This window comes from Prunus avium, chromosome 1, assembly GCF_965620075.1.
Source record: "Prunus avium chromosome 1, drPruAviu1.hap1.1, whole genome shotgun sequence".
Lineage (NCBI taxonomy): Eukaryota > Viridiplantae > Streptophyta > Magnoliopsida > Rosales > Rosaceae > Prunus > Prunus avium.
This window is the reverse complement of record NC_142284.1, coordinates 57,862,102-58,142,343: the sequence shown is the minus strand read 5'-3', so window position 1 is coordinate 58,142,343 and position 280,242 is coordinate 57,862,102. Positions and strand designations below refer to the sequence as shown.

Below are 280,242 nucleotides of genomic sequence, written 5' to 3'. Positions count from 1 at the left end.
AAGATGGATTGGTCGAATATTTATCTCTTGTTACATAAGTTGACAAATTTCTTGTGAAACATGATTGTTTCTCGTAAATGTATAATTCTAAAGTTACCATATTCTAAATATGTAACATGTTACATGAATACTATATCATTCTTATTCTTCATGCATTATTTAGTTTTAATTTAGTGGTACTTCTGTATCCTCTATTAGAATATGTTCCAAGTTTGAATCTCCATCCCTATTGAAAAAGGAAAAAAAAAAAAGTACTAGTAAAGTATTTATAGTATTTTTTTTTAATTTAGAAAAAAATTTCATCCATCCTTACTTGGAAAGTGAGTAGTATTTTTCGTGTTAGTGTCAACCTGTTTTTCTCTATCTACCATATTTTTACAGCCCTATTTAGAGGCTATGATTGAGGATGCCCCAATAATGTATCCTTCTACCATCATGTCGAGTGGCAATCGAGTTGTGCAATGTTGTATCCATCCGTGTTTTATCACTTTTGTTTTTGTTTCTTTTTGTATTGAATTCAAAAAAGAAAAACAAGTTGTAATTTGAAGATAATAAAAAAAGTACATTGTATAACGTCAATGCCTACGCACGCATCAGACTTCAAGGCTGGCTGAGGAGCTGCTTGTTTTTGGCCAAAGCAGCAGCCAGCGAGCGACCAAATTATATGTCTCAAGTTTCAAAAAAACCCGACTTGGGTGAGAATCCGAAACCCTAGATTTTCTTCTTCTCCCTTCCACCATTATTTAATTAATTTAATTAATTTAATGGAGAATCAGCAAATGGAAGAAAAAGAGAAGAGCCTGGATTGATCGATGACGTGTTAGATCAAGTGGGGGCATCGCAGCCTCTCTCTCTTCCTCCATAGCCCCCACCAAACTCTCCATAGCCCCCACCATCTCTCTCAGTCCTCCCCCACATCATTTCCCCTTTCTTTTTTTATTCTTTTCCTTCTCAGATATTTTCTCTCTCTCTTCTTCTCTCTCTCTCTAAATTCTCTCATGAGCTTCTTCTTTCTTCTTCGTCAGGCATACGCTCTCTACCTTGTCTCCTCCACCATTGAAGCAGATCTCCTCATCTTCATCTCTTCCCTCAGTTCGTCTCCGTTTCTTCCATGGACGCCACCGACCTTGAAATTTCCTCTCATCCTTGCGTCTCTCAGGCTGCATTCTCCTTCTTTTGCTCTATTCTATTGCCTCTACCGCTTCCGAGCTCCCAATTTTGCTGCTTCAGGACGGAGTATCCGTTTCGTCTTTGAGCTAATGGTTTGTTTGGCTGCCGAGAAAATTTTGAGAAATTATAAGCGTAAACGGAGATGTAACTGAGAATCGTGTAATTATGGACTTATCGCATGCCCTACGCGGCTAAAAGTCGTAAGTGTCATGCTTTTCTTTCATTTCTGATGATTTCTAGCGCACTCAAATGTTGCATTGAGCTCTTTTTTCAATACTTATGTTGCAAAATTTGCAAATATATGGCCAGTGAGACTGGTTTGCAATTGTACTTACAGCAGTTTATGTTTTTTGTTCTTGGAATGTTGATTTTCAGGAAATAATGAAGGACGGTGATTTTGTTTTGGAGACGCGTACTTGTGCTCTCAAATCAGGTACAAGCTACTACTTCTTGTCATGCCTTTATTTTGATTGGGATATTTTCATTCTATTCTTGCCGTAAATTGTACAGTACTCACTACAAATCGCTTTTAACTTGGCTGTCTCAGTACTGTTTTGATGACTTTTTAACTTTACTTTAAACTTTACCTTGTTAAATGCACCCGCTTTTTTTTTTCATATCTATGTGAAATTCACGTTATGTGTTCCATGTTTCTGTTCTAATTAGTTTTTTTAACTTTTAATTGGATGGTGTTTGTGGTTGATACATTATATTTCTGACAAATCGAACTCAAAAATTTCTGTTTTATTCATGATATGCTTATAAGTATGCGTTAGTAGTATATACAGTCTTGTACAAGCACCAACGTAGCTTATATAGTATATTAGTACAAGAGCTTTATGGGGTTAACCCATGACCAATTACAAGCCTCTTTGTTATTGGGTCAATGGATCAAGATGTGTTCCTTTGCTCTTCTTAGGTTATGTTATCGTTTTAATCTCACTACATCATTAAGTGTGTTTTTTCTGATATAGTAGATTGAATTAAATTCATGTTTGGTACATTAGGAATGTACAATTTGTACAATCATATGTTTATACTACAATATGAACATACAACCGTTATTAATAGTTGTCAATGCGTTATGAATTTGCATTCATAATCTAAATTCTTGAATAATGTTACGGATGTACATTCTAAATGTGCGTTTCTTAATGAATATAGTTATTGGAATAGGCATATAATAAGCCCTTTTGTAGCCTTGAGGACACATGCGGCTTTTCATATTTCTTAATAAAACTTTTCAGATAGTTGCAAGTGTATGTGAAGTCTTTCACTTGGGGAGAAGACTGATAATGATTAGTGACTTGAAAATGTGCTCATTTTTCTTTGTATGTGTTTGCATTGTACAAATGGTGGATTTTAGGGATCAAAAAGTTTTTTAAAGTTCAACTAAAGTTTGGTTGGTGGTTATCAAGATATGTCGTGGAGCATGATAGTTTGTGCAGATGGGAGGTAGGAAAAAAAAATGGAGATGATTTTGGTAGTTAGTGTGCGGTTAGATAACAATCATAACATAGTAAAAGTTTATGGAAGTAAAGATGCAAATAAACTGAGTCGACCCCTTGTCAATTTGTATTTACTATGTTCGTATTCCCTTTTATCGAGCTTGAATCAAGCTTATCTAGATTGGCATTCTAAAAATTGGCAAGCTTTACATTAATGAATGAACTTGTAAATTGAGTTATGCTAGAGCTTAAGCTTGAGCTTGATCCTTACAAATGAAGACCTAATAATTATTAGTACCTAAAATATGAAACTATTCTTTTAAATTAAAAGCAATAAAAGTACTTAAGTATGTTTTTTTTAATATACATTTCATTTCTTAAGGCCCCATTCAAGTGTTTATTGGAACATGATAACCAAAAAGACCTTTTATTCTTGTTCCAATATTTTGTTCGTGTAGTACTATGAATTAAAATTTCCTTTTTTTTTTAAATAAACAATATCCTTTTAAAAAAGAGTAATACTACAGACACCAACTTACGGCACCAATTTTTGGACACCAATGATGTGGCAATATTTCATTTGTTTTCATTCTGAGCCCACTATGAGCCTTACTTATCCACAACAAATAAGAAATTGCCACATCAGTTGGTGTCTCAAATATTATTGTAAAAAAAAGAAAAAGAAAAACCCATAATTTTGTAGGAAAAAATGGCATTTTTAATAAATCATATGGGGGTAGTTTAGTCATAAAAACACAAAAATTGCATTTATGAGAAATGTGAGAATGTGAGAATGTGAAGGTGAAAATGTCCCACATTGGAAAACTAACAAAACTTAAAAGGGCTTATCAGGAGTTGGGCTACGCCTCCTATTGCCAATTGGTTTTGGGGTGGAACCTGAACTTCCTTCATGGTATCAGAGCGGGTTTGCGCACGTGTGAAGCCCAACGGCCACACGTGCTCCACGTCACCCAATATGTGTTGTCCACATGTTAGGCTTGAAAATTTGGCACATGTGCGAGGGCCTGTGAAAATCCTAAGGTATCCTCTAATAGTGCAAGCATAAGTTGACATTTGGATTCGTAGACCTTACTTAAGTACCATATATTTTCCCAATGCATGCATGATGGAGTCTTCAAGGTATCACAATCTCCCTTCCTTTAGGCCTTGGTACCCTTATCAATATGGGAAACATACATAGAACATATATTAGTGGACGAGCCTATTTGATGTTGTATGCACTCAATTACCTGCTTTTGAATCTATGCTACCTTTTAGCATTGGGGTACGACGCCCTTTCCGTCAATGGGAGGGTGCCTTCCTTACGTAGGCAATGGACTAGGTGGCTCTAATACTATCTAAGGCCTCGTAAGAAAGTAGTAGTTTAAGTTAACATTTGGATTGATAAGCCTATCTTAATCAACTTAGATCTTGGAAACGCATAGCCAATGTAGGATTCAGAGTATACACAAGGCTTCCTCCAAAGTATCCTAAGTCTCCTCAACAAATTGCCAATATACAATTTAGGGGTATCGTAATCTCCTCTCCTCTAGGCCTTCGCATCCTCATAAAAAATGACCACATAATGGACAAGTATTTTCTATATGAGATGCAATCATTGGCCAGCCTACGAATCAATGATACCTAGTATCCCCTTGCCAGTTGTGAAAACTTTGGTTATTGGGACACAATTACTTACTTTCCTTTACATCCACATTACCCCATAGAGCATGGGGGCATCATCCCTTCCCTCACTTGCAAGAGTCGTCATAATAACAATGAACCCTTGGTTGGAAATAGGCAATGGACGGGGTTGCTCCAATACATTTTGCAACGATCCAAAGCCTTCTCCAAAAGTGCTAGGTCAAGTTGACATTTGGATTCGCAGGCTTTGCTTGATACTTAAGTACTCTAGATTTCCTTATCACATTGCCAAGGTGGGATTCAAGGGTATCTTGTAACAACAACCCAGGGCCCTCCTCAAAAAGTGCTAGCCCAAGTAGACATTTGGTTTCATATCCCTTACTTAAATACCCTAGACTTCCCTAATACATAGACGCTGTTAGATTTCAGTGTATCACAGGCTTTCTCAATAGGGAGCTCAGGTAAATTAGTTTAGCACATCACAAACCATTCCTAGACCAACATGAACTCCACCTGCACCACAGAATTCCAATTAAAGTTACTTTCCATACCTAGATGGATCTTTCTCCCTAATAATAAGGGATCAGCGCAAATTATTGGCTAAGATCTCCGCATCCAATTTTTTTGTACTAAGGACTTTCCATTCCCAAAGATTTCGGTCATTCTAAACAATCTTTGCAGTATGAATCTTTCCTCTTCCTCACTTTGCAGTGGTATGCAAGTTATTGCTCACAAACCCTTGCCTTTGCACATTCTTTCTCTTTCTTTTTGAAGCAGTTTCAATGATTATGAGCATTGGAGTCCTTGGTGGTCACTACAGTGCCCCCCTAACTCCGGTGATTTCCTTATTCTTTCTGCAGAGGTTAGAACAGCTATTTTCCTTGTGGAAGATTTGAGATCCCAGAGTCCTATTTAGTCTTGCCAAATGCAGCAAATGCTTACAATTTTGTTGATTTCATTGTCTTTTGCCTGCTACTATCTCAATGATTTTTCTTTTCTTAAACCATGTTCTATTGTTTTCTTTTGTCCTGGAAAGTACTATTTTTGTTTCGAGAAGTGACTCATTTATACTATTAACAATTGTATTCTTTAATGCGTGTTTTGCTCCTCTTGAAATAGGCATTCAGGTATTGTGCATATTACCAGATTTTGGGGGTTTGTTTTTTCATACGGAGCTGTTATTGGCACTCCAAAAAAGTGATCCCACTCCTCCTTTGTAAAAACAAAAGGAAGGAGTGCAGAATGACTTATTGGGGTGCCAACAGTTTCTTTTCTATATTTTCATTATATCAAGATTGAGTTTTGGAGTTATGCTTGAGAAACCTAAAACTATTGTCATTCTTTTCCCTATACTTTTAATGTATTGGTTTGATAAGATTTGAGTTGCATATTATTTTAAACTTCAAATTATGGATTATTGAAGCATGTCAAGTTCTTTCTTTCTATTCATTGCATAAAGTCAAATATGCTACTCAACATAAGTTTTATCTTCTGTTTGGAGATTTGCAATGACTAAAACATATCTGGAAGATTTTTTAATATCTGAAACAGATGATCTCAACATTCTTCCCCCTCTTCTTAAAGACTTTTTTAGAACACAGATTTATCTTGAAAGTACTACTACGCTTCATCTCATTGAAGGGCAGAGAAAGGTTAGATTTATCTCTAAAGTTTTGAATAAAATAAAATAAAATTTATCTCTAAAGTAAATAAAACCTTTTAAGTATTTAAGAAGAATGAAATGGTTCAGAATCAGAAGACCCTGATTTTTTGTTTGAACATGTTTTCGTGTTTAAGACATGCTGAGAAGGAACCTTTCTTTGCAAGCTATGCCAGGTAGGCCTTAGTTGTTGATACCTGATCCTCAAGTTCATAAAATACCTGATCTCATGAATATTGTTTTCCCAGCTTACCAAAAGTTGATTCTCAAATGTGGCATATGTGATCTTCCCTCTCGAATAGGATATCTTCCGTATCTGTGGCAGTATGTAAGACTTCCAACATGGTATTGCATGTCTCTGCTCAAATTGCAATTCCTGTTGCAAGTTATTTGGTGTCTGATACAAATTTGGAAACCATAATTCTGAACACATGAATCTGATTGTGGTAATCTTAATTAGATTTATGTTGTTTATGTAAGTAAATACCGTAGAGTGGCTTTGGATTGTCTGGTGTCTGCAAGCTAGGCATGCATAGAGTCTTCTAGTCCAAACTTAATATAAGAAGAATTACTGTGTAATGGTCCTGGAGCCTTAATATTTATGGATTGCGCTGCATTTGATAAATGAAACATTGTACTCACAAATTCTATGTTTGTTTCAATCAAAGTTGGTCCGGGATCAACATTTGATGGTAACTAGCATTAATGAGTTTTACTTCCATTCGACCATGCATGATTTTTTTCCCAGCTGATAACTTAAAATTTGAATCCATTTCATTTGACTAGTCCCAGAGAAAATTTATTATATAAAAGAATTTTGCATATTGTCATACCTACCTGTATGATATCTGCGGTGGTTCAAGTGCGGGGAATCTTCTAGGTCTCGCTCTCTCTATTTTTCTGTAATATATATTATTTGTAGCACTATCCTCTGTCTGCACACAAAATATATAGTATATTATAAAGAAAACTGTCAATGACCTGATAACCCTTAGTGTGCGTGCTTAACCCTCTATTATTTCCATGCAGGAAATTATATTGCAATAAGGACATGAAATTGCTCTTGATGCTGTCTATGTAAATCAAATTGCGTGAACAAGGAGGTAAGTACCTCATATACCATTTTGTGAAATACAATACTTGGGTGGACTGAACTTGAATGCAGTTAAGCTGAGATGATTCAACAGTTTTGCTTCTTTCTCTTTATATTTTCATCTTTTTTAAAGCAACTGCTGGACTTGATATTTTTTGTTGAACAAATTGATAACCTGCGTATAAAAATTCCACCATATTTTCCAATACGAGTGCAAATGTCAGCCTTCAGAGCAAGTTTGCTTATTTCATGGACGCAGACAGACTTAGTGATTTTAAAAGCTGCATTGCACCTGAAGTGCAATTCAGTTATTCTTTATTATATATAAATCTCATCTTTACATATGTAGTTGGTTTCTTTGATTGTCACACACACATCAAAGCATTGTTTGCTTTTAAATCAAGGTCCTTTTCTGATTGTTCTGCGGTTCTTTTACCACATTCCTCTTATAGAACATAAATTTGTATCCATCAACCTTGTTCTTGATAGAAATCAAGTAACGTCTTCCTAAACTGATGCATCCTCTTTGCTAATGTAGTTGTAGTCTGCAGTAGTCATCATGGAAACAATTTAATCAACATTTGGCAAATTAAAAATGGTAATCATAATAGATGATGGAGTTTTTAGGAAGGGAGGTATACCCCAGCTTTGTAGCTCTTGCTGGTGTCTCGCAGTTTTGCTGCTGTGGCTGGCTAAGCTGGAGTTGGACAGGTCCATGTGAGTCCTCTCCAATACCTAGACCATTTGTCAGAAGGGAATTTCTGTTTGCTCCATTTACATCCCTTGTTCCATAAACCTGGGATGTGAAACTTTTCTGTTGAGGTGTTATTGAAAAAATGTTGCAATATGTTGTAGGTTGGCTTTTAGATTTTTTATCAGTCTTGTGAGGATAGTTGAAGTCTGTTTTAGTTATCAAAACCAGTACCTTCTTGTATAATTCCATGTTTTCTTGACGAGTTAGGTTTACCTTCTTATACAGCTCGACATTTTCTTGGTGAATGAGGTTCCCCTGCACACACACATTTAAATTTAGCTGCTTAAGTAATAAAGAGGAACATGCTGAATATGGTACCAAAGTTTCGCAAAGTTAACCTTTCTGTTTAGTTCTTGTATTTCATCCATTAAAAGTTGGTCCTACAAAAGTGAAAATTTTGATTTAGCACCATACACAAACATTTAAAGAGTTTATTTTCAAAGAATGAGTGATTGCTTAGAGAATGGCAGTGTCTTACCTTTTTCATTCGGACACCCCGAATACTCATTTCCAATTGGTTCTCCAGATTCTGTAAATCTTTAACACTGAGGCCAGAAAGCTCTTCACCCATCATTTGCCTGTAATCAATGAGAGGTAAACATTGTTTAGGCCCTAAACATGGATTTCGGACATCTTAAATCCAGTAGTGAGTTGGATTTATGAGATGCATAACAATTCTCTTCTGATGCTAAACATCTTTATTGGTTACACTGGTTGATTGTTTGGCTATACCTAATCCCGCTTTTTTGAGCTCTGGATTGTCCTCTTTAGGTAGGTTTAAATTACAGTATAGACTATCTTGAGGAGCATAAACATTGTCAATTACTTAGTGCAAATTCTGAAGCAAGCATGTGAAAAGTTGTCACTTCATCATGGTAATGTGTAAATCAATGTTAAAATTGTTTATTCTACCAGCATCATACAACAATTCTGTCATAACCTTTGGACTCTTGATATCATCTGGTTTGAAATCATGGAACATTCCATTTTGGCTCAATGCAGTATATATATATTTCTTTTGAAACAAAAAGATGAAATTTTATTTCGTAAGAGAAACTTTAAAGTAAAGTGATCAAGTAATCCACCAATAGCAGAAGAGAAAAGAACAATAATTCAACAATGTCTAGCTTAATAGTGAATATACTGCATTGGCAACACTTTGGGCTCAGCGCAGTATATACACTATTAAGAAATGACTCCACCTGCTTTGTTTATTAATTTGGTAGTATTTGAACCGTGAGCAGTTCTAGAATCATTTGATACATTTGTGAAGATAGATATGAGCTAAAGCATGTATGAGGTTTCTCTTGAGTTTACCTCAATACGACACCAAGTGATAGTGCTTTCAACGTAACTTGTGGATGTGAAGATTTCTTTGAAATAGAAAATCATTTCATGCATAAAGATAGGTTGATATGAAAATTTGATTTGTTCTGAAAATCTCAACTTTCGTTTTCTTTTTCTTTTTGGCATAAGTTCCCAAAATGTGATAGTAAACATAAATTTAGTGACAGTTTTTGATAAGTTGATGAGAATTTAATTTATTCTGATAATCTTAACTCTTTTCTTCTCTTTTATTTCTGATAGACTTTTGGTAAAAGTTCTCCAAATGTGATAGTGAAAGCATAATTAATATTGGTGTTTGATTAACATGGCTAGAGTTTTTTTTAATGAACATTTAATCTGTTTGCTTTTGACAGCAGTATGTGGATTTCTTTGCTGGTTCATTAAAAAAATTTGGGTTAAACTGCGCTCATTCGCTCTAATACCACACTTATTTGGCAGATAAAACCAATATTTATTAGAACTTACTCTCAGTATGGCCTTACGTCTTTATATGCCAACAGTGTGCCTACCTTAAAAACACTTGGTTGTGATAAAATTGGAATAGCACAAGTTTATGTCATAAAAGAAATTTGGAAAAGCAGAAAACTTTTTGTTATGAATTTCCGACAGCTAAGGTCTTTCATAATCAAGTATACAGCATAAGATGCCCTTCAATATCATAAAGCTGAACAACAATTGGCCCAAAAACAAAAATACTCAAACAACAAAAAAGAAAAACAGAAATTTATGATAACTTATTCTTATGTCTTTATCATTTTCAGATTGCATAAACTATTAGACAAAATTGTAAATAGATGTAGGAAGTTTATCAATAACATATGCAAAGTGCTGCAGACTTCATTGTGTCCCTATTCCTTAATAAAACCTTTTGTCATTTGGAATAAACTATTACTTCCTCTGCTAGTTTTGGCTTGTTAGTCCTCTACCTAGAACTGATGTTTTGGAATGAACTACCTTCTTTTGTAAACTCTAATGTACTTCCTTCTTAGGAACTTAATGTAGACTTGGTATCTCGTTTCCTTTTCTCTTAGATCTTACACAAATTTCATAAATAAGAAATTAACTTCCATAGTTGTTTGTTTTGGCAATCAAATTGATTCACTAATATGGCTATTCATGTTTTAATTTAATAGCATGATGTCATTTGCAAAGTTTGTGTAAATGTCTTTATTGATCACTGCTGGAAAGGGTGGGTTGGGACTTAATTCCAATTATTGATAAAGTCCTATTATTATTTAAAAAAACTGACCTAGTTTTTCCTCCTTTACAAGTCTTGCTTTTTTATCTATAGCTCACTGCTTAGAAACTATACTTCTGAATCCATGAAAACCATAAATGACCATTCCTTTTCTCTCTAAGCTCTTCCACTAGTCCCTTCAGTAAGAAGATAGCTTCTATAGTTGTTTGTTGTAGAATAAAAATCACATTTCTTCTCCCATGTTTTTTTTCATGCCTTTAGTTTATTATGTACATGCATACCAACACTGCCCCCACACTCCTTCCCTTTCCCCTCCAACCAAAGTGTTAGGTTATGACTGAAGATTTAACCCAAAATAGATAGTTTTACCCTAAGCTTCACCTTTGTTCTTTAAAATTAGGTAATTAGTCAAGTAATTATTATTATTGTATTTATAAGAAATGAAGACTTTATTAAAAGAAAGCCAATAAGGTGCGATTACAAATAGGATTGTATTTAGAAAGTGAGGCCATACCATATTGCTGAAGAATTTGCAACCTTCAATAGGGGTTCCATTAAGTTCAATTTGTTTCCCCTACATTCATCTTCTTCATTACCTCTTTAACCCAACTACTGTAAGTTTCCATTTGGTGCAGCTCTTGGCACAACTGAACAGCAGTTTCGCACCATATAAAGTGCTTTTTTGTCAATCTGTTTTTCCTATGAATTGTAGTGGTGAAAACGGAGTTTCTGGAGAATCTCAAATTCAAAGCTTCTCCCAAAAGATGGAAAAGAAAGAAATCTAATGTAGGAAACTAAATCACACTCAGGTCTGTTGAATGATCCAAACAATAAATAACTTCTAGATATTAGCACCTTCTGAAGCTTCTAAGAACAAAAATGTTGAAACATCAGGTATGCAATTGGTGATAGACTTAGATATCACACCTTTATGAATAGAGCAATGCTTTAGGAAATGAAGTTCCAGTGAAAATGGTGTTAGAACGTGCATGTTATCTTCTCACATGTAGACATCCTTATTGTATTCTGACTTTCTAATGTTTCATTTCTATTTGTGCTTCTATAGTGCTAGTGTTTCATGGTTAATATATGATACAATAAATTCGTGATAAAAAGGAAAATCATAATACCTATGGTTTTCCTGCAAGTTTTGAAGTTGTTGCCTCAACATTGCTGCCTCCCTTTGCCATAACTAGGAAGTAAAAAAAGACCACCTTTAGTCATAACTATCACAATGAACATATTTAACTGGAAATTGGCCACTTCAACATAATGGCAGCAATATATGTGAAAACAAGGTTCTTATTTGTATGATACATGGTCAGCATAAAGGTTTTGTTCATATACCAATGTAAACATGCAAGGTAAATCATGAGCTTATAATAAATGATCATAAACTACTTACTTGCAACATCTTTTGTATACAAGCATTAGCTACTACTTGAATTGTAACCTCTTTTATACCTGCATTATGCAGTTACATAATGTAACTCACATCGCGTGCTTGCATTTTAGTTCTCTAAAGTGATGGTACCATAAAGGAGAAATTGAGCTTAACATGACACTAGTTAGGGGTCCATTGCTAGTCTGTGAGCTAAAGGATCAAAGTCAGGTACGCGGCTGGAACTGAATTTTAATAGCATCCTGGTTACTTATAATTAGTAGAAATAGAAAATTGCAATGCACGGATGTTTCTATTGACAAGAACAGAAAATCTGTGGATATTGAAATTGTTGCCACGATTAGCATTTTGGCATATGATGCCTTTGTATGGATATAGAACTTGATTTATATGATCAAGGAGCAATGCGCTATTGTTTTCTTGCCCTAATTTCTTTTATTGGTTCCATTTACCCCCTATATGTACAGCTTTGTAGAGAGTTTTTTGGTCTAGAAAGGAAAAGTGGAACTGGAGAAATTCTCAGAGTGAGATTTTTAGTGCCTCTGGGATGAGTCTTACCAGCAGTTGCGTTCTGACCCTTGTTCAGAGCTCCATGCTTGAATTGAAATACCTCAAACTAAAAAGAGATTCCCGTGGAAATGGTGAACCGATTTCTTATTATTGAAACAACTTCACGAATGTGAGAGCAGACATATTTGACGCTTTGTCTTAGCAATAACATCTATTCCCATTGTTACTGAACTTGGGAGGTTAGCCATTCATCTTTGCTCCTCGATTCCACATCCTTTTTAGGATTAATGCCTGAACTTCCAGGAAATTGCAACTTTGTTGCTATGATCTATCAAGAAAAACGAGCTATCTTTTAATGGAATTATTTTGAAAGCTGTGCAGCTATAGGGGCTTTGTCTTTATGTCGCATGTGTGGTCTCTGGACTGATCTTTTCCTTCTGCAATTGCAAATGAAGGGCATCATGGATTTGGCGGATGAAACAGCATTAAATCTGAATTGACTTTGCCAATCTAGTCCGTCCATAGTCTTCCTGTCATCTTAGTCGTTTCTTTTAGGCGTATCATTGATGTGACAAGACGGAAGGAAAATAATCCAATTCTTGATCGACACAGTCATCAAGGTTGGATTGGTTCAAAACTATGATTTTAACTTTTGCTCATGAAGTAGACAATACAAATAGATTGGCAACTATTATACATGGAAGTCCTTTGCTATCACAGTTTTCTTTCTGTGACATGCAAATCACTTTATCATTTAAGTGGTGAACTTTAATCAACTAGTTGGAAGAAGGAATAAGTGGTTTGAAATTATATGCTCCTGTGTGTTATTTCTGTGACAGTAGAGAAACAAAACTTGCTTGCGAGCAATGACATAAACAATGGTGAAATCTGGATTTTTAATTCAAAAAATCTTTCTAAATGCGTCCTATTTTGGACAGTCGTTGTAGCCTGTACAAAATGGATTCTGAGAGGACTACTTTGACAGTTTATGTTTCTACTTTTTAATAGTATCTTCTTAAATGTGTACTAAGATTTTTTTTCTTCTCATATTCTTTTACCTTGTTGCTAACTCATTATTCACTGCGAAGCAGCTGATGATTTTATTGTGAACACCATATTTCAGCACTTCTGATTGAAAATGTACTTCTGCTAAATACAACACTTTTGATAGGCTAATGTACTTGTGCAATTGTATGGCTTCATTATGGTTATTAATAATATTTTCTATTTATTTCTTAGGATGGATGAGGTTTCAATTTCATTCGAGTGTATAGACATAATTTATGAGCAATGAAGTTTGTATGTCTAGGTAGGAAGGTAATATGAAAATTGCCACCGACATAATATTGTGAGTGAAAGCCATAAAACTGGTGCATTCCAATACCACCAAAGGAGACCACTTGGGCCATTATATGGAGGCTGCTCAGATGATATGTGTTCCAACTTCCAACTTCGAACATACAACCATGATTTCAGGTTGTGTTTGGAGAATGGTGTTTCTTTTTAAATTTAGTTTATGTATTTTTCTAAATTGTGGTTTGGAAAAGTTTAAGTATCATATTTCATGGTTATGAGTTATTTTGAATGTGTTTTTCCTGAAAAAGCAGCCGTCGTTGAGACAGTATAAGCTAGAACTATCAATATTTCTTTTATCCACCTTTGGAAACTGACTGAAACGCAATTCCAGTGCTCCTTGGCAGTCCTACAAGTTTTTGGAAGTGGCTGCTGCACCGTATTATATTTACTTACTAACATCTTAATGCGTTCTGCCTATTTGATTTCTTGATGTAATCCAACCATGCAGTCATCCTTTCTCCCAACGTCCCTTTCTTCTGAAAGTTTGGGATGTCCTATTGTTTTCATTTTTAATTTCATTATTTTCTCAAATATTTTCTAAATTTATTCAATAATTTGGTTTATTTTATTCAGAATCATTAAATTTATAGAATGAGATATATATGTATATGTGTGTGTGTGTCTGAGTCGATGCGTATTTTGCTGTATGATTTCATGATTGGTTTATCATGTCAGATAATCTATTTGTCATTACTGAACAGCACATTGAAGACTCATATTTTAAATACGCCTTGAAGATAAACTATTAAAGAAAAAAACGCAGGACTCGGAACTGAAGAATACCTTAATTTCAGAAGTCGGATTCCCAAATTGATGGTGCTCCTCTTTCGCCTTGTTGTATCGTTCAATTACTGATTTTATGCTGGTAAAGAAGATTCAGTTTTATCAGAAACACTCTTTGCTTTTGGTTAACTTGGTACAAAAAAATTAGGAATGTATTTTCAAGAAGCTGCACACGGACATGTAACAAAAGAAAACCAACATATTGTGATAACATTTTAGACTATAAACTGTTAATCTACTCCCCCGAAATAATATATCTTGTAAGCTGTGATATCTGATAAATCTATGGTTTTCAGATGTTCAAGCAGACATTGTTTGAAGTAGGGAACTAGAGATAAGTATCTGTTTCCCTTCCTAACTTGTTTTAGCCAATCAACTTTCTAAACTCTAAATTCAGTTTCTTCAAGAATTGGGACCATTAGACATAACTGAATATGTGACATAAGAACTACAAATATAAAAAATTTAACAACTCTGTATTTCCCTCCTTTTTTTCCCCTTGTAAGTTAGCTGCTATATGATTTCATACTAACTTGTTTCAGTCATTTGCATATCAAGTATTGCTGATACATAACAAGAATAAAGCCTGTCTTTGGAACTGCATATTTATCAATGATCAAGAGCTTTGCTTTCATGTTTTCTGACCTATGTTCTACAAGAGCTTGTCCAGTTACTAATGTCAGTTCAATCGATACAGCTGCGTGGCACTTTAGAGTTGAATGGGAACTTCTAGAGTAGGTATTATTGCAGTGGATTGAATCAGTACAGAGGTGGGAACTGAGTTTGGAAGTGTCTCTATGACTGTCTGTTAGTAAATTCTTAAAACTAGATTCTAACAGCTGACTAAAATTATTCTGGACGAGGCTGATAATAGCAGGGTGATGATATCGTAAAGGATTTATGGCTTGGATTGTGATTCTGAAAATGATGATGAGGAGGAAGAGAACGAGGCTGTAGGCAAATGTTGTTGGAGAGGAATATTCTGCCCATATTTTTGTTTGCACCTGTGTCTGCAGTTTCTATATTGATTCCGAACGGGCTCATCAGTTTTCAACTATATTGCTTTTCTACATGCTGCAGTTTCAACAAAAATAGCAGTGGAAGTTTATCAGGTTAAAGTGTTTGCTTCTTAAGTCAACGACATGATTTTTTATTCATATCAGCATACATATCTAGCAACATAAATATTTATTTGTTAGACCCGCATTCGAGGGGGCTAATGATTGAACCCTTTCTCTTTTTATGTTTTTGGAGGATCATTCATACAAAAAATCAACTAGAGTAATTTTTTAGCCATTTGATTACAACCAACATCATTTCAACGTTAAAGTTGCAGCTGATAGAAGCACTGTGCTTTAGATAGTTGTAAGCATCATGTTGGTCATGTTGGTCAACGGACCTCTACTAGTCGACTGACATCAAAATTAAGAAGAAATGTAGACTTTAATATCAGAATAAGATAATTCTTGTAACTATCATATATAAAACACATTTGTTTTAAGGCTATATGGTTGGTTGATCAAAATATTCTAAGGTTGAAAGATAAGAACAAAATATTGTATGAGTGAACTTTAATATGAGGCATTGGTAAATTCATGACATGGATGTATATGATGAAAACTTCAAAGGATGGGTACATGGGTATGTTTAAGTGTGTTTGGGGCAACTTGGAGACTCAAGTAAATTACAATTGAAGATGGAGTCAGGAGGAAGTCAGGATGATCAAAATTCGGACAAGACTGTATTTTAGACCCAGGTTTGGGCTTAAGAGATAAAACTCAGATAAATTTCTTTCTTGGCTAGACATAGGAATAGGGTGCTTTTTGTGTGTAGGTAGTTTGAATATCACGCAATTTCATGACATGTATGTATTTATAAGAAAACGTCGAAGGTTAAGGGGGCACGGGTGTGCTTAGCTTTGACATCCGTGTCTAGAGCAACATGGAGACTCAAGTGCATCAAGATTGAAGGTGTGAGTCAAAGATTAAGATTAGGACAAGACATTGCTGTGTTGTAAGAGTAGTTCAAGTCTAGATTAGGGTTACACATGAGAGTAGGCTCTAGGTGTGGATAGATATTTTGAACTTGATGGACATTAGGAGAGGATTTTTATTTTTATTTTTTTGGGGTCAAATGGTAGAGAGATTGCATTCATAAATTACGCCACGAGAGCAATACAAATACAATAGCTAAAAGGGCCACTAGAATTACCCACAAAGGGGTTACAACCACTACCCACAAAGAGGTTATAACCAATACGAAGTGATCCAACTACAACATTAAACTCATATAGTATACCTTCCCTTAAAGACACACATGACCAAAGACAATCCAGCATAAAAGCATCTCTAGAAAAACCAAACATGCATCAAACTCGAAAGAGTTGATGCTCTTATTCAACATCAAATAACTCACACCAAACAAAACCAACCCAAACCCACAACCTTGGGAAAAGGCAGACTCAAACAAAAACAAAAAACCTTTGCCGCTACCACAGTTGCTGCCACAACAGTGGAAACAGAGTAAACACCACTGAAACTGCTGCAACACAAGAACCTACAATAATAATAAAAACCAAACGAACAAAAACCCCAAAAATTCAGAGAGAGAGAGAGAGAGAGGTTGAAAGGGAAGAGGAGAAAAGAGGAAGGGAAAGGGTAAATAGGAGAAGAGAGGAGGAGCATAGACCACTTCCCCCTTTGTTGCGACACTGAAGGGATGCTCATCTGATTCTTCTTACTTAGGATAGGGTTTATTGGATCAAGCGTAGGATTAGTTAAGACTTGAGTAGATGCATTGTTGAATCAGAAAAAACCATGGTCGGAAGTTTTCAAGAGATCAAACTGTCACAATATTGTAGAGGTTGATCAAGAAAGAAAAGTCCCAATTTGTTGACAAATTGGATTAGTATATTGAAAGAGCTTGATCTTGATCAGACCCCCTGGATGAAACATAAGACCTAGAAGATTAGGTCATGTTTGGTGTCTACGATTGTATTGTATTGGATGACTCACGCGATTTAAGGTAGGTTGAAGAAATGGTGGCCAACTTCCAAACTTTGTTCAAGTTGAAGTTAGAAGATGGATTAGTCATTAAGGAAACTTTTCCTTAAATCTAGTGATGTGAGCGACATGTGCTGACAAAGTGCAAAGGTAAAATATACGTTTTGGATTAGTCAATATGTAAAATATACAATTTGGATTAGTCAATATGTACATTTTCGCTCCCTCATTTGACATTTTTAAAGAGTTGGAGATGATTCCCAAAACCATTTGGTGAGTTGGACCATATGGTATATATGATTCAAAATCCCAGTCAATGTTTGGTGGCTTAAAGCAACCTAAATTAGATTATGTCTAATTTTACTAAGCCCAAATGTAATAGGCTTATGAATTCCACCAAAAAGTTGGGGCTAAATTTGGATTGGATTATATCTATATTGATGGGTTATAATGAGGGGGGTTCAATCCAACAGTCCAATAACAACTATACACTTGATCGGACGACTATTAAGGACTAGAAATTCTATCAAGAATGGTCAACTTTAAATAGTTTTATAATTACAGTGAACTTAATTTTTATAGGAAAATATATATAAAATTCATTATAATAATTAAATTTCAAATTCACAAATTTAATATTTTAGTTAGTATAACCCAAATTCTAGCAACCTAAAAATAATGAAAGAGTATTAAAAGTTGATTTTAGATAGAATGAGAAAATCAAATAAAATCTATGACACACATATAAATGACATATGAAGACATGAAAACAAATATAGATCATATTCATGTTTATTGTAGACAATTTACATCTGTGAGAAGGGTCATACATATAAATGACACACATATATATGCTAGGGAGACCAACTTTAGATACCAACTCTCTAATAGAGCGTGGGATCCATTGTATTGGTGGGCTCCACCTCTATTAGAGAGTTGGTACACAAGTTGGTATCTAAAGTTGGTCTCCCTAACATTTTTCATATAGTAAATATAGCTATAAAACAACTTGGATAACATCGATAAATATAATATTTTCAAAATGTTGAGAAGGGTCAAGTGACCCTTATGGGCCTTAATTGGCTCTGTCAATGCCCTCATAACCCCTTACTAATGACCCTTAATTATAGCCTTCGTGTTATATATAAGAGCAATGCTAGGCATACCATCTTGTATACCGCCTCTCTAATAGAGGTGGAGCCCACCAATACAATGGAGTCCACCTCTATTAGAAAAGTGGTACACAATGTGGTATGACTAGCATTTTTGTATATGTAATCTTGCTAAGCCATGTAATAGCATATTTATGTTAATCTAATCTCTTAATCATGTGTTACCAAACACATCAATGGATGAGTGTTATTATATCCAATCTAATCCAATCTAATTTTACATCATAATCTAATCCAATTTCAATCACCAAATATGAACTATAAGTAACATTTGACATGAAAACTTATGCTAACTACATTTTACTCAGACTTCGAATCAATGAACTCTCGCCATTCACCTCACTTTTAATTTTTTTCCCCTACTGTAACATACACTCATATTGCATATCTATCGTGTGATCATTTTAGCATTTTATACAAATAAACAATTAATAAGGTCACTTAGGAGGAGGGATGTATGGACCAGCAAATCTATCTCCTTTTGGATTTGTAGCATACACAAGTGACAAGTGGCATTCAAAATTCCATGCACGGTATAAAGTATGGTACATGCACGCCAATGTCAAAATAGAGTTTGTCTACTTATGGATCTTCGGAAGAGAACAAATATTCAAAGTTCTAAGAGAATTTTTTTATTTTACTTTATTAATGCGGTGTAATAAACTTTTCTAAAGGGCTTGGAAGGTGGCAAATAATATCAAGTCTAACATAAAAACTACTTGTAATACGTACGATAATCATAAAAGCAAACCCAAACCTAAACCTCAAACCCAAATCCCAAGTTCCAAACTTCAAACCCCAAAATCTAGAGCTTAAAATCCAAACCCCAATTCCTTATTTGGTTTCAGGCTAAACATGTTGAAGTTTGACTCATTATAGATGCGGAGAAGAAGAGGAAACAAAAGGCTGCAAGGAGGAGCAGCAGGAAGAGGAGAAGAAGTCGCAACAAGAGGAGTTACAGTGCAAGTGACCGGTCGGTTTTAGCTAAGAGCTCAAGGTTGTTTTTTGCTTCAAACGACCGATTGTCACGTGAACAGTGCTGAACGCAGTTTTGACATTTTGGCGTGTTTCAACGTGGTTTCCTATTATTTTGGGAATTTCTAGCCTAATTTAATAGATTAATAGAGTTTTAGTTTCCTATTCCGAGTTAACTTGTAACTAAAGTCCTATGCATTATAAATAGGACTTTTAGGGGTATGTTAAAAGTAAGAGAGGAGAATTCAAGTGTGAATTTTTAAGAGAGAAACAAAAGAGAGAATTCAAGGGTGAATTCTTGAGTGTTTACAAGGGCATCAAAAGGTTTGAGGGAAAGTAAGACCTAGGTTTTGAGAGGATAGAGAGCAAAAGGGGTTCTTGTTGTAACCAAAGTGGTTCTTATTGTTCTAGTGAAATTTCTCAAGGTGATCACCAAAAAGGATGTATGCATGAGGTCGAACCTCTATAAATCTCTGTGTTCTTGTGTGTTTGCTTACTTTCTTTGTGGTGTGCGTGTGTTTTATTCTCAAGGGGTATGTGTGAATGTGCGTCGCATAGTCCATCAATGACAAGGTCATAGAGTGTTTCCGCACAACAAAGCAGCCGAACAAAAATGTGTCCATGTGGATACTAGATCCCTCCCCATATGGTGGACATTAGGTAGGGATTGTCCTACTGGTCATCCTACTGGGACAAGGGCCTAATGTGACAATTAAGAATTTGGCATCGGATAGGAATCAGTTCATTTTAGGGTTTATAGGGGTCAGTAAGCAGTATGTCCATTAACAAGTTTCTTCTAATCACTCTTCCTTCTCTTTGTATCACAATACAACAATGATTCATATACAAATTTTATGGCTTTTTCATACTTCTAAGTAATTCTTAGTATTCTAATACACATTATATTATAATTTTTTGATTTAATTACATAAAACTATCCAATCTTTGGGGGTCATTTCAAATTAGTGCCCAACCTTGAAAATCTTGCAAGTAGATACCCTAACCTCACGAAAAACATACAAATTAGTTAAGAGATTGACTACTAGTCCAACTAACAGAGGGTCTACTTTTTATGTTTTTTGTGAGGTTGGGTATTGCGTGTAAGATTTTCAAGGTTGAACGACCCCCAAAAGTTGGATAATTTTATGTAGTTAACCTGTTTTTTTATTTATTTTTAAGTCCTTTAACTATCAAAAGCACCCTTATCTTGAACATCATTAATTGCATGCATCAAACCCTTTTCTTTTAAAAAAATTGCCTTTGAGGTTGGTGATATAAGAAATTCCTAGAGGTGGGCACATGTGCTGGTTTGGTCCGGTTGCACCCCTAAATTGCAATCACCTTGACCGTTTGAATTGAATCGGGAGTGCAAATGAAGAGGATGAGAAAGATGAAGAAGAAGAAGGTGAAATTATGCTAGGGTAGAGACGACAGAGAGAGAAAGAGAGAGATATATATATATATATATATATATATGTATGTGTGTGTGTGTGCGCGTGTAAATGAGGAAGAGGAAAGGGCTGCGCGGCTATGTCAGGGCACAAGTAGAGATAAATTAAATATTTTTTTCACGTGGGGAATTAGAGGGTATTGGTTCGGTTTGGTTCAGATCGAATGTTTCTAGTCGCGAATGAGGCACTTGACTGGTTCGCTTCAATTGTATAGTATTTAACGAAGAATTTTAGTCAAAACCGGTTCAATACCTGCCGATTGGGTCTAGCTCAATCCAGTTTACTGGTCTTCTAATTTATATGCCTACCCCTAGAGATTTTCTTGACTTAGGTCTTTTGGAGATATATATTCGAAATATAAAATGTAGAGTCAATGAGCAAGTTTCTTGACCACCTACTTTTTGAGCATTTGGTCCAAAATGCCACGTACACATTTTTTCTTGAACAAAGTTTATTTGATATGGCCTTAGATGTTGGTAAACTTCAACATTCGATTTTGCCCCTCTCTCTTTGGAGACTAGATTATCAAAACTACCTCCATTGATGATAACATTACAAACAAACCAAGAGATCAACATCTTCTTTCTGTAATCAGTTTTTCTGCCTAAATTATATCGATATTGTCAATTTACCCCTCCCCCTAAAACTTTGTGTTAGCTAATTTTTCTCTTGAATTATACAAAACTAGTCAACATACCACCCACCGTCATAGTCCTAGCAATTTCATCCAAGATGCCGTCAAATAAAGTCATTTTTGAAAGTTCTTTTACCATATCACACTATATTCTTTACAAAAAGTGGCCCTAAATGTCATTTTAGGAAGTTCAGTTTTTAGCAATTCAATTTTGATGACATATAGGGCCACTTTTTGTAAAGAATGAAATGACCAAGAGGTTCGCAAAAGTGAATCTTGTTAGGAATATGATGTCAGATTGGCCGCCTTATTTTGTTGTCCTCCCTTAATAAACTAAATTAGAAACTAAATTATTGGCTAAACTTTGAGAGTTGGATGGATCCAAACAAATTGGGATAAGGCAAGAAATGGATCAATGTGGCCCACTACGAATCATGAGTCATCATTTGATATTGTCTCCAACTTACTTACCTAGGTCTAATAGAGTAGGCAACCCAAAGAACTCCCAAGGTGTATGCTTTTATCTCCACCTCCGTTCTATTAGTAAGTGGATCACACAACTTCTACGTTACAACTTAAAGCACTCTTAATTATGAAGAATCCTATAGCACTCTTGATCACGTCCTTATAAGAAGACCTGAATATTCCACCTTACAATTGAAGATCAAGTGCTTGTCACTCTGGGATCTGACATAAACTTGGAAGTTTAATCATAGGATTTTTCTATTTGTAACTATTACACACGTGGATTATATACCTAAATTATTTTGTAAACTTTTGTTTTTTTTTTTTCTTGTCTATATTTTCATGAGTTTTTCCTAAAATATTGTTCAAACTAACGGGTCAGAAGTTATAGAATATGCTATAATCAGAAGTTATAGAATATGCTGGAGAACTTCCACGCATCTGAGTTTGGTTTGGTTGAACAGTATAGCTTCGTGCTTGAGGTGTTCTTATGGCCCTCCAAATACATAGTATATTAGGGTTATTCCCATGGATTTAAATCTCTATATGACTCAACTCTAGGATGACTTGCTTTTCAAGTTATTGCTCCTAAGGCCTGAACCTTTTCTTAAGCTAAGCATGTACCAAGCCCCCAATTGATCCATGAAGACATGTATTTTAAAAGGATATAAGATGATATTTATCATTGGGATAAACTTGAACAATCTTATCTTTTTAATATTTGTTCTTTGGATAAATTTGGACGATCTTATCTTATTAAGATATTTATCTTTTGGATAAACTTGGATGTTCTTATCCTTTTAAATATTGAAGTTTATCATATCCCTATAACCACTATAAATATGACCATAACTTCATAGTTTCTAAACATGAGAAATTAGAAAGAAAGTTAGAGAGAGAAGGGGGAGGGAGTGCGTTGGTGGAGATTCTTGGATGGGTTGTCTTGTCAATTCTTTTAAAGGTTCTCATTATCGAGGTGAGTGATTCATGTAATGTGTTCTAAAAGTTATTATTTTGTGATAAAATGACAAACCATGAATTATCATGGATTTATTCTATTTACAAATATCTCTCCATTTCAAGTCAAACATGTCTTATTTGGTGCGATCTTTCACACTATATATATTGATTGGATTATTTGTGAAATATGTACTATTCGTGTAACATGAGAATTTTAGTGTTGGGGTATCTGAGGGATAGATGTACCACACGGGGACATAAGGCAGTGAGGGTATTAGGGGTCACGTGGTGGGTTACATGATATGAATGATAACTGAGATATGAAGTAATAATGTGATATGATTTGGATTGGTGTATCTTTTTATGACATTTTCTAGACTAGTGTGTAAAACGGCATTGCTTGACTGTCACATTACATAATCTACTCACTGAGCGGTGGTTTGCTCATCCCTCACCTTGTTTATTTTTCAAATGAATTATTGAGGAAAACAAGGACTAAATCGGCTGGGATTGAATTAAATGAGAGTCATAGAACTTTACTTATTTTTGGTACACTTGTAAGCTTTTTGACCTATTTTTATAAGAGAATTTTATTTTAACCCATGTTTCGCCTTGTTATTTCACTTTTTATTTATCACGCAGCGGGCATAGGATTTCTACCTTACCCCAGGTCCGGAGCATGACATGATCGAAAGCCCTCACTTCAGGTATTTGGTTGTAAGTCAGATTGGAATGATGTTGTTATCCTTAAAATTATGGGAGAGATAGAAACAAAGTGGACATTCGCCTACCCATTCTCGATGATCAGGTGAAATCAAGTTGGAATTCTACTAGCATTGGGAAAGCACTTATGTAATTACGTTCCCTACAACTCAACCAATGTAAGGAAGACTTCTTCACTGAAACTCAATTTATTCATATTCTTTCTACAAAGTGATTGTTGGACCCAAAAAAAAAAAATTCTACAAACTGATTGTTGACTTGATCAAGCGGTCCAAATGGCAATGAATCTGAATCTGGTAGCAACAAAAGAAAGACTGTCTTCCATTAGAAAAGTGAGGTTTTGAGAGATTGATAATGGCACAAAGCAATTGTTCGCAAGGAGGTGCAATAATTGAGGAAAGGCAAAAGAATCATAATGGCACAAGGTAACTGTAATCTTCGACCTACGGCAGTAGGATTGAGCAGTAACAGATGCAAAATAATACGGCTCATATGTCGGCAATGATGATTCAACAAAACAATGAATTGTTAAGAAGATAAGAGGGTTTTAAAGCATCTCGAGTTTGGTTAATGCCCTATATCATGATTTGGCTGTGTTGGCATTGGAGATGGAAGACATGATAGGATCATTCGGTGGGTAGCAAGAGATTTCGAAACCATATAAAATATGTTCACCAAGAATATTGGAAAAGTTTACATGGTGTATCTATGTCTTACATTTATTCATTGATCGGGACAGTTATGTCAGAATCACAGAAAATAATAAATAAAAAATTGATCCATTGAAACTTAGAAATGGATCGGGAGCATTTTTCTAATATGATATGGTCGTTTTAGAAGAAGCATTATAGAAAATGTGTACGTTGAAATCATAAAAGTATCAAACATTTCAAAGAAAATAAAATCATACAAACATTTCTTATAAAGCCTATTAGCAATTGAGAGTTAAGTTAATAGTTTTTTTGTGTGACAATGGAGTTACATTAACATTAACAGGGGTAATCTTCCCTTTCTTTCTCTAACACTAACCTTTGGAATTCGATTAACCTTGTATTGATTCGAATAAGCAAAAGATTACTATGTTGACAATGAATTAGTTCTATAAATTAATTGGTCCTTGCACGTTAATTCATGCACTTCACAAAGCTAATATCACCAAAATCTGTCATTGCTTGCTACTCTCTATTCAAATACTTCTGAACAATGCAGCACAACTACACATGCATATGCCATTTCCCTAACTTCATTTCCATGGAAACAATAGATTAATTTCTCAACGAATTATTAATTTTTTTTTAAAAAAAATAACATCAATTAATTCCACAAAAAATAAATATATAATGAAATTAATTAGCTCATGGAATGCATGGATCTCAAGATATGAAGATAATAGAAGTAATTAATCTTAAACAAAGCTAATTAAAGATGTTATAGAATAAGGAGGACCTGGTGCTTGCAAAATCATAGAGCTTGCCGGTGCTGGAGAAGATCATAACTCCGACCTCCGCGTCGCACAAGATCGCCAGCTCCTTGGCCTTCTTCAGCAGCCCGTTCCTCCGCTTCGAAAACGTCACTTGGCGGCTCGTCGAATTGTCAATCCTCCTTATCACAATCTTACCCCTTCCCATCGATCACACCTACCAAATCTAGGTCAATCAATTTATCCCTTCATAAAAAAAAAAACCCAGCTCCCGACCAAACACCATACTCTGTATGCACAACAAAATAAATCACAAGAATATTTTGTAGCCACGTGAGAACTTAAAGCTAACTAGCTTCTAGCTCTCTTTCATTCATTCTTGTTCAAGATCGGGGGAGCAAGAAAATTAAACAAATTTTCCAGGAAAGAGAGAGAAAATGGAATGGATGGAAGAAATTAAGGAATTAAAATTTGTGAGAGAAAATAAAAGAAAATAAAAATAAATTTGCGTTGAGAAACTTACTTGGTGCTCAAAGAAGAAGCTATGGCTTTTAAGTAATGGAGACAAACCGAGGTTTCACCAAAATAGCTTTGGCTGTACTGATGATTCACATCAGAACAAAGCTATATAAGGAAAGTGTACCTGAGGGCAGTAAAAACCGCCATCTTTTTGCGTACAAAACCACTAGCGGTTTTCTTTACTATAGACACGTGGACCAATCGGGTTGCGTAGGACCTTTGAATTCTTAAAGAGCCGCCCGTCGTATAGATCGTTGACGCGTGGGTCTACGAATACGTACATCCTATTTTTGGGAATTTTCGCTTTTTTCAAATTGCTCGGGAGACGTTGGGGGAATAGAAAACGGTGGCGGACAAATTTGCCCCTACAAGGTTTTTGAAATTCCCGTTGTGTGCCGTTGTGACATGTGGGTGCTGACAAGCCTGTCGTTTTAGGCAGGGTACTCCCAATCGGGTAAATAATGGTTTTCTCTTTTTCTTTTTTTGTAAGACTTCGCTTTCTCTGAAGATAGAAAGGGACATTTATAATTTTATATAATTATAAAATATCTAATTATTTGGGTTACATGGGAGCTTTCCATAAAGAGATAGGGTGGGCAAAGTCTAACCCATTTTGGCATTTTTCTAAATAAATTAAAACAAGTGGGTACTTTTTTAAAATTATAAATATTGTAAAGCTAGCCTAATTGGGGACAGAAATGAGTTAAAAAATTATGCAAGTTTGCAAGATGACATTGCTAATGGTGGGTGGGCAAATCCTCTTGTCCATATATACAACTACAAAATTGATTTTATTTGGATACTAAAATAAAACATTTATATTGTGTTTTCTCATTTTACTCATTTTAAAAAAAAAAATTATGCAATTGGGGAATGAGGGACCGAGCCTAGTACCTTGGTCATTGGGTGCAGAGGAATGGTCTTAACCACTTGAGCAACAAGCCCCTTGCTACAGGGGCGGAGCCATTAAAGGACTAGTGTGGTCCCAAGTCCCACTCCGTCTTGTATTTATTGTATTATAATATTATGTATGATGTATAATATTTAACATACTTGATTAGTTTTATGAGATATTTATCCTAAAATAAATAGTATATATTAGGTATTTTTTGTTTACAACCATAAAACTTCTTAATCTCTTTTTTACCTTCTAGATTAGTTTATGATATTTACACTAAAAACTCCTACATTTTTAACCTTTCTTTCTCTTTATCTTTTGTTTAAGTTAAACTTTGTGAATTTTTATTTTCCTCTCTTTTTTCATGTTTGAGTTGGGTACCTTAATATTAGATTTTGTATTTATTCTTTATATTGGAATATATATGATTAATTTTTGAGTCTATAATAATGTAGATGGTGAGATTAGTATTTAACCATTATAAAATATGAAATTGTGGAGTGATTGTAATGAATGGATATATTATTAATCAATATAAAATGATGTTATGAAGTTGGCTAAAAGGAATAGTTTAGTGTCATATTAATTTAGCCTATTCTTAAAAAAATTGTGAAGGGCCTCCTCTAATTTGAAAGCCTGGCTCTGCCATTGCCTTACAATCGTACTCAAGTGGTTAAAAGCAGTTATTCATACAACGAAAGTAGTCGACTGATCAATTTCTTATCCTGATATAGTTGCTTTTTAAAAAAAAACCAAAACATCCATTCTTCAACTAAATAGTAATTTAGTAATTATCAAAGGCATTTGTCTCTATTTTTTGGCTAACTTTGTAACCGACAGAGAGGAAATAATCCGCTGTATGATGACATCATTCAGAAGAGAACAAAACACACAGATGAGTTTTAAATTGAATCACCCACCCACTCAACAACTTTAATAAAAGATAGGTTTAACTGGTTGGACATTTGTGGTGAAATTGAATCATCACAAAGTTATAAGACGGAAAAAGTGGATCTCTTTGTATTATTAAAACTCCCAAGGTACCATGTGAGTTGTGAAGATTAAGATTATATTAACTTCATTCGACCAACTAGAAGTTGAGTTAATAATAACGTTTGAGAATATGGATATTAAGCGTGACAAAGGGGAAATTCATGTCAAGGAAAATAACAACTTTAACTGTTCAGACTTCAAATCGATTCTTCAATAGATGTAAAACTCATTTATACATATGGGCTCAAACTCATCTACTTATAGGTTTTACTTTGCGTAGCTTACTCATATGAGAGGCGAGTACAAAATCACACTCGACTTGAAGAATTTTCCCCATATTAATAATCGATGCAACTGATAATACGGTTCATAAATATATGTTTATACCAAAGAGAGAAGGATTGTAATTTATTTATTTCTTAAAACAAAAGGAAGGAAGATTCTAAATTTGGAAAGAGATAGCACGTGCAGAAAAAGCACATTCTATAAAGATTATGATTATTGATTTGCCTTCCTTGACAGACCCCGCCATATCCAACTAGGTTGCCATTACCAGACCTACCAATTATTACAGGGATATCCTGGTAATTCTACAAAAGTCAAGGGGTAATTTGGCCAATTCAATTCACCTAAAGATAGAGAAAGAGAAGATCACGTGCATCGCATGATATGTGCACGGGACGTGTCAGAAGACAAAACAAAAAAAACGTTGGGAATGGGAGGTGGTTTCAGATTTATGACAGACATTTTCCTTTTTCGTTTTTTTTTTGTTTCCAGAAAAATAAGGTTACCAAATAGGGAAATTTGCTGGCTTTTCCAACAATAGTTTGCCCGTGACTTCACTCTTCACTTCATTTTGATGATGTTGCCTGAGTGACCTGACCCCTCTCTCTCTCTCTCTCTCTCTCTCTCTAAACTAAACGAAGAAGCACCTGATGCTCTCTGCCAAGTGTGAATCTTGTCCCTCACCTGAAAGAACAAGTTCCAAAGATAACTATATATATCGACCCACTTGCATTTTCATGCCCACCAAAAGAGGTAGGGGGCTCATCGCTCTTTGTTCCAACCATACTAAACTTGGTAATTACTTTGTAAAACGTAATTAATATATACGCATTCAACAAAAACAAAGTATTCAAAGTACTTTAGTCTTGTATCTTAAGAAGTTTGATTGGTTCAATAGCAATTTAATAATCATCTCCCTCTTTCTCCTCGGCTCCCCCAGTCTCCCAGTTACCTTTTTTTTCACCTCTAAACTACTCTCGTCCTCATCTAATATTGTCATGTTTCTTGACTTCTTACTTTGTATTATTTACTACAAAATTTGAGTATCTACGTGATATGACATTTAGCATCCAATAATGTGACCCACCTGTATGTTAATATTATCTTGCTAGTTGTCGATCATTTCAATACATTTTATTCATAATGGGGAGTTAAGGTGTCATTATTTTACTGGGGTTTGGCTGAAAAGAGTGCTCTTTGAAAGGATCAAGCATGTGAGATAATTTTCTGTGTAACATAAACATGTTTACACATATGATTTGAATCTCACTTAACGACAAAGTAACAGACGAGCTGTCTTAATCGCTTACCTACTCATTACAAAACTGATATTAATTCATTAAAATAATAATCTTTGATGAATATTTCTTATTGCATACTTCGCTGAAAGGGCCTCAATAATGAATTATTTATTTGATATGCCCAGTGGAGTGCACTGGGCTTCAATAATTGGGACCCACTATTATGTGGTTGGGTCTCTCGATTATTGAAATTAATTATTAGAGGCTTCAAAGCCCAACAAATGCATCTAACATTCGAAAAAATCACTCCACGAAATGCTAAAAATTAATCGTTAAATTAGCCATTTGTAATTCTTTTAGGTGAAGCAAAACGAATGTAATTTAGACATGCACAAAACACAATTCTTGGATTCCTTTTCCCATTGAGCTAGCCATTTGGTTTCTCATATTTAGTATATAATTTATATGTAATTGCATGGTCGAGGTTGATGTCTTAATGACCACAATTTGATCTTGTATCTTTATCATAATCTAAAACCCTCCGAATCCATGGGAACCAATAGCAGATATCAAGAGATGATTGAGAGACATGCACGTCCAGAGGCATCACCATTAGCAAATCGAGGTAGCCATTTTTGCACGCCTTTAAATATTGTGTTTAGCCCGATGGCATACAACTGGCTTTCAAACAGAACCACGAGCGCCTGTCCACAACCTGATCCATCATTTCTGAGAAAGGCTTTTGCAGGTGATGGAGAAAACTTTTTAAAGCTCTATACATTTTCAAACTTCCATCATCTTACTTTATAAAAACCAGGGGTTTACCGAAAATGATATCTAAGCATGTTTATTAATCCGCACTTGAATTTATGAGAATTAGATTCTGGATTCTTATTGAAGTTGTTTACTAAACCTATATAGAATGGGAGTAAGAGTGGTGCTAATTACTAAAATGTCCTCATTGTTCGGTTAAAGTAGATGGTAAATTTTGGTAAATTTGAAATTTTTTTTTTATTTCTTTGGATTGGCTGAGTCAAGTAAATAATGTTGGATGGACCCATAAGATTCGATTTGTACTAGGCAAACGACCAATAAGGAACATTCAAGATTTATACATGCCGAAGATCAAGGGCGTCTATTATAAAAATAAATCTTCCATGATTCCAATACTTAGTATTAGGACAAGTGTCAATCATCAGCTAAGTGATACTAAGTACACAGATCAAGAAGAAAGTTGATCTCCCATTATAACTTCTCCCTTTATTGGATACGATAATAACTTCCATTAATTACTTTATCTAAGACTGGAAATCCCACTTTTCCTTGAATTCGGGATGTTTGATGGGATATAATATTAACATTGAAAACAGAAGCAGATGGACTTTATCTTTTTTGAAGGAAGAAAAGCATGCTGCCATGTATTCATTCATGATATGGCTCAACCAAACCTATTTCTGTGGCTGGTCCCAACTGCAAAGTATCGTCTAAACGAAGTCTTCGCAATTGCAAGCTCTCTCTTTTTTTTCTTCATAGAAAGAGTCATCCTATAGCTTGTCCATGATGGGAAATATATATAATATAATTTTCTTTTCATATTCTTTTATATATGATATAAGTTGAGATAAGATTACATAAAAACGCATTAATTTTCATTTGTAACAAGAGAATTTATAAAATTATGATCATATGCTTGACTAATTACACTCTTATAATATATGCGCGTAGGAGTATCTTTTGAGATGAAAGTGATAATATTATTAAGTTAAAAAAGAATCTTAACTACAGTGGACGGCAAAAAACAAGTGGCCGAACCAACTGTTATACAAGAAAGGAACATGAAAATACAACTCCATCATAGTAGAAACCAAAGAAGATAGAAAACCAATGATTACATAGAGCACAAAACTAAAAGGGATAGTTAGATTTCCAGCATTGGATAAAATCATTTTCCACTAAATTTGTGTGTTAGAGTGAATTTTGATTCTAGTACTTTGATATAGGAACATTATTTTCAATGTATTTGCAGATACACAATAGGCATTTATAATAGGATTGTATTTGTGTGTTAATAGGATTATAAATCCCCCTTTCTTCCCTCAAATATGGCCCGTTGTGTCCCATTACACTTCGCTTTCTCTGAGCAAGAAAGGGGATTTATAAATGTATGTATAAAATATCTCATTATGATCATCAGGTTACAACTTACAAGGGAACTTTCCATAATGAGATAGCTACTGGCTACAGCCCATTTTGGCGTTTTGCAAAATAAATAAACACAAGTGGTACTTCATAACTATAATTAAACATAGGTTATAATATCAAACTGTTGTTTTTACTTGTAAAGACATTGGAAAATATATCAGAAGTGAAGTAATTCTCTTAAAATGCATCACAAATATGAAAAAAAACAAAACAAAACGATGATCATAACAGTCAGACACTACAATGTGTGAAAAAAACTGATGCTAAACTTTATTAAAAAACAAACCGATGCTAAATACCTTAAAGACATTGGGAAATATATCAAAAATGAAGTGTGGTTTTCCTTAAAAGGCATCGAAGTCAACGTTATTTTGAAGAAAGTCAATAACTGAAGTTCATTAAGGCATCAGTTGGTATGAAGAGACAGATGTTGTTTATCGTAATAGGCATAAGTTTTTCCCCGATGTCTTTGAAACTCCTAATTAGGATCACCTTACAATACATCAGTGTTTTACTGTACGGCTTTAACTGGGTACAGGTTTGTCTATCTTCTCTCAGAGTATACAAGTTTTGAATAAAACTTCACCATTATGTTGACCAAGGACAAGGATGTGTCTCTTCACAAGAGGAGGATCCCAAGGACGTTGAATTGCGTTGGAACACTGGAATTTCATGTATTATTTATTGGGGTTTGGTTGTAATTATTTATGTTAGGATCTATAGGAATCAAAGTTCTTTGAAAATGTAATTACAAATGGATATATTAAAATAAGAATTTATGTTAAAAAAATAAAAATAAAAGAGTGTTATGGGTTATTGTAACTTATATTATCCACCCATCATTTTCAAGTGTTGCTTTAATTCCAATATTTACAATTCGCAATCTCCAAGCTTTAAATTATTGCAATAGTGGGTTACATTTAAAAAAATAGAAGTATCATTATGTGAAGTTTGAGAATCCTACACTACTCATTTGAGAGGTGGGCGCTATGGCACTCCACTATAAGAATTTTCCTCCTATTTGATGCCAAATTGGAAGTGGTGTGCAAAGGTGTTTGTTACTATTTTTTTGTTTGTATCCAACGAGGATGTCTTACTTTCCCACTAAATAAATACTAGTCTAGCCCCTACCAAGCCGTCCTACAATTCTTTAAAATAAAAGGGTTTGATAATTATTAATGATAATTGTTATTCACGCTCCAAAACATTCATCATATACGTTTTTAAATTGAAACTTTTCTTATATTCGAGAAGTGCATTATGACTTTTTCAGAATGTCAATAACAATTCTCTTATTCGATCGAATATTTTGATCATTTGACACAAAGTTAGGAGTGTATTTACCACATTAATAGGATGTTAGTTGGATTAGCACAGATTTGGTGTACTACCAAATGATCCTAAGTTCAAATTCCCGTGGATCATGATACCTGTGTGTGTGAATTTTTCTCATCCCTTTCCTAACTTCCCACATTGTTTGCCATGCAAAATATATCGAAAACTCAATCTCAGATCTAGTGATAAATACTCATAAGACCATCCTGAAAATCACCTATGCATCTGCCACTTTAAAATAACCAAAAGAGTAGGTCACGTGCATCACGAGTCCCCATCGCCATTTTCCACTGTTCCCATCACGCTTATATTATTTAAAATAAATAAAAAAGAAAAGTGGAAAGTGGGTAGTGGGTAGTGGTGGTGGCCTTGGTTCCCCAGACTTATGAAAGACATTTTCCTTTGTACTTTTTCCAGAAAAATAAGGTTACCAAATGAGGAAATTGGCTTGGCAAGGAGCGTGATGGCCTTCACTTTGATTTGATGTTGCCACCAAAGCACCTGAGAGACCTTGTCCCTCTCTTTTTTGGCAACAACTATGAGCAACCTGAACCACCTGATGCTCTCTGCCAAGTGTGAATTCTGTCCCTCACTTGAGACAACAAGTTCCAAAGTTTTCGCACTGTCAACTATAAATATGTGTATATTGTCAAATTAAGGAGAAATATTGAAGGTTGAGTAGAGATAATGGAGAGTGTAGAGAATTTTGGGAGCTATACATATTTTCTGATTTCAACTTATGTTCATTCTATTACACATCAAAACATATATACATGTAATAACCCTAAAACATTCCATGAAACATTCCCTAAGACATTCCATGAAACATTCCCTAAAACAAGGATTACATTGCTCAAGAAAAGTATTCCCTAAAACAAGGAATGAGACAAGTGCCATGAGACAAGGGGTGTCTTGTGTTTCATGTCTTTGTGTTCCACAAAGGACAATCACACAAGAAGCCAATATTGCTAACACTCCCCCTCAAGTTGGTGCATAGATATCACCAATGCCCAACTTGACCAGTGAGTTGTGGAATACCCTGCTAGAAACTGCTTTTGTCAAAATATCGGCCAGCTGGTCTTCGGACCTGACAAACGGAAGCTGAATTTCTTTATTGTCAAGTTTTTCTTTAATGAAGTGCCGATCCACTTCAACATGTTTAGTACGATCATGTTGGACTGGATTGTGTGCAATGGATATTGAAGCCTTGTTATCACACTGTAGATGCATTCCTAATGTAGGTGCATATCCAATCTCTGTAAGCAATTTCTTTAACCAAAGGAGTTCGCAAATTCCTTTGGTCATGCCTCTGAATTCGGCTTCTGCACTAGACAAAGCAACAACATTCTGTTTCTTGCTTCTCCAAGTAACCAAGTTACCACCAACAAATGTGAAGTACCCTGAAGTTGATCGTCGATCAGTGACATTCCCTGCCCAATCTGCATCTGTATAGCCACTGATATTTAGATGACCATTTTTAGAGAACATAAGTCCTTTACCCGGTGCGGACTTCAAATATTTAAGAATTCTAAGAACCGCATCCATATGATCTTCACTCGGACAATGCATAAACTGACTAGCAACACTTACAGCATACGCAATGTCGGGTCGGGTATGGGATAGGTAGATCAGTCGTCCCACCAATCTCTGATATCTTTCTTTGTTAGTGGGTACTTGATTGGGATATTCCCCAAGGCGGTGATTCTGAACGATTGGAGTGTCCACAGGTTTGCAATCCAACATTCTCGTTTCTGCCAATAAATCTAGAACATACTTCCTTTGGGAGAGAAAAATGCCTTGCTTTGATCGAGCAACTTCAATGCCCAAGAAGTACTTGAGTCCACCAAGATTTTTCATTTCAAACTCCTTTGCTAAACGTTGTTGGAGTTGAGAAATTTCCTGTATATCATTCCCAGTAATAATCATATCATCAACATAAATGATAAGAGCTGTTACCTTTCCTCCCTTGTGTTTTAAGAACAGAGTATGGTCAGAATTACTCTGCTTAAAACCATAATTCTTCATTGCCAAGGTAAAACGCCCAAATCATGCCCGGGGAGACTGTTTCAATCCATATAATGCCTTCCGTAATCTGCACACCACATTAGCAGGAGTAGATGTAACATATCCTGGTGGGATATCCATGTAGACTTCTTCTGTGAGTTCTCCATGGAGAAAGGCATTCTTCACATCAAATTGGTGGAGAGGCCAATCAAGATTTGTTGCAAGGGACAATAGCACTCGAACATTGTTAAGTTTTGCAACCGGGGCAAAGGTTTCTTCATAGTCAATACCATATGTTTGCGTGTAACCCTTTGCCACAAGTCGTGCTTTGTAGCGTTCAATTGACCCATCAGCATTGTATTTCAAGGTGTAAACCCATCTGCATCCGACAGTCCTTTTTCCCGGAGGTAAACTCTCCAGTGTCCATGTGTGATTTTTCTCCAGAGCATGCATCTCTTCCTTCATTGCGTGAACCCATTTTGGATCCTTCAATGCCTCACTCACTTTGGTTGGAATATAAATTGCAGATAATTGGTGCACAAAGCCTTGGAGAGGTGCAGATAATTTTTCAGCAGAAACATAGTTTGCAATTGGATACTTCGATGCTTTGCCATTATCCGGTGAATACCGAATTGGTGGTTTTCCACGGTTCTGTCTATTGGGTAATTGATAGCTAACAGTGTTATCAACTAAAACATTAGATGTAGTAGAATCACGTACCTCAGGAGTATTCTCAGGAGATTGATCAGCTGGTACTGAGATGTGAGGGGGGTCTTCATCATTATCGTCGGCGAAGTAGGAAAAAATATTGTGCTCTCTGCTGTGGAGCGACCGGTCGCTGGGCTCCTGGCGACCGGTCGCTTTTGTACAGATTCGAAACTCATCTTCAGCGCTTGGAAGCGACCGGTCGCTGGGCTCCTGGCGACCGGTCGTTTCTGGACAGATTCGAAACTCAGCTTCAGCGCTTGGAAGCGACCGGTCGCTGGGCTCCTGGAGACCGGTCGTTTCTGTACAGATTCGAAACACATCTTCAGCTCTTGGAAGCGACCGGTCGCTGGGCTCCTGGCGACCGGTCGTTTTTGTACAGGTTCGTATTTCAGCTTCAGCGCTTGGAGGCGACCGGTCGCTGGGCTCCTGGCGACCGGTCGTTTTTGTACAGATTCGATTTTCTCCTTCAGAACTTCTGAGCGACCGGTCGCTAGGCTCCTGGCGACCGGTCGCTTTTGGGCAGGTTACATTTTCTTCTGGACTTTTGGGATCCGTTTTGCTCCAATCTTCAAGTTCTTGAATTTCCAGGGCCTCTTTGCCTAGTGGTTCTCTTTGTATGTCTCTGTGAGGCGGAGAGTTGGACATCGGATCATGAAAAAACATTTCCGATTCCATAAAAGTGACATCCAAAGTGACATATGTACGACGACTGGAGGGGTGATAGCATCGATATCCCTTCTGATGGGCAGCATAGCCTACAAAGACACATCTGATAGCACATGGATCAAGCTTGCCACGTTGATTCTTATGGAGGTGTACGAATGCCACACAACCAAAGACTCGGGGCGGAAGCATCTGAACAGAGGGCAAGGGCCCATGTTGGGCAAGTGCTTGTAATGGAGTCCGGAAGTCTAAAACTTTGGAAGGCATTCGGTTGATGAGGTAGACTGCAGTGACTATAGCATCATCCCAATGATGGCGAGGAACATGAGCTCCAATCAAAAGAGCTCGTGCTGTTTCAAGGAGGTGTCGATTTTTTCTTTCCGCAACACCATTCTGTTGAGGAGTTTGAGGACAAGTGGTCTCATGAATGATGCCATGCATTTGGAAGTAGGTCTGAAAATCATGGTTGATATATTCACCTCCATTGTCAGAACGAAGGACTTGAATCTTGGTAGAGAATTGAGTGTCAATTTGCTTATGAAATGACTGAAATATAGGGAACACATCAGTTTTATTTTTCATCATGAAGAGCCAAGTCATGCGAGTACAATCATCCACAAAGGTAATAAACCATCGGAAGCCAGAAGTTGTGGAGATAGGTGAAGGACCCCAAACATCAGAATGTATCAAAGCAAATGGAGCACCACTTTTATTTGTACTTAATGGATAAGAGGCTCTGTGGCTCTTGGCCAAGATACAAGTATCACATTGGAAATCAGTGGTACAGGAATTTGAAAACAAATCAGGAAATAGATGTCTCATATAGCCAAAAGACGGATGCCCCAAACGTCGGTGCCATAGCCAAAGTTGTCGATCCTTCCAAGTCGATGAGTGCTTCACACTATGTGCCTTTCCCATACTGAAATCATCCACATAGTACAACCCCCCTCTCTTAGTACCACGACCAATGATCTCCTTCGTGAGAATATCCTGAAATAGACAGAAATCGGGATACATGAGTACACAACAATTTAGTTGCTCAGTAGCTTGGCCAACAGACATCAATTTATTAGACAACGATGGGACAAGCAAAGTATTTTGAAGAGTAAGGGATGGAGAGAGGCCAATGGTTCCAGCACCGACCACGGGAGAGGTAACACCATTTGCGTTGGCAATACTTGTTCGTTGTGGTGTAGTTGTACTTAGAAAATCAGTTGGATCGAACGTCATATGATCTGTGGCTCCTGAATCAATAATCCAACATGTGGAGTCACTTGTATATGATGTATGAAATACATATCCACAGTTACCTGAGTCACTAAAAGATGGAGAGTTCTTTTCTGGTGCTGAGGTAGATTCTTCATGAGGAATTAATGTTACCGGAGAGTCCATGGTGACAAGGGCAGCACGACCCGTTCCTCCAGTAGCAAGTTTACGAGCCTTGAGACCCTCCCACCATTCTGGATAGCCATGTAGTTTAAAACAGGTTTCTCGAGTGTGTTTTGGATTCCCGCAGTGAGTGCAACCATTCCCATTTGTGGGAGCCTTGGGTCGAGAGGATGGTGGAGTAATCGACTTGTTGGTAGTGGTCTGTAGTTGGAGAGAAGCAGCAACTGGGGTTGTAGTTGGGCGAGAGGGTCGGTATGTTCCTTTTGTTGCCAATCCTACTCCGGTTGGTGTTGGAGCTCCTAACATCACAGCTTGTCGAATATCTTCTCGTCGAACATGAGCATAGGCTTGCTCTACTGTAGGGAATGGACTCATTTGGAGCACATCACTTTGGGCTTTGTCAAGTCGGTCATCCAAACCATCCAAGAAAATATAAACTCGATCTTCTTGGATGATATCATAGTATTTCTTGATATCCAGCTCACACTTCATTTCATTTGGACGACGAAAATCGATTTCTCTCCATAAGCCTTGGAGATCATTGTAGTAAGTTTCAATCGAACCTCCCCCTTGTCGCATACGGGAGATTCGCCTTTTAAGACCATACACCTGGGAGGTGTCAGTGCCATCAAAGTAAGTTGTGGCAATTGCATCCCATACTCCTTTGGCCGTCGGGAATCTAATGAAGTTGCCAATCAACCTTGGCTCCATGGAGTTGATTAGCCATCCTTTCACAATTGCATTTTCTGTCCGCCATCGGTTGAATGTAGAGTCTGTCTGAGGAGGTGCTGGGAGCTCACCCGTGAGATATCCCAGCTTGTCTTTGCCAGCAACATACATCTCAATAACTTGAGACCATAAGGCATAGTTGGAGCCATCCAATTTAATGCCAATTTGTACAGAGGAGGTTTCGTAGGTAATTGTCGGAGTCGGAGTCGTAGTCGATGTTGATGCTTGTGTCTTCATCAACTCAGCCATTTGAGTAGCAAATTCTGTGAAGGTAGGTTGATAAGGAGTAGCCGGATCGGTGGTGCTACTTTCAGTGGGAAAGAAATCGTTTTCTCCCATGATTGCAGCAACGATTCGAGACTAGAGTCAGCAAGATCGCTGCTCTGATACCATGTCAAATTAAGGAGAAATATTGAAGGTTGAGTAGAGATAATGGAGAGTGTAGAGAATTTTGGGAGCTATACATATTTTCTGATTTCAACTTATGTTCATTCTATTACACATCAAAACATATATACATGTAATAACCCTAAAACATTCCCTAAGACATTCCATGAAACATTCCCTAAAACAAGGATTACATTGCTCAAGAAAAGTATTCCCTAAAACAAGGAATGAGACAAGTGCCATGAGACAAAGGGTGTCTTGTGTTTCATGTCTTTGTGTTCCACAAAGGACAATCACACAAGAAGCCAATATTGCTAATATATATATATATATATCTTTGTACTTTCAACCATACTAAACCTGGTAAAGATCATTTGGTAACTAGGAAATTATGTACGCATTTCAATAGAAACATTCACCTATTTTAGTCTTCTTGCTTGAGAATTTCGATTGTTCGAATAGCAATTTTACAACACCTCTTTCTCTCTTCTTTGCAAATATCTTTCTCCTTGACTCTATCTTGTCGTCTTATTTCTTGATTTCTTACTTTTTATTCTTTATCCAAATTTTTTTAATCTTGACGTCAGATGACATCAAGCATTCATATGATGTGACCCACCATCATATTAAGAATATCTTGCTAGTTGTCGATGGTATCAATATGATTTATTCTTAAGAAAAGTTGCGCTTTTTAAAAGGATTGAGATTCTAAGATAATTTATGGTATGTAAGATTAACATAAAACTTTACGATTCGAATCTCACTTAACGACAAAGTGGCAGACGATCTGTTATAACGACAAAATTTTATTATGAGTGCTACTGAGGGAAATTCCATGTGCGAGTGGTCATTGATGCATTGTGAGACTCACTTTAATTAATGGTTGGAAATTATCACTCGCTTGTGACTGATTGCACATAACATTTCTATTTTTCTTAATTGCATAAGTTGATCGATAGGCCCATGTAATGGATTATTATTCGGTGCCTAGCGCATGACACTAGGCTTTAATAAGTAAGGTCCACCATTATGCGGTGGACCTCCTTATTATTGTAATTACTAGAGGCTTTAGTGCCCGAGAAATACATATTACATTTGAAAAAAATTGCTCCACAAAATGCTAAAAGAGATCAGTTGGCTTGTAAAGGAATTAAGTTGTAATTAGTCCTTTTAACACACTATGAGCTCTCCTCTTTTTATAGGAATTTACAAACAGAATGGCCTCAAGATGGATGGGAAAAAGATGATCCGTTTTGTTTCTTCTATGAACTTGCCAAATATCTTCAAACCTAAGTAACTTTTTTGTGGACAATGGTGATTGAGTCCTATGCAATTCGAGCTACCACTAACTACTTTTTCATCTAGTCAATGGAGTCCTATGCGAATTATATATCTCTATCTCCACTATTATAAAGTCATAACAAAAGCAGTTGCGGTCCTTGAAACAATGAGTGATAATATTACAATAATCTGTGGCTAAGAATCCTTCGTGATGGTGGAAGAAAGATCCAAATTCCCGTAATGCTATAATTTGTTTCCCCTACGAATCTCATAAAGACTGGTGCTCGTTTCTTGAGCTTAGGTTCTTGGATTCGCTGACTCGCATGGAGGATTTTGGATGGGACCAACCAATAAGATTCGATCTGTACTAAGAAATCAAGCAATAAGGATATGCATTATAAAAATCAGTCTTCCATAATCCATTTATAAAAGAATAAGCAGTCTGGTATAATTCGAACGGTTGAGAGTAGGACAAGTGTCAATCATCAGCTAAAGGAAGAAGAAAGTTGATGTCCCTATTTTGGGTCATCTTTCATTCTCTTGCACGCATATAAATGTTGGAGCTTTCCATGGATAGGTATGACTGGGTTTTAGCCATGCAGGACATTGACTGGTACGGGAGATTTCTTGTTACCAGACAGAGAAAGTAGCATATTTATATATATGAAGCTGAACAACATGTTGGTGGATGTGTATATCATTAGACAAAAGGAATATTATATTTACAAGGAAAACCTAACAATTGACGAGCTAACCAACCATGGAAGCAGCATTTGTTGGTAATAGATTAAAAAAAAAACAAAAAAAAAACAGAGATCATGAAAATAGCGAAGTGGAAAGTTTCTTATATTATATACAGTAGTTGTAAGTTCCCCCAAATTGGTATCTGACCGACATTTTTTTTTTTCTACTTTACCAGTCACTAAAAAGGATTTAAAAATAAGTACATCTTTTTTAAGGCCGAAGATAAAAATTACTAATTTTAATTCATTAATTAAATTTTTTTTTAGTAGAGAAAAAGCATAGCTACTCGTCAGGTGTTGATGTACACTTAGTGATCAACATTTGGTCCGCAGCCTATGGGCCGAAGTGGATAGCCTGAGGCTAGATCGGTAAGAGTTTGGTTAGTTCGTTATTTACCTCGCTTAGACCGATTCATTCTTGAATTGGATAGGATCTGAGCTTCAAATTTGAAACCCTCGGCCCACCCCGTCAAAGCCAATTTAGGCCCTACTCAACCTAGCCTGCCTAGGCCCATTTAGGAATGTCTCATCTATGCCCTTTTAAAAAAAAAATTATGGGGCTTGTTTGTGAGTGATTCTGAATATGTTAAAATTACTTATGAGGACATGTGCTTCTCTATATAACTATTTTAAGTGATTTAAGTGATTATGGGGAGAAGCACCTCCCATATTCTTCTCTATAAAATCACTTAAAACCACTTAATTAATTAGTCATATCCCATATCTGTATCTGGGTTTTTATTTCCTACAAAAATTAACTCTTTTTTAAATTTGTTTATTTATAGATTTTAAGTTTTAAAATATATTATATTTTATTTAAAGCCACGTGATTCTATACCCTTGGATGTGTGAGCTCCATACATGTGTCACGTTAGCAATTTAATAGAAAATTTGATGGAAGCTAACGGCATAGACTATTTTGATGTGCGGAGGGTAACTTTAAGGATAATTAGTGGCATAGCTAATGTCAGAGACCATTTGTGATAAAAAGCCAAAATAAAAGGGCCCGGCTCATCTAGGCTTATATTTGGCCCGACCTGGCCCGCTTAGGCCCAGCCCACCTCCATCTAAGGAATGGGACTGGAGGCAGCAGCCCAGTAGACTTTTTACAGTGACCAAACCCATGGCAGAAGGTCCAACCCCAGTTCAGCACCGACCTTGGCCAACTGAGCCAGTGAGTCTCCTCTGAAATCTACCTCGTCGATCTGGAGGGCGCAAAAGTCTTTATAAACGTCTCACCTAATTATTAAATAAATAATAAAAAAGGTTGTTAGACTCGAAGCCTTCCCATCATTACTCTTCATACTCTTCTTCCCTTCCCTTTCGTTCTTTCCTTGTTCGACCTGAAATTCATAATAATTGCAAAAGTCTACAAAACCCAGAAGCTTGTTTTAGCTTTCGGTAAATTTAAATTTTTCTCTTTTTTGTTTTGTTTTGTGTTCCTAATATTTGATTTCTTTATGTAATTCTGTGCGATTTGTTGCCTAATTTATTGAATTCAATTATCTTGTTCTGTTTCAGCTTAATTTTTCTGAATCGCCATGGCTGTTGCATCTGAAGAAGCAACCATAATATGCAATCACTGGTAATTATTTTTCTTGGGAATCTGTGTCTTCAAATCTTGTAATTCTGCTATTATATCTGTTCTGTATAATATATCTATATGGTTATGTATGCATCTACAGTTTTTGGTTTATGCGTGCCAATGTTAATTATGTTTATGATTTGGTTTGAATTTTGTGAGATACCCAAACCTTTGAATTGCCATAGTTGTTGGGTGAATTTTCCTACAAGCCTAGCTCAAGCTCAGCTTATTTAGGTATTGTGGCAACCCCAAAAGAGTGGTTTATTAGTGCCTTGGCCTGTTTGCTCTCTAGTTATTTGGTAATGGAAGCATTAGTGTTCTTTCAATTTGAAGAGATCAGTTTGCACATTCCCTTAGATGGTCACTGGCTTAAACTTCTTTACTATGTTTGATGACTTGTAGACATTCACATGCTTCATTCCTCTAATACAAATACCGTGCTAATGGATAATTTGTTTGTATTTTTCCAGTGACAGAGCTGTCCCCTCTCCAAATATTGATTTGCACTCTGCTCATTGCTTCCGCAATCTAGAAAAATGTAAAGTCTGTGGTGATATGGTTCCAAAAAAATATGCTAAGGAACATTACTCGGACACCCATGCTCCGGTACGTGTGTTTACGATATTTGATTTTTCTTCCTACCGAAGTTAATGTAATATAAGATGAAATCTCTCCTGTTAATTTTAAGTGAAAACGTAGCATTAGATTACTTTTGTTTGGCATAAAGTTTTCCAGCAATTACTAGTATTCACTTGGAAAAGTGAAATTACGTATGATTATGTAGTTTATATGCATGTATTCGATTGTTGCAATTCTCTTAGTGTCAAGGATCCCTTTTGCCCCTCTATTGTATTATCAATTGTTAGCTATTTTTTGCAGAGGTCCATCTAAAACTGCAAAATGTTGATATTCAACTAGGGCTGAGATTGAACCCTTTTGTCCCTCTATTGTATTTGAATATTTTAATTCGAATTTTTCCCTGTAACATCGTAACATTCATACACCCTGAATTTGTTACCCCACCATTGTAACATTCAGAAACCTAAATTATCCAAATGGTATGCCAGCATAATGCATATGTAAACTGGTAATTATTTTATGCCAAAGCTTCTAGGAAGTATTTGAGGATATAGATATGCTTTTGTTTGAGTATTGCACAAAATAAACTGGTATTTATTTTATGTCGAGCACTTTCATGCATATAGCCTGTACAGGTGAATATGGTTAGTATGTTGTATAGAATGTAGCTTTAAACTGGGATAGTTTGCAAAAGAGATTCATTTGTCCAACCCCAATCAATTCAGGAGCTTTGTTGAGTTATTTTTAGATGATAATTTTGGAAATTGAAAGAATAAACTTGGACGTTGTTGGGCAGTAAGTGTCTGACAGATTATTGGATGACCAAAACATGATGATTATAAAGGAAATTCTACATGCTGTATCAAGCTCCTCACGAGCTTGGAAAAAGGTTTCTTCACTTAGCAATCAAACTGAAACCAAAGTTTCAAATTATTGTGGAAACACAGTTTATTAGTTATGCCTCTTGCAAGGAGTATTCAAGTTATCTTAGTTAGCATGATCGTTTTAATATGTAATGGAATATTTTCATCTACTGCATCCGCAATATGCACATATTTGCCCGTGCACAGTTTTTCTTTGCTTTAATTTAGTTTTTCTTTTTTTAAAGAGACCATAAAGGACCCAAAACACTAAGCAGCCGTTAATAATCAACCCCAAATGATTGGTTAAGCCAACACATTTTGTTTGTTTAGTATTATCTTGAGTTGGGTGTAGATATATCATGTACCTGCATACAATTGCCATGTGAAATGACATGTGTATTAGAGCAGGTAGCCTGTTCACTTTGTAGCGAGACAATGGAACGTGAAATATTAGCTGTCCACAAAGGTGAAAATTGCCCTCAAAGAATTGTCACATGTGAGTTCTGTGAGTTCCCATTGCCTGCAATTGATCTAGCTGAGCATCAGGTAAAAACTTGTCAATAATTTTGAAAAGATGACTTAAGATGATATTTATCAGAACTTGAGTGTTATATCAGTCTTTTTTTTTGTAATTTTAGGAAGTATGTGGGAATCGGACGGAACTTTGTCATCTTTGTAACAAATACATTAGACTGCGAGAAAGATACAACCATGAAATTAGCTGCACTGGTGTCCCAGATAATAACGGGTCATCTTCCAGGTTGGTTCACTATCATATAGCATTTTAATATATTAATTGGTAAATTGTAGCTACTTATTATTGTGCAGTATAATGAAATATCTTATGAGGAATGTCTAAGAGAAATTTGTCTTGCTATCTTTTAGCTTATAATTGATAGCAGCCTACCTGTAATTCTAAGGTTTGGTATGTTAGGGCAGTCAAAGAAATATATAACCTTGTCAGGGAAAATTTCCATATTTAAGAGAAGTCAATGTCTTGTGCCATGATTAAAAGTTTTGGGCATTTTTAGGCACATAAGTCCTGGTTGAATTCATCCGAGTGTCCAGTTCATGCATTTATGCAGAAATTGGCACCATATCCATATATTCCCATGATCTAGAGCTCCACTTTGGGTTCCAACACTAGTTTTGTTAACACCCCTGATTATATTACTATCACACAACTTTATCCTTCTGACTAATTTTCTTCAAAAGAAAAAAGGAAAGAAAAGTGACCTCCACTGTTTTGTTATGAACATTGTTTATTTGTGTGAACTCAACCAAGTCTAACCCCATGATCATAAGGGTTGCAAGCCACACAAATCTGTATGACCGGAAGTCCCACGTACAGCGACATCTTCTGCTCGTAGTGCTCACGAAAGATTTTTCATTCAGGCTAGGGATTTCAAAGGTCTGATTAGATCGGATTGTATTCTTGAATCAACTTGAATTCATAAGTTGAGTTACATCACTAACAATTCTGAACTGTACCTCAGTGCCAATCAAACCCAATATAATTATGATTGTTACTTGTCATTTTGGGTTTTGGGGTTAGCAGCTGGTTTCTGCACAGGCTGATTTACAATTTATTTGGCTACTGTCTAACCTTTTGAGCACATATCCAGGACCAGATATCCTAAATTTAAGAATTATGGATATTCTTTCTTTGTCATGTGTATTAATCCTTTGAATTTTAATATGTAGGGATGCTAGGGCTGCTGAAAGAGGGCCAGGTCCCCAAAGAAGACAGCCGAATGAGTTTTCACGGAAACGGCTTATATTCACCATTGCACTAACAGGCATTGCTGTTCTATTAGGATCTCTATTTTTTGGGAGAAAGACGGAAGACAATCAAGTAGTGCATTAGCAGCTGAGACAATACTCATTGGCTTATGTAAATCTTCTATACGCTTCTGTTTAATCTGTATCCTAAATCTTCTGAAATTGTACGACTGCTGTAACTGTACTAAACTCCATTGAAACTGTCATAATACAGTAACTGATTATGCAAAGCTACCATGTGCTTGTTTCATACTTTTTAATGAATCTCACCGTTTGGTTGCAATAAGCGCGACCTTTTGTAGAATTACTAGTCACAACTGCATGTCAATAGGAGAAATATAAGAGATTGATTACTGTTTATAGAGAATCCTGATCGAATTACGTCTTTAGTCCTCGATCAAATTACATTAATGGTGAAAGACTTCATACGGGAGCAGAAAGTTTCCAGTATTGTCAGAGGAAAGAGATGTTTGCTATTTCATAAAAAATGGAAAAATGTAATGAATGGAAAAGAGCCTTCTTGCAGGCGGCTGCTCTCCACACACCTTTACAAAAGAATTGTACAGACTTGTATTGAACCCTTTGCAGCTGTGCTTAGTGTACCGTTTGCAGCAGGAGCAGTTTTGCTATCTGGAAAATATTGTTGGAGCGCTGGTGCATCCACTGAATTGGATTTTCTGCAGAACGTGTAGTTGGTTAAAGGCCAAGTCAATGAAAAATTCAATAGGGTTGAAAGGGTGAGCTTGAAGACCTGAAACAATTTAATGAATTCATGTTCCTTCACATGAATACTCGTCCATATTCAGACCCATAAAAAGTTTACAACAATATCGAGCATAAATTGGATACGATTACTTGTAAGAAACACAAAAAAGGCAGGAAAACTTTTGGAATCTTGAGATTAAAAAAAACCTACTCTGAGTAACAAGAAAGCCCGAAAGATCCACAAAGTAAAGGTGATCCTTGTGAGGACTGAGGAGGAGGACAACATATTCGCTTAACGATGAAGAGTGAGGAAAAGGTACCTGCAAGAAGACACTCCAATGCTCATGTCAATAGGTGTTCAAATGGATTGCAGTAGAATATGATCAAGGAAGAGGTGTCTTTACGTTGATGATATATTATTATCTGGAACAAATCTGAAAACTGTGAAAGATGTGAAGTCCCATCTATCAAGGAAGTTTGATATGAAAGATCTAGGAGAAGCCTACATTATTTTGGGAATGAAGTTAGAAAGAACACAAGTTGGCTTTACTTTGGATCAATCTTGTTCAATTGAGAAAATGCTCAAGAAGTTCAACTATTTTACTAGCAATCCGGTTTCAACACCCTATGATCCTAGTGTGAGCTCAAAGAAAAATAATGGTGAGCCTGTGTCGCAACTTAAGTATTTACAAATGATTGGATCTTTGATGTATATTGCAAATAAAACTAGGGCAGATATAGCTTGTGTTGTAGGAAGATTGAGCAGATATACGCATAACCCAAGTAGAGATCATTGGAATGCTTTAGAGCGAGTGTTCAAGTATTTGAGAGGAACTTTGGATTAATCAATATGTTATAAAGGTTTTCCTTGTGTAATAGAAGGGTATAGTGATGCCAATTGGATTACAGATAGCAGCTATATCCTGGGCATCCAAGAAACAAACAATAATTTCAAGAAGTACAATGGAGTCAGAACTTATAGCTCTTAATACTACATGCACTAAGACTGAATGGATTAATCACTGTCGCCTCTCTTATTCTGCTCGATGACGATTGAGGGAAGAAGACGACGACATATTCGGGGCCATCTTCGGAATCTCACAACCATGAGGAACCCATCTCTCTCTTGTAAGTAATCATCAACTTGAACGAGACATTGCAACAAAATAAAAATATTGTTCTCAGTTGCCTTCATTTCTTAAAGTTCTGATCTTGATATAATCCATGTTATTTGGAAGAATCTCATTTGATTAACTGACGTGTCTGGTTAATTATTGTAAAAGCTTGTAATTTCATTCATGTTTTTCATAATCTAATTTTGACAAAACTCTTGTTTTGAGGATTGTAACAGGTAGTTTTTACGGGCATAATCTTATGAGGATTTTTTTTTGGCGGGAGGCAAGGTTCTTTCTCCCACTTGCAGTTTAGAGATAGGCTATTTCTAGTAGACTGACAACCAAATGCCCATTAGGTGTAGAGGAACTCGCCTAATCCCCTATGTTAGAAAACGGTTTTTATACTTCAACCTATACATCAATAAAATGCTATTGCCTTTTACTCAAATTTTTTTAGAGATTTTTTATTTAAACCCCGCACTTCTCTTTGTTCACCCCAATACTTAAATCATTAAACTGTAAGTTTTATTATTGGGTAAAAAGACAAAAAAGGTCATCCAACTTAATAATTAACCCTAGTACATCTATATACACACCCCACCACTCTTTATATTAAGTTTTAGAAAAAATACAAACTCCTCTACATCGTATTTAAATTGGATCAGGACAGAGGTAAAGTATAAATTTGATCAGATCAGGACAAACTCCTCTACTTGGAGAGAGGTAAAGTTGTTCTCTTTCTCTAGAAAGTATTAAATTTCGGGTTTAGGGTTCTATTTGTTTGTGTTTTTTTTGCTAGGAACAAAGAAAATTGTGGGGTTTAAATAGAAAATCTCTTTTATTTCTTATTTTTTCAGTTTGGGATGTATTTAAGGGTAGTTTGGGAAGATAGTGGGGTTTTCTTAGAAATTGTGAAAATTTAAATTAAAAGATGGGGTGAACTTAGAACATGGGGTGAACTAAGAGAAGTGTGGGGTTTAAATAGAAAATCTCTTTTTTTATATTTATTTCAGCTGATATAAATAAAGTGCAACTGTAACAAAGAATAATAATAATTTTTCTAAAATTACATGTGGCATATTTTGAGTGGAATGATCACTAGTTGAAGTAGGGATACCATACCATTCTATATTATATATGATATTAGTGTCAAAAAGTAACGGTCAACTCAATTATTATTATTATTTTTGAGTTATATTGGGAGGAAAGAAATTCCCTGGAGTTTCGAACTTGGGTGTCAAGCAGGAAAAAAGGAGAGGCCACCACCGTTGTACCTGCTCTCGGCACGGTCAACTCAATTTTGCTCAGAGGGTAATGGTATGTTTGCAATTTTTTTGGGGTCAAATAGTATGTCGACAAATTTTGCCACTCCCTTTTGGTAGGCAAGCTCTGTACACTAAAAGTAAATCCAAGTGTCCTCCTCCCAAAGCGCGGCAACTGCAGGTATCGACTAGCATATTGGCCATAAAAATGACAAGGACACACACTCAGATCTTCACCCCTCGTAATCAAATTATCACCGTCACTGCCACCACCCATCACACTCACTGTCGCCTCTCTTATTGTACTCTGCGACGATTGAGGGAAGAAGACGACGACATATTCGAGGGCATCTTCGTAATCTCACAAGCACGGGGAACCCATCTCTCTCCTGTGAGTAATCATCGATTTTAACTAGACGTTGCAAGAAAATGAAAATATTGTTTTCAGTTGCCCTCATTTCTTAAAGTTCTGATCTTGACATAATCCATGTTTATTTGGAAGAATCCCATTTGATAAACTGATGCGTCTGGTTAAATATTGTAAAAGTTTGTAATTTCATTCTTGTTTTTCATGATCTGATTTTGACAAAACTCTTGTATTTAACATAACCAAGTAACCCACCTACCTTGTATGCTTGTATGGTGTTTTGAGGGAATAATAAGAAGAGAGAAGCAGAGTTACAGAATTCTTGATTATCTGATAACTCTTTTGTGTGTTTCAGAAACACAAAATCTGGGTTTTTTTTTGTGGTGAGCAAGTTCCAGTAGACGACAAGGGTGTAACACCATGTCAACTGCAGGGGTGAGGCTGCATATTCAAGGTGGCCATGTGAGTAAATTTTGAGCCTTTGAATTTCTTAATCCATTTTTCTTATTCTAGGTTAAAGTTGCTAAATACGATATGCTTGAAGTGAGCAAAGGGTAATGTTGGTAATTTTTTTTTTTTTTTTTTTCTGAGGAAAAATGAATGTTTTTCAGTTATGTTAATGTTCTGCTTCTGTGCTTGCTTCAACTTCATTCCATGTGCAGGTGGTGATGGATAATGGCATACTCCAAGTTACCTTATCAAACCCGGATGGCATTGTCACTGGAATACGATATAACGGGATTGATAATGTGCTTGAACCTCTCAATAAGGAAACTAACAGAGGGTACATGGTGGCTGTTTCTACTTCCTTTTATTATTTCTCCCTCTACCGCTTGTCCTCCATGCCTTCCTTCTATTCTTCTTCCTCACTTCTTGTTTGTCTCTTTTTTTTTTGGCCAGACTTCTTTGTCTCTTTAACATACTACATTTGGCCTTTGTTGTCTTTGAAGATTAGGAATTTAATTTAGGTTTTAAATGATTATGTAGGTATTGGGACCTTGTTTGGAGTGCACCAGGAAGTAAAGGAATATTTGATGTGTATGTATTTCCCCTCTTTTCTTTCTAACAATAATAGAGTACCTTTTGAAGTTATATGATCAAAGTAAATTATATACAGGATAAACGGTACAAGTTTTAGAGTTATTGTGGACAATGAGGAGCAGGTCGAGGTCTCATTTACAAGAATGTGGGATCCCTCCCTTGAGGGGAAATATGTTCCACTAAACATAGACAAAAGGTCACTGCTGAATTCTTATAAAGTTTTTGCTTTTATTAGTTTAAGCCAATTGCAAATATATTTTAGGATTCAGGCTTGTTCAATCTGACTATAATCTTAGGATTATTTATTGTTACAATGATACCCTATTTTGTTTAGGTTTGTGATGCTGCGTGCTTCCTCGGGCTTCTACTCCTATGCAATTTATGAGCACTTGAAGGATTGGCCTGATTTCGAGATTGGTGAAACTAGAATAACCTTCAAATTGAGAAAAGACAAGTAAACAAAATATACTTATGCTTTCATGTTATTAGATACTTTTGCACATTATGCTTAGTGGTTTGGTAGAAACTGTTTATTAGAAAACTAATTGACATGATGCTGCATGCAAGAATAAATTTTATATTCAATTTGGGGTAGGTGTAAATTTAGGAATTATGTTCGCTTTATTATGATCTGTAGGAATAAATTATTGTTGCAATATATTTATTGAGACTGCCTATACTTTTTTTTGGTCTGAATTGAGACTGCCTATATGAAGAGGCCTTTTTGTACTACTATTTTAAACTTGTAGTGTATAGACAGAGAAAAGGTTATTGAGTTTATCCTAATTTCTTTTCTCCATCTTGTTCCACTTCTTCTCCCTAAGCTTCTGTTTCTATCTCTTTCAATCTCTTCTCTGTCTCTGTCCCTCTCTGCCTCTGTCTCTCTCTCTCTCCCCCCCCAAATTACTGATATAATTATGTGTATGCATCCTCTTTAGGATTTTAGCATGCATATGAATTAACAATGTACAATTTGGGTGGATAGGTTCCAATACATGGCTGTATCAGACAACAGGCAAAGGTACATGCCCCTACCTGATGACCGGTTACCAGGAAGATGCCAAACACTGGCCTACCCAGAAGCGGTCCTACTTCAAAATCCCAAGATGAAAGAGCTTGCTGGAGAGGTATTTTGTCACAACTTTCCCACTTTTATTATTTTACAGTTTCTTTTTGTGTGAGCTTGGGGTGGAGCATTCCTAAGCCAATTTTTCAAAGATTTTCTTCGACGTATTTTATTTTTATCATTGGTTTTCTTGGTGAAAGCCACCAGTTAGTGGATCATGACCTTTATAAACTAAAGTAGTGAACTTGAATGCCTTACACATACCAAAATGAAAATTTTATTCTAACTTCTGTGGAGGAGAGTAGAGTGCCTTCCTTTCGTCGTATTTTTGTTATATGCAGGTTTGTGTTATGTTTTGATTCTTTTATCATAAATCCTTGAGCTGCAGGTGGATGACAAGTATCAATACTCATGTGAGAACAAGGATAATAAGGTTCATGGGTGGATATGCACCAACCCACCAGTTGGGTTCTGGCAGATCACACCCAGTGATGAATTCCGATCGGGTGGACCTCACAAACAGAACCTAACCTCACATGTCGGCCCTACCACTCTTGCTGTATGTGATTATTTTTAGAATAGTAGTCATTATGAAAATTTATCGGTGGCCTGCTTATTAGAGATGTTAGTATAAATATGTCACATTAGCTCTGATTATGACCCTTCTATTGGTGTCATCAGATGTTTCTGAGTGGTCATTATGCGGGACAAGATCTGGTGCCAAAATTTAGAGGCGGTGAACCATGGAAGAAGGTTTTTGGCCCTGTTTTTATCTATCTTAATTCTTCTGCAATTAAAGATGATCCATTTTGGCTATGGGAGGATGCTAAAATACAGGTTTGTCGTAAACAAAACACACACAAAAACCTGTTTCTTCTTTCATTCTAAAAATGGACAATGTTGGAAAGCAAGCTTTTAATCAGAAAATGGTGATTGAAAATGATGTTCAGATGATGACAGAAGTACAAAGCTGGCCATATAGTTTCCCAGCTTCTGAGGATTTCCAAAAGTCGGATCAACGGGGTAATGTGAGTGGTAGACTACTTGTTTTGGACAGGTTAGTACGGAGATAAACTTGTGCGTACTGTTTTTGTCTTTTTTTTTGGGGGCGGGGGTGTAGTTACTAATTTCTTTTTTGTCTCAGTATGGATGTGGATGACGTGTATAAGGGTTATAAGTTTATATTCATATCTATTAACTTCTTTTCTGAAAGTATTTGAAAAACGAAGTTGATAATAAGCAATTAATTGATATGAGTGCATGAATTTCCAAGTATCAAATTCATTTTCTCATTGCTAAAAAGAAAAAGAAAAAACTTATTGTTGTCGGGTACCTTTCTTTTCTCTAAAAAAATTTCCCCACTATGCATACATATGTTTAAAGTCTTTGTAATTGCGATGCCAGGTATATTTGTGAAGAACTCATACCAGCAAATGGTGCGTATGTTGGTCTGGCCCCACCAGGAGATGTAGGATCATGGCAAAGAGAATGCAAGGTGACTTTCCATTTTGGGATGCACAACACTTGCTGATAAGTTATATTCTATGTCAAAGAAAATTGGTTTTTTTAATTGAGAATTGTGTTAGTTATCTAATAGGATATTCTAACACCAGCATTTTATGTTTACTATGGTGTGAAATTTTAGCATCACATGAACAATAACTATAGCTTGCCATCATTAAACGTCAGAGAGCACTGAGAAATTATCGTACATTTGTGTTTCTGTGTTAATTATAATCTGGAATTTTTCAGTCAACCTCGTGTCCGGCCATAGATTATTGAACCTGCAAGAGGTCAAGTTTTATTTACTTTTCCAGGATTTTTGTTTCTTGGCTTTCAAGGCTTAACTGGAAATAACAAAACTCATGGTTTCTGATGAGCATAACAAGATTAGCAATTCATTGTGATAAAGGTGTTATAATCGATCTTTGTCTCTCATGTTTAAACATGGTTTTTTATGAATGGAAGATACCATAGTAGTGCATATAATCTTGTGTCAGCAAAATTTTGAAGTGATCTATTCTATGGAATACCCAAAAACTACTATATGAAGTAATCAGAATGGTAAGTAACCTTAATATATCATGTACCAAAACACAATACGCATCCTATAAATTATGTCTAAACACACCCTTATGGATAGTTATTACATTTCTTAGGACTATCAGTTCTGGACGAGGGCAGATGACCGTGGCTATTTTTCGATTAGCAACATACGTACTGGCACATATAATCTTTATGCATGGGTACCTGGTTTTATTGGAGATTATCGGTATGATGCTGTCATTAACATAACCTCAGGTAGTGTTTTGTCAACTTCTGGGACTTTCTGAATTCTGAAGTCAGTTGTTTTATAAATATTTTGTGCGAGATACAAGGGGAATTTTAATGCAAAATTTTGTTTCATTACTTGTGATACAGGTTCTTTTATTGAAATGGGTGATCTTGTGTTTGAACCTCCAAGAGATGGGCCAACATTGTGGGAAATAGGCATTCCGGATCGTTCTGCTGCAGAGTTTTATGTTCCTGATCCTGATCCAAATCATATTAACAAATTGTTTGTTAATCATCCTGACAGGTTAGCTATCTTATTGCAATTTCAGAAAGTTGATTATTGTGTGATCAAAACTAGCATTCTCTTCTCTGAACATGCAAATGTAGAAACTTGTTTTGTATCATCTTAAATGTCGCTTTGCTACTTCTAAATGATTCACCAGCCAAATTAAGGACCCATGTTAATGATTAAGAGTTTGGTATTAATTTTTTGATGTGAAACCTTGATCTTATCCTTCTGCAGGTTCAGACAATATGGGCTGTGGAACAGATATGCTGAGTTATATCCTCATGAGGACTTGGTGTACATTGTTGGTGTTAGTGATTATGCTAAAGATTGGTTCTTTGCTCAGGTTCCCAGGTGCACTTCTTTTGAATAATGGCTGTTGTGAAAACTGTAATGTAATGACAATGGTACTGTGTTGTTGATTACCTGCTGCTTAAAGTTCTTGTGTTCTGTAGGCAAAAAGAGAACGGACATGAAGGAACAACATGGCAAATTAAGTTTGAACTAAGAAATGTGGATAGGAACAGCACCTATAAACTACGAGTGGCGATTGCATCTGCAACTCTTGCTGAATTGCAGGTAAGATAATGATCTGTTCATTAGTAGATTATAAATCATACTAATTTCTTTATCCGTTTCATTTTTAAGGTTCGGATTAACGATCCAAATTCGAGGCGACCTCTGTTTACAAGTGGATTGATAGGGAGGGATAACTCGGTTGCAAGACACGGAATTCATGGGATTTACTGGCTGTATAACGTGAATGTACCAGGGGCTCAGCTCGTTGACGGGACTAATACTTTCTTCTTCAAACAACCAAGGTGCACCAGTCCTTTCCAAGGACTCATGTATGATTATATTCGATTTGAAGGTCCCCCATCTTGTGGTTCGAGTTCATCTTAGTATGGAATTCATATGTTTGTATATAATAATGTATATGTACATATACATATACACAATTGAATCCTATTATATCTAATATGTATTTATAGTAGAAAAAGAAAAGAAAATGCTATGTTATACAATCAAATCTCTCTCTCTCTCTCTCTCTCTCTCAATGCTCATGGACCCTAGATCCCAATACTTGGAGACTAGTTTCACAACCAAATTATTTGTTGGTCTTTACTTCCTGTTTTCTTTTAAGAAACACAGAGGAGAGAAATGTAGAGAGAGAAGAAAGAGTTGAAAACATGTGAAGTGCCCACTTTGTCTGGCGTATACAATAATCTGTATTGCGCACTGATATAACTTGGACATCAATTCATTAGTTCTTTAAAACCCAAAGTAAGTTTAATTGGTTGTTAGAATCAAAGTGGACATGGACCTGGACGGGCGGCTTGACTTGCATTTTAGCCTAAGAAGGCTTTATTGGTTGCTCTGTTGTGGATTGACAATCCAGCCAAGTAATTCTAATTTTGGTCACCATTTGTCAACTTGATTGGCTGGATTTGGTTTATCAACAAGAAATAAATTGTAGTGGATAGCAAAACTCATAGGTCCTGATATGCTATGTGTTCAGAAGTTTAATGTTGCCAGATTGTAAAAGTTCAATAGCAAGCAAGTGATGATGCAGATTCTTATTTAAATGTGTAATATCTAGATTAACAATTTAATAATATAATATGTCAAATAATTTAACCATGGATGTATCAGCGGCGGATACAGAAATTTTCTAATGTAGTAGTCTCTTGACAATTACGCTCCACTTTGTTAGACACTTGATGATAAAACAACCTCCACTTCACCTTTATTTCAGACCTCCAGATTTTATGAGATGTAAAAGCTCAAAAATGTTGGAAGTTTTTCTTTTGATCCCAAAATCCTAACCTTATAAATTTTTTAACACCAAAAAGTAAGGTCTATCCCAGTGGAAACATGTCTCAAGTGTACTCAAATAGCCTTAACTTGCAGACTAGGTCTCAAGTTCGAGTTTTCATGGCAGCTTGACAGTGTGTGTAAGAAAACCTCCCTTCTTTAATATCGCTTGTATAAAAGAAAAGTGCTCAAATATATAATATTTGCGGCTGGCATGCGAAGCATAACGACTCTTGCACGCCTACCAAACAAAACAATGTGCCGACTAAGTAACGACATTACAGAAGAGAAAGATGGGAAGAAAAAAAAGGATTGCTTTCTTTCTACTCCAACAAACACTTTGTATATAATGCTGAATGCAATTCTAATAAGCCTTTACATTTTGCCTTTGCAGCTTGCAGAGAGGTATGATTGAATGCAAAGCTTCTCTCACAAATAGTCATCAAGCTCTCTTAGATAATCTTGCTTCTTTTTTTTTTTTTCTTTTCCCTACATTATTATTGTTTCTTTTGTTTTTTCTTTCAGAAATTCAATTGGAGTTCTGAAATTAGCAACCTCATCATGCCACCTATTGGGGTGAAATTACTCATTCAAGATCGCCATGTAATAATTCAATTAATGTTCATATATATATATATATATATATTAATTTGATAAAATGTGCATGTATGATTTATTTATTTTTGACTAGTTGGGTGGTTTAATTAATTAATGAGACTTTATATTATTATAAATGCAGGTGATGATGGATAATGGGATTGTCCAAGTGACATTATCAAACCCAGACGGAATAGTCACTGGAATTCGATTCAATGGCATCGATAACTTGCTGGAGATTCGTAATGAGGAAATTAACAGAGGGTATTGCATGACAAAATCAGTTACAACTTAGGAAAAAAAATTTGACATCTTTTATTTATTTATTTATTTTGTAATGATTCATTTCTAATTTCGAATTGATGGAACATGTAGGTACTGGGACCTTGTTTGGAGTTCAGCCACTACTGGAACAACAGGAATATTTGATGTGTAAGTCCCAATATTGCTGCCCTATTTTTTATTATAAAAATTTATAGTCTTGTTTTTAGTATAAGCGATTGGGGGAGGGGGGTTTACACAAATATTCATTGGGTGCTGGGGACTTCGAACCGCTGCCCACATGAGTGGAGGTGGAAGAACTCAACTAACTGAGTTATATACCCACTGGCAAAGGAACATAGTATAATATAATTGTTTCTTGTTTTCAAAGTATTAATTTTGATGCAGGATAAAAGGAACAAGTTTTACGGTTATAATGGAAAGTGAAGAACAAGTTGAGCTCTCTTTCACAAGAGCCTGGGATCCCTCCCAAGAGGGCAAGCTCGTACCCTTAAATATTGATAAAAGGTCTTTGCTCAAATTAATGCTAATGTATCTTTATATCTCTAATTGAATATTACTTGAAAATAATCTGTTGATTAATTATTAATCACAAGTAGTAAATTATAGGTTCATTATGCTTCGAGGTTCCTCAGGCTTCTACTCCTACGCCATTTACGAGCACTTGAGGGAATGGCCTGCTTTCCAGCTTGGAGAAACCAGAATTGCGTTCAAACTCAGGAAAGACAAGTACGCAAATCCCTTCAAAATGAGATGAATTTAAAACCAAAAACAAAAACCTTTCATGATAGCTCTTTCTTAAAACTTTACTTGGGGTGATTTGGAAAATATGGTTGAAAATATAGTAAGTTTCACTTCACAAATCCAACATCTACCTTATAAATCTTTTGGCTTTCAAAAACAACAAAAAAACACATACAGGAGTCTTGGATTTGTAGGTCAATATTCAAAGTCAAATAAGCTCTGTATTTGTGGATTTTGAAAAGAAAAAAATTGTGTAGGATGTTCTTATCACGTGACAGTGTTGAATGATAGAACAAATTAGTTAAAAGATCACATATGACTAAAGTAAATACAAACATTTATATATATTATTTTTTAAACTGGGTTGTTGTGTCACTCAATACTGCCATGCATCAAGAACATCCCCATACAAAATTTTCATTAAAATTTGTGCCTACTTTAAGCAAACATGAACAATTTAGTCAGGGACAATGCTATAGAGCCCTGTCTTTTATGTGGTGGAACCCATGATGTATGTGGATTTTTGGACAAGTAGGTTTCACTATATGGCCATGGCAGACAATAGGCAAAGAAACATGCCATTGCCTGATGACCGTTTACCGTCGAGAGGCCAAGCCCTAGCCTTCCCAGAGGCAGTTCTTCTTGTCAATCCTGTGGAGCCAGAGCTCAAAGGAGAAGTAACTGATATTTCCTATCTCATCAAGAAATTATATATGAATCTCTACATATAATAAGAAAAATCTTATCTAACTAATTGCCCTGGATGCTACTTAATCAGGTGGATGACAAGTACCAATACTCATGCGACAACAAGGATAATAAAGTACATGGTTGGATATGCACTGAGCCACCAGTAGGATTCTGGCAAATTACACCAAGCAATGAGTTCCGATCTGGTGGACCCTTTAAACAGAACCTTACCTCCCATGTTGGCCCCACCACTCTTGCGGTAAGTTGACTTCTAATCCCGTTTGAGACTGCTTTTGTATAAAGGACTTCTATTTATAAGCACTATTTTTACAAGTGTTTCTACTAGAAGAAAATCAAAAATTTTATTACAAGTCAAAGTGTTTCCTAAAAATGTACTTGAAAGTGATTTCTGACAAAGAAGCTTGCTATTGCTTCTCCACCCATAAGCACTTTTAATTTATTATTTTTATGCTAAACATACTTTTGAAAAAACTTTTAGTTGTCAGAAAGCATTTTTATCCTTTCCAGAAACAGAGCCAAACAAACCAAAAGTGTAATATTATCCCACGTTGAAAAAGTAAAATCTTGATCCATTGCTACTTAATTTTTGGGATTAAATGTTCTAATTCTATAAATTTATTATACATAAGTTTTAACCTATATATTGTTCAAACATGAATGATACAATCAGATGTTTCTAAGCGCTCATTATTCTGGAGAGGATTTGGTGCCAAAATTTGCAGCGGGTGAGCAATGGAAGAAAGTTTTTGGGCCAGTTTTTATGTATGTTAATTCTGCATATGAAGGAGATGACCCGCTTTCGTTATGGGAGGATGCTAAATCACAGGTTTTTAACAGATTGCTAATTAATAACCACATTTTCTTTAATTTAATTTCTTGCAAAGTATATAGGTACTTTATCATAGATGGTGACCATATATACGTATGCATCTAACTTTACTTCTGTTGCAGATGATGATGGAAGTCCAATGCTGGCCCTACAGTTTCCCAGCATCTGAGGATTTTCCCAAGTCACACCAACGGGGTAGTGTTAGTGGTAGACTACTTATTCGAGACAGGTAAGCGTATACAATGGCGGAGCAAGCTTTCAATTTTTTTTTTAATACGGCAAACTATACAGATTTATTATATGAGGGAGTCAATATAGTTTATTTAAAAAATTTCAATATTACAGAAGTTCAATATGAACTTTAGTAAAACAAATTTCTCAAATTCTAGAGGGAATAAACTTCTTATAGTTCTTTTATATTTTCAAACTAATTATAAGTATATCAATGTTATTTTGATGTCAATATCTAGATATATCAGCGATGACTACATATCAGCACAGAGTGCATATGTTGGGTTAGCCCCGCAAGGAGACGTTGGATCGTGGCAAAGAGAATGCAAGGTGATTGAAACGTTTTTAAGTGGGTGGACTAAACTATTTTGTTGCGGTTGCATTGTGCTTGGTGTTATAAGTTTTTATATCTACATGTTTATATAGAAATATTTTCTTCTTGCCGAACAGTTTGACTTGTTATATATATGTATACGCTAGTTAGTAGATTTTCAATTAAAACTGAGAGAAATGTCATAACTTGGCCTATATGTTCTATCTACTTCTTATTAGAACTATCAATTCTGGACGACAGCAGACGAAAATGGCTACTTTCTCATCGATGGCATACGCACTGGCGATTATAATCTTAATGCTACGGTCCCTGGTTTTATCGGAGATTATCAATACGATGTCGTTCTCACTATAACCTCAGGTCCAACTTCCTTAAATGTTAATTTCTATAGTTTTCATTTTGATTTTCAGTTTGCGTATCCACTAAAATATTGAAAAAAATGAGCAATGCACAAATGAATACATTTATACCTTACATCCAAAACTAATTGGAAACAAATGCAGGTTGTGAGGTTGAGATGGGTGATCTTGTGTATGAGCCTCCTAGAAATGGCCCTACTTTATGGGAAATAGGCATTCCTGATCGGTCTGCTGCAGAGTTTTATGTTCCTGACCCTAATCCAAAGTACATTAACAAACTCTTTGTCAACCATCCAGACAGGTTAGCATGCTCTTTCGCTGTATTTTTCCTAATTATGTAGGGAGTTAATAACAGATCTTAAGTTAAAGAAAAAAAAGACGAAAAATTAATTGTATGCACATGTGCTAGACTGTGATTTACTTAATTATTATAGAGATCAAAGTGCGAGCATCCACCACCTCACGTGTGAGGTCTTTTGCACCTATAACATATGGGCAATTCTAAGTGAGTGAGTGAGAAAATATGGGCCGTTGGGCGCTTAACATATAGATAGCATGCTCTGATACCATATATATTAAAAATGTTAGTATTCAAAACAAAACTAATTGGTAATGGATACAGAAATTCCTTTTAACTCTTAAGCTAGGCTTCAATCCTTCGATTTGGGATACTATCAACACGAAGTACTTCTTCTTACAACAAACAGTTATAAATATAAGGTATAATTTATTAAGATATTGATTATTTTTTTCTTCTTAAATTGGCAGGTTTAGGCAATATGGATTGTGGGAAAGATACTCAGAGTTATATCCTGATAAAGACTTGGTTTACACAGTTGGTGTCAGTGACTATAGCGAAGACTGGTTCTTCGCTCAGGTTAACAGGTGCCATTCTTCCTCATTAATGTTTCTTCTTGATCCAGACTTGTCTCCATTACTTACATTTTCTTTTCTTTTATTAATTAATATTTAGGAAGAAAGATGATAATAAATATCAAGGAACTACTTGGCAAATCAAATTCAATCTTGACACTGTGGACCAGAGTGGTCCCTATAAGCTGAGACTAGCAATTGCATCAGCAACTCTCTCTGAATTGCAGGTATATATATATGAAACTACTCGCCAAACCCACCACTAGCCTTCATGATTATTTTACATAATTATTGAAATAAAAATGTTTTTTTAATATAGGTTCGGGTAAACGATCCAAAAGCATACCCTCCTCTTTTCTCAAGTGGGGTGATAGGTAGGGACAATTCAATAGCAAGGCATGGAATTCATGGGCTATATTGGCTTTTCAATGTCGACATACCTAGCTCTCGAATTATTGAGGGAGATAATATTATCTATTTGACGCAACCAAGAAGCACAAGCCCTTTTCAAGGGATTATGTATGATTACATTCGTTTAGAAGGCCCCCCATCACCAAGTTCCGAAAGAGAGACTTGAGGAGGTTTTTCCAAAAAGATTTGAATCATTATCTCCTTCAATAGGTTTACTATCATTCCATGAGCTTAATGAGAGATTGTACGTAATAATGATGCAGGAACTAGGATTGTACTTATGTTTCTCAAAAACATGCTTGAAGTTGATTGTAAAATAGATATATAAAATGAATGAGATTAAGGTTTCTTCAATAAGCAGATACGGTCTTAGCCAAATTGGCTAGAGCGGATGTGCTCCCCACTCTGCACCCAAGTTCAAATTCCTCTCCCTGTAGTTTAGATTATATTAAAATAGATTATCGCTTATATATATAAAAAAATTAAAAAATTCTTCAATAATGGGTGTCTTTGAATTAATTTAAAGAGCATGGCCATGTGTTTCTTAGGTACAAATTAAATATTTAGAAGGTAGGTATGGTGCTGATAAAAAAACCCTCAAAGTTGTATGTAGATGTAAAGGAATTCTGAAAAAATAGAAGGCATTTATTTAAAGTTCAAAGACAACAATAACCAATTATCAAGAAACATATCAATTTGCCTTATAGAGTTTATTATTCATATAGTGGAGCAGGAAGGCGTGGAGTGAAAAGGACTTCAAGTGGGGTAGCTTTATTGTTGGTCAATCCCACCGTCTCACCCATGTCGACCGGCTCATCCGTTGGAGTTGTAATTTCAAAACCGTGAAGCAAAGAAGCAAGTGTTAATGCTATAACCTTAAGGGCAAGTGACATTCCAGGACACATTCTTCTACCACTTCCAAATGGAATTAACTCAAAATCATGACCCTTAACGTCAAGGCTCTTGTGGGTTGTGAGAAATCGCTCTGGTCGAAACTCATTTGGGTCGGACCACACCTTTGGGTCTCGATGAAGCTTTGAAAGGTTAACAAGGAGGCGCGTGCCTGCCGGGACATGATAGTCACCGACCATGCAATCTTCAGTCGACTCGTGAGGCAGGGATAATGGTCCAGCAGGGTATAAACGCGCTGATTCTTTGATAATGGCTTGGAGGTAGACCAAGTTCTTGGTGTCTGATTCCTTCACTTGTCTGTCTTTACCAATGATTTGGTCCAGCTCTTCCTGAGCCTTCTTGAGGGCTTCGCGGTTGTTGAGAAGTAAAGCCAGAGCCCATGTCATCTGCACCGCAGGCGCCTCTGCACCGGCTACGATAAGAGCCTGCAAGAAAAGAACACATTGCAACACGCATAACATGCATAATTTTTGTTCACCAAATGATGTATCAGTTATGTCGTTTCTGGTTATAATGAAGTGAAAAGGTTCATAGCGGAGCAAAAATTGAATACACGAAACACTATCGCATTATCTTTTAATATTATAATAGAAAAGAAAAGAAGCGCATACCATGGAAGTTGCTTTGTTGACAGTATCAGCATCATAATCTGTACTAATCTCATTAGCACCATCAACGTCAAGAATGGAAAGCATCACATCCATGAAATCAAGCTGATCATCATCACCCTTCACTTGGCCTGAAATCTTCCTCTTCTGCTTGTGCTCTTCTAGCCATCCATTAAACACAAGATCAAGCTCCTTGGCTACCTTCTTCATGGCCCTCTCATGGCCACCCAAGTCCAACCACCTCAACCAGGGAATCGCATCGGACAGCACAAAAGTCCCGGACAATCTCAGAAAATCCATGTACGTCTCCTTCTTTAAATAATAGTTATTGCCTTTGGAATTTGAGCTTGTAGCTTCCTCAAATCGTTTCCCCACAATCATCCTAAACACAATGTTTTCAACTATGTCGAAAAACCATTCCCTCATCTCCACCAACGCCTTGTTCGAACCGGTACTACTCTTCCCGTTGGTCATGCATCTTTCGTATATTCCTTTCATGGACGCCTTCACTTCGGATTCTCGAACGTGTTTGAGCATCTCAAGGCGGCTGTTGGAGAGAACCTCAAGCATAACTATCTTGCGAACTTGGCGAGAGTAGTGGCTGTAAGGGCTGAAGGGGAAGAAGGCATAGTTGTAGGCCATGATTTCAGCCGCCATGAATTTCGGACGACTAGCAAACACTTTGTCGTTGGTAGTAAAACACTCTTTTGCTATTTCTGAGCTGCTTACAATCAGAGCTTTATGCACTCCTATATTTACCGTGAAGATTGGCCCATACCTCTCAGCCATTTTACCCAAAACTAAATGGGGTGGTTTTGAACCTCCTAGTAAGTGGAGGTGGCCGATTATAGGCCATGCACCCCCAGCTTTTGGTGGTGATTTTCTTTCCCCTCTTGATTTCATTAAGAGAGAGTAAAGAAAGAGTGAAAAGGCAGCTGCCACAAGAGTTATCAAAAGATCAGATGAGCATGAGAGGTTAAAAAACTCCATGGCTGGTTATAGTTGTTCTTCAATTGGGTTTGAGTTTGAGGATTTGGAGCTGAAAAACTTGTGACATATATAAGAGCATTTTCATATCGATTGATGTTGACTCGTGCCAATGAAGGACAAACATGACAATGACTGGTGGGAAAGAAGAACCAATTAGAAGGCAAGCATACCCAACATGTGACATCAACAAAATCAGAGTTTGATTAGAAGAGGGCCAGATTAAGCTTTTATATATATATATATATATATATATATATATATATATATATATATATATATATATATATATAATAATTTAATCCAAAACAACAAGGAAATGATAATTCCGCAACAATGTTAAGAAATGTGTGCTTAATTTATTTCACGCATGTTTATTTCACGCATTTCATGCACTTTAGCTTTCCTGTAACGTTTACATCATGTTCTAAAAGCTAACGCATAATGACACCCATTGGGCCCCATTACATTGGCATGAAGCGAGCATAAAATAAGTTTGGTAGATCATTATTTTTGTGTATTTGGACGTGAAAAGTAAATCTGAATTGAGCCACGTACACTGTCCCTCTGTATCATTCAAATTTTATTTTATTTTTTAAAAAGTGCAAACGATAGTCTAAACTAGTGAGGATGGGGTTTTTCAACCACACATTACTACGATGTTATAAGAGTTCGAATATATGAAACCACTAGTCTGCAAGCATTTTTTTACCGAATGTGCAAAGACAAGAACCAAAGAGGCTATAAATAAAAATACAAGATCTGATCCAAGAACATCCAATTTTCTCTCAAGAACAAACAACTTATTTGAACAACCTTCAAATACTCTCGACTCAAACACCTTGTCAAAGCGTCTCACAGCATACCAAAACTCCTAGAATTATTTATTCATTATGTGTTAGTAAACAAAAGAAATCAAGAATCATAATAAGGTAAGTATTTTCACACAAATCAAAAAAGAAAAAGAAGAGTGCTCGATTTGGACCTTTCAACTTTGAGGATTTACGATTGCTCTGACCTTTAGTTGTTGGGCTCATGCATTGAGAGACTTGGAGATGAAAGCATGGGTTTAGGGCTGATAAGGCTTTTATTTAATTTAATATCTTATTTGGGATTAAAGTTTAGAATCTTTAAGTAATTGTCCACCAAAGCAAATAATATTGGGTCTCAAGTGTGACCTGTTGAAGACGCATTTCATGACGATCAGTAGCGTTAGAATCACATTGCAACATTTTCAAAACAGGCAAATACTTCAATGTTAAAATTGAAAAACCCAAAATGACACTGAAAATAAAACAATTTATTGATTGGAATGGACACTGTGTAACGATACATCTAGTGCATCTCACTATTTCATGACAGTCCCTATCAACTTCATGTAACTTCCATCCCACATAATAACATAGTAGTTTGCTTTATTTATGATGCTCATATAGTTGAGCACGAAGGCGTGGAGTGACAAGGACTTCAAGAAGGGTGGATTTATGGTTAGTCAACTCCATTGTCTCACGCATGTCAACAGGCTCATCCCCTGGGGTCGCAATTTCAAACCCATGAAGCAAAGAAGCAAGTGCCAACGGCATCATCTTCATGGCCATAGATACCCCTGTACACATTCTTCTTTCACTGCTAAATGGTAGCAACTCAAAATCCTGACCTCTAACATCAATGTTGTTGTGGGTTGTTAGAAATCGTTCAGGCCGGAACTCATTTGGTTCAGGCCACAGCTTTGGATCTAGTTGGATCTTTCCAATGTTGACGAAGACAGGAGTCTTTGCTGGGATATGGTAGCCTCCTACAATGCAATCTTCTCTGGACACATGGGCCATTACAAGTGGTCCGGGAGGGTATAAACGCATTGCTTCTTTGAGAACCGCGTGGACATAGACCAAGTTGTCGAGGTCAGATTCCTTAACTTGCCTCTCTCTTCCAACATTTTGGTCTAATTCTTCTTGGGCCCTTTTTAGGGTTTCAGGGTTGTTGAGAAGTAAACAGAGTGCCCATGTCAATGTACCTGTAGTTACATCTACACCTGCTAAGAGAAGAGCCTGCGAAACAAGTACACAAACTTACCTTGGGTAGATGAAGGCTTTAGATTTTGTGTATCCAACGGTTTAGTGATTGGGCTGAGAATTAAAAGCCACGCTTATAGGAAAGAGAATCGAATTACGCGGATTTACTAAGTTCTGCACGAAAAAACTAAGTGACAATATTGACAGCACATAAGCGCCAGTAAAAGCCTTAAGAGACAGAAGTAAAACTTTTTCTATTCTATTTAGCAATGTCCCTTGCATGTTGTTTTTTTTTCTTGTTTTTATTACAAGCGATATTGATGGTATGGAGATCCGAATATAGGACCTCAAGGGTAACTGCTCATAATAAGTTGAGCTACAAGCCCCTTGCTTTGCATGTTGTTAAAAAGATTTTTCGGATTAGTATATATTTACCCTATTATCAATTAAAGTCATATGATTGAATCAAAGTTTAAACTGATTGTTTTATATAAAATTAACACAACTTGTATGAATGTACTAATCAGAGTTAAACGAAAGTTGTAGTTTCATTAACAGGAATAAATATATAAAGTGCCAAGTGACGAAGTTGGTACGTATTAAAATGTGTACACACCAGGGAGGTAGCTTTGTTGATTGTATCAGCATCATTCTCCTTGGTAACTTTCAAATCATCATCAAGAAATGAGATCATGGCCAATGCATGTGTGACACTCTTTTTCTTACCCCAAGGTTTTGTTCAATGTGATTTTCCCTGAGAAGATTTTAATGACTGAGTTCCTACATGCAGGTTCTTTTGTAACGTTCTCTGATGGTTTCTATATATACCCTTTCAAGAAGGAAGTCGTAAATAAGAATAATTCTAAGACCCAAATAAATAAATATATTTCGTCCATTGTTGTATAATAGAACTTTCTCTCTGTTTGTTTTGCTTCTTGGCCTTCTATTAAGGCACGTATATATTTTGACACCAACGGAAGAAAAAAGAGAGTACTAGATTGAGACTTTTGACTTTGAAGATTTTCGGATTGATGTGACTTTGATTGTTTTGTTCTTCGGGATTTTGGTCCATTGCCTAATTAAGGAATAAAACTTACTTATATCGGGATACAATTGTAGCACTATCTCAAGTCAATTGCCTAGTGTCATGCATTTTATTTTTCCGATATGACAATGTGTGATAGGCTTTGGATACCTCCATAGTGGCATCCCTGTTACATGTAAGTTTTTCTCTTATTAAGGGTTGAGAATTCAATACATTTCTTTATGACGAATTCTTTGGGTATTCATAGGGGGTCACTACTATATTTTTGTACTTGCGAGACGGTATTTTGCGCGACGAAATTTGTCGTCCCGTAAAGGAAACGCGACGACCATAATTTTGTCGCTCCTGTATTTGCGCGGCAAAAGTCCATCATCGCACCATGTTTGTGCGACAAGTTTTATTTCGTCGCGCAAAACATCTGCGCGACGATTCTTATGCCTCCTCACAAATGTCTGTGCGACGACGGTAAATCGTCGTACTGTTTTTTTTGCGATGCTTATGATTTCGTCGCGCAAAAGTTTTGCGCGACGAACAGTAGCCGTCCCTGAACTGTTGGTGCAACGAAGTGTGTTGCGTGACGAAATGACCCAAATTTTGTCGTGCAAAGGCTTTCTTTACGATCTTTGCGCGACTGAGTTTGCGCGACGCGATTACTGTCGCGCTGGTATTCGTGCGACTGCTTTGCTCTTTGCGCGACAAATTTGTCTTCGTCGCGCAAACAGTAAATTCTGGTAGTGGGTGTTTTGTGTTTTCGTAGACCAAGTTTTTTATTTTGTTTTTGAATTCTACAATTGTACTCATTGTGAATTTTTTGACAATACAATATTTCAATTCTAAAAACGAACAAAAGACAAGGCACGAGAATTACATGGTTAATATGTCGAGCCATGTGTCCTTATAATTTTTAACTTATTGTCAACAATATATACCATTTAGAACTAATCAGCGTTTACGTAAAATGATATGAGCACCATATTGAGGTTGAAGAAGGTTTCCTTGTGTCGTAGGAGCATGAGCATAGGATGGAGAGAGATCAAAGGTAAAGTGTTGCAGAATCAATGCCAAGGCCAATTTTGCTTCCTGCATAGCAAAGTTCTGTCCAATGCAAATCCTCGGACCGGCACCAAAAGGGAAGTATGCAAATTGGTTCTTTGTTGCCTTTGAAATTCCTTCTGAAAACCTCTCTGGCTTGAACTCATCTGCATCCTCACCCCACAATTCTTTGTCATGGTGAACAAACATTATGTGTAAGGAGACAAGGACTCCGGCCGGCAATAAGAATTTTCCAAGCTGTGTTTTCTTGCAAGTGGTTCGTGGAAGCTCAACACCTGCTGGGTATAATCGAAGAACTTCAAGTAAAACCATGGTCACCTGAGACATTTTATAGAGTCAAGGTTTCTAATTACCAATATATATAGCAAGAGAGTATACTAAAAATATATACTTACAACTTTTAGTTGGCTTAGGGCATTAAAGCTTGGTGGGTTGCTGTCAAAGGCTTGCAAGACCTCTTCCCTTGCACGAGCTTGCCAATTCTGGTTTTGACCCAGCAAAATCATTGCCCAAACAAGCAGCGTAGAAGTGCTCTCTGAGCCAGCCAAGTAAAACAACCTACACTCCTCAATTACATCTTGAATACTCATTCCAGTGTTTGTCTTGTTCCCATGTTCTCGAATTTCCTTCAAGTTGCTCTCCATAAGTATACCTAACAAGTCATCTTTATTGTCTTCACCCAACTTAATTTCCTCTTCTCTTTTATTTATAATACCCTTGAGCAACACATTTATTTCTTTATTTATTTCCTTCATCGTCCTGTTATGCTTGGTTGGTAGAAACCTGCACCCAGTTAAAGTCGTACGAGATCAATGGTTTTGTGACGACATGATGAACAACTACTTTAAATAAAAGAGTATTTAAACTTACCTCCATCCTGGAATGTAAACACTTCGGACGACTAAGGAAAATTTTTTATCTTGCTGTTGTAGGAGCTGAAATATTTTTCTTCCCTCTTGATAGCTACTTCCAAATGCAGCCCGAGCAATCACATCGGCCGACAAATTTTTAAGACACGGCCACACATCCAACTCACATGAACCATCTTTGGACACCAACCTCTTCCACTCGTTAATCATGTCGCTACAGCTTTGGTAAAATGTTGGTAACATCCCCTATATACCAAACAAGGAAAAATTTAGGGCAAAAGAAATCCAAAAATTATCGAGATATATACATTTTGGAAAAATAGTGGACACAATTGCTAATTAAATCTCCATAAATATAAATGAATGTTGGCGAGTGATTACCTTTAGCTTCTCTAAATGGAATGCTGGCTTGATAATCTTTCTGTGTTTAGCCCATTTCTCATCTTCAATGTGTAGAAGGCCCTGTACTAGCAACTTGATAAGAGGGTTTGCTGATGGCCTCTGAAAATTTTGACGGTTGTTGAAGATTTCTTTCAAATCTTCTGGGTTCATGATGTTCACCTTTGGCATGGGGCCCATCCAAACAAAAGAATTCCTACCTGCATTTTTTTGGTTTAAAAAAAACAAAAAAACTATTCAGATAAAAACTTATAAAGAAGATTACACATACATACAACATACATACATGGATGGATAGGTAGAAAGGTTATAGGAATTAATATAAGTATTTGGCATACCATGAGTGTTCACAATTTGATGGACAAATGGCATGACACGTGGCGCTATATCATGGGAGGTGGAGAGTTTCATGGGTTTGGATTGTGCTTGTCGCAGCATCATTGAGCTATCCTTGGTGTCTCCAAACAAAAGCCTGTAAGAATTGCCTGTAAAGCCTTGCTCCCTCAAGCATCTTTCTAGTTTCTTTGGCCTCAACCACATCCAATTCAGCACCCTCCATGCCCATGCAATCACTATGCTCACCCAAACAACACTAAGTACTGCAACCCAACTGGCCATTGATGCCTCCCTTTGTGCTAAAACTTGTGCTTGAGATTTTTGAGAGAAAAAGAGAAAAATAGAGATGGGTTTCTAGAGAAGAACTTGTTTGATGGGATGGAAACTGAGGCACACAGGATTTTAAACAAGAAGTAATATTTGCCAGAAGAAGAAAAAAGAAAAGAAAAAGGAAACAATTTTAAGAGATTCCATTTGAATGGCGGTATTCCAAATCTATGGATTTAGATGACATTATAAGGTAAAATTGTTTGTTTATTGTATAACAATCAATGTATATACATCAAGAGTTGAATAAGAAAGAAATAAGAAAACAAGTGAATTTAAAATGATTCTTTGGATATAGTCATTTCATATTCATTTTGATTATACTATATCTAATTATTTCAAATGCATTCAATCTAATATGGAAAAAGTTAATTAATATGGAAATTTAGCATATTCATTTTATAGAAAATTTAGCCTAGTTCTCAAATCCAAATCCCCCCCTTCATCCAAGTGCAACTTAATTAATATGGAAAAAGTTCAAAAGAGTGAAACAACACTAAAAAGAGGGATGTACTTGTTCTACATTTCCCATATTTGCAGGTTTTTTTCTAGTGACCTCAGGTTTAAAAGGAATAAAACCAAAAAGGAAAAGAAAGAAATTCAACAAAAGGAATTCTCTTCTGCATTTACCATATTAATCAAATTGGTTAGACTGCAAATGGGCTCGATACATTAATTCAGAACCACAAGCCTTAGGAAGAAAGAAAATAGCGAAACCACACAAAAAAGAGGGATGTACTTGTTTTTTGTAGTAGTATTTTTGTTTATCATATAACAATCCAAGTATATATACTACAAAAAAACATGGATTTAGCAACGATTGTCTTTGGTTATGTTATGAAGTGTGTCATCATGAATATTAATTCATATTATAAATTTTGAAGAAAAATGTGAACCTCCTAACATAATTTCACCACCACTAATTAAATAATGGGGTTTTATTATTTTAGGTTCGACCCATTCGAGACGCGGTATTTCTTAATTACAATCCTTTGCTTCAAGGGTGTTAATTCCATCATAAAAAAACAGAACGTGTGCGTTTGGTTTTGCGGCTGCCCCTAATTCGAACCTTAGGGTGCCTACGTATCCCTTGCGAGAATCAAACCACTAGTAGTTCAAAGAATTGCAATGAATAAATTACTCATTGCAAGGAAAATTTGATTTGAATTGTATTGAGTGAATTAGCTGAATAAATCAGGGATTCGATTTTGAATTGTGTTTGGGGTGAATTTGGTTAAGAATAAACCAAGGATTCTGTTTGGATTTAAGATTTGGGCGGTTGCATCTAGATTGAGTTTCTAGATTGCCTACGTACCTTTTTGAAGGGATCAAACAAACGTAGTTCGGAATTGATTTGTGTCGAGATGGATATTTGATTTTTGGGAATTTGGTTGATGTAGCCAGTTATTCAAATTTGGTTGTCATTGCGTCTATTAGGATGCTAGATTGCCTACGCACCTTGATGGGATCAAACCAACGTAGTTTAGATTTGCGATAAGTGAATGACTCATTGCACTTGGAAAAGTGTTTGGGCGAATTTGGTTAGGATAAACCAGGGATTCGAATTTGGTTACAGTTGCGTCTATTGGGATGGTAGATTGTCTACGTACCCTTGATGGGATCAAATCGACGTAGTTCTAAAATTTGAAAATTAATGGGTAAGTGTGGCCCACTAATTTAGAATTTGCGTCTTTGAGACAATTGGAGATTTTAAGATTTTCATAGGTAAATCACCCATGGAAAAATTGGATGATTTTTGTACCATTTTTCTTATTGTCAATGTCCAAGAAAAAATAATGAGTAATTTTGATGAACCAACTAATTTTCTACAATTGACATTTGCATTTGGAAAAGTGTTTGGGCGAATTTGGTTAGGATAAACCAAGGATTCAAATTTGGTTGTGATTGCGTCTATTGGGATGATAGACTGCCTACGTATCTTGATGGGATCAAACTGACGTAGTTCCAACATTTGGAAATTAATGGGTAAGTGTGGCCCACTAATTAAGAATTTGTGTTTGAGAGATTTGAATTTGATCTCATTGAAATTTGCATAGGTAGATGACCCATGAGAAAATTTGGAATGGTTTTGTACCATCTTTTCATTATCAATGTCAAAAAAAACTAATGGTCAAAATTTTGATAAACCCACTAATTTAATTTGATCATTGACAATTCTTTGCTTGCCATGAGGAGAAAATAATTCTTGACAATTTATTTGGTCGAAGTTTGAAACTAAGTGCCCATAGTTTTTTTTTATCAACTTGTCGAAGTTCGAAACTAAGTGCCTGTAGTTTGAAACTAAGATATTTGGTTATTAAGCCAATCCTGTAGAAAAGTGATGAGCACCATTTTTCCTTGCTGCTGGCAACAACAGTAATTTGAACAAGTTGAACCATTTGAGCTTTGGTTTGAGAGTTTGGTCTTTGCACAGGTCTTTGCATAGATCAGCATGCTGACCTATTTAGCGGTCAATAATTCAAATAGAAATCTCAAGGTTTTTTTTAATGCTCTTGTTTTGAGAATTTCTATCAAAGACAAAGTTTCTCACCTGACAAGACCCAGCCAGAATTCCTCGAAACCCGAGACGAATCCCGTAATATTTCCGATATCTTCACGATGCCGGGCCCACATACTAAATAATGAGACTTTCTGCCGAAATTTCGGCAGTCTCCCCTGAAAATTGGACTTTTCCCAAATTCCTCAACCCGTTAAAAACACAAATTATCTACAACTGGCAGCATGCACAAGTTAAACTTCAAGCAGTTTACAAACTAGGCCTCTAGCCTTTCAATCAAACCCTAAAAAGGGTGATAACAAAGCAATCTAAAAATGTCGGTTTACAAACGATAAAAAAATTTAACTGAACAGAAACGAAACCAAACTTATCCTACAGAAGCTCGAGGTTCAAAAACTCAGGGCTCGGCTCTACTGCTCAGCTCGGTCAACTATTGTCTGGGGGGCGCAAAACAGAAAACATGTGAGTGGATAAAAACAAAGTTTATTTAGTTTGCAAAACAACATACTAACCCCACCGTTTACAAAATAATGCCAAAACATGCATTTGATACCATATCTATGTAAGCATTTTGAAATCCAAGCATTCTCAATCCCGAGAATATACAATACCAACCAAACCAAAACCTTTTGACTTCAATCAAAAATTCCAGAAGAAATGACTTACAACGACATATGTAAGAATTTCTTTAAAGTATTCCACCAATACATTTATCCATATATATATATATATTTATATATTATATACTATTATAAATAGTTATGTAAATCCAAAACTATGGTAATGTATTCTATACAGGTAAATACTTCAAAATACCAATAGCATACGAGGTATACAATATACATATAATATATAAATATAAATAAATAAATATATATATAAAAGTATCACACCAACTTGAGTACCAGGGAAAACAATCCAACATGAGATTGTTTGACTAGCCCGCACGGTTCAACTTTCTACCCTGCGTCTAGGGATGTGCTGTCTAACTCGGGGACGAACACTCTACAACACACACGTTAGAAGTTCCAACCCCCGGTGTGGCCAAAACTAAGTCCTACGCGCGCAGACAACTTCATCACATGCTAGATCATGCAATGCCACGTGTGATGAACTAACAACAAACCATATATGCCCATACACCGGAATCATCCAACGCCACGTGTGGGTACAACAACCAAGGAAAGGGTACTTAGCATAGTGCAATCACAATTTCACATAACCAATCAATAAAGTACCCCAAACTCATATTAATATTTTGCCCCAATACTTCATCATAATATGCATCGAAATTTCTCAACATAAATCCATATTCAAAACAACCAAGATCCTCAAGATCGAAATAGTCAAAATTCCACCTTTTTAATCAATAACAATCTATATTTAATGCATATTAATTCAATCGATAAAACAATGCACTTTCAAAACAAAGTTCACTCACAAATAGTCACTGTAACATCCCACATTGACCAATGAAGATGGGGTGATGTGCTTTATATGTACATGCCCACCTTCATCTAGCATGAGGCCTTTTGGGAGCTCATTGGCTTCGGAGTTATGGGAACTCCGAAGATAAGTGAGTTGGGGCTAGAGCAATCCTAGGATGGCTGACCCACTGTGAAGTTGCTTGTGAGCTCCTAGAAACAAAACCGTGAGGGCAGATAGGGGGGCCCCAAAGCGAATAATATCGTGCTACGGCGGAGCCGATCCCAGGATGTGACAGTCACGTTGCTTGACTCTAAGAGGGTCCCGCCTGCTGCGTATGCGTGGTCGGAGTACCTAATTTAGAATATGAGCACGAAATTAATACAAAATGCTTCGAACGAGAACTTTAAGTTAAAACCCTAATTTCTCGAGTTTCAAGTAAGCACGAGGAACGAGTTCCTAAGGTTCAACTATGTGTTTCGAATGATGGGATAGCCTCGAAAGACACTCGGTCAACCAGGTGGTTAAACTTCCCAAAATGGGTCAACCGGGGCCACGGGACCCACGACCTCCGTTTTCTAATTCGAAAGTTCCTAAGGTTTCCACAAGATTTAGGATACACGTCCTGCAAGTTCGGTCCAGATCGGACAGTCGGATCTCTCGCAATCTCACTATCGGATGGTTATCGTTTAACGCAAACTTTAAGTTATTGAATCGGAACATCTGGGGATCCAATTCACAATCCGCGAATTCTTACACGATCCTAGGGATGTCAAGATCAACATATATTGAAATGAATTCGATCCAAGGGTCTGAACATATCAAACATGGATAACGCCTAATATGCGATATCCGATTGACGATCAAACAATAACCAAATTCATATCCGAGCATACCGTCGTGCTCGGGACGACATGAGGATTATTTTAGGACCCTAAGACAGGCCAAAAAGTGGCCCACGTGCCGGCAGCGCGTGGGTGCCCAGAACAATTTCCGGTGATTGGAAAAACTCCAAACCGCTGGTCAAGACTTATACTTACATGATCAACACATAGAGTGGAGCAACTTTTGTTCTTGGACCTATCCCAAAAAGTCACCGAAAGTGGTCGGAATCGGGGGCCGAAACCGGCAAAAACTTCCATAGCTTATTTTCATCTCAAAACACAGAAATTTCCCCTAAATTACCTAACTAGCAGCTAGATCAGAAAGAGAGGATGAGAAAACATATCAAGTTCGAAGAAAATGGTGGCTGGAAGTGTCCGAACAAGCTCCAGAAGTTTTCTCACGAAAATCGGGCAGTTTTCTGCAAAATCCGGCGGCTATCGACGGTGGTGGTGGCTAGGATGGGGTGGAATGGGTAGAGGAGAGTGGAGGCGGCTTGTGGTTGCGGCGGTGGCTCTCTGAGCCACCGGCTATTTCAAAAAAAAACGAAAAGGGAGGGGGTTGTGCGAGCGCGCGCCGGGGGGGAGGGAGAGAGAGAGAGAAATGAAAAATCTAATTTATTAAAACCAATTTTGAATTATTTACGGTTGTGCCACTGAGTGAAATTTGACCGTATCTTTTTCGTTACAACTCCGATTCGAGCCCACTATGTGCCTACAGACTCCTCTCGGTACGATCTATGTAATAGCCCAAATTAAATCCCCAAAATCCTTTCAGTCGGATTAAAAAAGTGACCAAATTCCCCCTCCTCCAAGAGCAAATTTGTAAATTCATATTTAAATTTAATTAAATAATTGAATGGATAATTTAAACTAGGGTTGGGGTGTTACATCACCCATAAGGATTTTTCATCCCAAATAAATTTCAGGATTTCTCACCCAATAATGGATTTCGTATCCAATGATTTTTTGGGGTGACTAAGTGCTCACTCATGGATTTTGCATCCAAATTATTTCAGGATTTCTCACCCATGGATTTTTGGCATGCTATGCCTAACACAAAAAAAAAATGGAGATGACAGAATACCTGTGGCAATTTTTTTCCTCTTCTTTGTACTGCACTAATTTCTTTTATCTCTTGCCTCCTTCTTTTCTCTTTTCTTTTTCTGTTGTAGCCTTTTTATAGGCCAACTGGATAAGACTCCCTTGGGCAAGCAACACTTTTGAATTTCAAATAAGTGCTGATAGGATTCAGCCTCATTTTTAGGCCTATTATCTTTTATATCCACCATTTTGAAACACAACACATGTCCCAAAATTTTGGGAACACATGTTGGCTTGCATTTATAATTTACTTTTTAAAAAAATGATATAATTTACTTTGACCATTTTTTTTTAATCTTAACAATATATACAAGCAAAAGAACTAATATGTAACATTTAATTAAATCAATTTCATAATATATATATATATATATATATATATATATATATATATATATCAGTTATTCTCTTATCCGGATGTCCGCACGTTATTATCGTGCGGATCCTATTATAAACAGGCAGGAAAACGGAGAGGGGTAGTACAAAATACACGGCGTCCGCACGATAATAACGTCTGGATGTCCGCATAAGAGAATTTCTGTATATATATTTAAATGAGAATAATATGTTCAATTTATATTTAAAACATAAATTAAAAACAAAATCAGATAATGGGTCCTATTTTTATAGAACATAACTACCCATTTTATCTTTTCTTAATTATAAAAATATAATAAAAATAAAACAAAAAAGAAAACCAGTTGGCACACGTGTGTGTGGCAAGGGGCTAGTATGTATAACTATCAAAAGAATAAATATATAAAATTTAATTAAATAAATTAGAACTATAAGATACCATAATTATTGTCCCCCATAATATTGAGCAACGATTCAGATCTCCTTCTCTTATGTGATAAGCAACAACCTTACAGTCGTTTCGTAAGACAGGCGCCATCGACTATTTTTCACGTTGCATTTATGTTCACACAACGACTTCGAAATTTCGTTGCCTATTACATTAGGACACGGGCATAATGCAACGACCTTGGGAACAACAAATTTTAGTTGCTATATTTTCAAGTAATGACTTTTGACATTGGGCAACAACATCCAGTTCTTGGCGACTCCATGTTTTTTTGGGGTGTATATACGTCAAGCTTTGAATAAGAAAGAAATAAAAAAAACAAGTAGATTTAAAATGATTCCATGGATATGGTCATTTCATATTCATTTCAAGTATACTATATGTAATTATTTCAAATATATTCAATTTAATGTGGTTCTTGTTTTTATAGCAAATTTTAGGGGTGGGCATCAAAACCAGAATACCGATACCGTCCCGAAACCGTGCCATTCCGTGTCAAACTCGTGCCAAACCGTTTGGTGTTGATGCTTAAACGGGATGAAACCGTGTCATCCCGTTACTGTTTGGCACGACACCGGTATCAGATTTGTGATCCCGCTTGGTGCCATACCGTACCGTACAGTAACTAATTAATATTAAATATTAAATATTAAAATATTATTTCCAACATTTCAGATTTAGTCAACCTCTCTTTCTTCTCGTCTTTCTCCTTTTTATTCTCCTCCCTCTCTTTTTTAATTCTTTTTTCCTCTCTCTCTCTCTCTCTCTCTCTCTCTCTCTTTATTCTTTTTCCTTCTTCCTCTCTTCTTCTTTTCTTTCTTCTCTCTCCGTCTGCTCCATCTCTCTGTTCTTTGACCTCTTTCCCTACCCACAGGTGGAAGGGAGGGCAGAGTATTAAACTTGAAGGCTCTGATCATGCTCCTGTTTACACAAGTTTGTTGGAAATTCCTAGTGTCTTCCAGCATAGCACCCCATCTTTATCTGCTAGATACATTCCAATGGTTCGTGGGCTCCAGCAAACCCTGGGTATGAAATTATTTTTCCCCTTTTGCTGATGGTCTCTTTTTAATTTAGATATTTCTATGTATGCTGTCTTGCGAATTACATCAAGTGATAAGCCCTTTATGATGCACACTGGAAGACACCGGTACTGCTTTTGACTTCTTTTTCTTTTTCAACTGGGTTCACAGGAGTCACCATTTGCATGATTTGGCAGCTATTGCAAAAACTGAAGTTATTTGGCCGCTACAAAAACTGAAGAAAAAAAAAATCAAATTTTAGCTAAAGTGAACGGTATCAGTTTTGATACCGAATCATACCGGTCCCGGTTTGGGCCGGTATGGTTTGAACGTGTTTTGAAAATCCCCCATCCCGTGTCATACCGTCCCGATTCTCCTATTCGGGATTGACACCGGGATGACCTCCATCCCGTGTCATCCCGTACCGTGCCCACCCCTAGCAAATTTAGCTAGTTGTTAAATCCAAATCCCTTTTTTTAAATCCCTCCATACAAATGCAACTTAATTAATATGGAAAAAGCTCAAGAAGAAGGAATATAGTGAAACCATAAAATAAAAAAAATTATAACAAAAAAAAGAAAAAAGAGAGGGATGTACTTGGTTTTTGCACTCCTCTACATTACCAATATTAATCAAATTGGTTAGGGCTACAAATGGACTCGATGCATTAATTCAGAACCATATAAAGCCTGATTCAGTTTCGTGTTTGGTGAAACCCATTATTTACACCAAAAGCATGTCTTAAGCATCTTGGTTGGAACTGTTATTTTTTTTTGTATTTGTCTTATTATTTTTCAAATATTATTAACCCGAGCCAAATTTAAACTTAAGCCCGAACCAAGTCAACTTCGAGAGATAAAAAAATATAATCAAACCAAACCGAATTATTACCCAACTCCTAACAGCTTTTCAGAATACTAAAAAGTTTTCACTACCAAAAAAAATAATAATAGGCATCGGGGAAAAACTGTTGCCTTTTATAGTAAAAAAAACTTAAATATTGTAACTTGTAAGGTGATGCTAATTAGGGATATAAAAGATATTGGAGAAAACTGATGCCTATAATGATAAACAACATGATCTCTTCAAACAAATTGATGCCTTAATGAGATTCAGTTATTGACTTTCTTCAAAATAACATTGGACTTCGATGCCTTTAAAGAGAACCACATTATTTCTGATATATTTCCCGATGTCTTTAAGGTGTTTAGCATTGGTTATTTTTTTATTATGAAGTTCATCATGGTTATTTTTCACACATTGTAGTGTTTGAGTATCAGGGTCCAAACTCATGTTCAACAGTATAAAATCCTAGAACTCAGTCAAAATGATATTTCACAAGTAATAGAAAATCAAATTAGAAGATTGGACAAAACTGCAGTACATAGATTATTGTGATATTTAAAGCAAAGTAAACTTTATGCACCAGTTGTGAATGTGGAAATTTAATGCATAAAGGAACAGGGCATGGATATCTAATTTACATCCTATAGCCATCTGAAGTGTAAACCTCCTTCAAATTTGAAACCCTCTAGTCAAAAGCAATTTCTTTTCCAGCATCATACCTCTGTTTGTGCCTAATAAATCACGGTCATGAGCTGGCCGAAGGAGCCCCTTTTTCTCGGCCCTGGCACTTACTCGTAAAACTGAAACGCAGAGTTTTAACAAGGTACTTTGCCTTCCTGAAGACAAAAGAAAAATGCTAAGGCATGATCATCTCGACCTCGAGTGCAGGCCGAGGCCGAGGCCGAGCAAAATCACGGCCAGAAATATTAAAGTCAGATCATCACGTGATAGCAGGGACCCATGCTTCATTTAATGAAGTAGCGCCTGTTTAATGCAGCAATCCCACTGGCCAAAAAATAAGCATTTAATGCATGAGGGAAGGTGGGAAGTGACTGAAGTCAGGTTTTGGCGACAGAAGACAGAGTGATTAGACGTAGACATTCTCACAAGAATTCTTGCAGCTTGAGAGATTGGGTCACCAGCTATCAGAGCAATAAATGCGTCTCCACGGCCAGCGGCATAGAAACCACGATTAGGGCGGCGGCCAAGATTCACCAGGATTTATGGGGTCACACCACCATGCTTCACGATCCCAAATGTCGATTGGACACCCACTTGCGCTAATCAGACTCCACTATGCGTAAATTCAGCCTCGATTACTCATCCAGGAACTCTTCCTATAAATACAATGCTCGAGCTACATTCAAAGGGTTCAAACACCAAACAAAAGCCTCCCACGGAGCAACTTATATTTTCCTGTAATGCACTTTCAATATTTTACTTGCTTTCCTAGGAGTAGTGATAGTTTGTAAGGAAGATTCATTCATCAATATATCATACGACCCTTGATTTTCAAGGCGCCGGAGCACCATCTCTGTTGTTCGTTCCCTCACCCCATATATCATACGACCGTCGCTCCCTGAGCAGCGCGCCGGAGCACCGCCCAAAACCCACCACCAACACCATCACTTAACGGCCTTGTAGTTCAGGCCGTGAACCTAACAGCCGAGACTAGTTCCTCTCTCGGCTACAATCGTTTGATTAGAAGACGAGTTCAAACAGGTGCACCACTCATCCATCCTACACTCATCAACATCTCGACGCACGGTAGACCGTGTTGGCACGCCCGCGCACAACCGCACTGCACCCAAAAGCAGGAAACCGCGTGTCAACGCACATCCCCTCGGCCCGGAACTCCAGGCCGTGAGATTTGCGCGGCAGACAACCTATGGATAATGAAACATAGTTGAGCACACAAAAATAAGTGAATGTGAAGTCAGGCAAGATCAATAACTAATAGAAATAATAATTAATCATGTATATATACAGTATACTACGAACAAAAGAAGCCTGTAAACTTACCATATCTACCAAAACCTTTAAAACGTACTAGTATGAATTTAAGGCTAAAAATTAACAAATAGGAGGAAAAAGGCATAAAAATAAGGGATTCTGAATTTGTTTCCGCTACGGACCACAAGAATAAAATTGGCATAAAACACAAAAATAAATAAGACATGAGAAAAAATCCATACTTAAATAAATAAATTCGGAGATTTGAAAAGCAACAATATATATATCGGATCCCGAGCCTCTGCATTTAGTTCTTACAAATTGCAAATATGCTCTAGTCGATAGCTTTAATTTTAAATTCAAAATAGACTACAACAATTGATTGTTATTGCAAGCTGAGGTTCTCAACTGAAATTGGTCAGGAACACTACATGTAACTTCAATCCCACATGGTAACATAGCAGTTCCCCTTATTTATGATACTCTTCATATAATTGAGCAGGAAGGCGCGGCGTGACAACGACTTCAAGAAGGGAAGATTTATGGTTAGTCAACTCCATATTCTCACTCATGTCAACCGGCTCATCACTAGGGGTTGCAATTTCAAACCCATGAAGCAAAGAAGCAAGTGCCAACGGCATCATTTTCATGGCAAGTGATACCCCTGCACACATTCTTCTTCCACTGCTAAATGGTATCAACTCAAAATCCTGACCTCTAACATCAATGTTCTTGTGTGTTGTAAGAAATCGTTCGGGTCGAAACTCATTCGGGTCTGGCCACGTCTTTGGATCTAGTTGGATCTTTCCAATGTTGATGAAGACACGAGTCTTTGCTGGGATATGGTAGCCCCCTAAAATGCAATCTTCTGTGGACACATGGGCCAGTGGAACTGGTCCTGGAGGGTATAAACGCATTGTTTCTTTGAGAACCGCTTGGAGATAGACCAAGTTGTCGATGTCAGATTCCTTCACTTGCCTCTCTCTTCCAATAATTTGGTCTAATTCTTCTTGGGCCCTTTTTAGGGTTTCAGGGTTGTTCAGAAGTAAAGACAGTGCCCATGACAATGTCCCTGTAATTACATCTACACCTGCTAAGAGAATAGTCTGCGAAACAAGTACACAAAATTACATTGGGTAGATGAAGGCCCTAGATTTGGATTATCCAAGGGTTGTTCAGAAATAATAAATAAAGAGCCAAGTGATGAATTGGGTATTAAAATGTGCACATACCAGGGAGGTAGCTTTGTTGATGGTATCGGCATCATACTCCTTGGTAACTTTCAAATCATCATCAAGAAATGAAATCATGGTATCCATGAAGTCACGCTCATCATCACCCTTCACCCCACCAGAAATCTTCCTCTTCTGCTTATGCTCATCTAGCCAAACTTGAAGCAGTTGATCTACCTCCTTTAATTTCTTCCTCATTGCCTTCTGATGGCCACCCAAGTCCAACCATCTCAAGAAAGGAACCGCATCTGAAAGCACCACAATCCCAAGCATATGAAGAACATCATTGAAAATCTTTCTCCCCATCAACTCTCCTGGCAAGGGGTTCTTTGCGTAATTTTTAGCTTCGGTACATCTTTGCCCTAATATCATCCTAAAAATCACATTCTCACTTATGTCACCAAACCATTCTTTCATTTCCACCACCACCTCATTTGAACCACCACTCTTCTTGTTCTTCGTCCACTGCTCGTATATTTCTCTTATCGATGTGCTCACTTCGGATTCTCTAATGTGTTTGAGCATCTCGATGCGATGGTTGGAGAAGAGCTCGTGCATGACCTTTTTTTTTATTTCGTGAAAGTAGCGGCCGTAGGAGCTGAATGCAAAGAAAGCATAGTTGTAGCCAAGGATTTCTGAGACTACGGATTGTACACGGCTAGAAAAGACTTTGTCATGTGTCTTTAAACACTCTTTCGCCATTTCCGAGCTGCTCACAACCACAGCTGTCTCCACTCCATACTTTATAGTGAAAATTGGTCCATACTTATCTGCCAATTTACCCAATGCCATATGGAGTGGTTCTGCAGGACTTTTAAATAAGCGGAGGTGGCCGATTATAGGCCATGCACCTCCTGCCAGTGGTGGTGATTTTCTGACTGCTCTTGGTTTCCAAAATCGGGAGCGGATAAATAGTGAAAAGGCGAATGTGACTACAACAAGAGCTACCAAAGATGATAGTTGGAGGTCCATGGCTATGTGGTCTGGGGAGATTTGATGTCTATGTTGTTTTCTTTTGTCTTCAGCTTTGCTTTGTTTTATAGTGCATATATATCTAAAGGGTTCAGTCGCGATCCCTTATTCGTTTGTCCATTGTGCTGATACAGTGTTTCTAGCAAATATGGTAAACTACGTATTTGTTAAACAAAAAAGAAAGGAAAAAATTCCGAGATTCCATTTGGATGAAGGTATTCCAAATCAATGGATTTAGATACCATTATAGTGTAGAATTGTTTGTTTAGCCTATAACAATATTAATGCATGTACTGTGATTTTTTGTTTTTAAAATTTAGCCTAGTTGTCAACCCCAAATTCTTTCTTTTAAATCGCTCCATCTAAAAACGAATATGGAAAACTCTCAAGAAGAACAAAAAGAAAAGACACCACACAAAAAAGAGGGATGTACTTGTTTTTTGCTCCTCTACATTTCCCATATTTGCAAGTAATTTTCAATGGCCTTAGGTATGAAAGGAACAAAAACAAAAGGGGAAAGAAAGAAATTCAACAGAAATGAATTCTCTTCTGCATATTAATCAAACTGGGTTATAGGACTGTAAATGGGCTCTACTTGTTATAAAAAATATAGTTTTCCTTTTCCGTAAATTGCCCAAATTGGGTTATATACTTTATTTTTTAGGAAGCACTTTCAGTCTTCTTCCTCTCTAACTCAACAAGTTCGGGTATATTGTGCTATTAGGGTTTAATAATTGGGGGAAATCTTGGGTTGAAATCGAAATTGTGAGGTATTAAGGAAAATCAAAAAGCCAAACCAAATTAAAATGAAATTAACAACTTACCAATATATTGTGGTGCTATATCACCTTGATTACATCTCCTTGTCATCTGAACTCACAATACGGTTCTCACTCAATTGATTTAGGCTTCAATATAGCATCCAATATGTAACCTTATAACTCACAATTTTGATTTCAACCCAAGATTTCTCTCAATTTGTTAAACCCTAATAGCACAATATACCCTATCTTGTTTAGAGGAAGAAGACTGAACGTGCTTCCTAGAAAAGTAAAAATAAAAAACTGCACTTAATAACAGAAGATAACGAAGTGTCTATAAATTATAAATGGAAAACACAGTGACCAATTTGGCTAAAAAAATTTCTCATTGATCAAATTGAATTTTAGTGTTAAACTCAGTGACCAAAAAGGTATTTAACCCATTTAATTATGCAGTGTGGCTTGGCATTAACCATGCAAGCTTAGATCCTCTTATCCTATTCTAGAAGGGTTTAGTTCTATAAATTGTGACTAACTCTTTTCAATAGTTAGTAAGACTGATAATTAGTATAAAATATATATTTGTATTATTAAATCTCTTATAAATATACGGTGAAAATTTTGGCCACTATCTACATATATAAAGCAAAAGGAAGAGAATGATAAAACATTCAAAAACCCAAAAAATACCATTTATTAACCAAAGTGCTGAAGGACTGCAAATTAATTTAATAGGGGTAAAATGGCAAAACACTAATTTGATAAAATTATAAAATAAAAAATAAATTCCACCTAAGTAATTATATGGAGGAAGTTACTCCCTACTCCATCCACATTCCTCTTTTACTCCCCACTCCACTCTACCCACATTCTTTTTTCTGTTTTCTTTTTGGTTTTTTAATTTATATTTTTAAATATCTATATATTACTTGATGTAAACAAGAAATGATATTTGCCATGGAAAATTTTAATATAAATAAAAAAAGAGACAAATAAAAAGGCCAATTGGCACACGCGTGTCAAGAGGCTAGTATACCCTATAGATTTATTTATTTTGTTTATTTATGTTATTTGTAGTCCTTTTTTTTGTATAATATTTGAAAACAAATATGTAATATTCATGAAAAATACATAAATACGTGTACATTACAGGAATAGAACGTTTGAACTCAATAATACCTTATGACCCAAAGAAAGAACTCAATAATACCGTCACGAATTTTTCCGTAGTTCTCAAAAGCATACGACAACCTATGATTTCCGGAAATTTTCTGGAGTTTTTTTGTTTTAACAATACAAATGCACGCGTATTAACTAACTACGTATTTAATGGCGACTACTCGTCAGCAAAGGCCGTGTCAGCCACCTCTTTAAAATGTTTATATTATCCTCATTCATTTCATTATATGATCAACGCCTTAGAAGATTGGGGGACAAATGACCGTCATCATGCTTCTGTATAGAGGTCCATTTGTGCGTAAGTCCACAATAATATCAATTTGGCTAACAATTATTCAATCAAAAAAAAATTGGCTTACAATTAAATGGATTTATGTAGTGGGAAATTCATGAATTTTTCAAGGGAGGGCAAAATTTAAAAGGCTAAGATTTAGACAACCAATATTATAGTCTATATAATATATCAAGGAAAATACTTCCCTTCTTACCAGGTAAGTAGGAGCCCCTACATTTTTACTAATAACAATGTGACATGTGTACAAAGTTTTTCTTTTTGTGTTTTGTGGTGGTGATTGTGGTATGTGATATTCTGATGGTGTTGTGTTTCCAAATGTGAAGGAGGAGTGGCATTTTATAGGCATCCAATAACATGTAACCTTCACCATATTAAACTAGAAAATTAAGTAGAAATAAAATCTGAAAATTAAATATTTATAACCCCCACAATAAATAAAATAAAACATCCAAAATAATAAATAAATAAAAACGGTTAAATTTGTAAAACCTTTTTAAAATTCCAACAATCCCCCACAAGGTTTTCAAAATTTTACCATGACAAAAAAAAAAAGTGAAAATATATATTTGCAATATAATTCTATGTAATAGGTGTAGGTGCCTTCCGAGCTTGAACCTTCACTTCAAATTTTGACTCGCTTTCTGCTCGTTTTGAGCTCGTTCGAACTCTGTTCATAAAAGAAACAAGCTAAGCTCACCAAAATATTATGCTTGTTAGAAAAACGTTAATCTTACATTAAAATAAGGGAGTTGATTTTTCCACTCCGCTTTTGTCCACTTACATTTCATTTGTTGGAAATTGTATGCTCTCTCACTCCTCTTTTGTCAACTTACACTCTTTTTTTGGTTAGAGTAAAAAGTATTTAAAAAAAACAAAAAGGTGTGTAAGTGGACAAAAGGAGAGTAGAAAAATCAGCACCCTAAAATAAACATGTCATAAACAGTTAAACCCAATTGTTACCATGGTTTATGCACCGTAAAAGAATATTTGCCAATTATGAGGATTTTGGTCTTTTTCTTCAACTAGTGTGTTAAAACCAGTACAGGGCTCGTCCAACTATAATCGCACGATAATCTAAATAATTAGGGATGTACCCACCGCAATTTGTCTCAAACTGAGTTTTACATTCTTTCCACTAATACATATATTTCAAACCAACATCATGTGATGTTTGCCATGTTTTCAATGTGAAATAATTACTTCCCATTAACAAATTTATAGCGGATCGAACTCTCCAAATTAAAAATTCACTCATAATTAGCGCCTTTACTGTGACATCATTTCTCCACATGCCTCCCTATGAACAAAATAAAAAATAAAATAAATCACTAACTCTGCAGCCGGACCAGTTCAACTCTTCTTCGGAATTATATTCTTTTATAATATTAGGAATTAAGGCTTTCAGGATTTATATTAAAAGATATTCAGGTTTGTTTTCAATTGGGATTTTCATGGATTATTAAACGAGTGAACAGGGACAGATCCAAAATGGAGGAGGTAATAAAGAAATTTCAGAATTCATATAATAAAGAAATCACTAATTAACAACCCATAAAATATAATAAATTTATCACGAAGATTTTTACGCCCAAAAAAAAATTTGCACTGTTAAGATTAAAGATTTACTTGGTTGAATGACGCAAAAAGTACATTGAAATAGAATAGGTTTTATTTTGAGTGGGCCAAGTTAGTCTATATTTCCTATATAAGACTGCGAAAATGCTATAATGATGGAGTTTTTGGTGAGGGGGGTTCAATGTGGGGGTCCATCCCACCATCCAACAAGAGAGAGAAAGTGTTGGAGTTAAACTTATTAAATAAATGAATGGTGGGATGGAAGCCCAAATTGAACCCCCTCTCCAAAATCCCCCTCATTATCTGTAGCACCCCCTGAAATTTCGGTCAAATCTCACTTTACCCCCCCAAAGTTAAAATGACCCACTTAACCCCCTTGACCGTGATTTTGTGTTCCACTTTCCCCCCACCGTTAACGCCATCCAAAAGGCCGTCAAAAAAACTGACGTGGCAGGGTCATTATGGTAAAAGATACAACAATAAAAATTCAAAAATCCAAAAGAAAAAAGAAACAAAATTTTTAAAGATTAAAGTATTAGTATGGAAAAAAAATATTAATTAAAATTAAATTATTATTTTAAATACTTATTTAATTAAAAAATTGAAAAATTAATATCAAAAAATTCTCTTCTTCTCCATCTCTCTCTCTTCCCCAGCAACCACCGTATAAACCACCAGCACCACCGTACCCACATACCCAAACATCAAACCTACCATCTAAATCACCATATCCATCATAGAGGATTGAAAAATTTAAGGAATTGTTTTGAAGATCAAGGTGCTAGAGCTCCCTGAGTTGGCATATAGAGAATGAAATTTTTCCTCGAAAACCATTAACTTACTCCAATCCTCTACCCAGATCCCACCCACACCCATCCCCCTCCTCAGCCACACTAACCCCTTAACCCACCTACCCCAGCAATATCCACCCCACCAACCCAACTTCAGACCTCTCTCTCGCCACCATCACCGTCGCCACACCAGCCAAGAAGCAGGGCAAACAAAACAACCACTTCCAAGAATGAAGGAAGAAGAAAGCCTCCTCTGCACCCAGACCCAATCGGTCCAACTCGAAACCTAAACCCAATTTCTTCACTATTTGGGCAACACCCAGACCCTATTTTCTCTACAACGAGTCATCCCAAGAGTTTTTGAATAAGGAGAACTTCTCCACTGAGATCAAGTATAGGAAAGCTCTTTTTGGGGTTAATGACAGAATACTTGCCCATTGTCTGGGCTAATCGGCGAGGAGGTGGCTGGTAGAGGGATCGGGCTGTGGATGGGTGAGGAGGCGGCTGGGGATGCGTGGAGAGGTTGGAGCTTTGATTATTTTCTGTTGGTTGGTTTTTTTCTTTTTAATTTAATTTTGTTATTTAAGTAGTAGTGACCCCATGAATGGGTGAAAGAGCATGCTGCAGATCCGAGGAAGAAGAAGCTGAACAGAGGTTCTGTTTTTTTTTTTTTTTTAAAGAAGCTGACCAAAACGGCGTCGTTTTGGACCAGTGAGCGAAGTTTTTTTTTTAAAAAAAAACGCGCTGGGGCCAAAACGATTTTTTTAAAACGCGATGGGGCCAAAACGTCGTCGTTTTGGACTAGCTGCAATGAATTTTTTTTAAAAAAAGACCTGGCCAAAACGACGTCGTTTTGGTCCAGGTCTTTGAAAAAAAAATAAAACAGATTGTAACAGACCCTCTTCGACCAAACAGACCCTCAGAACTCCAAAACCAAACAGATCCTCGTCGGCCCAACGCTTTCGGTTTGGCCGGCGTTGTTGTTTCGGCGGTGGCGATGGTGGAAAGTCAGTCTCGACCATGTGATGGTGAGGGTGGCTTTGGGTTATGAAGTTAGGGGAGGGAGAGTTCAAGGGAGAGAGATGGAGAAGAAGATTTTTATGTATTAATTTTTTCAATTTTTATATATTTTTTAACTAAACAAGTAATTATATTATTATATAATATATTTTATTCCACTTAAGCAAAAAAAGTGGGCCCTTTATATGACACATCATCACTTGTTGTAAAAAGTCTAAAATAGCCATGCCACGTGTGAAACCCTGTATTTTTAAATATATTTATATCTTAATTATATATATATATATATATATATATATATATATATATATATATTATATTTTGGGAAATTAAATATTTTGTTACATAGTTAGTTCATAACATAGATAGTTAAATCTATATTGTTTTATGTATTTTTTTAATAAATATTTATATCTTATTTTATTACATATATTATTCTACTATATATACCTTGTTCTATTATATACATGTATATGTTTTAAAATAGCTCTTGTTATTACGTGTCAAAGTAGAAACCTATTAAGTAGTAAGGCTAGCCAACTCACCAAGAAGATAAGAATAGGATTAGAGGAATTGGAAGAGATAAAGACATTCTTCCTTATCTGTTTTACATATTACTTGGTTAGGAAGTATAAATCAACCGCCATCAACCCATCCAATAGGAAGTGTTTTATTGCCGACTTTATTCTAGTATAAATAGGAAGCTTACAAGTTATTTACTACTACTTCCAAAGATAACAAACTTGCAACGTGAGAGAGAGAGAGAGAGAGAGAGAGAGAGAGAGAGTGGTTTGAGTGGTAATATATGAAGATAGGTAGATAGGTTGTCTTGCCAATTTATTTAAAGGTTTCTCATTAGCGAGGTGAGTGGTTTATGTAATGTGTTCTAAAAGTTCTTATTTTGTGATAAAAATATGAAAACCATGAATTATCGTGGATTTGTTCTATTTACAAATATCTTTCTATTTCAAGTCAAGCATGTCTAATTTGGTGCAATCTTTCACACTATATATATATATATATTGATTGGAATATGAAGTATGTATTATTCATGGAACATGAGAACTTCAATGTTGGAATATCCGAGGGATAGATGTACCACACGGGGACATAGGGCAGTGAAGCCAATATAGGGATCACGTGGTTGGTTACATGCTATGAAGGATAACCGAGATATGAAGGGATGATGTGATATGATCTGGATTGGTGTATCTTTTCATTATATTTTCTAGAGTGTGTAAAACGGCATTGCTTGACTGGCATATTACATAATCTACTCACTGAGCGGTGGTTGCTCATCCCTCACCATGTTTAATTTTTCAGATGAATTAGTGGGCAAGACAAGGACTAAACCAGTTCAGGCTAAATTAGATGAGAGTGATAAAGCTTTATTTATTTATTGTAAAGTTGTAAGATTTTTGGGAGCTATTTTTATAAGAAAAGTTTATTTTATGTTTCGGCTTCCTTTTTATTAATTTTTATTTTAATTTTTATTTTTTTTTCTCACACACCGGGCGCGGGGTTTCCGCCTACCCCCGGGTCCGGGGCGTGACAAAATGGTATCAGAGCATAGGGATTAGACACCCTTGGGAACTGTGGTAGAAGATTAGTGTGACCATATAGGTTTGAATTTAAATAAGTTTTAATGACAAAAATCTTTAGGAGTAGACTTTCTTAATTAAGTGTTAGTAAATTTCGAGGACGAAATTTCTTTTAAGGAGGGTAGATTGTGAAACCCTGTATTTTAAATATATATATATATAATTGTCTTGGTACATGTTATACTTCCATAAATATTATCATTAATAAATATATACTTTAAATAAATATCCGAATATGTTTTATTAATCTTATATCGTTGCACCTCTTGCATGTTATTAATACTTGGTGGCAAAGTAGGATTGTAGTGATCAACTTTGATTCATATTAGTGATAGACATATCCATTTTATTATAGCCAAGCTAGGAGCACTATCACCTTGTGAGTTGTCATATGCATATCTTGAATTTGTTTAGCTTTGAACACCTCCTGCTATAATTTCTTATAGCTGGCAGCATTACATTCATATGCACATGCCAATTGACACCACCTACTTGATATGCCGACATCCCCTTTCTATCTCATCTTTAGCCAACTCTTATTTGCACTATAAATAGGAGCCTACTTCAACTACTAATTCAATACAACAAACTTAGAGATTGCATGCGGCAAATGCAAAGAGAAGAGAAAAATAGAGAGAGAGAGAGAGAGAGAGAGAGAGAGAAAACAAGAAAGAAAACAAGAAAGTAAGTGGTGATCAAATTCTCCGGAGGAGTTAAGAAGTCGGAGTTTGTGTTTTCTTAACTTGGAGCTAGCTTTAGAAACGAGGTAGGGATTTCTTGGGGGCCTTTTACAAAGATTGATTTAATTAAATTTCGTGAGCATTATATTATGCATGATATTATTATTATTGATATTGGATGTTGAAGTGTTGTTAATGATCTATATTATTTTATTAATATTGACATGATCATATGTTATCGGTGATGGCTGGAATTCTTGGGTTGATGGAAAAGAGGGTAATGGAAATAGTCTTTTGTGTAGTCGAGTCTAACTCTTGGCAGGTACCAGGTCTCAGGGATCCCACAGTGCACATGATTTTTATTGGGTGATTCGGGACTGGCGAAAGGGAGTTAGACAAGATGACTAACAAAAGGGGAATTGTGGGATGATTGAAATGGGTGTTAGTTCATATAAATGGGCATTCGGGACCAAGTGGTATAAGCATGGTATGGGACGTGCAGATCTGCTTGTCCAGTTATATGAATTAACGGGATTAGATGAAGAGCATTCATTCATGCATTATTCTTAATTATATGATATTTCGTTGTGTGATTGCATGTCACTTAATTTAGTTATATCAATCTACTGTGGTAAGGTCTCATGTCCCTACTGAGCGGTGGTTGCTCATCCCTCACTCTGTCTAATTTTTCAGATGAATTAGTGAACAAGACAAAGACTAAACCAGTTGAGGATGAATTAGATGAGGGTGATAGAGTTTTATTTATTTCTTGTAAAGTTGTAAGATTTTGGAATCTATTTTTATAAGAAAATTTTATTTTATGTCTTCGACTTTTCTTTTATTTCTTTATATTTATTATTTTCTCACGCACCGGGCGCTGGATTTCCACCTACCCCCGGGTCCGGGGCGTGACAGAATGGTATCAGAGCATAGGGATTAGACACCCTTGGGAACTGTGGTAGAAGATTAGTGTGACCATATAGGTTTGAATTTAAATAAGTTTTAATGACAAAAATCTTTAGGAGTAGACTTTCTTAATTAAGTGTTAGTAAATTTCGAGGACGAAATTTCTTTTAAGGAGGGTAGATTGTGAAATCCTGTATTTTTAAATATATTTATATCTTAATTATATATATATATATATATATATTATATTTTGGGAAATTAAATATTTTGTTACATAGTTAGTTCATAACATAGATAGTTAAATCTATATTGTTTTATGTATTTTTTTAATAAATATTTATATCTTATTTTATTACATATATTATTCTACTATATATACCTTGTTCTATTATATACATGTATATGTTTTAAAATAGCTCTTGTTATTACGTGTCAAAGTAGAAACCTATTAAGTAGTAAGGCTAGCCAACTCACCAAGAAGATAAGAATAGGATTAGAGGAATTGGAAGAGATAAAGACATTCTTCCTTATCTGTTTTACATATTACTTGGTTAGGAAGTATAAATCAACCGCCATCAACCCATCCAATAGGAAGTGTTTTATTGCCGACTTTATTCTAGTATAAATAGGAAGCTTACAAGTTATTTACTACTACTTCCAAAGATAACAAACTTGCAACGTGAGAGAGAGAGAGAGAGAGAGAGAGAGAGAGAGAGAGAGAGAGAGAAAGAGTGGTTTGAGTGGTAATATATGAAGATAGGTAGATAGGTTGTCTTGCCAATTTATTTAAAGGTTTCTCATTAGCGAGGTGAGTGGTTTATGTAATGTGTTCTAAAAGTTCTTATTTTGTGATAAAAATATGAAAACCATGAATTATCGTGGATTTGTTCTATTTACAAATATCTTTCTATTTTAAGTCAAGCATGTCTAATTTGGTGCAATCTTTCACACTATATATATATATATATTGATTGGAATATGAAGTATGTATTATTCATGGAACATGAGAACTTCAATGTTGGAATATCCGAGGGATAGATGTACCACACGGGGACATAGGGCAGTGAAGCCAATATAGGGATCACGTGGTTGGTTACATGCTATGAAGGATAACCGAGATATGAAGGGATGATGTGATATGATCTGGATTGGTGTATCTTTTCATTATATTTTCTAGAGTGTGTAAAACGGCATTGCTTGACTGGCATATTACATAATCTACTCACTGAGCGGTGGTTGCTCATCCCTCACCATGTTTAATTTTTCAGATGAATTAGTGGGCAAGACAAGGACTAAACCAGTTCAGGCTAAATTAGATGAGAGTGATAAAGCTTTATTTATTTATTGTAAAGTTGTAAGATTTTTGGGAGCTATTTTTATAAGAAAAGTTTATTTTATGTTTCGGCTTCCTTTTTATTAATTTTTATTTTTATTTTTATTTTTTTTTCTCACACACCGGGCGCGGGGTTTCCGCCTACCCCCGGGTCCGGGGCGTGACACCACGTCATCAAAATTGACAGAGTTATTAACGGAGATAACGGTAGGGAGTAAAGTGGAACACAAAACCACGGTCAAAGGGGTTAAGTGGGTCATTTTAACTTGGGGGGGATAAAGTGAGATTTGACCGAAGTTTCAGGGGGTGCTACAGTAAATAAGCCTAGAAGCTAACAGGTGGGTTGGATGAAATTTTTGGCTTACAAAATAAAAACTCACTTGGGCTATAGTCCAGTTTAGTCTCTTCATAGGTCCATCCCAAAGAAACAACACACCCCTAACACTCGAAAGCAAAATGCCAACTGAGAGAGGGAGAGAGAGAGAGAGAGTAGGGATGGCAATTTTCCCCACGGGTATGAGGAAATTATCAGGTATGGTGATTGAGGAGGGGCGGTGATGATATTTTAATCCCGAACCCAAACCCGACCAGTTAAGAATATATATATATATATATATATATATATATAAATATATTATTAAAGAGATTTCCTATTATTATATAATAATAGGAAATCAAATCAGCCGACATAGGGCTTTCTATAATAACAGGAAATCTTCTCTATTAGATATGTATTAATTTTTTTCATATAGTCTAGAGAGAGAGAGAGAGAGAGAGAGAGTAGGGATGACAATTTTCCCCACGAGTATGGGGAAATTATCAGGTATGGTGATTGAGGAGGGGCAGTGATGATATTTTAATCCCGAACCCAAACCCGACCAGTTAAGAATATATATATATTTATTTATTTATTATATATATATATATTATTAAAGAGATTTCCTATTATTATATAATAATAGGAAATCAAATCAGCCGACATAGGGCTTTCTATAATAACAGGAAATCTTCTCTATTTGATATGTATTAATTTTTTTCATATAGTATAGAATTTTAGTTAATAACAATTGAATTGATACATATGTTTGCGCTTATAATGTTTTTTTTCTCGTTCAACAAAGTATATTTTTTATTGGTTTTTCTTTAGTAATGGGGCGGGTAGGGGAACCCATTCCCCAATGAAGGTGGGGATGAGGAATCCCCACTTAGAATATTGGGTGGGAATGACATACCCATCCTCGATTTGACCCATTGCCATCCCTAAGAGAGAGAGCTCTAGATTTGAGGAAAACTCCCTCATCTCGCTTGATCCTCGGTGTTCTCTGAGTTTTGGCTGATCTATGCCGATTCCTTTTGCAAATCTATTGTTTCTACCACAAATTTGGGTTGGCTTTGGATGTCCTTCATCTTAAAGGGCTACTCTTTATGTGTTATTGTTTCGTCATGGAGAAATTATAGAATATTACGGTAGTATGGCCACGTGGTACATCTTGTACACATGTCATAATATGGGTGAACGACAGAGTTTATTTTCCCCCTTTTAAGAAATAATATCAATAAATATTAACTTATATTATAACATGTGACCGTACTACCGTAGTACTCTATAATCCCCCCTCCTTTTTAGCTACATATCGATGTTACATAGGGGATACCCCATCGAGTATCAAGTTCCCCATCCCATTCATAAAAGTTTAAATTCTAAAATCAACAAAATATTTATTAAATGAAGATATCCACTATAGTAATTAAAACAGCAAATGTTAAAAAAGTCTTTCCCATAAAACGAAATGTTAAAATAGTCCAGTTCCTCCAAAATTGGACAAATCGGTCCAATCACTATCCGATAGTGACATGAAATAACTTTTATTTCACTGTCGGATTGACTCTTTTAGTCACTTATCATGAATATTTCATTGTTTATTGAAAACGTTGTATTCATAAATAACTATACCTTCTTATATTTGAGTGAATTTGTACAAAAAATCATTAAATGAAGATCTAAAAATCAAACATTTCGGATCATGAGATACCCAATCCCCATCCCCGTACCCAAACATGATTCGGGCTTCTACAATCTGATCCATGTTCCCATATCCGATTATCTACCACCACACACTCTCCCCATATTTAGGACGGGTCCCCCCTTGGGTGTAAGGATTATTGCCCTTCAATTTGGTGAACTGTCAGCCCTTTTCTTCCTGAATTTACAAACAAAACAAATTCCAAAACAAAAAAAAAAAAAGTTTTCCCAAAGATACAAAAGACAGAAAATATTTAAAAGAAAAAAGCCAAATAGGAAAGACGTACGAATACCAATCAATCAGCTCTAAACTTTCTCCTCAAAACATGAATAGATTTGAAAATAAAAGCAATGAAACCCCAAAAAGAAAGAATAAAAACGCATCTTTTAAAACCGTATCCACACAATAAGTTTCCTCTAATATACTACAAAACAAGTTAAGTTTTTCAAATGAACCTTTTTATCATAGATCGCTAGACAAATATATATGTATATATTTTCCTCCACCAACGACTAGTGCATGCCCGTCTGGTTCACCAAACACAGAAACTGGTGGCGACAAAGTAAAGAAATCACAAGACAATATTATTATATTTTAATTTATTTATATTCTTTTGTTTCATATTCACGGAAACTTGGCCAATATTTCAACATTCCTGATCTCGACCTTGCCTTCACGGTTCACATGTCGTCCTTTCATGTCAGATCAGGAAGGGGACCAAAAGGCGACGTTTTTTCCGTCTCGAAAACATGGCTTTCGGTAGAGTTGTGTTTCATCATTCTCTTAATCCAAGCCGTGACTTTCCCAGCCGCTGCTGCGCAAAATATCTCAGGCCTGCAGTTGCATATCCGTGAACAAGATGTAAGCATTTTTGGTACACTTTGGACTGACGAGACGACGTCGTTTTTGTTAGTGTCATAATATGATAGCTTAATTTATGAATTATTTGGGCAGGTGGTGATGGATAATGGGATTCTCCAGGTGACGTTATCAAAACCAGAGGGGATGGTCACCGGAATTCAATATAACGGCGTCGACAATTTGCTTGAAATTCTTAATGAAGATTCCAATAGAGGGTAAGGCCTCTTCCTTCAAATTGGATTTCAAATATTGAAGATTTCTTTATATGGATCAGTATTTGCTATAGTTGTTGACTTAGAAGAGAAAAACTTAGATACGGTTGAAAATACGTAATGTTACTTCTATTTTCGTATTTGTATAATTGTTGAGAGTATCTCATGTCGAATGATAGAAACTTAGCTTAAGAGTTTAGGCTTCTTCGTCTATTGCTAATCTCAGTTTAGGCTTGGATTATTTAATTTTAATATGGGGGGTGAAAGTTAGCTTTTTTGGGGAAATGTATATGCATACACACATGCTTATGTATATAGCTACATGCAGGTATTGGGACCTGGTTTGGGATGCGCCAGAAATTAAAAGAAAAAAAGGCGAATTTGATAGGTGTGTGCTCCTGTCCTTTCTTGTACTATAATTCATGCAACTTAATGATAGCTAACTTCCTTTAATTTTGTCGTTAATTATATTACTGTTCTCTTGCCAGTAGCTTAGCATTCTCATATATCAATATCAACCATGCATTGATAGTGTAGATTCTCTTCAAATATGTTTTTAAAATTAAATACAATTTGAAACTTTCCAACAAAAAATGCATACAATTTGATAATATAACATGCTTGCTAAAGCAAGGGGCGGGTTGTAGTTCAATGGTTAGGAATAGTTACCCTTAACATGAAAACTGAAAACATGACGAGAGAATAGCAAATTTTGTAAACTGAAGGAAACAGTTTTTAGATTAATTGTGATTGATATATTTAACGTAAACTTTATGGATGGTTGCACAAATCTTGTAACCTTAGCATCTTTTGTAATAAATAGATGGTTACAAGGAGTATTTTTTTAGAGAAGTTCAACGGTAAGAGGGAGGATTTATTGATAATTGGAAGTGTTTTAGATTTCGTTTTAAAAAAAAAGTGAAATCTATAATTTTCAAAATCACCCTTATTTTTTAAAACAACTTAAAAGTGTTTTAGATTTTAGTTTTCATTTTCATTTTCAATTTTTTTGTGCTCCTTTCTCATTCACCAATTTTACATCACTACACATGCATTGCATTCCAGTTACCGAAACTTGATATTTGGGACCTCTTGACTTGGACATGGTCATTTGACTATTGCGTTCAATCGCGGACCTAGTCCAAGCCTCAGGACCTTTAGATTCAAAATTCACCGAACAATCATCATAATCCAAAAAATTCATCGAAAAATACTATGAACTTGTTGTAACATGCACTTTCATTCTATGATCTCAAATTCACAATTTGACCCCAAAAAAATTTCATTTCCAAGTTCCACATAAAACTGAAAACTAAAAATTGAAATAAGTTATCAAACAACTTTTAAACAGTTTTTAATTTTTTCGAAAACTAAAATTGGTTATCAAACAAGTTTTATGTCATTGTTATCAATTTCTTTAAAATTAAAAATTAAAAAAAAAACCTTAATACTGAAATGATTATCAAACGGCCCTTAATTTTGAGCTTGAAAGTGAATTGTGATGTGGTTGCTCTATTTGCAGGATGGAAACAACCAATTTTACAGTGATTGTGGAAACTGAGAACCAGATAGAGCTTTCATTCACCAGAATGTGGGATCCCTCTCTAGAAGGAAAGGTTGTGCCTTTAAATATTGACAAAAGGTCAGTTTGAAAGAAAAATATGGTGAATTTGTTATATTAATTGCATGTGATTAGTTCATGATTAATTGATGGTGACAATAGTAATGTGAATTTCAAGGTTTGTTATGCTTCGCAACTCCCCAGGCTTCTATTCGTACGGTATCTATGAACACTTGAAGGATTGGCCTGCTTTCGACTTGACCAATACCAGGATCGTGTTTAAGCTCAGAAAAGACAAGTAATTCCTTTCATCAATATTCTCTTTATTTTAGGCAACCATTATTGGAGTGCCAATAGCATCCCCTTTCATTTGTTACAATAAAATTAGCGAATTGATTATTATCGTATATAAAAGGTAAGGTCTAGGCCAAATAAATTTACGACAACTTTAGGTATGTGATCTCTATTCTACGTCTAAGTTCGAATCTTTCTCTTTATTAGTTAGATTAGATTAAAGTAGAATATCGTTTGTATAAAAATAAAATAAAACAATAATAACTTTAGAGTGCTGAGTTGGTATAGTGACTAAATACAATAGCAAAAAAGGGAAAAACAAAACTCATACAGGGATTGCTTTCTCGTGATGTCTGATCCAAAAAGAAAATTGCTTTCTCGTGAAGATGATGATGTTTATCTTTTCAATCTCACCGTAACCGAACTAAAAATAATTATAACCCCCAATAGAGAGGCACCAGCTATACCAGTCTCTAGCTCAACACCTGGTGTATAAACTGTATCAGCACTTACCCAAAGAAAAAATATATTAATTTTTGCAGGTTAATAAAAAGTATGAATTTTATTCTAAAGACAAAAAGTATTTCTTCTGTATATATGGATGATCACGTTGCTCAACACTTATCTTCTATGCATCAAAATATTATGATGCATATTTTGAAAAGATCAAGCTAATCAACTTTTTGTTTATATTGGCCCATAAACTAAGTGCCATTGGAAAAATCTGTAAAAAAAATAATATTATTTATACCATATTTATCTACCGCATTGCTAATTACTTGCGGACCTACCTATATAAAGAGGTGGTCAGCAATGTTGTCCGTAAATGTGTTATAATAGCAGCACTCATTCGTAAAAGGGTAGGTCTTAGGTTCTAGTAAAAGGGACAAAATTCCTTTCTTTAATATTGTTCTCTTATTTTTTTAATCTTGGTGTAGGTTTCATTACATGGCAATGTCAGATAATAGGCAAAGATACATGCCGCTTCCTGATGATCGGACGGCAGAAAGAGGCCAACCCCTAGCTTACCCAGAGGCTGTTTTGCTTGTCAATCCTGTGGAGCCAGAGTTTAAAGGAGAAGTATTTCTTCTAACTTCTAACATTTTTATTGTTCTTTTTTACATTATTGTCAGACTCTGAATTTAGACCGCACATAATTTAAATAAATTTAATCCCTTATCAAATGTCTAAATCATATATGATAAAATTGATAGACAAGAAAAAGAAAAAAAAAATCCGATCCCATAATAATTCATGCGGTTTCTTGGTTAATTTTTGGTCGATTTTGCGCAGGTTGATGATAAGTATCAATATTCAATTGAGAACAAGGACAATCGGGTGCATGGATGGATATCCACGGTCACTGACCCACCCATGGGATTCTGGCAGATTACTCCTAGCGAAGAGTTCAAATCTGGTGGGCCTCTCAAACAGTGCCTTACTTCCCATGTTGGGCCCATCACCCTTGCTGTAAGTTTTTTTTTTTTTTCCCAGCTTTTCTGATTATTTTATGAAGTTTAATATCCCAATTTAGCCTAGATAGATCTAGCTTGATTCGAGCTCCGCTCGTTAAAACTTCAGCATAATATTTTGCTTGAGCTCAGTTGGTTTCTCTTACGAATGTGGGTTACACTGGAGGAAAGAAACTCTACTAGGGTTCGATCCTGAATGCCATGAGGAATAGGGGGAATCCACCACCACTGTGGTGCGAACCCATTAGCAAATTGATTGGTTCGTTAATGAACCAAATACGAGTCAAACTCTAACTGTTTCAAGATTTAGAGCCCTAATTCGTACCCATAATGGTTATTAAAAACGAGAAGTACAATTGTACTAACTTTGATTGAAATGGTATCTTCAGATATTTCACAGCACCCATTACTCAGGAGCGGATTTGATATTAAAATTTGGGCCGAATGAGCCATGGAAGAAGGTTTTTGGCCCCGTTTTTATCCATCTTAATTCTTTGGTGAATGGAGGTGACCCACTTAAGCGGCTATGGGAAGACGCTAAACAGCAGGTTTCACATGAAAAAATGCTTTGTATTTTTTTACAATTCTAAAAGAAAATTATTTTGCAACTTTAATTGTTTATTGGGTGAAATATCATCTCTGAAAAATTTGTAACACATTTCAGATGGAAGTTGAAGTTCAAAGCTGGCCATATGATTTTCCAGCTTCCAAGGACTTTCTGCCGTTGGATCAACGAGGTAGTGTGAGCGGCAGATTACTAGTCCATGACAGGTAACTATTTGTTATTATAGCACATTTATATATCTTTTGGTGATCATATTAATATGTTAATTGTGTCTCAAATTTTGTAAGGTTTTGTTTTCAATTTAGAAAATAGAACCCTAATGGGAAAAAAAAAAAAAACGAAAAAAGAAAGTGTCAATTGGATTATCCCTTGTGAAACAAAGCATTTGATTTAGAGATTTATGTGTTCTTAATTTCTGAAAGCCTCTTTTGGTAGTCTTTAAAAAGTCTGTGTATTGTCATTGTGAGGTTGTGAGTCAGTTGTTAGACAACCACCATAGACCCCAAAAATTATGATGTTAGTGAATGAGCCAACAATGTATGTGAATTTTACATCCTCACGTACAGCCCCGTCATATATACACATCAGCAGTGAACATAGTTGAGTTTTCGGTGATTGATATTCTTGATATTTTATTTTCTGTCATATAAATTCATTTATGCTAACGCTAACATAGTACGCCCTTTTTTTCCTTTGAAAATTTAAGCGAAATTTCAATTTATACACTTGTGTAGGTATATTTGTGATGAAGATTTACCCGGAAATGGTACCCTGGTGGGGTTGGCAGCTCCAGGAGATGTTGGATCATGGCAATTTGAATGCAAGGTACGTATATATTTGCAATTAAGTGTTCTATGGTAAAACCGAAGCTTATTTGAGGAATTTCTCAGCCGAAACTTCTTTACATATATTATTTTCCAAATATATTTATGAATGATATAGAAATTTACAGCATAATATTTTAAATTTTACATCAGGGATACCAATTTTGGACTAAAGCAGACGAGAAAGGCTACTTCTCTGTAACTGGAATACGTCCAGGCACATATAATCTTTTTGCCTATGTTCCTGGTTTAATTGGTGATTATCGATATGACGCTGAAGTAACCATATCTCCAGGTCTTATTTTTACCTTCTTTTTTTATTTTTTACTTAAAATAAGTTTTCTTTATTATATATAAATAAATAAATAATCCATTTACACTGTGATTTTATGTAAAATACTCTGCAGGTAGTGATAAAGATGTGGGTACACTTGTTTATGAACCTCCAAGAAGTGGGCCAACTCTATGGGAAATAGGCATTCCAGATCGAACTGCAGCAGAATTCTTTGTTCCTGATCCTAATCCAATGTACATTAACAAACTCTATCTCAACCACACTGACAGGTTTGTTCTTCCTATATTGATAATCTAACTTTTATAAAAATTAATATTTTTTTATTATAAGCTAGGTCATGAAATTCAGGCGTCTGTTGTAAATGGCAGGTTTAGGCAATATGGATTGTGGGAAAGATATGCAGATTTATATCCTCACAACGACATGGTTTACACCGTGGGCGTTAGCGATTATAGAAAAGATTTCTTCTTTGCTCAGGTTACCAGGTAATTCATTATTGTTGGGGACGTAACTACTTTTTTGACATGTTAGGTTATTAGACGGAGTTTGATATATTTAAACATGTGACACTCAATTCGGAAACATATTAAGACAATATTCTAATATGCTAAAAACTAACTCTTGCTATTGTAAGATCTCATTTAACTATTTATATATCATGCATGTTCCCCTTTCTTTTTTATCCACAGGAAGACAGATAATAACACATACCAAGGATCAACATGGCAGATTAAGTTCGAACTTGACATTGTGGACAAGAACAATACCTACAAACTACGAATAGCACTAGCCACAGCACATGTTTCTGACTTACAAGTATTACTACTTGACTTTGAGAATTTGAACCCCAAATTTCATATCCATTAATTATGACTTATAAGTAAATTCTAATGAAAATTTTGCTTCAACTCTTCTCAAGGTTCGGATCAACGACCTCCGAGCAAGCAATCCTCATTTTTCAACGGGACTGATTGGAAACGATAACACGATCGCAAGGCATGGAATTCATGGGCTGTATAGGCTGTACAATGTCGACGTTCCAGGTGTTCAGCTGGTGGAAGGGAACAATACCATTTTTCTAACTCGAACATTGAGTACAAGTCCTTTCCAAGGAATTATGTATGACTATATTCGTTTAGAAGGTCCCCCATCTTCTAAGGGCAACAATCTTGGATTCAGTTCCTAGTAATTAATCATTCATTCATTGGATTCGTTGTTTGGTTCTTTAATTTGTAAGTGGCTTTAAAAGTTATAGATTATTTGTAGTTAGAGCTCTAATTCATAAGCTAATACCATGCTAAACTCGTACAAAAAAAATACTAACAACTTTTGGATGGCATGTATTTATAATCGACAATACAAAGAAAACATCATTAACAGTCACGAATATTCGTGGCATAGTGGATATATCCCATGCCACGGATATCAATGGCTATTACAAACTTCATTTGCTTCTTTAAATTTGGCATTGGATTTCATATTGTTAATCCTTGAATTTTTATACTTAGTAATAAATCAAACATAATCATTCATCTATTGGACTCTTTTTTTCTTTATGTTTCCTTTTTGTTTCCCTGTGAACAAAGAAAACCCTGGCTAATAAACGTCCTAAGCTTAATTCGAGTAACGGTTTAACTGATTGCTGATACCGGGTTATGGCGAGATAGTTTAAATGCCAGGAGCATTGGAAGAAAACAAGCTTCCTTTCATGAAATTACTATGTACAAAGTTGATACTGAATACACAAGTCAAAGCACAAAAAGTACAGGATTACTCAAACAGAAGGACCAGACCTTAGGACCCTCTCTAATTTCTCAGCTTTAGTGTAATCCGTTTCTGTAAGAGAACCAGCAGGAAAAGGAGTGATTTCCACAACTAGATGTGGAGTTGGGAGCTCATCGAACAGAGCCCTTACGTTGTTGCAACAGACAGTTTCTCCGTGAGCGCTCTCCCTCCTAATCTGGCAACCCTATAAATGCCCAAAGAATTATTGGCATGTGAGATTACATGGCTTTCTGAGTACTGCTATTCAGAATTTGACTAAGAAGAAAAATTGAAATGGATGGAAAAAGATAAAGACCAATCAAATAGAAGAAACAGAAAAGGAAAAGGAAACAGTTTTCCTCAGAGTTGTAATTACCTTGTGGGAGGTGGCATCTACAAAGTGATCGTCCTCTGACAATAAGGAGGCAATGGCTTTCAGAGCACGCCGCCCTTCAGATTTAGAGGGTACCCTGTAGTTCCTTCTGAGTGTGCCCTTTGTGGTAGGATGCCATTTGCTCACTAATTTCCTTCTATCAGCTGCTTCTTTCACTGATAAAACAAATCAAAACTGAGGGTTTATAAAATATAATACGGATGCTAAAGGAAAAGAAAATGCAGCTCTAAATGAGAAATCTGTGACATTAAAATAAACCACAGGGCCAAAAGGTTTACAAAAGCCGAGAATCATTACCTTCATGTAGAACACAAGAATAACTAAGGTTACCCAGTCAAAAACTTTTTCCTTAACAAAAATATTTTTCATAAATATCCATCCAAGTAGTTAATCAACATTTCTTTCTCGTCATGCGAACACATGTTGGTGTATCTTTAGCTCTCTCTTAGTATGATGACTTCAGGAGGTGATACACAAACCAACTGTACTACCACTCATTTCATACCCATAACGGCAGAAAGAGAGAAAAGAAAAAGATTTTCATCAAGAGTAACCCATAGCAAACCTCAATTGACAAAAATTTCTTCTGATGTTTTTTCGGTCTTGAACAAGATCAACAGAAATAAATAAATGCTAACAGTAGTCTTTGGCCTGGTCATTGCCTTTTTGGATATGAGAATATTGTACTAATCCATTATAACCAATATAAGTAACAATCTATCCATTTTTATTTCATTTGTCCTTTTTTCGACAAGTAAAAACGGAAACTAGAACATGCCCAGGGGAGCTAGTACAGCAACCCAATTAACCAAATGCAAAGAATGATACTGAAAACTAATCAAACAATCTATGAAAATAACATCAAGTGAAGGATCAGTTGGCACATTGATGGTAACATATGTCCCTTGGAAATTCATAGTCTTCAGGCAGCAGCAGCATTAGAATTTCCTGCTTAAAGACTCTACTCATCATTGACCACCAAATCATAAGGAAAGACACAGGCTTCGTTTATGATAACCCACTTAGCCTTCCAGCATTCCGTCATACAAGGGCAAATGCTTCATTGCATTAAAATACCATAAATAGAATTTGTAGGCATCAAGGGATGCCTTATTCTAATCAGCAAAAAGGATCAGGAAGGAACCAAGTATGTGTCCCTTTGAACTGCTAAGGCACATTAAAGAGATAACTTGAGTAGTTTTCAAATCAACTTCTTTAGAAAGGTGTCATTTTAAAGTTCAACTTCGAGATAAGTAAAACATATGCTTAGTTTACTCTAGTAATAAGTAATCTGAGCCTTATTACTGAAACCATTATTTCAGTGATTTTGTCCACAAAAAAAAAAATTATTTCAGTGATCCTATATGCATAAACATCAAAACAAAACAAAAATTCACATCCAGTAGGTATTCATGTGTCATCAGTCCCATGTTTAATTTCTTAGAAAATGCGAGCAAAATTATCTTTCTCATCTTCAGTTTATTCTTAATAATAACTGAGAGAACATAAATCTCCACTCTGATTTACCTTGTGCAACTAATTTCTTTTTACTACCCTTCTTTTATATCCAATGGTTTTAATAATGAAACCTGCTTGACCGGCAACAAAATGCCATTCAACTTAATGTATCCAATATAAGAAAGTACAGTTAAAAGAAACAAACCTGGTTTCCCCTGTATGCTGTTCAACCACCTAGAAAACCCCAAATCAGCAGATTCAATCCCAACCCCATCACCTTCTTCAATGCTTCCCAAATCTGAAAGCCGGTAAAAGAAAAAAACTTAATCAAGAAAAAGACCCATAACAACTTTCTGAAACTTAGAAATAAACTAAAGGGTAACAGTTAATAACCAAGAAAAGTAGAAACAACCCATTAAAGAAGTAGACCTGAGACAAGTGGGTTAGCTTGAGATCCAGCTAAACCAGTCTTCAAGAGTGCGTAGAAGATGCAAAGCCTACCAGCCCAAAGGACTGGAGCTTCAAGCAAAGAAGCATGGATAGTGAGCTTGGGGTTTCTGGAATTAGTATAATGTGATCTTCTGCTAAAAAAGAGTAATCTTTTGAGGGCATTTGTGGGTTCAATTCCAAGACCAAGAAAGAGAGATTTGGGCAGCACAGTGGCCGGATGAAGAATCTTGAAGCTTGGGGATTGGAAAGGCGATGATGTTAAGGTGGTTTGCACAAGAGGAAGAAGCATTTCTTCAATTACAGTGAAGAGTGCCAACAAATGACTCGATGAGAGTTGAGAGAGACGGAGAGAGAAGAGATGAAGATTTGTTTGGGCAGTGTCTAATGGTGCAGAGAAACGATGTCGTATCTCATCTCATCTCAAAGACGCTTTCAGTTTCAGAACGTTTGGCGTGGCGTGGCGTGGCGTGGGGTCCGACAGTTAATTAATAGTGGTAGTTATTGAGTATCTAGTTAAGTAATAGTGACACGCACATACCCTGCACCTTCGAGGCAACGTTGAGGGACTAGGATTAGATTGAATTAGATAACTTACAAAATTCAAGATACGTTGAAAAAACTTTTTTTAAAATTTAAATTTAATAGGATTGAAATAGATAAGTTCCATTCATCAACAATCCATCTTATACTTTCAACTCAAACAAAATTTGGAAATTGACATTCATTTGATATTTGCTCTTTTCTTTGTTTCTTTTTATAAGTGTTGGTTTCGACTAGAAAATGGCAAATATGGGCTTCTTTGTAGGGAGGGGAGCTACTAATCCAAGTTACAACTAGAAGCCAACCACGTAGTTACAACCAGAAGCCAACGACGTTTGATTTGATCATGAATAATCTAAACTACGTGATGGGGAATTTGAACTCGGATATAGAGTGAGAAGCACACCCGCTTTAGCCAACTTGACTAAAGTCCAGTTTGGGATTGCTGTCACTTTTAAAAAAAGTTGATTCTGTTGTGCTTTGAAAATAATTAGCTGCAAAGTAAAGCAGCTCCATGTTTGGTAAACAATATTTTTAGAGTGTTGTTAGTATTAAAAGCAGTGTAAAAAATGTTTGGTAAATTTTAATATAAAATTATTGTAACTGTGAATAATAATTAAAATAGACATGATGTTAAAAGTATTATGTACTAATCATGTGGTGGTAGTGGTATTGATGGAGTGGTGGTGGTGGTGGTGGTGGTGGTGGTTGTGGAGGTGAAGGTGGAGGTGGAGGAGGAGGTGGTAGAGGAGGTGGAGGAGGTGGTGGTTGTGGTGGTGGTCGCGGAGGATGAGGAGGAGGATGTGGTGGTGGTGGTGGTGGCGGTGAGTCGGTGACGGTGGTTGTGGAGGTAGTGAATGTGGTGGTGCAAGTAGTGGAATTGGATGTGTAAGTGGAGGTAGTGTCATTTTTTAAAATGAAATATGGTATTTTGGGAATTAAAAAAATTCATTAAATGTTCATCTCTGCTTCTTTTGAAAGCAGCTTTGAAAAGCAACCCAGAGCCTGCTTTTAAAAGCTGCTATCAAAAGGCCATTGCTTTTAAAATAATCGGGATATTTTCTTTTTACCAAACATCTTAAACTGCTTAACTTTAAAGTGAAGCGGGTTTTTTGCGAAAAAAAGCAATCCCAAACAGGGCCTAAGCCCATATCTACATAGAGAACTTATTTAAAATAGAAAAAAGTAAAGTCTTATTTTTTCTTGTTGACAAATCCCCAGTAGATATTTAGCACTCAAGACTCAACAAATTATTTTCTTTTGACAGAACTCCAAAATTATAATTGTTCAGAAGAAAATAGAAAGCTCTAAAAATAAAAATGTAAAACCAACTGTCAACACCAAGCAAAGCTGAAGATGTTTATCCTTGACTCTAATGGATAACTCAGAAATCCTATCCTCTATGGTCATCCATCAATGGAGCTACCATCAGTTTTAAAAAATAATAATAATAAATATTTTTATTTAAACACTCATTTACAAAACAGAGGGAACAAAACTATTGCCTCCAAAGCTATACAAAGCCACAGTTTCGATATTGGGCTACTGTGACAAGAAGATGAAAAACTATAATCTATTCTATTTACTGCAAGATGCTTAGCAATCAAAAAGGGTGAGAGGGATCACAAATATTTTTCATATCTTCACAAACCGTATGTCATTTTGGCCAAATGGAGTTCCACAGGCAGGGCACTTTCGATGACGAATCTCTAGATTCTTTTGTACGCAATAATTGCAAAATAAATGATAGCATTTCACAATTACCACCTGCAAATCAAATAATTAGCACCAACATCCATCAGTTCATTAGAAGATTTAGCAAATTATTACAAATTTGTATCTCAAACATTGGTCAAATAAAGGTAAAGGCGGCAAATATTTTTTCCTTACCTCCTTTGGCCTATCAGTACAAACACTGCACTGCAAAATATTCTTGCAAAATTTAATTTCAGATTGGAGTTTCTGTATTGCAGCCTCTCCAGTTTCAGAACTCATCTCAGCAACCATGCTGTTCAATTCCCTGAGCTCTTCCTCAAGATTCTTCCTCGAGCTTCTGCACAACAAGAATCTAACTTGTTAGAAATCTTCCCACATGACTTTTGAGTATTACAACTAATAGCTGCACAAAGACATCCCACATGAAGAAATCTTCCAAACTTGCAAAATCTGATCGAGCAGGGAAAGGTAAAAAGTTCGGAGCCATCGCTGTATACATTGTCCCTGCTCATGATTTCCTGAGCCTATTAGCCTATCACAATTACCCAAGGCATCTATCCAGCATGTGAAACTAGGAAACAATATCTTACATGCCAAAACTGTAGCTGTATACAGTTATACAGGCTTCCTAGATCGTTTATAAGAGTAAATGCATAAGCAGGCACTGTAATCAAAATGGACAAAACACTACCTCTCAATGTGTAATTCCAATTCGATATCATTGATATCCTTTTGAATATGAGCATGTTCCTTCTCAGAAGAGGAAACAGCAGATTTCAGCCACTGCAACTCCTTCTCAGCATCAGCCAATTCCCACTTAGCAGTTTCCACGTTGACTGCAAGGTGTCTGTCTTCCTCAGTAGTTTTTGTGGCTTCTGTCAGGAGAGCCTTCATCTGCAGGATGCAAATACCCACTTGATAAAGGTTAACAAATGGAAAATTTGTCTACATAGGAGAAGCCGTACCTGCTCTTCACCATGGGAAATTCTCATTTTAAAAGATTCTACTGATGTGTTTACTTGTTGAAGTTGTTTCACCAATGCCTGCTTATCAGAGAGTAGAAAGCTCTGTGATTGCTTTGTCTTCACACTCTCAGAAACGAGCTGCACAAAAAAATAAATCTCTTTGAAAAACCAGGGACAACCAGCCAGCTTTCTACCACACCAATAAACTTAGCAACAATATGGAGGGAAAGAAAGGCTACAAAAATCAATGAAAATAATAACACAGACCTTGATATTATAGTCATCCCTCTCAGTCACCTGCTGCAACAGATGCTGGTTTTGTGTCTGCATATCTTCATATGCCTGACCAATGGTCTGCAGGAACATAATAAATTTATCAGAAAATGAGTAGGTGAAGCAGAAAAGTGAGACCAACATCATCGTGTCAATTATCATGGAACAGAAACCCCAGATATCAATCAGAAGATAAGGATCAACAAGGCACCTCAATTTCAGATATATAAGCCTCTGCCTCCTTGTCTTTAATTCTAATAGCCTCGGTAAGCTCCAGAACATCCCTGAAGCAAAAGGTGAAGACACGGCATTACTAAGATTTTCCAGTATCTTTTACATGCATATGTTTTATTTTAGTGAAAGAAAACATACATAGAATCTAACATCCCAGTTTGCACATTGTTAGTTCTTTGAATAAGAAAAACAAACCTCTCAAATGCACCAAGCTTGGCCTTAATTAAGAAAATTCAGCTTCAGAGGTAGAAAAGCATTTCTTTAAAATTATTACATTTATTTATTGAGTGTGTAATCAAGTTTAGACATCTATACATTGCTATACTTATTATCAAAAACAACTTCAATTTACACACACAGCAACACAATATTTAGACCTTTAGATGAAAACACACACTATAATTAACCCTACTGAAAACTTCTTAGTAATTTATTTTTTTAAAATACTTGTATATCTCAGATATAAAACACTGAATATAAAAACAGAATAACATATTTTTGTTAGTATGCAACTATATTCAAAACTTAATCGGCACTAGGAAAACAACTAACCTCTCAGATGCATCAAGTTTGCCCCTTAATTCAGTTATCTCAGCTTCAGTAGCAGAAAGCCTTTGCTGACAAGCAGCTTCAGCTTCATTGGCTGCTTTCACCCTTAACTCTAGACTATGTTCATCTATTGCATTTTTGAACATTTCAGCTTGTGAGTACGCTCTGCGTTCTGATTCTTTGATTTCCATCAAGTCTCTGAAAATTTAATATTAACCTTAAATGTGTCCATTTATATGGAATCGAGAACACAAACAGCGTATGAAAGGAAAGTAAAAATTTCAATAATCTCAATTAGATAACAGAAAAAAAAATAGAATCTGTCACATATTAAGTTGAATACACAAATCGTATAGATGAAGAAATCACAACATTCACTCATGGCTATCTCTACCTCCACAAAAAAAAAAAAAAAAAAAAAAAAAAAAAAAAAACCCTCGCCTCCTCCCCCCAGCACCAACAAAACAATTTACCTGTTTTCATAGCTTTCCTGTGCATACAAGTCTAAGAAAATCTGCAGTTCCAGTTTTTCTTTCTGCAACTTCTCAATCTGCAATAAGTTCATCTTCATCAGTTACTGACATAAGCTCAGTTATAGTACAGTCCATGTGTCTTAAAATTCAAAATGGACAAAATGCACTAATGACTCATAGTTTGAGTACCAATATCTGCATACGCTGTTCCCTATTTTCTTGTGCATATTCATATTTTATACATTCATGACCTTCCACTAGAAACGAACTATATGGTTTCACCAGAATAATTAGTTCCATGATTAAATTGGACAAACTACCCTCAAGGATGTCATTATATAATGCTTCCATAGCTTGACATAAAGATCACGCTATGGCATTTTCCATTGAAGGTGCCCAGGCAAACAAATACATAAAAAGTTTATTTTTCTGGGAAACACAGCTTACAGGGTAATTTTATGAGTCTGTTAAGGAATTGAAGCTTAAATTGTAAAATTTGATAGAATTAGAATTAAACAGCAGGTACACATGTACGAAGAACCTGCATGTAGAGGAGTTGATACAAACTGACACAGACAAAGGTAGATTAAAAGCATTGATGAAGCTGGAAAAAGAAAATCCTATATTTAAATGGAGAAAAAAATCGACAAACATGGATCCATTAGAAGGAAAGCTAACTATATTCAAAGACTAATGGAGAAACTCACCAATGCCTTAAGAGACTTTATCTCTATCAACTGTTCAGCACATTTATCTGCTAAGCTCTTTTGCTCATGTATCTTCCAAAAAAGAGAATCAGAGAAATTCAGAGAATATTCCACGATTAAATACTAATCAATAGTAAGAAAAGGGAGTAAAACTATTACATATCCAAACAAATAGTAATCAAAAGACTTCTTTTACTCCAAAATCACAAATGAGTTCTCCAAAAAAACCAACTTGCAGTTTAAAAAAAGGAAAACAAAGTTTCTAAGTACTTTTTATATGCATGCGTGCATGTGTGTGTAACTTTCATTCACTCGACACAATTACAAAGATCAGTATATCCCCTTATTTCCAAATTATACATTGTCCAAAAAACAATGCACTAGGACTGATATGAGTACGAGTAAACCGGGAATGGAAGTGAACCTTTGTAATTAATGAAGCTTTTAATGATTGGGCTTTGTCACGTAAAGACAGTGTTTCATGAGCTGTTTCCTTCCACCGCTTCAACTGAGCTTCCATCATTCCCATTTCTTTTGACAAAGATGAGGCCATCACACGAAACTCGGCTATAATGTCCTTTCTTCCTGCAGCACAGAACATCTTAAGTACCAGAAGCTTGGGTAAACTCACAATTAATATCAATAAACATCAAACTGATGTAATTTTCACCTGAATCCTGTACTGCTTCTTCCATGTTTATCTCAAAGTCATTTTTTTCAATTATACACTTCTGCAGCTGAAGTTCTAGTTCTTCAATCCTAGAATCAGTATTGTCAATCGAATTCCTAATTGCATCTGCTGACTCTACTTTGACATTTAGGTCCTTCTCCCTTCTCACAACAAGAGCCCTATCAGCCTGAAATTAAACTTTTAAAAAGGGCCAAGCATTCAAAGCATCTGGAAACAAAAAAACAAAGCAATTTAACCTGCAAAGAATCAGTCAATGCTTTGTATCGGTCCACTTCAACATTCCAATGTTGGAGTTGATCATTTCGCATAGTGTACAGTCTCGATGAATGTACAAATTTGTCATCCTTCAATTCATTCTGTGAGAAGCATAGATTGTTTGTCAAAGAAGTGAACACACACTGAAATCATTTTGAAATGTGTATGTCAACTATCAAACCTTTGGAAAATTCAAAATTAGAAACCTGAAATTCTTGCAATTGTTTTGACAGCGTTAAATTTTCTTCATGTGCCTCTTGATACTCAGAAAGGCGGTCAGCTGCTAGTATCTGCAAAACATGCTCAAACACATGTCAGACAAAGAGTGAGAATGGGAGCTGGTACAAAGGAGTTTTGGCAACATATTTATACCTTTGTTTCCTCGATTGAATTTCTTAGTTCCCGCAAGCTTATTGTCCTTTCTGTTGATTTTTCAGGTGATAGGGTTCCATTCACTGCACCAGAAGTAAGGTTATGCATCCCAGATGCGACATCCTTTTGCATTTTCAGATTCACTAGTTTCCTCCTACTCTCCTCTAGTTCAGTCATGCTGTCATCCAGCTCACCTGTCACCCATAACAGAAAATTTACATATTCAACAAACAATCAAAAGGTGGCAACAGTGGTAAACTTTGAGACTTACTCTCTGTCAGAAATTGAGCAAAGTTCCTAAATCTATAGGTCTTAAATATGATGCTGAATCTTTACATGTACTGCCACGAGCCTTAGCTCAAGTGACACGGGTTGGATGGGCTGAAGTGTAGATCCTAGGTTCAAATTTTCTTGTAATGGGAAAAAATGAAAAACAAAAACAAAAATTACATATGTGCTGTCAGTAATCAAGTGTAGGATTAAACATTCCTACTAAATATGCAAATAAAAAACCAAGGCTTGTGACTATAACCATCTCAGAAACCTGTAATGCGGCTAATTTCAGACTGATCTGTTGACTGGCTGCTAAGGTAAGTCCGAATTACATCAGCATACTCTTTCTGCTTCACGTGAAGAATATCAATCGCTTCCCGCAGATTTTTAACCTCCGTCTCCATCATATCATCAATCTTAGGTAACTGGATGATAGCATCTGAGAATCACAAGAAAAACAAAGAACCTATAATCAGTACATAATTCCTCATGCACTTACTCCTTCAAAAATAAGTGTTAAAAAATGAAAAAGTTATTGTATGAAATTAGTTTGTCCAACAATGAATTTACAATTGAACCTCTGACCTTCGGAAGATATCTTTCCATCCAAAGTGTGGACTATGCTCTCTGTTTTTTCCCTATGAGAATAAATGGTATGTTCCAAGAGTTTTAACAACTCCCTAGTAGACGTATGACGCAAAGTGAGAGCTTCTTCAACATATTTAGCAATTTCATCATTGCCATTAGCTTCTATAGAATCTCTTTGTAGGAGTCTACAAAGAAACATCTCCTCCGCAGAACATGATGGAATTGAACCTGAAAACACACTGGTCAATCTAATCTATATGATGTGAAGAATAAAATAAAATGAACACTAAGATTTTGATTTAGTCATCAGAAAAAATTAGGAAAAAACAGATGAAGTAGCATAAAACAACAGATGTGCTGTAAAATACCACGAGAATAATCAGCGCCATCTAAAATTTGTAAAGCATTTTGGCTTCCTCCAGCACATAGTCCAAGAAGAATTAAATCATCAACCAACTGGATAGCAAAATAAAGAAATCACCATCAGAAAAAATTACATGTCATCCTGGTGGACACAATTGAGACCATGAAAAGGAAGAAAACCCAACCACACATTTAAGATAACCTGATTCCATATTTGATTCACTGTGATTAGCATTTCATCATAAGAACCTTGCTTATCCTTTAGTTCCTTAATTTTGGCTTCAAGATCTTGCAAATCATGCTTCTGTTTGTCTATTTGCTGAAGAAGTCTCTGGTTCTGGTACTGGAGAACTGCTGCATCGACCTGGGCACGTATAGTACGTACACAAAATACCAATACATTTCAATCTACTTCCTATCTCAAATCAAAATTGAAGTGTACTTGAAATGCATTGAACTATCAATGCGCTCATCTAAATGCATGCCTTTTTATGAAATAGAAAACTAACTTCAGAAGTGACTTCATCAACTTAGAGATTAATGATGCTTTACTGCCCCAATTACATAATTAATAAACAGAAACCCTCTAACCTACACCCTATACTCCAAAAATTCCAATTCTGTAACTTATGTCCCTTTTCTTACACTTCCTCAACAACCAAACAGAGCATAGTACAATTTTTCACATTCTCAAAAGCACATCCAAAGCAGAAATTGCCCAAACTCCAATCACCCATCAATCACAGTAATTTCAAAAAATAAAACACCTTTTTTCTTAAACCAAAAAATTTGATCAAAAGCATTTTTCCGTCAGTAACCAAGCAGACTGTAAATAGAGAGAGAGAGAGAGAGAGAGAGAGATTACGCTATGGTTATTGGGTGGAGAAGTGGTGGAGCTACGAGCCATGGTGGGCGAAAGTGAGTTTAAATGAGGCCTCTTCTTCTCTGGCTCGTCAGAGTCTGAGTTTTCCATTTATCGTTGTTATGGTGCTCTTTACGGAACCCACCGGACCATTCCAGCTCTCAGGTTCCGAGCTCTTTCTGTCAAAAGAAAAAACCCTAGAAGGACTGATAGCGTTTCCGCAGGTACGACTGGGAGTGGGAGAGAGAGCTCGTTGTCGACACGACGTCGTTGAGAGATCACAAGGAATTCATTTACTATCCGTGCGGTTATACTATCGTTGAGAGATCACAAGGAGTTCAGCCCCAAAAAAGGTACGTATGGCCGCGCGGCTGTACTATTTTTAATAAAAAAAACTGCATTATAGCCGTGCGGCTATACTATTTTTTAATAAAAAAACTAATATCGCCGCGTGGCTATACTATTTATTATTAAAAAAAGACCCGCCTGTCGCCTGTCGCCTGTCGCCGCTGGCCACATGTCAAAACCGTAGAGCCGCGCGGCCATACTATTTTTAATATAAAAAAAATTCCAATATCGCCGCGCGGCTATACTATTTATAATAAAAAAGGACAACGCCGGGCGTCTAGCGCCTGCTTTGCCATGTGTCAAAAATAGTATAGCCGAACGGCTATATGATTTTTAATAATAAAAACCGTAGTATAGTAGGGTGGCTATACTATTTTCATTTTAAACAAAACCTTGCGTCTAGCCGCTTGGCTATACTACTTATAATAAAAAAGACCACAGTCTGCGCCTTACGTCTGTTTCGCCACGTGTCAAAAATAGTATAGCCGACTGGCTACCCTATTTTTAAGTAATAAAAACTTAGTATAGCCGCCCGGCTATACGATATTTATTTTTAAAATACCCTGAGTATAGCCGATCGGCAATACTATTTATAATTAAAAAAAGACTACGCCTGGAGCCTTGCCTCTGTTTCGCAACGTGTCAAAAACAGTATAGCCTACCAGCGATACTATTTCTATTATGAAACTTAAATATAGTATAGCCGCGCGGCTATACTGTTTATTATTATTATTTTTTAAAAGGAACCGCCTAGCCCGCCTAGGCGGCCCATTTTTCGAAAACTTGAATGGTGTTTTTTTTCCCAGAACTTAAATATAGTATAGCCGCGCGGCTATACGATTTATTTAATAATAAATAGTAAGGAACCGCCTAGCCCGCCTAGGCGGCCGATTTTTGGAAAACTTGAATGGCGGTTTTTTTTGCAGATTTCTTTTTTCCTGGCGGGTCTGGCATCTCTGCAAATACATCAAGCTAGGGTTTTAGCGACTCACGGTTATCAACAACGTTAAGGCATCTCTGAAAATCAGCAACGTGACACGCCTGAAACCTTGGAAATTGGCAGAGGTGGGGTTGGCCCGTTCATAACTAGTGTCTTGTGGGGGGAAGGGATTGGGTGAATATAGTGTTGTCTAATTAATGTTGTCTATGCCACAATCCAGGCTGCATCCCTCAAAGAAAAGATTAACCGAATGTTTGGTGGAGAGCATGGCCCATAAAGAGTGGCAGTATTCCATTTCTGAAAAATATTTGTGGCATATAATTCTTTTATTATTATCAGAGGATCGATGATTCGGCTCTAAGCGTATTCTAATAATTTTTTTTCCGCTGTATGCAGTCTTGCAAACGCTATCCTATTGATGTTGCCAGAAATATTGCAGGGTTAGACCCAGAAACCACCCTTGGTAAGCATTAAGTTTATTTATATATCACTAAATATTGATTGTTTTAATCTAAGCTCTATGTGGGGTTTCTTATCGTTCATTCATATTCTTTTGATATTTGCAGTTGTGGTTTTGAAGACCTTTACAACATCTGAAACTATGTTGAATGTTCAAACCCTTCGGGAATGGATTTCATCTTCTCTCGGGTCAGTGCACTGCTAGCACTTCTTCAAGTATATGAACACGTTGTTTCAGTTCAGGATTTGCTTAATAATCTTTGGGTTAATTTAAACAAACGTGAATGAGCTTGGGAGTGGGCGGAATGAATCATATTTGGAATAGCTTAGTAATTTTATAATTGAATAATTTAGTCCTCAAGATGGTATGATGGAATGAAGGTTTATTATGTATTTGTAGTTAATCATTGATTTTGTCAGATCGATAAAATGTAAGTTTTGAAGATCTGCCTACCCCTCTCTCTTTCTCATGATTGAGCGTAACAATTTCAGGCCTGATGCAGTTGCAAAGCATATGGAATGGTAGCAGTCATCACTAATCTTACAGTATGGCATTTTCCTTTGTTCTCTTGCCTTTAGTTGATTAACCATTCAGATTATCACTAAATTTAATTTACAATTTTTCATTATCCGTTGGTGATTCTAAATTTATGTGCTTTTTTCTCTTCGATTTTGATGGTGATGCTATTTATTGAGTTCATCAGGACGAAGGTCCAAAAGATATCCTTGTTATTTCTATTTCATATATTGAGTTGATGGTGATGCTATTTAATGTTTAACTCAAGTAAATATGCATTTCATGAACCCTCATAGGGTTCCTCCTGCTTGTAGATTGCCACTAATAATGGATACCCTCCGATTTCTTATATTTAGTTGCAGATCAAATCATGTATTGTTTATCTTTAATTTTTCTTAGAGATTCAATCCCACTCGAGCCCAAACTTATAACTAGTGATCCCGATCAATCGTCCCGACCCTTTTCTTCTTTGTCAAAGAGAGATTGGTGAGTTTTGGCTCAAGTGACAAGGTTGAAATGTGATCAAGATCATCTGGACTCAATCTAGACCCATCCTAATTGTTTAATAATCCTGTCAATATATTCATACAAAAAGGTGGCTCTCGATGAGAGATGGCAAAGCGAAATAAAAGCTGCACCCCATCCTTGACAGAGTTTGGGGTATGGAGCTTAGATTTTAAGTGCACTCCATTCTTAACAGAGTTGATATGTTAGGATATTGAGCTTAGATTTTAAGTTTTAATTCTCAAGTTTCTGGCCATGTTCCTAAACCAGAGAGTGAACCTAAAGCGTAGGTAAGAAACGGGTGTCGATTGAAATTTACACAAGTCGCGATTGGGCAACGACACTGATTGGCAGCCAGGCACATCCGTTCCATAAGAATAGAATGAACCTTGCGCAGGAATTTTTATTTTTTTTAAAAGAAAGAGTATAGCCGGACGGCTATACGTTTAAATATATTATTTAAGGAGTATAGCCGCGCGGCTATACTATTTATTATTATAAAAAATAAAAAAAATGCCCCGCCTAGCCCGCCTAGGCGGCCCATTTTTGGAAAACATGAACGGCGTTTTTATTTTTTCAGATTTCTTTTTTCCTGGCGGGTCTGGCATCTCTGCAAACACATCAAGCTGGGGTTTTAGCGACTTACGTTTATCTACAACTTAAAGGTTAGCTCTTCCCAACAATTCACTCTTTGTTTTTTTCTGTGCTTTCTTTACGCTGCGGCTTAGAGTGCATTTGTTGAAAATTTCTCAAATTGTCGATAGCTCTGAACAAGTAGTCGAGTTGTTAAAATTGGAGCTTTGTGATAAATATTGGGCTCTACACAAATCTATTGAGGCTTTGGACAGGATGGGAATGGATTTAATAGAAACTGCAAATCCAGATGCATTCAAACAGTATCTGTCGGAGTATGACAACACCTTTCATTTGTAGTTTTGCTAAAATCACCTGATACTAATCCAATAATTGTGTTATGCACGTTTGTGGTGCATTCGGTCATTGATTGCCGAATGCTTCTGTTGGGTGATGCTTAGACATTTAAGTTGATTTGGTTATTTTTATTTTTGTTACGAAACGGAAAGCAGAAGCATCTTTGTTAGTATTAGATGTGGGTTTGGCATTGCAATTTGAATTGGTTAGCTACATGATTGCCTAGAGGATCAGTAACTTGGGGATTATTTTCTTTCTTGTGAGTTTTGCTACCATAATTGGAATGCTTTTCTTCTTAGTTTCTCTGTTGGTTTGAATGGTCTGATTGTGAATTTGCTACAATGTTATGAATGCGGGGTCGAAACTTGGCTCATTTACTTGATAGTATTTTCTAATTTTCATGCCATATCGTTAAGGAGTACCATTTTGACTCAGTTACTGTGGATTTCATATCAGTAAATATTAAAGATCTGGGAATGGGCTTGCAGTTGCATTATAATCTGTTGTTTTTTTTTTGTGTCACTACTGGTTGGTGTAATTTGAGGAAAGTGTTTGATCCGAATTGTTTTTCTTCTTGTTTTGCATGTGGGTAGTTTAATTAAGTGGTTGGATTCTACTTTTTACTCCGGAATCATTAGATTAGCTTGTTGGCTAGCTGTAATCAGTTATTGTTTTCACTTATGTCTGTTACAAATTGTCTTACTTTTATGCCTTTTGGTTTCTGTTTATACAGATGGCTGGAACTTTTGGTTTGGCCATGACGGCTGGGTGAAGGAGCTTTTGAGGAATTATTTTACCAAGGATTTCAGAAATTGAGGTCTCTTGTGGCTTTTGGAAGATTATTATCCCTGCATATTATGAGATTCAATAGATTGTTTTTTTGGTCGAAGAGATTCAATAGATTGTTCATTAAAGAAATATCCATTATTGCATAAATTCTCTGTGGATATGCCTTCATTATGCAAAATCTGACTCAGAGGCTTAGGCCCCTTGTGGGTTTGAAAGGCTGGGATTATTGTGTTATTTTGAAATTGAGTGAAGACCAAAGGTTAAGAGGAACTTTTTAATTAACAGTTACTAATTCATGTTTCTTTTTGTGACTAATTTTTAGATTGGTTTTTTTTTTAATTTTTTAATTTTAGGTTTATTGAGTTGATGGATTGTTGTTTTTCTGGGGCTGATGAGAACACTCAGAGTAATGGAGGAAATGAACTTATTTTTCCATGCAGAGATACAATGCAGCACTCAAGAACAAATTCCTGTGATCTTCTTGCCCAGTTTCCTTCTTCTCTGTCCTTAGACTCTGAGTACCTATATATCCTTTTCATTTTAGCATTTTTGTTTACTCATTCAATCATAATTACCAATTACCACCATACATATCTTGACAAAAGAAATTAATTAGTTTTTTTTATATCCTTAACCAAGGCTGCTCATGAGCAGGATTTATGCACATCCATTAATATCAAACCAGCCCATTTGGTTGAACTCATCTTCTAACAGAGATTCAAGTGCCATGGCAGTGAGCTCACAAGTTCCCATTTTCCCTAGCTAGTTCCAAAAGAAAGTCCTTTTCTGAACATATAATTAAATGTAACTGTGTATTTCTACTTACATTTTGCAGGAAAGAGATGGGACCAGAGTTTTGGTTCCAAGTGCAGAAGGTTGATTGATCTGTTTGTCTCCAAAGATGTATGATATTTTATGATGCTTCACTCAAACCTTGCTTTAATTTCTTATGTTAGATTTGAAATTTTATTTTGGTCACATCTCTCACAAATAGTTTTTTTTTTTTTTTTTTTTTTTTTTTGGGGTTGTAACTGTCAAAGTCACAGGTCTCTAAAGACCAACAATTGATTGATTATATCACATCCCAATGCAACATTTCACTGGAGCAAGACACCCTGCTTGGTGCTGGCTGCAATACAAGCTTCCCTGTCAATATAAATGACATGAGCACTGAAATACAACCACAGCCCTTTCTAGACAATGAGAATGAAGGAAATGATTCAAATGTGCCATACAACATATCAGTTGATCGAATCCTTCTTTGCAGCACTTCTCAGGTGAATGTCCTGCAACATGTCACTTACAACTCAGAGAACAGCATGAAGACTGTCCTTTGTTTTTGTGAGAATTGATAATGCCCTTGTATTTGATAGAGGTCATGTGTTGAGCTGAACACGAATTATCGTCAAAAATTTCATCCTTTCTATATGGTTTTGCATGTATGGTTGATGTCTTGTATGATTCTTAATTGTTTAGTACCAACAGATGGCAAGACCCCCGAGGTCAATGATAAGAGCAGTGATTTTTTGAATTTTGAATTTAGTATTTTTCTGATGTGAAAATGTAGTAGCTAATAGTACTATAGAATGTTATGTAATAATATTTCTTCGATTCTTGTACAAGTTGTTGTACGAGGATCATTGGCAAATATATCAATCATATTGAAGAGATACACATATGGTGCTTGTTGTACATAATTTATATGATAATGAATAATGATCTAGCATTTTCCTTCAGCATAGTCTTCATCATAGACGTTATATCTCCACACATAGAGAGTGCCTAATGATCCCTGTTGGATTGAACCCATACACATTTGATGCATTTCTTTGAACAGCTCCTCATTACCTTCGGCAAAAACTTTGAGATCCTTCATGAGGATATCTAACGCCTTGGAGCAACAATTGCTGTCAAGAATGAACCAAAAACATGCAGAACATGGTATTTTTTTTAAGATTGTTTATGTATAGATTATAAGAAGTTTCAAAAAATGTTCTCACTTGTCAATGGCCTCAAGGAAATTTTGCTTTCTGATCTGGAAATAGATCTTCGTCGCGTGTTATTTCTATTTCATATTGACATATTGGAGACGTCAAATCAGGTTGAGAGGAAAAATGTGAGGGTCTTTTTTCGAAGAATTAAACTTAGTTTACCTAGACTGCAAAATCGTTCTTTTTCATTGCTCATAAGTTTGGCTCCAGCTCTTCAGTTAACTGCATCTAGAATATTGGTTTTGATCATTATTTCATCCCTTTCAATTTCCTTCTCTGTTTTTCCCACACAAAAAATCTGCAGGGCCAAAATGACGTCGTTAAATAACAGAAGTCACATTAGAGTAGAAGCCATGGCTGAGAGCAATTGTAGTTTCCAATTTGCATCAGCACCAGAAGAAACTAGCACATTCAGAGTGTTCGAGAAGGCAAGGCTAGTGGCTCTTTTGGCGTGACCCTCGGGCTTCCTTGTGACCTGCAAAATATATAAATCAAGGCAGTGACAAACTTTTCGGGTTTGCTTCATCACAACATCGAGCATGATTTGTTTTTTTTTTTTTTTACAAGAACAAACAAACTACCTCGTCTGAGTGGAGATTGTATCGGTTGGTGCCACAGGAAAAGCCCTGAAATCACAATAACTTATATTTGATAGCTTTATAGGATTTATGGTAAAGATGAGACCAGCTTATTTATGAAGCCATTATCATGTGATTCTTTTGCGTTCTTTTTTTCTTTTTCTGGGTGGTGCCTTCAGATAAACAGTACAGAAAATAGATCAGTGCTTCATGTAGCTCTTCATGCTCCAAGGGATGCAGTTATACAGAGTGATGGGAAAAATGTGGTCCTAGATATGTGGGAAGTTCTGGACAAGATCCATTTCTGAGAGTTTTCGAAGTGGATTTTGGGTAATCACTACAATTTTTTTCAGTATCCATTTTGGGTCCATATTGCCTGAATTGTGAAGTAATTGGCAATTCTGGTAGGTTGGTGCCACAGGAAAAGCCCTGAAGGATGTCATTGCTGTTGGTATCGGTGGCAGCTTCTTAGGTCCCCTTTAAAAAAAAAAAAAAAAAAAAAAAAAGGTATAGCCGCCCCCGTTTAAATATACTATTTAAGGAGTACAGCCGAACGGCGATACCGTTTCAATATATTATTTAAGGGGTATAGCCGATCGGACATACAGTTTAAATATATTATTTCAAGAGTATAGCCGCCCGGCTATACTATTTATAAAATAAAATAAAAAGGACCCGCCTGGCCTAGCCCGCCTAGGCGGCCGATTTTTAGAAAACTTGAATGGAGTTTTTTTTCCTTCAGATTTCTTTTTTCCTGGCGGGTCTGGCATCTCTGCAAATACATCAAGCTCGGGTTTTAGCGACTCACGTTTATCAACAACGTAAAGGCATCTCTGAAAATCAGTATTTTCTGTTTTCTGTTTTGGTTTATGTTATGTTTGGTTGCTAGGAAGCTGATGAAGAACAAATATTCTCTTACCTGAATATTCAGTTTCATGTTTCTTTTGTTGTATTGATTAGTTTAGTTACAAACTGAGTTGGTCTGGTTAACTGAGCCAAAAGGAGTATGCTGCTTTCTGGGGCTCCAATTGTTGAGTCATCTCTTCTTTTGAATTTTTTTCTTTTAAATTTCATTTTTGGATCCGTAAGATGGGCAAAAAGAGTAAATCAAAAACTCCCATAGAGATGCAAGATAATATAGCTGCTGTAGAAGAGGAAAACCCTCATCTTCGGCCAAAAAATTGCTGAATGTTGAGATTCAGTTCAGGTTTACCAAGTCTCATCTAATCCTACTTTCTGCAGCAGGAACACTTGGAGAGCAATGAGGGTGATCCTGAGTTACTTGTTTACATTCAGTGAGTATCCACTTTTGTTGTTTTATGTGTTATCTTTAGGACATGAGTTAAAGAATGCATAAACATGAATTGGATGGGGACAGGGAGATCCATTGGTTGACTAGTTGTACCCATTTTTCCATATTTTCCTTCAATTTCAATGGTAAAATGTTTTGTTAGATCTCCAAAGTCGGATCTGTATGAGTTTGAGTATGGGATTCAACCCTAAGTATCATCTCCAGGTTCACCTAAAACAAAAATAACACTTAATTTGTGTGTCATTTATAATTATCTTTTGTTCTTGTGCTCATCTGCTATATCTCATGCTAACATAGCTGTACTTATTTTTGAAACATTAGTGTTGCATCTTGAGAAATTTTATTAAAACCTACCATTCTAGATGAAGTTATCTCTGATGTCGTTACATTACATTCTGATTGAGTTATATTTTGTTCATTTATTTCTGATACAATTACATCAGATGTCAAGATCAAGAGCATTTCAATTATTGGTGGTGCTGATGGAACAAGTCCTTCCAAGATGAGGGCGTAAGTTCGAACTTTAATATTTTCTACCTAAGGCCTGGATTTCTTATATTGGTGTAGTTCGAACAAAATAAATATCAAAAAAGTCTTTGATAGGAGTTCAATGTTCACTTCATCGCGTTTTTGCAATGGAAGATGTTGGTTTAGTTGCGGCTCATGTAATCTCTCTTAATATCAAAGTTGAACCTTGGTCGCTCGTGACTCTGATTGTTTCCCTCCTTGGCGGATCCCACATGAAAAAAAGCCTACATGATCTCAATCAAAACTAACATTACTATATTCACCCAAAGATATCAATCAGGAAATAAAAGATGGCAGTTGCAGTGCAGGCCATATAAGTTGAACCTTCGAACATCAGCACTATGATGGGTTAGGGGAAAAGAATGCCAAAATCATTTACACTTCCCAAGTGAGCATCAATCTACGTAAGAAAAATGATGGGTTAGGTTTATAGGTCACATACTTATAAGTTGCAGTTTCCTTGAGAATTTATGTGTTCTTTTTCATAACTTACTTCCAATTGTTGTTGCCTCCATTATAAGAATATAATTGCACAATGCGCTTTGCATATGTAACCCCTGTTCAATGAAGAACACGACGGCAGTGAATATGAACTACAAGAAATGAAAATCAGCAACTCCATACCATTTAAGTATGAGAACATTCTCACCAAATATAGAACCATCAGGACTCTATCGGATACGATTAACAGATACATATGAATCTTTGACCAGAGCTTCCTGAAATAGTTGACATTGGTTCAAATTTCGGATCATATCAGTAAGGTTGAAAGAGTAGTGCATAATCCAGAAGCAGACGCACCTTTAAGGCCATCGGGCCTGCATCAAGATTCCAGACTCTAAAATTTCTTGAAAGCAACTTTTCCCCTGAACTAACATCCCATGGTCCTTTGTCTCCAACACAGGTTCCAACTGAAGAATCACATTAGCAGGATTCATGAGTGAACTATCAAAAGCAGTTACTGCACACGATCATCCTAAAAAGACAGGAAATTTATAAACTATGGTAGAGAAAAAAAGAAAAAAAAGAACATAGTTTCTCATTACTTAAACATAGAAGAAGAGTCTGCCAAGTGGGATGAAAATCCATGCTCATTGGAGATGAGCCCTCATTTAGTGTCAGGGCAACAGTAGTGGGCAAACCATTGGGTATGGCAACCGCAGACATGTGACTTTGGCCAGGATCAGTGACAGTTGATTTTACCTAAAAAAATGAAAGAAAACCAAGGTCAAGAAACACAAGTTCTATAATTATGTAATTCTGTACATAAATTTGATTCAGATTACCTCATCCAAAATCAGAAAGAACATTTTTATGGACAAGCATGGATAGTCAATAACCTCTATAGCTGTAGCCACAAAACTTTAATCAAAAGTTAATAATAACATAAATTAGAGGGTACCAGTACCCAACAACATCACTTGAAGAACTAAAATAAAATACCTGGGCTCTTTGCAGCATTGAGAGATACTGCTCCCGGAGAGATGATCTATGAAAAGGGTTTTAATAACTGGATTTGGACAAAAATCAGTAAGTGTAGACACCGAGCAGGATCATTGGTAAAATCAATAACAGCATTGAGAGATACTGCTCCGGGAGAGATGATCAATAAAAAATATTTAATATTTAGTTAATAACAATTAATTTAAATGTAAAATTTAACTATTTCAAAACACCCAATAGGCCCCATCTCTGATTCTTCCCAAACCCCAAACTTCATAAACCCTTTTTGAAAGGGAAAAAGTCATTTTTGGTTCCTGTGGTTTACAACTTTTACCACTAAGTTCCATGTTGTTTTAAGTGGGTCACTTTTGCCCCTTTGGTTTTCGATTTGTCAAATTATTCTAACTTTTGTTATCTATTGAGGGACATTTTGCCAAACATGAAACTAAATGAGGCTTTGTGTGGTTCTGAATTAATGTACCGAGCCCATTTGTAGCCTAACCAATTTGATTAATATGGTAAATGCAGAAGAGAATTCCTTTTGTTGAATTTCTTTCTTTTTCTTTTTGGTTTTATTCCTTTTATACCTAAGGTCACTAGAAAAAAAACCTGCAAATATGGGAAATGTAGAGTAGCAAAAAACAAATACATCCCTCTTATTTTTTGTGGTTTCACTCTTTTCCTTCTTGAACTTTTTCCATATTAAGTAAGTTGCATTTGGATGAAGGGGGGATTTGGATTTGACAACTAGGCTAAATTTGCTATAAAATGAATATGATTAAAATGGATATGCTAAATTTCCATATTAATTAACTTTTTCCATATTAGATTGAATGCATTTGAAATAATTAGATACCGTATAATTAAAATGAATATGAAATGACTATATTCAAAGAATCATTTTAAATTCACTTGTTTTCTTATTTCTTTCTTATTCAACTCTTGATGTATATACATTGACTGTTATACAATAAAAAAACAATTTTACCTTATAATGCCATCTAAATCCATACGTTTGGATTAATACCATCATTCAAATGGAATCTCTTAAAATTGTTTCCTTTTTCTTTTCTTTTTTTCTTCTGGCAAATATTACTTCTTGTTTAAAATCCGGTGTCCATCAGTTTCCATCCCATCAAACAAGTTCTTCTCTAGAAACCCATCTCTATTTTTCTCTTTTTCTCTCAGAAATCTCAAGCACACGTTTTAGCACAAAGGGAGGTATCAATGGCCAGTTGGGTTGCAGTACTAAGTGTTGTTTGCGTAAGCATAGTGATTGCATGGGCATGGAGGGTGCTGAATTGGGTGTGGTTGAGGCCCAAAAAACTAGAAAGATACTTGAGGGAACAAGGCTTTACAGGCAATTCTTACAGGCTTTTGTTTGGAGACACCAAGGATAGCTCAATGATGCTGCGACAAGCACAATCCAAACCCATGAAACTCTCCACCTCCCATGATATAGCGCCACGGGTCATGCCATTTGTCCATCAAACTGTGAACACTTACGGTATGCCAAATACTTTTACATTAATTCCTATCACCTTTCTACCTATCCATGTATGTATATGTTGTATGGTGTGTAATCTTCTTTATAAGTTTTAACTTGGATAGTTTTTTTTGGGTTAAATACAATTTTTGGTCATTGGGTTGCATACGAAAATTCAATTTGGAGGTGCAATTTTTATTTTTATTTTTTTAGGAAGCACATTCAGTGTTCTTCCTCTAACTCAACTAGTTAGGGTATGTTGTGCTATTAGGGTTATAAAAATTGGGGGGAAACTTGGGTTGAAATTGAAATTGTGAGGTATAAGGTCATAGATTGGATGCTATATTGAAACCTGAATCGATTGAGTGAGAACCATATTGTGACTTCTGATGGCAAGGAGATGTAAATCAAGGTGATAGAGCACCAAAATATGTTGTTAAGTTGTTGATTTCATTTTAATTTGATTTGGCTTTTTTATTTTTCCTTATACGTCACAATTTTGATTTCAACCCAATATTTACCTCAATTTGTTAATGGAAGATAACAAAATGTCTGTAAATTGTAAACTTTAAGAAACACAGTGGCTAATTTGGCTAAATTTTTTTATCAATGACCAAATTGAATTTTCGTGTGAAACCCTATGACCAAAAAAGTATTTAACCCTTTTTTTTAAAACCAAAAAAATACAGGTATGAATTCTTTTGTTTGGGTGGGCCCCATACCAAAAGTGAACATCATGAATCCAGAAGATTTGAAAGAAATATTCAACAAACATGAAAATATTCAGAGGACAGTAGCAAACCCTATTATCGACTTGCTAGTACAGGGCCTTGGATCCACTGTAGATGAGAAATGGGCTAAACACAGAAAGATTATCAACCCAGCATTCCATTTAGAGAAGCTAAAGGTACTCACCAACATTCATTTACATTTTCATTTTTCCAAAATTAATGTTTATAATTTTTTTTTAATTTTTCCTCTCGTTTGGTATAGGGTATGTTACCAACATTTTACCAAAGCTGTAGCGAGATGATTAACGAGTGGGAGAGGTTGGTGTCCAAAGAAGGTTCATGTGAGTTGGATGTGTGGCCATGTCTTCTAAATATGTCTGCCGATGTGATTTCTCGGGCTGCATTTGGAAGTAGCTATCAAGAGGGAAGAAAAATATTTCAGCTACTTCAGCAACAAACAAAAAATTATGCAGCAGCCATCCAAAGTGTTCACATTCCGTTTCTACCAACCAAGCATAACAAGAGGATGAAGGAAATCAATAAAGAAATAAGAGTGTTGCTCAGGGGTATTATAAATAAAAGAGAAGAGGCAATTAAGATGGGTGAAGCCAGTAATCATGACTTGTTAGGTATACTTTTGGAGTCCAACTTGAAGGAAATTCGAGAACATGGGAACAAGAGAAACACTGGAATGAGTGTTGAAGATGTAATTGAGGAGTGTAAGTTGTTTTACTTCGCTGGCCAAGAGACCACTTCTACGCTGCTTGTTTGGGCAATTGTTTTGCTAAGTCAAAACCAAAATTGGCAAGCTCGTGCAAGAGAAGAGGTCTTGCAAGCCTTTGGAAGCAACCCACCAACCTTTGATGCCCTAAGCCAACTAAAAGTTGTAAGTATATATTTTTGTAGTAAATTCTTTTGCTGCATATGTAGTTTTATTTAGAGACCTTGACCATATAAAATGTCTCAGGTGACCATGGTTTTACTTGAAGTTCTTCGATTATACCCGCCAGGTATTGAGCTTCCACGAACCCTTCGAAGGAAAACACAGCTTGGAAAGTTTTCATTACCGGCTGGAGTTGATGTCTCCTTACACATACTGCTTGTTCACCATAACAAAGAATTGTGGGGTGAGGATGCAGATGAGTTCAAGCCAGAGAGGTTTTCAGAAGGAGTTTCAAAGGCAACAAGGAACCAATTTGCATTCTTTCCTTTTGGCGCCGGTCCAAGGATTTGCATTGGACAAAACTTTGCTATGCTGGAAGCAAAATTGGCCTTGTCATTGATTCTGCAACACTTTACCTTTGATCTCTCTCCATCCTATGCTCATGCTCCTGCGTTACTAACCATCCTTCAACCTCAATATGGTGCTCATATCATTTTAAGTAAACGTTGATTAGTTAGCTTTTGACAATGATGAGTGAGGAGAAAGGAATACTTGCAGAAATTCTGACGCTTAAGTCAGTTTGTGCATGAGAAGATTGTTGCAATTTTTCTATTTATTTAAAAGGTGGATGACCTCTGCTAAAATATGCGAGAGTAATTGTGAGAATTTTCTATGTATTCTTCTCCTTGTAGGAGACCATATATATAATACAACATGCCTTGGAGGCCAAGTCAAACTAGAACTCCTAATTTTATTTACAGTAGGAAATCAGAAATAAATAAAAAAAAGGAAACAAATTAATTAACTCATGCTCACGCCAACACTCCCCCTCAAGTTGGTTCATAGATGTCACTAATGCCCAACTTGTCTAGTGATTTGTGGAATGCTATACTAGAAACTGTCTTTGTCAATATATCTGCTAATTGATCTTCTGATTTAACAAACAGAAATTGAATCTTTTTGCCTTGAGCTTTTTCTTGATAAAATGTCGATTCACTTTAACATGCTTTGTGTGATCATGTTGAACTAGATTATGTGCAATATCTATTACAACCTTGTTATCACTAGGGGTGGGCATCGAGACAGGAAAACCGGAATACCGAGCCACACTGGACGGAAAAAAAACTAGAAAAAACTCATGTTGACTAAAAAGTTAACAAATTGGCAGTGAACCGGACTAGACTGGTTCAAACCAGTTTCGATGCCGGTTTCACACCTTACAAAATCGGACCGGCCCGGCTATGCATTTTTCTATTGTTAAAAAAAAATTATTTAAGTCCAATGCTAAATTTCTGATCCCATAACTAATATTTCCCCAAGCCCAACTTCAAAGCACCTCTATTTTCTAGGCCCAATCATCTCTCTTTGCATGAAATTGAGTCATTTGTGAACTTTTAAGCCCAAAAAATAAATTTTAGTTGGAACTTATAAAAAAAAAAAAAAAAATTTGAAAAATATATAAATAAATAAAAAAATCCGATCTAAAACCAGAAATTGCACCGAAACCAGTTTAAACTAGACTGACCGATTTCATAATTGTTTTCACAGAAATGGGACTGAACCGCACCAGTTGAATAGTACTAGTTCCAATTTTGGTGTGAGGTGAAAATCGGACCAGAGCAGACAGCGCCCACCCCTACTTATCACAAAACAAGTTCATCCCATACGCCGGTACATAACTAAGCTATGTAAGGAACTTTTTTAACCAAAGGAGTTCACAAATTTCTTTGGTCATCCCTATAAACTCAGCTTCCGCAGTAGACAGAGTAACCACTTTATGCTTCTTACTTCTCCAAGTAATCAAATTACCTCCCACAAAGGTGAAATAACCTAATGTAGATCTCTTGTCAATAGTACTTCCTGCCCGATCTACATCTATATACCCATCAATATTTAAATTATCATTCTTAGAAAACATAAGCCCTTTCCCTGGCACCAATTTCAAATATCGAAGAATTCGAAGTACCGCAGTCATATGATCTTCACTTGGACAATGCATGAACTGATTGAAAACACTAACATAATAAGCAATGTCTGGTTGAGTATGTGACAAGTAAATTAATCTTCCAATTGATTACGAACAATTGGAGTGTTAGCATGCTTGCAATCAAGCATCCATGTTTTTTCAACAGGTCCAAAACATTCTTCATTTGAGAAAAGAAAAAAAAAAAAACTATACCTTACTTTGATTGGGCCACGTCAATACCTAAAAAATACTTGAGTCCATCAAGATTCTTCATGTCAAACTCAATTGCCAAATACTATTGGAGTCTAGAAATTTCCTCTTTGTCATTCCCATTAATTATCATATCATCAACATAAATTATTATTTAATCTCAAAATTCTTCATTTCAAACTCGTAGATTAATAAGACTACATTGCAATATTCCGATCATATATACTCTCTTTTAACTCTCTTGTTTGATATTTTTTTTTGTATTTATTTGTGATGAGGTGTATCTTTTTTAATGTTTATTTATATTTAGTATATATGTAAGTTTTGCCCAGTTAGCTTTCAAATTGTGGATTCGCCACTGCAAGTAACTTGTATAAGACTAATAACATCTGCAAGTGCAGTCTTTTGCCAACAAAGATACGTATTGGTGGCTGCATCTGATGGAGTTTTTGAGAAGCAGAGCTTGCAGGATGTTTGTGATATGTTGTGGGAAGCACAGGGTTATTATCCTGGGACATTGGAGCTTTCTTCCTCCTACTCATTCTCATTAGCTGACTGGATTGTAAATACCGCATTTGAAAAGGGTAGTATGGACAATATGGCAGTTGTTTGTTGTTCCATTGTTATCTACTGGTTTTTCCCAACCAGAGCCATTAACACAATTTTTCTCCTTTTTGCAGCTAATAACTCATCTTTAGTTCATACAGAGTAGCGGCATGGCAAACAGTCAAATGGTTTTTGCATTCTTTTGCAATTTTTTTGTTCTTAAAAAAGAAAGATGTCAGGATCATTTTCCTCCCATTAAGTGTGTGGTATACTTTATTTTTTATTTTTATAGAAACGATATTGATAGAGGGGGGAACCGAATACAAGTGGTATACTTGTTAGTATCGTGTCAATAACGTTTCTTCAGTTATATGAAAGGAAAGAGTTACATGTTTATGATGACCGTATCTCATCATATTTGTAATGGTGGTTCCACACCCTTTCAAAAAAGTGACTTGTTAATCAAGAGTTACAACGAGTGGAAATAATTTATCCAAAGTGATTCTCTAATTTTTCCTTGTGTATAAATCTTTTGCAAACTTTTGATAATTGGGGTTGTGGTAATAATAATAGTCCGGGGTGTACTTTGTATTTCTGAGCGAAATAAAAAATAAAAAATGATAGTTTGGCTAGCTTTTGACTTCCCAGGCAGTCTAGAAAGCTATCAAAAGCTCCAGGATCAGCTCCTTCAATCACTCAACACTAGGCCCTTTCTGGTTGTCCAAGCAACACCAAATTAATTTCAACAATAATTAGTTAATTAGTAGTTGCCTATAACTTGAGATTAGACACATCAAGAATATTTAGTTGTGTGTTTCCAAATATCACATTGGATCATCAAACTATATATCTCTATCTCTAGCTAGCTAGGACAGTCCAGCCAAGTGGAAAAGGACATTGACGTGTAAATCAATGATTTCACATTCGAATCCTCATGACATCTTAGTGGTGTGTGTGTGAGAAATCTCACTCTCCTTGTAGGTTAGACTTAAAAAAAAATACATATCGATATGTACGTCCAAAAAGCTTATGCTTTCCTTCATTTGTAACTAAAAGAAGGAACAGATATATCACACACTATTCATGATTGATTAAAAATGGGGTTGGTTGACCTTTTGGCACATAACGAGTCGTGCACGACTTGGAAATGAATCCCACGCCAGAGAGAAGTAAAAGAAGGAAGGCTTACTTTTTAAGTTGAAGAAAAACCAAGTGGTAGCAGATAATAAATTCTTTATATATACAAGCCACAAAAATTCAATATTGCTGCCTCAAAAGCCACATTTAGATTTTATTCTGCTAATATAGCTAGCGAGGCCTCACTATGTCATCTCAAAGGGTGCAATTGGATATTCAGGACCATCATGTAAGTCTTATAATGCTCTAGGTTTTTTTATGGTCTCGCTGGATCCCGGATGCATGTAATTGTTATTATGTATGACAACCATGTGCTTTGAAGTTTTGAAACCCTAATATATGTAGTTCAAGATTCATACAAGTAATTCCCCATAGCTTCTATCCAAAAAAGACCACGCAATCGAAGGAAGTGTTTTTGGTTGTAATATAAAGTGTTTTCAATTCTTCCAGAATCACACTCAAACATGCTCTTATATTGTTAAAAGCGAAGTGAATGAATTCTCTTAAATGGTTAAAAATGTTATTGGTTTCATAAGTGTGTTTAACCTTTTTTGCCATGTACATAGGTAGTTATGGATAACGGCATACTCCAAGTTACCTTGTCAAAACCAGATGGAATTGTTACCAGAATACAATATAATGGCATCGACAATTTGCTTGAAGTTCTCAATGAAGAAGTTAACAGAGGGTAGGGTACCTATACTTCTCCTCGTGACTACTTGCAATTCTTCTTTCTTTCGTTTTTTTTTCAATGTTTGAACCTTTTAAAGGTATTGGGACCTTGTATGGAGTGAAGCTGGAAGTGTGGGCACAACAGGAACGTTTGATGTGTACGTCAAACTACTTTACTTTTAATCATTCTCTTTTACCATATTCTAGAAATGAATGTATGTTACTTTCTTAATTTCCACCGCTCAATCATTTCATTTAGCCACCTCATTTTGCCCATTGGGATTCTAAGTTGTCCTTTCATCAAAATTTTGATTTTTCTTTTTTCTTTTTTGGTGAGATGGGGCCAAGAAGGCCAAATTTTGAATTATTTACTATGACAATATTATGGTGTTTTCTTAATTAGTATATTTTGTTTGTATTATCCAATCAAGAATTACTAATATGCAGGATTAAGGGTACAGAATTCGAGGTTATAGTGGAAAGCGATGAACAAGTAGAGGTCTCGTTCACAAGAAAGTGGAATCCCTCTCAAAAGGGCAAGCTTGTCCCTCTAAACATAGACAAAAGGTTTGAAGGCCATATATTTTCTTTTTAACAAGAAGAAAAATAAGCAAGAGTCAAACTTTTTGTGAAATGAGAATAAAGGAAGCTGTAATATTTGGCCGACACTCCAAAATAGTCGTTTTACACTTTTCTCAGTACAGTTTCTCTTTTGCAAAAGGACTATTTCGAAATGCTAATAACACATCCCATGTATTTTACAATTATTGTTAACAGTGTTCTGTTGTGATCGACACTAACAAGACTTAGAACATGATTTTTTCAGGTTTATTATGCTTCGTAATTCGTCAGGCTTCTACTCCTACGCCATCTATGATCACTTAAAAGAATGGCCTCCTTTCAACCTTCCCCAGACCAGAATTGTGTTCAAGCTCAGAAAAGAAAAGTAACCAAACCTTTCTTCTTCTTCTTCATTGTTTTCCATCTTTGTGTCAACTTAATTAGGGATTAATTATATGTTTTATATTTTTTGGGTTGATCATTATTAGGTTTCAATACATGGCCATAGCAGATAACAGGCAAAGATACATGCCCCTTCCTGATGACCGATCGCAGGAGAGAAGTAAAGTCTTAGACGTACCTGAGGCAGTCCTTCTTGTCAATCCGATAGAGCCAGAATTCAAGGGAGAGGTAATTAATGCACCTTACAAAACAGCACAAATAAATTCTCATACCCTCTCTGTCAAAGTGAAAATACTCATTACAATTCCATGAAAAGGTTTAAAACGAGGGATATTTGGAATTTTTAATTGGCTATCATCATAAGATGTTAATTTCTTGTAAGAATCATATATAGATTTGATAATATAAGAAAAGTAGAGCTATGCCAAGAGAAACACTTACATGAAACGGGGATAACACTATTTTGCTATTTTCAGCCAATCACAATATGTCACGCGTGATAACTTTTCCACGTTGTAGATTGTGATTGGCCGGGGATAGCAAAACAGTGTTATCCCCGTTTTATACAAGTTTTTCTGGCCAGTGGGGTATAACTCAGTTGGTTGAGTTTTTCCATCTCCACTCATGTGGCATGGGCAGAGGTTCAAAACCTCCATGCACCCAATGATTATTTGTGTAAACCTCCCTCCCCCTCCCCCCTCTCCAGTTGCTTGTACTTAAAAATAAAGTCAAGAAAAACCTTTTTTTGGGGCAAAAGGAAAAACTGATATTTCAAATCCCTCATTTTCTTCAATAACAAAATATTTATGTGGATTTTATGAATTCTATAAGAAATTAATATTTCTAAAGTCCAATTAATAAATTTTATGTCCATTACCAAATTTTAAATCTTCTAATCCAAATGATATTATTTTTTATGTTTTTTTTTTTTTGAAATAATTGACATGATGCATGCAACTTAAAATTTTGATAATTTTGTGTATATTTGGAAATTAAAACATTTATTCTTTTGGCCAAAAAATGATAACTTTTCACAAATTCATAAAAGCTTAGAATTACAATTAGAATAACAAAATTTTGTGGCTCCTAAATACAATTGTAGGTGGATGACAAATACGAATACTCAAGCGAGAACCAAAACCTGCGGGTCCACGGTTGGATTTGTATGGATCCGCCTGTGGGGTTCTGGCAAATAACTCCCAGTGATGAGTTCCGATCTGGTGGACCCCTCAAACAGAATCTCACCTCCCATGTTGGCCCCACTTGTCTTGCTGTGAGTAAAATTAACTTCCTTTTTACCATAATCATTTATTCAAAACCAATAATCCTAGGGCATCAACTCATAACTTTTCAGAAGTTCAAAATGATGTGGCAATAATTTATTTATTTATACATATTTTTTAGCAATTTAATTTCAAGTATTTACAATTCTTAAGCAACTGTCATATTATATGACTCATCAGTTGGTATTAAAATGTTGCGATACGAGCTGATACCCGTAATTCTGCTTTATTTTTTTGTTAAGTTCAAGTTCATGAAATTTGGTATTATAATATGTAGTGATTTTCACCCCTCTCATTTTCTTGTTATGCACTCGTTCCCTCGATTTTGCTCTTGATTTGCTTTTTATTTATTCAATCCTAAGGTTAGAACAAACTATCTTAGGATCATCTATGTTACACTTTATTTTTTTCTTTTTCAAATAAACTATCTTGAACTGTACTAACCTGTGGAAAAATAAAATAAAAAAATCAGATGTTTCTTAGTGCTCACTATTCGGGAGAGGACCTGGTGCTGAAGCTGAAACCAGATGAGCCATGGAAGAAAGTCTTTGGCCCTGTTTTCATCTATCTTAATTCTCTTACGTCCAATGCAAATGATGATCCATCACCACTCTGGGAGGATGCAAAACACCAGGTTTAATTTTTAAAACAAAAAACCCATCTACAAGATTTATATTAAACCACTAATTTCCCATTTTTTTATGAACAATGTGTTTTACTTTTGGACTCCAGATGATGACAGAAGTGCAAAAATGGCCTTACGATTTCCCTGCTTCCAGTGAGTTTCCACCGTCGGATCAACGGGGTAATGTTAGAGGTAGAATACAGGTTCGAGATAGGTACTTAACCAAATCAAACTTTTCTCTGTCTATTTTCTGCCGTATGTCCAAACCTTATAACATTGAATTGTTTGCTTCTACTTGCGTCTTGTTGTTGAAGAATGTAGAATTGACGTGAAATTGAGGTTTATTGTGTAGTGAAATTGAGGTTTATTGAGCGTGTTTAAAAATATAAAATCTCATATAAAAAACATGATAAGAAATATAGTAAATGATTTTGCAACTATTAATTTTGAGACATTCTGTGATAAAACCACATACTTGCCATGCTTTGCACCCAAATTAGTTTGTTAGTATTAGAAGGGACTTGATTGACTGCGCCCGAATTACTAAATTATTACTCAATGCGAGATATTCACGTCTTGAATTTCCACTACATTATTGTCTAAAAACTGTACATGTCTAGGTACGTTAGTGAAGATTACATTCCGGGAAAGGGTGCTTATGTAGGCTTGGCACCACCAGGACATGCTGGATCCTTTCAAAGAGATTGCAAGGTGAGATTATTTTGTCCATTTTATTACCAAGCAAGAAGTGCATTAATTCCACTAACCCAGAAAACAAAACAAAACAAGTCCCCCATTTTAAATAAAATAGATCATTTAGGCAAATCTTCTTCATTTTTAGTGTTTGCATTGTGGCAGGGCTACCAGTTCTGGACTAGGGCAGATGAGCATGGCTATTACTCTATAAAGAATATACGTGAGGGCCAATATAATCTTTATGCATGGGTTCCTGGTTTCATTGGAGATTATCGATATGATGCAGCCATTAACATAACCGCAGGTCCATCTATTATTTTTCTTCCTTTTTAATTGTTTCCTCTTCAAGATTATTATCAATATGATTAACATATTAATGCATTTTAATTAAGCAGGTTGTGATAATGATGTGCATGAGCTTGTATATGAGCCTCCAAGAGATGGACCAACATTGTGGGAAATTGGCATCCCTGATCGTTCTGCAGCTAAATTCTATGTTCCTGATCCTAATCCAAACTATATCAATAAACTTTATGTCAACCATCCTGACAGGTTACCTTTGACCTCCGTTATATATATGAGCTCTCTCTCTCTCTCTCTCTCTCTCTCTCTCTCTCTCTCTCTCTCTCTCTCACACACACACACACACACAATTCTTTGACCAATTTATGTCGAATTGATCAAAATTAACATGGGTGCTAGAAATAAAGTACGTGTTTACAAATGCTTATATTGCTAGACGGTGAATATTAATGACAAGAGGACATTCTTCTCATCTACAAATGTGTAGACATGTTCCACTAGATTATAAGATCTTGATCATTTTCTTGCATTTGCAGGTTTAGGCAGTATGGGTTATGGGAAAGATATGCAGAATTATATCCTCATCAAGACTTAATTTACACTATTGGCACCAGTGACTATGCTAAAGATTGGTTCTTCGCTCAGGTTACCAGGTGCACTTCTTCGTCCTTTCTTGACCTTACTTTTCCAATGTGCCAATTTTTGTGTGAGTTTGATTCTATTTGACAGGGTTTTCATAAATAGGAAGAAAGATGATGACACATATGAAGGCACTACTTGGCAGATCAAGTTTCAACTAGACAATGTCAATAAGAGTGGAACCTTCAAACTTCGAATCTCCCTCGCTACGGCGAACATCGCAGAATTACAGGTAAAATGCCTAATTACCCTTCTTTGTTTCGGCACCAGTCGATATATCAAAAACCTAATCTGATTCTTTGGTTCTTTCTGTTTTTCCATTGAAGATTCGGATAAATGACCCGAAAGCAGACCCTCCTCTGTTTACAACAGGAGTGATTGGAAAGGACAACACAATTCTAAGGCATGGAATTCATGGCCTCTACTGGCTGTATAGCATAGACATACCAGCCACATTGCTTGTGGAAGGAAACAATACACTGTTTCTAACACAACCAATTAGCAACAGCCCTTTGGCCGCTTTCCATGGACTCATGTATGACTACATTCGTTTAGAAGGTCCACCATCTTCTACTTCCACTAGAGGTGTCAAACCGGCCAATATAGCACCAAACACATCACTGGATTAGTGTTATTCTCTCCGATTTCTTGTAATCCAATACGATCCAATTCTATCGCATAATCCAATCCAATCCCAACCGCCAAAAATTTGTTGAATCAAATATGTGAATGTTATGAGTTTAATTCATTGTTGGGATGTGAAGTTGTGAACTAACAATTTGTTTCTAAATTCTGAGAGAATTGATATCTTGGAGAAAATAAAAATAAAAATAAAACTCCCAAGTGAAAGATCAGAATAGTGAAATCAAACAATATAAATATAAACTAGTTGTGAGAGCATGAATTTAATTAATTACGCAGATTTGCTGTTGCTGAGTTTCTTTTTTGTTTCCTCAGCTGCATCGGCAGCTTCAACTTGCATTTTGCTTGTGCGAAGCTCTGCTTCCGTTGCTTCTTGCTCGTTTCTTGCCGTCAACTTCTTAGCCTGACCAACGAAGAAGGCCTTAAGATTGCGAAAACCCTCTTGCAAAGAAACAGAGAAAAACAAGCAATCTTTCTTCATGCGAGAGATCATGCCTGTGTTTGATGAGGTTGACGATGACGATGCTTTCATCCCTTCCATTTCCTTTGCTTTCAGCAATAATGTATGAGAAATTGGCAGGATATATATATCTGCCATAGGTTAGAAATATGGCAGATTTGGCATTTGGGTTCGCGACGACGTTGCTTAGTTTTCGAGGTCGACGACGACCCATCGCACCTCCAGAACACCCGACATCTCTCAGCCCAGCGCCACCCCTCTTTTCCATGCAGCCCCGCCCCAGCCACATCCCCTTTCCCTCCTCCCCTCAAATCTCTCAGCCCCTCTTTGTCTCTCTCTCTCTCTTACATCTGGTTCGATCCAGTTATGCTAACACACCCATATCCCCACCACCAAGCCCCATACCCAGATCTGCAAGTGGCTAGACTCCAGATTGTGAAACAAATGCAGCAACCTCCAAATTTAATTTTTTTTTAAATGATCCAACCATTTGGAATAATATGGAGGAATCAAAATCACGCCCTTGAAAAAATCGATAGCCCATTTTCAAAACGCGACCAAATTCTCGAAGCCTAAAGTTGCAGGACTTGGGGATTTAAGGGTTGGGCTGTGTTGGGGAGGAGAGAGAGAGAGAAGGGGGGAGAGGTGATGGGGGTTGGGCTGGAACAAGTTGTATGGCTAGGATGGGTGGCCTGGGTCAGTTATTTGGGGATGTGAGTGGAGGAGCTGGGTGGTAGTTTGGGGGGCTTGGGTGGTTGTTTTGGTGTCTGGAGTTGTTGGGTTCGCTGGGTATGGGGCTTAGAGGAGAGAATTTTTAATTTTTAATATAATTTTAATTTTTTTATTAAAAAGTAGAGAATTTTTAATTATATATTTGTCTACATGGAAGTCTACGTCAATTAAAAAATAGCTAGCTTGACTTCCCAGGCAGTCTAGAAAACTCAAGCTCCAGGATCAGCTCCTTCAATCACTCAACACAAGGCCCTTTCTGGTTGTCCAAGCAACACCAAATTAACTTCAACAATTAGTTAATTAGTAGTTGCCTATAACTTGAGATTAGACGCATCAAGAATATTTGGTGATGTTTGCAAATCTCTAGCTAGCCAGGAACACAGTCTAGCCAAGTGAAAAATGATATTAACGTGTAAATAAGTGATTTCATATTCGAATCCCTATAACATCTCAGTGATGTGTGTGTGAGAAATCTCACTTTCCTTTTAGGTTAGACTTGAAAAAAAAATACATATCGATCTGTACTTCCGAAAAGCTTATGCTTTGCTTCATTTGTAACTAAAAGAAGGAACAGAAATTATCACACACTGTTCATGATTGATTAAAAATGGGGTTAGTTGGTGTGCTTTTAGCTTTTTGCACATAACGAGTCTTGCACGACTGAGTTGGAAATGAATCACACGCCAGAGAGAAGTAAAAGAAAAGAAGGCTTACTTTTAAAGTTGAAGAATAACCAAGTGGTAGCAGATAAGGAATTCTTTATATATACAAGCCACAAAAATTCAACATTGCTGCCTTAAAAGCCACATTTAGATTTTCTTCCGCTAATATAGCTAGCGAGGCCTCACTATGTCATCTCAAAGGGTGCAATTGGATATTCAGGACCGTCATGTAAGTCTTATATATGCTCTAGGTTTTTTTTTTTATGGTCTCGCTGGATCCTGGATGCATGTAATTGTTATTACGTATGACACCTATGCTTTGAAGTTTTGAAACCCTAATATGTAGTTCAAGATTCATACAAGTAATTGCCCATAGTTTCTATTTGTAAAAAGACCACGCAATCGAAGGAAGTGTTTTTGGTTGTAATAAAGTGCTTTCATGAATTCTACCAGAATCACACTCAAACATGCTCTTATTGTTAAAAGCGAAGTGAACGAATTCTCTTCGGTCGGTCAAGGCTTATCAAGATGGAAAACAAAAATTGAGATTGTGAATAACTATCACATGCAAACTATGATAGTTACTATCATGTTAATTTTATTTATAATGACCCTAGCACATCTTCTTTTTTTTTTTTTTTTTTAATACTTATGTTTTAATACAAGCGATAGTCACACCTCATGCAGTGAGTCATAGTTGTTACATGCCTTTTCCAATTATTATTTTTACCCTAATAAGCTTTTTTCGGCAGTATTGTTGTAATTATTGTTTTATATATGTCCAAATAAACAAGAAGAATAAAGAAAAAGTGTTAATGGTTAAAAATGTTATTGGTTCATAAGTGTGTTAAACCTTTTTTGCCATGTAACATAGGTAGTTATGGATAATGGCATACTCCAAGTTACCTTGTCAAAACCAGATGGAATTGTTACCAGAATACAATATAATGGCATCGACAATTTGCTTGAAGTTCTTAGTGACGAAGTTGACAGAGGGTAGGGTACTTGCAATCCTTCTTTCTTTCGTGTTTTTTGTCAATGCTGAAGGAGAGAATAAAGAAGAGTTCACTATTCTGATAGTTTGAATTTTTAAAGGTATTGGGACCTTGTATGGAGTGAAGCTGGAAGTGTGGGCACAACGGGAACGTTTGATGTGTACGTCAAACTACTCTACTTTTAATCATTCTCTTTTACCATATTCTAGAAATGAATGTATGTTACTTTCTTAATTTCCACCATTCAATCATTTGAGTAGAGTGATTGACATTGGTTGGACAGGATGGGGTGGCTAAAATGCACTATAAGTGGCGCTATTAGCTAATCCTAATAGCGACAATTATTATTGGTGCTCATTGTGCTATATATTTCACTTAGGCTAAAAGTCACTTTTGGTCTATATAGTTTGGCACTTCAACCACTTTTGACCCTGTAGTTTCAATTCCGTCAATTTTGACCATGTAGTTTCATATTTGTAGCAATTCAAGGACAAGTTAATATTCCTGTCAATTTCTTTGACGATGCAATGGGCAATTTTGTCAATCCAAAATCCTTGAGCATAAAAGCTTGTTTGAAACTCCCATAATTTTATATTAGGGCTTGAAATTGGTCATTTGGTTTAGGGTTCTTCAAAAATTGGGATTAGTGGTTGAATTTCGAGCCCTAATATGAAGTGGGGAGAATTTCAAACAAACTTTTACGCTCAAGGGTTTTGGGTTGACAAAATTGCCCCTTGCATCGTTAACGAAATTGACACAAATACTAATATGTCCTTGAATTGCTACAAATACGAAACTACAATGGCAAAATTGACGAAATTGAAACTACATGATTAAAAATGGATGAAATGCCAAACTACAGTGACCAAAGGTGACTTTTGGCCTTTCACTTAATATTCTTTATCGCGATATGTCGGATTCTAAGTTGTCTTTTCATCAAAATTTTGAATTATTTACTATAACAATGTTATGGTGTTTTCTTAATTAGTATATTTTGTTTGTATTATCCAATCAAGAAGTACTAAAATGCAGGATTAAGGGTACAAAATTCGAGGTTATAGTGGAAAGCGATGAACAAGTAGAGGTCTCGTTCACAAGAAAGTGGAATCCCTCCCAAAAGGGCAAGCTTGTCCCTTTAAACATAGACAAAAGGTTTGAAGGCCATATATTTTCTTTTTAACAAGAAGAAAAATAAGCAAGAGTCAAACTTTTTGTGAAATGAGAATAAAGGAAGCTGTAATTGGCCGACACTCCAAAATAGTCGTCATATACTTTTCTCAGTACAATTTCTCTTTCGCAAAATAACGAGGAGTGCAAAAGGACTATTTAGAAATGCTAATAACACATCCCAAGTATTTTACGATTATTGTTAACATTGTTTTGTTGCGATCGACACTAACAAGACTGAGAACATGATTTTTTTTCAGGTTTATTATGCTTCGTAATTCGTCAGGCTTCTACTCCTACGCCATCTATGATCACTTAAAAGAATGGCCTCCTTTCAACCTTCCCCAGACCAGAATTGTGTTCAAGCTCAGAAAAGAAAAGTAACCAAACCTTTCTTCTTCTTCTTCATTGTTTTCCATCTTTGTGTCAACTTAATTAGGGATTAATTATATATTTTATTTTTTGTGGGTTGATCATTATTAGGTTTCAATACATGGCCATAGCAGATAACAGGCAAAGATACATGCCCCTTCCTGATGACCGATCGCAGGAGAGAAGTAAAGTCTTAGACGTACCTGAGGCAGTCCTTCTTGTCAATCCGATAGAGCCAGAATTCAAGGGAGAGGTAATTAATGCACCTTTTCAAGACAGCACAAATATATTCTCATACACTCTCTGTAAAAGTGAAAATACTCATTACAATTGGATGAAAAGGTTTAAAACGAGGGATATAAGAAAAGTAGAGCTATGTCTGTGGGTATAACTCAATTGGTTGAGTTTTTCCACCTCCATTCATGTGAGCAGAGGTTCGAAAACCCCCAGGCACCCAATGAATATTTGTGTAAACTCCCATCTGCTCCCCCAGTTGCTTCTACTAAAAAATAGAATCAAGAAAAACCTCTTTCTTTTTTTTCTTTTTTTTGCCAAAAGAAAAAACTGATATTTCAAATCCCTCATTTTCTTCAATAACAAAATATTTATGTGGATTTTATGAATTCTATAAGAAATTAATATTTCTAAAGTCCAATTAATAAATTTTATGTCCATTACCATATTTATATCTTGTAATCCAAATGATACTTTTTTTTATTATGGTTTTTTGAAATAATTGGCATGCTTCATGCAACTTAAAATTTTGATAATTTTGTGTATATTTGGAAATTAAAACATGTATTCTTTTGGTATAATAAGGATCACAAATATATTTTCAAACTTATAAAATTGAAATATTTATCATTTTAATTTCGTTTATCACCATTAAAATGATAACTTTTCACAAATTCATAAAAGCTTAGAATTACAATTAGAATAACAAAATTTTATGTCTCCTGAACACAATTGTAGGTGGATGACAAATACGAGTACTCAAGCGAGAACCAAAACCTGCGGGTCCACGGTTGGATTTGTATGAACCCGCCTGTGGGGTTCTGGCAAATAACTCCCAGTGATGAGTTCCGATCTGGTGGACCCCTCAAACAGAATCTCACCTCCCATGTTGGCCCCTATTGTCTTGCTGTGAGTAAAATTAACTTCCTTTTACCATAATAATCATATTCAAAACCAAAAATCCTAGGGCATCAACTCATAACTTTTCAGAAGTTCGAAATGATGTGGCAATAATTGATTTGTTTATATATATTTTTTAGCAGCTTAATTTTATATATTTATAATATTTAAGCAATTGTATGTGACTCATTAGTTGGTATTAAAATGTTATGAGCTGATACTCGTAATTCTACTTTAATTTTTTGTTCAGTTCAAGTTCATAAAATTTGGTATTATAATAGGTAGTGATTTTCACGCTCTCGAGTCTCATTTTCTCATTATGCACTCGTTCCCTTGGTTTTACTCCTTGATTCGCTTTTTATTTATTCAATCATAAGGTTAGAAAAAAAATATATATCTTAGGATCATTTATGTTACACTTCATTTTTTTTTCTTTTACAAATAAACTGTCTTGAATCGTACTAACCTGTGGAAAATGAATTTTCTCCTCATTTTAATTTATCCGTGATACTGATCAAAATGAAAAAATGAAAAAAAATAATTAAAAAATCAGATGTTTCTTAGTGCTCACTATTCGGGAGAGGACTTGGTGCTGAAGCTGAAACCAGATGAGCCATGGAAGAAAGTCTTTGGCCCTGTTTTTATCTATCTTAATTCTGCTACGTCCAATGCAAATGATGATCCATCACCACTCTGGGAGGATGCAAAACACCAGGTTTAATTTTTAAAACAAAACCCCAAGTATTTATATTAAACAAATCATTTCCCATTTTTACGGACAGTGTATTTTACTTTTGGAGTACTCCAGATGATGACAGAAGTGCAAAAATGGCCTTACGATTTCCCTGCTTCCAGTGAGTTTCCACCGTCGGATCAACGGGGTAATGTTAGTGGTAGAATACAGGTTCGAGATAGGTACTTAACCAAATCAACCTTTTCTCCTGTTGTTGAAGAATGTAAAATTGACGTGAAATTGAGGTTTATTATGTGGTGATTCCACATAAGTGAGCGAGTTGAAAAATACAAAATCTCATATCAGAAACATGATAAGAGATATAGCAAATGATTTTACGACTATTAATTTCGAGACATTCTGTAATAAAACTACTACTTGTCACCCAAATTAGTTTGTTAGTATTAGAACGGACTTGATTGACTGCGCTTGAATTACTAAATTATTACTTTGAATTTCCACTACATTATCGTCTAAATACTATACATGTCTAGGTACGTTAGTGAAGATTGCATTCCGGGAAAGGGTGCTTATGTAGGCTTGGCACCACCAGGAGATGCTGGATCCTTTCAAAGAGATTGCAAGGTGATATTATTTTGTCCATTTTATTACCAAGCAAGAAATGCATTAATTCCACACTAACCCAAAAAACGAAACAAAACAAGTCCCCGCTGTACATAAAATAGATCATTTAGGCAAATCTTCTTCATTTTTAGTGTTTGCATTGTGGCAGGGCTACCAGTTCTGGACTAGGGCAGATGAGCATGGCTATTACTCTATAAAGAATATACGTGAGGGCCAATATAATCTTTATGCATGGGTTCCTGGTTTCATTGGAGATTATCGATATGATGCAGCCATTAACATAACCGCAGGTCCATCTATTATTTTTCTTCCTTTTTAATTGTTTCCTCTTCAAGATTATTATCAATATGATTAACACATTAATGCATTTAAATTAAGCAGGTTGTGATAGTGATGTGGGTGAGCTTGTATATGAACCTCCAAGAGATGGACCAACATTGTGGGAAATTGGCATCCCTGATCGTTCTGCAGCTGAATTCTATGTCCCTGATCCTAATCCAAACTATATCAATAAACTTTATGTTAACCATCCTGACAGGTTACCTTTGACATCAGTTATATATCTGAGCTCTCTCTCTCTCTCACCCAATTCTTTGACGAATTTATTTCGGATTGATCAACATGGGTGCTAGAAATAAAGTATGTGTTTACAAATGCTTATATTGCTAGACGGTGAATATTCGCAGTTTGAAAACATAAGCGCCATTTTATGTAGAAAAACAAAATGACAAGAGGGCATTTTTCTCATGTACAAATGTGTAGACATGTTCCACTACATTATAAGATGTGGATCATTTTCTTGCATTTGCAGGTTTAGGCAGTATGGGTTATGGGAAAGATATGCAGAATTATATCCTCATCAAGACTTAATTTACACTATTGGCAGCAGCGACTATGCTAAAGATTGGTTCTTCGCTCAGGTTACCAGGTGCACTTCTTCGTCCTTCCTTGACCTTACTTTTCCAATGTGCCAATTTTTGTGTGAGTTTGATTCTATTTGACAGAGTTTTCATAAATAGGAAGAAAGATGATGACACATATGAAGGCACTACTTGGCAGATCAAGTTTCAACTAGACAATGTCAATCAGAGTGGAACCTTCAAACTTCGAATCTCCCTCGCTACAGCGAATATCGCAGAATTACAGGTCGGGTGGTAAAATGCCTAGTTACCCTTCTTTGTTTCGGCACAATCAAAAGCCTAATCTGATTCTTTGGTTCTTTCTGTTTTTTCGTTGAAGATTCGGATAAATGAACCGAAAGCAGACCCTCCTCTGTTTACAACAGGAGTGATTGGAAAGGACAACACAATTCTAAGGCATGGAATTCATGGCCTCTACTGGCTGTATAGCATAGACATACCAGCCACATTGCTTGTGGAAGGAAACAATACACTGTTTCTAACACAACCAATTAGCAACAGCCCTTTGGCCGCTTTCCATGGACTCATGTATGACTACATTCGTTTAGAAGGTCCACCATCTTCTACTTCCACTAGAGGTGTCAAACCGGCCAATATAGCACCAAACACATCACTGGATTAGTGTTATTCTCTCCGATTTCTTGTAATCCAATACGATCCAATTCTATCGCATAATCCAATCCAATCCCAACCGCCAAAAATTTGTTGAATGATCAAATATGTGAATGTTATGAGTTTAATTCATTGTTGGGATGTGAAGTTGTGAACTAACAATTTGTTTCTAAATTCAGAGAGAATTGATATCTTGGAGAAAATAAAAATAAATAAAAAAACTCCCAAGTGAAAGACCAGAATAGTGAAATCAAACAATATAAATATAAACTAGTTGTGAGAGCATGAATTTAATTAATTACGCAGATTTGCTGTTGCCGAGTTTCTTTTTTGTTTCCTCAGCTGCATCGGCAGCTTCAACTTGCATTTTGCTCGTGCGAAGCTCTGCTTCCGTTGCTTCTTGCTCGTTTCTTGCCGTCAACTTCTTAGCCTGACCAACGAAGAAGGCCTTAAGATTGCGAAAACCCTCTTGCAAAGAAACATAGAAAAACAGGCAATCTTTCTTCATGCGAGAGATCATGCCTGTGTTTGATGAGGTTGACGATGACGATGACGATGCATTCATCCCTTCCATTTCCTTTGCTTTCAGCAATAATGTATGAGAAATTGGCAGGATATATAAATATCTTATGCAGTTCCGGGTTGAACACGTTTTGTAAGCTGTGCAGAGTCACAGGGTATGTGGCAGCTAAACGGCACATCCACGTTTAGAAAAGTGGTGCTTGCTTGTGAAATGAAAAATGATGGGCTGGGTTGAGTTTGCATGGGTGTTCGGCTTTTCTATTTGTTGTGGGCTTGAGGCTAAGAGCATCTCTAATTTACATGTTTTTTGTTCTAATGAGGGATGAAAACTTGGAGATGTAAATTTATATTTTCATGTATTAATTTGTTTTCGTTCTAATTTATTTTGTGTTCGCTTTCGTTTTTTTCCCCAAACAAATTCTAAAAAATTTAAAGTTTAGTATGACATATGAAACAAAGGGATAAATTCATTATGTGCTATTTCGGAATTCTAAGTTCGCACGACGACTTTTTGCTTTACTCTTCACTCATATTTGCTTTAAGTTCTTGAGGGGCGTGCAACATATGTTCAATTTAGTGTCAATGATACTAAATACATCCAGAGATACTATCTTGTTGATGAGATATACCCAAGATGGGTAAATATCATCCAACTTTTATTTAATGTATGACATTATTTTAGTAATATTTGAGATTGTTTTGAGTACTCTTTTCCTTGATAAATATGTTGATAGTGGGTGTGATTGCCCAAAAATAAATACAAATATTTTACTCCAAAAAAAATTTGGAAGAATTCAATTCAATGTGCAAATAGAAGTTCCCTCTTATTATTATTATTATTATTATGTTAATTTTAAGAACAAAAGAAACCGAGAGAAGGGTATATCAGTAATTTGGCCCAGTCCCCATTCCGTCGCGACTATATATACCCCTGAGCTACAAAAGCTAGGTATAAAAAGCCCCAAATTTCTGCGCCCGCAAGGCTCGCGAAGAACCAACGTTCACAGAGAGCGAACCTTTCACAACACAAACCCGAAAATCTCCTACAGCGTCGCCACCAATCCGTAACTTCAATTCTCTCTCGATTTCAACTCCTCAGTTGATTTCTTCTTATCATATCTTACACCGATTCAATCTGGAACGCTGAAATTTAGTTTCTTTGTGTGAATGTTGTGACAGATCGAAGAACATGGCGACGTTTGAGCTCTACAGGAGGTCGACGATCGGAATGTGTTTGACTGAGACTTTGGATGAGATGGTTCAGAACGGTACTCTCAGTCCCGAGCTCGCCATTCAGGTTCTCGTTCAGTTCGACAAGGTACTGTCTTTGCTTTCGTTTTCTTATTTTCCGTTTAGTTTTTATGCATTTGTTCATTTAACTATTATTATTATAATGATTTACCTTTCTGATGGGTTTGTGGGTTGCCATAGTCAATGACTGAAGCATTGGAAACCCAAGTGAAGAGCAAGGTCAGCATCAAGGTAACTTTCTTTCTTTCACTTTTGCATTTCTGGTTTTTCATGAAGTCAGGTCTTGGGATTTGTGTAGATTGATGGGTTTATTGTGCTGCTCTAGATCTTTCAGACTGTAAATGTGGGTGCTTATGGAAGCCGAGTGAATAATGATTATGTATTTGAGTGAATTTGTCTTAGAGCAGTTAGTTTGATGTGGTAGTGAATTGATTTTTCCGTGTATTATGTATTGTCATCTGTTTCCTTGTTCATATTTACAAAGTGCTTCTTTGGCTGGTTTATTAGTATTGTGTAGGTTGTAACTAGATTTTTCATTGCCCTACATGTGCCCGTATTTGAATCGGAGTACACAATAGTCATTCAAGGCATGGCCTTTTCTCTTTAGATGTACACAATAGTCATTGAGGGCATGGCCTTTTCTCTTTTCTTTTTGGTTTTTGAGCTTTTTGGTTTCTTCGACAAGGTAAGGGTATCGTGTACTAATTAATTGAGTGAATTTTTGGTATGTTTATGGGCATGTGTAATGAATCAAGTGGGCAGATTTTTAGCATGCTTATGGGCATTGATTGTTGAGCACTTTCAGGATATCCCTTATTGTTTAACCCATCTTGATTGGCTGGGAGTTGCGGATTAGTTGTAATGGTTCTCAGATAATATTCTGTATTCTATGTCGGACATTGATGAACAAGAGGACTTCTTGTTGGTATTTTCGTGTAATTTTTTCTCATCCTTCATGTTTCATAAACAAATTTAGTTTCGAAGCCGAAATTTAATATATGACTTGCTCCTTCAAATCTTAAAGGGACATGGCCAATCCCCAATCGTAAGATTTTTCAAAACTGGAGTTGAGTAAAACTATTTAGAAGTTCCTTTACTCAATGGAATTTTAATATTCTTGCAATCCATAAATAAATTCGTAACTAAAATCATCAACCAAGCTCTCTGTTTCCTTGATGCAAGGCCTAAACCTTATGCTGTAACTTCATATTTGAATTTTGAACTTCACGATGTCTTTCAGAATTCTTTAAGATAACAGAAACCTGCCAAGCAATAAATTTAGGGACATTCTTGATTATTTGGGACCTGTTCTTTTGGAGGTCCTTAAACTGCATCTCGAGTCTCTATTTAAGTCAAGGGGTGCTTTTTTCTTTGTTTGTACTTACAACCTTACAAGTCCACCGTAATCTTTTTTCTCCATATAATAAATATGTGACTAAATGAATAACTATGTAAGTGAAAAAATATAAACAAAATAACACCTCTTTCCTTTGTTTGTATTTTTCTTCCATTGTTTCTTTTATTTGAATTACTTCCATTAGCTTCAAAAAACGTCTTTTTATCTTATGTTATGACAAACTGACTGTGCTTGTTGGCATACACCTTAACATGAAATGCAATAAGTAAATGTGGGCCCAGGGCGAATGCTTACGTGTGCCTAGATAGATTTATGTAACATAAATGAGGTCTTGGTGCTCTAGGCATATAGTATAGTCAAAGTTGTATGCATGCATACTTTTAAATCTAGCATTGAATGATGATTCCATTTACATAATGTGCTACCAAACTTTCATTTCTTACTGTCAGATAATTAATATTCTAATAGATCTAGTTTATCTAATAAATGTACGACACGAAGGTGTGTCCCTGTGTCAATTAGGTTCCTTTTTTGGAAGTGTTGGGTCATCAGTAACTGGTCCCGCTTCTGGCTATGAAACCTTGAAGTTAGTAGTATGAAAGGGCTAATCTGTGTTCTAGAAAACGAGGTTCATATTTTCCTTCAAGTAATTGTGCCAATGGTTATTGATCCGATTATTAGCCTACGAAAGCTTTACATTGACAGTATAAAATCAATTTCTGAACGGAAGTTTGTTAGCGTGAAAGCTATTGAGTTCCTACCCTTAGGGAGCCTGCCAGCATATATAGGGCTTGGCCCTTAAAGAGATGATAGCAAGAATCGTGCAATCTTCTTGCCTGCCAACGCGTCATATTTATTTAAAGATATTAACTTGTCAGCTATCTTCTGTTGAAAATTCTGTCAAATTATGTCTTGGTAGTTTTCCAGTAGTAGAATCTGATCTGGTTGTAAGTCCTTTATCTAGTCTTTTCTTTATTTAGATCTGACTCTATATGAGGATGTGGCATGACATATGCACAAATATCAGGTTAACAGATTTGATATGCCAAAGTCATTAGTGGATAGAAAATTTTGAAGGGGCTTACTTTGAGGAAGTATGATGTATGCACAAAAAGATTTAAGCAGGTGTTCTAGGTTTATCCCTTTTTTCTGTCAGTGTTGTTACTGTTTAGTATCTCATGCAACAAAATTTTCTAATTAAAGAAAAAAATGTACCCCGACCAAAAATTGCAGTCTGCTGTCAACTAGTTCTCATCTGCACAACATAATTCCTTCCTGATGTAATTGCGATGATGAATCTCTACTCAGATGCTTTGTTGCCTGTGGACTTCTGTTCTTGTAGTATCTCATATTTCTATCACGATGCACAAATAAATATCAGTTGTAGACAGAGTTAAGACGGATGTGAAATCGGAACTTTTTCTGACAAAATTTCATTGTCTCCTGTTACAGGGACATCTGCACACCTACAGATTCTGCGACAATGTTTGGACCTTCATCTTACAGGATGCTGTGTTCAAGAACGAGGATAGCTCGGAAAATGTTGGCCGTGTTAAAATAGTGGCATGTGACTCAAAGCTGCTCACACAATGAGATGTCAGACTAGTGGTGGTAAAGTTAAATAAGAACTTTGTAACCTGTTGCCATGGAGGGTGAGGAGAAGGTGGCAGTTAATCTGGTTACTTGCAGGAACTGGAAAACTCTAGGAGATTGAACATAAAATTGTAAAGCCCTCTATCTTGACACTTGTAGTTATTTGTTGTTACATTGAGGATGGTGTGTGCTTGTTCATAGATCTTCGTTCAATGTTCTATTGTTGTTTTGAGAAGATGAAACAAGTTAGAGATGAACACGTTCGATGCTTGTATTATGGACTGTCTATTCACAAGTACTGAAATTATGCTTAATTCATCAAGCATTTCGGATGCCCGAATGTGTAGCATCTGTTCCTTGTATTATCTTCAGAGGTCTAAGTTACCTTTTGTTTAATTGATTAGAAAAATCAGTGTTGTGAGCAATTGTGCAAAGTTCTGGTGTGTCTCTATTTATTATTTACACCAAACAATTTTACTCTTTTCCAAATCTGCACAATTTTTTTTCTCTTTTCTCTTTCAGTCGTAGATGTCATTATGAAACGACGTGTTAAGAAAACCTCACTTCTACTTAATTTCTCTTTTACCCTACAATTGACCTTAATTGGTGGAAGTGTTGTTAGTTGAAATTTACTTTTGGAAATTGTGTAGCATGTCCCAAATACACATGACAAATGATGTCCAAACTATTTTACCAAAAAAAACATAGATAAATTGTAATTATATTATAGGCTAAATGAGGAAAGATAACGTGTCGTTATCGCGTTTTATTCATGAACACTTGCCTAATTCATAAACTAACGCATTATTGTAGTATCAACCGGTTATCAGCCCAACTCGATAAAATCTAATCCGAACATTTAAATTTTTTCGTGCGTGATCATGGTATGTAATTGTGTTTTCCCTTATTTTGCCAGATATACCCTTTACATGCAGAACACTACTCACTAGTCACGCTACTTATGTCGGAAGAAACGGCACCGTTTAGAGGCCCACGCCAAAGCGCGCCAAGTTGAACGTCGCTCAGCTCAAACTCTGCAAAACAATTTGAATCGTCAAAAGATGGTGCTTCAGAATCAAATTAACGGCTTTTTTTCTCAGTGGGGAGCTCAGAATCAGCGATCGTTTTCAATGCCGCTCTGTCTTAAAATCTGCCGCTCAAAGCTACTTCAACTTCAGCATCCAATTCTCTGCCCCCCTTTTATTATCCTCCACAAACCCAATTCGAAAAACCCACAAAAACAAACCAAACTCTCCTCAATTTCTCGGGTTTTCGAGGGCTCGTTGATTGAACCTCAGCCGCCATGGCAGCCTCCAGTTCATCGCAGTCCCCTGTTCCTCGGCTCCATCATTTTGAGCTCGTTGAACGCATGAAGCTTCAGGTAATTAGTCAAAACTATCAAAAGGAAAGTGTTTTCTTTTATTGTCTCTGATGTCATGGTCTTGTTGTGTAGATTAATGTCTCTGGGTCTTCTAAAGGACGCAATGTTAGGCTTGAATTTCAGCTCAGCAACTGTGCCAACAGTTGGATTCTTCACTGGGGCTGTCTTTTCCGTGGAAATATGTAAATCCCCAATGAATCCCCAATTATTTATTTATTTATTTAATTTCTTCCTGTTGTGATCTCATATGAAATTTTGATGACCATCTACAGGAACTGGTTCATTCCCAATGATCGTTCTCCGGGTTCACAAGCTTACAAGCAAGGCTCATTGCAGACGCCATTCACCAAGGTCCTTCAAAACCAATTTCTCTATATAAAATAAACAGAAAGTTTTACACCACGTCTTATAGAGGGGTTTTTTTTGGCAATGATACTGTTGAAACTTGAATTTAATGCTCTAATCATGCTCTCCATGCATGTCAAATTTCAATTCAGTTCAGCATCTCTATTCATTTTATCTATACCTGTCCTATTAGATTTTATATTTTTGTTGTACATTTTATGCATTGAACCTTATTAGTTGGATGGTTATCTACATATGGTGGATTGGCTTGAATTTGGTAAACATTGCTATGTGCACGAATAAAGAATTTTATCCAATGGCAAGATCAACGAAAAGTAATCCTATAAAGTAATAAAGTGATGTTAAGAATTGCCACTTTTGAACTTTTGTTGGTGGATTTTATCCTATATGTTCATGCTAAATTGCAGAAAGGAGAATTGTATTTGTTAACCATTGAGTTACGGGACCCCAACCTACATGCTATTGAATTTGTTCTTAAAGATGGTAGTCGTGAGAGATGGTTGGTTTCTATCTCCCTTTTCATTTTGATTTTTGCTTCATCCAGCCATACTCATGCTTGCACAGTAATCAAATGTTGACATGTGTTCTCTAGGTTGAAACTGAATCATGGGAACTTCCGGATAGAAATTCCTGAGACTGATCCAACTACTTTAATGTCCCCTATACCAAAAGAGCTGATTGAACGGAATGCATGTTTAGCTTGGGAAAGCAAGGGCAGGCCTGTGAGCTCGCCACAACAAGAAAAGGTAGTTCCACTTGTATATTATACAAGCTTTTTTCTGTTAAATCAGAAATGTTCTTGCCTTGCTGAACGTTAACTAAAGTTTTTGCATTTTTATATACTATTACAATGCATCTGTATATGGATTTTCCATGAATTGACAGGCTCCAACATGTGTTTTAGTATGGAAATTGCTGAAGTTGTACCATGGTTAGGGATCATTTTCCCCCTCTTTTCAGTCATATTTTATTTTCTACTTTGCATTTCTCATGTAGCGAGATTATGAAGATGCTTTAAGAGATCTGCAAAGTCAGATGTCGAAAGGAATATCCTTGAATGAGTTGCAGTGTAGTTTTTCAAACTCCAGTTCCAAAAGAATGGTTGATAATAGAGAGCAACTGAGGAGTGGAATGTCATACTCTTACAAAAGGAAGCATAATGTTGAGCAGTGGTTGCAAAAGCATTCCACAGGATCTGCCAAAAACGCTAGTATGCCAAATTCAGCTCTGATGGATCTTGTAGACAAATCTATGGGAGGAGACGATGTGGTTTCATGGATAAGTTATCATGTTGGAAACTATGAGATAGTGGTTAGTTTTCTTCTATTTCACTATTTTACATCAAAGAGAATAAATTCTGTAATGGAAGCTCCGTAACTGTTTGCCATGTTCAACATTAAAGTAGAATTGTCAATGAATTGCATCAGGTAGCATGGTTACAATTGAATTAGCTCTGTTTGGTTTGTTAGAAATTTGGATATCATGGACCCTTATGAAAGTCAAGTTATTTGATTTATTGATTGTTTGATTAACAAGGATGTTTTTCGATCAAATATCACTATGGTTCTGGTCCTTGCATGTTTGCAACCATCTTATATTTTGGGAGTTCTGAGTAGGACCCACATGGAGCCTGTGTAGCCCAGTTACATGGAGGATTGGAGTTGCTGAAGTCCCAACAATCAGTTATAAGGATACTTTCCAGAGGTGAAAAGGAAAAAAAGTAAAACTTCTTTTTGACTTTTCATTCTATCTTTGATTGTTTATAGGTCCTTTCAAAAATGGTTAGGGGTGAGTATCACATCTTCGTTGCTACGAATATGAGAGGTGCTATAGTGCTTCACTGGGGTGTTTCAAAATTGTCCCCTGGGGAATGGTTGGTGAGTATTTGTTTTCTGACTTTGGAGAATGAAATTTAATGGACAAGTAAACTGTTCATATGTTTCTGGGTATGAGTGGTACTTCACCTTAAAGCCAGCTTTTGTCATTCTTGCAGGCTCCACCACCAGAGATATTGCCTAAGAAATCAAATTTGGTTCCTGGAGCATGTCAAACTTATTTTACTGATATATCAACTGGAATGGGGTCCTTTCAGGTATGCAAATCAACGAATGCTGAATTTGTGATTTTGATTTTAACTGTCTTTTCGTTTTCAAGTAAACATTGCCTTAACGACTCTACCTTCAACCAAAAACAAAAAGGTTGTAGATATTAATCTGCAGCAAAGCAATTTGCTTGGTATCCAATTTGTGATATGGTCTGGTGGGTCTTCTTGGATAAAAAATAACGGCACAAACTTCTTTGTTGGCGTGACACCAATGATTTCTAGTGGAAAGGTACTGTGTTTCATATTGGGAATTATTACTCCTTTTTCCAACTCTTGCCAATTAACCGTACTAATAGCAGTTGTATCTCATGGTGGCATTGGTTTCTTGCGTGCATGAATATATGCACAAGCTGATCATGCAAGTTTGTTATATTTTATATCATTTAGACATGAGCTGCCAATCACTGGGATATCATTTGTGGATTATGCCTTATTGATGATCCTCCTAGTTTCAAAGATTCTCATGTATATGCCATGCCTCCTCAGAGTCGAGACAATTAATAGAGCCAAAGACATTATGATATTCGATATTTCCTCCATCCCTGTTTCAAAGATTCTTAGCTTTTCCTCTTCAAAATGAATTTACTTTTTCTATATCTGTTCTTTTCAGATTTTTTTTTTCCAAAAAAATAAAATATTGCTGTCATATGACAATTTATCTTCCAACTATGGGCAAGACATAGCCTAGTTGGTACACTTCTCCTTTAAAGAATAGGTTCGAAGGTCAAATCCTCCTCCCCCAACTTTGGTTAGTTTTAATTAATTATTTTTTCTTCCAAGTAATGGTTGCAGAAATCTAATTTTTACTATGTCATTCACAATGCACTAAGCAGACTTTAGATTTATGATGTGTTCATGGTGAAGACTGCTACATACCTTGTATGCAGGCCAGCGGAGATGGTGACGGAATTTTCAAATGGTTACTTGATGAAATATCTCAAAGAGAAAAGGAGGCTGAGAGGTCGTTGATGCACAGGTGATGCCAATATATGGTATCTGTATAGATCAATTTAAGTTATAACTAATATGCATGGAAAAGCTGGGCATTTTCATTGGGCCACTTATGAGTTTCTTTGTATGGTTATGGGCATAAGAATAGTGTCTTATGATGATAATGTAAAGTCGTTCTTATATGAAGCTAGGAAAATTGCCTTCACCTTCGTTCAATTCATCTTTTGAACATTATACTGATTTTACACAGATTCAACATTGCAACGGAACTCACAGAACGGTGCAAAAATGAAGGGGAGTTTGGGCTTGTTGGTATATTGGTATGGTTGAGGTTCATGTCATGCAGGCATCTCACATGGAACAAGAACTACAATGTGAAACCTCGGTAATTTGCCTTATACTGTACCTTCAATTAATAACTTTCTTGACGAAAAAGAGCTCCACATGGTCTGGTGATCGTCCCATGTCACATCTTTTTTTCTTTTTTTTTTGAATTGTCTGGGAAGAAGTAATAAAGGATTTGTGAGACATGCAGTTCGCATTTTTACCTTCTGTATTTGAATACTTATTATGACCTCTCCTTCCATCATTTTTAATGACCCATCTGCTGCAGTTATCGTAGCAGGGACCTCATATTTGCTTCTCTCTTTGGTTTCATTTTTTTTTTTTTTTGTTTTCTTTCTGAATAGCAAAAATAATCCAATGAAATTGGAACTGACAATGAAGGACCAGAAGACATGATTAGGACTTTTAATAGGCAGTTTTTCACTTCTGTTGTTTTAGTTTCCCCACTTGTCCTGCACACATTGCAAACTTTATCAATCTTTTGCTTCTTGTTTGTGTTGTAGATACTTCTTTTTTGTCTATGTGATTACACGAAGCTTTTAAACGACCATGCGAGTATGGCATATATCTTCAACCAGAGACATGCCCTGCCTGAAAAGGTCTTATTTCCCTTATATTTGCAATATACCTGCAGTGAAATTAGCGAAGCTCAGGATAGATTTACCAATCTACTACAAAGAATATATTTAAACCAGCCAAATGATCGGGAAATTGTGAGACTACTAATGACACATGTTGGTCGTGGAGGTCAGGGAGATGTTGGACAGAGAATTCGCGATGAAATACTTGTCATTCAGGTATTTAAAATGTATTGAGCGCATGGAAATGTGTATATATATGTATAAATAGCTCCTGTTGCAGGAGATTTGTTTATAATGTGCACATGTTCTACCATCAGAGAAATAATGATTGCAAGGGTGGCATGATGGAGGAATGGCACCAAAAGTTGCACAATAATAGTAGCCCAGATGATGTGATAATTTGCGAGGTATTTTAATTTGTGGATTTGTTTTTCAGTAATTGCACCATCTGACCCAGACCTAATTGGGCACCAACATGGTTTTAGGTTATTGGTTCAGCTGGCGTGCCACGTGTAGTGTGTAATGTAATTGCAAAATGTTCAAATGTTCCTCGGATGCACATGTTTATATATTCCTCCCTTTTTGTAACAGGCACTCTTAAATTACATAAAGTCTGGTTTTAGAGTTGATGTTTATTGGAAAACATTAAATACAAATGGTCTCACAAAACAGAAGCTTGCAAGTTATGACCGACCAATTGTGTCAGAGCCTCATTTCAGGGCTGATACTAAGGAGGGAATCATCCATGATCTCACAGCATACTTGAAGACATTAAAGGTAAGAATGCAATCTAAACAGGAGCAATAATATTTTACTGATGCTGTCGACCTGAGCTTCAGTTCACATTTTTCAGTACTAAGTAGTTAACTAATTGGAAGTTTAGCAGACAACATGCATATCATATACCCTCTGGTCGATTGTTGTTACAGATATAGCAACAGTGCAATCATACTGAGTAAAGGAGTTATTTCTTACTAAAACTTGAATGCCTGAAATTTTATATATAAAATTCAACCCGGTGGAAATTTATTTACGAAACAAAATTTCAAATCTATTAGATGTCAAAGTTGTACAATTACATGACTATAACCTTTTTCAGATTTTAATCTTACTTTTCTGATTAATGGATGTTTCGCCACATACACATTTAAGCCTTAGAAAAATATCAGTTGATAGAATGATTTTGCTTATCATTAGTGTCTGGATCTAATATATGCCAATTGAAATATTTTATTATTATTATTATTATTTTGTGGTCTGGTGTAGGTGTCACTGAGTTGACTTAACCACCTGTTGATTTCTTACAGATGTGAATTCAAAAACCTTCTAGGATCAATTCCACCTTATAAGTCAAAGTTTTATTTAAACTTGATGTTAAGGCTTTGGAATAAGGTTGACCCATGAAGTGACATGTTGCAGTACAATTTTGGCATGTGGGACCTTCCAACCTTAATCTCAAAATGAAAGAGAGTAGAATAGATAGATGAAATGAAATGGATAGGTCTGATAATCTGATTACAATCTATTAGATTATTCACTTTAGTAGCATTTGATTATGTCGGAATGCAACGGAGAGGTCTTCGTAGTTTTGGCATTCTTCAAATCAACCATACTTCAAGTTTTCATTTTCTAAGTTTCACTTGCCCTTATATTTTGTTACCCTATCCCATGACTTATATGAGACTTCTCATGTCTTTTTCAACTTCTTATTCCTTATGTCACCGTGCCCACAGGCTGTTCATTCAGGTGCTGACCTCGAATCAGCTATTGAAGTTTTGGTTCCCTCAAATAAGGTAATGTTCATGAATGCTATTTGAAGATCACTGACTAGAAAACTTCCGGTTTCTCCACTGTTGAATGTGTGTTCTTTTGGCTAATAACTGATTCACCTTTTCACTTTTGATCATCAGGCTCATGATTTCACAAGCACTGGAATTAATTATGTTTGTGATTTGTCACCTAAGTTGCAGGTAACTTCTTATTTTTGTAAAGTCCTGCATTGAAATTTTTAGTGCAACACTATTGGCTTTTCCCATGTGAGTGATGAAGATCTCTCTTATTGTGCTGTCAAATAATAGGAGTGCCTGAAATTTGTCAAAGTACATCTTGGTGATGAAGATATTGTTCGACTGATGGAGGTCATGCTATATTATAAATTTTCAAATTTTGATGCCTCCATATAGGAATATTGCTATAACTTCACTTTACTTATAGTCCCATTGCTTTTCTTAGAAAAACATGCCTTAATATTTTGGTCATTTTTTTCCCAGTATTTACGTTGAGTGATACAAAGTTGTACCTTGCAGTTGGCAGGTTATCAGCCCAGTTGATGTGTGTGGTGTTGTACTTTGCGTTAATGAGCTCCGTAGTATTCAGAACAAAGTCCATAAAAAGCCAACCATTTTAATTGCAACTAGAGCAACGGGAGAAGAGCTCATTATGGCTAGCAGTTCCTCTTCCTCCCCGCCACCTGTGCTCGAGGATTTGCCCGAAGCACTACGGCGTCAACAATGCTCGACTATATATATTGTTGCAGTGTTAATGCAGTTGGCATCATTCATCCTCAACCATATTCATATCAGTTTGAGCCTAAAGTTTTTTTCGCCTCTCTTCCTTATCTAAACTCATTATGGCTAGCAGTTCCTCTTCCTCCCCGCCGCCTGTGCTCTCTCACCCCAATATCTCCACTCTGGTTTCTCATTCTAAGATTCCTGTAATAGACCTCTCAAAATCATACTCTAAACAGCTCATTGTCAGGGCTTGTGAGGAGTTTGGGTTCTTCAAGATCATCAACAATGGTGTTCTAAGAAAAAGCTTTAGGCTCAAACTGATATGAATATGGTCGAGGATGAATGATGCCAACTGTATTAACACTGCAACAATATATATAGTCGAGCATTTTTGACGCCGTAGTGCTTCAGGCAAATTCTCGTGCATGAGGTCAGCAATAATTTTTTTTTAAAAGTCAAGCATTTTTTACGCCGTAGTGCTTCAAACCCCTCCCAAACCACATGCAACAAAGCCAAGCGAACATTATCATTTTGCGACATGCACGTTTTGATCTACTAAATTTTCAAATTTTGATGCCTCCATATACGAATATCATTGTGAAGTTCGAAATTATATTTTCAGAAGTTACTGGAATCTCGTATTGAGCTTCGTCCTATTCTGATTGCCAACCACAGAAGACTAAAAGATATACTCTTCCTTGATCTTGCTTTGGATTCAGCTGTCAGAACAACTATGGAAAGGGGACTCAAAAATCTGAATTTTGCATACTTACCAGTAAGTGGTGACTATGCTTTCTAAGTACAGTGTCTACTTATCTCTTAGAAAATTTAATTTAATTTAGATATTATTTATGCAACACAAAAATTTGTGCTTCTGTTCCATGCAACTATAAACAGGAGATTATGTTCTTCATTTCATTGGTGCTCGAAAATGTATGCTTGTCGACAGTTAACAATGAAGACCTCATTTACTGCACCAAGGTATATCTCTCTTTGAGTATGGATTCCAACCTTTTCCTGGTTGACATCATCATTTAGAAAAGGAAAAGATTAAGAAAAAATAAAGAAAAAAATAAAGAAGAAGATCTTGTTGTAGCTTAAGGTTTTGCTTCTCTCATATATTTCAACTTCTGGAGTGGAAATCAATCATTTAGATTTAGATTTTTCTTCATCGTTTCATTTTCAATGTTGAATGGAGTTCCTTTCTCTGACTCTTGGTGTTATGTTGCTGTCATAGGACTGGTACCATATCTGTGAATTATACAAACCCAACGATGGTCAGTGGGCATTACAAACAAAGGCTATTCTTGATCGGTTACAATTAGTACTTGCTGATAGGTCTCAGTGTTACCAGAAGAAAATCCAGCCCAGTGCGAAATATCTCGGGAATCTGCTTGGTGTTCAGAAATCGGCGGTATGTTATTGGGGTTTGACTTTGGCATCCATAGTAGACAACCAGTTAGGCTTTTATTTAAAGTATTTTTCCTGATGTCAGATTGATACTTTCTCTGAGGAGTTAATTAGGGCTGGATCAGCAGCTATTCTGTCTGCTCTCATTAATCGTTTTTACCCCATTCTGAGAAAAGTGGCAAACTTAGGCTGGTAAGATTAAATTGAAGATTACTTCATGCTAAAGTGTAAAAGTCAGTCTATGAATCTGAGTTTATTGCTGTAACTTCACTTTACTTATAGTCCCTTTCCTTTCCTTTGAAAAACATGCCTTAATATTTTGGTCAATTTTTTTCCAGTATTTATGTTGAGTGTTACAAAGTTGTACCTTGCAGTTGGCAGGTTATCAGCCCAGTTGATGTGTGTGGCGTTGTACTTTGCGTTAATGAGCTCCGTAGTATTCAGAACAAAGTCTATAGAAAGCCAACCATTTTAATTGCAACTAGAGTAACGGGAGAAGAGGAGATTCCAGATGGAGTTGTTGCCGTTTTGACACCTGATATACCAGATGTCCTATCACATGTCTCTATAAGAGCAAGAAATGAAAAGGCATATAACTTTTGATTCGTAATCATGAACTCCCAAATAACAAAACTGTAAAGCATACATTTGATAAGATATAAAAAAAAACAAATTCTTACTTTGTAAACCAACACATTATACTTGACTAGAGTATCGTGCTGCAGGTATGCTTTGCGACATGCTTTGATCCTAATATTCTCAGAGATCTGAAGTCGAAGGAAGGTAAATCAATATCAATACTAGTGAAGTCGGCAAATATTATTATCAGGTTGGTAACTGGAGTGGTTGTTTACGTGTTAGGATTTTTGTGCTTCTTTACTTTCCAAATTCACTGTTTTCATTTTATTTGCAGAGACATCAGTAGCTCCAATTTTTCTTTCAAATCCTTTGGTACTCAGTCCAACCATCAAGGATTAACGTTAAGAAAGAAGGCTTTCTGCGGTAAATATGCCATTTCAGTTGAGGAGTTCACTAGTGAGGCGGTATGCCCTTGGAATAACTTCTAGTCCATCTAAATTTCTGTTTGTTCTTTCATGTTTCAGCTATAGTAGACTATTTAATAAACATCTGAAGAGATTATGTTATGTTTTTAATTGATTGTGTCCCAGTGAGAAGCCATTTCAAGTTATATGTAGATGAAAATACTAAAGTGGCATCATAATTGAGTCATGCACTTGCAAATTTATTACCTTTTTTATAACAGTTAACCAACTTTGTTAATTTATTTTCTAAATGTAGTCCAAGGAAGTAGAATGCAAAATGGAGTGTTATACTAATCTCTTTATTCTCCTATTTTTCCCGTTTGGTCAGTTAATCTCTTTATTTTTGCAACTGTTCATACTAATGAAATCTGAGAGTTACATTCCACACTCTTCTTTTCTTGGATATATTTGAAATTTCTAGTAACTTCTGCTGAAGCTTGAATAGGTTTTATACAAGAATTCATGTTATCTGATGATTTTCTATTGCATAGGTTGGCGCAAAATCATGCAATTTAAAATTTTTGAGAGGAAAGGTGCCAACATGGATTAAAATTCCAGTGTCAGTAGCCATACCATTTGGAGCCTTTGAGAAAGTCCTATCAGAAGATTTTAATAAGGTATTGTTCACAAAATTGACTTACTGATCAATTTATTAATAAGGAACGAGTTTTATCATGGCATCATGTGGACGAAGTGCATGTGTTTCTGAAAATATTGATCTTAGTATGTCTCATATGAACACACGCCAGCTTGATGACATTGTTCACAATTTTAATGTATCTACAGCTTTTTCATTTGTCAAATGAAAAGGCAAAATAAAATAAAACAAATGTATCTCATTCTTTTGCAGGATATAGCATATAAGATTTCTTCATTTTACAAATGCGTAAAGGGCGGAGACCTCTCAAAACTACAATCAATACAAGAAAACATTCTACGAATGAATGCTCCTATTTCTTTGGTACTTAAACGATCTTCAAGTTTAGCATTGATAACTTACCTATGTATATTTTACAGTGGCCTGTTATCTTGCTGAACTGCTGCCTTTCAAATTCATGGGATTTACTAACTTTGAAATCTAACTATAGAATGTAAAGCTATACTGCGATTTTTCCAGATATCATTTCTGTGGATAAAACTTGGCATTAATTATTTTCCTCATGGTCCTTCAGTCAGGGTTCAGAGAATATGCCAAATGTTATAAGAGAAATGGAAAAGTGATATGAGTTTCATCTTCCTATATCTTTTACTCATCCAGCTATGAACAAATCGTCACCAATGTGTAGTCCTAAATGCCAAGGACTTGAGAAGTTACTTATTGAACCACTTTAACCTCGTTTCTTGATTAGCCTCTGGATCCTGAGTCAGCAAGTAATTTGATGCTCTCAGTGCCTTGTGAAAACAGCTATGGACCCTGACCCTTGACTAAATTTGCAACCTTGTTGCTTGTTGTTCAGATCCTAAACAGTATCATTTCATCATTCTTGCATGTATATACTAGAGCTGCTCTCTCTTCGGCAAATGGATGTCTGCCATAACCTTTATATTTAAGTGGGTGGATTATACATATAGTTATAATTTTATTTTTTTTATAACTAAAAGATTATATGTTAGTTTGTTACTGAGAATTTAATTTGAATCACACTTCAACTGCATTGTTCACACTTTTTCTTTGTATCTTTTGATAGACCCATGAGCTTAAGAGCAAAATGAGAAGTTCAGGGATACCTTGGCCTGGTGATGATGGTGATGAGAGGTGGAATCATGCTTGGCAAGCAATAAAGAAGGTATCAATGTCAATCATGTACTTTTTTCTGGTCCATCCAGTTTACTAGCTTTGATCTTTTGCAGTTGTAAATCTTAATGCGTTCATCTGGAAATTTCAAGTCTGTCTATCCATTCCTTTGGTTTATTCTATTTGCATAATATAGTGTGGTACTTTCTATTAACATGTGCAGGATCTACTATTTCAAAAACCAAAGAGGGAGTTGTTAGTTTTCTATAATTGCAATCACAATATTCACTAGTATTCTTAGGCTTTTATAATTTATACATATATGATTTTAGAAAACTACTGAGTAGATTAGAACGTATTCTAGAAATGCATTTGTGCAGAACTACCAGATAGTAGTGACATGATAGCCATCTCAAATTGACTTTTGGTGCAATCTATCAAGACATAATATTTTTTCATATTCATAACAGGTTTGGGCTTCAAAGTGGAATGAAAGAGCCTTTATTAGTTGCAGGAAAGCTAACTTAGATCATGAAAATATATGCATGGCTGTATTGGTTCAAGAAATTATCTGCGCTGATTATGCTTTTGTAATTCACACGAAGAATCCCTTATCAGGGGATACCTCAGAGATCTATACAGAGGTATGCCTTGTCTTTGAGTTTAAAATACTGGATTCTCTAAGTCAATAAAATGTTGTCTCATTCTTTCTTCATGCAAATTCAGATAGTTAAGGGCTTGGGTGAGACTTTGGTGGGTGCATATCCTGGACGTGCCATGAGCTTCCTTACCAAAAAATCTAATCTAAGTTCTCCAATTGTAAGGCCAACTATTATTTTATGACATGACAATATTTGCTTCATTTATTTAGTTAAACCTACGAGATCAATCTTAAAACTGGCTTTACTCCAATTTATAGGAGAGAAGTTGTTTACGTGGTAGATTTCATGAACCTTTACATCTCAAAAATGAATCTGACTTTCAGGTTATTGGTTATCCAAGCAAGCCAATAGGATTATACAGTAAGAAGTCTATCATATTCAGATCAGACTCAAACGCTGAGGACCTGGAAGGATATGCTGGTGCTGGGCTTTATGACAGGTTTGTCCTGAAGCTGAATTAGTATTTTTGAATACAAACAATAGTCCAAATTAGAAGGGGGAGGGGGTTTCACACACACACACACATGCGCGCGCGCACTACAAAGGTGCCATGGGGACACTGTTGCGTAGATACAGCTGCACCAAAATGGGTTCAACTGCATCCTCAACTTGTGATACTCGCAAGTGCACGAGCCGTTTGGTAGTATAGCATATGTAAGTGCGAGGTCGATCCCACGAGGATTGGTGATTGAATGATCCAATTCATTTTCCCTACACAAAACAGAAATGAAAAAGAAAGGAAATAAATAAAACAAGGAAGAAAGAAATAACTAACTCAAGCAGATAAGTTCCCAAGTTCAATTAGATTAACGGATTGATTCTAGCTAAAGTATGATTAAGCCATGGTGTTTGGTCATAACCTTGTGTTCCTAATTCCCTAATTTGATCATTTGTTGTCTAACCTAAAATTAAGCATTAGGAACCCATTAAGCATAGAAGAACAATTTAAACAACCAAGCATGTATCTAATCCCTGTTGTCGAATGTCCATACATACTCTTCCTATTCATAGTTCAATTCGAATTAAAGCATGGTGTCTACTCTTAATTCAAACCAAGATAGCTAACATGCAAGCCTAAATGGTGATCAATCATTCAAACTAGCATATTAACTTATAAGCATAATGAATAAGAACAAAAACCATAATTGAAACTTGGAAACTAATCAAACTTGAAACTAAAGAAAAGAATTTACATAATGAAAAGTAAAGTGGAACTAAGAAAAACTTAAGGAGAATTTCAGCACAAATATTTCATTACTACAATTGAAAACTAGAAAATGAAACTAAGAGAATTTGAGGGAGAGAAGGGAAGGGAGCTCTAGAGAAGTGTTTGAGAGCTCCCCCCCTTGGGGTGTGTTTACAAGCTTGGGAAACCTCACTATATATAGGCCTAAGGAAGCTGAAAATCTGAATTAAGTATGGCTAATGCATACAACACTTTGTTTTATAAAATCTGAAATGGTTGATGCACTTCACTAATGCATACAACACTTCCATTATAAAATCTGAAATGGTTGATGCACTTCACTAATAAATCCCACCAGCAGCCCTAGCTCATCTTCATGTCACCATGACCAAGCTTCCAACCAGAAATAATAGCTCATCCTGAGGTCAGCATGACCAGCAACTTCAAGGGCTTACGAATTGGGCTTCCCTTAAGCAAATTAAGACTTTAAGCACTCAAACTTGAAGTTCGGAATGTCTTCTTTCCAGCCATATATCATTTGGGCCAATCCAAGGTCGGAGGAGGAAGTTAAGGCCAAAACAAATTGCTAACTCATTTTGCGCGTTGATAAAATCCATCCTGAGCATGGCTCTGTGTTTGCTAGGTAACAGACTCCATATTTATCCAATGGGGCTGAATTTTGGATATGTTATATTACACACCCATTGGAACAACTTTCATGAAGAATGTGACCTCATCCGAGCTATGTAGGTTGCTGAAACAAAGCTTGAAATATGACCTACGAAACTGGGCTGGCAGGGGACTGTAGCCAAAATTGAGTTTGTCTTTAAGCTCTTCATCCATTCATCCAAATTAGGCCCTAACATGCATGGATTGCATCATTTACTATCCAAAGCCCTCATTATTACCTAAAGCTCAATGAACTGAAAGATAAACACAAAAAGGATTAAAAGCACAAGTTTAACTCAAAAACATAACCAAATCATAAGCTAGAAGGGTACAAAATGATATGTAAATATGCACCAATCAGACACGAACCTGAGACCTTTGGTCTACAAGTCAAGGCCCTTTTCCATTGAGCTAGACCCCGTTGGCAAACAACAAAGAGCAGCATTTTCATACTTCTGCACTAATGTGTCTGAACTTGTTGCAGTGTAATCATGGACAAAGAGGAGAAAATTGTGTTGGATTACTCCAGAGACCGTATGATTATTGATAGAGCCTTCCAAATCTCGCTCTTCTCAAGAATTGCAGAGGTGGGAAAGATAGTAGAAGGACTTTATGGCCGTCCTCAGGACATTGAAGGGGTGGTAAAAGATGGAGTGATCTATGTGGTTCAGTCAAGGCCACAAATCTAGCGCTAGCAAGCACTTGATGTCACAGTTTTATTATATTTATGCTAAAACTAATGCATTTTCGATATAGATGAATGGTACTAATAATATGGAATTGATGTTCATTGGAATTTTTAGTCTTTGTCTGGTGTTGAAACAATATCTTGTCTTTTGTCAAACAAGACAATTCAAAGATTCTACATGTGATTCTCCAAAGTATCTCAATACCAAAGTCATTACTGTTTTAAGAGCTGATTAGTGATTGTGAACAATGATTGGACACAGAGAGAAAACACCATCATAGAATTTAAAAAGATGGAACTTAAACTATTTCATGTTTGTCTAATGTAAAAGCATAATGAAATTTAAAAATGGTATTTTACGTTCATCTTTCTAGAGGCATGAACCTATAAATGAGTGGTGGTGGTGGTGGTGGGTTTACTAAGGTGGGAGGGCAATGATATGGTGATTGTGATAGTGGTGGAGGCGGGGGTGGGGGCTGGGGCGGCGGTGGTGGTGGAGATGGTGGGGAAGGGTAGCAGTATTGCAATACATCTCAGAAACCACTGCATTTCTGTGCTAGCAATGGGTACCAGGACAGACCAAGCCTTAGTCTTCATCCTCATCATCCTCCTCCTCGAAACGTTGGATGCACGATGTGTTCTTGAGCTTCAGAGGCGATGACACACGCAAAGGCTTCACAGGCCACCTCTACATGAGAATGGAAGAGGCTGGGATCAACGCGTTTATTGACAACCAGCTAAGAAGAGGGGAAGAAATAACAGCGGAATTGGATCCAAGGGTCTAGGATCCCCATCATCGTCTTCTTAATGAGATATGCTGATTCCAGCTGGTGTCTTGAGGAGCTGGTAAAGATAATGGACTGTAGGAGAACACTTGGGCAAATAGTTTTGCCAATATTCTATGATGTTGATCCTTCGGATGTCAGGAAACAGACTGTTATTTTGCGCAAGCATTTCAGAAACACGAAGAGCGATTCCAAAAAGATACAGATCACAAGGTAGTGAGGTGGAGAGCTGCTCTTACTGAAGCTTCAAACTTGTCTGGCTGGGATCTTAGAAACGCTTTGGATAGGTATGACTTCTGGCCATAGCCTTTTCTTTTTTCCCTTTTGCTTTTTCATTTGTCCTGTTCATATAATTGCCAAGATCAAGTATTGGTTTTCTTGAGCCTCTGTTAATCAAGTGTCATTAACAAAAAAAATAGGACGATGATAAACTGTTAGGATATGTGGCAATAACGCGGGGCTTTTGAGTAGTTAGATTAGGAGGAGTTCTGATACTGATGAGATGAGCTCTGTTGTATTACTGCATGAAGGCAGGCAACTTGGCTTCCATCTCTCATGTACATTGAGGATGATATTTCACATTTTTTCTATTATGGGTTCAAATCAACTTATTTTGTAGGCATGAGGCAAAGTTTATCCGGAAAATTATCAAGGACATCACTAGGCTGCTGAACGCATCATAAACAGGAAGCCTATCAGACACAAAAATAATGAAAAAATAACAAAAAAAAAAAGAATAAAGGTTAGGGAAGGTAACATAAACACTACTAAAAAAAGGCTCAAAAGACACTGAGCCCTATCAGTCCATTTTGCTTCCTTTAGGTACTGAAAACAGTGCCTATTTTAGTATTAGGGATTGTTATATCATGAGTGTCTTTTGAAGGAGTCCTCTATTGATAAAATGTCACAAAAAAAGAAAATATGTGCCTAATTTTTACAATGGGCCCCACATTTTCATAATACCCAATACACATTAATGTATTCTATTAATGAAATACATTCTTGCCTAATGCATACTCACTTCTTTTTTTTCTTTTTTTTTAACTGACGTCGTTTGTTCCGTGCTGCCGTGCATATGCATACTCATCACTTTTTCAGCAGCAACCAAAGAAAGCGACTTTTAATTGTACAAGATCAAATTTTGGAGATCTGAAATCTGTATCATATTTTCCAGAGAAATAACAAAGACTAAAAGTATGTCAGATATCATTTACTTAATTATAGTTACAAATAAAGTGCCTTGTGGCAAGGTACAACAATTAAACTAGACAGACCTACAGATTGGATTTGAGTTGGAATATGAGATATTTCTTAGGAAGACACAATATTGAGAGAAGAAAGGATTAACTAAGATCTACATGCATATAGAATAATACTAATTTAATAAACTATGTATTTGTTGGAAAAATAAGGAATTTAATTGCTATATTTAAAGAAAATCCAAATTATTCATGCTATTAAATACAAAATTTAATGCAAAAAAATCATCAAAATGATATAGAAAGAGAAGTTTAGAAAAACCAGAACACGGGAGTCTAGCTAGAATTTCGTTTTATCTTCTTAAGATGAAATTGTCCAAGGTTCTAATGACAAACGTCTCCTAGGATATAATGACCCCCTTCTTATGGTAGTAGCACTCCAATCCACAAGAATAAAGAACACATACCTATGTATGAACTTTCTCTTAAGCCACTCTTAAAATTCTAAGAAACTAATGTAAAAAAATGCTCTAGAAAACTAGATATCCATGAATTGATTGAATGCAAAATAATGTAGAGGGCTTCTCTATTTATAGACGATGAAGAGTCATTTCCCAAAGTATGTGACTTAATCTGAAGAGGCAAGTGATGCATCCCTTCACTTAAAAAATGAAATTTGTTTCAAACATAGATATTCATACATTTTCGATTTTAATTTCCATTTAATAACATAAGATTTAATAAAATTTCTAACAGTATTAATTAATAGGGCTTCTTAGATATAGGTCCATTTTCATCAAGATATAATGGATGCAGTCCACATGCTCTCTCTTTTTAATTGCAGTCCAGTTTCACCAATTAAGCAATTAGTATGTCCATAATTTTTTAAAAATTTACAGGATATGCCACTATCATAAATGGAATTATATGAAAACACTTTCTTAAAATTTAGTGTTTCCTTATATATATGTGTATCTGTATGCATTTCCTTATATATATAATGCGTTTTCCTTGTATATACATGTACCTGCCTTACAGGTAAGTGTTTTTTTCTCTTAAGTAGTTTTTTCTGGAGCTTCATATTTATATGCATACGTACATGTACCTTCCATGTAATAGTGTTTTTTTTTGTTTTTCCAAATAAATTTTGTATGGATTTTTATCTCAGTTGAGTTTAAAGATCCATACCAAGATATTATATGAGTTCAATTATCTGGGCTAGAGGGTAACTACCTAGACTAGAGGTAATTTATGGATTTAATTACCTGGACCAGAGGTAATTTATGGGTTTAATTACCTACATACTGAATCCGAGGTGTATGCATAGGTACTTTACCTATTGTTAAGGTATGAAGTTTTTATGAACATTACAAATTTGGATGTCCGTATACCTTGGGAAAATTTCAGAATTCAATAAATAGATTTGCAATTAAATTCAAATCAAATATGATAATTAATGTTTTAGGTGCATAACTGGAACAAAAAATAAAATATCAATAAAAATAAATATCAATATATTGAAAAAGGCATGTAATCTTATGTTGCGCAAAAGTCAGAGGACTTGAATCAACAACAATTTATGCGTGGATTGCACCCAATATCTCTCCTCATAATTGGACTTATGCCAAATTTTCTATAATTAATATAAAGGCTATAAAAACTATGAGGCGAAATTAGGCCTTGTCAGGAACAAAAAGTTCAGATTAATAACTAGCTTTATTAAGGGGTAACACTCCAACAACAACAAAAATAACATTTTTTTTTTCCCTTTTAGAAGTTTTAACTTCTAGGATTTTGTTAATGTGGGCTACGCCAACAAGGACCGAAATAGATTAGAAAATAAAAATAAAAAACTTTTTCTAGGTGCACTGCATGACATCTCCATGCTAGCTAGCAAGAGCTCTTCAATCTTCATAGACCGATGTAAATTATCAATGGGACGTTTTAAAATGGGTCGGTTTGAAATTGGAACGATCAGCAGAAAGGAACCAGTCGGTGAAGTTTTCGAGGGTGGTTTCGTTAACCCTGTAATGGTTTTGAGTGAATTCAAGCAAATTTGACCATGTGAAATCCGGGAACTTTCTTGTGCCTCCCTCACTTTTGCACACAAGTTCCTCTGCGGGCTTCACCACCTTGTCAGCTCTAGGACACATAAAGAAGACCAAAGACCTCCTCTCCTTGTGGCTGTTCACAGCAGCCCTGTGCAAGCAACTCCGGTATATGCCATTCGATAATGCCTGCAAGATTAATTAAAACTCATAATTAGTACTAATTATAATTAATTATTAGTCAATTAAACTATTTAATTAATATTCAGTACATGCATGCACGCATGCATTTGTACATACATATATATCAACTTGATCGATGACAATACTCTAATTAATTAAGCTTAGTTAATTTTTGAATGAATTAAATGAATTATAAAAGGGAAAGGGTTAGGATTAGAGTATACGTTACGTACCGCGAAGACATCGCCAATGTTGATGACTAAGGCACCAAGAACAGGACGAACCTTGTGCCATTTGTTGTCAACAAACACATCAAGCCCTCCAACCAGGTCTTGGTGAAGAATGGTGAGGGCATTAGGATCACAATGAGGTCCAGTTCCAAGAGAAAGATTTGGCTCTTGGCAAGTCGGATATAAGTTGGTTCTCATGATAGACACAGCATCTTCAAAGAACTCTCTGTAGAGCATCCGATCCACTCCCAACCCGATTGCCAGGAGTTCCATAATTGAAAGAGACAAAGAGTGCATTGCTTCACTATACTTTTGATACACCAACCTACGTACAAAAAGGAAGCCCAAAAATTAATTAAGAGTACGTGGTCTATAAAATTTAAGACCTAACTATAATAACATGTGATACGTACGTACATATAACATTACTCTACTCATGTGTCTTACTTACCCTGTTTGTTCGAAATCTTTGCTTATGGTGAATTTGAAGTAATCAGCCACAATTTTGTCTGGACCGTCCTGAAATTCAAAAGAAAAGGTTTCCTTCCATGGCAAATTGGACGAAAATCGATCCATATGGGCACCCGAATAGCCATAAGGGCTACCAGGACGCCTTTGTACCTTTATTTTCTCCTCGATGGGAAGATTAAAGAAATCATCCACATGATCATAAGCGAGTTGGATGAGATCTGCATCAACCCTATGGTTGGTCACTTGGAAAAAGCCGTGCCTCAAGCAAGAAGACCTAATGAGCTTGGCAGCATTCTCAGTTGCCACAACATCACCATTGAAGAAGCCCTCAAGATCCACTACTGGCGCATTCAGCTCTTCTTGAGCAGAAGCCGCGTCCTCCTCAGGCCATTTGAAATTAGCGGGCACATGGGATTGTTTTTGCAGGTAATTTGAGTCAATAAAACGGGAACCATCCTTTGATGTAGGAGGAGGAGAGGACAAGACAACGGAGGGACTTGAAGCCATATTGGATGTGTCCTTCCATAGGATTATTTTCAAATAAAGTTTCATTAATTAGTATCTACTCCTTGTAATCTGGACATATACAATGTATTTGAATAAACTATATATACAATGCATCAAAAAAATAAAACAAGGTAATCTGGACATGTACAATGTATTTGAATAAACTATATACCAATGAAGTTGCTATGAGCAGGAGAGAAGAGGAACGGTGAAATTGTTAATTTGGTTGAATAGGCTTTTGTCATTTTAGTTTTAACAGTCTATAGCTACGGACGTGCTGGATGCGTAATTGGCCATCCAAAGATATGCTCTATTTTAGACTTCAACATTTAATCTGATTAGAAATGGTTTGGGAGGTGTGTACTTAACTTGTGTTACAAGTAATGACAAAATAATTGTCCAAGTAACAGCCTCCTCACTATGCCAAAGGGGTATGGGATGCTAACATCCCCACACATTCTATTGGCAATCTGTCCTTATGGTTTGGGGAAGTTGTGCTTCTTATGCTGATCTTGATGTGGCTGTTGCTGGGGGTAGAATCAGGTCGGCAACTGACCCGACAGGAAGGAATTGAAAATCGTCTGACATGCCTCGGTATGGCCTAAAATGGAACCGCCACCGAGCCCGCAATGGTCGGCAACAGGCGCTTTTGGTCTCGGTTGGTTCCGGTCGGATACCGCCACCATCAACCACCACCATCAGTCTTGAAATTTTTTTAGTTGCAAAGGCAAGTGAGAGAGAGAGAGAGAGAGATCAGACCGACTAATAAAGTCAAATACATACTATTGAACCGACTAATTAATTTTATTCATTCATTCTTTTTTTATGTGTCCTATTTTGAAATCTCATAATTAGACCGACTTATAAAGCCCAATACATGTTATTGAACCGTTCTATGTTTAAACTCTTTCAATCAATTAAAGAGGTGGCTCTCAAGAAGCTGATGGTGACTGGCTCTTTGTGATACCAGACTCTGTAAATATGAACTATGCTTAAACGCATCCAGCCAATTGTTGTCTATGTTTTACACCAGAAACCTTACAACCCAATTAAGCAGGGTTGGCATAGTTAACAATTCCTATATACACATTTTTTTTTAATGAGGATGGGTGATAGAGAGTTTCGAAAACAAAAAAATTCGATAGTTAAAAATGACTTATTACTTTATTTTCTCCATTTTCAGCTTTCCAAAGCACTTATTGGTTTTCAACAAAAATACAACTTTTTGGTGGAGTTTTTACACAAGCTCATAAAATGGGGGCCGTCCTAAAATTGGAGCCTTGTGAAAGGACACACATTGAGCACCCCCAAAGCCCATGGGGATGACAAAAATTCCAATTGGGTCCTAAAACGGAAAATTCAAGAATAGGTGGGGGGGTGGTGGGGTGTCGAATATTTTGTTCTAAATCTAAGTCGGAGATAAGGGTTAGGGCAGGTATGTCATTATGATCAAAATATTAAAGCATATGTACAAAATTTGCTAAGTTGAAGCAATGGAATATTAAGTTTTTCATTTAACCATTCTTTAGGATTTTTTTTTCAATACAAGCAATAGTCTAAATAACTTTAAATTAATCTCATCTAAGGTGAGGGGGACTCGAACTTGAATGCAAGGGGGTGCTGACTGAAAACTCTGAAAATATGAAAAATATCAGTTGATAGAAAGATATGCTTAGTTGATTCCCCTGCCACTTTACATACCACACACCAATGAGGGGCTAAAGAAAGAAAAGCACATGAAAAATTCATTTAATTCCATTGAAGAGATTTAGAAAAATACAGTTCAACCCTTCATCATCATAAAAGAATATTGATCTAAAGTGTAATTAATTTCTATGAAGTTGGTTTCCGAAACACGAATCCAAAAGAATCTCTTCAAACTATATCTGTATGTATTATGTACTAACAGTTACTCATTGAGACAATAAGTTGATACGTTTTGCTTACTCATTGATGAGTAAGAGCATAGGTAGCAGAAGAAGTTGATCCAAGATGTTGGTGAGGTTCCTCCTTTGTGGTGGTGCTATTAAGCTTGACAAGCACAAAGCGAAGCTGAGAAACGCCACTGACGCGGAATGACCAGTTATTTGCCTTGGCAATCTTGCTGCATCCAGTTTGAACATGAACCCCTTCCTCTTTCTTCTTTTTCTGGCTCCCACTCTCAGAACTATTAGGATCATCATAACATTCTCTCTTCCTTTTCAGTGTTTTCATGTTAAGAGAAAGATGACCAAGTCTGCTCTTTTTCTTCTTTGGAATGAAAGTTTCATTCAACTCAAACCCTTGCTTGTCGGTCAAAACCCTTTGTTCCCTTCCCTTCCGAGCAAAAAAGTTGATCAACTCTTCAACAACGGTCTTTTTGTCCAAAAGCAACTCCATTGATTGTTGAGTTGCTACATCAGCCAACAGGTCTAAGGAAGACAGATATGAAGATGAAGATGAAGATGATGATGTTGATGCCATTTTCTGTGTCTTGATGGCCATGACCTTTTTCTCTGTCTTGATGGGCATGGCCTTTTTCTCAACATCTTCCTCCCAACGTTTGACAACAGCTTCATCAGACACAAGATTCAGAGAATTTGAAGGAAACCCGTCAACCCTAAAATCAGTAACCCTCATTATTCTCATCATTCCCATTGAAACAAACCCACAGAGAAACAAATTAAACTCAGAAAGGAGACAAATTTACCACTCTAGAGTGACAGAATGATCAGAAAGACAAGTGGGTTTCACTCAGTTGAGAGGGTTTCCAAAAGGAACAGAGCGAGAGAGACGGAGAGAGTGAGAAACAAAGGGTTTGCTTTGAATTGAAATGGGTTTCACGCAGTTGGGGTTTCCAAATTGTGATCAGAAAAACAAGTGGGTTTTACTTATATAAATAGGATTTCCTTTCCTGAGCGTAGTAGGAGTCGAGAGAGAGAGAGAGAGAGAGAGAGAGATTGTGTTTTTCCAAATTGCGATGGGAAAAAGATTTTCGACCTGCCTGTTGGGCGATATCACCAGGCGATTGGGTTCTTGAACCCCAAGCAACTCTCAGTCCCAACTTAGCCAACTAGCTGTCAAGCCCAATAAATAAAATTAAATCATTATACTGTCTATATAATTTGTGTTTTCTTTCAAAATTTCAGAAAAAATGAGGCTATTGGCACCAACATGGCCTCTGCTCCGCATTGTGTTTTCTACTTTTATTTTTAATTTAAATAAATTGAAATCTAGTAGAGAAAAATAAAACGTGAAAAAGTAGAGAAAATGTGATAAGTAGGTCCATGTGCAAAGCAAAACCCTTCAAATTAGATAGTCATGTTTTGTGTTATATTGGATGCTTATAGTTTTTACAACTAGAAAAATATTAGGAATGACAAGTTTTGAAACAAATCACTCATTCGGAAGTTATGTATAGTCAATTTGCTCCAACGGAAACAACCAGCCCAAACAGCCTGAGAGAGGAGATTGGGCGGCAACCACGGCTGAAAATCCATCTGAAAGAAATGAGTCCTATTTGGAGGCACTAAAAAATCATCCCAAATATCTCTAGCCTTGCAGCACAAGAAGCATCTACTGTCAGCTACCTTCTCTCTGCTCACAGGAGAGAATGTTCTCATTGCATCTACTGTCAACTTCCACAAAGCCCTTAACAAGACCAAGTACATACACAAAAAATCGACCCCCCAAGAAAAGAAAGAGTACAAGACCAGCTTCTCTTCATTTTTACATTTTGGTTCTCCAACTTGAATATTGGCTCCAATCGTCTACTTCACTTCGTCTCGTACCATTGGTCGCACCACCACCAACGAAGTCCAAAGGGAAGGTGTCAATCCCCACCCAACACTGCAGCCACTCCCCCTTCCCCCTGTCCTCAAACTTCATCCTTAAATCCCCTTTTGTTCTACAGAAGGAGGGGAGGGTGGCTTCCCGTTGGGAAGGGTGAGTTAGGCAGTGGTTACTGCTTATTATTGATCTAGACACAATTGGACTCGGGAAGAGGAACTAGGTTAAATTTGTGGAGTAATGCAACAACTACGATAGGTAAGATGGTGCAAAGTAGAAACTACGTGAAATGATTGTTTTTGCCCATATATTTAACGAAAAATGTAACAGATTATGATTATTGGAACAACAATCAATTACTTTGTTTTACACACATGAAAAGAAAACGAAGTTGACATATTTCTACGAATTTTTTGAGAAATGGTTCTAAGAATTTTTTTAGAAATGGCTCTAAGAATTATTAACGGCCAAGTGAACAAGAAAAAGCATTTGGTCATGAGAGAGAGAAATTATGCTTTGATTTTATTTTCTAGTATTTATATATATTTGAATCTATGTACAGATTTATGGAAATTCACCTAGCTCAAGTAAAAATTTAGGAGCCTCTATTCTTCAACTCAAACTACAAACTACACAAACAGCCGGTTGAGGCAAAAGGAATTATATCCTAAGTCAAAGGACTTTAAGGCGAAAGAGGCAGTAGCTCCAATCCACAGTGCTCTAAGTTAATCAATTCTCCTACACCAATGCATGTTCTCAAAATCAATATCAAGGAACGCATGCTTCTTTGGAAGATAAACACAACATCTGAACTCTGTCTTTCTTCACCATGAGTGATCACCTGAGTCAGAATTTATAATTATCTCAGTTCTGCTCCGTGCTCGACTGGGAATGAAATGGACCCCGTCCTGTACTCTCAAAACTGCCTTCAAGGAATCTCTTTGGAGGCCATAATGCTTCCCTCATTAAAATCCTCGTAGGGTGAGGATCCACCACTGGAAGAATCACTCTCAAATGCAGTGGTCTCCCTCGGAGATGACGGAAGTGAATCTCTCTGTTGGGAGGACGAACCTTGTACAGACAAAAGAAAACAAGTTTCAGTCTCAATGTCAAAAAAACTCAACATATGTATCCAACAAATGTCAGAGAAAAAGGGAGGTTGGATGGGGAACTATAGGATCACCAAGTACCCCTTAATAGTCTCTAAGTAAATGACATCCCTGAGAAAGAACATGACATGCTCTATGGCTTTTCTAGGTCCTTGAAGAAGAACCACAAAACAATAAAAAGTATTAAAAAAATGTGATAAGGTGATTGATCATTTTTTAAAAGTGAACAAGTCCACAAACCTTTTCTTGAACGGAACTTTTTTGTGTGGCGCCTGATGAGTCTCTTCGCTTTTGTTATAGTAAGCTGCCTAGCAAATGGAGAGAACTCTACATCGCTTTCACTCCAATCTCCTTGGAAATCATTCTCTGCTTCACCCCTCATGGTCCGCAGGACGAATGCCTTGGCCTTGCGTCGTTGAGTATTGAAAAGGCCTCTGATGGAAGTGACAAATCCATCACCTGCTCCATCACTAGGACGCTTGAGAAAGGTTATTGGAAGCTGGTCAGGTTGTCCTGGCTGACCTTCATTGTCGCTGAAATTAAGGTCACTATCAGGAACACCAGATCCACTGGGTTCCCTCTGACTATTAGCCTTGTCTTTGAACTTCTTACCCTATAAAAATGGACAGAGAGAATTGAAAACCAGGGTTGAACAGGAAAAAGGTAAGTGACATAGCAATTCTTCCAACAGCACATTCAAACAATAAAAAATCCTAAGCTTACTCAACACAAATGTTATCTTAGTATAAGCAAGCTGCTTAACGAAGATCTGAATGAAAAACACGTTAGAGATCTGTAACTGATAATGTTTAATTCCTCCATCATGTTTAAATCATTGAAGGTCAAGTTTGAATAGCAGAGATATTTCCAGCTGTTAGGAAGAAATCAAACTAAATCATGGTGTTAGGGGGGCGGAAAGAGAAAGGGGGGGTTGGGGGTAAGAGGTAAGGAACAATCAGAGTACATTGGATTTTGCACGCATAATTAGTAAGGGTAAATGTAGAAAGGTGTAAATGCAGACCTGCATTCCTGTCACAGACTTCAAGACTCCCCAAATGATATGCTTCTTAACCCGTGAAAAGAGTCTGCGCCAAGTACCAGTGAACTCAACACGGTGAAATGTATCCATTAGCAACTTAAGATCATTTACAACAAATCTCGATCCTTCATAAGTAACACATAGCTCAACCTGTAAAAATATTATATTACTTAAGATCATTTACAACAAATCTCGATCCTTCATAAGTAACACATAGCTCAACCTGTAAAAATATTATATTAAGCATTTGACTAGAAAAAGTAAATTGGTACAATATGAGATGATGAAACTGAACTAACCTGGCTTATCTTGATGTTGTGGAACTCCATCATCTTCCGAGGCCTGGATCTTTTCTCTTCCTGTGACTTTGCCACCTTCTTTTCTTCATGGGATGACCTGCCAGATTTGATAGCTTTGGGTTCTTTCAATTTATTCTTCGAGGACTCATCTGGTTCACCAGAACCAAGTGGCCCAGTAATGCTCTGTAAGACAAGTTCTGTAGCAACTGACTCTGCCACAGTCTCTTCCCATGATCTGTCAAAGGAAGATGTTCGTCTCAATTCTCGGGTTGGACTACTAACAATTGTTGCTTTTAGGTTTTGCAATTTTGATTCCTGCAGAAAGGAATCAGGTCAAAGAAAAAGATCATGAAAAATGTAGTGTTTTCTCAACGATCATGTCCAAGAAAATAAGATATAAATAAATAAATTCTCTATATCCATTCTAATATAAAATCAAAAGCTCACTTAAATGTAGCCATGCAATACTAAATAACCATCCACTAACTGATATAAAGATAATCTAGAAAACAACACAGCTCGCCATCATGCAATCCATGCATGTGGAAATACTAGTAAGGATATGGTCGTGGCTATCTTTCCTGAACATACAACTAACAAAAGCATCTAAAATATATTGCTCCAAGAAAGAAATGAAAGAAGAGTCCATGGGAATCTCACTTGCACAGAATCTGCATGAACAGAGGATTGACTCGTAGGAGGGGCAAAGGCACTTGATTTGGATGCGGCCTCAGACTCTTTAATTGTCTGACTGCTTGAAGCAGAAGTGTCCGGGATTAAAGAGCCTTTCTTCACACGTTTTGCACCAGCGGTTGTTGAAACCTTCCAAACTTCCTGCATGTCACAATTGGACAAACCAATTGTTTTAGTACTGATGACAAATTCCTTATACCTTGACAGAAGCAGTCAAATTTCAAATCATTAACATTTCCAACGGACCTGCCGTCTCTGTGAATCTTGTTCTTCTTCTGGGAATAAATATCCCCACATCATTCTGTACATTGTCTCTGTTAAATGGATCTTGAGGGGGTAAATCTCTACCTACAGTTTTAAAAAAGAGCTTGTTTAGCAAAAAATTATTACTTCACTGGGGCAATATCAAGAAATTCAATTATGTAGCCTCTTTATTTCCAAACAAAAAGTTTATTTTAGACAAGCAAGATTCCCTTCCATCTTGTGCATACGTGTTCATAAATTAGTATCACTGGTCAAATATGGATACATGGTAAGCTGTTGTAAGCTGTCTTCCTGCATATGAACATCAGTGTTACGAACCCTTGTCTTCTTCTATTAGTTATAGTGTAATTCTAATGAAAAATAGTAGCATAATTAAGTAGAGCTTTCAACTGGAAACATTCTCAGAAAGCCTGCTTTCAAACAATTCGTCCTTTGCCCCCTCTTTAGTCTCCATAGAAACTCATTCCAGTCCTAGGGTTTAAACATATTCCAGATGGGTGTCACATGCTCCAAGGATTAATTTGGAGGATACCGCTGCAAAATAGCTATTTTTGTTGGAATCAGCTAGGTTATGACTAGAATTTTGGGTATTTGAACATGCCTGGTTGCCCATGTTTAAGCCCATAGAATCCCAGAATTTAAAGAAAATAAATTGCATTGCATGTTAAGTTTTGTTAATGGACCATTGTTTCCAAAAGCTTGAGTGTCTTGTTAGGATATGGTCAACTATTGTTTTTATATTCTAATATTTCTCATACCAAGTTCCTGAACTCTTGGTTGTAATCTGCCAGGTTATGACAACAATTTAAATATTTGACTACCTGGCTGCCAATGTATAAGCCTTTAGAGCCCCACAGTTGCTCATGATTACATATTACTTAAAAGAAAAGCAGAATTTCATGTTAAGTTGTTAGCCCACTCTAACCCCCCCGTAACTTCAATTACAATTCTTTTTCTAGAAGAGTTAAAATTTTATTGCAGAAGACAATAAAAGCGGAGGTGGTCAAGAAGGCCACAACAGACAAACAGAAAAACAACATAGTGAGCAAAGCAGACCTCTAAGACACCTATGAATTAACTAAAAGGAGAAGTGTGAGGTTTGAAAACTTGGCTTTCCGTGGGAGGATCTATGACAGCCACCAGCCAGAGCAACTCAAAATAAGCAACAACAAAAATAGGGGAGTAGAGTGACCATTCTGGGAGGTGGCAACAGAAGCACTCATTATATTCTGTAGAGAAACTTTACGGAAAATGTAAAACTAAACACTTTAAAGAGAGAGCGAGAGAGAGAGAGAGTGAGAGAGAGAGAGAGAGAGTTTAAAAAACCTATAACCTGGAAAAGTTCAAGAGGAGAATTTCCATCCTTGGGAGCTCCCTGCTTTGCATCCACGCGAAGCATAACTTTCCTGTAGCCAAAACCATACATCTTACAATTTTTGAACGATCAAAGGATACATTTTAGAAAGTAGCTAATTACCTCCCACTAAAACTGTGATGAGTTTCGCACACGAAAAATATTCAACTAGAATAGAAAAAACATTAATGTTGGTTGTATAGATCAAGACTTACAAACGATATTCAAGCAAATTCATTCAACTGAACCAAACGAAAAGACAATTGAAGGCATGGAGACAAGAAAAAAATTTCCACAGCGAAAACCAAAGAGAGTGCCTCTATGGCATGATGACCTGCTAAAACATATATATATATAGGGAGCTGTCATTGGCACTCCAAAAAAGTTATCCTACACTCCTTTATAAAAACATAAGGGAGGAGTGCCAATAACGGTTTCCTATTACATATAAATATGATTATTACTAGAGCATTTTTGCATGATCTGATCTGAGTAACAGCTTTCAAAACATTTTATTCAACTGTAGCATAGGTGAAAGGAGCAACACAATAATGCTCTATGGTGGTTCACACTATACAAAGAAAAGCTAGAGAATGTTATTCTGGGGAAGGAAAAACAGTGATAAAAGCACAGTTATTTAACATAGGATCTAAATATGGAACAAACGAAAAAAGGTGCATACTTTCCCCATTCAGGAGGAGGATTCCATGCTGATAAAAGCATATCTGACTTGGCATTTGCCAGGCAGTTTCTGACAACAAAATTTTTCGTTGTAAACTGAGCAACACCAACATCCTTGTAATCCCGGTCAAAGTCATAAATCTATAAGGAGAAAAATGAAAATCATATCAGCCTTATTCTTGAGAAATGAATGCTATCGAAACTACAATCAAAATATACATAGGATGTATTTATGAAAGTTAACTAAAGTGAACAAACAACAGGAGTATCAGATCCAGCCAAGACTGGAGCATGCTTGTCAAACACCATGTAACATCTTACGTAGATTTTCTTATACTTTCTTTATGAGAAACAATATTGTATCAAATAACTTGGACTCACAATGCATAACTTAATGAACCAGAGGTCCACCAACAAAATGATACAACCCTCAAAAGAAAATCCAAAATAAACCTCTTAACATTGTAATCAAACTCAAAACTATCCTACAGGAGCTCCCCAACATGGATATTGTCCCCAACTTAACTACCTAGGTCAAATACCTTTGGTGGGATTATACTCAACAGACCCATGCAGATGTTCGGTCAAAAGCCATTGGTACTATTAGTAGATTATTGTGGTACTTCTCCAATGTGGGATTATGCCCATCCACGTCCATGGCTTGTATCAAGCCCCACAACCCAACAATCTCCACCTCGGTGAGCCCCAAGCCAAGATGTGGGATTATGCTCGTCCACATCTATGACTTGTGCTGAACCACACAACCCAACAAACATATTACAATTCCATAGAATTCTTGCCTTCCTTCTGCCACCAAAACACATACTTTTTCACAAATAATGTTTCATGGTCAATGGAATAACCCAATTAAACCCTGCCTCCCGGACTAACCGCATCCACAGCTTCAAATCATATGGACGATGTAAGGACAAGTAAGTTCAAAATTCCACTCTTTTTGCACAAGCGTAACTATTAAAATGGCCATTAAAAAATTTCAGAAAAAAAAAAACCTGAGATATGAAGCTATAATATTGGTCATACAAAGCTTTTAAAGCGCAAATTTTAGGAGTAAAGTAGTCACCACTCAGTCACCACTCAATCTTTCACTAAAAGACAAAAGTATATTTCATTTCTTATGATCTTAAGATGCTCAGTGCTCACCATGTCATTGATCTCAGCCTCCGCAAACGATTTACCATCAACAAGCATGCTCCAAACCACTTTGTTAATTTGCAAAGAAATGCGCATAGCATATGATGGACTTTTGTTCTTCTCCTTTTCCATCAGCCGTAGCTGTGCAGCCTTATGTAGAGCCATTCTTAAAGATGCATATGATGCTTTCCTTGATTTTTTTGAATTAACAAGCTCTCTTTTTAGTCCTTGCACCTGGAAGGAGAAAATGATATTGCTCATAATCTGATTAAGTACTGAGGGACCAAAGACTAGAATAGCCATACAAGTACAAACAATATACACACACAGAGAGAGAGAGAGAGAGAGAGAGAGAGAGAGACGTCGAGAAAGCTTCTTTGTGAAAGAACAAAGTCTAGTGTCTGAAACTACACTACTTATATCCACTCGAAATGAAAAATTTGTGTAGGATACTCATGCTTGGTGTTTATTAGTATGGAATCATGGAAGTTCATCGTTAGACTACCATCAAGTGCAGGAAAGTAGATTCAAAAGTATGTTAAATGGGATCAATATTGTAAATTTCCATTTCATACTACAAAATGAAACGACATAAAGGGGAACCAGTGCAGAAAGAGCCACTCCAATCTTCTGTGAAATTTTCAAGTAGACTGTCAGACTATGCACATGAAACTCAACTTCAAGATGGAATAGTAAATACAATGTTAAAAAGCGTGGTCTGTTAGGAGAATAGTAAACACAATGTTTGCAAACTTGTGAACAACACAAAACTGAACAACAAAGAAGGAAATATGTGTAAAGGTAAGGTTCCCTGCAAAGGCGGGGCCATTGACCGCATGCAGAAGAAGATATGGGATTAAAAACAAAGGATATCCTACTTGCTCATAACGAGTAAGTTGAATAACTCCAAAAAACAAAAACAAAAAGAATTCAAATGACTATTGGGTAGTTATAAATAGAAAATACATTTTAGTAGAACTGTACTGTAGAAGTGCTTTTCTTATTTTTCAAAAAGAGAACACTATTCCATGCCAAGTATTTATCAGAAAGTATAATAAGTTAGATTTTTCATTTACTTTAGAAGTTTAACAGTTAAATGTAATTTAGGTAGGCCTGACATGGCTACACAGGCAAGAAAAATTAACTTAGAGAACTCTTAACAAATTATGAACCTTGGAAAGCATTACTACCAAAATTTAAATAATAAAATTTCTACCTGATTAGCAACCCAATCAGCAAACATGAGAGAGAGAGAGAGAGGGAGCAACACTACAATCCTATCATAACACATACTATAATGAGTCCAGAACTAGCTCTATAGTTTCATTCATCACTTTATTGTTATAGTTATTTTGACTATCTATACACATAAAACAAATGCGACTCGAGAAAAAAAATATAATGATAAAACCCACAAAAAATGTAATACTTTCATCGACTATCACAAAATTTCAACAGGTTCTGTAAAATGTTTGTTTCTCACCAGAGTGGATCTTGTACAATTTATCATCCACAAGTCCCCCTCCTTTTCTGGATATAGGTCTCCAGTGGTATCACACCGAAGAGACAATTTCCGTATATCACCAAGAATCAATTTCTGCTCCCGCTCTTTCTGCTCAAGGTCCACTTTTGCAAGCTCTACCTCTTCAACACCATCGGGAACCACCTCATCGGACTCCTCCTCCACATCTTCATCATCTTCAGCAGGAAGTGACAGACTACTTTTTCGAGGCCTGAATCACATGTATAGTAAATCAATTTGAATAGTTCCATGACAAATGCATCACAGACAACCTTTCCACTGGCAGTTTCACATTTAATTTGAGAATTTTATACGACAAACAGTTCATTGCATCAGACAATCAATATACCAATTTTGCAAAGTGAACCATACTTATCAATATTCAGGCAAAAACATAAACCCTTATCAATATCAATTAGACCAAATGCCCCAAAACTTTAAGCTGTTAAGAAACTAGATAATATTCTCTTTCAAAACAACCAACCTCTTGAATACTCCATTTTTGTTTACTAATACCTGAATGACAAGCATCTAAGCATTTAGGGAAATTCTTTTTGGTTTGATTTATCTAGATTGGGGGAATTCATGATATAATATTAATGTTTGTAAGTTATTAGTTAGACCCATAGATGGATTTTTTTTTTCTGCTTTTTCCCTTCAAAAACAAAACAGCTCTTTCTAATTGCTAACAACAATCAAATTAAAGAAAAGTGAAAGAGAAGCCCACTGCAAAGAAAACAGTGAAAACCAAAGCAAAAGCACAATCGTTCTTTGGAATTCTGTTTTTGTTCCCTTGTTTTCCCCAAGGATTGAGGTGTTGGTACAGTTTGCATATTTACTTTTCTTTTAGAAGTGGATTCCTTGTGTTCACTTTTGTTGTACTGTTTATTTTTTACTAAACTTTGATGTTTCTTATAAATAAATAAAAAGTACAATAACTCCCTAACTTCTTCTCAAAATGAAATGAAGAAATCTTATGCAATTTTCTAGAATTATTGTCCATCTTTCTTTTGTATTTTTCTATTACATTTACTGTTTCTTAATCAAAATAAAATGAAGAGATCTTATGCCAATGCACAAGATACAGATACGAATTCCAAATATGATGAAATTCCAAAAGAAGATAAATCAGATTAAGAAGAAATAGGATGTAAATCCTCACTTGGGAAGCCGTGCAAAGAGAAGATTTGTCAACACATCCAGCATAACCTGAAACTGGCGAGAGGTCATTGTTGCCGTAATATTATGAGAATTGAAAGTCAGCTCTTTCAAGGGCTTCACCTGCAAGAGAAAGATTCAAAGGCAAATTCTTAATGCAGAATAAATGTGAATATTCACATATTAGGCTAGGATAATAGCCTCAATATTTAAAGAATGATAACATGCATATTTTTTAGAAACAGACTATAATTGCCACAGGGCAAAAAGCCACAAAGACCAACAGAATGGTTGAGAAAGCCAGAAACACGCATATGAATGTTTATACTGTAGGCACACACCCGGATGAATATATATTTAAGCATATATCAACATACGCAATATGTGGGTAGAATTTATTGTAAGCCTATATAAACACTGGAATCTATATAAACTATCCAGTAATTATAAAGGGCCAAATCACCTTTAACTCTGGAGTTCCACCTTTGTGCCTTGTGTACCGGAAGTACATATCACAGGGCATAAATACTCTCTCAAGTAATGCACCAGTACGTTTTACTTTTGGAGAGCTTCTACGAATTTTTGGAAGCCACTGCAATCCAGCCCCTGGATCAACATCAGTTGGTGCAACATGAGCTTGAACATGCTCCAGCATTACAGAAAACTCCATGCGTTTCCATGTCATTTCAGGTTCACATTCAGGAATATTTACATTCCCAGTACCAAGTGCTTGCTCAATCACCTCATAACCAACATGAAGGACTGAATGAAATGACCGGGCCAAAACCCGGCCACTAACTGCAGCAAGCAGAAATCTTCCCTGTTTAGCAAAAAGAACAGTTACCCTCAGATGTCACTACATTTTTTTTATTTCTATTTTCTCTTCTTTTTTTCACAAATTTAAAAAAATTGAAGAGTGCATAATGCATAAACACATGTCTCATATGGCTTGGACGTCCCAAACTTGTACTTAAGTTTTGCCAATGAAGTTTATAAACAAAACTTTCTAATTTGTAATGGCATTCTGAAAACAACAAAATATTAGCAATATCTTTCTCATTTGAAACTATTTTTTTATTATGTTTGATGGATACCAAGTCTGATTTAAACTTTTTAAAAAAAAAAATAAAGACAGAATTAAGAACAACCAAATAAGTGACGAAAATTCAGTGGTATATATAGAGCATCACTATGCACCTAAAAGAAAAAGAACCAGGCAGAAAAACATTAACTTCCCATCAAAACTACTTCCAAAAAGACAAACAAATATAAAATGAAGAACAAAAACCATTTACAGAAGGCACTGGAAAAACTACTTTAAAAATGCAATGCCATACATTATTAAAGGCTGATGACTAACCAGCCTGCCCTCCTACAAGCCATTACTGTGTTGTACAGATCATAATTATTGGTCACGTATCCAACAAAAGATTATGATTTGTTGTCTTTTGAGTTCAGTTTCCCTTTTGTTGTATGATCAAGGATAATTTTCCTTTTGATTATCAATACAAACGTTTCTATTTTTTTTTTTTAAACAAAAGATTATGATTTAACTTATAAGTAAAAGAAAGATTATGTGCCTTACAAGATACAACAAAAACTCAACAAAAGTAAGAATATGAATGCAAACATAATGGGACAGACATAGTCCACTTAAGTATAGGAACAGAGCATAACGATATCTGATAAGTGCAAAGAGTTTCTTCAAGGATATGGCTCTAAGTATCAGAGTGGATTTCAAGAACAATTAGATATAGAACAATGTGGTCAACCCAATTCAGTTGGGTAGAATCTACATTGAGTGAGGAAAATTTACGGACCAGAATTTCAAGTGCCCTAGCCATGAAATTTGGACATCCCTACATTGCATGATTCACATTATCTAAGACTTAAACGGTCGTTGTAGAATTGGTCAAGTCAAAAACACAGCAGTGCATCTGTAAAGTATTTGATTCCATCATATAATAGACTACCAGTCCCAACCAAACAATTATGGATAACATGCATCCATCACTAAGAAATCTCAAAGGAATATTAGGTTGTACTGCAAAGTTTCTAAACAACTTACATTGGCATCTTCTGAATGAAGATTAAATTGAGGCTCAATAACATTCACCATGAAATGCCGAGTCCCATCCTCTTCGGAATCACTTGTGTCTCTATTCTTTGCTGCAATCATAGGAAACAAATGACTCTTAGCAGAACTCAATATTATGCAATAACATCAGCAAACAATATTTCTTTAACATTGATGACATTCATCACTACATAGCTAACAATAATTCTTTTTCAACTTCTTTTTAGTTTAAAGTCTTGTTTACTATAAAAACCAAAAAACCACAGCATACCCAGATCAAAAGTAGACTTCTAAAACACCACTTAGTTGAATTAACACATTTTCATATTGGATGTAAAAAAACTGCAGAGAAATTTCATGAGGTGCTCAAAAATTACCAACTGCAACAGATGATGATGAGTTCCCAACTGAAACAGATGATGATGAGTTCCCAGATGCAACAGATGACGAGTTCCCAACTGCAGCAGATGACGAGTTCTCAGCGGCAGATGATGAGTTCTCCAATTTAACTGGATGTGATGGAGATAAAAGTGAACCAGAGGTCTCCGCATGCTCGACAGAAGAAGAAGTAACCCCATGGCTGGTAGTAGGGGGCTTAGAGCTACCATCTTGTTGCCTTTCACCTCCACTATGTGCCTTGTGCTCTTCATGTAATTTCCTTTGTGCATACTGCCTAGAAGGAGAAGGTTTTGGTGGCTGAAATGCTTTGGATAAACCACCAACAAAGGACCAAACAGCATCTCTATTCTCAATAGTCCACAAAAGCTTGAGGCCATAAACAAATATACGCTGACAATTGTCAGCTATTACCACATTGTATCCATCATCATCACTATGATCAGATCGAGTATGCTCATCACTCTCACTCCCGTTTTCAAACTCAGACCTCACATATGTCATCTCTAGATCTCTTCTTCCAGCCTCTTGCCAGGCTAATAACCTAGATGGGTCAGCTTTTGGGGCCTGCCTTCTGATTGTGAAATAATCAGATGACAATAGAAATCCATCATCACGATGCTTCTCTGTGCAGCTACTCACATTGTTACTTTTTTCATTGGGAACTCTATCCGTAGATGCAGATTGTGAATTTTTTATTGTCAATTGAACTACCTTTGCAACACTAGTGCTTTCTTCTTTATTTAAAAATGCCTTAGGCATATGAAGGTCGAAACACTGGTAAACAAGATCAAGGGGGTCACGCTTGCATTCAAAAGTATACTTTTGCTTACCACGACTATAACACATTTCACATTTCAGCTTTGTCATCTTGAATGTCAGTCCTTTAGCTGGATCATCATCATCTAGCGGCATATGCTTTATACAAGTAGGTGCAGCGTCAATCCGGAGCATAAATTCGGTCATCACTCTGTCCAACGACAAGTTACCAGATCTAGGAACTCTTGGAACTCCAAAACGAGGCCAGCGAGCAAAGGACCGCAATTTGTGAGGAGGGAGATAATTCATGTTCCAAAATTTTATCAACCATGCTAGATCATGAGCGCCAACATTCACTGTTGGTGAAAGAATGGGAACATTGTCATCTTTATGAGGAGGACCATAAACAGTTCCATCTACATCAGTACTACCTGCCTCAGTAGAATAGAGGCCTTGTTTCTCACGTGATGGAGAGGGTCTAAGAGAAAAAGTCCAGCGAAGGGACAGAGAGGTTGATCTGAATGGATCAAAAACCTTTTCACGAGCTCTTCCTTCAACAGGAAACGCAAATAAATAATGATTCATGGGATTGCCAGATTCACATTCCCAACCTATCGTAACTTCAACTGTAAAGGCTGGAGCTTCCAGCAATGCACCGGATATACCTTTAGGAAGTTTTAAACCACGACTATTTGCCAAACTCTCTAAACTGCTTAAGAAAATCTTAAAATCATTTGCAGAAACATAAACACGGCCATCTGACTGCTGAATCTCCATAGAACCAGTTATTACTTGAAGTTTGTCAAGCTTTTCATAAGGATCAGTAGTCGCAAGAATATTAAATATTGTTTCAGAAAATAATAAGTTGATGTTCCCATGAATATAATTCCTCATATCATCCCACCACGGTAAGTTCTTTTCCTTTTTGGGGGGAATGGGTGGTGGATTGGGGTTCCTAACACATAGATTAGCCCTGCGAAGAGCCACAGTAAAAGCATAACTCACATCAGCAAAAGCAGGTTCATATCCCACTCCAAAGGACACTTCTGCTTTCTGAAAATGTACGGACAAATCTGTAAATGTTTTCATGGGTGGAGTTGTGCCACTAGCAGAACGAAGCAAGTTCACCTTTCTCCATCTCCCAATATAAACTTCTTTGTGTATTTGAGGCTGAAAACTTGTTGCCTGATCCAAGGAAATAATTTGGAATTATACAGCATACATGCATAAGCTTCCATGTCATGACATGAAAGAATCATATGAAGATATAATTGTTGAATCATGATATACAAACAAAGGAAATTCGATACACTGTCAACTAACATTATCCAGGGTCAAATCACAGAAGACTCGAGAATGGTTCCCTTTTTAATAGGAAACAGAACCTATGAATCATAATATTGAAAACAAGTGACAGATATTCAGCTCCTCCTGATGGATGATGCTGCTATCAAGGCCCAGGATTATTTATGATTAGATTTTGCTCTTTTTAGGCCTTGGCCTTCATTATTACAAAAAAATAGAAATTCAAAATTGTTAAATTTCAGAGAGACGAGCCAACGGCCCACTACTAGTAACACCAATATTATCCCCAACTTAACCACCTACAAAGCCCAGTAGATGTGGGGTTTTATCACAAAAGGCCTAGTTTATATTAGTAGTGGAACCACTTATTATATATTATAATTTATTTAGTCAAGTTTCCAATGTGAGATTTTATATTCTTCAACACACCCCCTCACGTGGAACCACCACATAATGGGCCACACGTGGAGTTTAGTCCATACCAGAATCTATCATTCATGCCCAACATGTGAGCACCACGTATTGGGTAAGGAGTAAGGGTAAACATTCAAGCCAACATTTTTTTTTTGAATAGAAACACTTTTTATTCAAAATTGAATGGAAAAAATGATGACATTTAGGACACAGACCAAACAGACACACTTGCCAAAAAACAGACTCAAAGCCACTCAACACAGAAAACCAGCCAGACATAAGACACTCCTTAAGATACTACAGCTAAAAGATTTCGCATAATTGTAGGATAGGATATATCCTTAAAAGCGTGAGAAGTTGATGCCCAAAGAGCAGCCCAAAACTTCACTCTTTCCCATAACTCTACCATTCCCACTCCCTTATAATCCTCGAAAATTCTCCTATTACGTTCCAACCAAAGATTCCAGACCACTGCCTGCATCAAGCTGCCCCATAAAATTTTAGCCTTCTTTCCCCTTCCCAAAGCATCAAATCTGATGGAAAAAAGGTCAAAGCATCCTTTCGGTATTACCCACACTGTGTTAACTTCCTTCAATAACGTCTCCCACACCTTTAGAGAGTAAGGGCAATGAAGGAGGATATGGTCCACGCTTTCCCCAGCCATATTACATAAAACACACCAATGCGGACTAAGGCACATATAGGGACAATGTCTCTGTAGTGAATCACCTGTATTTAGTTTTCCAAACACCGCTTGCCAAACAAAGATCTTAACTTTCGGAGGAGTCTTGGCCTTCCAAATTTGAGTGTACGGAGAGAAAACCTCCCTTTCGCCCCTATTCTGAATATGAGTACAGAGAGAGTGACAGGAGAAAACACCGGATGGATCAAGCTTCCATCTTCTCTTATCCAATCTGGAAGTGGCCAATCTCACTCCCTCTAGTAAGTCCAACAATCTAGCCACCTCCACAATCTCTGAATCATTTAGATTCCTTCGAAAACCAAAGTCCCAAGTGAGAGGGGATCCAATCGAGTCCGTAAAGGAGGAAATATTGTGGTTTTGCTTCCTGGACAGATTGAATAGTCTTGGAAACACGTCTTTTAGAACACCCCCCCGGCTCCAATCATCTTCCCAAAATCTGACTCTAACTCCACCTCCTACCACGAAGACGCAGCCTTGAAGGAACAACTCAAAACCACTAGAAATCTCTCTCCAAGGGCTGCGACTAGATCCTCGAATTGCAGGTTTGGCATCCCACCCATTTGAATCCATTCCATAAATACTTCTGATTACTTTGTGCCAAAGAGCATGAGTTTCGATAGGAAACCGCCACAACCATTTGGCCCGCAGAGCCTCTCCCCTAGCTTTCAACGAACCCACCCCTAGTCCTCCAAAGAGTTTTGCTTTACCCACCACCTCCCAGCTTACAGCGTGGTTTTTTTTCCCATCCAAACCTTCCCACAAGAAATCCCTCATAAGCTTCTCAATTCTATTGGCTACTCCAATGGGAATCCTAAAAAGGGACATGTAGTAAATCGGAATACTACTCAACACTGCTTGAATCATTGTGAGTCTTCCCCCTTTGGATAAGCATGCTCTCTTCCATTTTTGTAATCTATTCTCTACCTTTTCCACAACGGGGTCCCAGAACCTGATTGCTCTGGGGTTCCCACCTAGGGGAAGGCCTAAATACGACATAGGCCAGGTCCCCACTTCACATCCCCAAGCCCCTGCCAGCCCATTCACCAACCCGTCGTCAAGATTAATGCCAACTAGAGAACATTTCGATTTGTTGATTTTCATTCCCGACATGAAACAAAACAAATCCAGAATCTGAAGTAGATTATTCCAGTACTCTTCCTTATCCTCTATGAAAAGTATGGTATCGTCGGCGAACTGAAGATGGGAGACCTCCACAGTCTCATGCCCCGGAAAAAGACCATGAAACTGATCAGCAGCTTGTGCTTTCTCCAATATTCTGCTTAACACATCTATTACCAAAGTGAACAAGAATGGGGATAGTGGGTCTCCCTGTCTCAAACCCCTTGAGGCCCTAAATTTACCCCTCGGTCTTCCATTAATCATCACAGAGAAATTAGCCGACTCGAGGCATCCTCGAATCCATCTTCTCCACCTGTCCCCAAATCCTTTCCTAGTCATAACCTCATCTACAAATCTCCATTCCACATGATCGTATGCTTTCTCAAAGTCAATTTTAAGCACCAATCCTTTTTTGTTTAGTCTTCGACTCTCCTCCACCACCTCGTTGGCAATCAAGGCCGCATCCAAAATCTGCCTACCCCTCACAAAAGCACCTTGATAGGTAGATATAGTGCTGCCCAAAACTTCCCGCAATCTAGAAGCCAAAACTTTCGACACTATTTTGTACAAACTTGTCACTAGGCTGATAGGCCTGAAATCACTAACTTTGATGGATTCCTTCTTTTTGGGAATAAGGCAAATAAAAGTCTCGTTAGTGATTGCATTAATTATACCACTATGGAAGAAGTCCACCAAGACTTTCATAAGATCCTCTTTCACAATATCCCAGCAAGATTGAAACAGAAGCAAGGAAAAACCATCTGGACCTGGTGATTTATCTGTTCCACAGTCAAAAACAGCCTTTTTAACTTCCTCCTCTTCAAATGGCCTTTCCAGCCATTCAGCCTCCTCGACACTGATTGCATTCCAATTCAAACCTTCTAAACACCACCCCGCCTCTACGTTGCTACTGTAAAGATCTTTGAAGAATTTAATGATCTCCGATTCTATTTCCCCTTCACTGACAACCATGCCAGATCCCTCTACTTCCAGTTTCTGAATAAAATTCCTTTTCCTTCTGCCGCTTGCTATACGATGAAAAAACTTAGTGTTGTTGTCCCCTTCTCTCGCCCACTGAACTTTCCCCCTTTGTCTCCACTTCACCTCTTCTTTGTGGATTAACTCACTCCCAATAACGGTAAAAATTAAAGCTAAACATGTGAACACCACATATTGGGTAAAGGTAAGGGTAAAGGCCAAGTAATTCTAGCCTAGTCAATCAACCCACTCGGATACCATGTTAAATTTCAAAGAGACAGTCTAATGGTCCACTAATAGCAACACCAATATTGTCCCTACAAAGACCAGTAGGTGAAAGGCCTCAGTTATAATAGTAGTGGAACCACTCATTATATATTGTAATTTGTTTAGTCAAGTTTCTGATGTGGGACTTTATATTCTTCAGCAAAATTAAAATAATCAAACTAATTAAAAATAATAAAAATGAAAGAATAAAAAGGTGAAAGATACAAACAATGCAAACAAGCAGTCCACTAAAGATAACAGCCGCAGCCTACATGAGCAAAACAAAATAGCTGCACTACATGAACAAACAACACCTACTTTTAACCTAATCATTAAGAAATATCACGACATCCCTATTGATGCATTTAGATCCATGATCTATGTTGATATCCTATTTCTGAAATAATATTTGCATTCACACTAATACACAAGTTCCAAAACAGTAAAAACATGGCATACTTGTAAAGCAATACCAGCTCATAGTTCATACTTTCAAGTGTGCAAAAACATTTCCACTTAAATTCGTATAGGAAAAAAAGGATTTCCAAACTGGATTATAAAATAAAATAGTGTACACATACCAGCCAATACTTATTAAGAAAAACCAAAAAAATCATTTTTTTGTCAACATCTATCACAAATCAAGCAGCAATATGCAACTAAAAGAGCAGGCTGAACCTGGTCTTCTAAAACCCGTGGGCCACCATGTTTTGTATGTCTGTGTGCATGCACAAAGCCACAGATGCAAGTAATTATGTCACCAAATATCCAAAAGGAGACACAATATGATTATTTTAACTAATTTGAAAAGCAATCTTTCTAGAACCTAAACGATATAACTTATGTCATAATTCATAAGGTGGTCTATTCAACATTGATATTTTAGGCAATATTTTAATTCAACGGAATACTCTGGGGAAAACTTTACTGACTGCTTCGAGATAACTATTTGAAAGGTGAGATATAGGCACATAAGCTAGGAATTAAAACTTTGTGTCTAATAATCACTAATCGGCAATCTCAACTGATGAATTGATGTTCGAACCAGAATAACCTATTTGTGTGTCATTGTGTGGGTGTAGGTGTGATATAATTTAGCCCAAAGGATTGAACCTCCCAGCATATTAATAGGGCTGGAGAGCTGGAGAATTTGTTTAATCCTCGAGCTATTTTATCAACCTATCTAACCAAAGTTCATGTTTTGCAGCACAGACGTTCATCAGATCAAAAAATTCCATCTATTCAAGCAGCGGTTTAAGATTTTCTTTCTTATAAATATTTTATTTTTCCCCTAAACATGGCACCTGAAAAGTAAACTTACATACGCTAAACATAAAAAATTAGAAGAATGGCAGTAAAGGGAATGCCACGTTGCAACGTACCTGTTGTGCTAGCACAAGACGGCCTTCACATTTAACAGAAGCACCACACAAAAGAGGAGATGCATAGTTACGCAGCTGAACGACAACAGAGCCTGCATGCACAAGAAGATTACTCCCATACAGTCGAGAAAATGGTATATCATTGTCACGACAAACAGGATCCAGCGTCTTTATAACCTCTATCATCCCATCATCTCCACCATCAATCCTTGTCAAGCTTACATCCAAATCTCTTGCTGTTATGGAAAGAAGAGAATTTCTGGAAGTACTTGGCTTAAAACCAGCCTGAAACCCTTCCCTACAGGCACCTGAACCTTCTGATGGTGCTAGATTCTGGCATGCCTTGTAATATGATCTGAATGATTGTTTATAGATTTCTCCTTGCATCTTGCTAACTGCGGAAGGATCTCGGATGTCAATCTCAACTCCATTAAGGAAAGTCAGTCTTTCTTGAGTAGAATCAATTGTTTCAGTGGTTTTAGGAAACTGATTGACTTTGGAAACAAATTCATCAAGAAATTTCAACTTAACAGCTAACTCAGATGCCTCATTCTTCATCAGCTGATAGTGTTCATCAAGCCAGCCTTGCAGTGGCTCTTCTTCAATATCAGCAGTTATCTTTCGTATGCAGAACTTTAGAGAGCCAAACTTTATTGAACTAGGCTTCTTAGGTTTTGAGGTATCCTTCTTCATGGGAAAGATAACACTAGTTCTAGCAGCAATTACAAGCTTCAAAGCGCGCAACATTTCTTCAACAGAATCATCAATAGCACGCAATTGTAACCTGTATGGCAAGCAAATATGAACATCAAGGCCTTGAATTACCCAATCCCACGTCGTAGATATAGGTACTTTTGCATCAGATGGACATGAGGCACTAGGAATACGTGAAATTTGCATCCGGCTACTTTTGAATACTCTGGACCCATTGAAACAAAGCATAAGCCCTTCAAGAAGTACTCCTATACGGGCATTCTCAGAAAAAATTGATTGTACCTGAACCATTGCATCAACCCCATCCCCAACCTCGGCATAAATAGACAACATTTCCACATCGACAGCAAAAATAGATTCCTTTTTCTTGTGCTTTTCTAAATTTACTGGTTCTGCAATGGCTTCTTTCTTCTGTTCAGAACCTCTCATGACATCTTCCATATGTTCATTACCATGTCCCTGAAGCTTCTGATTATGTACAAGTAACTTCAATTGTAGCCCAAGTTCAACTAGCGATAATTGTACATCAGGCTCCCACCTAACCGTAATATCAGTAGCACTGAAAAGAGAGCAGACAGCAACCTCCTTAAGACCACCAGAACGCCGTACAAATTTAGCATTCTGCATGTCAAACAATGCCACTTTCGTTTCCGGCTTATGTTCCTCCAAGTGGTCCTGATAGACAGATCTCGCTCTTTCAAGTTCAATCTGTGTGGACTGTTTCTCCTTGTTCACACACAAACTTAAATGGAAGATGTCAAGAGAAATGGAGTACCTCAAGTTCTTGTGCTTATCAGATATTGTGGACATTACGTCTGCAACCCGGGGTGTTCCATCATCTGAGGTACTTATTACAACTCGACCACCCTGTGATCCATAATTTACACGCTTGGGATCTGCAACAACAGTATTTTCTAAACCCGCCTCACCACAATATTTCACAGAACACCTTTCAAGATTTAATTTCAAGAGCCGAGTCCCTTTCCCTGATGACTTGGACGAACGCCCCCGGCTTTGTGATGTTCTTCTTTCAGAAGAAGACATATTTTTCAAAAGTGCTTGAAAGGACATGGCAGTTGATATAAGCGACTCAACACGCTTGAATGTGAAAAAGACACCCATACCAGTCACATCAACAGATAAAACCAATTTACTTTTAGCACCATCTTCTTCAGATGATTCCATGTCCTTTTTGCCCCAGTCTAGACTAACCTTTGCAACATTAATTAAAGAACCTGAATTCGATTCTACACCAAAAAGGCTCTCTTTCAAGCATTCTTGGTATTCATCTGCCATGTGCAAATTTAGTTCACCAAGTTCCATATGTACAGTAGTTCCTGTATTTGAAATGTTATTCGCAAATACATGCGATGATTGAGAGCAACCCTGCACCAGAAAATCAAGCATTATGACGTACGTTCATAATTTTATTTTTGAACTAAGAAAAATATTAACAGGAAAAAGAATACACTATGGATGGCATATAAAGAAGCTGTAACAGGAAGGGTTAGAGGTATACAATATCTACTTCACAGGACAGTGAAAGAGAGTAAAATCAACCAAAACCAACATCTATGACCTACATGTATATGCAAATGTTTTACATTCTGATATACGACTAAACATAGATCCCATAACAAGTGTGCTTGGACGCAAGTAGTGCTAGTATGGAATATGGATGACCAACTGAGAAGTTTTCATGTAAACCCCACTTTTACTTAGTTCAAAAAATAAAAAATTGAAACAAAAACTACTGTGGATTTTCTAAATGATGAATGGATAATTTGATATCCCTTGACTTATGAGCTCCCTCATGTACATAAAGTGGTACCGAGCAAGGACAAGAAGGGTTGAAAAACACTACAACCCCAATTCACTCACTACACCCACCAATCTCATACAGCTATTAAGTACTAGTACATGATATTCTCTTTACAAGGTTGCTTACATGCACAGCAAACTGTCCCTGAGGTTTTTTTTAACTATTTTTGCATAATTGATAAAAAAAAAATTACACATGAAAAAACTACAATAAAAAAGAAAAAACAATAAATAAATAAAAAAGTATCAGTTGTTCAGTGTAACCTAAAAAATATGATAGTGCTAAAAGAAAATCATGTCACTTACATGATACAATGGCAAACCACTGATACTATAAAGCACAATAGTCATCTCAGGGGCTGAAACAGTACACGTCCACATGATGGCTTTGGTATCAGTTGGTGGTGGCTTGTCGAGAGTTGAAGTTTCCTCCCGAAGCACCATTCTTTTCTTTTTTGAAAAATGGAGGCGCAACCACGGCTTTAATCGATTCATTATAACATTGCATTGAGTTCCTCCCAGCTTTACATCAATTTCAGCTCTAATAGGCGAGGTTGGCTGCAAAATAAAATGTCCAAAGTCAATAAAATGATCCACCATGTCATAAATGCAGTGCCTATTTGATATCTTTCCACTTTATCTGCATTTCAAAATGCATAATATGGCCGCTATTTATGTTTTTTACATAGCCATGAGCCACCATTGCAGTAAAACACCAGATTTATTAGGAGGCAAGAACCTAGATATTTAAGAGTCAGATGTGTACGAAGGAACCCTCATCTATCATACCAAGAGCTATGTCAACTTGTTAACTTTAAATCTTATCCCTAGCAAGCATAGTAATCCACTTCTTCATGTTGTGGTGATTCATCTGGCAACCTTTCAACCAAAAGGTATCAAGATGGCTTCCAAGTGCTGGTCAAATCAGGAAATATTGGTCAAAACCTTAATTCACTCTTTGGTTCACATGCTCTTGATCTGGTTTTCATTATTTTTCTCAATCTTTATAGTATGGAAAATTTCAGATTTGAATGAACTCTAGCAGTGGATCATGAGTCTTATTGTGTTCATAGTTGCTTTTAGGAACAGTGTTTTCTGGTCTTTAAAGGTTACTTCCTCAATTTCTTTCCTTATCTCCACCATCTTAATGCCATGCAAAAAATTGAATTGAACTTATCTGAGGACTATTAATGCATATCTGTGACAAACCACAATCAAATAATCCTAGTATAGTGCTAAAATCAATGATACACCAATAAATCCAGTATCAAGCTACCTGTTAATGTTTATATGTTTAATTGGACAATATATACCCACAACGTACAATATGACTCTAAAAAATATGCAGAGGGAAGAATATCAACTCTTAAGAGACAATGTTGCACAATTTTAATTGACAATACTTACCTGTATTGGAATGTAAAATAATGAGGCAACATCAACTTTCAGTATCTCCAAAACAGAAGTGCCAGCTTCTCTAAGCAGCTGAAATATAATTTAGAAAATCATCATCAAAAAGAGGCCAAGATGATGACAAACTTTATAACATAAAACACAAAAAGCACTTTAACAACATCAATAGTTGCATCCATACATGAATCTCACTGAAATCCAATTGAACATCAAGGCGTGTAGTTTCCCCCACGTCTTCACTTGATTGTGATTTGATGCTTTTTAATTGGATGCCCATGATGTTATTGTCAACAGATAGATCATATTCCCGATGTACAAATCTCACGTCCAATTTTGGTAAACTGAAGGAAACCTATTAAAGAAATATAATATTATCTTCCATAAGAAACACAAATTTCAATATAAAAAAACTTACACAAGTGGATGAACAAGATGTTGTGTGACAAAAGCACATAAACAAGAAAAAGGAAAGATGCTCTATTACATGTCAATCTATACGATTAATGGGGTTGACATGGAAATCAATTGCTAACATCATATCATTCAGTGCATTCACTCTAGGTAAGAGGTACATGGTAGGAGAAGCAAGAGAAAATGTTGTATAAAGAAGAAACATGAAAAGAAATGGCACCATTAGAATCCAATGTCAAGGAAATACCGCAGCAATAATACAACCAAAAATTGATAAAAAGATAAATAGGCCTTTCATCCAGTGTCCTGCTTTCGGTCCCCAAGTGGGAAAGATTCTTGTGTTCAGGTTTGACCAGATTTTTAAATAAGCTACACATAAAATGTTCATGACTCCTCTGCCATTTATGATTCTTCTGCACGGGAAAGGAAGTACTCAAGAGTAAACTGTAGAAAAATATGACATGATGCATTCACTACGAGACACCAATTTAGCCTTGTTCCTGAGTCTCAATAATGTATACTAGATTACTATTCTCACATCACCATTTGGGCTTTCCTCTGTGTGCTAAGGACTAAAGAGCAACATGGGAATTGGCTGGGTGTTAGTCCAAATTGGAAAGAAAAGGAAAGAAACATATACATGAAACAAAATCACCAAAAATCCAATAGAGCATATAAATAAACTTAGCATTTCTACGTTCTAACCACCTATCTTGTCCGCAAATGTTCAATTAAAACAGAACAATAACACCATATTAATTCAACTGAAGCAACCAAGACAGTTACCATTTTTGTAAGTGATAAAAATGACAAAAGATATATACATACAGAAATTCAGATCTATCTTCTTTTCATACCCAGAAATCCCCCAAACTCACTTGGCAAACTAGGAATCGAAATTCAGGACCCTGCCAAACCCTACATTCTTTGAGAGGCAGGAAACCCTAGAAAATAGTCCCGATAGGTGCCTTAAGGAATTGAATCCCAGACCAAGTGGGAGGCAAACCATAGCCCTGACCACTCAACTAAAGCCTCGTTGGTAAAGCAATCCAAATCTATCAATCATTACTAATTTAAACACTAAATCAAATGAATTTGAATTCACATCTCAAGAAGCTTAATTCAATCCAACTCAAGGTTTTGGAACTGGCTTTTGGCATCAGCGTCCTCCGAATTCACAAATTGTTCTTTCTACCTTCTAAAATTGGACTGGTAAGCTGTTATCTCTTAAGGATGTTGTGTTACACTTAGCTGTACTTTGGTTTGCTTCTTCGTAGAGTGTTCTTGGGGTATACTTTGGAGCTTACTCTCCTAGCCTTGTTTTAGTGTTTTATGTTATATCGGACTACTTGTTCGCATTACCTGTACTAGTTCTTTACCTATCTACAGATATAATTTGATTCCTATCATCAAAAAGAGAAAGAAACAGAAAACATTATTTGTTTTAGTGTAGTCTATAACTTAGTTTTCTGAGGCCATCAAAACCAGACCAAAAGAATGAAATTCAAGAAAGGTTATCAGGTTCCATCTTGAAATTTACAGAATTCCACCTGCTTACATTACTATGATACTGCGCTACATGACTCTAGTTTCCTCACATCCAATAACAGACAGAAGTATAAATACTTATTGCAGAATAATTGTACACATATCTGATTCTTGTACAAATGCTCATATAAGATAGTCCCACACCTAATTCTTATAAAATGTGATAATAAAGCTTGATGTCAAATAATGTCTTTGATGCTTCTAGTGCAATTAGGTTGCATCCTTTGTGTCTTTGCAATTTCATATTTTTATAGGAAAGTTTTTATTAACAAAATAGAAAGAAAAAGAATCTACAAGATGGACAAGGTGGCCATGAAAACCAACCCTACAATCATAAGTTCCAAATAATTAAATTACCTTCACTAAAAGGAATATCCCAAAAAAACTTTAACAAAGACGCCCACAGAAAAGCTAAACATCTAATTTTGTTTCAGTAGAATCTTAACAAAAAGTGTTTGGCATGGTAAGAATAAAGAAAAAAAACAAAAACAAAGGGAAGGGGGTAAAGAGAAAGGGAGATCATGTTGACAGCCATCTTAATTCACAAACCTTTTCTGGACATAAAGAGGTGTATTTTGAGAGTGTAGCAATCATTTGTTGTTTTTTGTGTGGCTTTTTTGAAGCAACAGAATCAATAGTCGACCCTATAGCCGTATCAGGTTGAGAAGAAGTGTGTGATGAACTTTTGCTTTTCGAAAGCAGCTCCTCATTAAGGTTCACAGCGATCTCTCCACAGGCAACGTCCACATTCTTGATAATTACACCAACTTCCCTACGTCCAAATCAAGCAAATAAAAAGATATTAGCTAATTAACCATCCTTGTCATTGGCAAATTTACAACAAGAATTTTAATGATGAAAAATGTAGTCAATCCCATTATGGGAGGATCTGAGAAGAGATCAACAAATTATATTAGGGCGACATTTGATAACAATAAACTACGCTTTGGCTGTAAGGCGTAGGTTTGCATATGTGGAAAGAAATATATTTCTCTAAAGAGAATACCTATCATGACCAAATTCGCAAGAGAGGGCGAAATCTTCACAGATAAAAAGAGCAGACGACCTGTCCATCATGGAAGATGATGACTGGCTTGCAGAAAGGGATCCTCCGGTGCAAAAATTGGATAACTGGTCACAACTAACCCGTGGTTCACTCCTCTGAACAACAATAGGTGATATCTGTAGCTTAACAATAAGATTTTGCTTGGATTGGCCATCTTTAGATATGTCCACTTTCAGTTCCTTAACCTCAATAGATGCTTTGGGCATCTGTAACATTTCAAGAGATAAGTATAATGACCAAAATCAAGCCATAGCACAAAAAGATACAACTGAAAAATGAAATAAAAAGCCTACCAGTTAACGAACAAATGAAGTATAGAGTTTTGAACTTAATCCTTTTCAATCCTAAAATTTATACAAACTGTATAACCATTATTTCTTGTTGATGGCACATTGCAGATAATGGTTGTTCAAGTTCTTAGAATTATAATTTTGGGCCAACTACATGAAACCTCCAAAACTATAGGATCGATTTCAAGTTGGTACACAATGTTTAGAGGTTGGGCAAACTAGTAGAAAAACTTAAATAATACCTACATATTGATCCTTCCATCAACCAATCTCAAACCAAGTCTGTTAAATTCTTATGTCGCAAAAGGTCTCATTTTTTATGATTATCTGGACTCCAAATGTGTGCCATGTGTATCCACAAATGCCACGTAAAACACAAAACAACAAAAATGTAGTAACCTTACAAAAATTAAATAATGAAAATGAAATTAAAGAATAACATTTTTTTAAACAAAAATTAACAATATGAAAGAAACAAAACCTCCCTTTGTAGAACACTCTCTCTCTCCACCACCACCTCCTCCTTTCTCTCTCTATCTCCACCTCAATCACTCCCTTTTTGTCTTTTCCTCTCTCAAAAAGACCCTCACACCAAAATCTTCAACCAAGACAGAAAACTCTCTCTGCCCAAAAACTACTCAAGACATCCATCCACCATCTCCTCCCTTTTTCATAGCTACGGTGAACCAAAACCAAATATGCTTCTTCCTCTCTTCCAAGCGTGAAAGACCAGAAATATGAGGGAGGCGACTTAGTCCAAAATAACATATGCTGCATATTATGTTTAGATCTTTCAGCAACAAAGAGGACAATAAATATTTGAAAAAGATCCACTGCCACTGTAGTTCTCAGACGTAAGTCATCAGGGGTCCTCTAATTTTTTTTTTTTTGAATAAAGACGATTGTATTGATAATCAAGAGGATAAGTAGTCCTCGACTAAACAACAAGAGAAAACTCTGTTTGAAAAACAGAAACCAAGAACTGAAATAAGACTCTGAATTTACACCTCTCTAAGAAAGGCAAGGAAAAACCAACAATGGTATGCTCATCTTAGCACAGCCCTCATATCTCTCAATATAATAGGGTAGTGATAATCCTTAAACTGATCGATAACAGATGCCCAAAGAGGAGCCCAAAATTTTACTCTAATCCAAAGTTCTTCATAAGACACTCCTACATACTCTTGGAAGATTCTGCCGTTGCGTTCCCCCCATAAATTCCAGAACAAAGAATGAACAAGACAGTCCCATAAAATTCGAGCTCTCTTCCCCTTTCCCAACACCGTCATTTTAAAGCTAAGAAGCTGAAAACAGCCTTTAGGGATTACCCAGATTGCTCCTACTTCACTTAACAACTTCCACCAGAGACTTAATGAATATGGGCAGTGAATAAATAAATGATCAATGGTCTCTGCACTCAACTTGCACAGCACACACCATTGAGGAGATAGGCACATCATCGGGTTCCTCCTTTGGATACGATCACAAGTGTTAACTTTCCTGTTCGAGATCAGCCACATAAGAAATTTGACTTTGGGGGGAGTCATCACCTTCCAGATTGAGGTAAAAGGGGGGAAAACTTCTGTGTTGATGTTAGCCGAAAGAAAAAGTCTATAGGATTTACACGAGAACATACCGTGATCCTCCAGCTCCCAAATTCTTTTGTCTACTCTTGTGTTAATTAGGCGAATTACCCTCAGAACATCCAGTAGTAATACCACCTCCGTGATCTCCCCCTCAGTCAAATTCCTTCTAAATCCAAAGTCCCAATTAGGAGGGGTCGCTGCATCGATAACAAAGTCTACAATGCAGTTTTCCTTTTTCCTAGATAGGGAGAACAGTCTGGGGAATAGGTCCCGCAATAAACCTTCCTTCAACCACCGGTCCTTCCAGAATCTAACCTTAACTCCATTTCCAACTGAAAAACGGCAGCATTGAAGAAACAGTCCGTATCCCTTTGAGATATCACGCCACGGGTTTCTGCAAGAGCCTGTAACTGTCAATTTAGAATCCCAGCCAGTGGAGTCAAGTCCATATTTGCTTTTTATTACTTTATGCCACAAAGCATTGGATTCAAATGGGAATCTCCACAACCATTTTGCTCTTAAAGCTTCGTTTTTAACTCTCAAGGAACCAATTCCCAATCCTCCTGCTTCTTTGATTCTGGTCACCCTCTCCCAATTCACAAGGTGAGCCCTCTTGCCTTCCTCTACTCCTTCCCAAAGGAAATTGCGCATCAGTAGTTCCACCTTGGCTGCGATGCTGGCAGGCATTTTGAAGATAGATAGGTAATAAGAGGGGATGTTGCTTAACACTGCTTGGATTAGTGTTAACCTGCCACCTTTAGATAAACAAGTCTGCCAGAAAATTGTTTACACTCAACCATAGAACCAAGCGCTACTGTCGTTCTCATATGTTGGCTAATAGACCTCAACTGATGACACCACTGGCTCCTGGAAGAGCCGATAATTAAACCCCACGCAAAGGGCAATAAGGAGTTTGTGAATGGCTAAAGGCTTGACCATTGAGGTTTCAGAGTAGTTGTTCTAGAACTCGAAGGGTGTGCCCAGGAGGAGGTACAACACGCCATTTTGGTCAAAAACACGAAGCGCTGTCGCAGGAGATGACACCGACATAGGAGATGGTGCAGGTGGTGAGGAAAAGAGAGTGAGGGACTGGTTGACAGAACGGTGACTATGTAGATTTTCTTTAAGTTTGTACACTACTTTCTCCAACCTCTAAAGATCTTGTACCAACTTGAAATCGACCCTATAGTTTAAGGGGTTTTACGTAGTTGACCCTACATTTTTTTATATTAAAAAAGATGGTGTTGCCTATTCTTTCCATCTATTTCAATTACTTAACCTTAAACCGAATTTATGCTTCAAATGGTGACTATAAATATTCCTCAAAAAAATTTCTCACGGAAAAACTTCTATGCACTAAGAAAGAATAATGCAAGCAGAACGTATTTCTTCCAAAAGAAAAAGGGAAGAAGAAAAAAAGCACTAGTTCAAATTCTTTATACCTTCAAAACCAAATCTGTGATGGAAACCGACAAATATCTCGCAATATTAGCCACAACCATCATCCACTTTCCTCGGCCTGACTGACGGGGTCTTCGAGATGGATCCCTTCGAGATTTAGCCTTTGGCGTACTTCTATTTGAAGGCCTCATTACAACTTCTATGTCACATATTAACACTTGCAGCTTAGGGTCTTTAGAAATAAAACCAAATAGTTTGACCAAGGACTGACGTAAGCTGAGTTTAATTTCACCAACAGAAACAGATTCAATAGCACCCTGCAAAATTATCAAAGTTGTAAAAAGATGAATATCATCATTGTATAGGCACTAATCTTCTGACAGAACAAAATTTATACCCATTAACAATCATAGACAGAAGATGCCAAACAGTATCTGGGGGCACCAGGGAGAGTAAGAGCAACAGAGCATTCTAGAGATTTATCACAAAAACTCAATTAACCACAAGCACATACACATGCTTTTTAAACAACATCTTAGCTCTGTTTCAAAACCTCAAAACCATTGGGGGGAAAAAGATAATAAAGCACCTTCCCATTTGGACCAAAGCCTCAATAAGCAAATGCATTTAAAATAAGTACGGAATGAAGCACCCAAGGGATCAGAATCCTCATTGAAAGTCAAAGTAGGAATTTTTTTTTTTTTTTTTAAATTTTTTTTTTTTTGGGAATGGAAACTTTTGTATTAGTAATCAAGAAGATAAGTTATCCTCGATCAATACCATATTGAATTAATTAAAGTGAAGCAGTCCACTTAAATCATTATAAGATACCATTTAGCACGCCAATTATTGAGTTCTATCTCATGAGAAACATGAATAGTAATTTAGTAGCATGAATTAGGCACATTATGTCACAAAATTACTAACACTAGATTTAACATGATAATTTACATTTAGTAAATGACATTACTAATTACACCATACAAGCATTCCCTTATTGGTAATTCTAGTGATGCTCCACTAGTGTGGGCCTCACAATACTTTTCTGAGCTTAACTTGAAATAAGGAACAAGGAAAACCTCTTTACTTCGCCAAAGTCATAATAACAAAATAAACCCAGCCACTGAAGCAAAAGAGAAAACCTTTTTAAACTCCACCACGAGATCCCTTATACATTTCCACCCTCCAAACCGAAATCTGATAGATGCTCCTACTACACGGCTCAAAATCCAAGCCAGCAACCTTGAAGCAAAACTGCAAAAGAGCTTAGAAGAGAAACTTTAAGAGGATAATAACAATTTGAATCCCGAAAATAACTCATTTAAATAACTGACGCTATTGATGGTTTTAAATTTAAAGCTAGTTAGGGTGGTGCCCGTATTGTTCAAACTAATATACCTACACATACAAGGACACGCATTGTCTTCATTGGTTTCCAGGACTGCTAAAATTGTGCCAAAATTGCAAATTCCCCAATATCAAGCACTCGAGGATGATGGTTTTAATTTTCAAAATTAACAAAACACCCAATTTATTCAACAAAATCTGACCACAGACCACACTTAGTCTTACAATTGGGAAGAAGCACAATCTAATTTCAACTACCACAGCCATTGTCATTAGCATCAAAACCTGAATTGCACCCAACAAAGTCCATTACCAAAAGAGAGAACTGATTAAGCCACGTTTGACGCATACACATACATGCATTCACAATTTCACATAAACACACACACACACACACACACACACACACACACACATATATATATATATATGATAGGAAAGAGGGACGTACATGAAGAAGAGCCACAATGTGATGCAAATGACCAAGAAAAAGAAGAGGAAATTGACGGGCGAAGCTGCCATTGCTGTGTGCCGAGAATGTGACTTGCAGTGATGAGATTTTAGGGACTTGCAGAGAATCGAAAAATGGAAAGCATTCTGTGCTCATAATTTGTTCATGTCATAAAACCCTAGGAAATTAAAAGGAAGACAGAGACTGTGAGCCAAGCAGACTGAGTCTTCTTCCTAACCGTAGCGATCGGAGGGCTTGCAATTCTTATATCAAAGAGAGACAGAGAGAGAAGAGCAGAAGAAGCAGATCCGATCCGTGAGGTAGAGCGAGAGAGAGAGAGAGAGAGAGAGTAGCGTGTAGTGGGACGGGTGGGGATCCGGTGCGGCGACTGTACGGACAAGTGCGCGCGTGTTTGCGTTAGTTGAGGAGTAAATGGGAAACGTGTCCTTTGGAGGTTGGGAGGGATCAAGTTAGTCAACGCTGCGTTTGGAGCATCACAGTTGGAAAACTTCGTAAGCGGCGGTTGAATTACCCGCGACGAATGCTTTGAAACGGAAAACTAAAAACTTAAAAACAATATTGTAATAAATAAAAAATATAAACCAAAATATATTAAGGTGGAGTGGATCCTTTTTAGCTTACTTGGCTATTGATTGATTGATCTTTTGTGTGAGAGAGAGAGAGAGATCGAATTTCATTGAGCTTGTCATGTTTCATCTGATTAAATTTAGAAGTACATCAATAAAGATACACATTATAATACCACTTTCATAATAAACATTTATACATATTTTGGCAAAAAGTCATTTTTGTCCTTCTAGTTTGCCGGTTTACCACTTTTGTTTATGTAGTTTCAATTCTGTCAAATTTATCCGTGTAGTTTTCAATTCAAAATAATTGAAGAACGCATTTCAATTTCTGTCAAATCTCTCTCCCCATTCCGTTATGTATTGACCCTACTGCACTCACGTGGAAGGGTATTTTGGTCCACTCGAGCCAAATTTTTCCCAATTCACCGAAATTTACCAATAATAACTCTTTTAAGAGGACCAATGATTTATAATGTGGGATCAATAGTCATTTCTTATAAATCAGTAGTCAGTAGGGAGGAGGGATTCGAGATAGAAGTTACCAACATAGTTGGGCATGGCGGATGGATTGGTGGGCTGAAAATATAAGTTATGGTCTTATGCCTAGAAATATTAGTTGAGGTTTGCCCAGCCCAATACCTCATTTTGGTTCACCCACGCCACGACGGTGGCTCATTTTAACTCTGCTCCACCCTCAGTGCAGTGTTGACGGAGGAGACCTATGTCGGTGAAAATCATGTGCCAACACCCAGTACAGGAGACTAATTATAAAAATAAAAAAAAAGGCACTGATTTTCATTTCAGTGCCATATTATCAATAGAAGACCCATGCAAAAGACACTATTATAAGACAGTGCATATTACTACAATAGGCATTGATTTCAGTCCCCAAAGAATGCAATGGTTCATATTAATAGCTAGCTTTATTAAAGGTTAACACTCCAACAACAACAAAAATAATTTTATTGGGAAAATTACCTTTGTAATTTTTTTATTTATTGATAAAACGATATTCTAAACAACTTTAATGTATAATAAATATATATTTTATCAATTTATGATCTTAGCGTTGAAGAGGGTTGTTTTTATAGTTTTTTTTTTTCACGTGTTTACCAACTGCGATATGGTAGAATAAGAAGAAAAATTGGTGAAGTACACAACTTCTAAGAACAAATTTTCAACATCAAAATTTCTTTCCCGTACCAATCATGAACAACAGCAGGGCCGGCCCTGACATTTTGGTGGCCCATGGCCAAAAATTAAATGAGGCCCTTAGATATATGTTTTTCTTGAATGTGTTCATTCATTTTTCTTTTTATGAATAGGGGGGCAAAGTATCCGAAAACAACTAAGGTTGCTAAATATAATAATTTCATTCAACTAACGAAAAAAAACCAAAAGTGCATGATCCATAAACAACAAAATGCTTCTCAAGTGGCTTAGGTACATGATCCATAAACAACAAAATGCTTCTCAAGTGGCTTAGTGGCTCTTCAATAGGGCTTAGTTCTCAAATGGCTCAATTGTAAACAAAATGCTGCTTTGACTTCCACTCCATCATCTATAAATCAAAACACAAAAGCAGTAACATTAAATCAATATTTTCCAACATTAAAAATTCTTGATCTTCTAGCATTTTGAGAAGCAAAATCATCAATAACCTCTTCAAAATCAATATTTTCCAACATATTCTTTTCAATACATAAGATTGCCAATCCATTTAACCTTTCTTGTGACATAATTGATCGCAAATAAGATTTTAGTAATTTTAATTTTGAAAAACTTCTTTCTGCAGATGCTACAGTTACTGGCAGAGTCAGTATAATTCTATAAGCAATTGAGACATTTGGAAAACAATCCACAACTTTTACAAACTCAAGAACTTCAATGGCTGTCTTTGTCTCTTTCGGTAAATACATTTGTAACACTTCCAATTCAGAAAACAAATCATCAGCATTAATATCAGATTCATTATTATGTGTCAATTGATTTTTTCAATGATAGCACTTCTAACCTTGGAGCCTAACATACCAATAAACTCATTTTGAATTTTATGACTAAGATAGTGATAATGAATCTCATCATTCTGAATACGTCTAAAATGCTCTTGCAATACCAAATCAAATTCCGCAATTAATTCAAGCAGCCCCAAAAAATTAGCATTGTTATCTTGGTAAATTTTCTCATTCTCTCCACGAAAAGCTAAATTTCTTTTAGCAAGACATTTCACAACAGAAATTATTCTTACTAAAACCTGTTTGTACCATATCTGACCCTCCACTCGTACAACGACACGTGGATCTCATAAACTCGCCCAAGCACCCAAGGCCTCGGACAATCGGCATAGGCTACTGATGATATTGTCTCAAAGCAGCAAAAGATCATTACAGGGCCCAACACAGCCTACAATCGGTATCCCCTACCGATTCTGCAGAATCAACCTCGAAGCACCCGCCTGAAATATCTAAGGACTCGTGTCAACCTCATAGGGCCCTCCCACGAGTCCCACATCGAAAATGAGCGCTAAGAGCATACTAAATGCCCTCTATAAGTATGCCCCTCCCACTACAATACAGGGGTAAGACTTTTCAGCTTGACTTTTATACTTCTATATGGTCAACAGCAAGAGCTCTTAAAAACAATCTTACTTGAGCATCGGAGGGTCTTAGGCTGGTTCCACACCGGTTCCATAGACCTCACGAGCTTCGCTTATCTTCTATTCAGGATCAGCATCCAAGGACAGGAAGAATCGGCATCCAACACCCAATCGATCTCTTGATCGTCCATCCCACTTGTAAGTTGCACTCATCTCTATCTATTCAAGATTTAGCGCCAACAGATTGGCGCCGTCTGTGGGAATCGCTTATCGATCAACCCATATCTCAAAACAAAGAACTCTGAGACCAAAAAATGAATCCATCTTCGGCCCTCCCTACCGATGGCCCCATCCTCGGCCTCGTTGGCGAGCCGAATCCAACTCCCTTGCTTCAGACACCTGCTCGACCGACCACCCTGGAGGCTCGGATGGAGAGCCTACAGCAGGATATGGCAAGAATGCAGGAGCACAACAATGTTCTCGCCTCCAAACTGGATGACACCCAGAGGCAACTGCATCAACAACAAACACTCTCCGCCCAGTTGCAGAACGATCGGGAACCAGCCACACAGCTTCGGCAGGAGAAATCGTTTAAAAGCGTACGAAAGCCCACTTTCCAGGATAGAGGGAAGCAGCAGGCCGCGAACGGACCAACTGTCTCCCGAAGACTGTTCGTGCCCACTCCGAAGGAACGCCATCCCGAATATCGCGTTTATTCTGATTGCCGCGAGAGGATCAACGATCGGCGCAGGGAACGGCAGTCATCACCCATCCAGGTCCGGGCGAAGCTAGACGATCCACGCCTGGAGGTACTTGGACCAAAATCCCCCTTACGCCAGAGGTACGGCGCGATCGGCCTGGAAGAGACGGACGAATCGGATTATGTTCCAACATCCCCAGGAACCACAATCTCATCGGCAGGGCCCTCTGCACGACGCCACAGCCACCGATCAAACCAAGACAACGATCGGCGAAAAGGAAATTACGAGAGAAGCCCCAGCCGAACGGCAGACCAAGGAAGGCGAGGTCACAATACTGACCAACGCACAGGGAACCGAGCGATCGAACCCTTTGGTGACGATCTTCCATCTACCGATCCGACTATTCGTCTCCTCCTACAGAAGATGACTCGCATCGAGAAGGAACAAGACCAGGCTCGGACACCAACATGGGGAACGGTACAGCCAGGGCCGTTCACCAATCGAATCCGGACATTCAGACACGAGAAGGAGGTCCAAGCACTCCGCATATCGTTTTATTCGGGGGTCGAAGATCCCGTTACCCACATTCATACCTTCCAATCAGCTCTGGGTTGCAAAGGACTGACGGACGAAGGCCAATGTTTGCTATTCCCCTCCACCCTGACCGGAGCCGCTCTGAATTGGTTCTATCGGATGGAGCCAGACACGGTCGACAATTTCAATCAGTTGAAGCAAACCTTCCTCAACCATTTTATGATTCAGACCGATCGCCTATATTCCGCCGATGATCTATATACCGTTCGGCAGCAAGACGATGAGCCGTTGAGGGAATATGCGGCTAGGTTCAGCCATGAGTACTCCAGATGTCCGGAAACTGACGACAGGGCGGCCTTCGGTGCCTTCAAAAGCGGCCTTCGGTCGTCTCAGTTTCGTTATTTGGTCCACAGCAGCAACTGGACCACCTACTCCGAATTAATGAAACAGGCGGCTATCCACGCCAAGGCTGAGCATTTCAACTCCAAGGGATCGGCTTCGACCCCAATAAACAAAACGGCGTTGACCGATCAGCCTCCAACGCAGAACTACGACCGATTCCCGGTCGACCGATCGGCAAACCAGGCCCCCTACCGAACGGCACCCCCTGTCCCTGCTTTTTCCACTCAGCGAAACAAGCGGAAGGACAACTTCCGGGAACGGCAGGACAACAACAAGAAGGGCAACCACAAGGGGAATCGGCCAGACGAAATCTTCACTTTGCTCAACACCACTTATGAGCAAGTTCTCCTGACCGAAGGGGATATGATACCGAAGCCGAACAATCGGAAACTCCCTCGCCAGAGCGAAAAAGACACCGGTGTCTTCTGCCGGTACCACCAATACAACGGCCATGATACGGAATCATGCATCGCGCTGCGCAAAATCGTTGAACGCCTCATCAATGACGGAAAGCTGGATCAGTATTTAAACACCAAGCCAGCAACGGATAACTCATTGAATCGGCAGATCAATATGATCAGTGGAGGGGCGCCTCTTGCCGAAGCCAGCAACCGATCCGTTAAAAACTACGTTCGTGCCGTACGGCATCCACAAATCCTCAGCGTGGCGGGAGGACGCAATGACAAAATTCAACGCAACGGTTGGGAACCTATCACCTTTTCTGAAGAAGAAGAGCGAGGCATCATCTTCCCCCACTCTGATCCTATGATCATACGGGCTGATATATCGGATTTCGACGTAGGCCGAATCCTCATCGACACCGGCAGTTCGGTCAACGTGCTATTCGCCGACGCTTTCAACGCCCTCGGCGTGGACCCTCGGCATCTGAACAAGGATATCACCCCTCTCCTGAGCTTCTCTGGCGACGTGGTTGAACCAATCGGCAGTGTCCAGCTCCCGTTCGCTGTCGGTACCATCCCCAGACGAACGGTCCTCTACACCCATTTTCTAGTGGTCGGCTGCCCAACGGCATACAACGCTATCATCGGCAGGACGGCGCTCACAAAAATGAAGGCCATGCTGTCACCACACATGCTCCTCCTCAAGTTCCCCACACACGCTGGCGTCGGCCAAGTGCGAGGGGACCAATTGAGTGCACGGACGTGTTACGTTTCGGCAACCAAGGAATCGGCAAGGGCTGCGCTTCGCGAAACATACTCGGTCGCCACCAGCTTGGGCGTACCGAACGGCAGGGGGACGGACAAACCAGATGACCCCCGAGATGAGACTGTAACCCCGCAAGCGCAACCCGCCGAAGATTTAGAACCAGTCACCCTCTCCGAAGCACAACCGGACAGACAAGTTCGAATCGGTACAACCTTGAGTCCGGCACTCAGGGCCGATTTTATCACCTTCCTGCAAACCAATGCAGAAGTCTTCGCCTGGTCATACGACGATATGCCCGGCATCGCCCCGAGTGTCATCAGCCACAAGCTCAGCATCTGCTCCACTTTCAAACCCATCAGGCAGAAACGGCGGGCCTACGATGCCGAACGGTATGAGGCAATGAGGCTCGAAGTAGACAAACTGAAGACCATCGGCTTCATCCAGGAAGTAACCTACCCAATTTGGCTGGCAAATTCGGTTTTAGTCAAAAAATCAAACGGCGCCTGGAGAATGTGTCAAGACTATACCGATTTAAACAGGGCTTGCCCAAAGGACAGCTTTCCTCTGCCACGGATCGATCAGATGGTGGATGCCACGGCAGGCCATGAACTTCTCAGCTTCATGGATGCATACTCAGGCTACAACCAAATATTCATGAGCCCTACCGATCGCGAACACACGGCATTCATCACCGACAAGGGACTTTACTGCTACAACGTCATGCCGTTCGGCCTGAAGAACGCTGGGGCGACATACCAGCGATTGGTCAACAAAATTTTTTCCGACCTCATTGGCACCTCGATGGAAGTCTATGTGGACGACATGCTGGTCAAGAGCAGAACGGCCGATTCTCATCTCCACAACCTTTCGCTCATGTTCGGCGTCTTAAAAAAGTACAACATGCGCCTCAACCCGAGCAAGTGTGCCTTCGGCGTTTCCTCGGGCAAATTTCTCGGCTTCATGATCAGCCAACGAGGAATCGAGGCCAACCCTGAAAAAATCAAGGCATTACTCGACATGCAGGTCCCGAAGACACAAAAGGACATTCAGAGTCTGACTGGGCGTGTCGCCGCTCTAGCCCGGTTCATCTCCAAGGCTACCGATCGGTGCGCTCCATTCTTCAAAGCCCTCAAAGGAAGCAAACGGCAGATTGTCTGGACTGCCGAATGCGATCGCGCCTTCCAAGATCTTAAGGCCTACATGAGCAGAGCACCCCTATTATCCACTCCTCTCCCCGGCGAAGAACTCATCCTCTACCTCTCGGTTTCGGCAACGGCACTTAGCTCTGTGCTCATTCGCAAGCCGAACGGCATCGAACTCCCCATTTTCTACATTAGCCATGCTTTGCAAGACGCTGAGATTCGGTACCCCGAGCTCGAAAAACTCGCCTACGCTCTCGTCCTTTCAGCACGCAAGCTTCGGCCATACTTTCAGGCTCACAGTGTTACCGTCCTCACCAATCAGCCTCTGCGCCAGATACTCCAGAGACCGGAGACATCCGGTCGGCTAGTCAAATGGGCCATCGAGCTCGGCGAATTCGACATCCGCTACCACCCTCGTCCTGCCGAGAAGGGACAGGCTGTAGCCGATTTCATCTCTGAGTTAACCGCGTCCGAGGGGCCAGTTTCGAAGGACGCCGCATCCGATTCATCTTCGACGGTACCAGTCGCCCACCCGACCGAAGGAATCTTTAATCCGTCAATTCCACTTTGGACTCTCTACGTGGACGGTTCGTCCAACCGACAGGGCAGCGGAGCCGGCTTGGTACTCAAGGCCCCTGACCAGACAACCATCGAATATGCCATCCGATTCCAATTCCGGACTTCCAACAACGAAGCCGAATATGAAGCTCTGTTGGCCGGCCTTCGGCTCGCTAAAGAAATGGGCGCTCAGCAACTCAGGATCTGTAGCGACTCACAACTTGTCGTGAACCAGATACTGACTGAATTTGAAGCCAAGGACACTTCGATGGTTGCCTACTTGACACACGCTCGCCGATTGCTGCACCACTTCACTGCGTACCAAGTTCAACAGATCCCCAGATCCGAGAACAGCCACGCCGATGCTCTATCACGCCTTGCATCAGCGATCGACGACAACATAGGGCGCCGTGTGCCGATCGAGGTCCTCACTCGGCGCAGTACCACCGACCTCGAAGTACATGCCGTTCGGCAGGATCCAAGTTGGATGGATCCTATCCACGCCTACCTCGCCAACGGCACGTTGCCTGGCCCCAAACCTGAAGCAACGACTATCCGCCGCCGATCGGCACGATACCTCCTTCTGAATCAGATTCTCTATCGGCGTGGTCACTCCTTACCATTGCTTCGGTGCATGACCCCGCAGCAGGGAAACTACGTCCTACGAGAGATTCACGAGGGGGCCTGTGGGGACCATTCTGGGGCTAGATCATTGGCTTTCAAGACCATTCGGCAAGGGTACTACTGGCCGACTCTCCATGCCGATGCCACCACCCTGGTCCAGAAGTGCGATCAATGCCAGCGTTTCGGCTCCGTTCCAAAGCTGCCTGCCGAACCACTCTCTCCGATTGTTAGCCCATGGCCCTTTGCCCAATGGGGTTTAGACCTCATCGGCCCTATGCCCCAGGGCAAGGGACAGGTCAAATTCGCCATCGTCGCCGTCGACTACTTTACCAAGTGGACCGAAGCCGAAGCTTTGGCAACAATCACTGCAGCCAGGGTTGAACATTTCGTATGGAAGAATATCATTTGTCGATTCGGCCTCCCGAACGCAATAATCACCGACAACGGAAAACAATTCGACTCCTCTCAGTTCCGGCACCTATGCCACCGATTTGGCATCAACCTGTTCTTCGCCTCCCCAGCACATCCGCAGTCGAACGGCCAAGTCGAAGCAATCAACAAGATCATCAAGAAGACGCTGAAGAAAAAGCTTGGGACAGCTAAAGGAGCTTGGCCCGATCTCCTTCCGGAAGCGCTATGGGCCATTAATACCTCCTATCGACGGTCGACTGGCGAGACGCCATTTTCCCTTGCCTTCGGTTCCGAAGCCGTTGTTCCAGTCGAGATCAACGCACCATCGTGCCGAACGGCATCTTACGAGCCAGAGCAAAACGAAGCCCAGCTCACTCTCAACCTGGACCTCATTGAGGAACACCGTTCCCAGGCTCAGCTTCGGAATGCCGCCTACAAACAACGGACTTCCCGCTACTACGACTCGCGCGTCAGACGCCGATCGTTTAAAGTAGGGGACTGGGTACTACGCAAAATCTCCCTCGCCACCAAGGACTCCAACGACGGCACCCTTGGTCCATCTTGGGAAGGTCCTTACGAAGTTGTCACCATCTGCCGCCCAGGCACTTACCGTTTGCGTGGTACCGATGGTCAAACCCTCGGCCACCCTTGGAATATAGAACATCTCAAATATTACTACAAGTGAACGCCCCTTCGGTCATCAACTTTTGTAATCGGTTTAATTTGGAACTCCCTATTCTATACATACGGCACTACCATTCAGCAATATTATGTCAAACATACTCTACATACGACATGCGCACATACAGAATTAAGGGACATGGCACATTAACCCGAAACAAACTGAACATTGATAAATAAGGGGCCACAGAAGGGCCATCTGTCTTTACAATACGCCGTTCGGCACGCTCAAAAATGTTAAAAACAAAAGTCTACGAGGTGGGTGGATCGGCTTCGGTCGCTACAACATCGACATCAGCTGACGCAGGCACAGGATCAGTCGACGGCTCGGCAGTAGACGTAACGGCAGCCCTCGGCCCGGGATGACCTTCCTCCCCACTGCTTGAATCGGTGTCGTCGGTTTCCTCGGCCTCGGCATCCTCGCCCTTGTAGGCCTCCACCATCTCTTCGGTCACCCCTTCCGGCAGCGGTGGTGGATCCCGGAGGAAGTTCAGGTTCAGCTTCTTGTCAGCATTATACCGTTTGACTCGATAGAGAAAGTCGTCACATTGCTCCATGACCTCTCTATCCACCAAACGTGTAAACTCCTCCGACGATCGGTAGTCCGCAACGGCCTTCGCCTTCTCCTCTACTAGCTCCCTGGCATGCGACCGCTCGGCCGCATCCATCGCCACCTCTACCGCTGCCTTCGCCTCATGGGCAGCCATCACGTCCAGCTCGGCCGCCGCCAGCTTCGACGCCAGCTCAGCAATTTTCGCCGCATTCTCCTCGGCACGCTGGTCCGCCTCCTGCAGCATCTTTCCGGCATCAGCGATCTTCGAACGGCCCTCTTCAAATCTCTTTTGGTACCGTTCGGCAGCATTCACAGCTCGCTTCGCGCAGAGCCACATGTCCATATTAGCCTGCCACACCAACGGACACATTCATACATGCCGAATCAAAGTATCCTTAAGCTACAAATCCTACACTTACCGCTGCTTGGAGACGGAAGGCCCGACCGGTTTGTTCACGCAACGTCTTCGTTGACAGTTGCTCCAGCTCAGCCAGCTCCATCTGAGCACCGTCAATCATACAGTTGATGAACGGCACAGCCTTCCGAGGACACGCGATGTTAACCGGTCCCTCCTCTCCCTCCACCTCATCATCAGGGATCAACACCGATGTCCCCTCGTTCGGGCCCCTTGGCCGTTTCGGCAACGGCGTCACATCGATGGGACCCTCGATCTGCCGTTTGCCCGTCATTTGGAGGTGAGCCTCCCGAACGACCTCTGCCTCCGCCGCCCTCTTCTCCCTCCGGCGGTCAGCCACCGTCTGCTCATCAGCCGACGTCCCTCCCGCTGGCCCTGCCGTCTTTCTCTTCTTCGGCCCGGGGGACTGAACCTTCTTCGTCTTTGGCGCCCCTTGCCCCTCCAGACGCCTCCTCGTCGCCTCGCTCATAGGCCTCCCTCCTGCCACTGCAAAACAGGAAAAGCACGATGTCAAAAAGGAAACGGCAGCATAGAAAAAAACACCGACCCTGCCGAACGGCATCTCTTACTTTGCCTTTTTTCTTCTTCCTCTTCCTCCTTCACCCTCCGATCGTGTTCGGCCCTACCGATCAGGCCTGCCTTGAACAGATTCCGGAAGTAGAGCAGCTCCTTACAAAACCGATCTTCTTCGGCAATCTTCGCTCTCACCCTCTCGATTGCTTCAATCTCTCTGATCGGTGCGGCCGGCCGTTTCAAGGACACTGAAACCAAAATACCAACGGTCAGTACCCAAAAAAAAAAAAAAAAAAAAAAAAAAAAAAAAAACACACAACACTATTAACCCTGCCGAACGGCAGGTTCTACCCTACCGACTGTCTGGAAGGACGTAGGAATCCTCCTCTCAACGATAACTCCGGGTGCCGATTCCCAATCACCGGAGACAATCACTCGACGCTTGCGCCACGTCTTTTGAGAGCTCGGCACCCCCACCACAAAGTGCCCACGCTGCCCTGCCGAGAGACAGTTGGACTGAACCCACCCTCCATGATCGGCACTCTTCGCCCTCGTCACACTGTACAGCTGGGCGAACTGTTCGTAGCTTGGCTCCCCCTCACCGGCCAAGCTGAACGCCGTGATCGTCCCGAGCAGCGTAATCCAAAAATTTGGGTTATACTGCCCTGGCGCATAACCGATCGCCGCCAGGATCTTCTGCACCGAATGCTTTAACGGCAGCCGAAGGCCATGCTTAAACACATCTGTGAAGAAGACCACCCCCTTGTCATTGTCACTTAGCGACTCTAAGGGCTCCGGAATTCGCATCCCTACCGATTCCGGAATGTTGTACTCCGACCGAATCTTCGCCAACTCGGATTCGGTCAGTGTGTTCGGCTCTAAGTCATCTACTCCGAACACAGGTTCCGTGGGCTTCGCCATCGGGATCCGTTGCCTACCCCTGACGACCCTCAGCACCCCTTCCCCGGGAACGGCAACAGAGACACCACCCCCATCGGCCTCACGACCCGAGGTCGAAGGCTCATCACCCCCAGGCACCCTCGTTGAAGTACCCCCAGCCTCGGCACGCCCTCCTGCCCCCTCCACTATCTCACAGCTCGAAGAGCTCACAGATTCAGAACTCCCACTCTCTTCGGCAGAACTCCCCGAGGACGACTCATCCTCGAATGCCCTCGGACTACGCCTACGCTCGGATTCGGTATCTGACATCTACAAACAACACACGAACGTACACTAAGGGCTGTGCTAGAATCCAAATCCTATTCTACCTCCTAAAAACACTACGTTCATACGTGTTCATGCGTGTTCATGCTTGTTCATACATTGTTCAAACATAAATTCTTGCAATTCAACACTTTGATCCATGGGAATACGAAAACACGGCAACATACCTTGTTTGCACGGTGGCTCAAGTTCGTCGGAAATCGCCTCCGCCTTGTTCAAACTTGCCGGAAATCGCCTGCTCAGCCTCAGCACGGTTGCCGGAAATCGCCTCTCACAAGCTCTCTTTGCTCTCAAAATTTCCAAGTATTTGTACTCTCGTCTTCTCCTCACATTTATAAGGCCGATTTAGCATCGGGAAGCGAAGCGACGCATCGGGATACGAAACGACGCGGCTCTTCACAGCCATGCCGACACGTGTCACGCATGCATGGGAGAGACCAAACGTCAGTTGCAACGCTTCCAATCCTCGGAGACGCTTCAACTTCCCGAACGTGGCAGATCTAGCCACCTTCGAGCACAACTCCACTAACTAACGGCAGGCGCACATTGATGAGTTCTCACTCACCTCTCGTGCCGAACGGCAGGCGCACATTGATGAGTTCTCACTCACCTCTCGTGCCGAACGGCAGGCGCACATTGATGAGTTCTCACTCACCTCTCGTGCCGAACGGCAGGCGCACATTGACGAGTTCTCACTCACCTCTCGTGCCGAACGGCAGGCGCACATTGACGAGTTCTCACTCACCTCTCGTGCCGAACGGCAGGCGCACATTGATGAGTTCTCACTCACCTCTCGTGCCGAACGGCAGGCGCACATTGACGAGTTCTCACTCACCTCTCGTGCCGAACGGCAGGCGCACATTGATGAGTTCTCACTCACCTCTCGTGCCGAACGGCAGCCGCATATTCATGAGTTTTCACTCGCCCCTTTGCAACAACCGGCACATCATGCCGTCTCCTATCCAAGCTCACTCCCTTGGGCACTTGGGGGACTACATACCACCATCGGCAATTATGGGACCATTGTGTCCGGGTCAGAATGCCGAATACACATTCAAGTCCCCAACCGAGAAGCTTCTCAATCGGCAACTTGGGGGACTACTGTTTGTACCATATCTGACCCTCCACTCGTACAACGACACGTGGATCTCATAAACTCGCCCAAGCACCCAAGGCCTCGGACAATCGGCATAGGCTACTGATGATATTGTCTCAAAGCAGCAAAAGATCATTACAGGGCCCAACACAGCCTACAATCGGTATCCCCTACCGATTCTGCAGAATCAACCTCGAAGCACCCGCCTGAAATATCTAAGGACTCGTGTCAACCTCATAGGGCCCTCCCACGAGTCCCACATCGAAAATGAGCGCTAAGAGCATACTAAATGCCCTCTATAAGTATGCCCCTCCCACTACAATACAGGGGTAAGACTTTTCAGCTTGACTTTTATACTTCTATATGGTCAACAGCAAGAGCTCTTAAAAACAATCTTACTTGAGCATCGGAGGGTCTTAGGCTGGTTCCACACCGGTTCCATAGACCTCACGAGCTTCGCTTATCTTCTATTCAGGATCAGCATCCAAGGACAGGAAGAATCGGCATCCAACACCCAATCGATCTCTTGATCGTCCATCCCACTTGTAAGTTGCACTCATCTCTATCTATTCAAGATTTAGCGCCAACAAAACCAATTTCCAATGTTCCTTCTCTTTTTTAATTTGCACTTGTAGCTCTTTATCAATTGTTTCATTCTTTTTCAATCTAATTTGCATGTCAATCCAAGTTGTCATGTTATTGATATGCTCACTACTAGTTTCATGTTGTTTAAGCCTCTCACTTAAACGTTTCCAGTCATTAAGCCCTTCATTTGCCAACAAACTTTTAATTTTCACAGATTTAAATAACTTACAACAAAAACAATATACTTTGTCCACATCTTTTGAGTACACTAGCCATTTTCTATCCTGACCCTCCCCATTTGATAACTTTCTTGTAAAATAAGAATATGAAAAATGCCTAGAGAGCCCATCAACAGGAAACTTTAGATTACTTTCTCTTACAGGACCCTTTTCTATTAAAATATCCTTTGTTTTGTTATCAATGTTATCCCAAATTCTTGGATCATAGATATTCAAAGCATGATTATTTTCATTCTCAATGAGGGCATCAACCTCTTCATTTTCTATCATATCTTCTTCCTGACTAATTGGTTGTTGAGATTCATTAACTAATTCATCAGATGGATCTTCAATTGAAGAACTAGTTTTAAAAAACTTATCAAGAGCTCCTTTTTGAGTTTGAATAATTTTTTCTATTTTTCTCATTTTATTTCTTTTCTGACTTCCAGATTCATGTTTCCTAACCATTTTTGTTACTACAACTAGCAAAGCAACCAACCAAACACAACCAACAAAGCAACCAAACTCAACCAGCAAAGGAAAAAAACTGATTTTAAGCAATAAAAAAAAAAAGCAATACAACCTGGTTTATGCTTAAGTTGTATTAAACTACTTCATTCTTGCAGAGCTTTCACTTCAATTGATCTATATTGCACTTGCACATCTGCAATAATATAACAAATATGTATAAAGACATGTATAAAGAATTCAAATCTATATAAAAAATATGTATAAAGATAATGGAAATAATTCACATATGGGGTTATTGTTGACGAACCTCATCCTCACTCACTCAGATAATCTTTTAGAGTCTGTAGTGTAGAAGAAAGAAATCTACAAATATTTCTTTGGATAGATCAATTCAAAGACAAAGATAAAAGAGGGATGAGAGAAAAACTGGAAATAATAAATTTAAGAGAGCTTTTCTTTTGGGTCAAAGACAGACAAGAAGAGAGCTTCGGAGAAGAGAAGGGAAAATATAACTTGGGAGAACAGAGCATGGGAGGAGAAGGGTAATATATTTTTTTTAATGAAAAGAAAATGGTAATATATTATATATTGACAAATAAAAAGAGAGGAGAACACGGTGGGAAAGGGACAATTTTTTTGGAAGCAGAAATGCTTTTTATGGGCAAAGACAAAGAACAGAGCGTGGGAGAGGGAATATATTAACAACTAAAAAGAGAGGAGAACACGGTGGGAAAGGGACAAACTTTTTGGAAGCAGAAAAGCTCTTTATGGGCAAAGAGAATATGTGTTTTTTATAAATAAAAAAAAATTTAAATTTGGGCTCCAGTAATATTAAAAAAAAAATTTGAGGCCCCAAAAATTGGAGGCCCATGGCCGTCGCCCTCGGTGCCCAGGCTCAGGGCCGGCCCTGAACAACAGAGATCATACTGGAGAAGTTTTCTTCAACGAAAAGTATAACTACAATTAGAATTTTGTCAAGGAGAGGTTGATGAAAACGACAGCCTTGTAGCTCTAGGTGATAAAAATCCTGTGGCACAAAAACAATTCTGTAGCTGTGACAGCTTAGAGTTGAAGAAGCAGCCCAGCTTTCGTTTTCCAGGAGCTGAATAATCTTTGATAAATCAATGGTGGCCTTATATATAGCGTGAAGTAGACGAAGTCTCACATATTCATATTTTCATTTCAGTGTCATATTATCAATAGAAGATTCATGTAAAAGACACTATTATAAGAATGCAATGGTTCATATAAATAGCTAGCTTTATTAAAGAGTAACACTCCAACAACAACAAAAATAACTTTTTTTTTTCCTTTTTAGAAGTTTTAACTTCTAGGATTTTGTTAATGTGGGTCATGCCAACAAGGACCGAAATACATAAGAAAATAAAAATTAAAAACTTTTTCTTGGTGCACTCCATGACATCTCCATGCTAGCTAGCAAGAGCTCTTCAATCTTCATAGACCGATGTAAATTATCAATGGGACGTTTTAAAATGAGTCGGTTTGAAATTGGAACGATCAGCAGAAAGGAACCAGTCGGTGAAGTTTTCGAGGGTGGTTTCGTTAACCCTGTAATGGTTTTGAGTGAATTCAAGCAAATTTGACCATGTGAAATCCGGGAACTTTCTTGTGCCTCCCTCACTTTTGCACACAAGTTCCTCTGCGGGCTTCACCACCTTGTCAGCTCTAGGACACATAAAGAAGACCAAAGACCTCCTTTCCTTGTGGCTGTTCACAGCAGCCCTGTGCAAGCAACTCCGGTATATGCCATTCGATAATGCCTGCAAGATTAATTAAAACTCATAATTAGTACTAATTATAATTAATTATTAGTCAATTAAACTATTTAATTAATATTCAGTACATGCATGCACGCATGCATTTGTACATACATATATATCAACTTGATCGATGACAATACTCTAATTAATTAAGCTTAATTAATTTTTGAATGAATTAAATGAATTATAAAAGGGAAAGGGTTAGGATTAGAGTATACGTTACGTACCGCGAAGACATCGCCAATGTTGATGACTAGGGCACCAAGAACAGGCCGAACCTTGTGCCATTTGTTGTCAACAAACACATCAAGCCCTCCAACCAGGTCTTGGTGAAGAATGGTGAGGGCATTAGGATCACAATGAGGTCCAGTTCCAAGAGAAAGATTTGGCTCTTGGCAAGTCGGATATAAGTTGGTTCTCATGATAGACACAGCATCTTCAAAGAACTCTCTGTAGAGCATCCGATCCACTCCCAACCCGATTGCCAGGAGTTCCATAATTGAAAGAGACAAAGAGTGCATTGCTTCACTATACTTTTGATACACCAACCTGCGTACAAAAAGGAAGCTCAAAAATTAATTAAGAGCACGTTAAGACCTAACTATAATAACATGTGATATGTACGTACATATAACATTACTCTACTCATGTGTCTTACTTACCCTGTTTGTTCGAAATCTTTGCTTATGGTGAATTTGAAGTAATCGGCCACAATTTTGTCTGGACCATCCTGGAAAGCAAAAGAAAAGGTTTCCTTCCATGGCAAATTGGACGAAAATCGATCCATATGGGCACCCGAATAGCCATAAGGGCTACCAGGACGCCTTTGTACCTTTATTTTCTCGTCGATGGGAAGATTGAAGAAATCATCCACATGATCATAAGCGAGTTGAATGAGATCTGCATCAACCCTATGGTTGGTCACTTGGAAAAAGCCATGCCTCAAGCAAGAAGACCTAATGAGCTTGGCAGCATTCTCAGTTGCCACAACATCACCATTGAAGAAGCCCTCAAGATCCACTACTGGCGCATTCAGCTCTTCTTGAGCAGAAGCCGCGTCCTCCTCAGGCCATTTGAAATTAGCGGGCACATGGGATTGTTTTTGCAGGTAATTTGAGTCAATAAAACGGGAACCATCCTTTGATGTAGGAGGAGGAGAGGACAAGACAACAGAGGGACTTGAAGCCATATTGGACAATTTTCTTTTTTCTTTTTTGCTTGAGATTGAGAGAGACACAGACAGTTGAGAATAGGTCAAGGTATGCAGGGAATTTATATACAATCCATATGGGGTCTGGGAAATGTAATTCAGATCAATTTTTAGTAGTAATTGTTCTTTTTGGGTATGTGCCGAGCATGTTTGGATAAAATGATTTAAAATGAAAGAATTTGATTGCTTTCCATACAAATATAATTAACTTGTTTGGAAAAAAAAAAATACAATTAAATTGTATTATGGGTTTTTTTCTATGTACATACTATGTATAGTAATCTTACCAAACAAAAGAAATAATTACTATGGCAATTAATTTTGGCCATGTGAGGAGTTCATTGTATAGAATTGATTTAAAACAAATTTGGACGTGTCTTTACATAGTATTATTTTCAAATAAAGTTTCATTAATTAGTATCTACTCCTTGTAATTTGGATATGTACAATGTATTTTAAATAACTATATACAATGCATTTTAAAAAAAAAAAAAAAAGGTATGCAAAGCTGTCACATTCAATACCGATGAACTTGCTACAAGCAGGAGAGAAGAGGAAAGGTGAAATTGTTAATTTGGTTGAATAGGCTTTTGCCATTTTGGTTTTAACAGTCTACCGCCACGGACATGCTGGATGCGTAATTGGCCATCCAAAGATATGCTCTAGTTTAGACTTCAACATTTAATCTAATTAGAAATGGCTTGGCAGGTGTGTACTTAATTGTGTTACAAGTAATGACAAAATAATTATTCAAGACGCTAATAATTATAACACACTAATAATCTTCAACCAAACTATGCTCTACCACCTACTAAGCTCTTAGCACCTGCACCTCATGGGATTTCACAATGAAGTTATGCCCCACACTTGCAACAGATGTCACACTTTGCACTCTCAGTGTCATGGCATCATTCACCACTCGATCATCATCCCTCATCTCCATCACTATATAGAAAGAGGTTCCTCATTGGGGTTACCAAAAGTCGACTCATATGACCAATTAAATTTTTTATTTTTATTTAATTGTTTAAAAATATATTAAAGAAACAAAAACTTGAAATTACTAAAATAATAATAACAAAACAAGCAAAGAGAAAATAAAAGAAAACAAATAAAAATTGTTGTATCACTCCTGTATCACCACTGTATCCTCACGTTATCACTACGGTATCACCCGTTTACCACGTTTAGGCTAGAGAAGAATTTATGAACTTTCTCTATTTTCTAGTTTCGACCTATTTCTCATTTTTGACATATAACTTTCAAACCGTTAATCCAAATTTGATGTTCTTTATATGGTTGGATTCAGCATGAAAAAATAAGAGATTTTCTATTTAAACCCCGCACTTCTCTTTGTTCACCCCAATACTTAAATCATTAAGCTGTAAGTTTTATTATTGTGGAAAAAGACAAAAAAGGTCATCCAACTTAATAATTAACCCTAGTACATCTATACACACACCCCACACACCCCACCACTCTTCATATTAAGTTTTAGAAAAATACAAACTCCTCTACATCCTATTTAAATTGGATCATGACATAGGTAAAGTATAAATTGGAACAAAGAAAGTATTAAATTTCGGGTTTGGGGTTCCATTTGTTTGTGTTTTTTTTTTCTGTTGGGAACAAAGAAAATTATGGGGTTTAAATAGAAAATCTCTTTTATTTCTTTTTTTTTTTTTTTTTTCAGTTTGGGGTGTATTTAAAGGTAGTTTGGGAAGATAGTGGGGTTTTCTTAGAAATTGTGAAAATTTAAATTAAAAGATAGGGTGAACTTAGAACATGGGGTGAACTAAGAGAAGTGTGGGGTTTAAATATAAAATTTCAAAAATAAAGAACTCAACGCGGATGGACAGAATTGCAAAATTAGTGTATAGAAGTGTACAGATCATTAAAAAGAACACTCAAAGTCTTGAATAATTATTTCGTCATTACTTGTAACACAGTTAAGTACAAACCTCCCAAACCATTTCTAATCAAATTAAATGTTGAAGTCTAGACTATAGCATATCTTTGGATGGCCAATTACGTATCCAGCAAGTCCATGGCGGTAGACTGTTAAAACCAAAATGGCAAAAGCCTATCCAACCAAATTAACAATTTCAATGTTCCTCTACTTCTCTCTTGCTCGTAGCAAGTTCATCGGTATCAGATGTGATGCATTGTATATAGTTATTTCAAATACGTTGTACATTTCCAGATTACAAGCAGTAGATACTAATTAATGAAACTTTATTTGAAAATAATACTATGGAAAACACATCCAAATTTGTTTTAAATCAATTCTATACAATGAACTCCTCACATGGCCAAAAGTAATTGCCATATGTATAGTAATTATTTCTTTTTGTTTGGTAAGATTACTATACATAGTATGTACATAAATAAAAAAAACCATAATACAATTTAATTGTTTTTTTTTTACAAACAAGTTAATTGTATTTGTATGGAAAGCAATCAAATTCTTTCATTTTAAATCATTTTATCCAAACATGCTCGGTACATAACCAAAAAGAATAATTACTGCTAAAAATTGATCTGAATTACATTTCCCAGACCCCATATGGATTGTATATAAATTCCCTGCATACCTTGACCTATTCTCAACTGTCTGTGTCTCTCTCAATCTTAAGCAAAAAAGAAAAAAGAAAATTGTCCAATATGGCTTCAAGTCCCTCCGTTGTCTTGTCCTCTCCTCCTCCTACATCAAAGGATGGTTCCCGTTTTATTGACTCAAATTACCTGCAAAAACAATCCCATGTGCCCGCTAATTTCAAATGGCCTGAGGAGGACGCGGCTTCTGCTCAAGAAGAGCTGAATGCGCCAGTAGTGGATCTTGAGGGCTTCTTCAATGGTGATGTTGTGGCAACTGAGAATGCTGCCAAGCTCATTAGGTCTTCTTGCTTGAGGCACGGCTTTTTCCAAGTGACCAACCATAGGGTTGATGCAGATCTCATCCAACTCGCTTATGATCATGTGGATGATTTCTTCAATCTTCCCATCGAGCAGAAAATAAAGGTACAAAGGCGTCCTGGTAGCCCTTATGGCTATTCGGGTGCCCATATGGATCGATTTTCGTCCAATTTGCCATGGAAGGAAACCTTTTCTTTTGCTTTCCAGGACGGTCCAGACAAAATTGTGGCCGATTACTTCAAATTCACCATAAGCAAAGATTTCGAACAAACAGGGTAAATAAGACACATGAGTAGAGTAATGTTATATGTATGTACGTATCACATGTTATTATAGTTAGGTCTTAACGTACTCTTAATTAATTTTTGAGCTTCCTTTTTGTACGTAGGTTGGTGTATCAAAAGTATAGTGAAGCAATGCACTCTTTGTCTCTTTCAATTATGGAACTCCTGGCAATCGGGTTGGGAGTGGATCGGATGCTCTACAGAGAGTTCTTTGAAGATGCTGTGTCTATCATGAGAACCAACTTATATCCGACTTGCCAAGAGCCAAATCTTTCTCTTGGAACTGGACCTCATTGTGATCCTAATGCCCTCACCATTCTTCACCAAGACCTGGTTGGAGGGCTTGATGTGTTTGTCGACAACAAATGGCACAAGGTTCGGCCTGTTCTTGGTGCCCTAGTCATCAACATTGGCGATGTCTTTGCGGTACGTAAATACTCTAATCCTAACCCTTTCCCTTTTATAATTCGTTTAATTCATTCAAAAATTAATTAGAGTATTGTCATCGATCAAGTTGATATATATGTATGTACAAATGCATGCGTGCATGCATGTACTGAATATTAATTAAATAGTTTAATTGACTAATAATTAATTATAATTAGTACTAATTATGAGTTTTAATTAATCTTGCAGGCATTATCGAATGGCATATACCGGAGTTGCTTGCACAGGGCTGCTGTGAACAGCCACAAGGAGAGGAGGTCTTTGGTCTTCTTTATGTGTCCTAGAGCTGACAAGGTGGTGAAGCCCGCAGAGGAACTTGTGTGCAAAAGTGAGGGAGGCACAAGAAAGTTTCCGGATTTCACATGGTCAGATTTGCTTGAATTCACTCAAAACCATTACAGGGTTAACGAAACTACTCTCGAAAACTTCACCGACTGGTTCCTTTCTGCTGATCGTTCCAATTTCAAACCAACCCATTTTAAAACGTCCCATTGATAATTTACATCCGTCTGTGAAGATTGAAGAGCTCTTGCTAGCTAGCATGGAGATGTCATGGAGTGCACCAAGAAAAAGTTTTTAATTTCTATTTTCTAATCTATTTCGGTCCTTGTTGGCATGACCCACATTAACAAAATCCTAGAAGTTAAAACTTCTAAAAAGGAAAAAAAAAATGTTATTTTTTCTGTTGTTGGAGTGTTACTCTTTAATAAAGCTAGCTATTTATGTGAACTATTGGTTCCTGACTAGGCCTAATTTCACCTTGTAGTTTTTATAGCCTTTATATTAATTAATACTATTAGAAATTTTATTAAATCTTCTGTTATTAAATGGAAATTAAAATAAAAAAGGTATGACTATCCAAGTTTGAAACAAAGTTCATTTTTTAGGTGAAGAGATGCATCACTTGCCTTTTTAGATTAAGTCACATACTTTGGGAAATGGCTCTTCATCATCTATAAATAGAGAAGCCCACAACATTATTTTGTGTTCAATCAATTCATGGATATCTAGTTTTCTAGAGCATTTTTTTTTTTACATTAGTTTCTTAGAATTTTAAGAGTAGCTTAAGAGAGAGTTCATACACAAGGCCGCATTCTTTATTCTTGTGGTTTGGAGTGCTACTACCATAAGAAGGAGGTTGTTGTATCCTAGGAGACATTTGTCATTAGAACCTTGAAGCACCAATGAGGGACAATTTCATTTTAGGAAGATAGAACAAAATTGTTAAGCGTATACGGCGGTGTCTTTGTTGTATAACATTTGGATATGATGTTGATATTTTGCAGCTAAATGTGATGTTAATACGGCGGTGCCGCGGTGGAGAAGACGTCTAGTGTGGATCATTTGTGTATTCGGATCAGAGGAGGCCTTAGATTAGGAGTACAAAATGTAATGTATTGACTGAGCTTTTTTGGTGTCTTTTCTAGTATGGATATATGGATACGTACTGGACGCCATACTACTGTTTATATAATGAATGGCTTGTTGGATGAAGATGCTTATAAAGTTGGTTTTGCCTAAATTCTCTCTGTTCTTTTGATTGATTCTATTATTGCATACTACCACAACACCCCAAAATTTCAATTACAAATTATTAACCCAAAATAGTTGGCAACCAATGTATTCTTTAATGGTGATTAATATAACCAACTAGAGTGAATGAGTCTATGATTGGTGTTAAAAAAAATAAGCAACTAAATCATCAGTGCTGGCCCCATAGACTCAACTCCAGATAGCATCTGACCAGAATCAGATTCACTGCAATTACATAAAACACATGACTATCAAGAGCTTACTTCATTGCATGTCGCATTGAAAAGTCAAGTACCAAGGTCTGAAATATATTTTTGGCACTCAACGCACTAATAAAGAAGAATAGCACAAGAAGCAAACCCTGATGACAGAGAATCATTAGACTAAAGGAGGGTCATGAAATTCATGCACCAGTCGAACTACTTCGGTTCCAATTCTGAAAACTTTTCATTTATGATCAAAATCTACCTCCACGAGAAGACGGGATATCTATAGCTAATCTATCAGAAAATGATACAGAATATTGTTGGAATCTCACACAATATGACAGATAAAAGAATGCTGAAACGAAAAATGGTGGTACATCTAATGGTAGATCTAAACAAACTATCCAGGAGATTGTAGAATAGGCATGCCTATTGGAAGTAAAATCTGCAGGCAGACTTTCAGAACAGGTTCTAATATAATCATAAGTAGATTAAACATCAGTTATATTGTATTTTTTTTTTCAACAAAACATTCAGGCACTTTATTTCCAAAATTGCATCTTGCTACTGGCATTCCATCACCACCATCATTCCCGACTCTCCAGGTGCGATCCTTTTTCCTTTGAGGCTTTTTGTGCTGTTTATGAGACGCAGTGGGCTTCTTGACAGTGACTTTCTTCTTGGTAGCAAGCCCATTAGCTATGTCAAATGAATTGAGGTCATCCAGGGCATGATCAAGCTCCGGTACGTTTTCACCTTCAGCATCTGCAGGGTTTTCGTTATCAGAGGCATCCGATTCATGCTGTTCAGACAAGCTGTGTTCCGCAACATCTTCTTCATTGGTCATTCCAGGAGGCATTTGGTAATGGGGCAGCTTCCCATCAATGTAATCCTTCAAAATTTGGCGCGCAGCTCTTGTTTCATCAGGGAGCCCACTTGAGGCAACGTACCCACGAGAGGCACAGTATGCCCTCAGAAACTCTGCTGCCAGAGGTGGCCGAGACTGCAGTTCATATGATTTGGGTTTTGGCAGATCAATCCTGTAAACTTCTTCAATAACATGTCTGGGAACTCGATTTGCCACTACCTGCATAGCCTCCCTATTCTCAGTCATTCGGTCAATTGGCAATACACCGGAGGCAATCATCTCATGTCTTGAGCTTGAAAAGGATGGAAAGACTAATCCAGGGCAGTCACATAGGGTTAACTCATCAGACATAATCAATGTTTGGAAATGCTTTGTCTTCCCAGGAGTAGAGGTAACACCTGTCTTCTTCTGGCCTACCAAGGCATTAATTGTCGAGCTCTTTCCCACATTTGGATAACCAACAAATCCCACAACTACATTCCTAGAAGCTGAATTTCCTTGAAAACGAATCCTGGGTGAGCCTATACTGCTGGATCCTGATTTCCTCCTCAGTTTGACTATCTCTTCTGCCTCAGACTGTAATCGAGTCAAAAGCTCAATCCTCCCATATATTCTTGTATCAGGGTCTTCTGATTCTTGCAGGCTATTTTCTGTCTTCCACGGGGAACTGAGATCTTTCCCCTCTGCAGCAGCTGAAGCAGCTTTAGCTGACCAAAATACAAAGAGAATATCTTGCGCACGAAAATATGTTGCCCACTTCTCTCTGAAGGAAAAGCCAAGTAATAAAAATATTTAGGAGGGTGTAAAATTGGAGAATAGATCAGATAATTATGGTTACAAAAATACCAACCTAACAGATAAAGGTAAGAGATCTGCTTTGTTAACGAGCAGCATTGTCCTTTTGTGCTCATCAACCTCTCGTGCATATACCTATATCAGGAAACAAAAATATCATGTAAAACTCATCCTCTAAGAGGAAAGAATCACAGTTTCTAAAAGTTCATTCCGAGAAAATCAACAACATATCTGATTACTCTTCATTTCATTGCCTATAAGTATAAACAATTAGTTCTTGAAATCCAATGGAAGGGATTCCCATCATCAATAGAGACCCGACATAAGCATGAAAAAATCAGTCCAAACACAAAGACAACAGTAACAACTTGCTCTTTCAAAACTTTCGAAGTCATTATAGTAATTAAAATCAGTATCAAGCACAAATTAATCCCAATTTAAAACTTAAACAATGTGCTTATTCCCTTACCATCCATTCTTTAAAATTAAACACCACAAGATGAAAACAAGCTATGAATTAGTAACATTACCTCAAGATCAGGGCAGCGATAGAACAGAGGGTCTCGTGCATCAACAACCATCACAAGCTGAAAACAAGAACAACCCATGTTAATTACATAACAGTAAATTGATAATGAAACAAAGACAAGGCCGTAGACTTTCTATAAAAAAAAAAAAACCATCTTACCAAATCGCTTCGCTCAACGACCCGCCATAGCTGCCTCCAAATATCGAGGTTCTTCTCGAAAGGAGTAAGAAGAAGCTTGTCGTTCTCCTCAAGCCGCGCAAGGCTTCTGCGCCAGGTCAAGAAGGCCTGGCTTTCGTTGGCATCAAGCCGCTCCACAGACATTTCAGGGGTCCACGGAGGCCTCCGTGGGACCCGCAGACTCCCGGCATGCAAGGCCTCCTCTTCCTTCTGCTGCTCCCTTCTCTGCTCTGGGCTTATCTCATTTCCATCCCTTCTCGCATGAAATTACAGAAAATGAAAAACCCAATTGAGAAAATAAATAAAAAAACAAAAACCCAATTCAATAATCCGAAAAATCAAGAAGAAAAAAAAAGAGAGAAAATTTAATTCATTTGAGGGAGGGGTCAAAGGGGGAACTTACAAGTCGATGAGGAGGTTTGGAGTTGGGTTGTTGATGGAGAAAAGGCGGTCGGCCTCGTCGGCTTGTTCGATGATGGCGTCGATATCGCTGACTTCGGTGACAGATTCGAGAACCTTCTTCTGCTGCTTCTTGTACATAAGGCCTTTCTCTTTCGTCTGCTGAACCATCTGGTTGTGTTGTCTCACCAGAGCCCTACCCAGCCCCGTCTTCTCGTTCTTCCCCATTCTCTCTCTCTCTCTCTCTCTCTCTCTCTCAGCCTCAGAGTAGTTTTTGTTACAGAAACCCTTTGATATACAAACCAAGACTTCAAGTTTCAAGTGTTTTGGTGCTGTAATTTCTAGTTTCGGGTTAGGGTTCGAGACTCCCCTAAATACCAAGTTCTGAAATAGTTAGCATAGGTCGGTTCCAGGTGGGGGATGGGGATGGGGATGTTTGTGTAGTGGTGGTGGGTTGCTATTTTTCTTTTTTCTTTTTTACTTTTTCTTATCAATTTAGGGCAACACAAATTTTGAGGAAAGAGTGGCTAGCTAAACAACCTTTGGACGTGTCTTTATTTTCATTTTCGCTTTTTAATTAAAGGGATAAAATTGGAGCTTTATGTACAAATTTTTATGAAGTTGGGTGTCTAAAAACTTTTTTGATTTTCTCTAGAGATATTTAACGGAATTTCATGACCTCTTGAAAGCACCCTAAATATTTGGGCCAATTCAATAAACACATCATATATATACCCCTTACATTAAAAAAATGTCACATGTATACCCTTATTAATCCCAATTAGTATTTATATGAATTATTTACATAAACACTCCTTAAGGTTTTTGGTACTTTCACAAAACTCCTGAAGTTCCAAAAATTATTTGAACACCTCCTAAAATTTTAAATTTTCATAAAACTCATTTTTATTTATTTTTAGTTCAAATATTGATGATTTTATATATAAAAAATTTGTACAAATGACAAAGTTAACTTCTGATATTATATTACACATATATTCATTAAGGTTAAAATTTTCATTTGCTTAATTTTTTATTATATAAAATTATTAATTTTTGGAACCTAAAAGATTTTATGAAAATACTTAAAATATCATGAAATGTTAATGTAAAATAAATAACTCTATTTGTACTAATTTTCCAAATAAATAAAATAAAATAAAAAACGGGAGGTTTAGTGTTAGGGCTTAAATTTTGATGCGTAGATCCTAAACCCCTTTTTCCTTTTCTTTTCTTTTCTTGGAAAAATAGAGCCAAACTAAAACCTCAAGCACAACAGCACACCTTCTTCCTCCTCGCTGCTTCTCTTCGTCACGGTCTCTCTCGCAGCGAAGCCTGTCTTCCCCCCACTAACAGTCCAGGCCACAGCCGCTCTCCCTCTCTTTCTCAGGTCTCTCTCATCTTCCTTTTCCTCTGCTGATTTATTCTCTCTCTCTCTCTCTCTCACATCAAGCTCTATGTTTTGTTGATGTTTTCCCCCACAAAGATTGGGCAAAAGGCATGTGCTTGCTGAGCTCCTTTGAGCTGTCTGTATGGTAAAGTGGGAATTTAGGGCTACCCAAATGAGCATTTCAATCCCTGATTTAGTTGCTCCGTTTTTTTTTTTTTTTTTGTTTATCAATTTTGGATACTATTATGTCTCTTTAAATTTGTATTTTTGTCAAAAAAATTATAACAAAAATAATTATCTGGGAATTCTGAAGGTTTTGTTTGATTTATGGAACCGTAATTTATTCATCTAGTTACCAGTTATGTTTCTATGGCAAGGAATTCTTGAAAGAGCCCACATCCATGAGTTTGTGTTCATATTTTTCTTTTCTTGAAAGGCTTCTGATTAATATTTTTACCGACTGCATAGAAAAGTGAAGCTTCAAAGGCATGGAGGACGCTACAATTTCAAACGCAAGCTCTGAAGATAGAGTAAAGGCGTAAGTTAAACTTGTGAAGGTGCAATGATGCTAAATGCTAATTGGATTTGATAGTCAAATTCTGATTTTTACTTCTATTGCTTCTGTTTTTCAGAGAAGCTCCTCAGCTTGCTGCTGTGCTGAAAGAAATGAAGGAAGGATTAGATACAGTGAGGATCAAAGTCCAAGCTTTAACTGCAAAGGTAAATATGTCCCTGTTTCTTTGGTCATTGTAATTTCGCGGTAGCTCCATTTCTTGCGGTGCAGAAATGTTTGCTTTCTAAAAATTTCTGCCACTTGTTAGGTTTTGGGAAAACCATATCTAGATTGGTAGTGCTTTCATTGAGGCTTAAACTTAACGCAAGGGCTGGAAAAAGCATTTCCACTAGAAAGCTTGTTTTTCTTATAAGTTTCTCACTTTTTGCAGAATCAATATTTCCTTAAAACAATTGGAGATTATAGGAATCCCAATGGGCATGTTAGTTTACCAAGCATGCTAAGGCACATGTTTCATTTTTATTTTTCTTCTCCATGTATCAGGTGAAATCAAATAATTATCCAACAGTGGAAGGGATAAGCTATCTTGAAGCCAAGCATTTGCTGCTCTTAAACTATTGCCAGTCACTTGTCTATTACTTGCTTCGCAAGGCTAGAGGGTTCTCAATAAATGGCCATCCCGTTGTTCGGAGCCTTGTGGAGATAAGGTTGTTTCTGGAAAAGGTATGGAGGTCTTGGTATCTGTTTTTCGTTCTCCTGCCATTCTGGTAACCTGTGTAATCAGTCACTAATCAGTTCTCACCCTTTTGGTTGCAAAAGATTCGACCCATTGACAAGAAGCTACAATACCAAATCGAGAAGCTCACCAAGGTTACTGCAAGCACAACTGAGAACGTACAGCCAGCTGAAAAGGAATCACAAGCGGGTGTGCCTCAGCAAACAGACAATTTGTTGAAATATCGCCCGAACCCTGACATGCTTGTTAGCAAAGCAGATGTGACTTCTAAGGTGAAATGCACATCAGTACAGTATTTGAATTCCTCTTTTCCCACCTACTGGACCATTTAAAAGGTTTTTTCTTCTCTTTATGTATTGTAGGATGGTAATGATGTGTATCGACCTCCCAAATTTGCCCCCACTTCAATGGAGGAAGAAAAGTTGTCAAAGCAGGACAAAAATGCATTGAGAAAGGAAAAGAATACTCTACGACAAGCTAGGCAGAGTGCTTTTGTTAGGGAACTGGTGGATGATTTGGAGGGGAGGCCTGAAGAGGTTTGTTGTGGACTGTTTTTGTGGGGTTACAAGGCATGAATGCTGGATTTGGATTTTCTCATAATTGCTTACTATTATGTCAAATTACAGATTGTAGAAAGTGTTGGAGCTGAAAGTTTAGAACTAGCCAGATACAGGGCAAAGATGGAGGACCGTGCACTGCAAGAAGAGGAGCTTTTTATGCGTGCTCCTATTACAAAGAAGGAGAAACAGAGGGAGAAACACTTAAAGAAGTCAAGAAATGGGTATGCACACTTTAAAATTAATTTATGGTATTATTCTCAATTATGTCAAATTTATTTGGGTAGAATTTGTTGTTGGCTGACTGTTCTGAACTTGTATATATCAGGTTGCTTGGTTTGACGGACAATTTCTATGATGAAATCAAAACTTTACCTTTGGAAGATGAAAATGATGGGCAGATTCCAAGCTTCAGTAGTGCTAGGGGTGGAATGGGGGGAAGAAGACATAAGAAGCGCAAGGTATATCATGTTGGTCTCAGAATAAAGATCAAATTTAATTAATGAAATATATATTCTCCTCTTTTGCTCTGAACCAACTCCATCCACGAAGTTCTGTTTCACTTGAACTTTAATCTTGCGTGATTGTTAGGGATTTGTACTCATGATGTCTGTCCGTGATAACTTTCTTATATATCCATTATGTGGTTGGTTGTACTAAATATATGATTTCGAAGTTTAGTTAATTAAAAGCCTCTTGAAAATGAGAAAGCAGGTCCTGTTCTCATGGGCATGCATGTGTTTTTGTACACAAATCATTTATGGAGGCTCCCTTATTTGTCTTTATATGAAAAACTTTAGCTAATATATATGCTTCGTGCTTGAATCATGAGATCAGCCTCTAGATAATCTGGAAAAGGATTGTTATGGCATCTAATGAAGACTCTGTTGATGAATGATTGCACCATGCTTATTAGAGTATTGGCTGCGGGCTATAACTTGCCATGATTATGCACTTTTTTCCCCATCCCAACTTATCTAGGAATGCCTGCATTTGTTTTTCTCCATTATATATGCTGCTAGATAAACTGTCTGATCTTTTTTTCTTCCGTACTTGTGTTTATTTTCCTATGGTTTTTATCGGGCTTTTTTTCTTCTTCTATATATATTAATATTATGCAAAGGTTTATTGCCCTAGTATTTGCTTATAGTGAAGGCATTGACAATTCTGGCCCATTGTGCAGATGAGGCGTTGAAGGATAAGCCAGCCTCACAACTCCAACGATTTCCTTGCTGATCTAAATTCCTATTGCTATAGTCGCATGAAATGGCTTCCTTCGAATCTGAAGTGTTTTTGTCCTTCTTTTGAGCGGCAGTTTCTGGGCTGATTAGAGGAGGGGGGGAGTGAACAAGTAGGGGGGAAATTTTGTTATTTGGACCGACCAGAATTATTTGTTTTAATGGGTATTTTTTTTCTTCTAGATATGTATGTTTCTGCATTTGCAGAAATCTGAATGAGATTAATGGGTTTACATACGTATACACGATGTGCTATAACCTAACCCTAAAATCAAAGGACTCCTAATAGTGATTTACTTATCTTGCGTCAAACAATTACCAGTTTATAAAGTACCATTCAAATCCCATAATTGGTGGATTAGGGGTCAATCCAAGCTTAATCTGAGAAGTAAGTTTGACCTGACTTTGAGCTTGCATTCCAGTTCAACTTTACTGTGCCAGGGGAATCGGGGTTGGAAGATTGCTCTGGCATCCCTTGAAGTTGGCTTTGCTTGGTTGAAAACACAGCCGTAGCGTCAGTTTTAGAGTCAATTCTATCTTCTGAAACCAACGCCATTGATAATAAGCTTCTTACTATTTGATGAGGTTAAAATCCGAGTAATCCAAGTTTAACTGCATTTCAATTTTTTAAGTTCCGGTTAAAGTTTTTTCTTTTTTGTTTGAATTGATAGAATTGAATTTAAACAGTCAAGGTCGGAAAAAATGAGTTGTGTTCCAGTTCTTAAAGAGACTATAAGAATATAACATCTATAAAAGTGTAGTATGTAATGTCAACTAATTTCGGAGCCATCCTTGGCAAGCTGAGGCATGCTGTATAGAATAAGACCCAACAAAAGAACCGCGCTACCAAAGAGGAAAAAGGGGCTCAAAGTTGCACCCGCTTCCAGATATGGCAATGGAAGGGAAAGAATATAAATCGATATCGGCACTGCAGGATAAACGAAAACTTATATTAGCAAAAGTTTATTCAAAAGCACAGATTTGATGCAATGCTTGTATATGTCCACAACTACAACAAACACAAGTGCTTATGTGAATATCTAGTAAGTCTCCTATGTTTAAAGTATTCCAATCCAAAAGCCAAAAACTGTCCAGTTGATAATTGGATTTGAGGGATCCCTCAATAAAAGGGAACTATATATACACACACGTGGTAAACTTCAACAAACCTCATGTCCAACCCTTTTTTTGGGTGGTTATCCACGTGGACAAGTACCCTTCATCGGGTAATTGATGGTTCTTATGTGTAGTCCCTATTAGAGTTGGTGACTGACATGTAGTCATAATAATATGATCTTGAAATATCCAACCCATAAGCATTAACTGTCAGGTAGAAAGGTCTACTAAGTATATGTAGACTACATGGCAACAATACTAAGTACTTAGCATAACCACTATGGGACCAGTGCTCAAAGGTATGTATACAAGCGAGAAAGAGAATAACCTGACAACATCACAATGAGAGAAGCAACAACCGCAGAGGAAATCTTTACTACACTCAGCAATGATATGTTGAAAAACAGATTGGTACCTATGTAAAGCAACGGAAGCAATGGAGCCCCATTACAACCTGAAACAAGTGACAAATGCATGTGTAAGAACTTGGAACTCAAAAAACCTCAAGAAGCTATTAATCTTGACGAGAACCATCACTTTGAACAACTGAAATTGAACTACATTACGGAAACCAAAAATTTATTTTCATCATGCCAGATTATAAATGAGCTTTTTGTCTCTTCAATGCATAAAATTAGTAGGATTTCCCATCATTAATTCCTAAACATCATGAAACCGTGTAGGTAAATTTTATCATCAACACCGAACGTTCACTTTCACATGTTCTCATAAATTTATGATATACACTGTTCAGATGTAACTTGGTGTCATATCAGCTTTTAGCATTCTTGTGATGTTACTATAAGCTTTGCATATCAAACCAACAAGTTTGATTACTCTTACTATTCGATATTTCCTGCTCGCAATACAATAATAGTTTTTCATTGCATTGAATCATTTAAAAGGAAGAAAGATAAGAGAACTCCATATGCTTAATATAACACTAGATGGAAAGAAATTAAATAGAAATTGATGGTAGACAGATTGTTGAAAATGACAAAATGCTTAAAATGTGTATCAAACATTAATATCAATGTTTTCAGATTGTGAACAATTATTAAGCTTACTTATGGGCTGGAGAGTAGATAATTAAACCAATCATCATTGACCATGTTAATCAGTGTGTAGACAATGACAACATGTATGTCACACCAAACTCCCAAATCCAGTTAATTTACAAAACTAAAGAAGAAAAAAAAACTGATATGACAGCTTGCCTGATGTGTCAGCTCCAATATTCAGAAAGCAACCAGCACCATCTTTAAGATATGAAGGAAGTTGTGCAAATGGTATGCCTCTCAGGTTTGACAAGAATGGTAGAAAGAGAAGTATAAAAAGAGCCTACAAGTCAAAGGAAATAAAGAATAATAATTTTAGCAAAACCAGTGTCTTTTTTCAATTATATCCAACTTAATATGTACAAGACATTTCAGTTAACCCGATTAACCTGACTTTGGGAGTGGACACGTATGCTACCGGTCAGCCTCCATACATTTGAGTGAGCATAAATAATTTAAGGGAAAAAGAATCCCCTATCAATGGTCATTTTCTAATTAAAGAGACCCTCAACACACCTATCAATCTAAATAAGATAATGCCAAAAATCTTTGTAGTTCTGGTAGGGTCTCCTTTATAACCAATTAGGCCACCTACTGAGGTGCATCAAGATATTACAAACAAGAAAACAATATATCATAAACTATCTTAACAGAGATCAACACAGTAATCACCTGAAATCCAGATCCAAAAGAATTGACAACAAATATGTCAAGTGATTTTTCCTGCAATTGAAAAGGTTTATGGATTGAGAAAGTATGCAGCATTAGCTTGTCAACCAGAGAACAAATTTGAGAACAATTTGGAAGGCCAGCTAATTACTTAAAAGAAAAAGATATTGCCATACCTTAAGGCGGCCCGCAGCATCAACGAAGACGAACTCCTGTTCGAAGACAACACCAAGATTGATTATTTTGGTTATAAAGGGCACCACTGAACTTATAACAAATGTTCATTGTTTAACCTTGATTATAGATGCACCAGCTTGAAAAGCACTTGAAGCAATCATTAGTGCTGGCCACATAGACTCAACTCCAGATAGCATCTGACCCGAATCAGACCCACTGCAATTACATAATACACATATGACTATCAATAGCTTACGTCATTGCATATATCATTGAAAACTCCATGAGTACAAGGTACTCAACACACTAATAAGGAAGAATAGAACAACAAGAAAACCCTGATAACAGAGAATCATTAGACTAAAGGAGGGTCATGATATTCATGCACCGGTAGAACTATTTCAGTTCAAATTCTGAAAACCTTTCATTTATGATCAAAATCTACCTCCACGGGAAGACGGGATACTTGTAGCTATTCTAACATACAATGATACAGAAGCTTGTTAGAATGTCAGGAATTGTGGTAAAGATGAAAGAATGCCCAAAATAAAAATGGTGGTAGATCTAAACAAACTCTCCAGGAAATTGTAGAATAGGCATGCCTATTAGAAGTAAAATCTGCAGGCAGACTTTCAAAATGGATGCTAATCTAATCATCAGCAGATAAAACATAAGTTAATTGTCTTCTTTTTTTAAACAAAACATTCAGGCATTTTATTTCCAAAATTGCATTTGGCACTGGGACAAAAAATACAGAACGGATGTCAAACTGTTCAAACATCTTACAAGACCTCTTTCTTCGAAATTCTTCTTTTCAAGTGTATAAATGTAATTAGTATATCATGGTTAACCACATTCAATTTTTCTGATGTTTGCTTTGATATCAGCTGGCACCAGATGCATAAGCATGCAGATCATTTATCGTTTGCAGGTATTGCATAAATTTAAAGTAAACCATATCCAAGTGACTGCTAGTATTGACCTTCAAAGATCTGTGTCACTAATCCTTCCACTTAATTGACAGAGGAACCAGATAATATTACATTTAGCGAAATAGAGTAGCAGCTCTTAATCCGTCGAAGAATGGATCAAGGTACCTTGTAACAGCCGCTGCTACACCTATAGCTACGAGTATGCAGCCGGAGATCTGATTGAATGTGTATGTTCTCCCCAAAAGAAGGACAGAAAAACTCAGCTGCCACACCAAAAACGTCTGCACAATATGGAGACATAAAAGTAAAAGTAAAACTGAGGAGAGGGATTTTGCAAAAATAATGGTAAAAAAAATATTCAAAGTAATAAGCACATTATTCTTTTGGATCTAGACTAAGGTAAATGTTTCATTATATACTCTTTGAATTTCATTTTTCTCTTCATACTTCTATTACACTAGATTATAAGCAGGGAAACCCGTTGTCCAACTATTCAGGGCTGGGGGGCAATATTCTGCAGCCCTGCTAAGTTCTAATTATTCTATTTAAAGGAAAAGGAAACAGAATTTCTTTCCCCAAAATATTTAGTTCATTAATTGTTCACATAAGAAATTAGTTCAGTCCAAACTGGAATAGGATCTAGGATCCTTGACCAACCTCAACCTGGCTTGAGCTAAAAAATAAAAATCAGCTGCTAGATGAATCCAATTGGCAGTCTCACATCTAACATGATTTTACACTGCAAGAAAGTTTAGACTTATTCTCCTCTTTCCATAAACATTTCTGGAAACTGAATGGTTAAGGTAGCTTTCCTTTCTCTTCAACTTTTTTCAGCAATATTTTACTACAAAATTATCTTGACCTCAAATGCTGCAAGGATAACCCCAATAAACCCTTGGCCATAGTGCACATCTGGTATCTTTTCACAAAGTTTCTGTCCTTCAAGCACCTTCGTCATAAACACTGCTCTCATTGATTATACATTATATTTTCTCACGAAATAGATTATCCTTCTAATGACATATGGCATGCCTCCATCCTGCTGATGGTGATGGGGAAGCCCTCCATTCCTGAACTCCAATATAGCACATGGGGCATAACCTATATATGTTCTTTTCTTTCTTGTTCTTTACTTTTTTGCTGGAATAACGGAAAATACCTGACTCAATATGGGTATGGCCGGTCCGGGAAGCATGGCTGTCGAGGATAAATACAATTCAGAAAAATAAAACACCAAAATCATCACTACTAAAACACATTTGCTGCTTTGATTTCTCATCACAACCAATTCAAACTTGGTATTGCTTTATCTCAATCAAAAACCAAGAAAATCTAGCTTAAATTCTGAAACACCATTCAATCAAATTGCATAGGCTAACAACTCATAATAATGTACCCAAAAAAAATACTCCAAACGTTAATATTAATAAATAAGAAAATGGTGAGGTACCTGCAGCAGCCATCCCAGAAGCAACTCCAAGGGCTTCCAAGGCACCAATGGCCACAAACCGTGATTTGGGAAGGCCTATCATTTCATCAGTCACAATCCCAGAACGGTATCGTGCGAACAATATCGAAAAATATATAATCACGTAGCTGCGCACAAAACAAACCCACTTTCCCGATCACATTACAAATCCAATAATTCCAAACAAAACAAAAATAAAATAAAATCAACCAGAAAATAAATAAATAATTAATGTGTGGTTCTTTTTCATACCCGAAGGTTGTGAATTGGGCCAAGAAGAAAGGGTGGTTTTTCATGGGGACAAGGGCGAGCTTGTAGAGCACGCGGTTGGCGACGGCCAGAGCAATCGTCAACGCGGAGATAAAAACGACGCGTTTTGTATTGGAGGAAGAGGAGGGCGGGTCTGGGAGTGAAGCTTGGGCTTTGACATTGCGAGTTGTTGATGAAGCTCTGCGGGTGGTTTCGGAAGCGAGGTGAAACGGTGCGTCTTGGGGGACGCGGCGGCGGAGAGAGAGTCGAGGGAGTGGCATTGAGGAGAGAGAAAGGAAGGGGATCGTCGCGCCATTTTTGATGGTGTAGGTGTGAGGAGGAGGCGGGACGGAGAAGAAGTGGGAAAACGACGACGTAGTGGATACTGAATATCCCATCAGAGATTTTGTTGGACTTGTGGGTTGTGACGTGGTGTTTTATTCTGGAACAAGGAGACAAAAACATTTCAAAAATAAAGATATAAAGAACGAAGAAGACCCCGCTAAATTTAATTTATGCAAAAATAAAAGATGGCGTCTTGGGCCTTTGGTTTTCTTCTCTCTCTGTCTTTTGGGTGTTCCTCATCTTCTTCATTTCAAATTGGCTTCAGCTGGGACTGTTCAGGTCATAATTAATCATTTATGGTTTCATGCCAGGAATTGATGTTAGAGCCTCTTGCAAAATATAAAAATGAAGGGAATGAGAGTATAAACACTGCAAAATTCTCGTAGAGCTTCTTGCGCATTATTTTTTCTGAACCAATATCCCCTAAAGTAAAAGTCAAGATTTTACACATCAAAGTTCTGATTGTTGTATATATATTTTTAATATTCAATTCAATTCATAAATAAAATATTAAATTATTTACACCGAGAGAGAAAAAGAAAAGAAAAAGAAAAGAAAAAGAAAAGGGAAGAAAAAAGGAAAGAGGAGTTGAGAAGGCGGGTCCCTACAGAGCCACTGTATGGTTCTAATGCAAATCTTGCATGGATCTGGATCCGCGATGATATTTCTCCTAGGGAGGTGGAAACCATATACCCTATCATTTCCTTTTTATTATTTTGTACCTAGGTAGTAATCCACCGTTGAATTGGTTTTGAAAGCGTGTAACGGTTGTTAGGTGATGACCGGTTAACTGGATAAGCAATAGATTTATTTACATTAACATCTCTTGAAGTTTTGAATTGTTTTCACAAAGTTTCTTTTTATTGATTTTTCATCCAAAGATTGATTCTTTTACTTAACTTGGTCATTTTCGTAAACTTTTTTTTTATATGAAATCATCACTTTTTGGACAAACAACCAACGAAAACGAATTTTGTGAAAACAATTTGAAATCTAAAGGGTTGTCACACCCCAATCAAGGGTCGTACTTTGTGAAACCCCATATTTTTAAATATGTATATTAATATTTCATGAAATTTAAACATTAGTTTTCAATACTATATAATTGATCATATATATATATTAGTTGTATGGCAAGCCACATGAATCTAGCTATAGCCTATCAAATCTTATTGTATGGCTTTAACTATATCAATTCATTTCAACCTTATTTAATATTTATTATATACACACACTTTACAAAAGCATTTAGAAATGTTTGTTTTTTTGTTGCTTACTAAGCTTTCTCTTATAGATTGACGTGTTGCATTTTGGAGTCCTCAAAAACCAATTAAAGCATGAGGTGGTGTATAATTGCACGAGGTGTAACAGTGTAAGAAAAATAGGTATTCATATATATATATATATAAACTTAATTGGAGAATGCTCACTAAGCACTCTACAAAAGCCTACACATAAGGCTATTTGGGGTGGCAATTTACCTTCAAGCCACCCAAGTAGTCTAGCAACCTATAGGCTAGTTATGTGGCACAATATTAAGCTTCATCTATATATCTTTGCCGACTCTAGCTTACTATAAATAGCCCCACCTAATAGTTCTTGGATCATAGGTTCTTCAAGTTGTGTTAGTTTCCTAAACATTGTATACAAAAGGAAAAAAGAGAGTGAGAACTAAGTGTGGTGAGATTTTGGAGAAAATCAAAGTGTTTGGACTTACAACTGGGAGTTATACAATAGCTTTGGATTTGAGGTAGGGGTTTTTCTTGGGGAGGCTTTACATAAATTGATTTAATTAAATATTGTGAACACTATATTATGCTTGGTAATATTGTTTGATTATTATCCATGATATTGGGTGTTTACATGTTGTCAATTATCATTATAATTTGATTAATATTGACATGTTCATATGTTGTCGGTGGTGGTTGGAATTCTTGGATTGATAAATAAATTATGGAAAAGAGGGTAATGGGAAGAATCTTTTGTGTAGTTGAGTCTGACCATTGTGGGGACCAAGTTCAAGCGAGCCCGTGTGCACAGTAGACTAGGAAATCGACAGTATAATTGTTGATTGGGTGATTTGGGCTTGGAGATCAATGGTGTGGATAAGATGACTAGCAAAAGGGGAATTATGGGATAATTGAGACATGTGTTAGTTTATATAATGGGGCATTCAAAATCACAGTGGTAAAATGCATGGTATGGGACATGCAAATTTGCTTGCCCTATTATATAGATTAACAGGTTGGGTAAGAATTGAAGTTCATTCATGCATTGCATAAATTGTACATTATAAATCTCACTAATCACATAAGACATTGGACACCTACTGAGCATGTAGTGCTCACTCCTTATTGAATCTATTGCAGGTTTTGAATCTGAAGTTTAGTTTGTGACGAGAAAACAAGAAGAATGAGTTGTGGATAGTTTTGAATGTTTTGTTAAAAGTTTGTTACTTTCTTGTTATTTTGCTTGTAAAATTACAATGTAAATTACTTTAGTTTAAATAGAAGTTTATGTTCAGTTCTCATGTTTCTTGCTATTTAAATTCTTAGTTTTAGTTTTTCTTTTACCTCACACTCCCAATAAAAATAAAAATATATATTTAAAAAACAAATTGGGGTGTGACATACTTCCTAAGCGTTGTGAGCAGAATATATAATTTGAAAGGCAAGTGTCGATTAGATGAGCTGGAGAGTATTGGAAACAAAAGGAATTATTCTTGAAGGATTCAAGAGCAAGAGAGAATCGAGATGCATTCATCCCCACCGTGCTTCTCTTTTGAGAATATAGTTCTCTATTTACAAGATCCCTTCTTACCTTAATGACAAAGAAAGAAATGCATGCAAACACATCAAATATATTCTACGAGTTCCATAAAGTAAAGATACAAACCAATTGAAAGGAAAGTGGATGGAGACTAAACCACACTTGGAAGCTGGAAAATGCTGGGATGATGAAATGAATATAAAGATGAGTTAGGGTTGTAACCGAGATAGGAGCTCTTTTCTATTGAGAGAGATGATGATTTACTAAACTCACACACACAACACGAATGCTAGGATATGAACCCATAACCTTGCCGTAATTACTCCAAACCACTATACTAGTGAGTCATTTATTGAGATATGAGATCTTAAATACATTGAACCTAGAATTTTAGTAATGTTTTTAATTCGTCATAACCTAAAAGATTTAAGGCGAAAAGTCATTTTAAATTGACAAAAAATTGGGAATTGTCATTAAATTGCTTGGAATTGAAACTACAGATGCAAAATTGATCAAATTGAAACTACAAGGACTTTAGTTGTAAAATTAATAAACTACATGGACCAAAAATGATTTTTTGCCAAGATTTAATTTAAGAAATCCAAGGGTTTTCTTCTCAAAAAAGAAGAGAAAAAAAGAAGAAAAGAAATCCAAGGGTCTTCTGTCTTAACCCGGAGGTCTTCACCGTAATTGGCTTTTTGCATATCTGTTTTTTGGTTTTTTGACTTTTTAAGTCTTCACCTCCGCAGTTGCCTTTTTGGTTTTCCAAAACTACTCTCTCTGCTCTGCTTTTTTTGTTTTTGTTTGTTCAAATCTCTGCTTTGCTTAGTGAAAGAGGAAAAAAAAAAAATCTTGGCTAATGTAAAATCTGTGTCTGTGCTAAGACACAAAGGCTGAAAACGAAAGAGATCAGACACTGTAGTGATGGGTTGGGAAGCTTTTCTTCGGGTATTAGCAGAACTCTTCTTGGGTGTTCTTTCCTGGTATGTTCAAATGTCTTTTCTTCTTCTTCTTTTTTTGGGGCATATTCTAATGGTTCAATCTGTATTCTTTTATTTAGAAACTTTCAAGGACAATTGCATTCTGTACATTTGTTAACTTTTTTATTTTGTTATTTCAGTTTTGCATGCACATAGTGGTAGATGGAAAAGTTTGACTATCTTTACTTGTATGTATAATCAACTTGTTTTGATGTACAGGCCTTCATTTAATTTGGTTTATACCCTGTAAGTAACTTTTTTCCCTTTTTTTTTTCAATTCTTAAATGCTGAATCTTTTTTTGTGTACTTTCTTGTTTTTTTAATGTCAATTTCTGAATACCATGGAGCTGAGAAAGAGGATTCTATTTCTGGTTTCAAATTTTGGTTCAGGTATGCTTCCATTCAGGCTATAGAGAGTGACTCTCACTCCAGAAATCAGCAATGTCTTTCTTACTGGGTTATGTTTGCTTTGTACAAAATCTCAGAGGAAGCGCTTGGAAAACTTTTTTACTGGTAATTTTGGGTCTTTAGAATAAAGAGTTCATCTTATTTCATTTCACATGCACGCTTCTTTTGTTCTTTAGGAGCTTGTTCTAATTTGGATAATGCACAGGGGTACTCATTTTTGTGTTAATTTTCTTATGGTACATATTTGGGGTTTTTGAATGTTTTCATCACGGAGTTTGGGTATTATGGACTATGCATGGTATATTTGATTCCAAAACTAGACATTCTAATTTCATGGATGCGATTCCAAGGTAATTCTGTGTAAAATTGGTGATGCTTAGTGATTTTCAAGTTTGATCCTCCTTCCTGTGGTGATCTGGGGTTTCAAGTTCTGCTTTCTGTGTTGGTCCATAAAGATTTTACTTTGGAGTGGGAGCTCAGTTGTGTTATCATGATTTTGTTAAAAATGAGGAAATCGTAAAGAGAACCACATTTGGGTTTCTGTTTACACATGGGCTCTACCAAATCCTATGCATGAACTTGATTGATCAATTGTCTATGTATGCATGCTCATATGTGGTAATATGCTGACTCATTCCCATTCATGCTTATGCCATGTACACTTTTGCTGATTTTTTTTCAATGACAGGCTTCCGTTGTGGCCCTACACAAAGGGTGCCATTACCGTCTTGCTGGTGTTACCTTACTTTGGTGGTGCTTCTTATCTGTACAAGCATTTTATTAGGCCCTATATTTCTGACAATTCAGTTATATGGAAATGGAACATCTTTTCCATACAAAGGATAAATGGTTTCAATTCAGGGGAGGATAACTATCCTGATGTAGTTGATAAAAACGTTATCAGGACTGAACCACAAAAGTCAGAGGGAGCTGTCATATTTAAGGTAAGCTTTCAAACTTATATTTGTGATGATTGTACACTAAAGCTTTTCATGTCACTTGTGCATGTGAGAACTTGATAATACTTGTGTGTCAATGCTTTGAATTCTTCATTTTTCTATTGGCTGCAAGAGATTAATCTGTTGCTTCTATAGTTTACATGTCAACTGCATTGACTTCTCAACTGGCTGCATTTGAACCTTTGTATTCGTTGCTATGATTTACTAGTTGAACAACCTTATTTGTTGTATTGACTTAGGATTATGTACTAATGGAAGATTGAGTAAAGAAAAGCAAATCCAACGTGCTGATGTGTTTGTGATGCCATCATACAAAAAGGGCCTCCCTTATTTTTGCCCATTTGTTCCCAAAAAAAGAAAGAAAAAACATAAACAATACTATCTTACTAATCTTTTATCTTAGGATCAATCATGTCCTATGCCCAGGTAGGCGTTTAATGAGGACTTTAATGCACATTTACCTCAGGGAACACCTGCATCAAGTTCTGAAACAGAAGGAAGGGAGTATACTTCACCTAGTAGTCCAAAGAAAATTCAGAGGGAGTGGACCTGTGCTCTTTGTCTAATTAGCACTACAAGTGGAAAATGTTTAAAGAAACACCTCCGAGGGAAAAAACATGAGACCCAAGTAGAAGCACTAAGAACTTACAAACAAGGCCCCAATAGTGGATACAAATCGTCCCCAAAGCTGAAGAGAACAAATGGAATGATTTTTAATCTAAACCAAATGGCAAGAGCAAATGGAAAGATTTTTAATCTAAACCAAATTGCAAGAGCCAACCTGGAAAAATGGAGCGGCATTCTAAGCCCAGTTGCCAGACCAATTAGAACGTGTATATGGAAAAAGCCGGAGCTCGGATGGACAAAATTAAATACAGATGGATCTGTAGACCGAGAAAATGCTGGTTATGGTGGTCTACTTCGTGATTATAAGGGTGACCCAATATGTGCTTTTGTCTCTAAAGCTCTAGGAGACGACATTTTTTTGGTTGAACTATGGGCTATATGGAGAGGACTTGTTCTTGCCTTGAGTCTTGGGATTAAAGTAATATGGGTCGAGTCTGATTCAGAGAGCGTTGTGCAGACCATTAATAGAGACCGGGCTTACGGTCAAAAGGCTAGTAGCTGTTTGAAGCATATCTGGGAACTTCTAAAGAAATTCGACAAGCACCAGGTATCTCATTCATGGCGTGAAACTAACAGGGCTGCTGATCATCTTTCAAAAATGGTTCTTTTGGGAAGTGATGTTGTTTTCTGGCCAGTTGATTTTCCTGATAGCCTTCGTAACATTATCAAGGAGGATGCCAAAGGCAGGATATATTTTAGATGTTGACTAGGGTTTATGTCCCTTAAAATCATGTTCTGGGAAAACTGAAGTAAATCTAATCTATATATATATGGTAGATGTGGAAGTAGTACAAATTGGACAACCTCAGGCCTGAATTTTTGTGGTAGATGAGGGGTTGCACATCATTTTTCCAATGGAATTTTGTAATTTATAACCCTGCTGATGTGAATAGAAAGCCTTGACATGTTAATGGGAAAAATTTGCTGTCTGTTATGTGTCTTACTCTCTCTTGTACATTTCAAGATGTTTACAGGTATTATGGTTCCTACCTCCAACCTTATATCAGCTTCGCTGTTTTTCTAGATGTCTGGTCCCTGATTTTTTTGAAGTTTACATTTATCACACTGGTTCCTTAAATTCCTAGTCCTCAGAGCATGCTTCACTTGAGACCAATCAGTTTTTGCATTACCTTGTATCAGGTTATTTCTAAAATCTCCAATGTGCACATCGGGTAGTCCTGTGACAGATTAAAATGGTCTTTCATTGAGCGAACTTTTATACAAACACCTTATCATGAGTTGTGCGAAGAGTAATTATTCTCACCGTCACAATTGTGGTATACCGAACTTATTCTCACCTTATCATTGAGCGAGGTTTCTAAGATGGGATTTTAATAGAAGAATGTTAAGCAGATTTAAAAGTTGGACCACTCTTTACATTCACCAAACTTGTTCTCACCGTCACAATTTTTCAGTGTCATGACAATAATTTAGTGAGCAAATTTGATGTGCCTAAATGACAATTCGACATGAGCCTAGACCTTGTTGATACAAAAGCGGCTTGCAAAAGAATGGTACTCAAAATTTAATATTTTCCCAACAGGATACAATACTAGTATCTTTTCTTTGTTTTAGTACAGGTGATATTGTAAACTAGAGTGGGGGAGGGGGTTTCTCACACACACACTATACCGACAATTGTGGTATATTGATATGCGGTATACCGCAATTTGTTGGTCTGTTCACAATTTGTCTTTTTAGCATACTGCAATATGTTGGTCAGTTCACGATTTAATTGAAAAGTTGTGGTAACCGAATCGCAACCACCCCTAAATTAAACCCCGTTGACACTGTACTAGTACTAACATTAATGTAACAGTTTTGTGTGTGAGTTTATTTTTTTTACCTCAACTAGCCCCTTGGCACAAAATTTTTTAAACCTTAACAACCACCACCACCACCATCACCCTACCACCATCTCCGCCCCCACTCCACCACCCTCACCCTACCACTAGCAATCTCACCACAAATATCACATATGATGACACCACAACTACCACAAGATGATAAAGGTTAAATTACATGTTTAAATCTATTAGCTAAACAAGAAATTTTACAAATTATGAAATATTAATTTCCATAATTTTAAATCCCATTATTTATGAATTTTTTAGTATTTTTAAATTTCCTCATTCAAATAAGAAATTACTTTAAACTTTTTTCTTTTAGAATTTAAGAAGTGTTATGAGGATGTCTTCAATTTTAAGGAGGGAGGGAAGCATACTGGAAATAAAAAATAAAAAACGGTCAATTAATTCGAAATTTCAAAATTTGAAGCAATCAAAGGAAGGACACGAAAAGTTACCGCAAAAATCAGAAAGAAAGCTGCTCTGCTCCCTCGCTCGCTCCAAGAATCTCTCGATTCCCTCTCTCATGGAAGAGAAACAGTCCACCAACTCCCACCACGAATTCCCAGAAACCCCAATCTCTTGCAGTGTTCTTGGCCCCGAAAAACACCCCAAGCAGCTCGACTATGGCGATGACAATGACGACGACGAATCGACCATCTCGGCGCTCTGTGTTCCCGGTTCAAGACTGGTCCGGACCGGGTTTGTGCACTCCACATGCTCAGGTTTGTAACAATTGCAGCATTCTCTTTCAGTTTTTGTTTTCTTCTATTGAGTTACAGAAACCAAAAAGTACAAGTAAATCGATCATTTCTTGGAAAGAAATTGAAATTAGACTATGATTCTTGGCGCAATTATCAAACCGCAGTGTCTGTTAGTATGAAAATTCAAGTTTTTAAAATTTTGCATTTCTCCTTTTTTTTCTTTCTATTTTTTGGGTAGAATTTTTAAATGCTTGGCTGGTTATTTTTTCTTGATGTAGAACCTTATGTTCCATCATATTAAGATTGTCAGTTCGCATTGCATATGGTTGCATTCACATTGTGTTTTTTTTTCTCCTCTTTAACCAGATAACCTTGTGTTGTTTGTGAATGCTGGAGGGGAGGCTCTTAACGAAAATAGAAATCTCGGTATTCAAGTTGAGCCTGACAGATTTTTCCAAGGAGGGGATGTTCTAAGAACTGATGAAACCATTGACGGAAGTGATGTACCATCCATTTATCAATCTGCACGTTTTGGAAATTTCTCTTACCGGTTTGAGAACCTATCTCCTGGAGATTATTTTGTAGATCTTCATTTTGCAGAAATTGTATACACAAATGGTCCGAAAGGAATGAGAGTTTTCGATGTCCTCATGCAGGAAGAGAAGGCAAGTAAACCCAATTGAAATTTTTTCTAACATCTTCCTTTGGTACCTCAAATTTGATAAGTTTCTGGCATAATTTCATAAACTACGTTATTTCTGAAAATGGTCTGTTTTAATCTGTATAATAACAGGTTCTATCAGGAATTGATATCTATTCTATTGTTGGAGCTAATAAGGCACTACAGTTGGTAGATGTTAGAGTTTCTGTATGGAAGGATGGGGCAATTTCGATAAGGTTCCTAGGTGTTAATGGAAGTCCAATTGTTGGGGGAATTTGTATAAAGCGGGCTGCTACGTTACCTGGTATCTTTATATTTTTATTTTCAGTCGACTATATGAGATATATCTGAGCATAACTTACTCTTGAGACTCATTCCTTCTATCATATAACTTGAATGAAGCATCAAAGGTGGAACATGGACGTCTTGTAGTATGTAACAACTGTACTGCTGAAATAGAAATTTCATCTGCTCAGGTTAGATATAGTTTCAAATTAATATTGGAACTTTGGAACCTTTGACTTTTTGTTTATATTGCCTTCAATTATTAAAAATTGCAGGAAAAATATATAAGGTTGGAGTATACAGCTAAGTATGAAAAGAAGATAGAGGAGCTGAAGACCCAGTGCCAGCTCAAGACAAATGAATCCCATGAAGCTTGGATGTCACTGACATCTGCAAACAAACAGTTGCAGAACGTAACCATGCAACTCGATAACAAAATGTATGAAAGTCATTGTTTAGGTAAGGCAAGATCCAACTAGAAGTAACGATAATTTCAGTTATGTGGTACGAAACTGAGTGTTGAAAGTGGATGGCTCAAAATACCTTCTCTTTGAGTATCATCAGAGAGGAGTCCCCTTTGGTCTATCTGACCAAATTTCAAAACATTTATTCGTTTGAAGACAGATTATAAACTACTTTTGCAGATCAAGCTAGAGAAGAAACTGCAGCGAAATTGAGAGATATTGCTGGTAAATATTCGCATGATAAGAGGCTGTGGACTGCAGTTGCTGACAATTTAGAAAGAAAAGTTAAGGTAGGTATATTATTTGCATGTATTCTCTGCAGATTCATGTAGTGATATCTTGGGTGGACTGAAAATGAATGATTTCTTGATCCATTTGCAGTCGATCAAGCAAGAGTATTCTCAGCTCTATTCTGAAGTGCATGAATTCACTGATGCAATTCCAGAATTGAACAATATGGTATCTGCAGTTCAAGCAATGGGTAAGTTTGTATCACTGTTGATTTTTTTTTTAAAAAAAATAGATATGAATAGATATATCTAAATAAACCATCCATATTGCAGTTGCACAGACTGATGATCTTAAGCTTAAGTTCAGTGAGGAGCAGGCAAAGAGGAAGATACTTTATAACCAAATTCAGGAGGCAAAAGGCATAATCTTTTCGTTGTTTCTCTTATTCCCATTAAATTTTTGAAAAAAAATATATCATGTTTTCTTTATGTCAATCAATAGCTTGTGATTTGAACTGGCTCATGCTCTTACGTTGAAATGTACATTCCAGGGAACATTAGAGTGTTTTGTCGGTGTCGCCCATTGAGGAAAGAGGAACTATTAGCTGGGCAGGCAACAGTTGTACAATTTGATGCGGCTAAAGATGGAGAGCTTGGGATACTTACAAGCGGCTCCACTAAGAAGATATTCAGATTTGACCAAATTTACACACCAAAGGATGATCAAGGTATGCATACACCACAACGGAAATTTTCTACCTTAAATTTTACTTAACCTGGAATAGTTTTTTTTTATTTTTTAAATTGAATTATTGGGCAGTGGTTGATCAGTGATCTTACACATGATAATTTATTGACATGAAGTTTTGTCTTGATGTTACAGTCGATATATTTGCGGATGCTTCACCAATGATAATCTCAGTGTTAGACGGCTACAATGTTTGTATACTTGCTTATGGGCAAACGGGTACAGGAAAGACTTTCACAATGGAAGGTTCTGATACTAACCGAGGGGTCAATTATAGGACCTTGGAACAGTTGTTTAAAATTGCTGACGAAAGGAAAGAAACTTTCATATACAACATATCTGTTAGTGTTCTTGAAGTCTACAATGAGCAAATCAGGGACTTGCTAGCAACCTCTCCAACATCCAAAAGGTAAATTTTCACTCTATTACAATTTACTATGCAACTCAGAAATCTCACCTGGCTTGCAATAGTTTTGTTGCTGGCCATTAAATATAGCTTAGCTTAGTGTAGATGTGGTTTGGTTTGGTCATATAATATGTAGACTGCCTTGTAGACTAAAACTTTTCTTTGTGTTTTAGGTTGGAGATGAGGCAAGCTTCTGAAAGTGTTCATCACATACCTGGAATTGTTGAAGCCAAAGTTGAGGGCATTAAAGAGGCTTGGAATGTTCTGCAAGCTGGAAGCAGTGCAAGAGCAGTAGGATCAAACAATGTGAATGAACATAGCAGCCGATCTCATTGGTTAGAATTGACCTGAATTTCTATCCACATATATTGATCTGATCTATTTTGATCCTTGCAGACAGAGGGTGTACTTGTGTGGGTCTTTATAATATTACTATCCTTACCATAATGTGATGTTCTTTGTTCCATCTTCTGTCAGCATACTTTGCATCATGGTAAAAGCAAAGAATTTGATCAGTGGTGAATACACCATGAGCAAGCTTTGGCTTGTGGACTTGGCTGGCAGTGAGAGGCTAGCAAAAACTGAAGTTCAAGGGGAACGCCTTAAGGAAGCTCAAAACATCAATAGATCTCTTTCAGCTCTTGGGGATGTTATTTCTGCTTTAGCAACAAAAAGAAGCCACATTCCGTACAGGTTTGTTTTTATTTTTCTTGTATTTAGACCTGTCTATCCCATTCTCATATTCTGATGTCCTTGTTGGTGTTTGTAGGAATTCCAAGCTCACGCATCTACTTCAAGACTCCTTGGGTAAGCAGCAACACAAAAGTGAATGTCGCTTGCAGCTTGAATGAGCTGTTAATATATCAGAAAAAAGGAAGCATTTATACACGGCAAAGTAGAATCCCTTATTTATTTATACTTTAGAACTAGGAAGTGAGAAACAACCATATGTCAGAAATATTAGTTATTTTTTCTCATGTTACGATGAAATTAATTTTTTATGACCTGGTCTTGAATGTGACAACTAGTTTCCTTTCTTTATGTTTTTTTTTTTAATAAATATCTTTTAAGTATGAGAGATCAGCTTGTAATAGCTTTATTTTTAAAAAAATTTTGGCATGTCACAGGGGGTGATGCTAAAACTCTTATGTTTGTCCAAATTAGCCCTTCTGAGCAGGATCTAAGTGAGACTCTAAGTTCTCTAAACTTTGCAACACGGGTTCGAGGGGTGCAGTTGGGTCCTGCAAGGAAGCAAATAGATATGGGTGAGGTTCAAAAGCTAAGACAAATGGTAAGGCCTGGGAAGGCCAAAGATGATGTTTACAAAAATTAAAAGAGACCTTTCAACTGAGGCAGCAGTTGACAGATGGTTGATGTTGCTTATTTTTTTTTGCTTTTTTTGGGTTTTGAAGCTTGACAAGCTAAAGCAAGAGTTGAGATTCAAAGATGATGCTTTACAAAAATTAGAAGAGAACTTTCAAAATCTCGAAGGCAAAGCAAAAGAGGAGTGTCAACTGTCTAGAAGTCAACAAGAAAGGATTAATGAACTTGAAGACCACATTGCAGTGAAGGTAGATCTATGCAGACGACTGGAAAACCAATTGTTGAAACTTTCAGAGGAAGCAAATGGAAAGAGTAAAACCTGCTTGAATCTTCAGAAAAAGGTGGCTTGGAAGATGATTTATGTTAACTTCATGTTCTTGTTATAAACGGTTTAATTATGTTGGCTTAACATCTTGCTTCTAATTTTCCCAAAGGTCAAAGAGCTTGAGGACAAGCTGAATGAACAGGAACATGTAGATTCCATGATTCTTCAAAACAAGGTCTGTAGTGAAATCTACTTAAAACTAGAATTTTTATGGAACCGTTTTCTTTGAAGACCCTTGTCACTTGCACAAATATCATAGAGTCAGACTTCTGTGACTTTCATTCCACTTGCATATTGTGGGAAGGGGTGACTGTCATCATTTCTACCAAGGAAGTGGATAGGCGGATCAATTCCCACCATCACTCGCTGTGGTTCTGTTATTGGGAGTGACATGAGTCACATTACTTAGTCATCTTCACTTATCAGAGGAACTATAGCTCTGTCTTAACTATTGGTTATCATCAACGTAAGAACTAGTTTCCATGTCAGATAAAAGAGCGTAGGCGTTTGAACAGAGAAAATTTGCTGACGGATCTGCGTGAATTAGAAGTTAGGGCCCTTGTTAATAACAGTTGAATATTGACTTCTTGTTCATGCTACACAGGTTAAGGAACTCGAGAACAAGTTAAAAGAAAGAACACAAGAGTATGAGCATCATTCGGCTATAGTTCAGGGGAAGGTAACTGTCGAAAACTTCAAGCTTATTTTCATTTTTTCTCTTTAATATAATATCACAATCCAAATTATCAAAGATACTTCCAGGCCTCTGATTGTTCTTATTTTCAATTTCAAATGGACCTAATAAGTGCAATGAATTTGAAATTTTGTTGAGAAGTTTATTCAGAAAATTATCTTGCTCCCCTAGATTCTTTTTGCAAGTAAATTGATGAGCCCCATGTTTTTATCTTCTGTTCTTAGTAGTGAATTATTTATAATGGGGTACTTAAGCATAATATAGATATTCGCTAGCTGCGTATGCAATGGACACTAGTGGGCTTTGGTAGTTTATGTGTAAATATTAGAAATAGAATAATGTAATTGCCATAGTGTACAGAAGGTATTCTGTTCAGATCTCAGATTCAATGCTATAATTCTAGGATATAATCCATCTGTACACACAAACACAGCAGTCTTCCATGCTACCACATCTGGAAATTGACCACGGTTGTACTTTATTGCTTTCTGTTGCGGCAGGTTCAAGAACTTGAGAAAAAGCTGATAATGGAGGAAAACAACAAAGGAACTCAGTTGCTTCAACAAAAGGTTCTTTCTACAAGTTTCCTTGTGCATGTAAAAATGATTGACAGACAGATATACTAATTAGTAATCCCCTCCCTCCCAAAATGCTGTCAGGTAAAAGAGCTCGAAGAGAAGTTGAGACGGAACGAACAAGGACATGTAATATCAACATTTTCTGCTGAGAAGTCAGGAGCCACCCCCAAGGAAAGAAAAACGTGGTTCAGATGTGACACTATCAGCGACATAGATCCACTGAGGCTAAGGAGCTTGAGCTACAGCAACCAAATGACAAACCAGGAGTCTGTCCTACTCAAGGGAACCGACTCCCTTCGTGCATTAAGGAGAAGAAGGGAGTTGCAAAGCAAAGGGAACGAGAATCTCATGTTTCCAGCTACTTTGGTTGATAGGAAGATGTTGTCAGCTGAATCAAGGACAGAAATGTCTGGTGACCAAAAAGCGTTGGCCAGGATCACAAGAAGCATAAAACCAGCAACTTCTGCTCAGAAAGCAGGCCCTAACAACAAAAACTATAAAGATCAGGTTCCAGCTGTGAAACAGTCGAGGATCTGGTTAAGATAGAGCAAGAGCATCCTCAACATGTTGTTACTAGCACATCAGTTTTCGTCTGTACTTCATCCACTTTTATCATGGAAAAATTATTATATCCTCCAAATGTTTTGGACCTTTTGTATATGTATGAGCAGTAAATATGAGACTAGAGGATGTAAGCCTGAGTGTTATGCATTCAACTATTAAGGGCATGTCTGGGTCATAAAAGCGTTTTATGGTAGCTGCACTTTCAGAAAGACCCTTATTAGAAATGCTTCCTACAAGAGCAGTCCCAACTTTTCAGAAGTAACAATTAGCACATGGAACCTAGCACGGGAGTTTTTGTTTTTATTTTATCTGTTGCTCATAATAATTAAATACGAGTGATTTGGATCATATAAAAAGGGAATATGATTTCCTCAGAAGAGGTAGTATGTAAACAAGCCAAGATAGGGTGAAATATGAAATTGTCTGATGAGTAAATATATAATTACTTAGATTTTGCCAAATTCCTTGGGTTTTAGGTTTTTAAATGACATCAAAATTAGCGACCAAATAAAATAGAGAATATGGTTTGTAACGTTCATGGTGTGGTTGGTGGAGGGAAGAGAGAGATCAAAGAAAAGGTTACCAGGCTATAAAATGATGAGTGAAGGCCAATTGGCAAAAAATAACTGCCAAAGACACTTTCATTGCAAAGAAAAAAAGGACTGTACAGTTTATAATGCATCAACAAAAACTCAGCATCTCTTTAGCCCATTTACCACTGACACCCTTCCATGATATAACTTTGAACATTTAATATTATCTACATGGTGACCACTTTATAACCCCCTAAACTCTTAACCAAATCCAAATCCTTCATTGGCCTCGTGAATCGCAAGAAGCAATCTCTCCTCAAGATGTTGTTTAGAAGGATACTCAGGTAAATCCAACTGGTTGAAACTGCATAAACAAGTAAATGCTTTGTTCAGCTGAGCACTTGCCACAAGCTAATTAAAAGGGCCAAAAATTGAAACATGAAATAGCCAGAAGCAAAGCTATGAAAAATACTCAAATTGGAGACTAACAAATTATTGAGAAAAAAGTAGATGATGAAAGTAGATGATACCAAGTATGTGCAGATGGCAAATGATCAGCGCTGCCGTATGCCTTGTGTATCTGAAACTTTTGTGAGCCTGAAATCCCTTGAAGTGCACTAAAACCTTCTAAAGGCACCTGGAAAAAATGAAAAAGCAATGCTCACACTGCGTCTCATGCAACAATGCAGTAAATGCCATAATACATCGCCAAAATATCTAAAATGTGAACATAATTATGTGATTCCAAAATCAGATCAGATTATGGCCATGTCTCACACCATTCAAGAAGAATTACAAAAATCTGAATTTAGAATCTATTGAATAAGGAAACTAGAAAGCATAGCAAGACAGTAAACTGGAAACCTAGACAATTTTACAACTAAACTCAATACATGCTAAAAAGACCCATGAATTTTGAACCCTTTCCATATGTTCAGAAAGGTGATGCCCCAAGTACACAGTCGCTTCTTTAAATTCCAATGCCAACTTCTAAAACAATGCGAAGGTTTGCGGACATTTTCATAATAGTAAACTAAAGTTAAGATAGTATGTTCCATTTTACAATGAGAAGCCAACTACTTGAATAAACAGGGGAAGAAAAAAAAAAAACACTCCACATGAAGCAGTTATCAACGTGTCCCTAATTGTATCCCAGTTGTATAGAAAACGAAGAAAAAGAATGCAAACTAATACCTTAGAGGTGCCAGTCACAAACTGCAATAGACGAGCTTTATCCTCTTTGCTAAAGCCTTGGGCAACCTCCCAGAACCACTGTATGACAGGAGATGCGGGGCTGTATCCAGAATATTCAGTATTTGCCCTCATGTCATCCACTGAAATACATGAAACAGAAAACTTTGTAAGAATTGCACGCCCCGCAACATAAAGGCAATAGAGAAGAAATAAAAAGTTGACTAGGGAACACACAATCAATATCTGGAAGTCCACTGATCAGTAGTTCCAATTCCTTGTCATTAAAAATGGATATTAGTTCTCTGGGAATCAATTCAGTGAATCCTTCTAAAAATGCATTTATCTGAGGACGAATAGCAGTTGTTAACCGATGCTCCGCAACTAAATCAACATATTGGTGCTTATTTTCCTCTGTAACTTTTATGTTCCGACCACCAGGAATCAGTTCATAGTCTGTCACCTGCATTATGATCAAGAAAGTTAGTATAACAAATGTAAAGCTTAAACAGAAATATTTAGTTCATCCAGGGATATGAAATATTAATTACTTCTGTCCTTTCATATAGTATCAGCTTTTCCTCGTCAGCATCAATGCTGAAAGTAAGGTCTAGCACATCGCTTTTATCATTCTGCAAAAGGATGGGCAAGAAAATGGGGGTGAGAGAGTTAATAACTGGTTGAAAACGTACAAGCGAGCAAGAGACTGAAAGAAAGAGCGTGTGGTCGAAAACATACCTCAAGCATCCACTTGAGATTTTTAAAGTAATCAGGATCAATGGCCTCAATATCATGATAAGTGACCTTAGCCCCCAAAATGTGCTTGTAGAAAGATCGCGTGAAATGAACATCCAATAACTGGCCATCGAAAAGTGCTTTCCCAACCTGCAAAAGTATATGTCAGAATAAACTTCTGACTAAACAATTCAGTCCAACAAAAGCCACTAAATAACTCTGGTACTCACCACTCGCCCAACAAACTTGAAATATGAAAGGTGTTCTGTTTGGTAAACAGAGTTGGGATTCGGCTGAAATGTTGATTCATTGCCCACAGTTGTAAATAGTAGTGCCCCCTTGTCAAAAATAACCCTGGACAACAACTGATACCATTCCCTTGTAAGTCCACCTGCATCAATACCTTCCTCTCCTTGAAAGTGAACTGTCAATCTCCCCTTCAAATCCTGAGTCGATCGCATGCGAAGCTGATTATAAGAATCTTCAAGAATGTATGCCCTTCTTACTGAAATTCTCAGAGGACTGTGATGATGATCATGTTGATGCTTTATTTTTGATCTGAAGTGAGCCCGCTTGTTGTCAAAATCAATAAATCGCGGAACCTTCAGCATAAGTGAGAAGGACTTTTCTAGCAAACCAGGATTTTGACGGATAAAAGCATTTAGCAATTTCCTATGCTTCTCTGAGAACTTCAAAAAAGCAACATGCTTTTCATCAATTTTCAAAGTGGGACCTGAGGTTTTCTGCTGGCCAGCAGATGTACTTGCATCATCAGCCTCAGAAACCGCAGCAACACTAAAGTCATTGCCAGGGCCCGGCTGCCCAGGATGCAACTTCTCACACACGACAAAGAAAGATTCTATGTATGGCAAGATGTTCTGAGTGCCGGCAGGCAGTGGAGGAATTACACCAGATGGCTTAGATGTGGAAGCTTTATATGAAGCCGCCAAATCGGGGGCAGAATCTGAATAGCTCTCTATCTTACTTATGCAAGTGCTCAGCTCAAGCCACAAAGGTTCCAAAGCCGCATTGATGTCCCAAACCTGAGAAAGAGAAACAGTATGCTCCTTTTCTGCAAGAATCTGTGAATCCTTCTCTTTCTCCATCAAAGAGGCAACAAGGGAACTTAATGCCTGCAGAACTCTTAAAATAGCAGCTCCAACAGAAGACATGGTACTGAGTAGTGCTGTCACTGTTTGACCAAACGTGTGCAACTCATTCATAGCAGCTCTAGTCAAATTTCTAACAGCATCTGCCAGCTCAGTAATAAACAGGTTCGAATGGGGAGGAACTATTGCCACCAACTTCTTCATTACCTCCGCTACAAGAGTATATGCATTATCTGACAGCCTGGATTGAAAAGATAAAATGTCAAACTCACAAGTTGTGTATATAATTCAGTAGTAGCTACAAGCCTCAATAATTATCTCCTGATCAGTAATCTTCATAATTAATCATGAATAATGATAAAAGTACAGTTCAAAAAAGGATAAAGAAAGAAAAGAAACGGTCTTAGTAATAAAATGATAAAGCTGCTAGCAAAATAGAAGTTTAATTTCCATACCCTTCTCGTGCAAGCAGTGAGCATAGAAGGCGCAGTTCTGCTTGCGGAAGGTTAAGCAGAGCACTTTCAGTATTGCATTTGTTATTTGAACCAGAAGTTGGTTTGGAGGAATCATCAACCTTATCTGGCGTACCATCTACAACAGAAGTCCCACCAGAATCTGTATTCATCTCAGCGTCTGAAGCTGTAATTTGAGGAGCAGAAGGTTGCTCAGCAACAGAAACCCCAACCCCTGATTTGTCAGACGACTTGCTTTCAGCATTATCAATGATGACCTCCAATAAGTTAAGAAGCTGTAAAAAGAATATTTGGATGAGTGTAAATCTAAATTACTAGTTTCACAGAAAATTAGAAGTGCCCACAAAATAAAATTTCACGCAGATTCTCACCTGTTCAAGATGAGCTATACTTCTGAACAAATAAAGGGGCTGATTCAAGAGGCTCAAAAGCAAAGCAATAGATAGATATCCTTCCTGATGACTTTGATTTGATCCAGTCTCTTCAACAACCATCACAGCTTTGCCACGTGTGTGATCAATATTATCTGGTTCTTGCAGGGCAGAATGAGGCAACCTAAGGTTAAGCAAAATCTTTGCCACATTAGGATGATGTCGAGCCAAATAAGTCAGAGTTTCGAGAATCCGCCGAGATACCAATGGAGGAACACCTATAGAGTAACAGGCAAGACATTAGAAACAACAACTAAATTAGCTGCTAAGGTACAATCCTACTTGTCAAAGGATATGGGTGCTTGATGATTAACAAATTCACAGACGCAAAAAAACATAACATCAACAACGTCTAATACTAATAGACATAGACACTACTAATCAAAATAAGCCACAAATAACAACAACAAAAAAGAGCATCCACAACAAAACTTGGTACCTACTTGGCCTGCCAAAAATTTATGTCTAAAAAAAAAATTGTGGGGAAAGTGAGAGTGAACTGGATGCCATATTAGGGAAGTATAAATTTAGAAGTAATAATAATAATATTTAATATTTGTAGTGCTAATTATACAACAAGAAATATATAAAACATGTTTGCACTTTTGGAAATAATATGCTCCGTGAGTTGAAACTACAAAATTTACTAAGATGGAAACTAAGTTAAAAATCACAATGGAACTTTTTTTTTCCCCAACAGTTGGTCTAACTAATTCAGGGAAAAGAAACCCACCAGTACCCATCATCCACTATCCTATATCACAATATTGCCTTGAGTGTGATAATAACATTCTGACTATACATCTCATTACCACAGCTATATCCTCAAAAGAAAACTTTGAATGATACTGTATACAGTTCCTGAGTACCACTTGATTGGCTAACATTCTCAGTACTAATGCATCATAAAAGAGGTCTTACCAGATTGCGCACGTGAACAAATCACATTACTCTGGCAAGCATAAAGCCGATACGAGGGCTCAGCAGCAGTTGAGTGATCAGCAGACTTTCTTGTATCAAGCATTAGCATGTCCATGAGAATTTTCACAAGAGAATTTCGGGTTTCATTATGAGCACATAAATTCAACAGAAGCTTCTGCAGCTGGCCTTTATACAGAGGCTGCAAAATTGTGTCTATCAGTTTCCAATAAAAAAGGAGAAGGCAAATAAAAAGGAAAATCCCATTACACTCATATTCTACCTGAAAAACGCGGAGTACCCGGATAATTCCATGCAGAGCCTCTGTGTCAACCAAGGGAGCTCCTTCAGCTTCAACTACCTTAGCACCAATAGACCTACGTGAGGCAATGCTTCCCCCAATTCTTTCCAGGCTAGATCCAATGCCTTCACCCGGTCTTGAAGTCTCACCCCTACGGTTTCTAGGATACATACCAAACAAGGTGCGATTATAACGATGGGCAAATCTTTCACGTAACATGTTTGCCTCCGCAACTAGAGCAGGTGTAAGATTGGCAAGTATAGCATCAGATGAAGTTAATAGAACCTGAGCACAAAAACAAAGAACAATTTATTACAGCTTGAATTACACATTTGAATGTGAATTTAACACAGCCCAATGAACCTGAACAGCGTACCTCTTCACGCAAATCTGAAGGAAATGTTGCAATTATTGAGACTGTGTCCATTTCAACTGGTTGACCTTCCAATTCCTGAGATTGATGTAGCCTTTGAGCTTGCTGTTGGGCTAAAACTTCTGCTCTGATATCAGGAGGAAGGGCAGCAAGGAATTCCGGATCAATATCTCCAGCATTTTGTGGCTCAGCACTTGACTGTGGTGCTGCTTGACCCTGTTGTGCTGAGAGAACTTCAGCTCGCAACTCCTCTGGAAGAGCATCCAAGAAAGCAGGATCAATTGCCCCAGAACCAGCGTCACTGTTAAGTTGCTGTTCTGCTGCTGGACCCTCCTGATCAGCCTCCCGGCTAGAATTCTCAGAAACTTCAGTTACACTATGCAGAGAAACATCTCTTGCACTGACAGTGGCAGAATTCCCGAAAGAGACATTTGTTCTTCTTCCTCGAGCTGCCTGTGAATCACCCAGTGGCATTCTATCAGCAGAACCTTGCCTCTCTGCACCATCATCATGACCATCAGCACTCCCAATTTCAACATCAAGGCTACGAAGGCTCTCCCCTAAAGTTGCTCCACTTCCACCACTTTCCTGGCTCACAGCTTCTACATCCCGAACAGCTGCATCATTGTGTTCAAACTGCATCTCAACGGACTGTGGATGCATGCTAGACATGTCCATTTCTTGTACAGATTCACTCACTGTAGTTGGTCTCAGATCAGCATTGCCAGAGTTATCAATTGTATCAGGAGGAGGCGAATTTCCACTTTCAATATTGACATTGTTTTCAACGGGCATTTCAGGCCTTACACCTGTTTCTGATTCTTGTAACTCTACAGTTTCACCTTTGTTCTGAGAATCCACTGATTTTGTATTATTCTCTTCAGAAGGCTTGTCAGGCGTTGGTCGCCTCAATTGGGACACAAGCAAATCCTCAAGTCCATGTGGCACTGCACTTGCATTTGATCCACCACCTTGCTGGTTATCATCCATCCACAAGTTCAAGCGGTGTCCATGGCGCCCATTCCTCAGTGATCGGAAAATATTATCCAATCTTGAAGACGTGACCTCTGAGTTTATATCTGGTAAGACCACATCACGGGCATTATCTGGAAGTCAGGAACCCAATCAGAGGAGAAAACAAATAGAATAATGTACAATAGCAGTTAAGGCACATTAAAAGCATTTAAGCATATATACCTGATTGCCTAGGCGGGGCTGACGACAGCGACAAAGGTCCAACCAGAAGAGGATGCCTTGATGGAGCTGCATTCTCACCCGTTCTGCCCAGAAGACTGTAAATAGAAGTAGTGCGCCCTTGACGCCTAGAACCAAAAACCTCAACTGGCATCACATGAAGTGTTTCATTGGGAAAACCGTGATCTCTACCAAAAACCTCAATATGGTCAAAAACGTTAATCCCATTTATGCCTTCCTCCAGCCTCAGTATAACTCCATCCTCCTCATCCTCCTCATCTTCATCATCTTCCTCTAATACTTCCTCATCAAACTCATCATCGTCCATCTCATGATCATCTTGATCAGTGTCAGGATGTGGCAGGTGATGGACTTCATCTTCAAGATCATTATGCTCCTCATCGTCCTCGTCTTCATCGTCATCTACTTCATCTCCATCATCCTCAGACATATCCTCATCATCATCATCATCAGAGTCGTCATCAAGATTTTCTTGCTCATGAGGCTGTATTTCAAACCTTATACCCATAGTATCAATGCCATTTTCAAGACCCCTTGTTTCCTCCGAATTTTCATTCATGTAGTCTTCTTCATTAGCAGGAGCAAAACCTCCATCAAGATCTTGGTCATGTTCCATATCATCTGTGACAGCTTCAGAACCACCAAAAGACTGGACCGCATTAAAAGACTCAATGTGCTCGGCTGGTGCAGAATCATGATGGGACTGGGATGGTGTTTCCATAGATTGGGATCTCTCACCAATATTATCTGCCATTCCAGATTGATTATGATCAGGAGGTTTTGTAGAATTGTCACCCTTACCAGCATTTGAGTCAGCAGAATGGACATGTTCTTTGGTTACTAACTCTAGAGCTTTGAGAAGACCGGTAACAACTTTAGGCGAGTCAGCATGATCCAGGTCCAGCACTTGGAGGCATCGAGTCAATGATCCGACCAGACCAGCATCTATAAAAGTGGCAGAAGCTTCCGCAGAAATGTATGAACCAGTAGGAGTACGAGCAGCCAGAACATCATTAAGCAGATCACAAAAGGCTTGTATTTCATTGTCAGGTGGCCGGAAACCATTGCATGAGTCAACAAAATCATTAAAAATATAACTGATTTCGGTAAAAACTCTCTTCCTTGCCTCAGAAGAACGAACACATGATGCAACCAAAAACTGGCTAGCCCTGCTTGCTAATTTGTGCCTCCAATCACCATCTGCTTTCTTTTCCTTCTTGGCACTGCGTGAGTATGGAAGAAACTTATAAAGAACATGGTGAAATATTCCACCAGTGCATACAGCAGTAGGACCCTTTTGACTAGGGGCCCTGCAACTACCAATTTCAGCATCTTTCCGAAGCAGAACATGAGCAGATGAAGCATACATCAATAAGATCTCTGTCAGAAGCTTCAAAACAAAAACAACCTTTGCAAGAGATGCAGGAGCCTCTTGGGTACCAGCTTCGTTATCTTCAGACACCGAGGCAATAGCTTTTCCCTTCCCTTTAATAGCAGCAACATCAATTTCCATGTCAGTTGAAGATGGTGTATCATGGAGAACATCAACGACAACATTATCTTTAGAAGGAGGTACATAAGTGCACACAGAATCTAGAAGAAGCTCAATCACACACACAAAACTCTGGGGATACTTTCTATGAACTTTTGCAGTCTTCGAATTTGAATCATGAACCTTGCCATGTCCATTCCCAGACGCTACTGAATTTAAATTACCCAGAGCAGCTTTACCATCAGCCATCAGTGTTTTTTCTTTGTCCAAAGATTTATCCTTCTCCTTTTCCTTTTCTTTGCTTTTATCTTTGTCACGATCTTTCAGCAAAACAATGTAAGGCCTTTCACCAACCATGTCAACTTGACAAATAGACTGAGCAGCACGCATAAATATCACAGGATCCCGAGAAATGGCAGAACTTAGACTTGATAAAAAATTGCGGGGAGAAACCCTACCATTGGAATGCCTGTTGGCAGCAGCCACAAGGTTGTGCCTTATCTCAAATTCCATTGCCTGCTGAAGAGTTTGAGGATCTTCAAGAACATGGCGGATAATGGTAGCAGCAATATTGTCAAACCCAGGAAAGAGGCTACTTGTCGGCAAAGAAAGCAATAAACTTAAACCCCCAGCATCAAGAAAATGAACCGCAACAGCATGAGTTTTGGTGAGAGTAGAGCAAAGCTGCAGAACAGCATGCATTGTTTCGGAAGGAAGCTGGTTCCTTATACAAGAACAAGCAATCTCGATAAGCCTCTTCTGATCTTTTACTTCTATATGCTTTGAAGATACTCCCAATGCAGACTGCAACTTATTTTGCTTATCCTCATCAATGCTAAGTGATGTTTGCTGGCTACCGACACCATCCTTCTTCAACTGCTCTGAAATTTCAGAATTCAGTTTTTGATCCACCTGCAACAGCCGGTCGATAGCAAGAAAAGCTGTTGTTACCCACCTTGGAACTTCACGTTTCTCCCTACCAACTGAACCAGAATCCCATTGGGAAAGTAGATCTGATGCAACTTTCACAAGACCATTCTTTGAGGCAATTTCTCGTGCAACTGCATCTTCTTGAAGAATCAAAGCAAGAACATGAAAAAGAGCAGATAGTAAGGTACTGTTTCCACTGTCAAAAATCAAACTAGATTCTTTTATCCGATCAACAATGAACGAAATGATATTAGGCCGATATTGACCATCATTTTGGGAGCATATCATCACAAGTAGGTCTCGAACTGGAAAAGCTAGAGGTTCCTTCATCTGCAGAAGCTTTGTGCATGTAGATAACAACTCCTCAACAGGAGGAAGTTGGACCATCTCCTCTTCAAGCTGCGGAGCATTGTCATTTGCACCAGCTTCCTTAGTGTCTGATTCAGGATTACCCAAAGACATGGCAAGTGCACGAGCGAGTTCATCGTCTTCTTGAATCTCCTCTGGATGGGAAAACAACCACTCCATAGCCAACTCCACACTATTTGATCCAACTTGCCTCAGAGCTTCTTCTGCCCTAGACCTGGAAAAGCCCATCTCTACAATTGTAGAAATAGTTGTCTCATTAGGAGGCGGGCCAGTAATACGGGCACTGGAGCTGCTACTAACATTCTTCACTTCAACCCCAGAATATATGTGTCTGATTATAGAAATAACAGCACTAATAAAATCATAACTACAATCAACAAACTGTGGATGAGTCCAGAGAGGAAGAATTGCCTTCAGCACCATAGATTGGAGGACCTTTACAAAAGTCTCAGCATCGCGTGGAAAAGGAATATTTCCATTTGCCAGGGGTTGTGCTAGCAAGTGTTTTGTAAAAGGAGATAATATGAAAGAAGATGTTACCAGGTGGTCCATAAGTTTTCCATAGCTAGCTAAAGGACCATAAATCCATGAATGGTCAGTATCTTCCCTTTCATCCTGCTTTGCATTCCCATCATCCGTTTCCATGGGAGATGCAGGAGCCCTAACTGTGAAGAGCAATTGACTTGTAGCTTCAAATGTTTTCAAAACTGACTGGACAACTCCATGTCCATATAAGCAATTTAGCAAAACAGCATTACATGAATCTGGTCTCTCCAGTAGACTGACATCAATGAAATCAATAACTTTACCAAAGTACCGACATTTAGTCGATATGGAAGCCTCAGATCCAGAAGAATTTGCATGCCCTTCAAAGTTCAAGTGATCGAATGCAATGGACGCAAAAGTAGAAGCCACCGATTTTGCAGAAGGGGAAACATTCACAACATCATCCCGTCGACGAGATGGTAGCGACATGACCTTCCCCAGCTCCTGAAACAGATGAGTAATGTGAAAAGAAAGTGATCTTACCATATCACAGCAAGAAGTATAATAGGACCTCTGCTGGTCATGCTCCTTTCTATTAAGAGGACCAACAGCATCTGAAGACCCAGAAGGGTGGAATTGCTGACTGGATCCAATCCGAAGATTCGAAGGACCATCAGAATGTGTTCTTTGTTGAGAACTGGCACGACCGAGGTCGCGATATAGGCTAATAAGGTCTAGAAACTGGGATTCAATGCTCCACCCAGATGTCCTTCTTCTGAGAAGTGGATCAAGGAACTGCCTAAAAGAGTTGAACCTGTGCTCTTCAGTTTCACTTGTATTTGTTTCTGACTGTGGTGACTCAGTGGTAGTAGAACCAGCACTGTCATCCACCACCTCAGACTTGGTATCTTCTAGAAGAGCAATCTGCCACAAAACTTCACGATGGACCCGCCCTATATCTTCAACAACATCCTTGCTACCATTTCCAAATTCAGTAAGCAATGCCGTTACCCAGCGGTTGTCCTTTGAGGCAGCAATAAATAAAAGGAACTCAACAAGAAACAGAGAAGAAAAGATTCCACCATCTGAGGCCATCCTAGGTTCCAACAAAAAGGACCCTGAAACTGCCCCAAATCCAGACAAAGCTTTCTTTAGGTGGTCCCTGAGGGAGGAGCAGAATGCACGGGCAAGTGCAGCAGAGTGATGTTGAGTGAAACCCTTGAAAACCATGGTACTGTGCAAAGCAATCGACATCCCATCAGACGATTGAACAATAGTGGGTTGTAATAGAAGCTTCAGTAAAGCATCAATTCCTGACTTCTCAACAAACAACCGACATGTTTCGGAATTCTCCATTGTTCTGTGGACCAGTACCATCAAATGAAAGATGGATAATTGAATGAACTGCTCATCACTGATCCCATCTGCAGCTGAATCAGCAGAACCGACCAGACAGCAATGACCTTCATTTTCTTTGTCTTCAGAATCCATTTCCATAGCAGTACTCCCATTTGCCTTTCCTGCTGCTCCTGTGCTGTGACTATCAGTGAAGGAAGCAATTTTATCAATGATTTCAACGATAATATCAACACCAGTACTTCTTAGTGATGATACATGGCGCAAAAGCTCTTCCACTGCATTTGCCAAAGGAACAATAGCTTCATTCATCGCCACAACATATTTCTTGCTGGTGAAGATGTCAACAAGAAAGCGTAATGCTGACCTTTCCTTCACAGCCTCCAAGCCTTTGGCATTAAGACAAATAGCACCAAGACCATTAGGTACACATGTAAGAGCCTTTGCAGATGGATGAACTCCCGCTACAACTGAAGATATAAATGCATCTGGAAGCCCCATTTCATGCAAAGCAGAAAAGCAAGTTGGGTCTTTGTGGATAGTTTCACTCAAAACAGTCACAGCAGAGTAATATATGTCACCACCAAATTTTTCTACATTTGCAAATATCAGAGAAAGAGTTGCAGGTAAAGAACTGTCATGGGAGTGTTGCGCTCTGGTGGAATTCCCAGCAGCATACGTAGCAGACCCAAGTGCCTTCAACGAAGCTTTAATGAGCCTCTTCTGTGAGTACAACTGGTCATCACTGTATCTTGAGCATTCGCCAGTGACCATTGAATTATCATTATCCCCAGCCAAACCAATAACCCGGTGTACCTCTATCTGTAGTCTCTGAGCCAAAAGTTCAACTCCCCCCAACTCTTTAAAAAGAGAAACAGCTGAACTACTGTAATCCATGAGCTTTTGTAGAGTTTTGACAGCAAAACAGACTAGATGCAAGTGCGAAGGATCAGAATCCTCCAAAAGAGGCAAGAATGTTGGAACCATGCCTGAACCTCTGACATTACTCCCCGTAGTTGATGATGAAACCACATGGAGCAAATAGAACTGAAGAAGGGCTTCAACAAAAGCAAGTGAAGTTGGATCATTGGAGTTTTTAAGTGATAAAACAGCTCTCTGGAGCACATTCAGGAGTATCATACGATTGCCCCCCGCAAAACTGATACTGGATGCACTCAAGATTCGTGCCCGCTCATGAGATGCTGAATATGCGGCTAGCTGAGCTCCCAAGGCAAGCATTGCTTGGGTTCTGATGGTTCCAGAAACTGATTCTTCAGACCGGACAATTCTGATTAGTTCATTTGTATACTCTGGCTCATTAGCAAAGAAGGAAACAAGTTCTTCATGAGCATCACTAGACTGAACGAGCACAATAAACGCAAGAAGGCAAATCCTGCTGTACAGCCTACATATTCTCGGAGAACGGAAAGCACGAGCATATCTGATTCTAGTCAGCAGTGAGAACCGGAGATCAGAAGGTACCCTGTACTCCTCTATACATCGTTTCATCATCTTCAAATCATCCTCCTTCTGCAAATGCAGATCTGGCATATGTATAACCCCCAAACTGGAAGAATTATTTACATTGCTAGAGCTTTCCTCTGTACTTTGGGCATTCCCATGCACTTCAAAATAGAGTGTAGAACCCATTCGACACTGAGACTTGTCAGAATCATTTTCTACATCAGATGGGAACAAATTCAGCCCGTCATCTTGGGTAGTCTCGTTTGCAATGACACATGAATATAAACCCAATCCCTCTTCCTTGCTTCCCCAGCCCTGTGCCAAAGACAGGAGATATGTGTTTACAGAACCGCAACCAATCATCTTCCCACTAGCGTGCAGCTTGGAGGGGTTTATTTTCACTAGTGCAGAAAGTGTTTCTAATGCAGCTATAAGGACCTCAGGATCTGTTGATGCAAGTAGGAGCTTGAAATGCTGAAAAGGAGAGAATATTGCTCTACATTAAAGAGACACATGCACAAAATAATGGCACCGGCAGCTAAATCAGACTAAAAAAGCAAATGCATGGATATAGTTTCACAATAAGCTGAGATACAAACAAAAATTCCTTGCTCCAAGAACAGCATACCTCTAAGCCATCAAATGAACTCTTGTTATGGCAATTTTCTAAAATTGTTTGCATCACTCTCAAAATTTGTAGTACTGCATGCTTTGGAAATGGACTATCATCTTCTAAGATTTTATCTGACAAGAGTAGGTCATTTCTACAAGACAAGTATGTCTTGAAATATGTATCAAAATGCAGAAAAAGCGGCCTCCAATGGTGAAAATTACCCTGAAGTCAAAGCACCGTATTAGTGACAGGATAAAAAGAATAACAAATTTTACACAGAAAAGTAGGAAGCTACCACCTTACTGTACTCCCAACGGAAACCGGAAAGAGGTATTGCTATATCTTGTAATGGACACTGTATCACCTTATTGATAAAGGCTTTGATCTTAGGAGGCTGAAACCAACAAAATACGGTAAAAAAGTGTCCCACCATTAAATAGTCAGGAAGGAAGAAAATGTAGTTGAGAAAACTAAGCTATGTATAACATAAAGTGATAATCCTCAACAAAGGAGAAGAAATATCTCCCTCCGCATGCAAAATTTCACAACCCTAAAAAAGCAGATATTTAACTCTGAAACATTACTTGAATACATATAGAGATAAATTTAACCACCAACGCACTCGAATTTGAAAATTGGCATCAGTGAAATTTTATCCCAGAGACAAAATCCAGTTATGAGCTTAAAGGAGGCCCAATTAACCACACCACGCAAACAAATATGGAAAAACAGAAAAGATCAGCAAAAAAACAATAAGGAAAGCATTAAACTTATAGATATAGGAAAACCACCAAAAGAACTATAAAAAAATAATTTAACCCCCACATTAAAATTTTAAAATAAAATAAATATTTTATAAAATAAAAAAACCTTGTTTCTCATAAATCAAATTAACAGCTAAACGGAGGTTTTTCTTCATGAAGGGCATTGTGCAGAATAGATATTGCTTTGCTCCACACGAAAAGTTAAGTTGCTTAAGGCATACGACTATGAAAAATTAGAGGCAAGAACCTTCCTTCCAATAACATATTTTCACACTTTGGACTGCTGCATTTAGGCAATGGTATGAACCCAATGATTCTACTGAAATTGATCAGATTAAGTATATAAATCATGCGTGATTTCCAGCATCCCACAGTAGAGATCTGGGTGAGTAAACTGATAAACAAAAGTTGACCATAAAATAAATGAATGTTAAGCCACCCTGGAGTGCCCCAGCTTTCTAATTTATTTATCGACCACACTATTTGGAGCTTCACATGTTCAGGCAAAAATGGTTGTTCGTCTAAACTCGTTCTACAGTTTCACTTATCAGTAAAGCCATACAAAGACTCTGCATTTTCAACTAACTCAGCCTAGAAATGATACCACTAGTAACTTGTGGTGCATCTTAAACCAATAGACAGGAACAAACTTCTTTATTTCAAAACTTATGTTAATACAGTCCGTACATTATTTTTACATATACATAAAGGTAAATATAGGTAAAGTATACAGAACATATGGGAACAGAGAGCAACTGGGCAACATTACAACAAAACATGTGTAGAACATATAATTCTGGTGCCGTATTCAAACCAGATATAGATCAAATACACTGTTCTTCAACACCCAACATGTATCTGATTTTAGACAAGTATATCCACATTTAGGGAAAAGAAATAACATGCATCCAATACTGACTATAGAGTATACCACTTGGGCTACGACGTAATTGCTTTTGTATAGTACCCAGACATAAAAGTAAATCCAAATAATTTCAGAATATGCTCTAACTATCATATAAATAAAATAATCTTCTTATTATTGCATTGTATAACCACAGAATATTTCATAATTCAGAAAAAATGAATGCAACTGTACATGATTAACTTCAATTGCTAGTGTATCCCAAGCATTCAGTGTTGTAATTTCAAATATTGTTGTACCAGGATACCCAATAGCATACTATATCCATATCGCACACAATGTATCCATGCTTCCTAGACCCCAAAAAGGTATAACAAAACTGACAAAATCAGAAAGTCTAGATTGAAAAAGAAAAATTAAGAATACGCTGCTGGTCATTAGTCATAGAATATCAACAGTAAAAAATTAAAAAAAAACACCAAATTAAAACTAAGAGTCTCGCCACATACTATAAAATAAAAAACAGTACTACTAATAATAATAATAATAAAGCAATCCCTCTATTAGAGGAAGTATAAAATAAGCAGTAACTCAGTGGGTTACCTATGTAAGAAATTTTAAGCGTTGAAAGTTCACTTGTGCACCATCAGACAAACAACCAAATAATTCTTAAGAATAACCCTAATGAAAACTACGCACCAAACCAATTCTAAGGATGAAAATCACATATCTTTCAGGCCCCATACAACCTCAACTTAATTAAATCTAAGCATTTGGATCGAAAAGTGGTCAAGACAACCCTGATGGGCCATCTCCAATCAGTAACCTTGATGATTGAGATAAAACCCTAATCTTTAAAGCACAAAATTCAAAACTTTGCACAATACAACAGAAAACACTCAATGTAAAATTAAAGTAAACTAAACTAAGAGAAGAGTGAGAGAGAAACTCACAGGCTCAGAGTCGAGTTTGATGGACGGCCCGAGAGCACCGTCGGCGGACAGAAGTTGACGAATCCTCGATGGCAAGTTTGATCTTAGGGTTGTCATATTTTCACCTCAGCTTCTCTACTTTAAACTATTCCAAACCCCCAAAACCCAAACACAGAAAAAGAAAACATATGAAAACCCACGAAAACAAAAAGATAATCAAAAGCAAACAGAAACGAAATCGGAGATTAGACTAAACCATGAACCCCTAAAAGAAACGAAACCATAAATTTCAATCTTTGATTGAAAAAGTAGATCAGGTATACACACACCGATAGATATAGAGAGAGAAAGAGGGGAGAGGAGTACCTGAGAGAGGAGAGAGAGACGGAGGCGACGGATGCATACACATCCGAAGGCCAAAGGCCGAAAGGCCGTACGGAGCAGACCGGAGAAAAAGGGCGAGAGATTTGAAGAGAGAGAAGCGAAACCCCAAACTCGAAGCGAAGAAGAAGAGAAGAGAACAGAAGAGAGAGGTTGTGGGGTTTGTATTTGTATTGTTTTAGGCTGTGTGTGTAGGTCTCGCTCTCTTCTTTAGTTGTTTTGTTTTAGTATTTTATTCTTGTTTTTTTCGATATTTTTTTCAAGCCCTTGGAAAACAAGAAAAGAGAGTTTTTATAAATTATATGAGTGAAGAATGAGATATTAAATTAATTAATTAAAAATATAAAAATATTAATAAATAAAAAAAGAGAAACACGCAATCCATTGGACTAGAGGCTTGTACAGAGTATAGGGCTTTTTTCTCCCTCTTTAGTTTAAGTTTTGAGATTTAGGGTTAATGCGGACCTATACATCCTCGTAATTTGTTGGCTTTATGATATAACCAAAAATTTAGTAAATTTTGGATTTGATCATATCCAAATCAACGAAGATTTACATGGTACTAATTCGGTGTCCCTACTCTTTATTTTCTTTTCTTTTCATCATTTTTGTTACATTAGAAAAACATTGGAATTCCTATTTTTCTTTTAAATTGTTACAATTCTTAAAAAATTCTAAAGTCTTAAATAGATTGTTTTAACATATTAAATATTTTTGCTTCTCACATAATGGGACAAACCGAAATTGAGAAGGGCGGAGTTATCATTCAAATCAACTGAAAAAACGGCATCCTAAGTAAAATCAGAATGTGTCCCGAATATAATTTTCAATTTTTTTGTTTTCAATCAAAACAATTCATCTCAAATCCTAAATCTTAAAGAAATTATTTACATAGATATAATATGTTTTCTTCCTACAAACAAAAAAAATTAAAAGAAAAAAAAAGGTTTGTGTTGGTGATTAATTTGATTATCCGCCCTCCAGTTAGATCGTTATGGCCTCGGTGTGAATCGGGACTTTATTCTGTTGTTCTTTCTTGTTGTATTGTTCCTCATCATTAAAAAAAAAATTGATTATCCAAAAATTTTAATCTTATCGTAAGTTTGAATATTAGAATTCTCTTTGCATTCTTAACATGTGGTTAGAGCATAATTTAATTGGCAAACACTATAATCTTTTTAATTCAAATCTCTCTCCAAACGTTGCAATTGATTAAAGAAATGCACACAATTGAATAGAATTCTCGTTCCACTCTTGATAAGTATCATATTTTTATACAGTTATTGGGTTAAGTGTGGCTCAATTAATTCACAATTTGGGAAGGAATTTTTTGGAAGAACTATAAACAGCCGGTCAATCAGCTTGTGATATTTTTTTTCATTGTTTCTTGTTTTGTTTTGGGTTCACGCGATTTCAAATTTTCTTTGGGTATGTTTTGGTTTTCATTGATGCACAAAGAATTGGGTAACTTTTTTAAAATTAAAAAAAAAACAGAAAGAGACTTCATTGACTAAATGGTGAAATTAGGTTTTTCTGTGAGTGAGCCTATAAATAGGCTAATTAGCACCTCGCCTCAAGTATGGTCAAATTGAAAGTTTGTCACCGTGTCAAGTTTTGGGGCTCTCATTCTTTAAGAGATTAGAGAGACTTTAAGATTTGGATCTCTATAAGTATTAACTTAAATCTCATATAAATAATTGGCAACAAATAGAACTTATATTATATAGTGTTACTTATTCTTAGTAAAATATTTTGCTTTACATTATTGAGAGTATCGCATGTTGGAGAATGGAAGTTTTGCAATAGGTTATAAGATCTTGAGCCTCCACCCATTGTCAATTGATTTTGGATTGATGCTCTATAGAAAGCACTTTTGTGACTCACAAACACTCATAAGTTTTTGAGCTAACAACAAAACACCCCCTTGATGCTTAGGGTCATTCTTAATATGGAGTAATTTTTTAGTGTTTCGGGTACACCTCGTGGCTGGTGTACCATCCAATAGACGTAGAATATGTGAAATATTTCCAATGCAACTAGAGGTTAGGGTTTAGGCAATATTTGCCAACCACATAAACATTTTCATCCTCAAGGAAGTAAACATTCAAGTATGTGAGATTTACTCATAAAATTTAAAAAAATAAAAAATTACATATTCACTCCCAGTGGGCAATGCTGCCTGCTTGAAAAGCAATAAGAGCATGTCCAGCCCATGGCACCAACCTGGGCATAAGGCCCCCTGCCAGCCCAAAAGACCCTCTAGCGCGCCACATGCAACCCGGGCAAGCCCTGGGTCCCACCAACCTGGGCAAGCTCACGGGCAATTTTTGCCTGGGCTCAAGCCCGAAGGTGCTGATGTCACGCTGACGTTAGCTAGTGAAAAAAATCCAAAACATTTTCAAATTTGTTTTTAAAAATACCATAAAATTATGGATGTTTTCCCTATAATACATAACAATTTTATTCATTTTCCACAACAAATCCTCATACAAACTCTTCTCCTTCCAATATTTGTAAATTGTAATCTTTTTTTTTTCTTGCATTTGTAAATTTTTTATATTGTCTTCTATATTTATTTTTTTCTTGCATAATCATTTTATTTCTTACATTTCTAAATTGTTTATATTTTGTTGCATAATCTTTTTCTTTTCTTACCCTTGCCCTAACCTTTTGGGGTGGAACCAAAAAAGGCAAGGTTGCCACTATTCACATGAATAGTGGCGGCCATTGCCTTGCCTTAGCCTTTTGGGGTGGACTTGCTCTAAGTAAATTGGGATCCATTCACTTTTTGTGATAAAATATGATATTTAATGATAAGTAATAGTAATATTCTTGACAAAAAAATTAGTTATATTGGAATCGTTTGTTGGGACTCATACAACTAAATCTTGTTGCATTGCCTAGTCCTTTGGAGTTACCCCTTTTTTTTAAGAGTTAAATGGATAGAAAACATACCACATAAGAGCATCTCCAACCGACATGTCAAATTGCCACATGGATATGAAATGACAAAAATTGAGGTTAAAATTGCTCCAACTGAGTAGTCAAATCCTACATGGATTTGAAGGCTAGAATAGTATGTCCAAAATAACATATCAAAAAGCTTGATGTCAAGTATTATTTTAATTTTTTTTTTGTAGTCATGCACCCCACTATCATTTAATCTCTTTAAAAACTTGGGTTATTCGCAGCAATGGTCCCTCAACTATACCCGTAGTTACACTTTGGTCCACCAATTCAATTATTAGTTGCAGGGGTCACTCAACTAGGTGCTACGTTGCACCAGTAGTCCCTCCGTCAAACTCTGTTAAATTTTCTGTCAAAAATTAGGGTAAATTCGGAACAGCTTTTCTTTTTAGCATATCACCTGCATATCACCTTTTCTTTTTAGCACAGAAACTAAAGAACTCTGCAAGAACAGCTTTTTCATCAAAAACCCACTCGATTGTGAGTCCATTCCCATCCCCCAACTCCATCAATTGTTGGGTTGCAACTTCAGCCAACGTATACAAGGAAGAAGAAGAAGATGATGATGATGAAAAAACCCTTTTGTTTTGCTTGACCATGGCCTTCTAAGGAATCAAACACCCATCAAATCCATATCCACGAAGTGGGTTGCAGCAGCAATTTCTCATAGCCATGGCCATGGCCTTCTTAACATCATCTTTCTTCCAATTTTTGACGATAACAAAAACCTCAGAGAGAAGATTCAACGAATTTGAATCATGCCCAAATTGAAAATCACCCTTCATTCCCATAACCAAAATGCAAAAACAGAACTTTCACCTAAAAGATTAAGAACACAGAAATAAACCCAACTCGATCTGTGCAGTAAAAGCCTTCGGCACTTCCAGACCCAATTCTCACTCTCTCGACGACTCTCGCTTCGCACCAAAACAAATGCTCGCAAGCCAAGGTAGTGTTTCACCACTTCTCGTCCGTTTGGTTAGAGAGAAAAGAAGAGAAAATCAAAGCTGCGAAAGTTCGATCCATGGCCCATCTTCTTCAAGCGTGAGTGGAGGAGGAAGGCGTGGGTTGAGCCAATTCGGCCTTGCCCCATGCCGCGACGATCATCTCGTCCTCGATCCATGTACATAGGCCGGTTATAATCTTTTGGTGGTGAAGAATCCAACCGATCGAACTTGGTTCTTCCTCTATGGTTGTCTGAGTAATCCAATCGATCTCTTCGCATTTGATGGTCAGGAAACCTGCCTTCATGCCTTGGAGGTGGCATCCCAGCGCCAAAATCTCTAGGGCCATCTCTAGCCCAGCCACGAGGTGGAGACCTATAGCCACCATTCAAGCTCATTCCAAGTGGAGGATCAACTGGAGGACCAGGGAAGCATCTAGGAGGACCACTAGGAGGAAGGGGAGGATTGTTGAGGAATTTCCGAATTTACCCTCATTTTTTAACGAAAAAAGTCACAAACTTGACGGAAGGACTACTGGTGCAAAATAGCACCTAGTTGAGTGACCCCTGCAACTAATAATTGAATTGGTGGACCAAAGTGTAACTACGGGTATAGTTGAGGGACCATTGCTACGAATAACCCTAAAAACTTTATGCATCATATGGGCCATATTTGCTTTTTAAAATATAATAAAATAATATGATATTTGGAATTTGCGCGGTGTTAAATTTTTTTCCAAAGTGTCAAATTGCCACATAAGCCATCAAATTCAAATTTAACATTTTACATTTGACATCCCTTGGAGATGCTCTAAGTTGAAGTAAATGCACTTAAATTGACATACATGTGTTACACTCTATTAACAAGCCCGAGTGAGTCAAACTAGCTAGCCTCTTAAGATAATATTTAGACTTTGGCATAACTCAAAATTGCCCTCATTTAAGAAAAAATTTCAAAACACAACAACTTCATTTTAAAGGGACAAATACGTTAAAAAACATTCTATTAAAATGTCAATAATTACAAAAACAAAATGGAAATAAGAGTCTTTGTCAACAAAATCCTTCTATACATAAGGATAAAGTAAATAAATTAAACAAAAAAGCCAATTGACACACTTAAATGGACAAATACATAAAACAATAGTACATGAAAATGCGAATAATAAAAACTAAAATAAAAAAGAAATAAGAGTTCACATTAGGAAACAATTTTTTTTTTTTTTCATAAGTAAGGATAAATTAGAAAATAACAAATGATGATAAAAAAGACTATTGGTAAACTTGTGAGTCATGAGCATGGCTCGAGAGGCTAACATATACGAAGCAAAAGACCCTTATGAGTAAATTTCAAAAATCCGAAGTGACTAGGTGGTACTCTTTATGTCATGTCTCGGAGGAAGATCATTTGTATGAAATTAAAAAAACTTGTATAATTTTTTTTTGGCCAAAGTTAGGAAGAGTGGATGGAGTTTTCTCACACACACACACTAACAATGTGCCAAAGTTAGGAAGGGGGAATTGACTGATTGAATATATTACTCCCTCTCCCCCTCCTTAGTGAATGATTAAAAAAAAAAAAATCAAATGTAACATAAAAGTTAATTTAAGGACGACAACAACTGTTATTTGAAGTCATGAACAAAAATTCTAACTCATAGAATAATTCAGGGACCACTTCTACAACTTGTCCAAAAAAGTAAATGGCAGATGTTCATATTTCTCTCACCATATCACCAAAATTTATTCCATTATTTCAAAATCAAGATATGTAGGTTTTACAAATTGGGTTTTCTTCAAAACACATGAAATAATAATTTTGAGAGTAGCTGGTAACCAGTCAAACTAGTTATTTTTTAATTTCAATTTTTTTTTTAATGGAGCGATACTTCACTCTACTCTAAATTACCAAAAGGGTATTTGAAATCGAGTGTAAGAAAGTAGAAACACTGCTTTGATCAACTAGTCTAACTCACATGTGATTTAAAACTAAACCTTGACATTTTTTTTTTGGGTCATAAAAAACTAAACCTTGACTGTATGAGGAGTTTTTTGTTTTTGTTTTTTTACATTCTGTTAATATTGTTAGTTATTCAAAATAATTTTAATTATCATGTGCTTTCTAGTTTCCCCAATATATGATGAAAAAGAACATAATTAATTCACAAAAAAGAGTAAAATTTCAATGTCACCTTTGATCTTAATTTTTAATAAAAGTTAGATAAAAATGGGTAACTATTTTAAAGAATTACTCTTAAAAAAAAAACACACATAAAGTTCCATGTCAAGGGCAGGACTCGGGAGGACGGGGAGACTACATCAGCAAGCAATGGAATATTCGTTGATGCACGTTCATTATTCTCCTGAGGTTCTGTTTGTTTCCTTTTCCAATATTTTTCTCTTTTTCTAGCTTTTATTTTATTTGTATTATTATATTCTTGAGCTGCTGAGAAGTGTTTGTCCTTGATTTCTTCCTTTCTTTTTCATTTGGGCCCGTGTCCAAGAGAGAAATTTCCTTATTTGATATCATTCTTCGTTTTTCTTTTTCTCCTCGCGTTACTAATCACATGAAAACAGAGGTACGAAAAAAGAACTGTAACACCGAGTGTGACGAACTATTTTTTCATAAAAATAGTCTTGGATTAGGAGTGTACAAAAATTGACAGTGTTTAGAAGAAGACACTAAGCAGCAATGTGAGGCAGCTTAGAAATTCACATATTAATGATACTTTTATTTATCACTCTTCTTTTATCTATTGTTAATCTAGGTAATAATTCTTTTTAATCAATCTTCTAGATCAAAATTTAAATAAGCATATTTGTATTTTAGTTATCAAAAGTTAATTGAGATATGTTATAATGGGCTTACCATAGCTTATTCAAATATATTTGTATTTTGTATGCAATATATAAGGGCTTAATTTCATTTTCTAAAAATATTTCAACGTTCGGGATTGATAGAAAATTATACTTGTATTTAGATTTAGATCATAGTTTGATTTGATCCATAAACAACAAAAACTTAAAAATTACGCAAAAAAATATCACATCAATTTGGTTTGTATTAAATGGGAAATATTTCTATGGTATGTTTTTCCTAGAACACCGTTGGGGTGCGTTGATTGAATGGGTTTGTGGAAAAATAAGTTGCTTGTGCTCATGCCTTTGGCAAGAGGCCCAACCCAACCCACTGTTATGAACTGCTTTTTTTTTTTTTTTTTTTTTGTCAAGACCCATTGTCGCCTTTTTTTATAAATAGTCTTGCTTCGCGGCTATACTCCAGGTATTTTTTTAATGAAAATAGTATAGCCGCGCGGATATACATTTTTACACATGACGGAGCAGGCGCTTCCTTTATGCATGGTATAGCCGCGCGGCTATACTCGAGTATTTTTTAAATAAAAATAGTATAGCCAAAAGGCTATACTGTTGGTTTTTATTATTAAAAATAGTATAGCCTCACGGCTATACGCGGGTTTTTTTTTAATAAAAACAGTATAGCCGCATATAGCCGGGCGGCTATATTGTTTTGACACGTGGGCCCCAAATTCCTAGGCGAGAGGCAGGTCCTCTTTTTTATTTTTTTAAATTTATAAATAGTGTAGCCGTGTGGCGTTACACAGGTTTTTAAAAAATAAAATAATAATAATAAATATATATATATTTTTTAAATATTATAGCCAATCGGCTATACTCTTTACATAGTTACAGTGATTTTTTTGTTAATTGTTTTTTCCCCATTTTTGTTTATTGATAAGAGTAGTTTAGAGCATTATCCATTATTATTAGGCCATTATCTGAGTCTCTAATGTCCCCTTTTGAGTTTTTACTTTTCTAGAGCTATTACCCGTATAAATAATTTA

The 280,242-nt window shown here is 37.1% G+C and overlaps 27 protein-coding genes, 3 long non-coding RNA genes and 2 pseudogenes across 60 annotated transcripts; 16 read left to right on the top strand and 16 right to left on the bottom strand.

Moving 5' to 3' along the window:
* Positions 1-664: 664 nt before the first annotated feature.
* Positions 665-15,661, top strand: LOC110772065 (uncharacterized). Of its 9 annotated transcripts, none has more exons than XR_015832862.1 (4): positions 665-1,370; positions 1,546-1,603; positions 6,952-11,926; positions 13,536-15,661. It is a non-coding gene; the product is annotated as an uncharacterized LOC110772065 (long non-coding RNA). The 9 variants fall into 9 exon arrangements; XR_015832857.1 differs by having other exon boundaries at positions 13,466-15,661; XR_015832858.1 differs by having other exon boundaries at positions 671-1,370; positions 6,952-13,702; positions 14,346-15,661.
* AGL16 (AGAMOUS-like 16) lies at positions 7,423-25,766 on the bottom strand. Of its 7 annotated transcripts, none has more exons than XM_088246833.1 (8): positions 25,691-25,766; positions 25,194-25,384; positions 14,366-14,444; positions 11,445-11,506; positions 8,248-8,347; positions 8,108-8,149; positions 7,657-8,024; positions 7,423-7,560 (listed from the first exon to the last, which is right to left on the bottom strand). In XM_088246833.1, exons 2-8 carry the CDS (start codon positions 25,373-25,375, stop codon positions 7,545-7,547), a joined length of 849 nt encoding a protein of 282 aa, XP_088102959.1. In that variant the 5' UTR covers positions 25,376-25,384; positions 25,691-25,766; the 3' UTR covers positions 7,423-7,544. The 7 variants fall into 7 exon arrangements, with proteins under 7 accessions (XP_088102959.1, XP_088102960.1, XP_088102961.1 ...); XM_088246834.1 differs by lacking the exon at positions 7,423-7,560 and having other exon boundaries at positions 7,605-7,829; positions 7,941-8,024; XM_088246835.1 differs by lacking the exon at positions 7,423-7,560 and having other exon boundaries at positions 7,605-7,811; positions 7,941-8,024.
* A 16,006-nt stretch (positions 25,767-41,772) lies between these two features.
* Positions 41,773-45,583, top strand: LOC110772112 (TRAF-type zinc finger-like protein). Its single transcript, XM_021976512.2, has 6 exons — positions 41,773-41,945; positions 42,066-42,129; positions 42,600-42,735; positions 43,980-44,117; positions 44,210-44,331; positions 45,276-45,583. Exons 2-6 carry the CDS (start codon positions 42,086-42,088, stop codon positions 45,436-45,438), a joined length of 603 nt encoding a protein of 200 aa, XP_021832204.1. The 5' UTR covers positions 41,773-41,945; positions 42,066-42,085; the 3' UTR covers positions 45,439-45,583.
* A 2,989-nt stretch (positions 45,584-48,572) lies between these two features.
* Positions 48,573-54,479, top strand: LOC110772090 (uncharacterized). 2 transcript variants are annotated; one of them, XM_088253413.1, is made up of 16 exons: positions 48,575-48,826; positions 49,158-49,264; positions 49,465-49,586; positions 49,790-49,840; positions 49,920-50,039; positions 50,178-50,297; positions 50,829-50,970; positions 51,298-51,468; positions 51,591-51,746; positions 51,860-51,966; positions 52,314-52,404; positions 53,069-53,210; positions 53,331-53,487; positions 53,707-53,823; positions 53,925-54,048; positions 54,118-54,479. In XM_088253413.1, the coding sequence occupies exons 2-16, from the start codon at positions 49,223-49,225 to the stop codon at positions 54,370-54,372; spliced, it is 1,917 nt and encodes a 638-aa protein (XP_088109539.1). In that variant the 5' UTR covers positions 48,575-48,826; positions 49,158-49,222; the 3' UTR covers positions 54,373-54,479. The 2 variants fall into 2 exon arrangements, with proteins under 2 accessions (XP_088109543.1, XP_088109539.1); XM_088253417.1 differs by lacking the exon at positions 49,920-50,039 and having other exon boundaries at positions 48,573-48,826.
* A 1,333-nt stretch (positions 54,480-55,812) lies between these two features.
* Positions 55,813-61,012, top strand: LOC110772036 (uncharacterized). The gene is made up of 15 exons (XM_021976411.2): positions 55,813-55,887; positions 56,024-56,145; positions 56,257-56,313; positions 56,551-56,670; positions 56,773-56,892; positions 57,443-57,584; positions 57,686-57,856; positions 58,289-58,444; positions 58,570-58,676; positions 58,918-59,008; positions 59,231-59,372; positions 59,516-59,672; positions 60,140-60,256; positions 60,345-60,471; positions 60,564-61,012. The coding sequence occupies exons 1-15, from the start codon at positions 55,846-55,848 to the stop codon at positions 60,819-60,821; spliced, it is 1,929 nt and encodes a 642-aa protein (XP_021832103.1). The 5' UTR covers positions 55,813-55,845; the 3' UTR covers positions 60,822-61,012.
* A 186-nt stretch (positions 61,013-61,198) lies between these two features.
* LOC110772037 (cytochrome P450 CYP82D47-like) lies at positions 61,199-63,297 on the bottom strand. Its single transcript, XM_021976412.2, has 2 exons — positions 62,179-63,297; positions 61,199-61,992 (listed from the first exon to the last, which is right to left on the bottom strand). The coding sequence occupies exons 1-2, from the start codon at positions 63,163-63,165 to the stop codon at positions 61,369-61,371; spliced, it is 1,611 nt and encodes a 536-aa protein (XP_021832104.1). The 5' UTR covers positions 63,166-63,297; the 3' UTR covers positions 61,199-61,368.
* Positions 63,298-64,577: 1,280 nt separating this feature from the next.
* On the bottom strand, positions 64,578-65,868 carry LOC110772040 (demethylepipodophyllotoxin synthase pseudogene; annotated as a pseudogene).
* Positions 65,869-67,161: 1,293 nt separating this feature from the next.
* Positions 67,162-69,161, bottom strand: LOC110772106 (cytochrome P450 CYP72A219-like). Its single transcript, XM_021976505.2, has 5 exons — positions 68,879-69,161; positions 68,523-68,740; positions 68,143-68,387; positions 67,668-68,055; positions 67,162-67,590 (listed from the first exon to the last, which is right to left on the bottom strand). The coding sequence occupies exons 1-5, from the start codon at positions 69,156-69,158 to the stop codon at positions 67,162-67,164; spliced, it is 1,560 nt and encodes a 519-aa protein (XP_021832197.2). The 5' UTR covers positions 69,159-69,161.
* An 11,063-nt stretch (positions 69,162-80,224) lies between these two features.
* On the bottom strand, positions 80,225-81,958 carry LOC110772035 (cytochrome P450 CYP82D47-like). The gene is made up of 2 exons (XM_021976410.2): positions 80,987-81,958; positions 80,225-80,860 (listed from the first exon to the last, which is right to left on the bottom strand). The coding sequence occupies exons 1-2, from the start codon at positions 81,956-81,958 to the stop codon at positions 80,225-80,227; spliced, it is 1,608 nt and encodes a 535-aa protein (XP_021832102.1).
* A 12,804-nt stretch (positions 81,959-94,762) lies between these two features.
* Positions 94,763-101,544, top strand: LOC110772099 (uncharacterized). Its single transcript, XM_021976493.2, has 15 exons — positions 94,763-94,984; positions 95,078-95,199; positions 95,525-95,584; positions 96,719-96,838; positions 96,936-97,055; positions 97,990-98,131; positions 98,345-98,521; positions 98,913-99,071; positions 99,188-99,294; positions 99,823-99,913; positions 100,066-100,207; positions 100,320-100,476; positions 100,576-100,692; positions 100,897-101,023; positions 101,127-101,544. The coding sequence occupies exons 1-15, from the start codon at positions 94,808-94,810 to the stop codon at positions 101,391-101,393; spliced, it is 2,085 nt and encodes a 694-aa protein (XP_021832185.2). The 5' UTR covers positions 94,763-94,807; the 3' UTR covers positions 101,394-101,544.
* A 347-nt stretch (positions 101,545-101,891) lies between these two features.
* On the bottom strand, positions 101,892-104,677 carry LOC110772110 (6,7-dimethyl-8-ribityllumazine synthase). The gene is made up of 4 exons (XM_021976510.2): positions 104,253-104,677; positions 104,029-104,121; positions 102,348-102,520; positions 101,892-102,176 (listed from the first exon to the last, which is right to left on the bottom strand). The coding sequence occupies exons 1-4, from the start codon at positions 104,560-104,562 to the stop codon at positions 101,982-101,984; spliced, it is 771 nt and encodes a 256-aa protein (XP_021832202.2). The 5' UTR covers positions 104,563-104,677; the 3' UTR covers positions 101,892-101,981.
* A 1,568-nt stretch (positions 104,678-106,245) lies between these two features.
* On the bottom strand, positions 106,246-113,435 carry HUB2 (histone mono-ubiquitination 2). 2 transcript variants are annotated; one of them, XM_088247087.1, is made up of 19 exons: positions 113,138-113,435; positions 112,463-112,636; positions 112,278-112,365; positions 111,907-112,137; positions 111,593-111,760; positions 111,049-111,242; positions 110,883-110,966; positions 110,658-110,777; positions 110,401-110,587; positions 110,155-110,315; positions 109,731-109,802; positions 109,024-109,100; positions 108,554-108,748; positions 107,979-108,051; positions 107,762-107,848; positions 107,495-107,632; positions 107,221-107,423; positions 106,704-106,866; positions 106,246-106,580 (listed from the first exon to the last, which is right to left on the bottom strand). In XM_088247087.1, the coding sequence occupies exons 1-19, from the start codon at positions 113,243-113,245 to the stop codon at positions 106,449-106,451; spliced, it is 2,655 nt and encodes an 884-aa protein (XP_088103213.1). In that variant the 5' UTR covers positions 113,246-113,435; the 3' UTR covers positions 106,246-106,448. The 2 variants fall into 2 exon arrangements, with proteins under 2 accessions (XP_088103213.1, XP_021832153.2); XM_021976461.2 differs by having other exon boundaries at positions 112,475-112,636; positions 113,138-113,434.
* A 3,000-nt stretch (positions 113,436-116,435) lies between these two features.
* LOC148298081 (uncharacterized) lies at positions 116,436-119,295 on the top strand. Of its 3 annotated transcripts, none has more exons than XR_015836487.1 (5): positions 116,436-116,567; positions 117,566-117,649; positions 118,062-118,354; positions 118,457-118,524; positions 118,668-119,295. It is a non-coding gene; the product is annotated as an uncharacterized LOC148298081 (long non-coding RNA). The 3 variants fall into 3 exon arrangements; XR_015836490.1 differs by having other exon boundaries at positions 118,662-119,295; XR_015836488.1 differs by having other exon boundaries at positions 117,975-118,354.
* A 5,402-nt stretch (positions 119,296-124,697) lies between these two features.
* LOC110772094 (cytochrome P450 CYP72A219-like) lies at positions 124,698-127,161 on the top strand. The gene is made up of 4 exons (XM_021976485.2): positions 124,698-124,980; positions 125,649-125,866; positions 125,953-126,576; positions 126,658-127,161. Exons 1-4 carry the CDS (start codon positions 124,701-124,703, stop codon positions 127,081-127,083), a joined length of 1,548 nt encoding a protein of 515 aa, XP_021832177.1. The 5' UTR covers positions 124,698-124,700; the 3' UTR covers positions 127,084-127,161.
* Positions 127,162-130,516: 3,355 nt separating this feature from the next.
* On the top strand, positions 130,517-136,295 carry LOC110747233 (uncharacterized). 2 transcript variants are annotated; one of them, XM_088246005.1, is made up of 15 exons: positions 130,517-130,661; positions 130,999-131,120; positions 131,203-131,262; positions 131,552-131,671; positions 131,931-132,050; positions 132,154-132,295; positions 133,170-133,340; positions 133,823-133,984; positions 134,083-134,189; positions 134,596-134,686; positions 134,834-134,975; positions 135,067-135,223; positions 135,511-135,627; positions 135,719-135,845; positions 135,940-136,295. In XM_088246005.1, exons 1-15 carry the CDS (start codon positions 130,620-130,622, stop codon positions 136,240-136,242), a joined length of 1,983 nt encoding a protein of 660 aa, XP_088102131.1. In that variant the 5' UTR covers positions 130,517-130,619; the 3' UTR covers positions 136,243-136,295. The 2 variants fall into 2 exon arrangements, with proteins under 2 accessions (XP_088102131.1, XP_088102129.1); XM_088246003.1 differs by having other exon boundaries at positions 135,704-135,845.
* Positions 136,296-138,238: 1,943 nt separating this feature from the next.
* LOC110772092 (uncharacterized) lies at positions 138,239-144,690 on the top strand. 3 transcript variants are annotated; one of them, XM_021976483.2, is made up of 15 exons: positions 138,239-138,338; positions 138,984-139,105; positions 139,205-139,264; positions 140,137-140,256; positions 140,532-140,651; positions 140,755-140,896; positions 141,616-141,786; positions 142,331-142,492; positions 142,586-142,692; positions 143,005-143,095; positions 143,244-143,385; positions 143,477-143,633; positions 143,907-144,023; positions 144,115-144,241; positions 144,335-144,690. In XM_021976483.2, the coding sequence occupies exons 1-15, from the start codon at positions 138,297-138,299 to the stop codon at positions 144,635-144,637; spliced, it is 1,983 nt and encodes a 660-aa protein (XP_021832175.2). In that variant the 5' UTR covers positions 138,239-138,296; the 3' UTR covers positions 144,638-144,690. The 3 variants fall into 3 exon arrangements, with proteins under 3 accessions (XP_021832175.2, XP_088103333.1, XP_088103332.1); XM_088247206.1 differs by having other exon boundaries at positions 138,243-138,338; positions 138,988-139,105; XM_088247207.1 differs by lacking the exon at positions 140,137-140,256.
* Positions 144,691-144,869: 179 nt separating this feature from the next.
* On the bottom strand, positions 144,870-145,236 carry LOC110772096 (uncharacterized). The gene has a single exon (XM_021976490.2). It carries the CDS (start codon positions 145,199-145,201, stop codon positions 144,926-144,928), a length of 276 nt encoding a protein of 91 aa, XP_021832182.2. The 5' UTR covers positions 145,202-145,236; the 3' UTR covers positions 144,870-144,925.
* Positions 145,237-146,088: 852 nt separating this feature from the next.
* On the top strand, positions 146,089-149,715 carry LOC110772114 (transcription initiation factor IIA gamma chain / TFIIA-gamma (TFIIA-S)). The gene is made up of 4 exons (XM_021976513.2): positions 146,089-146,213; positions 146,329-146,467; positions 146,581-146,631; positions 149,210-149,715. The coding sequence occupies exons 2-4, from the start codon at positions 146,339-146,341 to the stop codon at positions 149,348-149,350; spliced, it is 321 nt and encodes a 106-aa protein (XP_021832205.1). The 5' UTR covers positions 146,089-146,213; positions 146,329-146,338; the 3' UTR covers positions 149,351-149,715.
* A 595-nt stretch (positions 149,716-150,310) lies between these two features.
* Positions 150,311-165,216, top strand: LOC110772115 (phosphoglucan, water dikinase). 3 transcript variants are annotated; one of them, XM_021976514.2, is made up of 31 exons: positions 150,315-150,731; positions 150,804-150,913; positions 151,004-151,082; positions 151,505-151,596; positions 151,690-151,843; positions 152,094-152,408; positions 152,864-152,974; positions 153,091-153,189; positions 153,296-153,430; positions 154,089-154,177; positions 154,403-154,537; positions 155,132-155,294; positions 155,396-155,485; positions 155,670-155,855; positions 156,812-156,871; positions 156,989-157,048; positions 157,157-157,216; positions 158,211-158,363; positions 158,486-158,569; positions 158,826-159,002; positions 159,084-159,190; positions 159,373-159,586; positions 159,724-159,827; positions 159,912-160,041; positions 160,533-160,658; positions 160,892-161,002; positions 161,730-161,828; positions 162,247-162,420; positions 162,503-162,595; positions 162,762-162,877; positions 164,778-165,216. In XM_021976514.2, exons 1-31 carry the CDS (start codon positions 150,654-150,656, stop codon positions 164,980-164,982), a joined length of 3,909 nt encoding a protein of 1,302 aa, XP_021832206.2. In that variant the 5' UTR covers positions 150,315-150,653; the 3' UTR covers positions 164,983-165,216. The 3 variants fall into 3 exon arrangements, with proteins under 3 accessions (XP_021832208.2, XP_021832206.2, XP_088102861.1); XM_021976516.2 differs by lacking the exon at positions 160,892-161,002 and having other exon boundaries at positions 150,311-150,731; XM_088246735.1 differs by lacking the exon at positions 153,296-153,430.
* A 204-nt stretch (positions 165,217-165,420) lies between these two features.
* Positions 165,421-168,029, top strand: LOC148298080 (disease resistance protein RPV1 pseudogene; annotated as a pseudogene).
* Positions 168,030-168,761: 732 nt separating this feature from the next.
* LOC110772039 (gibberellin 20 oxidase 3-like) lies at positions 168,762-170,404 on the bottom strand. Its single transcript, XM_088247327.1, has 3 exons — positions 169,878-170,404; positions 169,430-169,751; positions 168,762-169,202 (listed from the first exon to the last, which is right to left on the bottom strand). Exons 1-3 carry the CDS (start codon positions 170,402-170,404, stop codon positions 168,897-168,899), a joined length of 1,155 nt encoding a protein of 384 aa, XP_088103453.1. The 3' UTR covers positions 168,762-168,896.
* Positions 170,405-174,668: 4,264 nt separating this feature from the next.
* On the bottom strand, positions 174,669-205,416 carry SAB (HYPERSENSITIVE TO PI STARVATION 4). 5 transcript variants are annotated; one of them, XM_088246612.1, is made up of 24 exons: positions 204,892-205,410; positions 204,666-204,725; positions 204,236-204,347; positions 203,135-203,410; positions 199,757-200,022; positions 199,300-199,522; positions 196,973-197,143; positions 196,786-196,863; positions 195,685-195,936; positions 192,844-194,943; positions 185,898-187,860; positions 185,512-185,612; positions 183,907-184,263; positions 183,448-183,566; positions 182,247-182,496; positions 180,773-180,997; positions 179,613-179,752; positions 178,910-178,982; positions 177,559-177,660; positions 177,280-177,453; positions 176,620-176,934; positions 176,303-176,470; positions 175,522-175,894; positions 174,669-175,243 (listed from the first exon to the last, which is right to left on the bottom strand). In XM_088246612.1, exons 4-24 carry the CDS (start codon positions 203,282-203,284, stop codon positions 175,101-175,103), a joined length of 7,743 nt encoding a protein of 2,580 aa, XP_088102738.1. In that variant the 5' UTR covers positions 203,285-203,410; positions 204,236-204,347; positions 204,666-204,725; positions 204,892-205,410; the 3' UTR covers positions 174,669-175,100. The 5 variants fall into 5 exon arrangements, with proteins under 5 accessions (XP_088102738.1, XP_088102737.1, XP_021832166.1 ...); XM_088246611.1 differs by lacking the exon at positions 204,666-204,725 and having other exon boundaries at positions 204,236-204,335; positions 204,892-205,412; XM_021976474.2 differs by lacking the exon at positions 204,666-204,725 and having other exon boundaries at positions 204,892-205,411.
* Positions 205,417-206,824: 1,408 nt separating this feature from the next.
* LOC148298078 (uncharacterized) lies at positions 206,825-220,174 on the bottom strand. Its single transcript, XR_015836340.1, has 3 exons — positions 219,680-220,174; positions 219,485-219,565; positions 206,825-207,042 (listed from the first exon to the last, which is right to left on the bottom strand). It is a non-coding gene; the product is annotated as an uncharacterized LOC148298078 (long non-coding RNA).
* On the bottom strand, positions 214,549-215,811 carry LOC148298079 (uncharacterized). Its single transcript, XM_088246770.1, has 2 exons — positions 215,270-215,811; positions 214,549-215,199 (listed from the first exon to the last, which is right to left on the bottom strand). The coding sequence occupies exons 1-2, from the start codon at positions 215,732-215,734 to the stop codon at positions 214,549-214,551; spliced, it is 1,116 nt and encodes a 371-aa protein (XP_088102896.1). The 5' UTR covers positions 215,735-215,811.
* A 673-nt stretch (positions 220,175-220,847) lies between the features above and the next one.
* Positions 220,848-222,413, bottom strand: LOC110772081 (gibberellin 20 oxidase 3-like). Its single transcript, XM_021976462.2, has 3 exons — positions 221,816-222,413; positions 221,381-221,702; positions 220,848-221,153 (listed from the first exon to the last, which is right to left on the bottom strand). Exons 1-3 carry the CDS (start codon positions 222,340-222,342, stop codon positions 220,848-220,850), a joined length of 1,155 nt encoding a protein of 384 aa, XP_021832154.2. The 5' UTR covers positions 222,343-222,413.
* A 2,543-nt stretch (positions 222,414-224,956) lies between these two features.
* LOC110772116 (gibberellin 20 oxidase 3-like) lies at positions 224,957-226,505 on the top strand. Its single transcript, XM_021976518.2, has 3 exons — positions 224,957-225,554; positions 225,668-225,989; positions 226,200-226,505. Exons 1-3 carry the CDS (start codon positions 225,028-225,030, stop codon positions 226,503-226,505), a joined length of 1,155 nt encoding a protein of 384 aa, XP_021832210.2. The 5' UTR covers positions 224,957-225,027.
* Positions 226,506-228,105: 1,600 nt separating this feature from the next.
* On the bottom strand, positions 228,106-231,009 carry LOC110772075 (P-loop containing nucleoside triphosphate hydrolases superfamily protein). Its single transcript, XM_021976455.2, has 5 exons — positions 230,522-231,009; positions 230,101-230,371; positions 229,943-229,999; positions 229,468-229,547; positions 228,106-229,380 (listed from the first exon to the last, which is right to left on the bottom strand). The coding sequence occupies exons 1-5, from the start codon at positions 230,743-230,745 to the stop codon at positions 228,252-228,254; spliced, it is 1,761 nt and encodes a 586-aa protein (XP_021832147.2). The 5' UTR covers positions 230,746-231,009; the 3' UTR covers positions 228,106-228,251.
* A 734-nt stretch (positions 231,010-231,743) lies between these two features.
* On the top strand, positions 231,744-235,193 carry LOC110772118 (Sas10/Utp3/C1D family). The gene is made up of 9 exons (XM_021976521.2): positions 231,744-231,907; positions 232,376-232,445; positions 232,540-232,627; positions 232,965-233,144; positions 233,241-233,429; positions 233,520-233,693; positions 233,784-233,938; positions 234,043-234,175; positions 234,898-235,193. Exons 2-9 carry the CDS (start codon positions 232,396-232,398, stop codon positions 234,907-234,909), a joined length of 981 nt encoding a protein of 326 aa, XP_021832213.2. The 5' UTR covers positions 231,744-231,907; positions 232,376-232,395; the 3' UTR covers positions 234,910-235,193.
* Positions 235,194-235,569: 376 nt separating this feature from the next.
* On the bottom strand, positions 235,570-241,358 carry CLT2 (CRT (chloroquine-resistance transporter)-like transporter 2). Its single transcript, XM_021976519.2, has 10 exons — positions 240,625-241,358; positions 240,355-240,500; positions 240,064-240,101; positions 239,070-239,185; positions 238,089-238,188; positions 237,972-238,007; positions 237,799-237,849; positions 237,286-237,409; positions 236,397-236,522; positions 235,570-235,880 (listed from the first exon to the last, which is right to left on the bottom strand). The coding sequence occupies exons 1-10, from the start codon at positions 241,017-241,019 to the stop codon at positions 235,723-235,725; spliced, it is 1,290 nt and encodes a 429-aa protein (XP_021832211.1). The 5' UTR covers positions 241,020-241,358; the 3' UTR covers positions 235,570-235,722.
* A 3,014-nt stretch (positions 241,359-244,372) lies between these two features.
* On the top strand, positions 244,373-247,643 carry LOC110772033 (uncharacterized). Of its 3 annotated transcripts, none has more exons than XM_088252675.1 (5): positions 244,373-244,718; positions 244,856-244,961; positions 245,106-245,228; positions 245,812-246,067; positions 246,513-247,643. In XM_088252675.1, the coding sequence occupies exons 2-5, from the start codon at positions 244,906-244,908 to the stop codon at positions 247,413-247,415; spliced, it is 1,338 nt and encodes a 445-aa protein (XP_088108801.1). In that variant the 5' UTR covers positions 244,373-244,718; positions 244,856-244,905; the 3' UTR covers positions 247,416-247,643. The 3 variants fall into 3 exon arrangements, with proteins under 3 accessions (XP_088108801.1, XP_088108800.1, XP_021832099.1); XM_088252674.1 differs by having other exon boundaries at positions 244,374-244,718; positions 244,935-244,961; XM_021976407.2 differs by having other exon boundaries at positions 244,376-244,718; positions 244,935-244,961; positions 246,549-247,643.
* Positions 247,644-248,886: 1,243 nt separating this feature from the next.
* Positions 248,887-255,841, top strand: LOC110772084 (kinesin-like protein KIN-14R). Its single transcript, XM_021976467.2, has 19 exons — positions 248,887-249,281; positions 249,627-249,925; positions 250,054-250,225; positions 250,324-250,397; positions 250,482-250,665; positions 250,851-250,960; positions 251,052-251,151; positions 251,234-251,320; positions 251,452-251,628; positions 251,784-252,057; positions 252,228-252,389; positions 252,532-252,747; positions 252,824-252,861; positions 253,182-253,345; positions 253,467-253,718; positions 253,812-253,877; positions 254,307-254,381; positions 254,897-254,965; positions 255,056-255,841. The coding sequence occupies exons 1-19, from the start codon at positions 248,894-248,896 to the stop codon at positions 255,518-255,520; spliced, it is 3,372 nt and encodes a 1,123-aa protein (XP_021832159.2). The 5' UTR covers positions 248,887-248,893; the 3' UTR covers positions 255,521-255,841.
* Positions 255,842-256,136: 295 nt separating this feature from the next.
* On the bottom strand, positions 256,137-272,667 carry LOC110772083 (E3 ubiquitin-protein ligase UPL2). Of its 2 annotated transcripts, none has more exons than XM_021976465.2 (17): positions 272,455-272,667; positions 272,110-272,233; positions 269,826-269,921; positions 269,543-269,749; positions 262,800-269,388; positions 261,606-262,708; positions 261,212-261,514; positions 260,932-261,130; positions 259,951-260,228; positions 259,562-259,854; positions 258,228-259,347; positions 258,001-258,147; positions 257,814-257,894; positions 257,500-257,725; positions 257,266-257,405; positions 256,602-256,708; positions 256,137-256,435 (listed from the first exon to the last, which is right to left on the bottom strand). In XM_021976465.2, the coding sequence occupies exons 2-17, from the start codon at positions 272,203-272,205 to the stop codon at positions 256,333-256,335; spliced, it is 11,088 nt and encodes a 3,695-aa protein (XP_021832157.1). In that variant the 5' UTR covers positions 272,206-272,233; positions 272,455-272,667; the 3' UTR covers positions 256,137-256,332. The 2 variants fall into 2 exon arrangements, with proteins under 2 accessions (XP_021832157.1, XP_021832158.1); XM_021976466.2 differs by having other exon boundaries at positions 261,606-262,681.
* Positions 272,668-280,242: the final 7,575 nt, after the last annotated feature.

What these genes read in the sequence shown, in the direction of transcription:
- CLT2 (XM_021976519.2), bottom strand. Translation starts at nt 241,019, where the DNA reads ATGGGATATTCAGTATCCACTACGTCGTCGTTTTCCCACTTCTTCTCC. An exon ending in CTGGTGCATCTATAATCAAG is followed by an intron (nt 238,008 to 238,088) that starts GTTAAACAATGA and finishes GTCTTCGAACAG; the next exon opens with GAGTTCGTCTTCGTTGATGC. An exon ending in TATTGGAGCTGACACATCAG is followed by an intron (nt 236,523 to 237,285) that starts GCAAGCTGTCAT and finishes CACTTGTTTCAG; the next exon opens with GTTGTAATGGGGCTCCATTG.
- LOC110772081 (XM_021976462.2), bottom strand. Translation starts at nt 222,342, where the DNA reads ATGGCTTCAAGTCCCTCTGTTGTCTTGTCCTCTCCTCCTCCTACATCA. An exon ending in AAAGATTTCGAACAAACAGG is followed by an intron (nt 221,703 to 221,815) that starts GTAAGTAAGACA and finishes TTTTGTACGCAG; the next exon opens with GTTGGTGTATCAAAAGTATA. An exon ending in ACATTGGCGATGTCTTCGCG is followed by an intron (nt 221,154 to 221,380) that starts GTACGTAACGTA and finishes TTAATCTTGCAG; the next exon opens with GCATTATCGAATGGCATATA.
- LOC110772092 (XM_021976483.2), top strand. Translation starts at nt 138,297, where the DNA reads ATGTCATCTCAAAGGGTGCAATTGGATATTCAGGACCGTCAT. An exon ending in CCTTTAAACATAGACAAAAG is followed by an intron (nt 140,257 to 140,531) that starts GTTTGAAGGCCA and finishes ATTTTTTTTCAG; the next exon opens with GTTTATTATGCTTCGTAATT. An exon ending in CCTTTCAAAGAGATTGCAAG is followed by an intron (nt 143,096 to 143,243) that starts GTGATATTATTT and finishes GCATTGTGGCAG; the next exon opens with GGCTACCAGTTCTGGACTAG.
- LOC110772096 (XM_021976490.2), bottom strand. Translation starts at nt 145,201, where the DNA reads ATGGAAGGGATGAATGCATCGTCATCGTCATCGTCAACCTCATCAAAC.
- LOC110772110 (XM_021976510.2), bottom strand. Translation starts at nt 104,562, where the DNA reads ATGCTTCTTCCTCTTGTGCAAACCACCTTAACATCATCGCCTTTCCAA. An exon ending in CAGCATACAGGGGAAACCAG is followed by an intron (nt 102,521 to 104,028) that starts GTTTGTTTCTTT and finishes TTGTTTTATCAG; the next exon opens with TGAAAGAAGCAGCTGATAGA. An exon ending in TAGATGCCACCTCCCACAAG is followed by an intron (nt 102,177 to 102,347) that starts GTAATTACAACT and finishes GGGCATTTATAG; the next exon opens with GGTTGCCAGATTAGGAGGGA.
- LOC110772083 (XM_021976465.2), bottom strand. Translation starts at nt 272,205, where the DNA reads ATGACAACCCTAAGATCAAACTTGCCATCGAGGATTCGTCAACTTCTG. An exon ending in GTTCATTTGATGGCTTAGAG is followed by an intron (nt 269,389 to 269,542) that starts GTATGCTGTTCT and finishes TCTCCTTTTCAG; the next exon opens with CATTTCAAGCTCCTACTTGC. An exon ending in TGGACTTCCAGATATTGATT is followed by an intron (nt 257,406 to 257,499) that starts GTGTGTTCCCTA and finishes CATGTATTTCAG; the next exon opens with TGGATGACATGAGGGCAAAT.
- LOC110772090 (XM_088253413.1), top strand. Translation starts at nt 49,223, where the DNA reads ATGTCAACTGCAGGGGTGAGGCTGCATATTCAAGGTGGCCAT. An exon ending in TGTCATTAACATAACCTCAG is followed by an intron (nt 53,211 to 53,330) that starts GTAGTGTTTTGT and finishes CTTGTGATACAG; the next exon opens with GTTCTTTTATTGAAATGGGT. An exon ending in TTTGTTAATCATCCTGACAG is followed by an intron (nt 53,488 to 53,706) that starts GTTAGCTATCTT and finishes ATCCTTCTGCAG; the next exon opens with GTTCAGACAATATGGGCTGT.
- LOC110772084 (XM_021976467.2), top strand. Translation starts at nt 248,894, where the DNA reads ATGAGGATGTCTTCAATTTTAAGGAGGGAGGGAAGCATACTGGAAATA. An exon ending in TAGAAATTTCATCTGCTCAG is followed by an intron (nt 250,398 to 250,481) that starts GTTAGATATAGT and finishes TAAAAATTGCAG; the next exon opens with GAAAAATATATAAGGTTGGA. An exon ending in CCAAATTCAGGAGGCAAAAG is followed by an intron (nt 251,321 to 251,451) that starts GCATAATCTTTT and finishes TGTACATTCCAG; the next exon opens with GGAACATTAGAGTGTTTTGT.
- LOC110772033 (XM_088252674.1), top strand. Translation starts at nt 244,660, where the DNA reads ATGGGTTGGGAAGCTTTTCTTCGGGTATTAGCAGAACTCTTCTTGGGT. An exon ending in TTCTTGGGTGTTCTTTCCTG is followed by an intron (nt 244,719 to 244,934) that starts GTATGTTCAAAT and finishes TTTGATGTACAG; the next exon opens with GCCTTCATTTAATTTGGTTT. An exon ending in AGGGAGCTGTCATATTTAAG is followed by an intron (nt 246,068 to 246,512) that starts GTAAGCTTTCAA and finishes ATGCCCAGGTAG; the next exon opens with GCGTTTAATGAGGACTTTAA.
- LOC110772106 (XM_021976505.2), bottom strand. Translation starts at nt 69,158, where the DNA reads ATGGCCAGTTGGGTTGCAGTACTTAGTGTTGTTTGGGTGAGCATAGTG. An exon ending in TCAAATTGTGAACACTCATG is followed by an intron (nt 68,741 to 68,878) that starts GTATGCCAAATA and finishes AAAAAAATGCAG; the next exon opens with GTAGGAATTCTTTTGTTTGG. An exon ending in GTTTACATTCCAGGATGGAG is followed by an intron (nt 68,056 to 68,142) that starts GTAAGTTTAAAT and finishes AACTGGGTGCAG; the next exon opens with GTTTCTACCAACCAAGCATA.
- LOC110772112 (XM_021976512.2), top strand. Translation starts at nt 42,086, where the DNA reads ATGGCTGTTGCATCTGAAGAAGCAACCATAATATGCAATCACTG. An exon ending in ACCATAATATGCAATCACTG is followed by an intron (nt 42,130 to 42,599) that starts GTAATTATTTTT and finishes GTATTTTTCCAG; the next exon opens with TGACAGAGCTGTCCCCTCTC. An exon ending in AATAACGGGTCATCTTCCAG is followed by an intron (nt 44,332 to 45,275) that starts GTTGGTTCACTA and finishes TTTAATATGTAG; the next exon opens with GGATGCTAGGGCTGCTGAAA.
- LOC110772114 (XM_021976513.2), top strand. Translation starts at nt 146,339, where the DNA reads ATGGCGACGTTTGAGCTCTACAGGAGGTCGACGATCGGAATGTGTTTG. An exon ending in TTCTCGTTCAGTTCGACAAG is followed by an intron (nt 146,468 to 146,580) that starts GTACTGTCTTTG and finishes GGGTTGCCATAG; the next exon opens with TCAATGACTGAAGCATTGGA. An exon ending in AGAGCAAGGTCAGCATCAAG is followed by an intron (nt 146,632 to 149,209) that starts GTAACTTTCTTT and finishes CTCCTGTTACAG; the next exon opens with GGACATCTGCACACCTACAG.
- LOC110772035 (XM_021976410.2), bottom strand. Translation starts at nt 81,958, where the DNA reads ATGGACCTCCAACTATCATCTTTGGTAGCTCTTGTTGTAGTCACATTC. An exon ending in TCAACAAAGCTACCTCCCTG is followed by an intron (nt 80,861 to 80,986) that starts GTATGTGCACAT and finishes CTTGTTTCGCAG; the next exon opens with ACTATTCTCTTAGCAGGTGT.
- HUB2 (XM_088247087.1), bottom strand. Translation starts at nt 113,245, where the DNA reads ATGGAAAACTCAGACTCTGACGAGCCAGAGAAGAAGAGGCCTCATTTA. An exon ending in TGAAATTAGCCGCATTACAG is followed by an intron (nt 111,243 to 111,592) that starts GTTTCTGAGATG and finishes TATGGGTGACAG; the next exon opens with GTGAGCTGGATGACAGCATG. An exon ending in AGAAGCAGTACAGGATTCAG is followed by an intron (nt 110,316 to 110,400) that starts GTGAAAATTACA and finishes TCTGTGCTGCAG; the next exon opens with GAAGAAAGGACATTATAGCC.
- LOC110747233 (XM_088246003.1), top strand. Translation starts at nt 130,620, where the DNA reads ATGTCATCTCAAAGGGTGCAATTGGATATTCAGGACCATCAT. An exon ending in GGGAGGATGCAAAACACCAG is followed by an intron (nt 133,985 to 134,082) that starts GTTTAATTTTTA and finishes TTTGGACTCCAG; the next exon opens with ATGATGACAGAAGTGCAAAA. An exon ending in CGAACATCGCAGAATTACAG is followed by an intron (nt 135,846 to 135,939) that starts GTAAAATGCCTA and finishes TTTCCATTGAAG; the next exon opens with ATTCGGATAAATGACCCGAA.
- LOC110772099 (XM_021976493.2), top strand. Translation starts at nt 94,808, where the DNA reads ATGTCGTCCTTTCATGTCAGATCAGGAAGGGGACCAAAAGGCGACGTT. An exon ending in AAAAAAGGCGAATTTGATAG is followed by an intron (nt 95,585 to 96,718) that starts GTGTGTGCTCCT and finishes CTCTATTTGCAG; the next exon opens with GATGGAAACAACCAATTTTA. An exon ending in AGCCAGAGTTTAAAGGAGAA is followed by an intron (nt 98,132 to 98,344) that starts GTATTTCTTCTA and finishes GATTTTGCGCAG; the next exon opens with GTTGATGATAAGTATCAATA.
- LOC148298079 (XM_088246770.1), bottom strand. Translation starts at nt 215,734, where the DNA reads ATGAGCGAGGCGACGAGGAGGCGTCTGGAGGGGCAAGGGGCGCCAAAG. An exon ending in CCTTCCGTCTCCAAGCAGCG is followed by an intron (nt 215,200 to 215,269) that starts GTAAGTGTAGGA and finishes TTGGTGTGGCAG; the next exon opens with GCTAATATGGACATGTGGCT.
- LOC110772094 (XM_021976485.2), top strand. Translation starts at nt 124,701, where the DNA reads ATGGCCAGTTGGGTTGCAGTACTAAGTGTTGTTTGCGTAAGCATAGTG. An exon ending in TCAAACTGTGAACACTTACG is followed by an intron (nt 124,981 to 125,648) that starts GTATGCCAAATA and finishes AAAAAAATACAG; the next exon opens with GTATGAATTCTTTTGTTTGG. An exon ending in CCCTAAGCCAACTAAAAGTT is followed by an intron (nt 126,577 to 126,657) that starts GTAAGTATATAT and finishes AAAATGTCTCAG; the next exon opens with GTGACCATGGTTTTACTTGA.
- LOC110772116 (XM_021976518.2), top strand. Translation starts at nt 225,028, where the DNA reads ATGGCTTCAAGTCCCTCCGTTGTCTTGTCCTCTCCTCCTCCTACATCA. An exon ending in AAAGATTTCGAACAAACAGG is followed by an intron (nt 225,555 to 225,667) that starts GTAAATAAGACA and finishes TTTTGTACGTAG; the next exon opens with GTTGGTGTATCAAAAGTATA. An exon ending in ACATTGGCGATGTCTTTGCG is followed by an intron (nt 225,990 to 226,199) that starts GTACGTAAATAC and finishes TTAATCTTGCAG; the next exon opens with GCATTATCGAATGGCATATA.
- AGL16 (XM_088246831.1), bottom strand. Translation starts at nt 25,375, where the DNA reads ATGGGAAGGGGTAAGATTGTGATAAGGAGGATTGACAATTCGACGAGC. An exon ending in TATGATTTTGCAAGCACCAG is followed by an intron (nt 14,445 to 25,193) that starts GTCCTCCTTATT and finishes CTTCTTTACCAG; the next exon opens with CATAAAATCAGTAATTGAAC. An exon ending in ATCCGACTTCTGAAATTAAG is followed by an intron (nt 11,507 to 14,365) that starts GTATTCTTCAGT and finishes TTTACTTCCTAG; the next exon opens with TTATGGCAAAGGGAGGCAGC.
- LOC110772037 (XM_021976412.2), bottom strand. Translation starts at nt 63,165, where the DNA reads ATGGAGTTTTTTAACCTCTCATGCTCATCTGATCTTTTGATAACTCTT. An exon ending in TCAACAAAGCAACTTCCATG is followed by an intron (nt 61,993 to 62,178) that starts GTATGCGCTTCT and finishes CTTTTCTTGCAG; the next exon opens with GCTCTTATCGTAGCCGGTGC.
- LOC110772039 (XM_088247327.1), bottom strand. Translation starts at nt 170,404, where the DNA reads ATGGCTTCAAGTCCCTCCGTTGTCTTGTCCTCTCCTCCTCCTACATCA. An exon ending in AAAGATTTCGAACAAACAGG is followed by an intron (nt 169,752 to 169,877) that starts GTAAGTAAGACA and finishes TTTTGTACGTAG; the next exon opens with GTTGGTGTATCAAAAGTATA. An exon ending in ACATTGGCGATGTCTTCGCG is followed by an intron (nt 169,203 to 169,429) that starts GTACGTAACGTA and finishes TTAATCTTGCAG; the next exon opens with GCATTATCGAATGGCATATA.
- SAB (XM_021976474.2), bottom strand. Translation starts at nt 204,962, where the DNA reads ATGGCAGCTTCGCCCGTCAATTTCCTCTTCTTTTTCTTGGTCATTTGC. An exon ending in TGCGAATTTGGTCATGATAG is followed by an intron (nt 199,523 to 199,756) that starts GTATTCTCTTTA and finishes ATTTGGACGTAG; the next exon opens with GGAAGTTGGTGTAATTATCA. An exon ending in TATTTTACATTCCAATACAG is followed by an intron (nt 195,937 to 196,785) that starts GTAAGTATTGTC and finishes TTTATTTTGCAG; the next exon opens with CCAACCTCGCCTATTAGAGC.
- LOC110772115 (XM_021976514.2), top strand. Translation starts at nt 150,654, where the DNA reads ATGGCAGCCTCCAGTTCATCGCAGTCCCCTGTTCCTCGGCTCCATCAT. An exon ending in GCTCGCCACAACAAGAAAAG is followed by an intron (nt 151,844 to 152,093) that starts GTAGTTCCACTT and finishes TTTCTCATGTAG; the next exon opens with CGAGATTATGAAGATGCTTT. An exon ending in TGTCCCCTGGGGAATGGTTG is followed by an intron (nt 152,975 to 153,090) that starts GTGAGTATTTGT and finishes TCATTCTTGCAG; the next exon opens with GCTCCACCACCAGAGATATT.
- LOC110772118 (XM_021976521.2), top strand. Translation starts at nt 232,396, where the DNA reads ATGGAGGACGCTACAATTTCAAACGCAAGCTCTGAAGATAGAGTAAAG. An exon ending in TCTGAAGATAGAGTAAAGGC is followed by an intron (nt 232,446 to 232,539) that starts GTAAGTTAAACT and finishes TCTGTTTTTCAG; the next exon opens with AGAAGCTCCTCAGCTTGCTG. An exon ending in TCCAAGCTTTAACTGCAAAG is followed by an intron (nt 232,628 to 232,964) that starts GTAAATATGTCC and finishes TCCATGTATCAG; the next exon opens with GTGAAATCAAATAATTATCC.
- LOC110772036 (XM_021976411.2), top strand. Translation starts at nt 55,846, where the DNA reads ATGCCACCTATTGGGGTGAAATTACTCATTCAAGATCGCCAT. An exon ending in AGCCAGAGCTCAAAGGAGAA is followed by an intron (nt 57,585 to 57,685) that starts GTAACTGATATT and finishes CTACTTAATCAG; the next exon opens with GTGGATGACAAGTACCAATA. An exon ending in GGGAGGATGCTAAATCACAG is followed by an intron (nt 58,445 to 58,569) that starts GTTTTTAACAGA and finishes CTTCTGTTGCAG; the next exon opens with ATGATGATGGAAGTCCAATG.
- LOC110772075 (XM_021976455.2), bottom strand. Translation starts at nt 230,745, where the DNA reads ATGGGGAAGAACGAGAAGACGGGGCTGGGTAGGGCTCTGGTGAGACAA. An exon ending in CCAAACCTCCTCATCGACTT is followed by an intron (nt 230,372 to 230,521) that starts GTAAGTTCCCCC and finishes TCATGCGAGAAG; the next exon opens with GGATGGAAATGAGATAAGCC. An exon ending in TCGTTGAGCGAAGCGATTTG is followed by an intron (nt 230,000 to 230,100) that starts GTAAGATGGTTT and finishes TCTTGTTTTCAG; the next exon opens with CTTGTGATGGTTGTTGATGC.